Source organism: Dermochelys coriacea, chromosome 6 (assembly GCF_009764565.3).
Source record: "Dermochelys coriacea isolate rDerCor1 chromosome 6, rDerCor1.pri.v4, whole genome shotgun sequence".
Lineage (NCBI taxonomy): Eukaryota > Metazoa > Chordata > Testudines > Dermochelyidae > Dermochelys > Dermochelys coriacea.
Genome location: NC_050073.1, coordinates 87,519,679 through 87,763,471, shown reverse-complemented (window position 1 = coordinate 87,763,471; position 243,793 = coordinate 87,519,679). Strand labels below are relative to the sequence as shown.

Here is a 243,793-nt window from a genome sequence, read left to right as displayed (position 1 = left end):
GGTCTGTCAGTGAAGGGGAGGCAGGCAGGGCAATCACGGGATGTCTGTGGGGGTCTGTCAATGAATGGGGAGCGGCAGTCACAGGGTGTCTGTCAGTGAAGGGGGGCGGGCAGGGCAGTCACGGGATGTCTGTGGGGGTCTGTCAATGAATGGGGAGCGGCAGTCACAGGGTGTCTGTGAGTGAAGGGGGGCGGGCAGGGCAGTGTTGGGGTGTCTGGGGTCTGTCAGTGAAGGGGGGGCGGGCAGGGCAATCACGGGATGTCTGTGGGGGTCTGTCAATGAATGGGGAGCGGCAGTCACAGGGTGTCTGTCAGTGAAGGGGGGGGGGCAGGGCAGTGTTGGGGTGTCTGGGGTCTGTCAGTGAAGGGGAGGCAGGCAGGGCAGTCACGGGATGTCTGTGGGGGTCTGTCAATGAATGGGGAGCGGCAGTCACAGGGTGTCTGTCAGTGAAGGGGGGCGGGCAGGGCAGTCACGGGATGTCTGTGTGGGTCTGTCAATGAATGGGGAGCGGCAGTCACAGGGTGTCTGTCAGTGAAGGGGGGCGGGCAGGGCAGTGTTGGGGTGTCTGGGGTCTGTCAGTGAAGGGGAGGCAGGCAGGGCAATCACGGGATGTCTGTGGGGGTCTGTCAATGAATGGGGAGCGGCAGTCACAGGGTGTCTGTCAGTGAAGGGGGGCGGGCAGGGCAGTGTTGGGGTGTCTGGGGTCTGTCAGTGAAGGGGAGGCAGGCAGGGCAGTCACGGGATGTCTGTGGGGGTCTGTCAATGAATGGGGAGCGGCAGTCACAGGGTGTCTGTCAGTGAAGGGGGGCGGGCAGGGCAGTGTTGGGGTGTCTGGGGTCTGTCAGTGAAGGGGGGGCGGGCAGGGCAATCACGGGATGTCTGTGGGGGTCTGTCAATGAATGGGGAGCGGCAGTCACAGGGTGTCTGTCAGTGAAGGGGGGCGGGCAGGGCAGTGTTGGGGTGTCTGGGGTCTGTCAGTGAAGGGGAGGCAGGCAGGGCAGTCACGGGATGTCTGTGGGGGTCTGTCAATGAATGGGGAGCGGCAGTCACAGGGTGTCTGTCAGTGAAGGGGGGCGGGCAGGGCAGTGTTGGGGTGTCTGGGGTCTGTCAGTGAAGGGGAGGCAGGCAGGGCAGTCACGGGATGTCTGTGGGGGTCTGTCAATGAATGGGGAGCGGCAGTCACAGGGTGTCTGTCAGTGAAGGGGGGCGGGCAGGGCAGTGTTGGGGTGTCTGGGGTCTGTCAGTGAAGGGGAGGCAGGCAGGGCAGTCACGGGATGTCTGTGGGGGTCTGTCAATGAATGGGGAGCGGCAGTCACAGGGTGTCTGTCAGTGACGGGGGGCGGGCAGGGCAGTGTTGGGGTGTCTGGGGTCTGTCAGTGAAGGGGAGGCAGGCAGGGCAGTCACGGGATGTCTGTGGGGGTCTGTCAATGAATGGGGAGCGGCAGTCACAGGGTGTCTGTCAGTGAAGGGGGGCGGGCAGGGCAGTGTTGGGGTGTCTGGGGTCTGTCAGTGAAGGGGAGGCGGGCAGGGCAATCACGGGATGTCTGTGGGGGTCTGTCAATGAATGGGGAGCGGCAGTCACAGGGTGTCTGTCAGTGAAGGGGGGCGGGCAGGGCAGTGTTGGGGTGTCTGGGGTCTGTCAGTGAAGGGGAGGCAGGCAGGGCAGTCACGGGATGTCTGTGGGGGTCTGTCAATGAATGGGGAGCGGCAGTCACAGGGTGTCTGTCAGTGAAGGGGGGTGGGCAGGGCAGTGTTGGGGTGTCTGGGGTCTGTCAGTGAAGGGGAGGCAGGCAGGGCAGTCACGGGATGTCTGTGGGGGTCTGTCAATGAATGGGGAGCGGCAGTCACAGGGTGTCTGTCAGTGAAGGGGGGCGGGCAGGGCAGTCACGGGATGTCTGTGTGGGTCTGTCAATGAATGGGGAGCGGCAGTCACAGGGTGTCTGTCAGTGAAGGGGGGTGGGCAGGGCAGTGTTGGGGTGTCTGGGGTCTGTCAGTGAAGGGGAGGCAGGCAGGGCAGTCACGGGATGTCTGTGGGGGTCTGTCAATGAATGGGGAGCGGCAGTCACAGGGTGTCTGTCAGTGAAGGGGGGCGGGCAGGGCAGTGTTGGGGTGTCTGGGGTCTGTCAGTGAAGGGGAGGCAGGCAGGGCAGTCACGGGATGTCTGTGGGGGTCTGTCAATGAATGGGGAGCGGCAGTCACAGGGTGTCTGTCAGTGAAGGGGGGCGGGCAGGGCAGTCACGGGATGTCTGGGGTCTGTCAGTGAAGGGGGGCGGGCAGGGCAGTCACGGGATGTCTGTGGGGGTCTGTCAATGAATGGGGAGCGGCAGTCACAGGGTGTCTGTCAGTGAAGGGGGGCGGGCAGGGCAGTGTTGGGGTGTCTGGGGTCTGTCAGTGAAGGGGAGGCAGGCAGGGCAGTCACGGGATGTCTGTGGGGGTCTGTCAATGAATGGGGGGTGGGCACGTAGAACAGTCACGAGGTGTCTGTGGGGGTCTGTCGGTGAATGGGGGGTCGGGCAGGGCAATCTCGGGGTGCCGGCTGGGCGCGTGGGGAGGTGACGGGTCCCCCGCCCTTTCCTTTCACGCTGCGCAGGGTCCGTTCTGGGGCATTTCCGACCCGGCTCTCGCTTGAGCCTGCCACCAGCCGCGACCACGCTTCGGCCCCCGGCGCGAGGAACTACATCTCCCACGATGCCCTGCGAGGGAACCAGACTCCGCTTCCCGCCGTGCCCTACGGCCCGGACTCCCTTTCCCTTGGTGCTGTGCGCGGTGGGGCCCGGCCGCCGGCGCCTCCCTCGTGTCGGGGCGCGGATGACGCTGGCGGCGAGGTGCCGCCAGGCCGAGTCGGGCCCGCGCTGCGGGGGTCTCCGGCAGCGGCGACCCCGCAGGCCGGCGGGCGAGCCGAGCCGTCCCTCTCCCCCTCCGCGGGCCTGGGCTCCCCTGGAAGCTCGGGTCGGGGTCGGGGTCTGGGCCCCGCTGGCCTCCGTCACCCTCCTCAGCTTCGCCTCCCGCTTCTACCGCCTGTCCGAGCCGCCGCACGTCTGGTGAGGGGCCGCGACGCTATGGCAACGGGGGTGGGGCTGGCGGTCAGGCCGCGGGGGAGGGGGCGGGGCTTCTTTGCGGGAGGGTCCTAGTGCTTGGGTTTAACTGGCGCTAGCCCGCGTGGCCAATGGGGGTTTGGTGAGGCGCTCGCGGCGCCGTGGGGCTGCGGCTGTTTTCTCTACCGCCCCGCCCCGCCCCGCCCCTCCCGCAGATTGCGCCTCAGCGTGGCAGCGATCCGCGACAGGCGCCTGCCCGTGCCTGGTTGGGCCCTTGGAGCGGGGATATGAGGGGCCCAGCTCGCCCGGCTGACAGTCCTCGCGTAGCAGTTCCTCATCCCGCAGCTGGCAGATAGTCAAGCCCCATTGCTTCGCTGACTGAGGATGTGAGCGGGGGCGGGGGGGGGGGATAACGTGGAGGTCATGGGGAGCAGGGACACTTCCAGGTAAGGTTTCAGAGTAGCAGCCGTGTTAGTCTGTATTTGCAAAAAGAAAAGGAGTACTTGTGGCACCTTAGAGACTAACAAATTTATTAGAGCATAAGCTTTCGTGAGCTACAGCTCACTTCATCGGATGCATTCAGTGGAAAATACAGTGGGGAGATTTATATACACAGAGAACATGAAACATTCTTACAACTACAATACCCACCTGCTGAAGTGAAGAAACAGATTGACAGAGCCAGAAGAGTACCCAGAAGTCACCTACTACAGGACAGGCCCAACACAGAAAATAACAGAACGTCGCTAGCCATCACCTTCAGCCCCCAACTAAAACCTCTCCAACGCATCATCAAGGATCTACAACCTGTCCAGAAGGATGACCCATCACTCTCACAGATCTTGGGAGACAGGCCAGTCCTTGCTTACAGACAGCCCCCCAACCTGAAGCAAATGCTCACCAGCAACCACACACCACACAACAGAACCACTAACCCAGGAACCTATCCTTGCAACAAAGCCCGTTGCCAACTCTGTCCACATATCTATTCAGGGGACACCATCATAGGGCCTAATCACATCAGCCACAATATCGGAGGCTCATTCACCTGCACATCTACCTATGTGATATATGCCATCATGTGCCAGCAATGCCCCTCTGCCATGTACATTGGCCAAACTGGACAGTCTCTACATAAAAGAATAAATGGACACAAATCAGACGTCAAGAATTATAACATTCAAAAACCAGTTGGAGAACACTTCAGTCTCTCTGGTCACTTGATTACAGACTTAAAAGTGGCAATACTTCAACAAAAAAACTTCAAAAACGGACTCCAAGAGACTGCTGAATTGAAATTAATTTGCAAACTGGATACAATTAACTTAGGCTTGAATAGAGACTAGGAGTGGATGGGTCATTACACAAAGTAAAACCCTCCCCCCACTCCCGCCCCCCCCCCCCGCTCTGCTGCTGGTAATAGCTCACCTTACCTCATCACTCTCATTACAGTGTGTATGGTAACACCCATTGTTTCATGTTCTCTGTGTATATAAATCTCCCCACTCTATTTTACACTGCATGCATCCAATGAAGTGAGCTGTAGCTCACGGAAGCTTATGCTCAAATAAATTTGTTAGTCTCTAAGGTGCCACAAGTCCTCCTTTTCTTTTTCCAGGTAAGGGATGCTCAGGGCCGTATTCACACCTTAAATGTCCCTAGGCATTGCATTTTCAGCACTCCCTCGGCCTACAGATGAACTTCGTGTTTTCTGTAAAACAAATAAACGTTTAACCCACTTTTTACTTTTAGGTGCCCCTGGAATGCCAGCCCCCCTAGGCACGTGCCTTCTAATTGGAAATCTGGCCCTGGGGATGCGCGGGAGGGGGGAGGGTGTAATAGCTGAAGGGGTCAAGCAAGGTGAGTGTGGCAGAAAGGAGATTTAGCCAGCAAATTATAGTAAGCTCGGTGAATGAGGCAGCTGTGGTGAGGAGCTGGGAAAGGAGGCTCCTACCATCTCCTATAGTGGGAGGTTGCTTTTGAAGGCTGTCCTGTCCACAGTGGGTCTGGAATAATTGTCTGGAAAGATCCATTCTCCATCATTCTGTTTAGTCCCTGTGGAGACTGACTGAAGCACTTGTGAGTGTGGATGCCAAGTGCACTTCAATCGACGGGGAATAAATATTACATAACACTGTAAATTGCGCTAGTGTAGACAAGGCCAAACTGCTGTATGAACATGAAGTTAGGCCATGTTCTTGGTGATTAACTGTTTAGATAGTTTTTTATTTTGATGCAAAGACAATAACATAAAAGAATAACTCTCTTGGACTCTAAATGCTTTTCCTATTAATAAAAACTAAAATTATAATACCTAGCTCTTATATAGTGCTTTTAATCAGTAGATCTTAAAGCACATTACAAATGGGGATCATTATCCCCATTTTACAGATGGAGAAACTGAGGCAGCACATTTTCATGCATATGCTAGTCACTAGTCAACAAATATATTCTAAATCAAAATTTCTCACCCTTCATATTTCCCTTCAAAATTGCTGTTCCCAGTCACCTCATCCCTCCCCATATGCCTGCTCTTACAGGCTTTACATAAGAACGGCCATACTGGGTCAGACCAAAGGTTCAGCTAGCCCAGTATCCTGTTTTCCAACAGTGGCCAATGCAAGGTGCCCCAGAGGAAATGAACAGACCAGGTAATCATCAAGTGATCCATTTCTTGTCGCCTATTCCCAGCTTCTGGAAAACAGACTAGGGCCACTTCTGCCCATCCTGGCAATAGCCATTGATGGACCTATCCTCCATGAATTTATTTAGTTCTTTTTTGAACTGTTATAGTCTTGGCCTTCACAACATCCTCTCGCAAGGAATTCCACAGGTCGACTGTGCGTTGTGTGAAAAATACTTCCTTTTTCGTTTGTTTTAAACCTGCTGCCTATTAATTTCATTTGCTGACTCATGTGTTCATGTGTTATGAGAAGGAATAAATAATACTTCCTTATTTACTTTCTCCACACCCATCATGATTTTATAGACCTCTGTCATATCCCCCTTTAATCATCTCTTTTCCAAGCTGAAAAGTACCAATCTTATTAATCTCTCCTCATATGGAAGCCATTCCATACCCCTTATAATTTTTGTTGCCCCCCCCCTTTTTGTTGCCCTTTTCCAATTCCAATATATCTTTTTTTGAGATGGGGCGACCACATCTGCACGCACTATTCAAGATGTGGGCGTACCATGGATTTATATAGAGACAATATAATAGTTTCTGTCTTATTATCCCTTTCTTACTGATTCCCAACATTCTGTTTGCTTTTTTGACTGCCACTGCACAGAGTGGATGTTTTCAGAGAACTATCCATGACTCCAAGATCTCTTTCTTGAGTGGTAACAGCTAATTTAGACCCCATCATTTCATTTGTATAGTGGGAATTATGTTTTCCAATGTGCATTACTTTGCATTTATCAACATTGAATTTCATCTGCCATTTTGTTGCCCAGTCACCCAGTTTTATGAGTATGTATTTTTTTATTTTATTTTATTTTTTTTAGTATGCCAGGAAGGACAACTGATTTGGACTATTTCAGAAGGAGGATGGGGTAGAATTTCAATGTCAAGAGTCCATGTGGTGAATGCCCTGCCAAAAATTTTCTCTATTATATACTGCGCAGGCTCCAGTTTAACCCTCAGGTGCAGGGAGAGAGGTGTATCTTAGGTAAGCAGCTCCCAGGCCATTAGCGCTTAGGGGACAAAACTAACACCTTTAAACTGGACTTGGCAGCCAAAAGGCAGCCAGTGTAGGTTCTGGAGCACTGGTTTATTCATGGAGAGATATCCTGATTAATAAGGAGGCTAACCCATTTTCCATTAGCTCCAGCTTCCTAATGGATTTAACATGTAATCCCACGTAGAATATTAGGCACTTGTCCAGTCTAAAAGTGGCAAAAGCTAGTCATTAGCAAAATAGACCTCTATGGATGTTTGATTATTTCCAGCTCCTGAGTACATCTATCTTTTTCTTTTTTTAGTTGGGATGAAACTCATTTTGGGAAGATGGGAAGTTACTACATTAACCGGACCTTCTTCTTTGACGTCCACCCACCTCTGGGGAAGGTGAACAGCTCTCATCAGTTCTTATGTACATTTTAGGAGCCAGCGGAATCCACCTGGTCATTGGAATAGTCCAACTAAAGCCTAGTCCATTCTTCTGGTCAAAGTGTGGGATGAGCACCGGAGTTTTCTGGATGCCCCTTCCTCGCTACTGTTGTCATCTATTTGTCGTCTAGCTGGGAGGCCATGACATGTGGCCCCCTTTTGAGGCCACGCTCTTGGTCTTTTCTCTTCCATGGAAAATACTCAAAACATGGGAAAGTAAAGAATGTGATTAATGCTGGATGTTGAAAAGGTCTGGCTGAAAAGGAGAGAGTGGTTGATCACAAAACATGCGTAAGTTCTTTTAGGGGAAATGAAGGGGCCTCCTTGTGGGAAGTTGTAGATCCAGGGAGCTAAGCAGTTCATACTAGCAGGAATGTGAACTAAGTGCTCTGTAAACCAGTGAACAATACAGTTTTCTCAAAATAACATTTGAAAACAGCAGATTCTGAGCCAATCAGATCTCTAAACCAGTTGAACATATCCAAGTCTATCACCTTGCTTATAAAATGCCCATTAAGAAGAGACTTTTGTGTTGGTTGAGGAGGATTGCAATAGTGTAGGTATCTGGTATAAGAGAATAGGTTTGTTACTGCACTGTAGTCAAACACTTTATAAAGGCACATTTCAGGGAGTTCTCAGTGGTGCCCATGACAGCAATGCACATAATCGGGATGGACTATAGCCAGATAAAATGCAGCTCTACCAACATTTGGGTCCTTTCTGAAAATGCAATTCTTGTCAGTTTCACTTTTTTCCTGCAGGCTGCTGAATAACTTCAGTGAAAGAGAGCAGCATCTTGTTAATTTCACTCTATTGCAGCTTGATAAAGCTACCAGCAGCAACAAAGTCCCTGGAGTTATCTGCAAGTTCAGGAAAATTTTGCTTCTGGGCTACATTTGGGTCCTATTTGGAGGGTTTTCTCTGCTATCATAAGTACTACACTTTTTTTTTTTTAAATTAAAGCTTAGAAATTTGATGGCTTATGTCCCCATACTCACCTGGGAGAGTTTCCCACTTGCCAGTCGTAAGGAGGTGAGTGAATTTTACAAATCCAGCAGATCTGTTTGTATAGTTGCAGTATGAACCTTGTACGCAAACTCCTTTTTCATATTTGACAAAGTGTCTCAGTAGTAACTGGATATTTTTGATGGTTGGATGTGGGATGCTGTGAGCATCTTTCCTGCAGCTGGAGTGGATTCCACTGACTGTGAGATTGTTTCCCTGACCAGTTTGCCTCTTTTTCTCCCCAGATGCTGATAGGACTTGCTGGGTACCTGAGCGGATATGATGGCACGTTTCCTTTCCAAAAGCCAGGGGACAGATATGAGCATCATAACTACATAGGAATGAGAGGGGTAAGAATGTACAAGCCAGTGCTTAACCATCCACTCACAAATCAATGAAGGAAAGCAGAACTATCCTCTGGAGAAGATGGGTGTTTCCCTTCCTCTCCTTGGCTCCTTCAGTATAGACTGTTACTTCCCTTCAGATTTTGAAGAGGCTGGATTTTTATGACATGTACTAAATTCCTTCATCCCTACCTCATCCGTCCAGATGAGCTGGTACTGGGATTTTTGAAACTGGAGCAGACACTAACATTCTTCTTTGTCTGGCTCTGTCTTTTATGGCAAGCAGGCCTCTGAAATAACCTGTTGGATGTTAAGGTGATGTTAAGGCGGTTTGATGAAGCTAATTGAAAGATGTTTCTGGAAATGACTTATATGGTCTGGAAAGAAACAATTATATGGTCCTATCTGACAATTATATGGTCTGGAAAGAAACAAGAAATAAATCTTTGTTACGTACATGTGTAGACATAGAGCTGCATAAACAACTGAAATTTTTCAAATTAAGTTTTCATTAGTTTGGCCTCTGCCTGTGGATCCTCAGTGAGACAGACTTGGGCACCACTCAGCCGGTTGTAATTACTTGCAGGAGCATCCATTGTTTGAATGTGTTTGAGGATGGAAGGAAGGAGGGTATGTGGGATCTGTATACACATTCATCTTGTGAAGAGATTGTCTTACTCCTCTGTTTCCATTCTTTTCCTGCAGTTCTGTGCATTTCTAGGCTCGTGCCTAGTTCCCTTCTGCTACCTCACAGTGCTGGAGCTGTCCAAGTCACTGTCTGCAGCATTACTTGCAGCCTCCATCCTGATTTTTGGTAAGCATTTCTAACATCCTCGTGGGAAATCTTATCTGTTTGGCATGTGGATGAAGGAGGATCAGTAATGGAGGCCAGCCTCAGGGCAGATTAACTATGCAGAGACTTTTCTCTCTGGTCTCATTACTTGCCAAAGAAGAAGTCACTGATGAGAAAGGGTAAACACTGCCTCCCTTCTGAGAGCTGAATAACTGCAGTCTGTATAGTGCTTTTTATTCATAAGGCTCCCAAAGCATTTTATAATCTGATTTAGTTTATAGGTATTTTTGTGGTATTCATTGCTATACTATTGGAATACATTTAAATGCAAGAATTTTAAAAACCACATGAAAGATGTATAGATAGATAATTTTGCCCATTACTGAAATACAGCCATCTCTGGTATGGGATATAGCAGTTGTTTAATAGTGCACAGTAATGCTAAATAAAACTTCAGGGTAGTAAATTGATAAAGGTTCTATGTATAATTGAAAATTATAGAATTACCTGAGTTAGGGATGGACCATTAAACACACAGACTCTCAAAAAGCATCACAGGGTTTTTAATGTCCCCTAATCAAAGCTGCTGCTTTTTCTTTTCTTTCTTTCCTTCTTTCTTTCTGTATAATCTGAAAAATAACCTTTTCAATGCCACAGCATCTCCTGGCACCATGCTGGTGCATGAATTCACTGCTGACTTAGTGAGAAAATGACTGCTTACTGTGTCATTCCCAGCTCCCATTTGCTCAAAGAATGAGGAACTGAGAATGTAATCTGTGTTTGCTGCATGGCAATTCGGAACTCTGCTGTTGTGCCATCTGAAAATAACATTTCAAAGTTTCTTACTACGGTAAGAGTTGAGATATGCTGACCTGTTTCTAGTCCCAACATTGCCCATGCTGTCTCTTGACTAAGAAGTGAGGAAACTGGCTTGCTACAGACACTGCTGTAGGATTGCTTTGAAACTAAGACAGCTCTTAGTATAGTTGTGTGTCTTATTTTCCAGATACAGGTTGCATTACTCTGTCCCAGTATATCCTGCTTGATCCCATTCTGATGTTCTTTCTTATGGGAGCTGTGCTGAGTATGGTCAAGTATAACTCCTGTGCAGATAGGTAAGATGGTGATAATTTTTTATTATGCCATGGGTCTATCAGCCTTCATGCATGTACAGGGAGACAATATGATAGTGGGACTGGGTGATAACTAAGAAGAGGCTACTCTAGAAGGTTTGGGGGGAGGAGATGAAAGGAGAAGAGGGAGGGCATTTGACTCCTGGAAGAAGCAGGAAGAGACTATTGTGAACATGGGGGCTTTCTGAGAGTCATAGATGTGTAGGATGGGGAGGGACCTCGATAGGTCATCTAGTCCAATCCCCTGCACTGATACAGGACTAAGTAATATTGACCATCCCTGACAGGTGTTTGTCTAACTGATTCTTACACACCTCCAATGATGGAGAATCTATAACCTCCCTAGGCAATTTGTTCCAATGCTTAACTACCCTTACAATTAGGAAGTTTTTCCTGATGTCCAACCTAAATCTCCCTTGCTGCGATTTAAGCCCATTACTTTTTGTCCTGTTCTTGGTGAATAAGGAAAACACTTTATCACCCTCCTTATGACATTCTTTATGTACTTGAAGGCTGTTATCATGTCCCCCTCTGTCTTCTCTTCTCCAGGTTAAACAAACCAAATTTTTTTTAATCTTTCCTCCTGGGTCATGTTGTCTAAATCTTTTATTGTTTTTATTGCTCTCCTCTGGACTTTTTTCAGTTTGTCCACATCTTTCCTGAAGTGCTGTGCCCAGATGAGGGCCTTATGAGTGCTGCATAGAATGGAAGAATTACTTCTAGTGTCTTGCTTACCACACTCCTGCTAATACATCCAAGAATGATGTTCACTTTTTTTACAACAGTATTGCATTGTTGACTCATATTTAGTTTGTGATCTACTATATCCCCCAGAATTTTTTTTGCAGTACTGCTTCCTAGGCAGTCATTTCCCATTTTGTATTTGTGCAGTTATTTCCTGCGTGTAATACTTCGCATTTGGCCTTCCTGAATTTCATCCTATTTATTTCAGACCATTTCTCCAATTTGTGAAAATCATTTTGAATTCTAATCCTTTCCTTCAAAGCACTTGCAACCTCTCCTGGCTGAGTATCATCGTCAGATTTTATCAGTGTGCTCTCTATGCCATTATCATTATCAAATCATTTATGAAGTTATTGAATAGAACCAGATCCAGGACCAATATCTGCAGATCCCCACTTGATATTCCCAGTAAGCTTGACTGTTATCCATTTGATAACTACTCTGAATATGGTTTTCCAACCAGTTGTTCACCCATCTTGTAGTAGATTGGTCTAGGCTATATTTTCCTACTTTGCTTATGAGAAGGTCATGTGAGACAGTATCAGAAGACTTATTGCCTTACCTTCTAAGTGCTTACAAACTGATTGATTATGTGTTCCATTATCTTTCCAGTACTGAAGTTAAGATGACTGGTTTATAAATCCCTGGGTTATTCTTATTTCCCTTTTTATAAATAGGTACTATATTTGCCCTTTTCCAGTCCTCTGGGATCTCTCCCATCCTTCACATGTTCTCAAAGATAATCGCCAATGGCTGACAGATCTCTTCAGCCAGTTGTTTAAGCATTCTAGGATGCATTTCACCATGTCCTGCCAACTTGAAGACATCTAACTTGTCTAAGTAATTCTTAACTTGTTCTTTCTCTATATTAGCCTCAGATCCTACCCTGTTTACCCTGATGTTCACTGTGTTATTCATCTGATCACTGCTAAACTCATGAAAACTGAAACAAAAAGGACATTTAACACTTCAGCCATAGCTGTGTTTTCTGTTAGTCTTTCCCTCCTCATTGAGTAAAGGGCTTACGCTGTCCTTGGTTTTCCTTTTGCTTCTAAGTATTTGTAAAATGTTTTCTTGCTGCCCTTTCTGTCCCTAGTTAGTTTAACCTCATTTTGTGCCTTGGCCTTTCTAATTTTGTCCCTGCAGTCTTGTGTTGTTCTTTTATATTCATCTTTTGTAATCTGACCTAGTTTCCACTCTTTGTATCATTCTTTTTTGAGTTTTAGGTTGTTGAAGATCTTCTGGGTAAGGCAGGGTGGTCTCTTATCATATTTCCCATTTTTCCTACACATTGGGATAGTTTGCTCTTGTCCCTTAATAGTGTCTCTTTAAAAGACTGCCAACTCTACTGAAATCTTTTTTCCCCTTAGACTTGCTCCCCATAGTATGTAACTATCTCTGTTTGCTTAAATCTGCCTTCTTGAAGTCCATTGTCTTTATTCTGCTGTTTCCCCTCCTACCATTCCTTAGAATCATGAACTCTGTCATTTCATGATCACTTTCATACAAGCTGCCTTCTACCTTTAAATTCTCAACTAGTTCCTTTCTGTTTGTCAGAATCAAATCTAGAGCAGCCTCTCTCCTAGTTGCTTTCTCCACCTTATGTCATAAAAAGTTTTCTCCAATGCATTTCAAGAACTTGTTGGATAATCTGTGTCCTACTGTATTATTTTCCCAACAGATTTCTGTATAGTTGAAGTCTCGCATCACCATCAAGTCCTGTGCTTTGGATGACTTTGTTAATTGTTTAAAACAAGCTCCATCCATCTCTTCTTCCTGTTGAGGTGGTCTATAGTAGACCCCCTACCATGACATCACTCTTGTTTTTTACCCTTTTATCCTTACTCAGAGACTTTCAACAGGTCTGCATCCCACTTCTATCTCAAGCTCAGTGCATGTGTATACATGTTTGATATACAAGGCAACATCTCCCTTTCCCCCCTGCCTATCCTGAGCAATCAGTACCCTTCTATATTGTTATTCCAGTCATATGAATTTTCCTACCAAGTCTGTGTGATGCCAATTATGTTGTAATTGATTATTCACTAGTACTTCTAGTTTTTCCTGTTCATTCCCCATGCCTTGCATTAGTATACAGACATCTAAGATGTTCATTATATTTCCCCTCTATTGTCCCTCTTTTCTCTCCTTTGTCCCTGCTATGATTTCCCATGTTTCTTCCAGATTCTGACCCTTCTCCCAGGTCTCCTTATTCTGGACTTGCATGTAGGCTTTTGTATCCTGTCCCTGTTGAACCTAGTTTAAAGCCCACCTCACTAGATTAGCCAGTCTGTATCCAAAGATACTCTTCCCCTTCCTTGACAGGTGGACCGAATTTCTTCTCAGCAGTCCTCAGAACAGCAGCCCATGGTCGAGGGAGATGAAGCCCTCCAGGCGACATGATCCTCTTCTTCGCATGGCTGCGTGGAAAGAGGTTAAGGCTGGGAAAGACATAGGAAGTACTTGGGAGAGAGGATTGAGTAGAGAATAGGGTATGAAAGCTAGTGTGAGAGGAAGCATTCACAGAGATATTGATGGTATGGAACTATGCAAGAGCCTTGAAGGTAAAGACAAGAAACTTGAACTTCCTGTGACAACAAGGGAAGCCAGTGGAGGGCATGATGTGGTCAGAGCAGTAGAATAGTTACATTTTACCATCTGCTTTGCCCTTAATGGTAAGACGTTTATATGTCCTCTTGCCCCAATTTCTAGGGCCCAATTCCTTTGTTTCCAGGCCAGGGGAGCTCTACTTTTTCATAACGATGAGCCCATGAATAGTTATAAAATAGCATAATTTGTTGGGCTTCAAGGATTGGTATCCTATCATTTTTGGAAGTGTTTACATGAGATTTCTGAATGAAGCAGGAATGTGCTCCAGGCTAGTTACTCTATGCATATCCAAGAAGCATGATCCTGCTGACAGAGCGTTTGGGGATCCTGAAGAGTTTATGTAAGGTGGAGCCACATAGGGCATCTTCCCCACAATGGAACCAAAATCAGATGATCTGATAACTAAGTAAGCTTTACCCATTTGTGGTCTGTAACATTGTGTGAAATGTGCTGTAGAATTGACTGTGTGAGTCTCAGTGTGACTGACTACAGCAGACATAGCTAGTGTGGCCCATCTAAAGTCATGCAATGCTACCTGCAGCCATCTTCATTTACAACATGGAGCATGTAACCTGTAAACTACAAACTCTTAGTGTACTGTGCTCCATCTGATCAGCTCAAGATGAAGTATTCTGTGCTATGATCTGTACTTTTCATTGGTTATCTCTTTGTTCAAGATTGGGGCAGCAGCAAATAGCTCCATTTAATATAAATTAGGAGTGGCCCTCTGGCTTCTGGCTAGTGCTGATGTGACTTTTGATTGAGCAAAATGTGGATACCCAGAGGTAGTGAGTCAGTGGGAGAGGAGCTAATAGACTACCACCCACCTCCTCATCTCCACTCATCTTTTCCGTATTGTTTGGTTTTAGTCTTGTTTCTTTTGCTGTAGTTACCACTTGTGCTGTGGATAGGAAGATATTCTACACCAGTAAAAAGAAAATGAGTACTTGTGGCACCTTAGAGACTAACAAATTTATTTGAGCATAAGCTAGTAGTTTTCCGATGGAAGCCCTATGGAAGATACAAGGAGGAGCATAGCCAATATCTGTTCCCCTCCCATGTCACAGCCCTTTGACTCTTCCGTCCTTGCCATGACATGGAGCAAGAGTTGTAGCATTCTTCTCAGATCCTGGCCTCTTGTATATGGACTGTCTCCAAACCCATTAGGTCAGCTTGTAGGCTGTGGTTCTAATTCCCCTCCTGAAGCCCTCCTGAAGAGAGATAGGGTTGGCCAGGTTTCAATAGAGTCCCTTTGCAAACATCAAAATAAGGGCACTCTTGCACCCTTCCAAAATTAATGAAAAATATCTCAATTTTATTTCCCCACTTCCAGTGAAAGACCTCTGAGAAATAGAACAGGTTTTGCAGTTGCCCAGGGCCTGCTCTGAGCAGATGATTTCCTGTTTGTTTCAATTGGTGCTGTTTGCGCTTGTAGCCATCATTAAACAGTGACCTGCTCTGTCTGTTGTGTAGGCCGTTTTCTACCCCCTGGTGGTTCTGGCTGAGTCTGACTGGGGTCAACCTTGCTGGAGCGATAGGGGTGAAGTTTGTTGGCCTCTTTGTAGTCCTTTTGGTTGGACTGAACACAGTTTATGATCTTTGGGAGTTGCTGGGGGACCTCAGCCTGTCACTGGTGAGTGTCCAGAATTTTTCTTTATATTTAGTGTTTTCCCCCTTGTTAACTTCCCTGCTTTTGATATCCATGAAAACAGCTTGCTATCAGTTTGTCTGCAGAAGACAGCTGATAGATATTGGAGACAGATGATACCTGGAATTGAGAGGTATAATGAAAAACCTATGTCAGCAGGATCTAATGCACCCAGAGCACACTGAAGGGGTCGCCATTGTTCATTGGAGAGATCTGTTGCCTTTTGGGTTGTGTGCATTTGGTTTCATTCTAGATTAAATGCATGTCAAGGATGGCCAGACAATAGACCATAGTTAGCTATCATCTGGAATTCTACAGTGTGGCCTTCTAAAGAGAAGTGCTTCCTGCTAGATCGGGGTAGTCAATTATTTTTTGTTAAGGTTCAGATTTCTTGGTCAAGGTCCAGACTCCAGAGAAAATAACAATAATGATAATAAGTTTTAAAAAAAATGTCAAGTTCCATTCAAAAGCATCTGGCGGTCCAGATTTGGCCCATGGTCTGCCTATTGACTACCCTTGCGCTAGATGTTTCTCATTTGCTGCACCTAATATGCATGCGATGGAGCAAGTTGATGCTGTCTTAATTTGCAATACAAGGATACAGCCTGCACAAACTGCGAGGGTATGTAAAGCTTCCTTGGGATCCAGTGGCTTACTTGTAGTGTATACTGTGTGACTTGCAGTCTCTACGGGATACACTGTTGTGTTGAAGATAAAGGTAGCTGAACCCTTCTCCGTTTTCATAAATGCAGCGCAGCAGCTCTTAGGCTCTGGGTAACTTGACAATGCTGTTGTTGAAAGAGGAAAGATCAGGTGCTCTGACTTTAAATTGTGGGCTGTGAAATCTGATGTTTATTACCTCAGAGATGTCTTCAATATCCCATTTAAGATCTTGCAGCCAGTAGAGAGAGAGACTATTCAAGCACATCTTTTAAAAAAATAAATAAATAAAAAATTCAATTATTCTTTTGTCCCAGCCTATTTTGAAGTTTGAAAATTATATTTCTTTCACTTACTGGTGTTGTCCTTTTTCGTATTTCATAAACATTGTTTTTTTCCTCCCTGCCTTGTGGTTTGTGTTCCCTGAGTAATGCAAATCAATATGAGCTGCAGTGATGCAGCATTCCAGCTCCAGAGAGGTATTTCTTGAGAATAGTTAGTTAATTGTATCTGAAATGGAACAAATCCATCATCTCTAAGGTTTCTGTCACAGACAGCTGCAAAGTGATTTAATTTATGCTGTTGGCAGCAAAAGAGAACCCCTGCGGGTTAAAATATATAAAGAAATTTACCAACACCTGAAGAGAGAGACTTGCTGAATAATTAATTATTTGACAACCCTTTGTCAGTTACTCTGAAAAAGAACTAGTAACATAAAAGCCTAAAAGCATGAATAACTTTTCTCCATATTGCCTATGGAACTAGTTTGGTTTGTTTACATGTCATTTATTTGGAAAAAAAAAATTGATTTCTAGAACCTGCACCTCATCTTGGCCTACTGCTCTGTTTTGTTCAGTGCTCTTTAGTGATATCATATTTTTCTTCTTTTTATTTGTATTTGTATTGAGAATAGTAAAAATATTTACTGTAACAAAAAGAGATTTTGTAAAAAGAGAAGTGTTCTGTGCTGATCTGATCATGGGATTGGGGACTAGATTCCTGAATTTTAATCCCAGTTCAGACATTGATCGACACTGTGGCTTTGGTTACGTAATTTAAGCCAACATTTTCAAAAGTGGCAGTGATTTTTGGGTGCTCAACTGATGCTTTGGGCTGGATGTTTTCCAACTGCAAGAGCCAACTGCATCTTCTACTCCCAGGAGAATTCTGCACCAAAAAATTAATAATTCTGCACACAATATTTTAAAATTCTGCAAAATTCTGCATATTTGATTTGTCAGAATAACACAATATAATAATTTCAGTTTCAATTGTTTGGGTAATTTATTTTAAAATACCCGTGAACAAGTATGTCAACAATACAGACACTTTAGAAAAAGATTCCCGCAGGAGTAGAGAGTTAAACAAACACCTACAACAACCCAGTTCCAGTTGGGAGGTGCTGGAGGAGACTGTATGGGCATCCCCCTAGAGCCCAGACAGCTGCACCCTGCTCCCCTCAGAGTCCAGCTGTGGGACACCCCCAGACACCCACACTCCCTTCCCACCAGACCCCAACCATGGGGCAACCTGCAGCCCAGACACCTGCACTCCCTAACCCCCAGACTTCAACTGTGGAGTACCCCCCCCAGCCCAGACACCCGCACCTCCCCATTCCCTAAGAGCATAGCCAAAGGGCACTCCCATCCCAGACACCCTATCCCCCCAGAGCCTTTACTCCCCCCAGCTTCTTTACTGTCCTGCCAGGGGACATGGTGCAGCCCTGTCCTTCCTCACCCTTTGCCAGAGCTCGGTCTCCTGGGTCCTCTTCTGACCCTGGGTTGATGAGGATCTGCCGGGCTGGGTGCTCCACTAACAGCGAGCTGGAGAGCTGGGCTCTGCAGAGCACAGCAGCCCTTAGGAGTGGCCAGCAGCTCTCCAGCCCCAGTTCTGCAGGGGAAACATGAAATTCTGTACAGAACATTAATTATGCACAAATTCTGCTTTACACAGTGGTGCAGAGTTCCCCCAGGAGTAATATTCCATTGACTTCAGTGGGTACAGGATCTGGATCACAACAAAACATAGTCAGTGTTTTCCCTATTAGTTTAAAGATAATTTGCCTTGGTGTTAGGAGATGAGTTGCTTAGCTTAATAGTTAAATGATAAGTACTTACAAAAACCTAAGATAGATGAAATAGACACCGATTAAACCTGATTTTGGCAGCCTTAACTTCTATAAATCCAAATTCTTAGCAAATTTGGGTAATCAAGAAGCCATTTTTAGACCCACATCTGAGAAAGCCTCAGGATTTCCCCAAAACTCTGATAAATTGGTCCTCCCCCATGCTTTAGTTTTCTCCCTTCACCCCATAGCCACAGTTCCTACTCCACAAGCTTCTTCCCACCCTTCATTTATTTTCAAGTCCTGTGCTACCCCAATGAATTATATAAGCAGTATGGGCCTGACTTTCAAAGGTGTTGATCTTGGGCAGCTCCCATTGGCTTCAGTTGCAGAAGTGGGTGCTGAGCATTTCTCAAAATAAAAACTATTTTTTCCCATATTTTCAAATGAGGCCAACTCTTCGGGGAGCACATTGGGAGAGTGTGGCTTGGCTTCCACCTTTTCCTCAACCTTTTTGGAGGAGTTTTGCAGCTTGCTAAGGAACTAGTTGGTCTTGTGTGCCATGGTAGTTTGTATGAATAGTCTCCCAGAGGCACTCCTGGCAGTCGCAATCAGGAGGGTTTCTGCTGCTGCTTTATTTGATTTGGATTCTGTCTGCAGGTCGCACTGGGGAAACACTTGCTGGCTCGTGTATTCTGCCTCATCCTGCTGCCACTCGCACTCTACACAGCTCAGTTTGCTGTTCACTTTGCAGTGTTAAATAAAAGGTATTTCTCAAACTTTCCTCCTTACTTTCTCCCTCAGCACAGAAGAAAGTCACCTCCCCTTCCCTTTAAATTGAGAGTCACTGTTTATTCTGCCGTTAGTAATTTTAAAGTTTTTCAGAATCAGAAGCACATTTACAAGCCACATCTTAGCCTAGATTCCTGCCCAAATGTAGTTCTTACAGGGATGGCTCTGTGCACACTAGCTAGCCAAATCATGTTAGTAGTAGTTGGTTCATCTGGCACAGAGTTCAGAAACTGTGCTTAAACATGGTTCCCTGCCCAGTGTAAGTAGATCCAAATAGATTTAATTAATCAGCTTAATATATTTATTTGTACAGAGACTTGGTAGCTATTTAAGTGGAGACTGTAATAGTAACTCTGGCTCCTTCCGTCTAAGTATCTTAAAATTTTTTGCAGATGTTAATTAAGTCGCACAGCTCCCCCGCCTCTGCATTATTTGGCATAATTATCCCCTTTATACAGATGGGGAAAGTGAGGGGAACGGACTGATTCAAGGTCACACAGCAAGTCAGTGGGGGAGGTGGGATTAGAACCCTCCTCTGAGTCCCAGCCTAGTATCTTAATCACCCTCCTTCCATTCTGGCCCTAATCAGATTGTGATACAGCGCTCAGATGCCTTTGTTTTCCTCTTATTTGTTCAATTGGTTTCAGTAGTATCCACAATGAGAGCTGACTGGAAGATAGCTTTTCTGTTTCATGGTGGCTACTTTCAGGGTTTTGAAATTTTGTTTTCATTCTGCATTGAATGAAAAACAAAACATTTCAAATGTTTTCACACAAACAGAAGTTGTGTGGTTTGAGAAGCCAGTCTCACTCTATAGCAGGGGTGGCCAAACTTATTGAGCTGCAAGCTGCATACGACAATCTTCAGACATTCGAGAGCCGGGACATGCCTATCAGGGCTCCAGCCCCATGGGGTGCGCCTGCCAGGGCTCAGGGCTTCAGCCCTGCAGGAAGAGGAGTCTTGGGGTTCCAGCCCTGTGGGAGGTGCTTGCTGGGGCTTCCTGCTGGGGCTTGAGGCTTCAACCCTGCTCTTGCTGAAGCTCCGAGCCCCTCCTCCCTGCTGGGCAGAAGCCCTGAGCTCCTCTCGCCCCAAGTCTGTTGGCGAAGAATGGGGCGGGGAGAGGGAGTATAAGGAGCTCGTGAGCCACAATTTAATTGTAAAAGAGCTGCATGCAGTTCACGAGCCATGGTTTGGCCACTCCTGCTCTATAGCCTGGTGTTTAGGGTCCTGGCTTGGGATGTAGGAGACTAAGGTTCAAGTCCCTGCTCTGCCTGATTCAGAGCAGATTTTTCATCTCAGATCATGCCAAATCAGGACCAAAAAGGGACTTTAAACTTGGTTCTCTAGTACTCTTAATTAAAGTATTCTCCACCCCCACACACCCAGGTTCTGGATCCAAAAACCTCCCTGACAAAAAAAAATTTGCTGAAACTATTACATCTCCACAAAACACACAGATTTTGATGAAATAGCTTATTTTGATGAAATTTCATTTCACCAGAAATGTTCTGACCAGCTCTACTCATAATATGGTAGGTGTCTCCAAAAAAAAGATTGATTCTGTGCATTGGGAATGGGTGCGACAGATTAGTAAGGTTGTCAAGGTGATGATTGGCCATATGATGGTAATAGATCTTGCTGATTTTTAAATAGCTATGAATTCTTTCTGTTTACTCCTCAGACATGTAGGTATAAGTCAGGTAGTCTCACCACAAGTATAACAGCAGGAGTGGGTCTATAGTAGCAATAGAGGGGCTGTGACTTGCCCAAGGTGAGACCGTGAGTCAAGGAATGTGGTACTTTCAAACAAAACTTCCTGTTCTTCATACAGAATTAAAAGGATTAACTTTTGATGGCCATAGAAACCCTTTCAAAACCTTGAAGCTGTTGAAAATCGCCTGTGAGAGTGTATTTGTCATAGCCAAGTGAGTCAGAGCCCATTGTGAGAGGTAGACACCTACAGGAGCTGAAGTTCTCTTTCGCCGGCGTTCTGAGGCAGACTAATTGTCTTATCTGTTTCCTTCTTTAAAATGATTTGGTAATGCATATTTCAGTTCTGCACACTTGTTTCCACAGTCTCACAGTCTGTACATTCTTTGCTCTCTCTTAGTGGGCCCGGGGATGGTTTTTTCAGCTCTGCCTTTCAGTCCCGACTGATTGGGAACAATCTTCACAATGTCTCCGTTCCAGAGCGTAAGTGTCCAGTTCCTTGGGGAAGTAAATTTCTTAGACTAACCTTGGCACATAACTATGTCTTTAAAAAATCAAAAGAAGTTGTTAGTTGATCAACATATTCACCAGCAAGAGTGAGCTTTGCTAGAGATTAGGCTGTGTGTCAGCTCCCTGCCACACCTGTTTATCTGCATCACCAGCAAACGCTTCGAAACTCTGCTAGTCTAAATCTTGCCTTGCAGATGACAATCAATTAATCCCACTTCACGAGTTCCCCAGATGTCTCCCTGCAGTGTCCAGTCCCTCTTGCTGTGATACTCACAGAACTGAAGTTCGCTGCCTCCAAAGAGACAGCGTACACATCAGCCTGTTGGGTTAGCTGATGACTCACACTTCACTTTAATATGCATTACTGAAATGGCTTTGTAATAGAACAAGAATAAATTTAATAATAAAGAATAGGGATTTAGGTAATACTAAGCAAGAGAAAAAGAGACAGGTATAGTTATAAACAAAACAAAATAAAACACACTTTCTAGTGTCTAAAGCTTAACAGATTACAGTCTTGGTCTCAGGCAATTTCTCACCTATAATCAGTTCCCAGAGACTTCAGCCCACATGGATGAAGGATCCAACTTTCATAGATTCCAAGAGCTCTGGCCTTTTTAGTTCTTTAAGTGATTTATAACTAAAATGTCTTTTTGGTCCCTTATATTACCCTGTAGCAGGGGGCACTCATCTGTTGAGTGCTTCCTGCTACTAGGTGCAGTACTGCAGTCCTTTTCCCACTCCTGGCACCCCCTGTGGGTTGTCGACCTTGCTTGGCAGGTCTCCAGTAGCTTGGCTCTCTGGCCAGGTCACACAATCCTAATTAACCCCTTCTAGGTAACAAAAATCCAACCAAGACTGTCTATCTGCTCTCACCAGTGTCTTCAACCTCAGTTCTCTGTCCTTTAAATTCAGCCTTTCACTTGGGCTTCCAAACAAGCCTTGTCCTCTTCTCGGGGTTTACACCACTTTGTCCGTGGAGGAACCATGGCCCACCCACTATTCCAGCTTCCAACCCAGGAACCCTATAAACAGCAGCCATGTTCTGCTTATTTGAATTCATTGCTGCTACTTCCCTGGGCCTCTTCCTACCTGGCCCCTTTAATTTCACCTCTTACCTCAGGGTTAAAGTTCTCAGCCCTTCTCTTTCCCTTCTTAAGCAAATGCAGCCAGTTGAGCTCCTTTGGACAGAGAGCAGCACCCTTTCTTGCCCCTTTGGTCCTAGCCAGGAGCTGATCTGCTAAGGCTCTGAAGCTCATTTTATCTGAGCCTGCTGGTCTCAGATTGGCTGCTTCCATACAGCCCCTCTAGGCATGCCTGGGGGACATACCTTCACTGCTCCTTTCCTAGGGTGGAGTGTAGTAGGCCAAGGGGGCTCCTGCAGGGAACCACAAAGGTTTGGTACATACCATCACGTTCCCACCATCTCCTGGGTCCTAATGCTGCTTGTCCTCACCTATGTGTGCTGAGCTTGGGAGAAGAGATGGTGGGAAAGGAAAGGGGATGGGATAGGACAGGGGAGGGGAATGTGGGAGTGAGGGGAGGGGGATGGGGCAGAGGACAGTGCGGGAAGGAAGAGGGAGGGAATGGGGGAAGAGGCAGTGGGAAAGGGAGATGGGATGGAGAAGAGAAGGGGAATGGGTGAGGGGAAAGTGGGTGCCTGGCATGCAGCATCCCCTTGGCGGCTGCAGCAGCTGGGGCTCCCCCATTAAGCCGGCCCATCAAACCCCCACCCCAATGAGCCCCAATCCCCCTGCACCTGGACCTCCATCATACCAAATCCCAACCAGCTGCTCCTGGACCCCCATCCCCCACTCCCCTAGCAACCAGACCCCTACAGCTGAGCATCCAACTCTCCCTCCTCCCCTGCTGACCACCAACCACCTTCACCTGGAGCCCTCTGCAGAGTCCCTTTGCCCCTGCACCCGGAACCTCCCAGAGACCCCCTGTGCATCCAGATCCCTCATTGAGCCTCCCGCACCCAGATTGTCCCACACAGAATCCTCTCATCCAATACCTGGACCCCTCCCCATACTAAGCCTCTCCACACTAGGATCCTTCTGGGCTGAGCCTGCCTGCCCACACATGGTTTGCCTGGCACAGAGGGTCAGGGCCCTGGGGTGTTTCTGGAGCAGGCCCACCACTTGTGCTATATCAGGGTCAGGTGCAGCCTCACCACTGAGTCCCTGTCCTGGGGAGGGAAGGGGGGCTGCAGGGTGATTTCTCACCTCCGTGGAGCCAGTGACCTGTGCTCCCCACTGCAGTGCTGGAGCGTCCACATTTATTTATTGACAAATAAAATTTGCAGCATTTTAAAATATTGCACACAGAATTTTTATTTATTTTTAATGCAGAATTCCCCCAGGAGTAATATTATGACAATAGTGTTTTGGGGGTAGTGAGTGTGTCAGGCCTCATATGAGTTACAGTTTGGTGGGCCCCCTGCTAGTTGGCATTGAGGGGCTCTTTGGATCACATAGGGACCACTTTTTGCAGCTGGGAATGGGGCGGACACATCCTCTCTCTTTAGTAGACCGTGAATACTTGGGAAAGCCCCCTTCAGGATCCTTCCCTAATCCTAAATCTCTCCTGCTTGCCCCCCTCCAAGAGGCACAAAGCCTTTATATGTGATTTCCTGTAAGGCGCATGACTAGGAGCAAGCATATGACCTGCAATTACAGCCCCCAATATTAAAAAGCCTGAATGCTGTAACATGCATGCTGAGGATGCATGTGTATGTGCCAGGCTGCAGTGCCCTGTTAATACTTTCTTCTGTATGTTTTCAATAACACGTGCCATTACAAAACTGAAATAATGCTAAAGCTTGAGTCTATTTTTTGCCATGTCTGTTTTTGCTTTACTTTTTGTCCTTCACTCTGCCAGGGACAGTGAAATAAGACTTTTGACATGTCGATTTTACCTTTTTTGTAGTTATTAAGACAGTGTAATGTGCTTGGATTTCCATCCCTGCAAGGGAAAGGCTTACATTAAAGAGACACCATCAACTTAAAACTCATACTTAAGGCCAGCTCCTCTGGTCCAGTTGTGCTGTGTTCAGTGCAGGACTGGACTTAGGGGACAAAGACGGCTGTATGCCTCTTTTGTGGTTTCCGGATCCTGAAGCCAGCTAGGGGCCATTGAGTCCCCAGAGCAATTTAGAGCAGCTTTAAGAATGCTTTAACTTTTGCTCAACTGTCCACTGCTCCAAAAGGTTGATCCAGCAGTTGAAGATCACCAGACTGCAATGATGTTCTGGCCACATCCTCTTTTTCTCAGCCAGGCCTCCAGTACTAGGGACTGTAAGAGAAGGTGGTAAAGAGACACTAAGCGAATTTGATGCTGCCTGGCAGCTGGTTAATTGCTTTACTGCCCCTTTGTATTGTTGATGGGCACAGAGTGGCTGTAAGTGACACTAAGGATTTAAACTATTTCCTGCATTTTATTTATTTCTTTATTTCTTTATTTTTTTGCCTACTCTTGTAATAAGAGTTATATCAAAGATTCCTGGAAATTAAAGATTAGAAAGAAATTTCCTTTTCTGTTTTCTCAGTGTAACTTTGTATATTTGACAGCAGTATGTGTATACTCAATTTCACTGTGACTCCAGCATAGTCAGTCAGTTTCTCCTCTTTTATTGTTTGAGGCCTTCGCAACAAGTGAGAGAACATTTTTAAATACGGTAAGATGTGGTCCTAGAGCCACAAAAATTGTCAGAAGGATACTGCAGGGTCAGCGTCTGAAGCTATTAAAACTTTTTTTTTTAAATTGACTAGTTCTCTTATTGACCATGTCCCTGTAAAGAAGAAAAACAAACAAACCCAAATACTCTAATTGTTGTGATTTAATCTTTTAAAAATAAAAACAACATTTTATTTGTGTTAGGTTTGGAAAATCTTCCCTCTCTTCCACTTTTTTTTGAAATGCAAATGTTGTGCCTCAGTCTAGTTTTGTCTTTTTAATAGATCGTGGTGGATGATGGTGGGTAAGGGGATAGTGAGCTGATTATAATTATGCATGAGAAGGAAAATAGGCTTGCCTCAAAAGAAAGAGAGGCGTTTATACCTTGAGTCACCGCACTGTAGCTTGACTGTGAGATGACGTTTTACAGGAGAGCTCCTTAAGACCTGTTGTCTCCCCTTTCAGACCTGGCCTATGGTTCTGTGATCACAATGAAGAACCTTCGGATGGCAGGGGGGTACCTTCATTCGCACTGGCACCTGTATCCCGAAGGCGTGGGGGCTCGTCAGCAGCAGGTTAGTGCGTCACTCTACCACTATCTCTCACTGCAGCCAGCATGCTCTGCTGACTTTGGAGCTTCCTGAAGGTTTATATCCTCTAATAAAAGCAGCTGCCCTTTCCCGCTGTCATGGTCTTTTATCACTCTGCTTGGGAAGATGCAACTCTTTACAGTTCCCCTCTTGAGATTTAGCATGACATTCCTAAAGACCTACTGCCCTGAGCACTGAGACATCATGGTGATAGAGACCACATAAGTACTTATATTCTATGCTGGCCTCTGAGCACCACATGAGGGGGTGGGGATAGGGTGCTGAGCTTTGCCCTTGTTTGGAAATCTTAGCAGTACAGGTGCCTGAATTCATACCACTCTTACAGCAGGACGGGTGGCCTGCGATATTAAGGATGCATTAAAATAAGGAGGTTTTCTTGCATGCCAAAACAACATGAAAAGAGAGAGCAGCTGCCAGCTCATGGAAAAGAGTGAAAATCTTTATGTTTAAAGCAAATTCACTTCTTGATCTTGAAGGGGGCATTGTTAAGAGTAAGATCAGAGGAATGGGAGTCAGGACTTCTGCTTTCTGTTCCCAGCTCTGCCACTGACCTCCTCTGTGATCTTGGAAAGTAACTTCCTCCTCTTTCCTTATCTCTGTTTTGAGGATAATGATGAAAATGACTGGGGAGTTTGTGAGGGTTTGTTCATTAGATTAGCTTTATATTTCTTTATATTTATAAACTAAAAGTAGTAAGAGGCTCCAGTCTGAACTCTGTGGACACCTCTGATAAATAATTAATTAAAATGATGATAAACCAAAGAGAGAATCAGCAACCCCATAACGTATAATACTAGTGAATGAGGCAGCACAAAAATATAGCAAATTCTGATTTTCTCTAAGCATCACCCCAGCAAAATCTGCTTCCTCAGCAGATTTCCCAAGAAGATATGTTTTGCAATGCATGCCTTAGTGTCTATAAAGTGCTTTGAGATCCTCAAATGAAAGATGTTGACAGCTATTTGCTTCGTTTTCCTCCATTGTCTATCACTCAGAACAATTACTTTAGAAATAGGATCTCAATATCTGCACTTGCTGCTTATTCCCAATCAGCAATTCGAACCATCCCTTGGTGATATTTGCAGTTTGTTGCTGTGGAAGTGATCGAGATGTCAGGCCCAGGATTTCTGATGTCAGCTGAGGAATATCAGGAAGTTTGTGTTTGCAGAACAGAAGATCTTGTTGTGGAAAGAGCCTCTGAACTAGGACTGAGAGAAAAGAGAGAACCATATAGATAGGTCATTAAGACCATTACTTCTTGTCCTACCTTCATCTGCAGCAAGGGAAATTTAAGTTAGATATTAGGAAAAACTTTCTAACTGTAAAGGTAGTTAAGCACTGGAATAGGCTTCCAAAGGAGGTTGTGGAATCCCCATCATTGGAGGTTTTAAAGAACAAGTTGGCCACCTGTCAGGGATGGCAAGGACACCTGTCAGGGATGGTCTAGGTTTACGTGGTCCTGCCTCATCGGAGGCCGCTGGGCTTGATGACTTCTTGAGGTCCCTTCCAGTCCTACATTTTTATGCTTCTATGATATCATTTAGAAGTTATTACCAGGGATGCACAGCACTCGCAGAGCAGTAGGGGAGAGGCAGACAGTGATGTTGCAGCTACAAGTGACATGACACATATTGGTAACACATAACTCCATTAAACAAGTGAGGGATGTGTCTGTGTTAAACAATGTCCAATAGCCAGGACTTTATAATTCAGGGACAACATCACAAAGTTATCCTGTATTTAATTTTATTGTATCAGCACTGGATGCACTTGGTATTTTTGCCCTGCTGATGGATGGATCTTGGACTTTGGCTAGATCCTGGCATGTTGGTGAAATGAAATGGTTTATTATTGTGTTTCCAGGTCACTGCCTATTTACACAAGGACTTGAATAACCTGTGGGTTATAAAGAAACATGATTCCAACACAGGTAAACCGAATTCTAGCAAAGTGGACTGTCTAACTGATACTTCTGTTTTTTTACTACTATATTCTTGGATCTCTTCCCAAATAATAATCTCCCTCACCCCCCAAAATCCTTTATCAATCACATCTTCATATTCCTCCTAGACTGTACAGGGGAAATGTCCTAACTTTGCTCAACTGATGGCTGCATTAGTAATGTGCCAGATGACCAATGACTGCAATTTATAGGTATAGAATGGGGCAGATTGCAGATATCGTTTTCTTTAATTCATATGTGTGGCCCACAGAGCCTGCGGATCCCAGCATGCAATATTCTATTGATCTGAGTAGAAGGCTGCTTTGGTAAAAATGGAATATTGCACGTTGGGACCTGTTGTCTATGCAGACCATATCTTAGAACACAGAAACTATATGTGATGCACGCTTGGTATCTAGGGTTTCCTTCCTGCACTAGCAGTGCTTAAGAAGATTAAAGTTGATTGGCTGCTGCTAAAAAAACAACCCTTGGTATATATTTAAAGTATATATCTGCTGAATGTTGAGTGTTGTTCTCTCAGCCTTTCTGGCATACCCAGGAGCAGCCAATCTTTTTATTTTAGGGCTGTATCTGCTGTCTGGAAGCTGCCATTATATGGTTCCAGGGATAACGGATGGGACTGGTCCTTAGACTGATTCTAGGGGTTGTATCGAGTCTGTGGTCCAATGAAGTGAGTTTGCTAAGAGCATCCCCTGTTTGGCTTGGGATCAGCATTCTGAAACCGTCTCTAAGAGTATTGATTTCTTTTCTAAACCTGGTGCTATTATCTGTTTTTCTGCCAGCAGATCATTTAGATCCTTCCCACTCTGTGGAGTTTGTGAGGCATGGAGATGTTATCCGGCTGGAGCACAAAGAGTAAGGTGTTTAAGAAACCATAGAAAAATATAAGAGGTTGTATCTCCCAATCCATGTTTTCTGGGAGTTGAACAGAATTAGCATTTTCCATAGGATTGGTAAATGGGGATGGTGGTATGAGATCTGACCTGCCAATGACTAGAATTAGGCTAGCACAAACCTTCAACAAGTTCTTTGGTGCTATAGGCCAGGGGTTCTCAACCTTTTTCTTTGTGAAACACCCTCCCCCGCAACATGCATAAAAGCTCCCTGGCCCACCTGTGCCACCACAACTGTTTTTCTGCATATCCAGTAGATTAAAAGCCAGGGATGGCATTAGGGGGTAACAATCAGGGAAGTTGGCCGGGGCCCCACGCCACAGTGGTCCCGCAAAGCTAAGTTCCTCGGGCTTCGGCTTCAGCCCTGCACTGTGGGGCTTAGGCTTTGGCTTCAGCCCTGTACAGCAGGGCTTGGGCTTCAGCTTTGTGTCCCGGGCTCCAGCAAGTCTAACGCTGGCCTTGCTCTCTGGTTTATTTTGGAGGACCCCCTGAAACCTGCTTGCAGCTCCCCCGGGGGCCCTGGACCCCTGGCTGAGAGCCTCTGCTATAGACTTTTCTCCATATCTCTATTCCCAGCGTGGAGTTTGTGGAGTTTCCCTCTGTACAGTCCCATGTTTTGAATGGGATCTCTGAGCCGCTGTCTTTTCTTGAGATGAGAGACCTCTAAACAGCTACATCACAATGAAGTATTTTTCTTTTTGAGAGAACCATCTGCAGCTCCTGAGAAATCTGTCCAGCTGCATGGTATGCAAAGTTAAGGGCTATTGCACAGCAAGACAGGAATTTCTGACCATTAATTCTATTGTTTGTGTCCAGACCTTTCCCGCCCTTCCAGTTTGTCAAGCAAGATTAGTACTTAACTTTTGCCTAACATACTGGGAATATGGGGCAAAAAGTACCCTCATTATTGCCTTGCTTACCTGGCATGTCCCTGCTGAAGTTCCAGTCAGACACTGAGACTACAGCCGTGAAACTGTTTAAAATGATATGCAGGCTTGTCTTGAGGTCTTCCTCTTCAATGAATGGCAGGGAACCCTGGTGTGCTGGTTTTAAATCTGCATTTCCCCTCCTTTCACTGCACAACAGAGGAGTTTGTCCTCTCTAAGCATTCATTTATTTAAATATACAGGATTTCTATTGACCTGCAAATTGAGCTATATCACTCTGTGACCTTCAGTATTGCCTTCCCCAAGCATTCAAAAAGCATTAATCAGACCCCCCCAAAATCATGAGATTTAAAAAATAGTAAATATTGGGTGCTTTTTATTGCCTTTTGGTTTTTGAATCTTGTTGAGGGTCCATGTTTTCAAACTTTTCTCTGCAACCATGAGAGCTAGAAACTTACTTTTTGTAAGGGAAAGCTGAGATTCTTAAATAATAACGTGATTCCAGCAGCTGGGGCTTTAAGAAAAACACCAAATATATGAGAGTTGTGATAAAATCATGAGTTGGCAACACTGGATCTTGTCAACTCTCACATGCAGAGGAGGTCTTGGCTTGGGATGGAAGAACCGAGAAAAAACCTAGGTGCCGCACAAATGATGCGGCAAGTGATACTTTTTCTATTTAGTCCTAGCCTAATGGTTCAGCATGGTGCTAGGAGATTTTGTGCTGCTAGAGGGTGCAGTCTTTTGCATGGAAAATAAAACTAACTATCAAGAGTGGTCAAGACCTCATGGCATGTTTTGCAAGAACAGGGATGTTAGCCCTAATGCCCTGGGTAATTGTATTCTTCTTAAAATTCTGCCTCCCAGTATCATTTGAACTATTCATTTCTATGTCCTAAACTGTAGTGTGTACGATCAGTACGCTTTTGAACACTTCCAGAGGTGGTTGAACGTGGCCTGTGAAGTGATTCCTATATATATGGTTCAGAAATAAATTTGTAATGCCTATAAAGTTCTGTGGAATCTGTATAAATAAATCTTTATTGATGACCAAAATGAAAGCTCTTCACACAAACCATTTTCAATGTAAAACTGAAAACTGTGTTTTACTTGTAATTTAATTTCAGGACTTCTAGAAATCTTCACAGTCACCAGCAAGAAGCCCCCATGACAAGGAAACACTTTCAGGTCACTGGATATGGAATAGTAAGTGAATAGTAAGAATAATACTTCTTTCTGCTTGAGGAGGTTCATCCCAAGACAAAAGACTTACTCCTACTTTTAGTTTTTTGTCTCTTAGCCAGTTTCTTATCCATGAGAACACTTGCAATACATGAAAGTACACGGGAGGTTATAATGGAAGTTGGAGCTCATTACACAGGTAATACATGATGTATGTCGGTGTGTAAGTTAGAATAGCACATAATTAAGATCTTTCCAAAATGTGCACAAACAAAGAAATAGCTTTAAATTATCACCACAACCCTAGCTTTGGCAGCAGACTCTTTAAATTCTAACTTTAAAGCTGCACTGACAGTTAGTTATTATTTTCTGTACATAGCCTTATGGTATAGACAAATGGCTTCTAGGGTCTAAACTGAGCAGTGCTCTGACTCTTGGAAATGAAATCTGCTTTGAGTTTTAAATGCCCAGAGGCAAGAGACTACTCAATAAACACACTATGCTACCCAGCCAAACCATCCGGTTTAAAATCCTTTTAAAATGTAACTTCATTTCTTGAGAGCCACATATGAAGTTGAAGCAAAGAATTTTGGGATTTGTGAGGAAAATACATAGGTAGATAGTAAGCATGGATACATCATGCATTGCTGGTGTCTATAAAAAAATCTCTTCCTGCTGGGGAATCCTTATTGTTAACACTCAGGAGGTTAAGCTGGGTCTGATCCACTCAGTTTTGTCAACACTGTAAAGTTTCAGACGCTCCTGTTTTCTGTGTCTTGTTCTCCAGTGACACATGCTTTTGTGTTCTTTTTGGTGGTGTGTTTGAATGGTAGAATGGAACAGGAGATGCTAACGATTTTTGGCGGATTGAGGTTGTGGGCAGGAAGGCTGGGAAACGCATTAAAGTCCTACGGAGTCAGATCCGACTGACCCATCTGGCCACAGGCTGCATACTTGGGTCCTCTGGGAAGACGCTGCCAAAATGGTAAATAATCTCTGATCTTGTGATTCTTCCTGCCAACAGTCTCATGCTAGCAGCTGATGTTCCTTTTCTTACACAATTGACACCAGATCCCCTTGTTCAGCGGCAGTTTTTAATTTGGGCTAGAGAATATACATCTTTATATTTTTCCTCTATTCTTAAAAGGAAAAGGGCATCTGAAAGGTGGAAAATCAGAGTGAAATCTTGGATGAGGGTTATAAAATCCACTACAGTGAAGGGGCTAGCAAATGGCACTTCTGGAGAATAAAGTCCTTTACCAAGAGATCCATCCCAGATATCAGCATGGGGGTGTGCTTTAGTCCTGTTCAAGGGGGGCTTGCGTTAGGCATGAGTGATGAGATCATTTTCCATAAGCCATCAATCTTTGGCCTTTGCAAAAAAATTGCCAGCATGGGAGACAGTTGTGCTGAGGATGGTTGCAACATAGACCCTTGGAAACTGCGACTCTTATGTCACCAGCTCATTTAGCTGTAGGAGCCACCAGTGACCTACAGGTTAAAGGCTCCATATCCCATTCCACAATCCTCTGAACCATACAGTCCCTTGCTGTCATATTTATATTGGTTCCTGTTCATTTTTTAATGGGAAGACCTGGACCACAATAGTGTCCCACACCCTTCTCTCCTATGTGTGAGCACAGATCTGGAGTATAAAAGCAGATGCAACAAGTGGCTCTGGAAGAGGAAAGTTTTTCATTTGTTCCAGATCTCTGTAAAAGCCTATGCACACTGATAGTGCTCTCTCTGATGGTCAGTGATTGAGTAGCCTGAGGCATTACAGTTATCAAGACTGTTCTTGTAGGCCCAATCTCCTGGGAGGTAACATGTGGAATAAGGCTGATATAAAAAAAGGATCTCAGAGTTTGAACTCATTGTCTCAGAATGGACTGATTGCCTCTGGCATCAGTGTTCAAATAAAAAGGAAATATTTTTTTACACAGCACAAACTTAGCCTGTGGAGCTGATTGTCACAACATTAAAGCCAACTGCAGCTGCGTAGTAAAAATACAACATTAAGACAACATTAAAGCCAACTGTATAGCAAAAAGATTAGACATTTGTATGGATTATGAGAACATCAGCAATTAAGTTAAGATTTTTTTTTTTTAAATTGCAAGGGATGTAAAGCTCATGCTTCAGGAATTAAGCCACCTGCTAACAGAGTGAGGATAGGAAGAAACTTCTCCTAGAGGTAGGGTGACCAGACGTCATGTTCTTAAAGGGAGAGTCCAGTATTTAAGACCTCCTACAGGTGTCCCAACTTTTTCTTAAAACGGGCAAATTGTCCTATATACTCTGATAAGGCAGGACTTCTGGGTACACAGAAATGAATCTGTTAGGTTGGATGCTGCAATTGGTGCTAATTGGTAGCTAAACTTGTGGGAGGAATGTCAATTTGAATGCGAAAGCTTATGCTCAAATAAATTTGTTAGTCTTTAAGGTGCCACAAGTACTCCTTTTCTTTTTGTGAATTGTAAACCGTGGCTCTCCTTCGGGAGGTAGGTGACTGACTGTCCTGCTGTTCCTCAGGGGCTGGGAACAGGTGGAAGTCACCTGCACTCCATATGTGAAGGAGACTCCCAATGCCCTTTGGAATGTTGAAGATCACATCAATCCCAAGTGTAAGTGATGAAATCTCTTCGACAATATGCAGGTTGGCTTGCTGGTTTTTCAAGGGGAGAGAATGAGGTTATCAAGAGGTCAGAGCAAGGCACTCAATGTTTGGGATCCCTGGGTTCTGTTCCCAGCTCTGGTACTGACCTATTGCGTCATCTTGGGCTAGTCACTCTGCCTCAATTTCTGTATTGTAAAATGGGGGGATCGTGGGATTGAGAGATATGATGTTTATAACCCACTTTGAGCTCAGGAGCTGCAGAAGTGTGAAGTATTGTGGAAGAGCTGTCACAACTTGATAGTTAAAGTTGTAACTGATGTTTCACTATGAGACTTATTTTGAGCCCCCCCTTACCAGCTTTTTAATTGAAGGAGCTATTCTGAATGCAAGTGTACAGTAGAAGTTTTTAGATGATTTTTCGGAAGTGTGGATCTTCACTGCCCTATTCCACACTTGCCTCATTCTCTTTTCCAGGAACATTCAAATAATGAGGTTGCTAGAATTATGACATGAGGTAAGAATAGAGTTGAGAATGCCAGTTGTGACATACAACCCCTCCAGCACAATCCAAAAGTTAGACCTGCGTCACAGCCTTATTCACTGTCCGCTTGGTCAGAGCAAGGCACTCAATGTTTGAGATCTCTGGGTTCTGTTCCCAGCTCTGGTACTGACCTATTGCATCATCTTGGGCTAGTCACTCTGCCTCAATTTCTGTATTGTAAAATGGGGGGATCGTGGGATTGAGAGATATGATGTTTATAACCCACTTTGAGCTCAGGAGCTGCAGAAGTGTGAAGTATTGTGGAAGAGCTGTCACAACTTGATAGTTAAAGTTGTAACTGATGTTTCACTATGAGACTTATTTTGAGCCCCCCCTTACCAGCTTTTTAATTGAAGGAGCTATTCTGAATGCAAGTGTACAGTAGAAGTTTTTAGATGATTTTTCGGAAGTGTGGATCTTCACTGCCCTATTCCACACTTGCCTCATTCTCTTTTCCAGGAACATTCAAATAATGAGGTTGCTAGAATTGTGACATGAGGTAAGAATAGAGTTGAGAATGCCAGTTGTGACATACAACCCCTCCAGCACAATCCAAAAGTTAGACCTGCGTCACAGCCTTATTCACTGTCCGCTTGGTTTGTGCGTTACTCAACATCCTGATTTTTTATCACACAACTTGCTGGATTTTGACCTCTAAAACCTGCTAACATTTTGCAGCCTTTCAGAAGTACTATATTCAACCCAAGAGAAATAAATTCTGAGCTGTTCATTTGGTCCGGCGTCTTCTACCATTGTCATGCATTTTGCATTCTCCCATTCATGGCTGATCAGTGGATAAAGAATAGTCTATGAACAGTGAGGCTCTTATTTCTGCTTAAACACAAAGACTGTTTATTTCAGGGAGTTTTATCTGTTTCTCACGCTTCTGAAAGTACAGTGGGAAATCAATGAGTAGATCAGTTGTGAAATTCACTTGGGGATACTTTCTTGACTGCAAGAGGCTGTGTTTAGAATATGAATGAAATGCAGTGAGAACCAAGGAGGTACCAGAAGGTTACTCACAGATTTGATAAGGAGGAGAGAGTTTATCGTGTGTGTATGTATTAAAGGAAGGTAGCATGTACAGGCTTCTAATTCACTTGTTATCTTTTCCATAGTGCCCAATATCAGTCTGGATGTTCTGAAACCTTCCTTTCCAGAGATTCTGCTGGAGTCCCACATGGTTATGATCCGGGTAGGGTCGCTTTATTTCTAGATTGTCATGTGTATGTTTTGTTTTTTAACTCTTGAGCTAAAAAGAAATATTCTGTCTTGTGATGTCCAGGGAATAGCAGCCGTCAAGATAGGACAGAATATATATTGCCATAGTTTACAAGGATTTATACTTAGAGAAGAAGGATGGCCTTATGGTTGAAGTTCTAAAATGGTACTTGGAAGATCTAGGTTCAGTTTCTGGCTATTCCATAGACTTTGTGTGACCTTGGGCAAGTCATTTAATCTCTCTGTGCCTTATGTTCCCTTCTGTAAGACAGGGATATTAATACTTCCCTACCTCATGGCACAGTTGTAAAGATAAGCTCATTAATGCTCGTGAGGCACTCAGATAGTGCAGTTATGGAGGCCATAAAAGTATGTGGATAAACACTTGGGGATACTTGAACATCTGATGGAAAAATTTAAAAAGACAAAAACCCATTGTTTAAAAAAACTCTTCCATGTTCTGTTTTCTGCTTTCCTCTTCCCTCATTCTTTGTCACTGAGGATGTTTGCAAAAAAGCAGATTTGTTTTTCTTCAGAGTCTGACTGCTCTTGTAGTCCTCTCATCTGAGACTGTTTTGTATGACCTTGTTTCTTCTCTTTACCGTGCCTTAGTTTCTCCATCTGTAAAATGGGGATGATACTGATCTTACAAAAGACTCTGAGGCTAATGTGGTGTTTGCAAAGCTCTTTTGAAATGAAAGGGGCTCTAGGAATTCTCAGTAACATTATTAATACTAATAATTTCCATGGTAACCAGTTATAATATTGTTTTAGGTAGGGAAATATCAACATAACTGTTTCCATGGAAATAATTTTCTTGTCTTGAAATGAGCGTTCTTATTTCAGACTGAAGGAAAACCTATAGGAGTAGCTGAGTTCTTAAATAGCTAAGATTTGGCTTCTTCCACACGTGTTCTCAGCAATAAAGAATTGGGGAAGAAAAAACTAGAGAATACTTGGTCTTCGTAGTAACCTGGGAAACATTCACATTTGTATAGTAATTTTAAGCTATAGGTATCCTCTAGGACAGAGGTGGGCAAACAATGGCCCGCGGGCCACATCCGTCCTGCAGGACTGTCCTGCCCGGCCCTTGAGCTTCTGGCTGGGGAGGCTAGACCCCAGGCCTTCTCCTGCTGTCCCCCCTCCTCTGCAGTTATGCTGCTGCACGGGCAGCGTGGCTGGCTCCATCCGAGCACCGGGGCTGCGAACTCCTGCTGCTTTGAGCAGCATGGTAAGGGGGCGGTGGGGGGTGGATAAGAGGCAGGGAGTCCCGGGGGGCAATCAGGAGACAGGGAGCAGGGGGTGGTTGGATGAGACGGAGGTTCGGGGGGGCAGTCAGGGGATGGGGAATGGGGGGGTTGGCTAGGGCATGGGAGTCCTGGGGGACCTGTCATAGGGCGGGGGTGTGGATAGGGATGGGGCAGTCAGGAGACGAAGCGGGGGGGTTGGATGGGGTCCTATGGGGCCTGTCAGGTGACCGGGACCGGGGGTGGGGTTGGATAGGGGGTGAGGTCCTGGGGAGTGTGGTTTGGGGCTGGGGATCCCGGGAGGGGGCAGTCAGGGGACAAGGAGCAGGGGGGGCGTTGGATGTGTTGGGGGGCGGGAAGGGGGAGGGGGTGGCTAGGGGGCGGGGCCAGGCTGTTTGGGGAGGCACAGCCTTCCCTACCCAGCCCTCCATACGGTTTCACATCCTGATGTGGCCCTTGGGCCAGAAAGTTTGCCCACTCCTGCTCTAGGATGCAGCTTCTAGAGGGTGACATGATCATGCTCTTTGATTGACACTCCATCTACCAAAAGGCATTGAGGATGACCAACATTCACTGGGGGAGCATGTGTATATATTCATGCACAAATCTATATACACAAAGTATCAGGTGGCAGAGGGAAAAACTCCTATAGTTAAGTGACACTTTCTATTATAAGACTTTTTTCAGTTGGCAAACTTTAACGGTTTTGGCTGAAATTTTTCAAGCCTGCTGCCTGCCTTAGGTTGAATTTTACTGAAAGATTTCAGCAAAAGTAATTCAGCCATTTCTCAGACGTTTGAGGAAAAAAATACTTTTTTCCCCATTTTGCAAAAAACACAACAAAAAAAACCCTTAAAACAATTTAATTGAGAGGCAAATATTGTCTCCATCATTTGGAGCAGTGACTTGAAATTTAGTAGGGGGTTTGTTGTCCTGGTGTCCAGGATATGTCTGTTGCTGTCCCCATGAAAATCACATCATGGGGAGGTAGGGCCTGAGCAGGACTTTCTGTGCAGTTGCTCCTCCGGGTTGCCAGGGGCTGCTGTGGCACTAGGTATCAGTACTGAGAGGAGGTAGACTCTTTCTCATGTGCTGGTGCCCAGCTGATCCAGGCAACAGGGAGGAGAAAATAATCTGGCTGATCTGCAAATGGGTGAGGATCCAGACCTGTGGGGGTTTGTGGGGAGGGAGACTGAGACAGGGTTTCAGAGAGTAACAGGAAGACTGGGATGAACAACAATGGGATGGTAGGAACTGGGATGAGCAACTGTGAACTGTGGGGTGAGGTAATGAGACATGGAGCTGAGGGGAGGCGGAGCAGGGGGAATGGAATGGGTCAAAGAAGGCAGTGGGGAGCCAGGGATGAGGATAGACGGGAGGGGCCAGAGGTAGAAGGGGTTAGGCTTGGCAAGAGCAGATACAGAATGGTCCTTAATCACTAGATTCCACTCCCCTCAGACCCTGCAATGGAACCCAGGATTCCTGAGTCTCAGCGTTCCTCTTGCCAGCAATAGCTGTAAACCCACTGGCAAAATGTGTGACTCCACTCCCCCTAGTGGCCAGCTTCAGTGACAGGAGTCCTGTGAAAAAAATATTATGGGATCATGTAATTAAAGACATTATTGTAATGCATTAGCAGAAGAGGGCTGAATTAAGGTTGCACAGGCAACCTTAATTCTGGCATTTCCTAAATTTTGAGTGCTTGACTGTGTACTGTTCTTACTGTAGCTTTCTGTGTGTACTTTTTTATAGAAACTGTGAAAGGAGAATTATTTGAAAACCGATTCAGTGCTTTGGACCAAATTTTCAGATCACAGCCTCTTATATTCCATGTCCAGATTTTCATTTCTGAGGTTCTGTACGCTTGGATGTGTGCATGCAGATTAGGGCATTAGATAACCAGCTAGCCATTTTGCTGGTACAAATAATCAGGCATGGAAAGTTGCTTGCATACTTTTAGAGGATGCAGACTCCAAATCTAATCCTTTATTTACTATCAGGTGTTAGCTGCTTCACAGGTCACTGCTTCATGTAAATCTCGGGCCAGGTTTAGTGCTGGCAGTTACTGTGAAGCTCCTTCCCCAGCCCCTTTTCTCTCTAGATGATATAGAGCCTAATGCTTGGTTTATATCTGGAGTTTAGTGGGATGGTCTCAGATTCAAACCAATATACTTTACCTGTGCTCTGAAGATGGTGGGCTTACTTCTTGTTGTTTAACAGCCTTAGAGCAAAGTTGTTGTCTTTCCAGTGTGTGTACAATTGGTGCAATTAAAGGGAGAGGCTCCCAGATACACAGCAATGTATACGGAATGGGGACCTAAGCTTGGTCTCTGATTCTGATTTGCATGTCAGCCTGGCATCTCTGTATCTTACTGGTTTATGAAGCAGTCCCCAGGAAATTTTTTTCCATCACTGCATGCTGGTGTAATGAAAGAACAGAGTAAGGCCTTTGTAATTGCAAAGGGATGTGACTTGCAATAAAATGAAATGGTTGTGGGGATTTTCAGGAGCTCATTTCCTGCAAAGTAATGGGCTTGTAGGAGCACTAGCAAAGCCTGACGTTCAAATCTAGGTGCTCCTGAAAAGGCTTAACCTTCCTAGGGCATTTGCTTATGCACACATGTGAACATATCAGAAACAGGATTATTCTTCCTATGCCTCTGAAGCTCTTCCTAGACAGAGAGCGGCCATGCAGGACTTGCAGCAAAACCGCCTATTAACTGTAATTTTCTTCTCAACCTCCTATAGGGAAACAGTGGCCTCAAACCAAAGGAGAATGAAGTCACATCCAAGCCTTGGCACTGGCCCATCAACTACCAGGTATGCTGACAAATCCACCTTCCTGTCTGATTGCAAGTGCTTTTGATAGGGGTATGGCACCCAAACTGCAGAGCTGTGGGACTGCATCTCTTTATTAAAGTGCATGGACTACACTTCAGCCGCTGTTGAAATAACCCTTTTGTTGGCATGAGAAGAAACTTTTCTCACTGCTGACTCTCTTTGGGAGCCTCAGTGAGTTTGAAGGTTGATGTGGGCTCAGTAGACACAAACCCATTTTAATTTCCTCTGATACCCTGTCCCTGTCCCTCCTCAGGGCCTGCGTTTCTCTGGAGTCAATGAAACAGATTATCGAGTTTATTTGCTGGGGAACCCGGTAAGTGGGGGATTTTTACAAAAGAAGTGACTTCTGCCTTTAGCAAATATTTAGTTTTCTCCTGGCTTTCCCAGAGACAGTGGCTCCCTGCCTTTACTCTTCTCTAGCTGCTTTCTTCCCCTTCTCTTCTGTGGTTACAGTTAGTTTTCCATCATGTCTTATGCACTCTCTGCTACTTCCATCTCCTCCTTTGCTCTTTCCCACACAGGTGGTCTGGTGGCTGAATCTGGTCACTATTGGATTGTACCTCCTAATGGTAACTTGCGCTATTGTGGCCATGAAGAGGGGAGTTCAGCTGACAGCTGAACTCAAAGGTAAGTCCAGCTCTCCTACTCTGCTGCATTTGTAGGCTTCACTGTTGTGATGGTTTGTCATCCTGGTTTCCTGTTGCAGGAAAGCTCATTCTCTCTCTGCTGTGGAACATCAGATCACACAGAAATTGAACAAAATGTGTTCAAGAGGAACATGACAGCAATGAGTACAAGTATTTAAAATATATAATGCTATAGAAATGCTAAATCTTATACCTGGAAAGATGTAAATGCCAAGGAAGGGGAGAGGAATTAACAGTTTCTTCAGGCTGTAAAGGGCCATTATGAAAATCTTTTCTGACCTCCTGCATAACACAGGGTATAGATTTAACTCGGATATCTCATCTAGCCCAACACATTTCAGTTGAATTCAGGCATATCTTTTAGAAAGACATCAGCCTTGATATAAAGTCTGTTTTTAAGAATTGTTCATAGTAGTCCAAGGGGTTGTAACTAAGAGGAGTGGGATGAAATTAAAAACCAGGTAAATTTAGGCTAAATATCAGGAAAATCATCCTGACATTGAGATATACAAAACTATGGAACAGTCTTTCCAGGAAAAATGCAGGAAGCCCCATTCCTCGAGTCATGTAAAACTGGACTGGAGAATGCTCTAGCAAAAATCCTGTAGGGAGCAATCCTACATTGGCCCCAAGAGGGATGGATCAATTGGATCCCTCTCTGGTTCATGGCTGTGTGATATGTGCTGTATTAATATTACACATCTGTGCTGAAAGGAGAAATGCTAGCTAGTGCCCATTAGGGAGCTGACAGAGAGAGGGTAATAGGAGGAGGATATTAACAGCCCTTTCTCCTTCCTTAACCTCTTCCATCCACAGGTTACAAAGCACTTCACAAACCCTAAGGAATCCAGTCTCACAACATCCCTCTGACATAGATCAGTGTTTCCCCCATTTTACAGATAATTGGGTAGGAAATGAGGTACAAAAAGGTGAAGTGATTTTAGCTACGGTCACTGAGGTTACATCTACACTGTGATAAAAGACCTGTGGCATGGCTGTGGCTGGCATAGATCAGTTCAGGGGTTAAAAAATTGCAATTTAAAAGTACTGGAGCCGAGGCTCTGACACACTGTGAGTGGGGAGGGTCTCAGAGCCCAAGATCCAGTCTGAGCCCAAATGTCTACATTGCAATTTTTAATCCTGCAGCCTGAGCCCTGCAAGCCCAAGTTAGCTGGTCCGGGCTCAGAGACTTGGTACTTCACGTTTTTTATCGCAGTGTAGACATACCTACAATGAGTTATTGACTGAGCTGGAAATAGGATCCAGGTCTCCTGCCCTGTTCCCCTGTTTCTAAATACTAGACCACATTCCTTTCCAGGGAATGGGCTGACAGTGAGGATCAGGGATGGCTGTCAAGCTACTCCAGAGAGAATCCTAGAAATCAGAGATTGAAAAGATTTGTTAAGCCTCATCTAGTCCATTGTCCTGTGCCACTGCAGGATTATTCCTTACAGGACCTCATGTTAGCAAGACCAGCCAGGTCTGTGACCAGGTCTTCTGCAGGTCCATCTTGTATGGCTTTTCAAATATCTATTCATTGAGGAAGACGCTATTGGTAGGTATTTCTGTGTGATACATTTTTTGCATGAATAATACAGGTGGGATATTGTGGGTAACCTTGTGTTACCTGCACAATCTGGGGCAACCTGCCTATACCCTATTGAGGGCTCAAGGTGTCACCCAGTCAATTTAGGCACTCCCACCCTTTCCCTTCCAAGGGTTCGGGGCATAAGGCACCTACTCTTACCCATGCGGCTGAGGGAGAAACCTGGTCAGGTTAAGTACCTGCCTTTACGCATAGGGCCAAGAGCTCTACAAGTCTGCAGGACCTTTTCCCGTGGAAGAGCCTTACCCAACTGTGCTCTAAACATCTATTTATTAGCAACACAGAGAAAATACACATACCAAGCAAATCTATTACGCTCACCACTCCCAATATATAGACAAATTTCACCCGATGGCCAGTCAGGATCCATTCGTCTGGGGGTTGCCAGCGATGCCTCTGCGTGTCACAGTCATGCAGAGGGTACAATGTCTTGCAGTTTCTTGTTGTACTGCAGTCCAGAGTTGATTCCCAAAGAGTATTGATTTTCACTTACATTATATAGGTAAAACTAGTTATTTCCTTCAAATTTACTAAACCTATCACATTATCCCACACCCTCAAGTAACAAAAATTGTAACCAATTACACGCTGGCACCTATGTGTCCTCCTTCCTGCCTAAGTTTTTTACATTTTATCTTTCATGTCCAAATTGTAACTTCTTTGTGACCTTTTCTGTTTTGTGCAGGTGGTCAGCATAAATTTACTGATCAAAACTTATCTTATACCATTTGTTAAGTCTCTCTCTGTATCCTCCCTAAAACTTCCCAGTGCTCGGGTGTCTCTCGTGGTGGTTATCACTCTTGTTAGGGACATTCCAGAGGTGGGGGTGCTTTATCTGCAGCAGATCATTCTTTTTTTTCAATTTTAGTGATGATCTCCCTGAGTTTCATCCAAGGCTTGTTTAATATGGGGAGGGGTGCTGGGTTTGATTAGATCCCAGGCCTACACTTGGAACGTAGACCTGCTAAGCCTGTTCCTACCAATCTTACTGGTGTTCGTACTCTGCCTCCTTGGTGCTGAGGTTTGAAAGGGTAGCCCAGGGTTGTGAAGTTTCATCTACTGAAGTGTATGTTTTGTGTTTCAGAGCTCTTCGAAGTCTTGCTACATAGTGGAGGGAAGATCATGCTGGGCTGGCTCCTCCATTACCTCCCTTTCTTCATGATGGGCAGAGTCCTCTACTTTCATCATTATTTTCCTGCCATGCTTTTCTCTAGCATGTTGACAGGTAAATACTGCAAAGCAGAGTCCCTGAAGGTAGAGAGGAATAGTAGGGGAACTGAGTTGGAAGGGGTATTTTTAAAGTGACATAATTAAGAAATCAATTTCTTTTTTCTTTCGGATCTCTGGTTCAGGGCTAGTGCTTGGACATGTATACTGGTTCAAAAGTGTTTTTAACCCTAGCTGCTTAAGACATCGAACCCTATACAGTTGTGTCATTTGGATTACCATCTTGATTTGACTTCCAAGAGGCTGCAGTGCTAATGGATAGGGTATTGGACTGGGATTTAGGAGACCTGGCTTCTTTTCCATGCTTTGCCACTTTCTTGCTATGTGACTTGAGTGAATCATTTCACCTCCCCTTGACTCTTAGCTCCCTTTCTGTATCTTGTCTGGTTAGAGTTCTTCAGGATATGGACTGCCTCTTACTTGTTTTTGTATAGTGCTTTGTAATGGGGCCTTGATCTCAGTTGGGACCTCTAGACACTACTGTAATACAAATGATACATTAAAATAATCCATTTCAATTCCAACATGATTTTTAGCAATCTGTCTTCAGACCACTAAGAAATAAAGCTTTATGGCTCTGTAAACTGGAAGTCCCTGTTCTCAAATGGTATAAAGCATTTATCTCTGACCCTGGTAGTACATGAGCCTTCAGCTACTGAAATCATGTTGCACTTGAAATAGAGGGGACCGAAGAAGCAAGATTGTAATCGGAATTATGTAATTTTGCGGTCTGATACCTCTAGCTGTCAAGACTAATCTAAAGTATTTTATTCCAGTGGGAATGTTGGGAAAACCAAATTTCTAGAGATAGAAAGCTTCACTTCTTCTGCTAAGGGTCAATAAGAGATCAGACTTTAAAAACAGAATTGGTCCTTTGTTCATATAGAGCTTTATCAGCATTCGTTTGTGACTGAATGTAGCAAATATAGCCTGCATCTCTCTCCTGGCTTCCAGCATGGTGCCTCTAGTTATTAATTTTATTTTCTTTTCCTAGGAATTACATGGGACACGTTGCTGAAGTTCTTTGCTGGGTGCCTGTCCTGCTTTGTGGGGAGGAGGGTGTATACATATGGGATGCTGGCACTAATGCTGCTCATTGTGTACAGGTGAGAGAGAGCCAGAAGCTGAGCTGCTTCTGTATGTAAAACAATATCGGTTGTATCAGTGGAACCGTTGGCTCCTTGACACGTGTTGTTTTTAACTTTTCACTCTCCCAGCTCCTTTCCCCTTTTTGTCCTCTGCTAAACTCTCGGATAGTAACAAACTCAGCCCTGAATCCTTCATATGAACCAGATTCAGCTTTGACAGCTTTTGTCTGTCTCCTGGTAATGAGTTTGCAGAAACCTTTTCATTACAGGGAATCTCTTTGTTTAACCCCGGAGCTCAGTGGGTACAAATGCTGTCAGCTGGACTGGCTCCCCTTTTCCCCACCGCTCAGCAGATACAGACTGATCCCCACCCCACATGGTGCCAGACTATTGGTCTATGCTATACTGTAAAAATATATAGATTAAACATGTTTATAGGCTTCCCAATCCCATCCCACCCATGGTAAGGCCACGTACCTGGCTGTATTAATGTTGTTGAGCAGGAGAGAGTGGGCCCCAAATGGAAACTCCCATAGGTCATCCACATGACTCAGCTTTTTCTGTGACCTTGGTACTGAGCAGTTAATCAGACCTTGACAGGTGTGTTGATCATCTCCACAGCTTCTACCTCTTCCATCCTCTGTCCTATGGGATGGTGGGACCTATGGCTTCAGATCCCAACAGCCCAATGACAGGGCTCAGGTGGCTGGAATCGTGGGAGTTCTAGAGCCGGCAGGAGGCAGCCTGAACAAGGGAATAAGAAACACAAGAACTACCAAGTGTCAAGCTGATTCATGGGCACTTTGAGGCAAATAGCTGTGAAGCACCACTCTGGAGAACTCTGGGGAATCTGCTCCCCATAGCAGCCCATTGTCTCATCACTGGTTTGCACAGTCTGAGTCTTGGCAGAAGGTGACCACAAGAAAGACCCTCTGAGTAAGACTCCAGCCATAGGTCCAGTAGATTCTACTTCTGAGGCCAGCTACTGCTCAGAAAGAAGACCTGGGTCCTCCGAGCAATGTGTCTTAGAATTCTTTACAGTCATGCTTTGGCCTGTCCAGCAGCCACACTGATGTGATTTGGAGGATGTATGTGTTTATATCTGTTGGAGGGTGAAATTGCACACATCTGTCTGTTTGTCTCTGCTCATATGAAAATCACTTGATTGCAGGAAAGAATTGACTATAGAAAGCACAGTGTCCTGAGACATTAAGGATCTTTTCATATTTAATAACTTTTATTGGTGGTGTTTTATATATATTTTGGAGAATGTCTGGTAACCGCCCTGTCCTAGCCATTTGCGTTTCACTGATCTGATGCTGTGTTTCTAGTACCTGCCCGAACTGAAAGTCTCTGAGTGGCTTGAAACCTCCATAAGCCATCGTGCCTTGCCTGTCTCCCAGGCCCTTTGCAAACAGAAGGAGTGGAGATTGTTTATCCTTGCATATCCCCTTGCTTTCAGGCCACCTGTAACCACTTATAATAATCACTGTGTAGCTAACTGGTAAACCTCATGACAGCTCAGAGCCAGACAGTTCCAATTCATCAGTCTTGCAGTTCTGTCAGAAGATGCTAAGATGCTCCAAAGATAATTGCATTGGCAGCAGCAGGTTTCTTTTATTGCTTGTCTTGGGTTCTTTGATGTAAGGGCCAACCTCTTTGGGGATGCCCTGATAGGGAACCCTTGCTGACAGCGGTCATTATTCCTTTGATACCAGCAGTTCTACTGCCAGTAACTGCTTTGTGTGAGGATGCTAAGGCTTAGCGGTCACTGGAATCTGCAAAGCCTGCTGCTAGTTCTGGGGTATTTAACCACTAATATTCCTCTGCTGAAGGCAGTTTTCTTCTAACAGGAAACTGCACTGCACTTCTTGTTACTATGATAAACTGCCAGGCAAATGAGAAGCGGGGAGTGGAGGGGGAGAGAGAAACCAGAACAAAAACTCTTTGCTTGTCTGGTGAAGAGAGCTCTCTGATGCTGAATCCGTCCCTTCACAGGCAGTGGGGGTGGGTGGGAAGGGACCTGGTCCTTGAACAGGTGTGGGGAAGCTTTTTAATGAGGTATCTATTCCTTTCTTCCTTCCCCCAGATGTTCCTTTTGTTCCACTTCTTTCCCCTCAATTCACTACTACTACCCTGTAGCATCCAAAACAAACTGTCTTGAGTCCCAGTTGTGTGTGTCCTTTGAGGGAGCAAGGTTTGCGAGGCAATTTTGCATATGTATCAAGGAGATCAAACCCTTCATTTCAGATTCCCTGCTTTGCCTCTCAATCCTGCTCCTGAATATGTATTGGGTGAGTATCAGTAACTGGTGAGCGTGTCTGACTTTATAGATGAGTTCTGCTATACTCCCCTCTCCATGGATTCTAATGGGTTATCTGTAACATGAAAGGCTGTTGGCATAGAGATTGTACTAACATCCCCAGATCAGGCTGGATGGGTGTGCTGTATGCTGGGCTGAGGCTCAGTTCAGACCTGCTGTCACTTTAATAGAGGAAATGTAGGAATGTTCAGTAAGGCAGCTGCTCGCTATTTTAACATGGTGGCTCAGTATGTCATATCCGCTTCTAGAGGCCAGTCCACATACAAGATAGGAACCTACTACTGGTACCAGCTCAAGTGGTATAGGCCTTTGCTTTTGATGCTAAAGATTTTGAGTTAATCCCCTGCTGACAGTCCATGATGGGGGGTCATTACTGTAATTAACTGCTGGGTTTGATGATCTCTTTCTATTTACTGTGGTAGGAAGTGCTCCCCTCTGGCTTAGTCAAGGCTGCTCAGAGATGATATGTAGGAAAGAAGGATGAGGGAGAGGGTTGAAAACATCACCAAATCCTGTTTAGTTTGACATGTGGAAAAACAGCAACGGATTATAAACAGGTGGTAATATAACAGGCAGGCATTACGCTGCCTTATTTTTAATAATGTTATTGGGTATCTTATATTGCCAGTAAGAACATCAGCTTAATGCTATGATGTCATGAGAGTAGATTTTTCCAGCAGAAGTCCCACTGCCAATGGGAGGAAGTGCCAGGGATTCATGTAAGGGGTGGATTGAGATGCAAAATACCCCCAAACACTGAAGACCCAGCAGTGATCTAGGCATGAACGGCAGCAAACCAGTCCCTTGCTACTGAGAAGTAAGAAATCAGTAGGTACCTATGTAGGATGGTCCCAAAGGTGGTTCACACATCTTTGCTATCATAGGACCTTTTAGCTAAGTCAAAATGTTGATTTAGCAACCTCTATTGTTGAGGAAGTGGAGCAGTAAGAACTTCAGGGGTAACATGAGAAAGCTGGGCCTCTCCTTGGTCATTGTTCCTGTCTCCTCTGCTGCACTAATAGGTCCGCTTCAGATTTGTGGGGAGCTTGAGTTGGCTAGCTGAAAACACCACCTGACTCTCTCTCCCTTCCAGCTTTTTGTGCCCAGGTCAACTTCAGTTTCAGTACAAACAAGAGGCTGCTTGTCTTTGGTGCTGGGAGTTTGGATGCCTCTCACTGGAAGTTTCTGACTGGCAGAAGAGCTAACCCGCTTCTTGGCCCCTGTGCATCCCACTGTCCACGTGCGGGGACACACCAAAAAAAAAATCTAGTTGTCCCACAATAATGAACAGCCCGTGACCAGACTCTTGAGTTAGGGTATTAAAAGGACTGCACTCCGACATTAATAACTAGCTTTTTAAAATGGGTACAGCCTGGGGGGTTCATCTTCTGAATTCTAAGAGCCAGTCCTCAGCTGGTGCAAACTGATGTTCCCTTGTCTTTAGCAGAGCTATGCTATCTTATCTCAGCTGAGGATCTGACCCTAAATATCTATTTCTTGAAAAATTCACCAAGCCATCACCGAGAACAAAACAGTGTCTTTGTGTTTGTGAGACCTACAAAATCTATTAATTTGTGCTGCTTCTACTGGCACTGCAGCAGCATTTAAGCTTGGACACACTTTCCAGAGCTGTGCAGATTTGAAGCAGTGGGTGCAGTAAAACTGACCTTTGTCTTGAGGAGGGAGCTATCGCTCTGCGTTGCCTCTGTTTGGTCAGAGGTCTCCACAAGATCATCTGTAGACTTTCTGCTTGGGTTCTAGGTCTTGATAAACACTAGTTTAGTTCAGTTCAGTCTGGCATTCCTGACTGTGGAATGAGTGCTGGTTCATCTTGAGGACAACTCATTTGTCCCCTTCCCCAATCATGTGGAAATAGCTAGTGGTGCTTTCACAGGCCAGAGGATGCTGCTGTCTGGAGCAGCTGCTCCCTATGAGGTTTCCCAGACAGCCATCCATTATTGTTGGGGATGTCATTGAATTCAGGCTGTGGAGCCAAATTGTAAACCTCTGCAGGCTTCAAAATTCCCATTCCTGCTCTTTCCTCAGATTTATACTGTAAAACTGTGTTTTCACTTCTTCAGTCTTTGGAGGATACAAAGAAGGGCTTGAGTTCAGCATATCCAGCTTATTTTAGGCATTCCACTCACCTCAACGGAGGTTCTATTGGCAATCACTGCAGGGGCATGCATGCCCATTCCAGCAGCAGTGACTGAATTAATTCCACAGAGCTAGGAGCTCATATCTCTGGGACAGAGTTGTGGTCCTGAAAGTGCCTTTGCTGGGGCAGTCATGGAAGACTCACAGATAAACACGTCTGCAGTTCATCATCACTGTGTGATGCAGCTATCCCCAGATCTGCTAGCAGGAAAGCCAGCATCAGTCTTATCTGCAGATAATTTCTTTTGAAGTCTTAATTGAATGGTTTGTTTTACTGACACTCAGAACAAATTAATATGATCCAGCTTTTTATATCCCCTTCTGCCCTTCCCCCCTCCCAAAGTCCTGTGCTCCTTTCTAGGCTGGTCCACTAATAACTGAGCCCTTTGGATGTGCATCCAGTTTCCAGAAGAGCCTGGACCAGAGTTGGGCTGAGCTGCCATGTCCTCAAGGAACAGAATGCCTGGCAAATGCACTCATGGCAAAGGCCTTGTAGTAGAAAGCTATAATAACTGACTTCTTTAACTGCATCAGCAGAGAGAGTTCAAAGGGTGGGACTCCTGCCAACTGTCCCTCTTGTTTGTGCCTCTGGGGGTCTCATCCAGTGTGTTTCAGTGGAGATGAAAGGTGTGCCTGTATTTTCTTCCAAAATGTTCCTATTCATAGCTCTCAAATGTTGGCAGACCTGGTGGCTTCCCTTCCAAGGGTCATGCCCATGTGACATGGTCTCTGGATGCAATAACCAGCACTGTGTAAATGAGCTGTGTGCTATGTACCACTAGAATACCCCTTCTTTTCTTTTCTTATGTCCCTGCTGGACCCTGAGCATCCTTCCATGGTGGCCTTGTATCATCAGCTGGGGCACCTGGATTGGGACTTCCCCCTTCAGAGCAAATGACCCCTCCTAACTGGTCAGGTGTATGTCATGGCGGGGAGGGAGCTGAGGAGTGTTAGAGCATCATAAGGCGCTTTCTCCTTGAGGGGGGAAAGGTAGGAGATGATGCTATGTCCACAGCATGCCCAGCCCCTTTAAGCAGCTTTGAAAAGCAAGAAACCAGGACCGAACTTGATCTGTCTCCATGGCAGTAAGCCAAGCCATATGGCTGTTCCTGTGTTACTTTTTTTCTGAAATACACTTCATACTCTATGTTTGGAGATCAAGGGCTACCGACTGTTGCACATACTATTTGGGAGGGAGCTAAGGGGGTTATTAGTACTGAAGGCGCTATTGCTATTTTATTTATGTAGACTCCTAAAAGTTAGGCAGGCAGGTTTACCCTGTCATATTAAAGGAGTGATCTATCCTGGAAAATATACCCAGAACTGAACAGAAGTTTGGAGGTAAAGTGATGATGTGCTTCTTTTGTGACCCTATCCTTCTGCATTATGAACCTTATTAATGCTGCTAATATTAACGTATTTTGGTGGTTTTTGTGTACGTCTCTATACATGTATTATTTGACTGTTGGCTCCTAATTCTATTCAATTGCAGAGCAGTGTGGTATACTAAATGCAGTGTAAAAGGATGGGAGAGAGCTTCCCTTGAACTAAAAATGTATTTTGTAAAGGAATTCACAGAAAATCAGAGGTAGAATTTGGACTTTGATTTTGTAATAAATAACTCTTCTTTCAAACGTCTTGTTCTTTTCACTTCTGTATTTTTATTTCCCCCCCTTTACACTCATATAAAGCTGTGGCATGAAGTTTAAATGCGTCTGTTACAAAATAGGGGCTAGACCAGTTTCAGTGGTGCCATGTGTTCTGTAGTGCAACCTATGGCCACCCTCAATTTTAATACAGAAGGGCTACATGTCCCAGCAGACATTTCTTCACCTCAGTCTAAATGGTGAATATGTGTAAGTACATTGCCCATGGAAGTGAAGAAGAGCCATTTGGATGAAGATAAAGTATTGCTTGCTAACACTGGTAGTCTTCACAGACCATACCTTCATATAAAAGATGAGACAGTTGTAATATGTGTAATATGCTTTGTTATGCCAATTTGGTGTAGCCTTCAGACTCCTGATTGGTTACCTATGAGTCCCTCAGCTGGGCAAAGCTCAGGCACATGATCTGTGCTAGTACGGCGTCAGATATGCTCAATGATTAAACCTTGTTCCTAGTGTGTATTGGTCCACATTACAAAAACCAATACAAAATTCACTATAAATGCAGGCCCCTGCTATGGGACAGGCCCATGTCAGGATCCTGACATGGGCAGTCAGGGCAAAGGGTTAGAATAGGGTCAAACCTGAGGCAGAGCAAAGTGGAGAAGTTCGTAATCAAGTTCCAGGTCAGGGTCGATACCGATGATTGGAGTTCAAGTCAGGGTTCAGGGTTTGGGTGAGGAGGTAAGTAAGAATCAAATTGAGGCAAGGTCAAAGCCAGGAGTTCAAAAGCAAGGAGCAGAAATGGTCATAGCAGCTCCTGGAGATCCATGCTGTTGCATGGATGCTTCCTGGAATGCCACTTGGGTTTATATAATCAAGAGCCATGAAGCTGCTGCCTGTCAGACCCCTTGAAGCAGGACTTTCCATGGTGTGTCCACAGCGGGTCATGGGTTGTGGAGTGCAGGCTGGTTATATCTGCTGCTGGGTGGCAGCATGGAGGTGTCTGCTGGCTGGCAGCTCTGTGGGCCTGAGTTTGAGACCTGGTGGACCTTACAGCCCTAGACTACAGTAGCAAGAGATGTAGATCGGGACTGGAGCCTCCAAGACTGGAATAGCAGCATAATGCCTGCCTCACATGTAGTAGTAGTAAAAAGATTTAAAAACTTATATCAGTAGCAGGTTACAGACGTCCATGAAAATTGTGCTATCGCTTCATAAAGTGTAAGTTACTGCATGTTTAAAGAAGTGTCCAAGCTGCAGCATTTTACTTGAAGAAAGCTCATAATAGAGGCCAGCATGTAGTAACAAGTCAATAAATAGTATAGGAGAGGCAGATGTATCAAAATGTTAGTGTTCCTATAGCACCTAAAGGTAAATCTATCATGCGACTTCTAGAAGAGGGATGTTTCACCTTTTCTGTTAACCCAGTTCCTTAATTGAGTGGGTGTTGGTGGTTGATTCAGTGATTTAGTGTATCAAGTGTTGAGGATCTATTTGAGGGTGTGCAATAGACCACAACTAGGAAGTGGAGGGAACACGTGTAAGAGAAATTTGAAGGAGAGCTTATTTTACAAAGTGAGTAGTGACCAGGTAAAGTGGACTTACAACTGACATGATAGAACAGAGGTGGGCAAACTATGGCCCACTGGCCGCATCCGGCCTGCGGGACTGTCCTGCCTGGCCCCTGAGCTCCTAACCGGGAAGGCTAGCCCCTGACCCCTCCCCTGCTGTCCCCCCTCAGCCAGCCTGAGCTCGCCGCACCGCCAGTGCTCTGGCCCACCGCTCCTGCCAGGCTGTGTGGTGGTGTGGCTGGCTCTGGCATGGTAAGGAAGCAGGGAGTCCTGGGGGGCAGTCAGGGAGCAGTTGGATGTGGGGGACGGTCATGTGACGAGGAACAGGGGTTGGGGTTGGATAGGCGTGGGTGTCCCGGGGGCCTGTCAGGAGGCGGGGGTGTGGATAGGGGGCGGGCAGTCAGGGAGCAGCAGGGGTTGGATGGCAGTGGGGTCCTGGGGCAGGGGGGCGGTTAGGGGTGGGGGGTCCCAGGAGGGGGCGGTCAGGGGACAAGGAGCGAGAGAGTTGGATGGGTCGGGGGTTCTGAGGGGGACAGTCAGGGGGCGGGAAGAGGGAGGGTGTGGATGGGGGTGGGGGCCAGGCTGTTTGGGGAGGCACAGCCTTCCCTACCTGGCCCTCCATACAGTTTTGCAATCCCGATGTGGCCCTCGGGCCAAAAAGTTTGCCCGCCCCTAAGATAGAACAAAACAACAGTAGTATAGCTGAAGGAAAAACTGGATGTCTCTCTGGAATTTACTAAGATCCGGGACAGTTAGTTTTTGTGTATACGAGTAGCCAACCTCCAGAAAGAGTTGGGGAACTTTTTGCTGGGTAACAGAGAGAAGAGGGAAATGTAAAAAGCAAACTAACATATATAAAGTGTGTGTGTGTGTGTGTGTGCGCGCGCGCATGCGCACCTGCAGATAGATGTAGATCAACATGTAAAATGTTTAAAAGTAGAATACAAAAGGTCTTCCAGACATGAAGGGCCTGCTTAGCTGTCCTGTGTTACCTGGCAGGTCTGTGTGGAAGAAGTTTGCCTAGCCTAGCCCCTAGTCCAAATAGTTGTACAAGTCAAACAGCCTTTTCTAGTCCTGGGTCTATGCTGAATTCTCATTTTCATGAGCGCCAAACTCACAGACTCAGGTTTAAGCCAATGGCTAATTACATCTAGATCTAATCTCTAATAATATGGGGTGTGGATTATCCCACATCTGCCCACTGCAGTGTTTTTACACCTTTCTCTGAAGGATCCGATACTGGCCTGATGTGATCCATTATAGCAATACCAATGTCTGGCAAAGTTTGAGTGTAATGAAAAGGGAAATTCTTAATGGTTTCATACTGAAATATCTAGCCTAATCTAATTTTTCTTTCGGACTGTGCATTCAAATGACTGAGCTTTAGGAATTGGGTAGACCAGATAAAGAATATTTTAATCATTCTTATTTCTAAACTGAATGTGAGGCTCATGTTCACTGTATTCTTTTTATATATGGTATAATATCGAAGACTAGGAAGGAGATTTATTAAGGGATTCCAAAGTTCAAGAGAGGATCAAAGGCTTTAGCGGTTGGAAGTGGCTGATGTGTTTCCTGGATGCAAATGAGATAAATGGCTGAAGTTGGGAAGATTTGGGGAATTAGAGTTGTGAGAAAGAGGAGGCATCTCTACAGTACTTAGTACAATGGACTCCAGTAATACTAAGAATAATAACGTTTGAGGATTTCTTTCAGAGCGTGACTGATGATGGCAATATGGGGAGGGGCAAGAGGGAGGTTTACAGGCTTGTGAAATGTGGGAGGCAAAAAATAGTTGGACAAGTCAAACAGCTGCTATTTTGACAGTAAGTAGGTGTATGAAATTTGAGTGGAGGACAGAGACGATGGCTGCATTTTGGAGGGTGAGGAGGGAGATAGAAGTGGATTCATACATTTTTAAGGCCAGAAGACACCATTAGATCATCTACTCTGATCTCCTGTATAGCACAGGCCATTACATTTCAGCCAGTTATCCCTGTATTGAACCCAGTAATTTGTGTTTGGCTAAAGTTTATAATCAAGAGTGACATCTTGATTTGAAGACCTCAAGAGATGGAAAATCCACCACTTCCCTAGGTAATTTGTTCCACGGTTAATCAAACTCACTATTGAAAATGTGTGCCTTATTTCCAATTTGAATTTGCCTGACTTCAGCTTCTAGCCCTTGGTTCCTGTTACGCTTTTCCCTGCTAGATTAAAGAGCTCTGTAGTACCTAGTATTTCCTCCCCATGAAAGGAGGAAGTCACCACCACTGTCATCAAGTCACCTCTCTGTCTTCTTTTTGATAAGCTAAACAGATGTTTCTCACTGTAAGGTATTTTGTCCAGCCCTCAAATCATTTTGTGTATGTGTGGCTCTTTTTTGCACCTTCTCCAATTTTTCAACATCCTTTTAAAAATGTGGATACCAGAACTGTATGCAGTATTGGTGTCACCAATGCCATTGTGAAGGTAAGGGATACCATTCGACTGAGGTCAGAGGTCAGCAGCTGGCTGGCTGATTAGCCCTGCCCACTGCACCTGGTAGAAGACCTGCAGCTTAACTGGCTGATTTTCATAAAAGAAGGAGCAGGCAATGAAGAGGGGGAGCTCCAATACCTGCCAGAAGATGGAGCTACTCTGGAAGGAACTACTTGCAGAAACAAAAATGAGAGAAGAGAGACTGTGGGAAGTCCTATTATCAAAAGGCTCTGAGGTAAACCAGGAATTTATGGGGGGTGAGAGACTAACTTGGGGAAGTTTTGATCTTGTTTGCTGAGGAGACTTTGCAATACAAATGAAAACCACAACAACTGACCCTGATGGAAACTACATTCCCTGGATTCTGTGGGAAGGTTCCAGACACAATTCCCCTAGGGAGGGCGCTGGCTCAGCAAGAGTAAGCCAAGATCCAGCTGAAAGAGGGCACTATAGACAGGCCCCAGTCTTACAGCCATATACAAAAATAAAATCACCTCCCTGCTCCTACACACACTACTCCCATTTTGTGGGAAGACAATCATCCTTGAACTCCAAGGGATTGCTGACAACTGCCTTGTTATACATCCAAGGATCACGTTGCCCTTTTTGCCACAGCAATAACAACAGTTGTCTGTCTACTATGACCCCCTAAGTCCTTTTCAGAGTCACTGCTTTCCAGGATACATTTCCCCCATTCTATAGGTACACGCTGCATTCTTTATTCCTAGATGTGTAACTTTACATTTGGCTGTATTCAAACACATTTTGTTTGAGTGGGCCCAGTCTACCAAGATATCCAGATCCCTCTAAATGACTGCCCTGTCTTCCTCATTATTTACCACTCCATCAATTTTGATGTCATTCACAAAATTTATCAGCACTGATTTTATATTTACTTACAGATCATTGATAAAAATATTGAATTGCATCAGGCCTAAAACCCCATTAGAACCTCCCCGCCCACTGACAATTACTTAACAAGATCTGTCAGTTCTTAATCCATTTAACTTGTTGATTTTATGTAGTGGTAATTTTTTCATCAGAATATAGCCTGATACTAAATCAAAAGCCTTACAAAAGTATAAGTTTATTACATCTATGTAGTTATCTTTATCAACCAAATTTGTGATCATATCAAAAAAATGAAATCAGGTTTGTTTGAAAAAACCTATACATCACAATTCATGGCAACTGAACCTGTATTTCCCCCTTGTGGTCCATCAAGGGCATCCACTCTTAGGCTTCTGCCTCCCCAACCATCACCTCTCTTGGGCAAAGACATAGACTTTAAGGTCAGAAGGGACCATCTAGTTTGAATTCCTGCACATTGCATGACACAGATCCTCACCCATCCACTCCTGTAATAGACCCCAACCTCTGGCTAAATTACTGAAGTCCTCAAATCATGGTTTAAAGACTTCAAGTTACAGAGAATCCACCATTTACACTAGTTTAAACCTGCAAGTGATCTGTGCCCCATGTTGCAGAGGAAGGTGAAAACCCCCAGGGTCTTTACCAATCTGACCCAGAGGAAAATTCCTGCCTGACCCCAAATATGGCGATCAGTTAGACCCTGAGCATGTGGACAAGATCCACCAGACAGACACCTGGGAAAGAATTCTCCATAGTAACTCAGAGCCCTCCCCAGGTAATGTCCCATCTCCAACAGCTGGAGATATTTGCTGCTAGCAGTCGCAGATAGGCTAAATGCCATTGTAGGCAGTCTCATCATACCATCTCCTCCATAAATTTATCAAGCTCAGTCTTGAAGCCAGTTAGGTTTTTTGCCCCCACTGCTTCCCTTGGAAGGCTGTTCCAGAATTTCACTCCTCTGGTGGTTACAAACCTTCTTCTAATTTCAAGGCTAAACTTGTAGATGGCCAATTTATATTCATTTGTTCTTGTGTACACATTGGTGCTTAACTTAAATAACTCCTTTCCTTCCCAGGTATTTATCATTCTGATGTATTTATAGAGAGCAATCATATCTCACCTCAGCCTTCTTTGGGTTAGGCTAAACAAGCCAAGCTCTTTGAGTCTCCTTCCATGCATCTCTCTCTCTCCTGATCTGACTACACAGTTCCCTGCCTACACTATGAAATCTCCAGTAAATCCAACTGCCTCAGCAGGCCTGTTTTGCTTTTCTCTTCGGACTATAAACAGCATAATTGCCACAGTTCAGTTATCCCACAGTGCTTTCGAAGCAAGCACATTTATTCTTAAGATGAAAGCACTACAGAGAAAATATTCAAAACAATAAAAGAACCTATACACATGCTAACAAGCTTACCAGACGTCACTCAAACTTCAACAAGGGCTCTGGCAGGTGAACAGACCTTCAGATCCCTCAAAGGGATTTTTTTTTCTTGTAGTTACAAGTTCATAGCTACCTTGGCTCAGAACAAGCACAGCCATGAATCTGAGTTACTATTTTATCCAGTTTTGGTGTTTGATCTCCTTGAGGCATAGCTTCAAAAGGATGCGTCTGGAGGTGGGTAATTTGAATTCCTCTCCTTCCAAGTATTTCTTAGAAAATCCACTCAACTACAAATTCAATCTTGTTTGGCCCTTTGTTTTAAAAGAGTCTGTTGAAGCTCTTAACACTTCCCAGGATTTACTTTAGTCCTGTTTCTCCCTTAAAGAAGTTATTTACAATGCCACAATTATACATTTTTTAAACAATAAATTCCTAAGATACTTAAAATAATTCAGTAAGATTTGTCCAGGAAATTGCCATATCTGTCACACTATTTTCCATAATCCATGTTGGTGAGCATTAATTATATTCTGATCCTTTTAATTCTTTATTAATTGAATCTCATATCAACTATTAGAATCATGGAATATCAAGGTTGGAAGGGACCTCAGGAGGTCATCTAGTCCAACCCCCTGCTCAAAGCAGGCACAATCCCCAATTTTTTTTGTCCCAGATCCCTAAATGGCCCCCTCAAGGATTGAACTCACAACCCTAGGTTTAGCAGGCCATGCTCAAACCACTGAGCTATCCCTTATTCCATTGTTTTGTGCAGGACTGATATCAGGCCAACCAGCATATAACTACCCAGGTCATCCTGTTTGCTCTTTTTTGAATATTAGCACATTGATACTCTTCCAGTCCTCTGGAATTTCCCCAGTATGCCAAGATTTATTAAAAATTAATGTAAGATGAACAAAGATCTCCTCAGCCAACTCTTCTAGGACTCTTGGGTGCAAGTTATCTGGGCCTGCTAATTTAGAAATGTTTATCCCTAGCAGATGCTGTTTAATATTTTTCTTAGTTACTAATGGACTGTACTTCATCATACTCCTGTGTTCAGAGTGCATCATCCTGCTTCTTTCCAAAAGCAGAACATAAATATGTATTGAACTCTTCTGCCTTTTGTTTCTAGAGTTTGGGGACGTCTCTTCCCATGAAGTAGCAGCATTTAGTTCTTGTTGGAGCCAGGAACTGAGGCGGCTGAACCAGGCAAAGTGAAAAAGCACCCATACAGTGAAGGGGCAATCCTGTACCTAAAAGTAGTAATCAAGGTTGAATTCAGAAAACAAATAGCCTATTACTGAAGCAAAGGGGATGCCATATTGACATAGCTCTACAGTAGAGGAATGGATGCTGTCAGTCACATAAGATCTGTTTGATAGGTGGAGCAAAGCCAGTCTCCTTAAATGCAAATGAAGTATGTTGGGTGATTGAGGGAGATGCCTTGGCAGCAATAAGAAGAAAGGATGAGGATAGAGACAGAACTTGGATTAGAAAAAGCATTTATATGAGCATTTCAAAGAAAGGTTGGATCAGTGCTTCTGAAATGGGTAAAAGATAGAAGGGAAACTATTGAGGAGGCTCCTTTGGGAAGTGCATGAGAAAAGAAAATTTTCCTCAAGCTTTTGCTGAGTGAGAAATAATTGGGATGGGCCAGTGGGTGATGAAAGAAATGAAGTGCCAAATTGAGCTCTAATGTAAGCAGCTGGAACCCCTGGAAGTTGGGATTGCTTCTGATTCTAGGTGGGGAGGCTTAAAAAGCGGTGGTTGTAGTTACTTTCTCAAAGGCCATGCTCTGATAGCAGGGGCAGAGATCATTGATTATAACTGTGATAGCGCATAGGACTAAGTATGAGGTGAATAATGATGTAGCTAAGGTTTATTGTGTGTCTGGAGTCTAGAGATAATGCTGAACTGGACAGACAGCTGCCTTCCCAGTGCCTGAAGAAACTAACAGCTTTACATGCAGTCCCTTTTGGAGTCTCTTGCTGGGTCATGTGCTGTCATCCTTGGATTGTTCTCAGCTGCTTGTTTATATAAACTTCTCTTCTCATTGGAGCCCTGTGAGACATAGGAAGAATCCCTGGATATTCAGCAGCAAAAGAACGTCTACAGACACTTTTCTTTTTGCTCTGATTTTAATCTCCTGCTGTGGCTCAAATCTTCAATGTCATCATCGCTGCCCTGTGTCTCCCCACAGGCACGATGGCAGGCAAAGAACGCTGCAGCTGTTGCCCTTACCATTTACGTGCAAGATTATTCCCTGCTACATCTCTTTCCCTTCTTGTTGTGCAACTGGATTTGTGATTGGCCTTGCTACTGAGCCATGCCACATCGGGGCCTGAGGGGGGAGCAGGGATGAGTCTAGGAACATTTCATATGCTCTCTCACCACCTGAGGATGTGGGGGAAAGGGAGGGAAGCTGTCAGTGTTCAGCTATAACCGAGAGACCAGGGAGCGGGGGGGGAGAGAAAGGGGGTGAACCTCGCCTAGAAATCAGGCACTAAGGTGAGCTGAGAGCCTGGAGAAGTTTAATCAGAACTGCATTATTCATGAGGACCTGCAGATGTTGAATTTGAAACGAGAAATAGTCTGGAGGGGGATTGTTTAAATTACTTGGAAAGTGCCACAATGAAAATGAAAGCTCAAAGTGTCACAGCATAATGGGCAAAGTGGAGTCAGTCCCTAGGCCAGCCAGTCCCAGTGGCCTGCGATGGGGAGAAAGGATGGTTTGGTGATCTCAGCACAGGACTGGAAGTCAGGATTTATTGGGGTTATTCCTAATTCTTCTATAGTCTTTACTGTGTGACTATGAGCAAATCACTTTTGTGCCTCAGTTTCCCCTTCTAGTAAACATGGATGAATCTTCACAAGGGGGATTGTTAGTGTTTATAAAGCAATTTGAAATGCTTGGGCTGAAGGGGCTGAAAATATTAGACAGAAGGAATGGATTACTATTAGATTACTTCTGTCTGGACCACAAAACATGTTTGCTGTGCAGTATCCATCTGCCTGCCCGAAACAAGCCAATTACTCCTAGGGGACTTCTGCACCACTGTGCATGCGCAGAATTCATGTCCCCTGCAGATATGTTTGCTTCCTCACTGAAAAATGGCTTTCTGACAGGGAAGCAAAGGGAAGCCACAAGAGCAGTCATGAGACCCTCCTCAGTAGTATGTTTTGGGTCCCTAGGGCAGCCGGCAGAGAGGTAAATCACTGTGGGGCAGGGGGTGAGACTAGGGAAGACCCAGCTGGTGGCTCCTATCCTGTGCTGGTCTCAGCTGTTAGTCCTGGCTGGGCTGGGTAGGACAGGACTTCCTCTTCCTCTGCACGGCATCTGGGGGCAGGTCAGATCCACCCCCAGATTTTTCCCCAGCAAGGTCTGCAAACTCCCTATCCATCACTCCTCAGCTGCAGGGGGAGGGATCACTGTATGGGGAGTTACTCCCCCATCTACCCAACCCCTGTGCATCCAGACCCCCTCATATCCAGACCCTCCTGCCAAGCCTCACCCCCCCCCACACACACACCCTGATGAGCCCCACTTCCCCTGCACCTGGACCACTCCAACGAGCCACCCACACCCGGAGCCCCAACCAGCTGCACCTGGATCCCCACTGCACTGAGCCCCACACTCCCTGCATCAGGACCCCCCCACTGAACCTCCCACACCCAGACCCCCCTGCTGAGCTGTATGCCCCCCACTCCCAGACCCTGCCCTGCTGAGCCCCAACTATCTTCACCTGGACCCCCCTGCAGAGTCCCATTACCGTTGCACCCAAAACCCCATCAACAAGCCCCTGTGCATCCAGATCACCTCTCGCACCCAGATTGCCCCACACCTGTATCCCCCCACATTAAGCCTTCCACACTTGGATCCTACTGGGCTGAGCCTGCCTGCCCACACTGGGTGCACCTGGCACAGAGGGGCAGGGTCCTGGGGTGTTTCTGAGGCAGGCTCAGTCCTTGCGCTGTGTCAGGGTTGGGTGCAGCCTCACTACTGAGCCATGTCTAGAGGGGGAGCTTCAGAGTGATCTCCTACCTCTGTGCAACCAGTGGCCTGTGCTTCCCCAATGCCATGCTGGAGCCTCCATATTTATTTGACAAATAAATTTTTCAGAATTTTAAAATATTGTGCACAGAATTTTTATTTTTTTGGTGCAGAATGCCCTCAAGAGTAAAGTGTTCAGAGATCCTGAGTCAGGTCCCCAAAGTCATAAGATTGACTTTAAACTGCCCCCCCCTCATGATTTTTAAGTTTGGTTCTTTTTATACACCTTCTGGCTTCTGAGCCTTTACAGTGCACTTGGGTCACATTTTCAGGCTTTTCTTTACCACCATGAGGGTTAGATATTTACTTTTTCCCCGCCAGATGAGATCCGGGATTCTCACATTCACTTGCCTACAAGATGCAGAATTTTAAGAAAATACCAAATATTACAAGAGTTGTGATAACAACGATAAGAAGTTGGCAACATGGAATACTGGCTCATCAAGCTCCCATGAACCGCCTCCAACCGACACATGCTTGTTGCTCTGCCCTACCCTCACACCCAGTACTATCATTGGAGTACCTGCAAAGTGCACCTTTATGTCAGCAGCTCCATCCCTGCCCCAGTGCATCTTGCACCCTCCTCTCTCTATAACACTTGTATCAAACTTCCCATTTTTGGTTAACTCCACGTGGTGTTTGTATCAATGTAAAAGACCCTCTGCACCAACCAATGCTGCTTCCTCCTTCAGCTCCCCAAAGTTCATTGTTTGCTTGAACTGGTTTGTTTGTCCGATTAGATTGTCTGCTTCTTGCCTGGGCAACACTGAGGTTCCCCTTGTTCCATGCACGCTGATGGCATGGAATCTGTTTTACCGTCTCAAATCTCAGTGGACAAAGATCTGGGAGTCCAACTGGGACCCTTAAGTCCTAGCAGCTAGGCCAATATCTGAGCCATTATTAGTACTAAAGGTTTGCTGGGGTCCTACTCTTGTTCAGACCACTAGACCATCTCCCTGTATGATGAACCATTCTTCTGGGTAATCCTGCCCAGTCTCTGGGGGGCAATGTGGGGTCTCAAAGGTAGCCATGTAAAGCTGGGGTTAAAAGGAGGGTTACTTTGGTATCTCCAGAGATGACACTGGGAGAAGGAAAGAAATCATTGTGACAAATATGCCAATTTCCTGCAATATTTGTGGGTGATCTTACTAGATGAAGTTTATGTATCGTTGTGGGCCAGGGATTGTATGTAATTCTATGGAGGACCACAACCTCTCCAGGAACTAAGACTGCAGGGCTGTAATCTCAGCCTGGAATAGAATGCAGGCTGTGGAAAAATGGAGCTGGGTTCCCAAGTCACTTGGAGAGGTGATGAGTACTGAGGGGATCAGGATGGAGAGGGGGTTCTCAGTCTGGGGGAGTTTGGAGAGGCTGGGAGAGTTTATGGATGAGCTGCCTGGGTATATCCCTTGCATGCTGGAGGGAGAAGGGTGCCGCCACTCACCATGCGCGTCCCTCCTCTACTCCCCCCCGTCTCTCTGCTCAAGCACGGGGAGGTGGCCATGTGGGGACGTGGGGAAGGAGAGGAGGTACTTGCTTGGTGAGTGGCGGCAGGGACCTCCAGATTGGGGGGTGGAGTGCTCAAGCGGAGCAGCCAGTCAGCGGCGGGCGGAGAACGCTGAGCTTTTATATGCGCCATGCAGGTTCCCAGGCAGCTGAGGAGGCAGTATCTGCTACTCAGCTTCCCGGGTTCATCGGTAATCTGCCTGGGGAGCCCAAGGGACCTGGGAAACGGAGCAGCAGATACCACCCCCTCAGCCACCCGGGAACCTGCATGGTGCATAACAAATGAGCCGAAGCCCACTCTCAGCACGGAAGGGAAGAGAAGAGGCGGGACCACCATGGCCTAGGTGTCTGGTGGCAGGGGCGGCGGTGGCTGTGCCAGGGCTTAGCCTCCCCTAGCCTGTTATAGCTGCTGTCCATGAGCACAGTACGAGCATTGCTCATGATTGGCTGCCTAGAATCCTGCTAACCACTGTAGTAGTGAGAGAGAGCCTGGAGCACTGGGCCTGGTGCAAGACCTGAGGTGTGAACCAAAGTCAGGTCCTCTGTCAAAGCAGATGCTTACAAGTTCACTGTCCAATAAATGAACTTGGCAATAGTATTGCTAGTGTTGCTAAAACACAGGCACTCCTAAGAAGCACTAGGCACTGGGTATTCATGTAAACACATTCCAGAAGCTTAGCACAGGCCTACCCGAACATGGAGTTATGGTATAAACACCATCCTTGAAAATGGTACAGGGACATGCTGACCCATCTTAAGATAAGGTCAGGATGACAGGATAATGGATGGAGATGTTTTGTTCAAACCAGCAGGTACAAGGTGTTGGGTGGTAACTAACTAATAGGGTAATACATAACTTGTTTGTATCAATGAGAAATCACAAGAGGGACATCTTTGTCTGGCCTAAGAGGCAGCAGAAAGTCTCGCTGCTGACAGCTGGTCCATTGTCACGGGCATACATGCCCTATAACCATTGAGCCAGGGCACTAGTACCAGTCTTCATCAAAGTAAAGATGGCCGAGCACCTTCACCACCGAACCGAGTCTGGTATTTCTGGGTAATATTATCGAGGTCTGCAGGGCTGGGTCAGCACACGGAGAGAAAACACACACACCCTGCCCACTGACAACCACAAGTGGACAAGTCACTCAAGCAATTTACCTCCAGCAGCGAGGATGGCAGCAGAAAATTGTATCTGAAACTGATGGCAGCCTCTTGTGATACAAGCAAATCTCTCACCATAGGGGAGGAATCCTGAAAGAATTTAATCTAGTTGATTTAAAAAAAAAAAGGTTAATAATGATTAACAGTTGCGTTGTCTGCAGCCAGGTCCTGGGGTATGATATTCCTTCAGCTAAGGCTTTTGCTGATGCCTTCACTTCAAGAAACGCCCCACAACAGCCCAAGCAGCTCCACTTACTGAATAAAGGGGTATTCAAAGATAAGACAATATATATGTATGTATACGTAATGTGCTACCTTTTGTGTGAGAGCATGAGAGAGATTACAACCTCCTATGGCACAGAACTGGAACAGCTCCCCTGGTTGACATAAGCCCTACATGGCTAAAGCCTAAGGGTGCTTCTCCTCTAGCACAGATGGTAGGGGCTGTTGCTAAGTTCTAGCCTGAAGCTGCTGTGAAGTTCAGGGTAGTCATATTGTACAACAAAGGGATGAATAAAGCTGTAACAAATACATGATCATCAACAATATCTTTAGTTTTCTTCTCTATCTGTCTTATAGTTCCCAGGCCTTAGGAGGTGATTCTGATATACTCTGCATCTCATCTTATCTGACCTGGTCGCCAATAATTCCAAGACTTGTGCTCTAAAAACCACTGTCTGCACCCCCCCTGGAATAACCATACTGAACTAGGTGGTTATTGCATTGTTGAGCTCTGAGAATGTGCTCAGGTTTATGAAACATAAAGACAATTGTGACGCCCCCAGAAGATCTTACAATCTAAGGGCCAAATTCTGACTGCACTGAAGTTAATGGTGTTACAGTAGCAGAGAACTGACCCTTCAGAGAAGACAAGAGTGGTGGGATGGAAGTGAAGATGTAATATTGTGCTGTTTAACATATCCCCCTTCTAGGAACAAACGTTAATGCTCTTGAGGAATGATGTATCATCACTGGCTATGGCCACTTACAGCCCATACTGAAGGTACTGTGCAGGCTTCCTGGCCTTCAGAATGTCTTCTTGTCAAGATAAATCTCATTAACAACTGCGTGTTTGTAATTTCAGAGCAGACTGCAATGATTTTCAATGAGACCTATGTCACTCAGGCACTTTTCAAAACTCCACCTGAAATGATTATTCTGCTATCTGTCCACAGTGTCTTTCTGTTGAGGGGCTCCTTAACCCAGGTCTGCCAGATTGTTTCCTCTCTCTATACGTGCCTCACTGCTGTCTGAGTCACCTAGGCCGTTTTAAGAGGAGAGCTTTTACTTGGAATATACTTTGAAGGCATATGCCACAGCTGAAAAGTCTATGGTCCATTATTAAATGCTTTGCCTTGTACAATTGGCTTCCTTTCCATTAAATTAAATGTGATTTTGTTCCCTTTCTAGACTTCAAATCTCTAGAGGCACCTACCAATGGATATACTAGGAGCCTAAAAGTGTTCTGGATGTCAATGAAAGTGACAGGAAGCAAGGGGCTACTGTAACTTTAAGAGTGTCACTGAAAATAGCGGAAAGAAAAGGGACATTCAGAGGCAGCAATGTCTAATAATTAGAGCAGAGCTGGATGTTGCAAGAGCTGGATTCCAGTCTTGGAGCTGTCATTGATTTGCTATGTGACCTTGGGTAAGTTTCTTCCCTTCTGTGTCTCTTACTTCATCTGGAAAATAGAGCTGGTTGGAAAATGGGTTAAATCATCTCTTATGTACTGAGGCTGAAAGTCTATGGTTGCTCTTTGTGTGTGGGGACAATGTAACAAAGAGCACAATATTTATTTATTTATTTATTATGTAGCTTTAAAAGGATAGATGGAAGGGAGGGAAAGAAAGGTGACACTGTCTCTTTAAAAGCATCGGTGATAGTGTTGCTACTGGGAGCTGCTCTGTGAGACAGCCAGCTGGGAAAGTGCTGCTGCTGAGGAGAAAGGAGCTAGCTTCAGCTCCAGATTCTTGCGCCTGATAGTGTGTGATAGGCACAGAGACAGGGACCGAGTCAGGAGCACAGTTATCACCCTGCACAAAGACTGGGAGAGGGAGACCCAGAGAAACCTGTGGTAACCAAAGAGCAGGGGGCAATTAGAAAGCAAGGAGTCCTTCATTCTCGTAGACACCAGGGAACAATATGGGTCTTTCCCAAGGCACTCCGGTTTCATCTAATTGTTCAGAGAGAGGCTCTTTCTAAACCCACCTGTGCTGCTCCCAGGCTGCAGGTGGCAGGGCAAATAGAAGAAGAATTCTTGCTCTATTTGGAAATCCCGAGATGTGATCACAAAGTCTTGTGCACTGGGCAGGGAAGAGCATCCTTGGCACTTAGGGAGTGAACGGTGTGTGTGCATCCCAGCTCCAGAGGCTCTGGTAGCCCTAGATACTTGGATTAATAGGAGATCAGTGCCACCTGTAACTCAAAGAGCAGAGTAAGTAGTGCAGTTACTTTCAGAAGGAGCGTAAGGTTGGCCTGGCTCTGTTCTTAACCTCCCTCTTTCTACAATAAAATGGAGAGTGGAAGATTATCCAGCACAGAACAGGCGCTGATCCGGGAGAGCTGGCAGAAAGTGAGTAGCAACCTCCTGCAACATGGCACCATCTTGTTTACCAGGTGAGTAACAGGCTGTTATAGCAACAGGAGGCATCTATAGCAGGGTAACTCATCCAGATATGGAGTAAGCACCTTGGGCACTCGCTAGCCTGTTTCTTAGCCATCCTCTCTCCCTGACCACAATCCCTGAATTAAGCAGTGGGAGCTTTCCAATCCCTGATCAGAAACACTTTCTTCTCCTTGGCAATGATTTCTTTTTTCTGGCTTCATCTCATTGCTCCTTCTGTCCATTTGTTGTGATTTGCACCCTGGAGAGAACAGGATTATGAAGAAGCTTGTTTGCATTTAAATCTAGAAGTTTATTAAAAGGCGAGCAGGGAGAGTGTATAGGGGTAGAAGACTGTGTGTATTTTTTGTGCCTTTGCAATGATATCCCTCATTTGTTAGCAGAAAATATATTTCTGTTGTTTAAAGAGCTGCTCGCTTCTTGTGTATATGCTCAACTCTGTGGAGTGTATCTAAGTGGCTTCCTAATTGTTTGTGGCACTGGAGTCTTCAGACACAGACAGAGACCTCGCCATTGGGGAGAGGATCAACTAATTCCAGGATCAATCCTTGCACAGAGGAAAAGGTGCATGGGTGAGAGCAGCTGAAAATCCAACTCGCTGCCTCTTCCAAGCAAATGAGCCCCTAAATGAGGGGCTAGAGGAATGGAGGGAGATAGAAAGATACCTGAGAAGTCCTTTAAAATCATGGATCTAAAAAGTTTGTGATGAGCTCCCAGCTTCTTCACAGCCTGTGCAGAATGGAGTGTTGCATCTGGGAAATAAAACACTGTCCAACAGAACTGAAGAGAGAAGCTACTTAAGGGGATGCTTAAAAGTTTTGAGAAAGGGGGGAGGATGTTGCAGCTGAATGTAAAGTATCTCAGATGAGGTTGATTGTAAGAGATTAGGGAGAAAGCAAATTGGCCATTGAGTGTGTGTCTGTGTGAATTGTCATGCAACAGAGTCCCAAGAATGTCATCAATCCATCCTGACCTCTTGCTCATTGCACCAGTATGTGAGTTATACAGGAGACCCTAAGCTGAAAAAGTTGGTGGAAGGAGCCTAAATAGGAAGCCCAGTGATGGTCTGCAATCTAGGGGTTTATTTGAGCGTGCTCACTGGGGTATCTGACTGCAGCATTCTGGGCCTTCCTGAAGTTGGTCGAGTTGGGATTCAGGAAATATATAAAATGAGGAATTGCAAGAGTTGAGATGGCAAACAAGCAGGAATAAGGATTTCAGCCAAGACAGGGTCAGGCTAAGGATGAATTCCAGCAATGGCTTGTAGCAAATTCTAGGGAGCAATAAACCTACCAGTGGGGAATGGGGATTTGAGCTAGAGTAACAGAGGCTTTTTGTAGCCAGAGCTGACCTGAATGGTCCCAAATTATTAATCTTCCTTTCAGAACTCTATGCTTTTCACATGATTGGTGGTGAAGTCAGCTCACCCTCTGGGTGGTGCTGATAGAGGCTGACGGATGGATTGGTAGGGAGGGATCATCCTCTTGGTGAAGATGGAGTCATTTTATGAGGAGTGTGAAAAGTCTGGGGTTTCTCTTTCTGTTGCAGATTGTTTAATCTGGACCCTGACCTGTTGCCCCTTTTCCAGTACAATTGCAGACAGTTCTCCAGCCCTCAGGAGTGCCTCTCATCACCCGAGTTCCTGGATCACATTCGGAAGGTAAGGGATGAAGAGGCTGCTGTGGTCAGTGATGCACAGTATAGAGCAAATTCCCCAAACGGGAGAAGCCCTGAGTAGCAAACTCTGCATTGGGAGGCTAGGTCTCTCTTAGTCCATTTGCCATGAAATGTCAGGCAGCTCACTCCCTGAAATACAGAGACAGTGAAGTTCTGCTGGGGGCAAATCCCAATGTGTACAGCCATGAGGGCTGGGTGCCATGTGTCCTTATGCTCTCATCACAGTTATTGATTCACTCTGGTGAAAATCAAAGGACTGGATTCTTGTTCTGAAATGTGTATGTGAATTTCATACTGCTTAGATGATGGAGGACTGACCACAGTAGAGACTGAAGATCCTCAAGTTACCTACACACAGAACAGGGACAGTCCAAGCACTTAGACAATCACAGTGATGGCATGATACAAAACCCTAGATAGATAGAGAGAGAGAGAGAGAGGCCATGGGCAAAGTTCCTGCTGTAACTAAAGGGCAGGTGTCACCAGTGATCTCCTCCTGAAAGTTCTCTTGCTGCAGCAGCAGATCCTGAGAGCCCATAGCCCCTTAAGTTACCTATCGTGGGACCCATCATTCAAGACAGTGTTATACACGTTCACCTCATCCTCAGACATGGAGGGTAGAGATGGGGAAATAAAATATCTATGTATCATCTTGGAGAATCCTGGTGTGTTCAATGAAGTATAGCAGAATCCCTTCATTCAGTGCTGAAATGCAGCCACCTCGGGGCAGAAAGCTGCAGCTATTTAGTGACACACTACAGTGCTACAGCATGGTTTGACAGGAAATGAAGAAAAATTCCATATTCTACTGAAACTGAAAGGGAAAATTAGGGAAGCAGAATGTATTTATCCAGGTTGGAATTTGAGCAATCCTTGCCAAAAGGGTCATGGGAACTGTAATGGTCATTTTGTGGTCACATCCTCAGCTGCAGGTCTCATCCAACAAGCTACATTTCCAGCATCACAGTGTCTCAGAGAGAAAAGGGCCCCCTATTGAATCACAAACACCACTTGTCATACCACCTGCTGTCCTGTTTAGCTTGGGAGATCTGGTAAGATAACAGCCTCATAAGGTGAAATGATGTGGCCCTTGGGTTTGCCTTTGCCAGAAGAAGGAGATGATATACACAGGTGGGGTGGGCTGTGGAAAACACTGTTTTTCAACAGAATACAGGTTTCAGTCAGGCTCCGTGAAGTTCTGACCAAGCTCTTTAGCGTAATGGAGCAGAACAGGCTTTCACTGTACAGCAGGCTAAGAATGGCTCCATGACTGACGATGAGAAGGCTGTTTGGAAATTTTGTTCCCAGCTGATGTTCTCTGCTAATTCTGTCCTCTCTGGATTTACCCTGCAGGTGATGCTGGTGATAGATGCTGCTGTGACCCACTTGGAGAACTTGTCCTCTCTGGAAGAATATCTTGCCAACTTGGGCAAGAAACACCAGGCAGTTGGTGTGAAGGTGGATTCTTTCTCGGTGAGGCATCTTCTCTCTTCATGCTACTTCTGCCGCTGCGTTCTCCCAGCTTCACCCATGGTGCCATCCTGATCCACCATGAATGGCAGTGCATGGTTTCCTCATTGTGCTATGAAGCTGGGTTCTAGGATTTCTGCACATATGTTGCTGGGTTATTTAACTCTGTTGCTGGGCAAGAAAACTGGCAGCCCAACCCAGTCCCAGAATCTGAAGCACCTACAAGGTGACCATTGGCATGCTCAGGGGGAGCCGTCCCACATGCTTGCTCTTTAGGTGGACTTGCACTAGCTTGAGTTGTATTCCCTGCTCTTTCTGCCCCGCATCTTAAGCTCGATGGGCAGAGTCTTGGGGTGCCATTTGCACGGGAATACTGCTACATCTTAGGCTGCATTTGCCTGGCACAGGGTTACTGAACCTCAGCCCAGGACATTGCCAGATGTGTGATCAGCTGTCCCAGCTCTCACTTCCCCTCCCTCTCCCAGGTAGTGGGGCAGAAGTATCCCTATCCCTCATTTCAGATCCCAGCTTCCCTGCATCCTATCAATGAGCAGGAGCAGAAGCACTAGATAAATGAATTGTGATTATGGAAAGCATCAGGCATGTTAAGCCTACATAGGCTCTGTTCCTTTATCTCCCCGAGTGTGATGTCTTGTGCCACTAGCCATAGTCCTTGGCAGACTGAGCTAGAATCACCATTACTTGATGGATAATTAGCCCTCTCTGGGGTTTGTTTCTAGCAGCCTGGATGAGGGAGGTTCTGTGGGGAGCCAGTGTGTTTGTTCCATATCATATCAGCTATTTATACAGAGTCAGCTGGACAGCCATGTCAGTAAAGAGGGTTGGGTTTGGGATGGTGTGCCATGTAGTGGAGACTTCCCAGGGTAGGATGGGCTCTGACTATCCAGTTGAGTCTGATACACTGTGATCTCTACCTGCAGCTGTAAATAACTTCTGAGTATGCCTCAGTTTTGCCTACCTACTTTCAGATGTCATCACCAGCCTCCCCTGGTGCTATATTAGGGGACAGTGCAGAGTGCCTGCAGCTGGGAGCTAAAGTAGATTAATAATCTTGCCTAGAGTCTCACCCCTACCCCTTTCTGCTGAAAAGCTTCATTAAGCATTGGATTGTGCTCCCTTCAGAAAGGGAGCTATGAGGAAGACCAATTGAGAGTGCGAAGGGAGTGGGTACGAAGCAGCGTGGAACAAGGGAAGTCAGTGGAGAGTGAATCAGCCCACAAGAAGAGGTGAGTGGGCAGCTTGGAGATATTCTGGAAAATTGTAGGAGGCTTAGAGAGATGGGGAGGAAGCAGGCGTGGGGACAGGGCACCTGTTGGGTAGGAGCTGGAGAAGCTGTGTTGTCCTGTTCTGGGCAGTGCAACAGAGAAGGCTCAGAAAGGAGGTGATGAATAAATTCAGCAGGAGAGAAACTGACAGCATGGCTGTCCTGAGGCTTCTGACCTCTGATCCTGGTGCCTCTGTTTGGTTTGCAGGCAGTGGGAGAGTCCTTGCTGTTCATGCTGGAGAAATGCCTCGGTACTGCCTTCAGCCCGGACATGCGAGAGGCTTGGACCAGGCTGTATGGTGCTGTGGTGAAAGCCATGAGCCATGGCTGGGATGCACGTAAAGAGGGGAAATAGACCCAGCAAGCTTGGGCTCCGGCTTTCCTCTTCCTAACCCAGCAGCAGCTCCAAGGAGAGAGTTGACTCTCCCTTCCAACCATGCCCATTCCAGGGCCATCTCGGTAGCCGTCTCTGTTTTGCTTTGATATTACCCACATCTCTGCCTCTGACGATGTTCAATGTGATCCCCCTTAATTACACTGCAGTGAGCCCTTGCATCCACCTCCAGGGGGCAGGGTAGAGCTGGGCTCAGCCCGCGGAGGTGGAATGAGCTTGTCCCTCAAATTCCAATTCGTTTGTCTCTCCACCTAAATATTCTCCTGGAGTCATTGCGGGTCGGTTAATCCTTGCTCTTTATTCCCTCTGCATTTGCCCTAGAATAGATCCCAGGCCCTTCCTCACGTAAGATTAATCACAGCTGTGTGTATTTCCTAGGGAGGGGCTGAGCAGTGTGGCTTTTTGGAACGTGGAACTGGGTTAATCCCAGTGTAAGGCTGCTCTTACCAGGTCTGAGCTGCTAGCTGGCTGGATTTGGAGTGACTTGGCCTGCTGATTTAACCTGAAAGCCAGCTGAAATGCAGCAGCTACTTGTGCTTTTTAAAATGTCTTCCCCTAAAGTAAATTACATCAAGTAAGGACAAATAGACTTTGTATTAGAATTAAAGTGACAGATGCAGCTTTCTCCCGGGAGCAGCTTCCAAAAATCATCCTGGTTCTTGGCCAAAGAGAATATAGCTGGAATTCTTCCCATTTACTGATCATTTACATATTTATAGCTTCCTGGACCCTCAGGGATAACTCCTACCCACCACTGAAATGCAGCTGCTCCTGGGGTGGATGAGAGGCCTGATTAACAGCATACAACAATGCTGTGCCCCACTTTAGGACAGGAATTGAGTAAGAATCCAGTATCCAGTTGAAAACACGGGAGGAATGTTCAGGAGGTAGAATGTAAATACTTTAATTGGAATTTGACCTGAACCCCAGGAATAAGATCCTGACACCTGTGAGAAGTGTCCCAGGGGATTTAAAACGACCCTACATGGCTAGGAACTCAGTTTTATGTCTTATCTGAAAATTGCTCCTCCAGAAGCACAGTGTACCCTGTTTGGGGCGTTGGTACTAACTGAGGGAAGAGCACATCCTTCTGAATGTGCAGCACTGCTTCGTACAGAACCTGGATTTTTCCATGCAGATCTCCCATCTGAGCATGGACTAGGTAAAACTCACTGTTATGTTAGTGTAACTGCTACTCAGTGCCCTCATGACCCTCACCTTGTAACAAAAGCTCATGTCTGTGGTTTTGGAGCAGTTCTGTGCCAGTTGGCCAGTTAGAGAATCGTCAGTTGCATATTCTAGGGAGGCTAGTATGGGTGTCTTGGATATCAAATGCTTGCTGAGTTCACTGCATCTCTGATGGCTGCAGCTTCCTTTTATCCAGAGGGATCCTCCTCTTCTCTCGTTATAGGTTTTTGGGCTCCACTCTTCTTTTCCTCTTCTGCAGACTCTGACTATGGCACCAGATCTCTGCACTTACTACTCTCTCTCTATAAAAAGAAAAGGAGTACTTGTGGCACCTTAGAGAATAACAAATTTATTAGAGCATAAGCTTTCGTGAGCTACAGCTCACTTCATCGGATGCATTTGATGGTACTCTCTCTCTATGTAAGCCAAGCTGGGTGGATGTGGTAGCTCTTCTCTAACCTGCAACTCCCGGCTAGTTAGGGAGGGGAAAGCAAGGCCTGGATCCAGGAGAACAGCTGACTGTGTCTGTATATCCCAGGAAGAGAGAGTTAGGTGCTCCCCTGTGGAATTTTGAAAAGTGATCAGTGCATATCCAATACCTTCCCTGCTGCTGTAAACATATGAGGTCAAAGACTTGTTCTCTGTGCGTGCTGTGGCTGGGTGGGCAGCTGTGTGTGATGAATAGATGTGTGTGGGTATGAACTACTACACCAACTAAGCCCCCCGCCCAGCTTTCATAGCCTCTTAAGCTCACCTACTCTCTGCCATGTTTTGTGTAATTCTTAAGAGAAATAAAGCAGCTGTCTGTGTATGCCTCCTAGCCCTGTCTGGACTGTATTTAATAGACAGCCGTATAGCAACAATGCTAGTATTAAAATGCACCTGCCAGGGACTGAAACAAGGTGACCTGCAAAGGATTTTTTTTAAAAATGAGTCTCTGCCTTTTTGGCTTATTTATGATTTCAACATAAAAGATCTGAAAGGTTGAAAAAGGGGAGTGGGAGAGGGAGGGTTTTATTTTATTTCTGTGTGAATCTTGGAGATAGTGCGAATGTTAAGTCTGGCCTTGCCTGGCTTTGCTGGATGACTGCTCGGTGGCCTCAGATGTCTATTGGGAACTGTTCCCCATATCTCTTATTGGAAGGGGCAGGCTGTTGAATCTTTAACAAAGACGTCTTTTCCACTCCTGGTTTGTTAACCCATGGAGTTAAATAGCATCTAATGGGATCAAAATGTTCTGAGCAGTAGACCCGTAATCCCTTCCCCTCTCAATTGCTCATCTTCTCTCACTTCCATGATCATGCCATTGCGCTAATTCTCCAGTTGCTGTCAGCTATGTCTACGCCAGGGAACTGATCGATTGCTAACTGAAGCAGTGGGATAGCCCTGCTGGAAGCACCTACTATGCAAGATATTCACGCTAGACATGTTGCTTCAGGTTAAGGAATATTGTGGTTTTGCCCCATCTCCCTTCAATATTGTACCTAAGCTAAAGGCTAAAAAGACACTAAAAAGTCTTTTTTTTTTTCTTTACAAGTCACCTCTTAGAGCTTGCATCATGCCTGCGATCTAGGTAGATACTACAGGTAGTATACCCACTTGATTATGGGAGAAACTGAGGCATGGATGTCTTGAAGCAAACCCAGGCCTGCAGGCTTCTAACCTCATGCTTTGACCACTCTGTAGGCACTTTGGAGACAGGCTAAAGGAGTGTTCAGGATTGGAGAATGCAGCAAAACAACTCACGCGTCCTACACCAAAGAGGGGTTATCTCTCTAGCGCACACTGGTGGACTTGAGGATGTTTTATGGCTTTTCTGTAGGATTAACGCTTTATCATAGCAGCATTTTCCAGGCCACTAGTCACACCGATGCTCTAGCTGAAGAGGCTTTCTACCCTATTCTGCTATGCCCCCAATGGCCAAGCCTTGGCTATGTCATTTTGCATCAGGCTGCATTATTTAATTTTTCAGCCCCAGCTGTGAGAGAGTTTCACACGCAAATGACTGTAATCAGCAGAGTGGTTTCTCTGAATGACTGAGTGGTCTGAAGTGCAGAATAACAGTGCCCTAAACAATCGCGTTAGTGTCGGGTGACCTTTGTTGAGCTGCCTGTTCAGAGAGAGGGAAGTGAGAGCTATTAGCCAAGAAGTTGTGATTATAAACACTGTGCAGAGAGGGTTCTTGCTCCTGCTCTAGGCCTCAACACCTATGCTAAATCTTAACTGCTAACCTTTAAGTGTGAGGAGACTGGGGGCAAAGACATTTCTCCGGGGTCTGTCTCTCTCCCCACAGAAATCATCCATTCTGTGACCAAACACTTAAATAACAGCAATTATTTTGTTTAAGTAGGACCTACAGTTCATTGGGAGGCGGTGGGGAGAGGAACGGGACTGGGCTGTAAAATCAGCAGAGGGAGCCAGTGTTAACTAACTTGTAATGAGCGTGACTCCACAGCAACCGCAAGAGCTGTGTTAATTTTTTATTTCCTCTCACCACAGTCCTTGGGGAGGGATGACGCAGTCAGGGACTGTCACCAACTTCCATGCTTCCCACTTGTGGTTTGCAAGCAGTTCAACCTGGTGACTTCTCCTTCCTGCCTCTGTTTTTCCTATGGCAGGGAAACCCCAAGAGCTTCATTCTCATAATATCCACTACCTTACCTGCCCAAACAGTTCCTGATTGTACCTATCCCCACCTGTAACTCATGTCCTATCTGCCATCCCTGAAAACCTTCCCCAAAGCCACATCTTCTTTCTCATTGTGATGGGGTCACTTGCATCAGATCCTCACACTACCACCAGGCTTTCCTTGCCCTATATGCACCTTCTCATATGACTTTCTGTACCACAGTTACCCCCTTCCCCCCAAACTGTCCCCCAGGCCATATCTGTCTTCTGTCTGGTGTGCCAGACCTCCTTCCCTACACCCGCTTCATGGCTGGCCATGCACTCCACCTGTATCCACAGTTGCCAACTTTCACAAAAAGCCAAAAATCAAGCTAATCCCATTTCAAAACAAGCCAATCCCTAAGAACCCCTACGCTGTATTTCACTAGATCCCCCCGGCATGCAGTCTGGGACTGTGGTGGACCCCCTGTGCACCCCTGACTCTCTCCCCCCTTGCCCCCGCTTGCCGAGAGCTAATTAAAAAAAAAAGCTACAAGCCAAAAACTAGCCCACAAGCAACTCACAAACCAATTAAGCCAAAAACAAGCCCAATTTCTGCATTTTTTCCATGGGTTTGGCATGTCTGCCTGTATCCTGATGGTTGTGAGCTCCACCAGCCTCCCTCCTCCATGAGATTTGCTCCTGAGCATGCTCATGCAATGGGCAGAGTGGGGCACTAACAAGTTCATGGGCTAGATGCACAGCTGCTGTGTGTGAAGTCACTGGAGTTCTTCGTCCCCTCCCCAAGTCTGTACAGCCTGGTTCTCGAGTCAAGGCTGCTCCCCAGTCTCCGTTGCTGGAGGCTCAGGGTAATTCGTCTCTATCCTGCCTGGTTTTTATTAAAATCAGGATGACAGGAGAAGCAGGAGCTCTGATTTCCATGGTAACAGTACTGTGAGCCTGCCAGGGCAGATGGCTGCCTGCAGCAGCACAGAGTTCACTGGGTAACCCCTTCCCACCACCCGGTGCATGGTGAGGGGTCCCAAGGAGAGCGGTGCTGGATGAGCATTAGCATGTATAGTGCTGCAGCAGCAGCCAGAGGCCCCTGGGGGCTGGTCCCTGTGCACCCTCAGTGCTTTGGGGCACAGGAGGGCTCTTACTACATAAGATGGGGTGGAAAGGCGAGAAGCCAGAAACCCCTTTGCCTGCCATGTTCAACACTCTGCTCCAAGCTGTCTCTGAATGGAAGTGCTGTTAAAGGGGAAAGGCTGCCTGTCAGGAGAGCCTGAGGGGAGATAAATGTATTAAAACCTCTTGGGCTATTTCGACTCCTCTACGTGGTGGTGCTGGTGCTGGAGTGGGAGGGGGCTTAATTTTCACTTCTCTACTGTCATTTCAAAAGCAGAGGCGCAGGGGCCTGCACACCTAACATCAGGCCCCTGGTGTGATGCTCACGCAGCCCCGTCGCCTCCTGCAGCCCCGCGGGAAAGCTGCCCTCCCAGCCGGCGATGCTGCGGTGCCTGCTCTGCCAGCTGTTGCTGCTCCCCTCTGCTGGATCGCAGACAGATGAGCAGCTCTGAGTGGAGGAGGTGGCTCTGGCGGATAAGGAGGTGCACGCTGAGAAGCACAGTGGGGTGGGGAAGGGAACGCACACAAGTGTACCCACACAGGTGTGGGAGCAAGGCTGGTTCCAGCCAGCAGAGGGCAGAGGCTGGCTCTCAAACCAGCTTACATGACCCAGTATTTACATAGAGCCCACTGCAGGCTGCATTGCCTAAGGTTTCCCTTTGCATCCAGTTAGGCTGCTGCCTTCAGCCTTGTGCTAACTGCAGCTGGGCTGGGCTGGGCTCCAGGTCCCAGGCTGTATCTGTGTGGGTGGCAGATTGAGCAGGCGCTGGGCCAAGGGGCAGCACTGAGCAGCAGATCTTCCCTGCAGGAAATGTGAATGTGCCTAGCTGTCGGAACTGGCACTATTCTATACACCTGGTTTTGTCTCTCCTCCTCTCCTAGTCTGTCCATTTCCCCACCCCATTCCCCATGCATGTCTTTTTCACCATGGCCCCTCTCACCCATGTTTTTACTTCAACCTGGTTCCTCTTTCTCCCCGAATGCCCAGTCACCCCTCCTCTCCTGAAGTGTGTGGGAAGGGTGTGCCCAGGGAGTGCTTCCAGTTTGACATAGTGGTAGAAGATTAGGCAAAGTGGGGAACTTTCCTCCCCTCTGGCTGGAGCAGCACAGCAGATCTGTGGAGCCCACAGCAGGGTACTTCCACCCCTGTGTTTGGAACCAGCTGGGCTGTGCCCCTATACTGTGCTGGTACCTCTCTTCAGCTACTGTATTTGTCTCCAGACTCTCAGCTGTCATGAAAAGAAAACGGCTCTAGCTGCTTTGTGATGAAAACTTCAAAAATATGAATGGAGGGGCCCCAAAGTGGAAGTGAATCTGTCGAGCACTTGGAACAATAGCTTTGAGAGGTGGGAACTGCTCCATTGAGCTAGATGCCCACCCAGTGTTGATCATTTAAATGTCACCACTTAATTCTCCACTGTCCTTCCTGTAACAAAAGAGAAGAGAGCGCCACAGATTGGCACAATTTACTTTAGGGAATGGTTCTTATTGGTGCCACAAGACGGTGGTATTTGGGAGGTAGCACTGTGCCCCACACATGCATTGCCCCCTGAAAAAGGGGGGTGGGGCCTTCCATTCCCCACTGCCCTCCTGGGGCTCAGCACAAGCCCCAGGAGCCCAGTGTAGCTGAATGGCAACATCGTCTTATTTTGAACATTTGCACAATCGACTGTGAGCAGCCTCTTCTGGTGGCTTCCCAGGACGAGTCCCTACCCAGATTGGATCTTTACTTGGACCTGTCCCACGCTCTGGGACATTCAGTATATTCCAGAAAGGACCCAAATAGTCCAATTGAGGTCTTTCCTATGGAGATCACATTCCAACCACTTGCAGCCTGAGTACGAGTCTGAGGGAACAGGTGCTGGGTCTGTCCAGTCTGCAGCCCAGATGGGAGTCCGTGAGCAGGATCAGTTTATTTGACATGATGGAACTGTGTCACTCAGTGCTGGGCCAGACGGGCTGCCAGGAAGGGGAGCTGCTTTCATGAGCACCTCATCTCTATTAGAGGGCAGTAAATTAGATCAAGGGGGAGGAGCCACGTCTTCTTGCAGTGAGTACCCTTCGCACACACTGCTGTAAGAGGCTAGAGAGCAAATGGATTTAAAAACGGGCTGGGTTGTTTATGCACAGTAACGGCAACCCTGTGTGGACGCCCCCAGAGCCGATGTCCTTCACATCACACCTCCCTGCCTTTCCTGCTGCTTAGGTGAGTGTGGTGCCGTGTAAACAGGTGCCATTAACTGCAGGCCATGGCTGGGCGAAGTCATTTTATTCAAGGCACGGTCATAGCAATAAATAACAAGAAAGATACAGAACTCTGGCACATTCCTATAATGTGACAGCCAAGGGAAAGTCAGACAAGGAGCCAGAGCTCCTCAAGGACACCATGCCACTCACAGGCACTTTGCTTCCATACCAGAGAAACAGCAAAAGAGAGAGAGGTGTTGAGGTTAGTTGATCAGGTGCTGATAGCATCAAACTGTCTCCCACAGGAGAGGCAGCATAAGGAACAATCCACCTTCCCACAGAACTGGGCCAGACCAACCAGGGGATGGCGACAACACAGAGTGAGGTTAGACAGGGGCACAGTGGGATGGGGTGGCCGGGGAGTAGCTGGCTGGGGTGAGGTGCGTGGAGCTGTGCAGACACCACTGGGTGCAGGGGGATGTATGAGGTGAGGTATGGATGTGGGTGTATGGGCAAAGGGACAGATGAGTGTTTGGCTGACTGGCTGCTGGGGGTGGGGATTATGATGGGCTATCAGACACCAACAGTGCTCCAGGCACTCAGCGCAGGAGGGGTTTGTGATGTGGCCATGTGCATGCAGACAATGGGAAGGTCACCCATCGCACCAGCATCTCTGCTTTTGGAGCTCATTTCCCCCTGCCCCCCTCCAATTTTGCCATCCTAAGTCCCATTCTTGGGAGCTGCTTTCCTTGGCCTCAGTGCTACTTTTCACTGCCACTGTCCTATGCCACCCATCAGCATGCTCCCTCTGGCACCCGTGGGCATGACTGAGGGCTAATGTGACACAGTAGTGGTGCCTGGGCCACAGTACATAAGCCTGGGAGGCTGGAGCCTAGCCCTGAGGAGCTAAGCCCCCACTCCATTCCCCCCCACCCTCAAGGGTGCAGACAGGCTGCCTGGCTTACCATACCCACCTTGTGCTCACTAGAGAACAGTTCTTAGAGGCTAAGCACCAAATGCTCCCAGTGTCCTGTCCCCTGGGGACAGAGCTGTGCCCCTGTCTCTCTCTCGCACACACACACACACCCCCCACGGCCTTTCTAACCACACTAAGGGGACCAGGCCCGCTCGCTTTTGCTTGGATCCTCGTTTGTGCACCAGCATCATCCTCACGGCCAGCCCGGCTCTGGGCATGGGGAGTGGTAACTGCTCTGCCTGTGGGGCCAGAGCCCAGTTCCTGCAAGAGGGTTGTGGCATCATGGCAGCTGAGGGCAGCAGGGGAGCCAACGTATTTTTTAATCCTTCACCCTTTGTTTTTAATTCACAGTTTTATTTGTTGGCTGCGGTGATGGATGGGACTCTGTTATGTGGTCAGAGGGCAGCTCACACGCCTCCCTCCCTCCCGCCACTCTGCAACGTGAAGCAAGTTGCGGGCAGGGCTGAATTCAGCCTGCAGCCGCACAGTTCAGTGAAGGTTCAGCTATGTACCTACCAGGCTTGGCTGTCGCGTAGTCCTGGGGCAATTCTGTGCCACTGTGTGTGCGCAGCATTCATGGCCCCAGATGATTTTTTTTTTTTGCTTCCCTGCAGAAAAATGACTTTTTGAGGGGGAAGTAAAGGGAAGTCACAAGCCATTACACTTGTGTGCGCGCGCGCACACACACACACACACACACACACACACACCCCTGCCCCAGCAGTGCAGGCATGCTGGTTCAGCTGATAGTCCTAGGCCGGGTCATACCCCCGCCACCTCTCCTGGCTGCAGGATGCTCCGCCCCCCCCCTTCCTGCCCCCATCATTCCTCAGCCATAGCAGGTGGGGGGGGTCACTGTACTTGGTGCTGCTCCCTAGTCTGCCTAACCCCTGTGCATCTGGCCCCAGACCCTCCCCCCCCGAGAAGCCCACACCCAAACTCCCACCCTGCAGAGCCTCACCCCCTGCAGCTGGAGCTTCCCTGCACCCAGACTCCCTGCTGAGACCCCCCCGCCAATATAGACTCCCCCACCCCTGCAGCCAGCCCATCCCCCCACTGCACTCAAATCCCCACTCTCGTGAGCCCCTGCCCTCTGTATCTAGACCACCCTGATGAGCCCTCAGCACCTGGCCCTTGCCCTGTACTTGGAACCCCTCCAGCCCCAAATGAGCCCCTGTGCTTCCAGATTTCCCTGTTCCCGCCTGCCCCTCCCCCCGCACCCGGATCCCTCACTGAGCCACCTGCAACCATATTGCCCCCCCACAGAACCTTCTCAACCCACACCTGGATTCCCCCCACACTAGGATCCTGCTGGGCCAAGCCTTGTGTGCTGGGGGAGGAGGGCTACAGAACCCCAGGCTGTTTCTGGGGCAGACCTGGCCCTTGTGCTGTGTCAGGGTCTGGAGCAGCCTCACCCCTGAGTCCATGTCATGGGAGTAGGGTTGGGGGTGGGGGGAATTGTTGCAGGGTGAGCTCCCACCTCCGTGCAGCCCGTGACCTGTGCTCCCCACTGCCATGCTGGAGCTGTCACATTTATTTATTGACCAATAAAATTTGCAGAATTTTATTGTGTGCAGAATGTTTATTTTTTTGGTGCAGAAGTCTCTCAAGAGTCACCACTAGCTCTAACCTCCCTGAGGCTTGACCTGCATATGAACTGAGCCCCTGGGTGAACATCCTGCAACTTCAAATGGTTTCCAAGTCTTATGGCTCTCTGCACTGGTTGATCTTGACAGTGACAACACCTTGCCAAGGGCTCATCTGTGGGCACATTAGAGCCAGGTGGAGCAGGGTCCTACTGCGAACACCTCTCCCCGTTTGCAGCCTGCCATGCCCACAAGTATCCAAACATTTCCAGCATGCTTTGTGCACCTCAGCCTTGGGCAGGTAGCTCCCCCATGCATGGCAGAAGGAGTGATGCCTGGCTTACTGGGGGACAGCATGAGCTTGAGGTGGAGGGGGTAGGGGGATAAGCAGTCACTGACCCTGGATTGTAAGCACCAAGTGCATTTGCTACTACAATTGGACACCGGCATCAGCGCTGGTGCATTATTACTGGGTACCTGTTAAACTGTTGCAGCAGCCCATGACTGAGGTGGCCTGTCATTGCCATGACAGTGGGGAGACTGGGCAGTATAAAAGGCCTCTACTACCAGTGTCACTAGTCTGGCACTGACTTGCCTTTCCCTAGCTCTTTGCCCACTGCAGATCATTCAGCAGCTGGCGGGTGGGGGGGTGGGGTCATGACCATCCAGCTGCAAAATGACAGCATTTAAGACCGGAAACCCGTTTTACTGGGCTCTGCAGGGCCAGCCGAAACAAGCTTTCATGAGGCTGCTCCGCGTGTTCTCAAGTCCAGGCGATGGGGGCAGAGGTTTTCCCGCCCAGAGATTTCCCAGAAGGGTTCCCCAAAGGAGCTTGTTCAATCACATGCATAAGCCCCTGCATGTATAGAGCCCCCCACTACTCCTAGCTGCCTCTTTAATTAAGCCCTTGGAGACTACATGCATCTCCGGAGGTCATGCCCAAAGAGCCGGCAGTCTGGAATGTGGTGCTGTACAAAACGTTAATGCTTCAGGGCACACGACTCTCCTTTCGCTGCCTGTTATTCCATCCTAGCCACAGCACTCTCCTCCTGGTGCCCACCGTCTCTCTCTTTCTCTCCCTTACCTGGCTCCCCATAGCACAGGGTGACAGGCTCCATATCTGACACTGAACCAAGGCAAGGAGACCCAAAGACAAAGACAGCATTCACACACACACAGCCACAAGCAGACATGGGGGAAAGGAACAGACGACACTCAGGCCTGGCACTGGAACCCAGTTAAAAGGGCAACTCCCCTGTCTTGCTCCCTGGGGCAGCGAGTGAGCGCACCACAAAGCTACAGGTTTGGCATCTGCACTTGAGTCTGGCTGGCTCCTGTGGCAGCCAAGGAGCTGCAGGCCTTTGCGTCTGCATTGGACACATTCATTGGTGCTCTCTGGGCATTTTCCCTTGGCAGCAGGAGAACAATCCCATTCCCCATGCCCACCTCCTAATCTCCCAAAATATGTTGATAAAAAAGGTTCACAGCCACGTCTGCCCTGGCACAATGGATCTGTGCATCCCCAGCCCCAGTGTCTGGGGGCCACTCACTCTACTACACCCCTCCTTTCCAAAGGGATGCTGAACCAGAGGGAAAGGTGGGGAAAGCAAAGAGGGGTGTATGAGGTCTGTTGTGACTGACCCTGACTCCAGGAGAAGGGAAAGCCGGGAGATGGCAGGCAGGCTACTGAGCATGAGATGAATTAGCAATTGGCTCCAGCTGCTCAGAGCTGGAGCACAGGATGGAAGCAGGAGGCCTCCTGGGGTCTCTCTCTCAGTTCAGTTCTGTCTCCACCACTGCACCTAGACCCCAGTATTATCTGTGTGCATGAGCAAGAGGCCACCGCCCCAGCACTGGGGCTTGGGCTCTCGGAGGCCAGGAAAGCCGCTGCTCCTTCAGCAGTGTTGGATCTGGTCCAGTTAGCAGCACTGGACCCTCGCCAGGGCCTGAGAGCTGGCGGCAGGGTTGACATGGCAGATCAGGAAGCTTGGGGCCTACAAGATGGAGTTTCCTCCCTGTTCTCAATACTTGATGTTGGTGTTTCTGTCCAGCTGGTGTTGCCACTGCGGGAGGCTGCTCAGTGGTAATGGACCTGGTCCTCCAGTATGGGCCCGGTTCTGAATTCACCCTCCACAGTCTCCAGCTCCGTTTCAAAGCTCTGCAGGCCACCCTCCTCGCTGTTCTCCACCGGCTCCAGCCGGTTGCCCATTGTGCCATAGGACTGGTGAGCTGGGGAGGCAGCCGGCGTCAGGCTCAGCTCCGGCTCCTGCAGCACCGTGGCCACGAACATCTGGGACACAAAGCAGACAATGGGCTAGAGGCGAGGGTCAGAAAGAGACGCCGCTCCCACTCAGAATCCAGGCTGGACCAAAGGTGGGATTTGATTGGCCAATGAGGTTGGGGCGTGTGAGTGTATTACCCTCATTCACAAGAGCTGTGCACCAGGAGATGAGTGGCCATGCCAGGGTAGAGGCACGTCTGGGTCACCGTGAGAGTCTCAGTGCAGTGCTCCTGGTCTCAGGCATTAGTGGTTCGTTGTGTCAGAGTGTTTTGATGCTGCATGAAGCTGACTCCCGAAGCGAGGTGTCTGGTGCATGAGGCCAGGGAGGGGGCGGGAGGCAGGCCGGGGAGTGGATATACTCACATTTGAGTTAGGGGTTGAGGAGATGCTGCTTCTTTCCGTGTCGTTGAAGGCCCCTTCTGACTGCTCAGACATCTGCAGGAAGATGGAGGTAGAATATGAAGCAGTCAGGGAGGGAGGGAGCAGCTCCCCAAAGTGGTGGGGGCAAACTCCAGGAACACACCCTCCTACAGCCCTTTGAGACCATGGGGTTGGAGAGGGAGGGGATCACATTTGCAGCCACTGAGAGCTAGTATTAACTGAGCTGACCACGCCCATCAGAGATACCTGCCCAGAGGTGGACCCACAGCTGGTTTTACAGCTCACAGAGATGGGCCACTTCCAGCCAGGACACTGCAACTGCAGCAGACACACCCAAAGCTGGTGAGGGTGAATGGACAGAGGGGAGATGCTCTGTGCAGCACCAGGGGAGTCAGTCCTGTGTCTGCTCCAGATGCAACTAAAGTGGCTGCTTCTCTCTCTCACCTGGTAGCTGGAGGGCTTCCTTGGCTGTAGCTTCTTCAGACACAGGCCAAAGAAAGAGAAGAGGATGCAGGATAGAAGAACCACGAAGGTAAAGAGTGTGATGGGACGGATGGGACCTAGAGCAGAGAAAGACAGCCAGCCAGCATGGGAGTCTGCATCAGAATCCACCAGCTTCACTTCCTACCAGCCACAAGAGCTTGAGTACCAGCCGAGATCTCCCCCACATCGGCCTGAGCCCCCCACCCTGAGTATCAGCCAAGATCTCCCCCATATCTGACTGAGTACCCCCCACAAGTACCAGCCAAGGTCTCCCCCACATGTGGCTGAGCCCTCCCCCAACACGGTAAGTACAGTCGAGATCTCCCCAACATTACCCTTTCCCCATTTATTTTCTCCCTGTCCACCCCATTCCCCCATCTCCTGTTCCTGACGAGAAGGTGATGGTCGCTAGCTGGCTACTTGTCCCCTAGAGAAATGAGCCCTGATACAGATAAGGTCTAGGTTGGAGGAGTCCCTGCCCTGAGTCCACCCTACCTAGACGCAGGACAGAGAAAAAGAGCAGCCAAAACATGCAGAGGATGGGCGCCACCACCACCTGGCTGACGGCCGCCGAGTGGATGCGCTGGTTCAGCTTGGTGGGGATGTACACGTAGTAAATGTTGTAGCGATCGACCATGTGCTTCAGCAGCATATAGAGCAAACCTGGGCCAGGAGGATGAAAGAGGGTCAGGACAGGTGCCACCATTGAACAAATGGGGGTGAAGCGAGAGCACCACGGCTAGGAGAGGGGATGAGGGACTGGGTCAAGGAGAACAGTCCATGGAATTGATGCCAGTGGTGAAGTTTTGGGCCAAGGGATTTGGCAGCTGATCCCTGCTCACTTCTCTGTACCAGGGCTGGTTCCCCAGTCGCTGCATAACAGTGTGGGAGGGGCGGGGAGCGGTGTTTCAGCAGGAGACCAATGAGACCAGACAGAGCTGCCTTCTGATAATCATCTCACCTCCTAAGGAAGCAAACAGACTCTCCTGGGAACTTGGGTGGGGGTGAGGCAGCTTCCAGCCCCGTGGCCAGGCCCAGAGGAGATGGCGAGACAGGTGAGGGCCGGGCTGGAAGCTCACAGGACTGGCACAGCCACTCACCAAAGGGGACGATGATGGGGCAGGTGATGCTGTAGGTCATGACGACAGCAAAGATGCAGCAGGTCCAGGCGTACTCCAGCCCAAACTGGAACTCATAGGCTTGGCTCTGAGGCACAACCAACAGCACAGTTACCCTGCTGCCTCCAGCCTAGTACTACCATGTGTGTTACCGCACTAGCTGGAGGCCTCAGCTGAGATCGGGGCCCCTCGCACTAAGCACTGCACATACGCATGGTGGAGACAGCTCCTCTCCTAAAGAGCTCACACTCTGCACGGACAGTCGGAAGGCAGAGAAAGGATGTATTGCCCCCACACCACAGATGGGAAACTGAGGCACCGAGAGATGACAGGCCTTGTCCCAATTCACCCACAGAGTCTGTGGCAGAGCCAGAAACTGATCCCAGATCTCCCAGCCCATTGCCTTCCCCCCAACCCCACGCTCCCCAGCATCTCTTCCAGGGCCTGGCAGCAACTCCCAGTCCTTTATGCTTCCTTTTTTCCTGTATAATCCACCCAGGCACCATGGCGCAGCCATCGCCTGCTGACCATGGAAGGGATTCTCCTTCAGAGCCAGGCACTGCTGCTCTTCGCACAGCCAGTGGGGTCACTACTGAATGACATGATGTACTCCCTTGCCCCGGTGCCTTCCCAGACCTGCACCGATTGCTTCCTCTGTACAGCTTACCCCCGCCAGCCACAGAAGGACTGGAACCAAAGCCAAGCTTCCTGCAGCAGCCTCCAGCAACGAGCCTGTCCCCAACACTGGGACCAGAGCTAGAGCTGCCAACTTTTGAATCGCACAAAACCAAACACCTTAGCCCTGCCCCTTCCCTGAAGCCCCGCCTCCTTCTCTGCCCCTTCTCCCCCACTCACTACATTCCCCCTCCCTCTGTGGCTCACTCTCCCCACTCACTCACTTTCACTGGGCTGGGGCAGGGGGTTGCAGTGCGGGAGGAGGTGAGGGCTCTAACAGGGGTGCAGGCTCTGAGGTACGGCCAGAAATGAGGGGTACAGGGTGTGGGAGGAGGCTTTGGGCTGGGGCACGATGTTGGTGTGTGGGCTCTGGCTGGGGGTGTGAGCTCTGGGGTGGGGCCGGGGATGAGGGGTTTGGGGTGCAGGAGGGGGGTCCAGGCTGAGGGGTGGGGCAGAGAGGTTCAGGGTGAGGGAAGGGGCTCTGGGCTGGAGCAGGGGGTTGGGGTGGAGAAGGGGTTGAGGGTATGGAAGGGGGCTGCAGGTTGAAGCAGGGGGTTGGCGTTCAGGGGGGTGAGGGTTCCATCTGGGAGGGCAGGCTCTGGGGCAGGGCTGGGGCTGAGGGGTTTGGGGTGCAGGAGGAGATTCTGGGTTTGGAGGGGCTCAGGGATGGGGCAGGGGGTTGGGGCGCGGACTTACCTCCGGCAGCTCCCCATCAGCAGCGCAGTGGAGGGACTAAGGCAGGCTTCCTGTTTGTCCAGGCACCACGCTGTGCCCTGGAAGCAGCCAGCAAGTCCGACTCCTAGGAGGAGGTGTGGCAGGCAGCTCTGTGTGCTGCTCTCACCCACAGGTACCACCCCCGCAGCTCCCATTGGCCGTGGTTCCCAGCCAATGGGAGTGTGGAGCCGGACCTACTGACTGCTTCCAGGGCGCAACATGGAGCCAGGATAGGTAGGGACTAGCCCACCTTAGCACCGCAGCATTGCCGACCGGACTTCTAATGGCCTAGTCGATGGTGCTGACCACAGCCGCCAGGGTCCCTTTTTGACTTGGTGGTCTGGTTGAAAACCGGAAACCTGGTCACCCTAACCAGAGCCCCACCTCCTGGAACAGGCCATGGGCCTCTCCCCAGAGGCATTGGGACCAGAGCCCCACCCTCCTGAGTATAAGACGTTGAGTTTCTGGCCAGGACAGTAGAGACAGGATCTGGCGGGTCTGAGTTCCCAGGAGGGGTTTGGTAGCTGGGCAACGTGTGGGTGCAGGTGTGCAAGGAGTGGAGCCACGTACCCGCTTGATGTGGAGCCGCTCTGGCTCTGATTTGGCGAAGCAGAGGCGGGTTGCGTAGACGATGAGGCTGGGGATGCGCAGCAGCTCCATGGCTGTCCCGATCAGGCTGGACGTGATGACGTAGTTGACAAAAAAAGCGCCATTATCAGGAAGGAAAACGCACCTGCCCCCGGAAACAACAAGGAGGGAAGAGAATGAGACGTGTCCCAAGCAGATGGCCAGAGAAGAGCTGTGCCAGGCTGGTGGCTGCAGGACTCATGCCCGAATCACTCTAAGCTGCTGCCCAGCAGTGCAGGGGGTGACAGCTGCAGGATTGCTGGATCCATGAGCTTGCAGCCCCTTCTGCTCAGGGGATCGCTCAGAAATGGGGTCCAAAACTTGGGGCGTCCCAAAACACTGCAACCAAAACACTGACAGTGCAAAACGCAATTCCTCTGCCCCTATACACACCCAGCTATGCATGCAGCTCCACCTAATCTACACATGTACACACATTCCCACACAAACATGGCTCCACACATGTTCAGGGCCCGCCAGTACTCACTGGAACTTGATATTTGCCTCATCCAAGAAGTGAATGTCAAAGAGCCAGTGGAAGAAAAGATCTAAACTGGACGAGAGAAGGGAGAACAGGAGCTGGTTAGACGTGTGTTATACAGACAAGAGAGAATATCCAGGGCATATAGGCAAGAGTCTCTCTCTCTCTCGCATGCACACGCATGTGCGCACATGTAGAGAGCAGAAAAAAGTCTTGCAGCACACCTTGCCCCCACCCATCTCTGGAATTCCCTTTGGCACCAGGCCTGACCTTGGTGTGGAACATGCCCAGCCTGTTTTATTTTGGCATTGTGTGAATAATAACAATAATGATAATAACCAAGGCTGGTCTGGGAAGGAATAGTTGGTCCACATGGTGCAAATGCTGGAAAACACTGTTCTGTCAAAGGTGGCAATTACTGAAGGACCTGGTTACAAGACCTGGAACTCTCCACAGAAAGGGTTAAACCTACAAAGGAGCCGTGTCAAAATCTTACTGGAGTGGCTGCTGCTCCTGCAGAGCACTCTTGGCTTGATGCTTTGGTCCTTTTGCACATCTCCAGCTGCGCAAAGGGCCACTAGCTGCTTGGCAATTGTCCCAGCATAGCCAGAATCCTTAGGTGGCATAAAGCTGTTGGCATCAGGGATATGACTGAAGGATCTCTATGCTCTGACCAGTCCCAGCTGCTAGAATAACCCCTTGGTGCCACAGGCAGCTGAGGGCAAGTTAGGTCAGCCCAATGTCTTCTCTAAGTTGTCTGGGAACCAAACTGGATCCCAGCTGGCTCCAGAATAAGGAAACCCCAAAGGTGATTAAAACAATCTTTCCCCCACCCTGGGATCCGGAATTGATCACAGCTTGGCTAGACCTGAGATAAGGCTCACATACACACCTAGCTAAAGAGTTCCTTTGCAGATCAGCTGAACAAGAGAGGGGTTAATACCCAGGGTCACTTGATCTAGCTCATACTCAGGAAGGAGAGGGCTGTGCAGCTTGGGTCCTTGGGCTGAGGGGCTCACTAGGGGAGAGTTTGGGGATAGGACGGTCCCGGGAACAGACAACGAAAGTGCAGAGAAGGGAGGAGCGAGCGCTTTCTGGCTAAAAGGCTGGACAGTTGGGTCTCAGCAGGAGTCTCTGCAAATGAGTAGCCTCTGAGAAGCTGTACTGCTTTTGCCATTTCTGTTTGATACACACTATCAATACATTAGACCAGGAAATTTCCCAGAGGGAGATGGTCAGTTCTCTCTCAAAGACAAACTGGGCCATTCAACAGTCCCTAAAGCTATGGATTGGCATTGGCCAAGGAGCAACAGCACAGAGAATGATAAATAACCCGCTATTGATCTGTAAGATATTTTTGCTCTTTAAAGAGTTACTGCTCTCGGGGATGCTGTGCGGTGACAGTCTTTCAGAGGAGCTGGAACACTGATGCCCCCTGGAATACACATGGTTATTAAAGACATGATGGCACATTACCCAAGAGTCAGGGAGTTAATCTTGGCATCCTGGTCAGTTGGGCCATGGGCAATTCCATGTTTTTTCCCTAATTTCCTATTACTTTTCAAAGGGATTCAATACACTTCACTTTCTGCCATAACTGGTGTGTAGAATTGCTGAGTGCTAAGAGTTGCTGTGTTGCATTGCAGAGGCCACTGCATTTCAGTGGTGGTGAAGTGATCCCTGCACACACAGTCTCTGCAAAACGCTTTGGAGTTGATCCCTCAGGATGAAGAGCTCCAGGGACATGTACATAATTCCCAGTCTGCAGGCAGATGAGGACGGCTGTGCACGTGGGTGGTACCTGGTCAGCCCCAGCGAGGGCAGGATAATCACCATGAACACCAGAAAGAAGTAACACTTGTGCATCGTGACCTGATTTTCATTCGACCTACCGAAAAAGGAAAAGATCTTTATACATTTTGGAGACAGAAGAGAAGCTGGAGGGAGAGATGCTTGGGGCTTGGGTCCCATGCTGCACTGGAGAATCAGATTGTCCTCAAAGGGGACGCTGCTCTGTTGGAGCAGAGCGCTAACCGTTGGAGCAGAGCACTAACTGGGGAAGGTGGAGATTCTTTCCCTAAACTATGCAGAGGCCACGGTGGGGGAACAGGGTGTGGTGAAGCCATCTGGGGAGCCCTCCACCCTCCAAATCCCTCTGTCTCTCTCTAATTCTCACCACTTCCCACGACAGTATTTGCAGCTGGAAATTTGTCTGTAGCTCACAAACTGCAATGGCCAGCTTTACCACTCACCCATGAGTCACAGTTGGATCACCAGCTCAGGACATTCAGTGGTGGAGACTGGAGGCACTCATTCTGTGCTCAGGGGGAGAAGAAGGGGCACTTGCAGGGGATGCCAATGGAAGGAGCATGGCTGGAGACACTGGGTGGCTTGGGCCACCTGCAGAGGGTGCTGCTGAGTGGGGCATTGTGAGGGGAGCGGAGAGGGGAGCGCAGCTGGACAACCACAGCTGGACTGCTGGTTGAGGCCATGGGGAGGCATTAGTGCAGCCCCGGGGCAGGTTTAAAGCAAGGGGCATAGATAAAGGGAGAAGAGAGGGGACTACAGGACATTCATCAAGTGGGGCAGCTTTGACACACACCCCCTCCCCCCCCGGTAGCAAGTCATTTTTTAAAAGGTGGGCGCCTGAACCTCCATCCCCACAGGCATGGGAACCACTGCGCTGGGAGCCATTTGGCCTCACTTGTCCTGGAAATTCAGTGCCTGTTTGGAACGGAGCCGAGAGCACTGAAGCATTTGTGTGTGCAGGCGCCAGGTGCCTGCTGACCAACGGAGGTGGGAGCAAACAGCACAGCACCTAGCACAGTGACCTGGCTAGTGCAGACGAGGGCAGAGGCAGTGATCTGCCAGGGCACGGAACCATCTCCTCAGGGAGGGACTGGCAGCCTGTTCAGTCCAGACCGGGCAGCGACCTGCGGAACAGACTGCAGGGACCAATTCCTCCCTGACCCCTGCAGATGGACTGAACGGTACCTACTGGGGTTTTCATTCAGCTCCAGATCCTGAGTGACTCCGAGGGGGAGACAGGCCGCAGGGTGAAAGGCTGTGAGTTACCTGGTCCAGTGTGACTCAAAGAAGGCGGAATAGTACACGACGAAGGGCAGGAACACAGAGAAGGCCCAGAGCAGCAGCGTGGGGAAGAACTGGGTGAGGACGGGATTCTGGGGAGGGGAGAGACCAGAGACAAGCTCAGGACCCTGCCTGGCTGGTGGAAGGCTCTTGGGACACTCGCTCCACCGCTGTAGGGGAGGCGAGGCTGAGGACAGAAGGCTTGACTGGGACAGAGAAAGCACCCAGGCGCCCAGCTACAGCTCACAGGTTACTGGGGAGGAAGGGGCTGGATTAACGGCAGCTCTGGATGAAGCAGCACTTGGTGAAGTCTGTAATGGTCACCCCCCACCTCCATTGCTTTGGCACACTCACAAAGCTGCCCTGCCCCATTGGCTCCCTATGCTCCCCAGGCAGTGGCACACATAACCCCACACGAAGAGACAGGACCCGAGGATGCCTCCATCAGGGACATGTGGCTGCCAACCATGTGGGCTCTCCCTTTCTGCCTGCCAAAAGACACTCATCCCACTCGTGGAGAGTGCAGAGAAGAGGCATACTCTGCTCTTCTCGGACAGCACACACCCGCCCCTCCTCAGGCAAGCTCGGAGATGGGTAACCCCCTAGGAGGGTCTCTGAGTCCAGGAGACAGAGCCCCGCAGGAATTGTCTACCTTGAGGCTCTCCACCGGCCGCGTCACGTTGAACATGTCTATAGTGTTGACGACGATGGCAGGTGTGGTGAGGAAGAAGAGGAGGATGAAGAGGCAGATATTGAGGAGCACAAATCGCACCCACCATGATGTGCCACGGACAGATAAATTCTCCCTATGAGAGAACAGAGTATCCAGCAGTTGGAGCACAGGGAAAGGCACAGTGGTGCAGGTGGCTGGGGTGTCCCTCTTGGTACCCGGCCGGGAAGGGGCTCTCCCCACTTCAGCAGCCTGACCCCTGGCTCCCATGTTCACTCTGCCCTATACCTCCCCCGCCGTCCCCTCACGTAGACCCCATCCTTTCTGATTATTCCAGGGCTTCTGCTTTTGGGTTTCCTGCTATTAGTCCCCATTCCACCCCATCTCAACACAACTGTCCCCTGCACTGTCCAACCTGGAACTGGGGGCATCCCCAGGGACCAGGAGGCCCAGCACAATGGAACCTCTGTGCCCCCTGCAATGGGCTCTGGATTCACCGATGCCAGAGAAAGTCCAGGAGACTTCGTTTTCCCCTTCCTTGCCTGGCCTAGCTGAGACTTGCAACCTCACTGCACGGGTATCACTGCTCAGGCCTCGCAGAGGCAAATTCTCAGTCCTTAGCGCTCAGTCCTTAGCACAAAGGTCTGGGAGAATTAAACCCTTGGATCCACCTCGTGCCCTGGTGCACCCTCCATCCAGCTGTGTGGAGATTTACCAGATGATGTCACTGGGGGCGGGGGCATAGCGGACGCCCCAGCTGTGGGACTTTACCACCGTGGTCACAGAGGATTGCTGTGGGTGCCTGCGGCAGTGGATGTGGCTGTAATCCTTCAAAATCCTACAGGAGAGAGGAGAAAGAGAAGACGGTGCTCACGGGACAGATTCCTGCTCCCATATATGAGAAGAGAGGGGGGGAGCAGGAGGGGAAGGTGTTCAGGATCTCTGCCACCCTAAACGTTCTTCCCACAATCATAGTCTGTGTTACTCTGCCAAACTCAGAGGTCATTTCCTCTGCTGATATGATGGGCAGAGTCCAACTGAGACTAAACAACCATTTGGGTTTATCTTACTGAAAATCAGAGTCCATGCGGAACCATGGAAATACTCAGAGCGCCCCTTGATGGCCTCAAAGCACCAGGGCCACTGACGGCGGGCACCCCTGCTGGCTCTGAAGCAGGAACGGACTAACTATTCTTGGTACCAAACCCAGCAGTGGAAAGTGCTAGAGAAGCCGAAGCTGTTTGTTATTTTTATATTATATTATATATTTTTATATATATAATATTATATATTTTTAAACACCCCAGAGCTGTGTGAATTTCAGGTTCATTTCCCATGGGGAGAGGGTAATGTGTAGGGGAAAGTTATTTTCAGACTGCCCAGAGGGCCATTCTAGCTAGCAGGGCCTCGGCCTGGTTCTCATTGAGGTGGCACTCACACTGCTGTCATCCTCTCATCCTGGAAAGTGACGAAGGCCATGTCAAGACGCTTGAGCGTAATGCGGTTGCGCTCAGCATTGAACTCATCGGTAAGTTTCTCTTCCAGCTCCCCATAGTATTGCTCAGCATCTACCTGCAGGGGAGAGGAAAGATCACTTTAAAAGGAGCTTACCTCCCAGAGAGATGGGGACTCACCTCCCAGCAGATCACTGGGGATGAAATCTGGGGGCTGCCACATCAACACCTGGACTAGCTATTGGGGGGCAGTCATGGAGCAAGCTACCAGTGGGAATGAGAGGAGCTGGTTTTGTATGTCCAGGCTCCTCCCTCACCCATGTGAGGGAAATAAGGATTCCAGGAGGGAGCTGGGGCCTGTGGTCCAAGCTAGGGCAGAAGATGCATTGATGCAGGATTTAAGGAGGCAGTGTTTGGGAACATGCTAAAACTGAAACTCCCACCACCATGAGTATGTTTAACCCCAGCATCACCTCTCGCCGGGATAAAGGACATTGACTGAGGGCATCTGGCCCCCACCTTGTTCACCTTCACCTTAAGAAACAGCAGTAGAACCAGGGGGCATTGAACCCTAAGATCACTATGGCCTCCTCCTTCAGACCGCTCCTCTGGACTCACCCCAGGTGTGGTGCCTATGAGACATCAGCCAGTGAATGATGCAAGGGGCACATAAGGAGAGCTGACCCTTACACTTCATAACTGTCAGGAAAGAACCTGAAAATGCACCTATGGATTTTAAACCTGACTCTATCTGATTGTATCCCTCTCCCAACATCCTTCAGGTGTTCCCTGTCTCATTAGGCCTGCCCCCGAACGAAGCTGCTCTGTTTGGGCAGGTCTATGCTGGTGCACACAGGGGTCCACCAGTGAGGAGCAACTTGCAGGATCGGGGCCTTTGAGTGTCAGAGCCTATGTTTTTCTGTGGGCACGTACAGCACCTAGCGCAACGGGACCCTGATACTGATCGTGGCCTTTGCATACTGCAGGAAGAAATATTAAGAAACAGTGTTCAACAGCTGACAAATGCTAGCCCAGGATGCACAGCTGCAGTGAGTCACCCATGGCGGGGTGTGAAAGTGAGAGTGACCGCGCGTCATTCCACTCTCTCCAGGAAGACACGCTGCTTGCAAAAGAACACCACTAAGGTCTGTGTCAAGGAGACAGCTGTCTGGGTTGGAACACTAGCTGCAAGTGACAGTTTGTGCCCCTAGAGGGCAGTAGCAGGCGAGTGTTTCCTAAATGCACAATTCAGGTTCCGGTGAGCACCCGTGCGTGCCTGGCTGCCAATTAAACCCACTGATTCTGTGGGTTGTTTGTTGATCTGTGGACACCTCCCTCTTGCCCTGAGAGTTCCCCTGGCCCATCTCAGCCAGTGTGAGACGCTGGGGCTCATTCTCCTGAGCCTCCATCCTCCAGGATGCATGGCGGGAAGCAGACTGGAGAACAGCACTGTTCAGTGGCTGTCACAGAAGCGGAACAGTGGGGGGAGGGGAAGCTGGAAGAGAATCTCTGACCAGATGCCTGGGGGTCGCTGGGGGCGAGTGTTATCCGGCCCCACCTCCCACCCCTCCAATCTCCTACCTGCTCGAAGCCGCAGCTGTGGCAGCAGAAGATGCGGGCGCAGGGGTGAGTTTTGATCATGATTTTCCCCTCTTTCTGTGCCTTGGTGGTGAAGTAAAGTCGTCCCTTCATCGCCTTGCGCCTGCCAGGAATGGGATCGGAGAGGACACTTCATGAGGCCTCCCAGAAAAGAGAGCAGCTCCCCCTAATTTTTTGGAAAGGAGCCTTTTTTCCATATACACCCAGATGCTCCCTGTGTCTTCCATAAGATGCCCCCTACAGCACACCTGGCCGGAATACCCCATACGTACCATGGTGGACAGGGACAGAGGGGGAAGCCTGATATGCCCATCCTGCTGTGCACGCTCCTCCTGGCATGGGGGCCTGGTGCCATGCCAGCACAAGGAGGGGACAGTGCTCACTAGCGGTAGAGAGTCCTAAGGTATCCCAGGCACAGCCTGCCAGACAGGCAAGGCCACCAGGAACCTCAAATAAAGAAACCTCAAATGCCAAGGGAGGCCAAGGAATGAGATTTCTCCCCGCTATCACCTGGGACTCCTGAGGCCATGTGGACAAAGTGGGGGTGCTCCCCCGGCTTACAGGAGTGTTCTTTTACAGGGTAAAGTAGATCCAGGCAGGATGACGGCTCCGGAGAGCCTGCAGAGGCAGTGTGCATACAGACTCTTGAGCCCATCCATGGGTGATGTGCAGGCATCGCGGGATAGCTCCATGGGACTCCTAAGGAGTTCAAGGCACCAGGGCCCCAGTGCAGACTCACCTCTCTCCATCCAGCTTCATCAGCTTGCGAACATCAAAGCAGAACTGGACGTTGGTGACAGTACAGCTGGGATAGGCCTCGCTGGGGGGCACATACACAGATAGACATGTGAGACTCTCCCCTCCAGGAGACTGAAGAGACTCAAACCACTTGCTTCTCCCAGCCCCACTGGCTCCTCATCCCCAGCTCCTCAAAGAAGGGAGAGCTGGGATTGCAGAGGGGGACAGGCTTCTATTCCCAGGCACTTACCAACCCCCAGGAGATGAATCTTCCTGGGCAATGTTGGATGAGAAGAGGGAGGATAGCTGCATTTTCTTTACTTTCTTCATTACCTGAGACCTTTGGCTGCCAGCACCATCACCTGCTTTCCACACTGATGTTCCTCTAATGTTTTCACCCTTCCTCCAGACCATGGGCATCCTGACCTGCCTCCCTCCAGTCAGTCATCAAGAATCAGCAGAACCAGGGGCAGGGAAGCTCATAGAGATGGGCACAGATCAAGCAGCTACCTGCGGTTCTACTCACTGAAAATGCTTGATGAGAAGGGAGGAGTCTGTGATCTCCTTGGGAATCCGGGTGACCATCAGCGTCCGGGCAACCTGGGAGAGGAGAAGAAGAGCTGAGACAGAGGGATTGGGGAGCAGAACCATGCTCTGTCTGGCATTCACAACACTCCTGCCTCTGCAGCACCTCCCATTCTCCCTGGAAGGAAGGTCAATATAATCTCTTCCATTGCACAGATGGACAAAAATGATGCACAGAGACTGGTACAAAATCATCCTGTGAATTGGTGGCAAAGCTGGGATAGAATCCAGGAATCCTAATTCCTAGTCCCCAACCAGCTCACTATAATCCCTCTAAGAGGTGAGAACAGAACCAGGAGTCCTGACTTCTAATTCCAGGCTCTAATTACTCAAGCATACACCCTCCCAGTGCTGGGAATAGCCTCTGACTCCCAGGCCCCTGCTGTAACCACTAGAACCTACCACCTCTTACACTGCTTGGACGTAGGTTGAGCTCAGTCCCTCGATAGCAACATAAACAAGTTTCAACTTGATTAGGCAAAGGACAAGCAAAGTTGTGCAGAGTCCCCCCTTGGGTTGGGAGGGGCAGAAGAGGACTGGGGGCAGCTCACCTTCTCATCTTCCTTGTATTCGAGCTGGACAGAGTGATGAGCCATACAGAGGATGGTGATAATGAAATAGATGAGAGCGAAGATACTATGCAGCCACAGGAGACGGTCTCTGGGCAAGAAAAAGGAACAGATCTGCATCCTAACAAAGCAGAACCCCTACTGGAGATCAGTTGAACCCACTGCAGTCCCACCCTCCCCTCCACCTGGAGGGCAAGCTATCGGCCCATCACAGTGCAAACCAAAAGCACATAGCATCCATGCTCATAGCTACTGCAGTCCCAGCCTCTTCCAGCACAAGGTGCTGTAAGGAATGGGTGCAAGAGGGTGAGCTGCTGGGAGTTCAGTTATTGCAGTCCTAGCCTCTTCCAGTAGGGAGCACCAGAGGGAATGCTGCAGAAGCATTAGCTGAGCTGCTGGAGGAATGAGGCAAGAGAACTTGTAAACTCAAGCTGCTCCAGACCAAACCCATCCCAGCAGGAGGTGCTGTACTGAATGGGGTAGGAGTGCTGGCTGGGGAGGTGCTAGCTCCAAGCTACGGCAGTTCCAGCAGGAGGTGCTATAGTGCATGGTGTAGGAATGCTGGCTCCCATCTCTTCTTGTACAGCTGTCCATGTCTGGCCATCAGGCGCTCACACGTCTTTGCAGTGCATCAGACACGGGGATCTTTATGAATCATGTAAAAGTAAACCCTGTCCCTGGTCCCAGGGGCCAGTCCCCACACTGCTGATGGTCTAACCCTGTGACCCTGGCAGCCATCCCCTCAAGCGGCAAGGTGTGGGGGGAACGTACTGTGTTGGGACGTTGGTGATGGTCGTCCGGCCAAAATGAGCTGGACTGCTTCCTGGAAGAGAAGAGGGGAAGCATGGAGGTCATGGGAGTGCCACACATCTCAAGAGGTTCAGGCCCAGAATACAAACAGCTCCCCTGTGACAGATGCCTGGGTTCCCTCCTGGCTCCTTCCTCTCTGCTGCTTCCCTGGGGTTTCTCCTGGCCTCCTCCTGCAAGCCCCAAAGCTTCTCTGGCCTCTCCCATTTCCTATACTCCACAGCTGGCCACCAACCCACACCCCGTGGGACCAATCTCCCAGGCATGACCCCCTGCACTGGACCAATCTTCCGGGCACCACACCTTATCCAGAATTCCACCTTCCTGGCTAACTGACAGCGTCATCATTCCCCCATCTGGCTTGGTGCATGATGCCCACCCATGTGCTGTGCAGATCTGTGCCCTGCCACTGGGATCAACCAGTGGGCTCAGAGAATTACCTACCCAAGAGGTCCCCAGAGAAGTTGACAGGCAGGATGACAGCCACAGAGAGCACACAGACGATCATGACCAGCACCAGGATGTGGCGCTGGAAAGAGAGGTAGGTGGTGGCGTCGATCCCACACTTGCTCTGGAGCTCCTCATCCCTTACCGATACAGAGGCGGATGGTGTGTTAGTGCAGGTGATGTGAGATCGCCCCTCCCTGTTCAGGGGGCATGGCCCCCCCACTCTCCAGTGGAAAGCACCAGCCCCAAATACTGCAGGGCTCAAACTCAGGCCATCCCTCCTGAGAGCACATAAGGGATTCAGGAGGAGAGTGCTCTGAGTCTCTCCCTGGAGGATGGCATTCTGGCACCTGTGGAATGGGACATCTGGGACATCTAGAGGGTTGCAGACTGGTCCCCAAGGGAAGGGCTGAGAGGGAGCCCCCTCATTTGGGACATTTAATCTGGGCTTGGACAAAGCCTTGGAACATACTCTGAAAGAAACAATCCTGCACTAGCCCCTGAAGGCACCTAATTGGACGTCTTCATCTCTAACTCCCACACAATAGGATGTCCCTGACATTCCATGGACCGGATCCCTGGATGGACACAAGAAGAGATGGTGATCTCCCAGCATTTGGAGAGTCCAGCCAGTGAACCACCAACAAATCTGGACGCTTTCCTGAACTAGCCAACTCTGCTAAATGAGAGGTGGAAAGCCCCTGTGTCTGGTCTCTCTCAGGGGAGTTCCAGCCCTTTCTGATCCCCACTGGCCCTGAGAACAGACTTTTTGCGCAGTGCTTCACTCTTCTGGACCTGATCAGAACCAAGGGCACCACAAAAATGAGGGTGGTAGGGGAGAAGTCTGTCAAACTTTTTCTGAACTTCAAGTATGTTGTGGGCCTCCTGAATGCCCCTCAAGGTGGGAGGGAAGCACTCACCAGAACCAGGGCAGAGGGGAGATGGGGCAGCGCAAAAAGGGACAGCAGGGTGTAATGAATAAAAAGCCCATATTCCCCTCCCCCTCCAGGGGAGGTGCTTTCTGATCAAGGGATGCCAAGCAGATACAGCAGCACTGGGATGTTCACTGGTGATGGTGTCTTGGATACATGGAAAGGCAGAGAGAGGCCAGTTAGCTGCCATCCAATGCAGACAGGAAAGGACATGTACTTACTTCATTTGGTAGATGGAAATGAGCCAGGAGCAGAATCCCTGGAAGGTAAAATTAACAGGATCAGCTGGTTGAGAGCAAACCAAGGTACCAGAAATGGAGTGTGACCTCAGATTGCTTCACATTGCGGGGAACCAGGGAGCAGCCGTGCGGTGATTGTGGCCAAGGAGGGCAGTCAGGGGCTGGCCGCAAGGCAACTATTGCTAAACTAACAGAGCTGCTGCTCAGCACTCAGTGACCAGCTCTGACCGCACAACTAGTGTCAATGGGGACAGAACATGGAGGTGAGCACCTCTGTTTTTCTGAAAATGCCACAGGACCTTTAGCATCCAGGTAGCAGCCCTCTGAGAGAGGCTAAGGGACTGGCGAAGACGTATGAGGAGAGCAGAGAGGAGTCAACAGATAAATGCACCGGGTCATATTCCTTCTGGGGGAAATTGTTGGGCATGAACCTGGCTAGCACTGCCTAGAATAAAGATGACTCTGGGGGGACATGATCACAGCCTACAGAAGCCATCAGGGTGACAGTACAAGTGAATGAAGGGAATTATTAACGCTCTCAAGAGATGGAAGGACAAGGAGGGATGGCCCTGAAGTGATGGAAGAAAATGTCTAGGCTGGAGATTAGGGAATTTGTCTTCACAGCAAGAGCAGCCAGGGCAGAGGCTAGGACAGGGAAGCCCCATCGCTGCAGAGATCTGGGAGCGGGTTTGAGAAGTATGGTAGGTGGGGATGACAGGGGCTTGAATACTGCAGAATCCAAGGACAGACTCAAGCAGCCTTCCTTGGCACTGGCTGGCATGGCAGACCTCAGCTCCAGGGCTCCTCTGAAGGACAGGTCCTTCGACAGCACAGCAGAACCCTTCCCAGGACTGCACAAGGGCATTAGCCCTGGGAAAGAGCTTGCCTCCCTGGGGCAATTCTCCCTTTGCAGGATACAGGCTACTCCCATGGGCTTTCATTTGACTTGACCCCATGAAATGTACATCCCCCCCCTCCACCTAATGACAAGTGAACAGGGTCACAAATCAGAGGGAAACAGGAGAATTCCCAGTAAACGGCCAAGACCTGCTGTACAGAAGAAGAGGCGATGCCAGGAATGTCACCAGAGCCACTTTAGGGGATCATCTTTTTGTTAGCCAGATCTTAAATCTTTCTGTATGACAAACATGCTGAGAGAGTGAGAGCAGGGCAATGGAGAGATGGAGGAGAGGGAATGAGAGAGAGACAAGCTGCATCTACCCTGGGAAATTTAGGAAAATCTTCCATGTAAGGAGTACTGAGATAGACAGTACTCTAGAGTTTCTATCACAGTGTTGTCTAACCCTGTTGGGAACGGATCTAGAAGACACAATGGCAAAAGCACCAGTGCACTGTCTACTCTAGCACTCCCACTGCTGACAGCAACAACAGCTCCCCTGGTGCTAGAGCAGTGGGGTGGGGTGGGGATTTCTCGAACACTAACACTCACTATAAGAGAATTAGAAAACTGCCGCTTCACAGGAAAACAAAGAACAGCTCCTTGCTCCATCATTGGTTTATATTAAACAGGAAACTTCAGACTGGTGACCTAATCTAATTTTAAACCTGGGCTCCCTGTAGTAAAGAGAGTTCCTCTTTGCACAGGATGGAGCTAATTTCCCTCCCACATCCCACTAAGACTCACCACATCTTTGTTATCGACATCCGGGGGGCTGGTCTCTGACGGAGATTTCTCCTTCTCGCTCTGCTCCCCGTAGAACAACGACGTCAAGCTTCCAGGCAGAGGGAAGAGGAGAGAGAGGACAAGAAAGGGGGCACAGGATGGAGAGAAGGAGGAGAGGGAATGAAGGAGAAGCACAAGAGAGGGAGCGAGAAGGACAGGGAAAAAACCCAGGATTCTGATCAGACCCACTTCAAAGTGACATTTTTCCCCATAGCAAGCAACCCCTTTCTGAGAAATCAGCCAAGCCAGGACATCACTTGTGCATTTCTAGCCCAGCATCTGGGAAGAATTTTTTAGCTCAATAGCTGCATGGAGTCAGCTCTCTCATCAGACAGTTTGTTAAGAAGGTGAATCAACAGGTGGCAAAAGGATTCTATACATGCAGCAACTGCACCCCAAGAACATGTCATCCCCAACAGTTCCCCCCAGGAAATAACTGCACCTCCCCTGCAAATGGCACAGATTCAGTTTCACAGAAACAGTGGTTACACACACACAGCCATTGTCTAGGACATATTGAACTGTATTGATGCCCACAGCATACAGGAGAAATGAGACACCAAGTCAGTCAATAATGATCATATTGTAACAAATTGGCATGTGTGTGTCTGCCTGTCTATGCATACAGTCACTGCCCTCTGCACAGCAGAATCAGACCTGTTTCGCTGTGGGTCATAGTCCCTATAGTGCTGTCAGCTAATGGAGAGTCACCTTTAGCTCAAGTGCTAGGGCTGTATGCTTTTGGAGTGGGAGCATCTGAGTTCTCTCCTTGCTCATGCTGTTAAGTACTCAATGGCCATGGATTTGTTATGATATAATAACACTCTGTCCTCTAGCTCCATTTGTTCAAGGTTCTCTTTATGGTTCATAAACACAGCTCATGCTTCACAAAACCCATGTGAGGTCACTACCTTCAGGACAAGTTAAAGGAGGCTCTTCAGAACCAGGGTCAGTGTGGGGAAGATATTAACTATTCAACACTTCTCCCTGTACTGGCTCCTTTCCAGGAAAATCCCCTTTGGTTTACACTTGGGACTCCCTAGAAGTAAGGAAGAGGGACTATCCTGCCAGATCAAAGTAAAAACAAGATCCCACTAGTGCATGAGGCTCCATTGTCTGGTTGTTTCCCTGCTTCTCTTCTGTTATCGCAGATACTTTGGTTAAAGAAGAGTTCTCCACTCTTTTCTCCACTGAGGTCATAACTCCATGTTTGTGACATAATCACGGCAGTGACTGCAACATCACTAATTCACCACTGTGACATCACTTGCACTATCCTGGTAGAAGAGGAAGAGCTTGGGGAGAGAAAAACTCTTAAAGGGACAGTGTCAAGTCATTTGTGCTGGAATTTAGATTGTGTGAGAAAAATGTTTTTCAAAACTTAATAATAAAATTACAACAATACAATAATACCTAGCTCTTAGATAGTGCTTTTCATCAGTAGATTTCAAAGCGCTTTCCAAATGAGGTCAATGTCAGTATCCTTATTAACAGCAAGGTTTCCATTAACTGAATGGAAAAACATTTTTGTTTAGCTTTAAAGCCTTCCTGGCAGTTTAGCCCTGGGCTAGTGCTTGGCGACTAGCAAGGGAAAGTGTCAAGAATGAGGAAGTGAAACTGATCTGGCTAATGTCACTGCACAAAAGGAGTGAAATGCAGGGTGTAAAGCAAATAGGAGATTACTGGGGAAAAGTGACTTGGATTTTTACAGTTCTGTCAGTTTTAAACGTGCCATGTGACATTCTAGTACCATATTTTTAACCATGTCTGCTGGTTTAAATCTTGACTGTCCCTTTAATCTCTCCAACAAGTGAAAACATCACTGACACATTTCCAGATTTAGAACCAAAGCCAGCGCTTGAGAAAAATCAAAGAAACCTGAGGCTCAGAAGAGGATTCTGGAAAGAATTCCCTAGAGCTGCCCCATATCTCTCAGAGACACCCTTCCCTACCCCCCTCCAGAAATAACAGCCGTAGGAAAGAAAGAGGAACCGCTGCAGGGGTGGGGAGTAGGATGGCTGGGAGGTGCTGAGGAACATGGCACCTGTGGGGAGGATGCCTGATATTCTGGTCTGGTTTCATGTTGCCAACCAAAGCAGGTTTGGACTTGTAAATGGGGAACAACATCTCTCAGAATCCCGACATTCTTTTAATCAATACCAAATATAGGGTCTGATTTTTTTTTTATTGTGATGATCACATTTTTCTCCTGAGTCCTGTCCTAAGGCCTAGCTGGGTTCTAAACCCCTGGAAATCTGCAGGCCAGGAGAATGCTAATGTCCTCCTCCACCCAAATGGACTAGTGCACCAGGAGACCCTCACTGCTGTACCAGAAACACGTAGCACTCTCTCCCCTCCTGCTGCCAGCCCCACACTCTGTGCTGAGGCAGTCTCCTGCCCCTTTGGTGGCTCCAACCCCTGTGGGAAAGCAGCTGCTGTTTCTCTTTCTTTCCCAGGAAGGCATTTTTCTTGTCACCAAAACCACAATCACCAGATCACCATTATCATTACTCGTAGGAATTCCATGTGCTTGGAGGGATTCGGCTGGTTCAGAAGTGGGGGAGAGGGGAGAGACGAGACAATTAGAATTATCAGAAATCATCCAGGAGACTATATCATTCCCTGCTTATCCTCCCAGTTTTATCTCCCCAGTTGACTATCACCCGCCAGCCTGCAGCCCATTGCACCTGCATTCCCCCCCACACGCTCATCCCCACTCAGCTCTACCTCAGACTACTAGTAAGATAATGACAACAACATGCCAGGTGCCACGAACCCCCTAATCATCACCTACCACCCACACCTTCAGCTCTATTTCTAAACAACCCTCCCCACCCCCACACCCTTCCATCCTCTCATCCCGAGCAACCCAAACCCACACCTCTAAACTCCCCCGTTTCCTCTCCTCTCTGGTCATATCGTAGCACACAGATTTCATTCAGATACATGCTGTGCACCCCTCTGATACTTGCACCCTCTTTGCAGAAGGCCAGAGCATTAAGCCACATGCCAGCATTTAGCTAGTTCCATAACCCTCAAGGACCCCTGTGCTGATGATAGTCTCCAGTCAAAAGGCCCGATCCTTCTCCCATTGCCATCAGTAGCTGTTCTGCCACAGCATTCAGCAGGCATCGGATCAGGTCCTTAGGGAGCCTTGGCATCCCTGGTCAGGACCTTTCACCAAGGGATGGTGCAACTGCTGAGAGGGAGGTGGAGGACGGGGTCCTCTCACCGTTAGTGGCTTGCGTGTTAGCTCAATAATTGCTGCACATGCTAACGGACTTGTGAGGGGTTTGTTATTTAACCTTTTGGTGCAAAGTTTCCTATTTCTTTCTGGTTTTCCAAGAAAGAAAAAAAGGAAGAAACATGTTCCTTAGTTCTGAACCTATAAGTGAAAGCTAATGCAGCCCTGGCGCTGACTCTGATACACCTGCCAGTGTCACTCTAGAGAACCTGGCCCTGCCAGTGCATGGACAGCCTTGCCACTTCCACTGCTACAGAACTGAACTTGCCTTCAATCCGCCCACAGTGTGGGAACAGGAGAGAGCTCCAGAGCTTACTAATGGCAGCATTCCCGTCCCCGCCCCAGAAACGTGTCCACATTATAAAACCCAGCAACACACTGGGCACTAACTGGTCCCCGTCTTGAAAGGCTCAGCAGAGAGGCTGACTGGGTCATGGAGTCTGAACTGCTCTCCCATCCCTAGCCAGTGTTCCTCCAGGGGAGGGATGAGGGAGCCTGTGAGAGAAGGTTGCCCTGCTGCCACCCATGCTGTGCGCCTCTCCGTGGGGATGAAATCCCACAGCTGCCGGTCTGGCACCATCCAGCAGCCCTGACATTGACTCTGCTGGGCTTGTTTTGGAATAAGGGCAGGGAACAGACCCCCCACCTCCTCTTCCTGCTCTGTCACAAACACTTGGGGGATGCAACCAGCTCCTAGAAAGGGAGCTCAGTCCTCACCTGTCATTATCCATCAGCAGGGCCAGGCGCCCATAGTCCCAAGCTGCTTTCCGAAGGCAGGAGAAGACCAGGAGGAGGAGCTGCAGCAGGAGAGAGAAAGCAAAGGGTTGATGTTCCAGCCACCTGATTTCCTGAGGCCCCTCCATTCAGAGGGGTTGCCCTCCACAGGTGGGCCCAGTCATGACAGCAGAACCAGTCAAAGCTCCTCTCAAAGCCAAACTGAGGTCCTGCTTCAGTGACTCCACTGCCACTGGCTCCTGGTGACTGCATTCACACACCCCAGCAGAGACCCACAGAGTCCATGGTACTAAACCGCAACACCCATCCACACAAGGTGGATATACCCACACACAGGCACACAACCAAGGTGACCATACACACATGCACACACAGAAAGGCAGAGACCCATATTGCCAGGGCAAGCCCCACCTCATCTCTCTCTCTCTCTCTCTTACACACACACACACACACACACATGCACATACGCAGAACAAGAGTCACACACAAAGAAACTACCTCCCACCTTGTAGTCAGAGCTATATGTCCAGCATAGTCACACAATACAACCTTTCCACACCTTCCCAGGCCCAGTTATACACCCACCATGGGCACAACACATGCTGGAACCCACCCAGATGCCTACAGGCAGAATCGGATACCTGCTGCAGGCTCACATAACGCACACACATGTCCATGATTATGACTCTCGTCTCTCCTCCTGGACTCCACCTACACACACACGGCCTCACTGGCACCAGGAAAACCAGGGCCCATAGTTTACCACCTGGCCAGCTCCATTAGCAAGAGCTGCAGTGGAAACAGGGCTCAGGCATTCTGACCACTGTGTCATCTGACCACGCTGAATAGGTGATGTGGGGTCGCACTTTAGTCCTGTGTGCGGTTCTAGTCATGCTGAGTCACTCCCACCCCTGAGGCCTGCCTCTTTCCGTCCCCAGGTCACTTGAGACACTGCCGAGAGACTGGGCAGACACTGGGAGCTGGGGACAGGGGGCAGTATGGCACCCTGGCACGGCCCCCTCCTCGCCTCACTCACCAGCCAGAGGATGAAGTTGATGGCAAGCACGGTGGGCACGCCGCCGAATGGCAGCCCCTGCAGGACCGTGCTGTGGGAGCGGGCGCTGAAGCACTGCTCCTCTGTGCTGTTCGCTAGGGGGTCCAGGAAGCTGAGGACATCCAGGGAGACGGGGTTGGCACCCCCGGGTGCAGGCTCAGCCAAGTACACAGTATCCATCTGTGCCTCCACGCAGACCCTGCAAAACAGCTGGGCAGAGTCCACCAGGGGCAGGATGGAGTTGGGGAGTGGGGGAACTTTAGCGGGCAGGAGTTCACAGTCCTGGCCTTCCCCAGCAGGTAGAGCTGGCTGTGAGCACAGCTAATAGAGCCCCAGCCTCTCTCAGCAGGAGGCACCACAGAGGTGAGTGTAGGGCAGGTAGCTGTCAGAGTGAGCTTGTAGCTAGTGCAGTCCCAGCCTTGCTCAGCAGCTGGTGCTGTAGGAATCAGCACAGGAACCCGGGATGGGCGAGCTCCCAGCTACTCAGTTCCCAACCTCTCTCAGCAGGAGGTGCTGTAGGAGATGGGGCAGGGCCCTGGTGGTGGGCCACTCACAACTTCTCCAGTCTTAGCCTCTCCCCAGCAGGAGGTGCCATGGGGAATGGGGAAGCTCCCATCTGCTCCAAGCCCTGTCCCAGGGCTACACTCCATATGACTACATACGATTGTTGTCATTCGGTTTTCAGATGCCGTCTCATTTGTACTCATACCTGACCAAGGTCCCTTGCTGCCTTCCCCACTCAGTCCTGGCGGCTGGAATCAGTCACTGCCATCACGGTGCGGCCAGTGTGTAGGAGCGAGGCACTGAACCATTCGCCAGAGCTGCTATGAGAAGAGAGACACTGATACTAGCAGAGGGGCAGACAGGGCTCTGCTCACCTTGTTCCCACACCACCTTAGTTTCACCTTTTATGGCAACCCAATAAATAACACCCTTCCCCCCCACATCGATACCCAGAATCTTTGACGTTATAGATAAAGTCCTGTTGTCCATCTTCCTGCCAGCATAGGACTGTTCCTCTAGGATATTTCCTCGGCTTTACTACAGTCCAGTTTCAATGTCCCAAGCGATGGGGCTCCCACCGCTTCCCCTGGGAGATGAAGTGACAGCCTCACAGAATTCGCTATTAGGAAATATTTACTGCTATTCAACTTCAATGACTTCATCCTAGTCCCTTTAGCTGTACACCCTTGAGCAATCCCCTGCTCCCCTGGGGGCTTCTACCTGTCAAACATCTGTGACCCGCTATTCATCCCTTGGTCATTGCTTAGCCAAGCTAAACATACCAAGCTCTTGTAATCTTTCCTCATAAACCAGCCCCTCCATCACTTTCGTTGCTCTCCTCTGACATCCTCCCAACTTGCTGATATTTTTCTGGCCCGGAGGTGCCTGGGATTGATCTCATAGCAGCCATAAAGACAGAGTTCATTGCCTCCCTGCTCCTGGAGGAGCTGTCAGAAATGAGGCAGAGTTGGCAGTGGGGTTGCTCACAGCTACTCCAATCCTGGCCTTGCCCAGCATTTGTTTCCTGGCACAGCAAGTCCAGAGCTATTTTTTCCAAGTGTTCTTGCCTCTGTCAGGACTTGTCTTCACTAGGAAATGCTGTGTTAAAATAGAACGACACGTCACCAACCACAACTAACAGGTCAGCGTGGACCAGGACTAGTTGTGGTTGGTATCATGTGAGCTGCCTTTGCTCCTCACAATAGTGTTTGAACACAGAAAGGCTTCCTACTGCCAACAGGCCTCAATGGCCCTCCAGAATTTGGCTCAGCTGGACTCCATCACATCAGACGTATCTAACAGTTGAGCTATTTTAGCATTGTTCTGACTCTATTCGTTTTCCCTGGTAACCAGAGGAGGCCTCCTGGTCTGAGCCTCCCAGCTAATCCCCAAAGCAGCTTTTTTGGAAAACAGGCACCATGTTAGCAGCTCCCTGCAGTCACTGGTTTTCTGCCTATTTCCTCTGGCTCTGTCAATCTCGCTGTGATTTCACGCTCTTTCCTTCTGAGCCCTCAGCTGATCCCATCTGCTCCTGGCTATTTACTGCATTTAATTATTCCAAGTTGCTCTATACTAGTGGCTCTCAACCTTTCCAGGCTACTGTACCCCATTCAGGAGTCTGATTTGTCTTGCGTACCCCAAGTTTCACCTCACTTAAAAACTACTTGCTTACAAAATCAGATATAAACATACAAAAGTGTTACAGCACGCTATTGCTGAAAGATTGCTGACTTTCTCATTTTTACCATATAAAATAAATAAACTGGAATATAAACATTGTACTTACATTTCACTGTATAGTATATAGCACAGTATAAACAAGCCATTGTCTGTATGAAATTTTAGTTTGTACTGGGGCTAGTTTGCTAGGGCGTTAGTTTGTACTAGTTTGCTAGGGCTTTTTATGTAGCCTGTTGTAAAACTAGACAAATATCTAGATGAGCTGGATGTACCCCCTGGAAGACCTCCAAGTACCCCCAGGGGCACACGTACCCCCGGTTGAGAACCACTGCTCTATAACTCCCTCCTCAGCCTCTGTCAAGGCTACATTCTAACTCCCCATAAAAATGGACTTTGGGGTAAGAATTTCCCTCTGGTTTTCTACAGTAGAGACTGATGCCAAAAAATCCACTTATCTGCCACACACCCTTTCTCTATAACTGCCCCCTCCCCTGCATGGCTGGCCAAAGCATGTCTCAGTGCAGCCTCACTCCTGCTAATGTACATGAAAGATGGGCTCTTAATTACCTAGATAGTGACTAAGACACAATGCTGCCCCTGCTGCACCTCCAAGAGGAAGGGGGTCCTTTTCCCACATACCCTCCAGGCCAAATGGACAGTCCTGACTCTGGCTGAGCCAGGGCTGGTTTTGATGGGCTCCTGAGACAGCTGAGTCCAGCCCTCTTCAGCCAAAGGGATGGAGTTTGTAAGAATATAGGCTCACATTAGATTTGGATTTTAGCACATGTGCTAGGCCCCCAGCACGTGTGCATAAAGAATGAAATCAAGAGAAAGAAAAAAGTTATTTGCATTAAACTCGTAGTAACCCCAATAATACCAATGTTGTGTTATTTAAGCTTTGGGCTAAGCAATAGAAATAAAGAAAACACGGTAAACTGGGCACCAGGGATAGTACCATAATTGGTTAGAAATGTCCATTAGTTGGGATAAAATATGGCAAAGTAAGATAAGGGGAAAAACCCTGACAAGAGCAGAGTGCAGCCTTAAACTGCTTCATCTAACTCGAGTTACGGTCCAACAACCAGCAATGACATCTCTTGCTTGTTATAGTGTAGAATGTTTGCTAGGAGTTCTTTGTCAGAGCTTTTCCTTATGCCTTTAGTTACACCATGATGGGAAGGTGTCTCCCAGATCTGAACCTGTTGCATTTTAGCAATGCTTATAAACTGTTTTGTTGCTAGGGTAGGGAATACAGGTGTGTATATATATGTTTATAGTTGTATTTTGGCTGTAATGAACACCAAGTGGCCTTTGGACTAATAAGAATGCCTGTGTGGAAACTGAGTCATGGTAAACCTTAATAAACTTATTAGGAAAATTCTTTTCAAGAGATTTGACCCAGTGTGGGGCCTTTTTGGTGGGAGGGGGGGAAAGAGGGAAGAAATCTAGGAGGTACAGCACCTCCAACAAAAGATAAGTGAGAAAACCCAGGTGAGTAGCTTGTGTGAGTCACTTTTTGATCCTGTCCCAAGCTAGAGGATAGGAGAACAGGAGTACTTGTGGCACCTTAGAGACTAACAAATTTATTTGAGCATAAGCTTTCGTGAGCTACAGCTCACTTCATCGGATGCGTTCAGCGGAAAATACAGTGGGGAGATTTATATACACAGAGAACATGAAACAATGGGTGTTACCATACACACTGTAACAAGAGTGATCAGGTAAGGTGAGCTATTACCAGCAGGAGAGCTGGGGGGAAAAACCTTTTGTTGCGATAATCTAGGTGGGCCATTTCCAGCAGTTGACAAGAATGTCTGAGGAACAGTGGGGGGGTGGGAGGAGGGGAAATAAACATGGGGAAATAGTTTTACTTTGTGTAATGACCCATTCACTCCCAGTCTTTATTCAAGCCTAAGTTAATTGTATCCAGTTTGCAAATTAATTCCAATTCAGCAGTCTCTCCTTGGAGTCTGTTTATGAAGTTTTTTTGTTGAAGAAGTGCCACTTTTAGGCCTGTAATCGAATGACCAAAGAGACTGAAGTGTTCTCCAACTGGTTTTTGAATGTTATAATTCTTGACGTCTGATTTGCGTCCATTTATTCTTTTACGTAGAGACTGTCCAGTTTGGCCAATGTACATGGCAGAGGGGCATTGCTGGCATATGATGGCATATATCACATTGGTAGATGTGCAGGTGAAGCAGCTTCTGATAGTGTGGCTGATGTGATTAGGCCCTATGATGGTGTCCCCTGAATAGATATGTGGACACAGTTGGCAATGGACTTTGTTGCAAGGATAGGTTCCTGGGTTAGTTGTTCTGTTGTGTGGTGTGTGGTTGCTGGTGAGTATTTGCTTCAGGTTGGGGGACTGTCAGTAAGCAAGGACAGGCCTGTCTCCCAAGATCTGTGAGAGTGATGGGTTGTCCTTCAGAATAGGTTGTAGATCCTTGTTGGAGAGGTTTTAGTTGGGGGCTGAAGGTGATGGCTATTGGCGTTCAATTATTTTCTTTGTTGGGCCTGTCCTGTAGTAGGTAATTTCTAGGTACACTTCTGGCTCTGTCAATCTGTTTCTTCACTTCAGCAGGTGGGTATTGTAATTGTGAGAACGCTTGACAGAGATCTTGTAGGTGTTTGTCTCTGTCTGAGGGGTTGGAGCAAATGCAGTTGTATCGTAGAAGTTGGCTGTAGACAATGGATCGTGTGGTGTGGTCTGGATGAAAGCGGGAGGCATGTAAGTAGGCATTGCGATCAGTAGGTTTCTGATATAGGGTGGTGTTTATGTGACCATCGCTTATTAGCACCGTAGTGTCCAGGAAGTGGATCTCTTGTGTGGACTGGTCCAGGCTGAGGTTGATGGTGGGATGGAAATTGTTGAAATCATGGTGGAATTCCTCAAGGGCTTCTTTTCCATGGGTCCAGATGATGAAGATGTCGTCAATGTAGTGCAAGTAGAGTAGGGGCATTAGGGGATGAGAGCTGAGGAAGCGTTGTTCTAAGTCAGCCATAAAAATGTTGGCACACTGTGGGGCCATGCGGGTACCCATAGCAATGCCGCTGATTTGAAGGTATACATTGTCCCCAAATGTGAAATAGTTATGGGTGAGGACAAAGTCACAAAGTTCAGCCACCAGGTTTGCCATGACATTATCGGGGATACTGTTCCTGATGGCTTGTAGTCCATCTTTGTGTGGAATGTTGGTGTAGAGGGCTTCTACATCCATAGTGGCTAGGATGGTGTTTTCAGGAAGATCACAGATGGATTGTAGTTTCCTTATGTAAGAAGTCAGTGGTGTCTCGAAGATAGCTGGGAGTGCTGGTAGCGTAGAGCTTGAGGAGGGAGTCTACATAGCCAGACAATCCTGCTGTCAGGGTGCCAATGCCTGAGATGATGGGGCATCCAGGATTATAGATCTTGGGTAGCAGATAGAATACCCCTGGTCGGGGTTCTTGGGGTGTGTCTGTGCGGATTTGTTCTTGTGCTTTTTCAGGGAGTTTCTTGAGCAGATGGTGTAGTTTCTTTTGGTAACCCTCAGTGGGATCAGAGGGTAATGGCTTGTAGAAAGTGGTGTTGGAGAGCTGCCTAGCAGCCTCTTGTTCATATTCCAACCTATTCATGATGACGACAGCACCTCCTTTGTCAGCCTTTTTGATTATGATGTCAGAGTTGTTTCTGAGGCTGTGGATGGCATTGTGTTCTGCACGGCTGAGATTATGGGGCAAGTGATGCTGCTTTTCCACAATTTCAGCCCGTGCATGTTGGTGGAAGCACTCTATGTAGAAGTCCAGTCTGTTGTTTCGACCTTCATGAGGAGTCCACCCAGAATCCTTCTTTTTGTAGTCTGTGGTCAGTATGTTGTTCAGAGGTGTGTTGGAAATATTCCTTGAGTCGGAGACATCGAAAATAGGATTCTAGGTCACCACAGAACTGTATCATGTTCATGGGGGTGGAGGGGCAGAAGGAAAGGCCCAAGATAGGACAGATTCTTCTGCTGCACTAAGAGTATAGTTGGATAGATTAACAATATTGCTGGGTGGGTTAAGGGAACCACTGTTGTGGCCCCTTGTTGCAGAGAGTCTCTCAGTAACAACATCACATGTTTTTACAGCCTCTTTCATCCTGAAAGATCCCAAACTGCTCTTGCCCAATGGAGATTGCTCACTCTTCCCTGAAGTGCATCCACTTCTGAAGTGTAACATTTAACAGCACACAGCAAGTTGTGGAAGAACTACCCTGTATGCCAGGGGATCTCAGTGTTTTCATAGCAAGGGCCATATCTTCATTGACAGACACCCATTCACCATCACCCGGCCCCGCCTCCAGTCCCACCAGGGATCAACTAACAGCTCTGAGGCAGCTACAGAGATTGCCTAGTAGGAAAGCTGCATTAGAAAGGTGTTAAATGTATTATTCACCTTTAAGAGTATGAGTTACCAGCTAGAAACAAGGAGCAGCAGCCAGCATCAGTTTGGGAACCACTGTTGTCTGCTGCTGGAACTGCTATGTAAATTCAGGGAGGCAGAATAGAATTACCTAAATTGGGCTGTGGGATTAAAATTCCTAGTTTTACTAAGTGCCATGAAATCTTTAGTGGGCATGGACAGCCAAGGCCCCAGCTTCCTTTTTCAAACAAAAGATGGCATCTCCATTGGCACAGCACTATGCTTCATAGAAGGTCAGGAGTGACTTGGCAGGAAGAAGGCTATCTCCAAAGCTCCCATCTCTGCAATAACCGGAGGGGGAACAGTCTGCATCATTATTATTAAACAGAGAAGTGCTATGGGGCCACCTTAGCTATAGGCAAACTAGGCAGCTGCCTAGGGGCAAGAGAGGCTGGGCTAAAGCTGAGTGGTGCTGTGACCCCATGTGTCAAGGGTGCAGTGAGAAAGTGGGGGGCCAAGTGCCAGGTCATAGCGCCACTCACTCAGATTTGGCCCAGCTGGCCCCCCCCCTCCCCTCGTCGTGATGGAAGAGCAGCCAGGCCAAACCTGAATGAGTGGTGCTGTGACCTGGCATTTGGCCCCACACTTTCTCACTGCACCCCCCACTGAAAAGTCTAACATGCCTCCCACACCCAGCTGAGAACCTCTGTTCTAGAGGGTTGGAGGGGAGAGCATGCTGAAGTTTTGCCTAGGGCAGCAGATCGGCTTGAGTGGCCTCTGGCAGTGCTACATAACTCAGCATACCAGGTAGTGCAGAATGACCTTTCTGTGCATTGGAGAAGGGGTAGCAGAGAGAACCAGATTCCAGATTCAGCAACAGGGCAAGTAATAAAAAATACTGGCTGGAGACAGAAGGGCCAGAGTCTCCCAGCAGGAATCTGCTGCTCCAGAAACCAAGCACAGTGAAACCTGTATGTCTAGCCACCAGCTCTCCCTGACCACTGTACGAAGGGCTAACAAAAATCTCAGGCCCTATGAGATTTGCAAACTCCTCTGAACTAATGCACTCTGCAGCAGGTGGCCACACACCTGATATGTGTCAGGCCTCCCCCATCCCATCCAGCTGTGCAAGTTACAATCAACCTTTTTTGGGTGGCTGGGGAGCAAAAGCTGCTTCAAGATCAGGGATAGCTTTTCTAAATGGGACGAATGTTAATGACAACTCTTTTAACTTGTTTCAATAGAGAGAGGGCTTTGGGGTGGATCTAGTAAGGGACCCCCAGAAAGCTATGGGGCACAGTGCTTAGTGAGAGGGTTGGGGGTTAGTACTAAGCCAGGTGTCCAAAAGGATCCAAGAACAACAGTGCCCAGTGAGAGGGACCCAGGGCTACATGTGAGAACCCAGTGAGAGTTCTCTGAAGGCCTCATTTTGTCATGCTGTGCTAAGTGGCCAGTTGCCAACATAGATTCCCTATAGAACCATAGATGTGTAGGACTGGAAGGGACCTCGAGAGGTCATATGGTCCAGTCTCTTGCGCTGAGACAGGACTAAGTATTATCTAGCTCATCCCTGACAGGTGTTTGTCTATCCTGTTCTTACAAACCTCCAATGGCAGGGATTCCACAATCTCCTTAGGTAATTTGTTCCCTACATTAGGAAGTTTTTTCTCAAGTTTAATCTAAATCTCTCTTGCTGCAATTTAACCCCATTACTTCGTATCCTGTCCTCAATGCACGAGAACAATATATCACCCTCCTCCTTAAAACAACCTTTAATGCACTTGAAGATTATCACGTCCCTCCTTAGCCTTCAATTCTCCAAACTTCAACAGACCCAGCTCTTTCAGTCTTCCCTCATAGGTCATGTTTTCTAGACTTTTAATCATATGTGTTGCTCTCCTCTGCACTTTGTCCAATTTGTCTGCACCAGTCTGAAGTGTGGTGCCGAGAACTGGACACAATACCCCAGCTGAGTCCTTATCAGTGCTAAGCAGAGTGGAAGAATTATTTTCGTGTCTGTAATACTTCCCAGAATGATGTTCGCTCTTTCTGCAATAGTGTTACATTGTTGACTCATATTTAGTTTGTGATCCATGGTGACCCACAGATCTTTTTCTGCAGTACTCCTTCCTAGGCAGTCATTTTTCCATTTTGTGTGTGTGGAATTAATTATTCCTTCCTAAATCTAGTACATTTCACTTGTCCTTATTGAATTTCATCCTATTTATTTCAGACCAATTCTCCAGTTTGTCAAGATCATTTTGAATTCTAATCCTGCCCTCCAAAGCACTTGCAACCTCTCCCAACTTGGTATCATCCACAAACTTTATCAGTGTGCTCTCTTTGCCATTACCCAAATAATTTATGAAGACATTGAATAGAACCAGGCCCAGAAGAGATCCCAGCGAGACCCCACTCAATATGCCCTGTGAGTTTGACTGGGAACCATTGATAACTACTCTCCGAGTATGATTTTCCAACCAGTTGTGCACCCATCTCATAGTAGGCTCGTCTATTTCCCTAGTTTGCTTATCACAAACATTTCAGTGTCACTATTCAGCTGGTTCCCTCCTGTGCAACTCTCACTGGCTTGTTTCAGAGTAGCAGCCGTGTTAGTCTGTATCTGCAAAAAGAACAGGAGTACTTGTGGCACCTTAGAGACTAACAAATTTATTCGAGCATAAGCTTTCATGGGCTACAGCCCACTTCATCGGATGCATAGAATGGAACATATAGTAAGAAGATATATATCATGAAGTTGATGGATTTCCATTCCATACGGCTAAATTCAGTGTCTTGCATAATGACAGGTTTCAGAGTAGCAGCCGTGTTAGTCTGTATCCACAAAAAGAACAGGAATACTTGTGGCAACTTAGAGACTAACAAATTTATTTGAGCATAAGCTTTCGTTGGTGGTCACAAGAAGAATGACACAACATCCCCTTCCCCCTCCCGGCAGCAACAGGTGACATCTAGGGCCCAAGCCCAGTCCTGGAAACAGAGGATCTGGTTTGGGTCTGTGGTTTTCTCCAGTATCAGCAGAGGATGAAGTGGTGACTGATCTATCCCCAGGGTCTGTGGGAGTAGCAGTGTCTCCAATATCCCTCCTTGAACCAACCTTCTCTTCCATGCTGATGACCTCGCTGTCACTGCGGGACTGTGCTTAGTCTCTGTGCATTCAGAGGTAAGGTCCTGGGATCCAACTAAACCTGCTGCTTTGGGGATGAGAGAGGATCTAGCTCAGGGAACCTGGCCTGATAGGGTTAGCAGGCTGTATTGAACCTTATGAGATGTGCTATCATGGTGCCGCAGCCTATAGTCACTATGCTCCCACCCCCAATGCCACCTTTTAATGCCTCCAGTCACTACTGTCTTGGCACCATGGGATTGGACTTTATGGCTAGCAGCATGCAGGCTCCTGCACCGTTTTAAAATGATGGCTCCGTAAGTAGCGCTGAGCACCTTGTTCCATGAACGCTGAGCATGTAGCCAGCACTGTCCAGATGTACTGGCATCCTGCTCCTTTCCATGCCCCGTCTCCCACTGAGCGATTGGGGAGAGGAAAGCCAGGGAGCAATGCTTGGATCTGGTGCAGCAAATCCTGGATCCCTAGGACAGGCTGACTGGGGCTCCGTTTTGTACCATGAAATGTTATACTTAGCAAGGAGAAGGGAAGGGAAGGGCCCTCACTACTGTTTTGCTGGGCACGCTTGTTCCCCACCTCCATCCCTCATGATGTTGCACCGCACCCCTAGCCGCTGCACGGGGCCATGCCAATTTCCTTGCAAACTGCTGGTCTCGTTTCAACCTTCCTCAAGTGTCTAATGTGCTATGGCAATGTAACGTGCTGCAGGTGTGCCAAGCACTAATATCCTGATTACTGTTAAAGCTAGAGCCAGATGAAACACCCCTGAGTCTGTTCACAAGCAGGTTGGTAAACTGGGTCTCACTGCTGGTCAGTGTTGGTTTCATACCCTTCTTTTTATTTATATTATAACCAAGATCAGGGCTCTGTTGTGTTAGGTGCTGTACAAACACCCAATAAGAGACAGTCTCTGCCCCAGTGAGCTTACAGACTAAATAGACATGACAGACAAAGGGTGAAAGTGAAAACAGAGGCACAGAGAGAGATAAAGGTAACCCAACAGTTCAACCAGGAATAGAACCAAGATTGCCCAAGTCCCAGTCAAGCGTCCTACCCACTAGACCACACTTCCCCCTGGAATTTGGCCTTACATTGTGGGTCTGATCCAAGCAATAATGAAGGTGAAAACTGAGACAACCAGCTGTGCTCAGCACTGTGCAATGAGGATGGGGCCTTTGCTTGACCTGATGGACCTGCCCATGGGACTAAGCACATGCATGATGCATATGGTGCTCTGCTCCCCTGGGACCAGATGTGATTGGTTTTGCTACAGGAACAAATGAGAATCCCTCTGCAAAGAAAATCTGCCTCTCTACAGGAGCAGCAACATGTTCTAATGGAAGAGCCTCAAACAAAGTATGTGTATGTGTGCAAAACGCTTTGGCTTCTACCTTCGAACCTGGAACTCACCAAGGCTTAAGCAGTTTGGGGTTTGGTTGGGAAAGGTTCCTGTGGATCTAGCTAGCATGCTGACTCCTGGGGAAAGGGAAAGTGCCCCAGGAGCTTCAGTCCCCAGGAGAGGTCAAGCATTCAGACCTTATATTTTATCCAGCACAGTGCCTAGCACTATGTTGGATATTTTGTCCTGTACTCACCCCCACCCGAGTTATCCCCCCCCCCCACAGAACTGCATCCCCAACCATCACACTGGGACCGTGGAGTCAGTGCCAACTCGGTGCCAGTGACTGAGTCACCTGGGCTGCTCCCTGAAGCTCCTTGGAGGTCTCACCTCCAGTACTTACTGACTTGGCCTGATCCTGCTGTGAAGGCTGAAAGATCCCAGCCCAAGTTGGGATGGCTGCAGGCCATTAATTTGGCCTCCCATCAGGAGAGGTTCTATGTCATCTTCTTGGACTGGCAGAATCTTTCCCAAGGCTGTGTCTATACTAGATAGTTGGATCCCATTGGGATCAGGGGCTGAACTCCTAGTTTTGGGGGGCTGAGAAGAACTCTTTGCAGTATGGCTGCCTCCCATTCCTCGCTTGTCTCCTCCTCCCCTTACCAAGTCAGGGTGAATGATACGGTGAGCCCCGGGGCAGCCCCATGGAGATGACAGAGGCTCTGGAAATGGGATTCCATGTGCATGGGATAAGTGGTTCCATGGAAAAGGAATGAGCAGGTGCATATGAGTGTGAGCAAGGTGAACCCTTTGAAAAGTGAACCGGGGACAAGGGAATTTACTGCAGCCTTCTTCTCAGCCTGCCAGTGAGCCCATTGGTCTCTGAGAGAAAAAAGGCTCCCCAGAAGGCTGGCGAGGCGTCAGGGGAGCAGATGAAAGCACGGGGCCAGTGAGGGTTAGGCACTTCCCTGTAGAGCTGCACTCAATCTGTTCATCTGCTGGGTGCATGTCTCCCTCCCTCCCTTCCCCAGGTAAGCAACAGAGCTGTCGCCATCTGGCATTTTCAGCTGCTAAGTAATTCATCTCCCTTTTGTTAACAAGGAGAGTAAGTCTCTGATGGATGGAGCTATTGGACCTCTAGCAAATAAACCAGGAGGCTCCTAGCAACCTGCAACTCCTGTCCCACCTCCGACTTGCTTTCCTGGAGCTAGATCCCATGACCGGTGACTGTTTCCAAGAGTGACAGGGAATGGATCACTTGATGATTACCTGTTCTGTTCATTCCCTCTGAAGCACCTGGCAGTGGCCACTGTGCACTGTCGGAAGACAGAATATTGGGCTAGATGGACCTTTAGTCTGACCCAGTATGGCCGTTCTTGTTAGTCTCTAAGGTGCCACAAGTACTCCTTTTCTTTTTATGTTCCTTATGTTATGTTCCTTATGAGCACTACTTACTCTTCCTGCCACAGGAGAGAGCTGGTGAGCAAAGGACACAGCTACTCAGGAGATGCTGGTTTTTCCTACTAAGTCCCTAATGCTGCCCCCTTCCCCACTAGCTATCTAGAGAAGCAGATTATAGCTTTGCTGATCTTCGTCCATCCAGGAGCAGATTCTTCCTGTACATGCTGCATTTCATTTCTCTCCAAGTTTTCCTATCCATATGCCTCCCAAAGGCAAATCTCCGGTGTGCCCCCCAAATTCAACTCCCAAACCAACTCCTGCCCCATCTCTCCTGCCCCCAATTCCCTGAGCTTGATTCCCTTTTTTATTGCTGAACTTTGTAGATTGTAAGAAATTTTAGGAACAGAAAGAGAGCACCCCTGCCCACCTTCTAGTTCAGCTCCATTCCACCCTCCTCCTATCCAGGCCCATGACCCTGCCCCTCTGCAACTCAATCGCAGCCCCAACTCAGCCTCATTACAATCCCTCCAGTCCCATCACACAGCCCAGAGCCCTGAGCTGGCTCCAGTGCATCATCCAGTACTTTTCAATCAACCTCAGTCCCACCCCAGACGTCTCCTTCTCCAGACGCCAGTGCACCAGGCACCTTTCCAGCTCAGGTGTTCAAAAACAAACATCCTGGTTTCCTTACGGTTAACGTTGCAGAAGTTATTAACACTCTGATGCAAACTACATAACTACAGGCATACCATGAGAATAACCAGCTGAAGGTAATTTACATAAATATTCTATGATTCTTGCTTCATACGTTTGGTCAGCAATAATATCGTGGTAATTTCACCTTACACATTCCCATCACAACCTTAACTCTGTCCTGCAAGACATGCTTATGAACTCTTTCAACTGAGAGGTCACTAATTATATACCTTATTTACAGAGTCATAATTGTACTAACGATACATATGTTGAAAGGGTTCTTAACTCTGACCCACAAGATGTTCTTAAGGTTACTACTGGAAAGCATATGTAAGCGGGCGAATAGTCCCACTCTTGTGGGGAACTTTCCTGGCTTCTGCACTACCCCGGTGAAGTGGGCTAGCAAAAGGATCTGAGTCCTCGCTCCCACTTCCTTTACCCAGTGGCCTCCCTGCCCTTGAGGACTCCCCTTCCACTCTCCTGTCTGGCAGAGTCCTTGTAACCCCAACAAGGCTGGGCCCAGGATTCCTGCTGTGGTCACTTAGGACAGGGGCTAGGGTGTCCCCACTCCAGGGTACTCTCTCTGCACTGGGCACTTCTCTGACCCACTGACCATTATATACAAGTTAAAGCAAATGCAAGTTATTTAAATCAACAATTAATTTTAAAAAGAATAAGGGAAAATGGGAAAGGTTAAAGGAAACATCAACCCGCTCTGTGGCAGGGAACATCACAAACAGTGTCTCTGGAATGTCCGGGCAGTTCACAGTCTGTTCCTTGCAAGTCCCAGGCCTTCTTCTCAGGCCCTGGCTGTGCTGCAGGGATGCTGTGGGTGGGACACTTGCTCTGGTGGTGGCCACACGCTCTTAGGCTCTAAGTGGTAGGACCCTTCTTCCCAGTGTCGCCCCCGCCCTGTCGGGGTTACGATCCAAGCCTGGCCTGCAGAGCCCCTTGGCTGAGCCGTCTCCCTGTACTGGGCCCACTGCCCAGGGTCCCCCTCGCTCTCCCCAGCTGCTCACTGCACCCAGCTCCGGACTGCTCCAGCCCCAGCTCCACCGCTCTGTCTCAGCACGGCTGCTGCTGCTGCTGCTCTGCCTCCAGCTCCCTGGGCTGCTTCTCTGGCCCCTCTGGCTCTGGTTGCTGCAGCTCTGATCCCAGGACAGGTCTGCTCTGCAGGCTGCTTCTGTGACTCTGCTCCCAGCACTGACCTGCTTCCTGGGCTGCTTTTCTGGCCCCTCTGGCTCTGGTTGCTGCAGCTCTGCTCCCAGGACAGGGTCTGCTCTCTCTAGGCTGTGCCTCTGGTCCCTCTGGATCTGGCACAGCTCTGTTCCCCAGCTCAGCTTGGGCCCTTGCTTTCTCCTTTGCTCAGCCCCACTCTGTCTGATCCAGGCAATTCCAGCTCACACGGAGGATGGGACCTCCCTGGTGTCCTGACACCCTGATTAGCCTGCTCGTCCTGTCATTCAGGCTGACCTGGAGCATTGGCCTCTCCCCATTGTTGCTGGGGGCTGTCAGTCTCAGGGTCCTGATTCCCCATCGACCCTTCCCCCTTCTTTAGTACTGGGAGCTAGCAACTAAAACACCCCCACTGAATGTTAGTAAGGGGGCAACCATCCCCTTACACATAGGTTAATTTCCGCATGTCATTATTATTGTGAAATACTCTGGTATTCTAAAACACTGCTAACACCACAGTATGCTGCAGTATTGTGGGCCAGCACTGCAGCATATTAAATAATTTCTTTATAAGGGAGAGCTGGGTTGAGTGAAATGCCTTTTAGACACTTACTTACCCCTTTCTAAGCTGTTCATTGAATAACACAAGTATAAATAACTAAGAAGCATACTGCTCTCTGTACCCCAAAACTAGCTTGCCCAACTTCCCTTAATAGGAAAAGAGGATTTGGGTTTAAAATCTTATCTCTTATTTTGGAAGTACTTAGGAATCTGCCTCCCTAAATTTCCCCTGACATTTTCAGCTGGATGCATGGTTATGCTTCCTTTCTGTTCTAAACTGTTGTGTCGTACTGTTGTGTGCTGTAAAACATCTTCTGTGTTCTGCACCAGAGGTGGTTGCATTTCAATGTTGTGGCAGGGATTACTGTGTACAGAGAATTTGTAAGGGTCTTTGGGATGAAAGGCCACATAGATTATACTAATAAGTGAGCATGTTCTAATGGAACAAGCCAGGGACATGAAATCAGGAGACCAGGTTCTATTCCCAGCTGTGCCACTGTCTCACTGTATGACCCTGGGCTAATCGCTTCCCTGCTCTGTGCCTCAGTTTCCCCATCTGTACAATGGGGATAACCCCTGATCTACAACAGAGACATGGGTGTGTGCCTTAATGTCTATAAAGTTCTTTGAGATCCTTCTATTATTATTTATTATTTGTATTATGATAGCACTTAGGAATCTCAACCAAGAAACAGGGCCTCACTGTGCTAGGTGCTGTACAGACATGGACCAAAGACAATGGTCCCTGCCCCAGAGAGCTCACAATCTGCATGTCAGGCAGAGCACAACAGGTGGATGAAACAGCTGAATGAGCTGGGGTAGGGGACTGGTTGATGAAGTTACAATAAAAAAGAGTTTAGCAGAAAAGCAAAAGTCACAGCGCGTTGCTTGCCTGACCAAGATGACAAGTGAGAGATCCTAAAGAATGCAAAGAAATATATACACAATAAAATAAGAAATGTATCCAATTTATAGATAAATCTGTGACCTGCCCTGAGTTTTTCTCACTTAATACATAGATTTGTGTTTGGACAAAATATTTCTCCTTCAGATCTTGTGTCGTTGCCACATTAATAATAACACATTGTACAGGACATTGAGACCCTCCAAAGGAGGCAACTACAAACAAGAAAAGAATTGAGTAAATCTTATAGCTAGCATGGATAGAATCATGCATAATTCATCATTCATTTGGCATATTTTGTTTTTTTCCTGTCTACAAACTGTCCATGAACGGCCTGTGATTCTCTTCGATGTGTTATCCAAAGTGATTTGCCAGACAATTTCTTCAAATTTCTGGACACAGAGTATGTTTCTGGTGTCTGACTGGATGAGCGTAACGTGCAGAATCAGATGTCCCATTATAAATATGAAATTTGCTTTACGTGAATATTGTCCTTTCCCTTGAACATCCTTGCCAGGAAACTCACTTGCTAGGGCAGGGGTGGGCAAATTACGGCCCGGGAGCCACATCCAGCCCTTCAGATGTTTCAATCCGGCCCACAAGCTCCTGCTGGGGAGCAGGGTCCGGGACTTGCCCCACATGTGCCGCCTGGCCGTGCCTCCGCGTAGGAGCCAGAGGGGGGACATGCCGCTGCTTCCAGGAGCTGCTTGAGGTAAAAGCCACTTGAACCCTGCACACCTGACACCCTCCTGCAAACCCCAGCCCTGATCCTCCTCCCACCCTCTGAACCCCTTGGTCCCAGCCTAGCACACCTTCCTGCACCCCAACCCCTCATTCCCAGCCCCACCCCAGAGCCCGCACCCCCAGCTGGAGCCCCCACCCTTCCCACACACCCCAACCTGCTGCCCCAGCCTGGAGCCCCCTCCTGCACCTGGAACTCCTCATTTCTGGACCCACACCAGAGTCCGCACCCCCAGCTGGAACCCTCACCCACTCCTGCATCCCAACCCCCAATTTTGTGAGCATTCATGGCCCACCATACAATTTCCATACCCAGATGTGGCCCTCAGGCCAAAAAGTTTGCCCACCCCTGTGCTAGGGTATTTCTGGAAAGTGAATTTACAAAGACCATGAACACAGCAAAGGAAATCCTTTGTAAAATTAAAATGAATAGTCAGTCACTTTTGGGGACAATATTTGCCTAGGGCTGATCATAATCTTTATCTATCTCCCAGGGGAGCTATCAGCTTTGTTTTGCAGATAAGAAAACAGAGGCTTAAAGAGGCTAAGGGACTGGCTCATGGTGGTCACAGAGAGCCAACAGAAGATGTGGGATTAGAACCCAGCAGCCCTGATTCCCAGTTCTGTGCTCTGGCCACTAGATCACACTGCTTCCTGAACTACACTCTCCCTGCTCTCTTCTCCTATCTGCCCTTCCTAGGTATGTGCTGGGGGAGTTTTCTCCAGCTTGGAGGAGTGGGAGGTGGGGAGAGATGTAATGTGAAGGTCAAGTCAATGCCTCTTAAATCCCTCCTCTCCCCATTCCCAAAATGGGAAGAGTTGATAAAGCTCAGACCTATGACTTTGTGTGATCAGTGGAAGGTCAATGGTGATCCTAGAGGGGTAGGCAAGGAAATCTGAGCTGGTTACATTGACTCAGCACCACAGACAGAGATCAATAACAATCTCAGGCTGGAACAGGTACGTCAATACCTCAGTGCTGAGCTCAGCACAAATGTGGGAGATGTGGCTTTACCACAGGAGGGCACAGTGACCTCTAAAGTGCTTCAGCTCAGGCTGGCAGGAAAGAGCAAATACATCATGCCCTGTGCAGGGCACTCCCAATTTCCCACTTGGGCAAAGCAAAGTGCGATGGGGGAACAGGATACCCAAAGCAGGGCCCACAGCGGAGCAAGTAGAATTCATTTCTTATTGGTACGCTGCACCAACTAAAGGGGGGGGGCGGGCCATGACCTCCCCACCTGACTCCTCACATGACCCCAGCCCGCCCCCAGCCCGGGGTCCTGTGCTCTCCAACTCCCCTCCCCATGATCCATCCCATGTTCCCGGGGAGGGGAGGGGGGGCTCTGTCCTTCTCCCACTGCGCCGGAGACTTCTGAACCACAGGGCGCTCCGGAACGCCAGTGGCAAAAGAAGCAGAACATCGGACGGCCCCACGCTGGCAACTCCTCCGGCGTAGCTGTACTGCTCCCAGCCCTCTGGCGGGGCTGCAGTACAGAACCCGGACAGGAGACACAGGCACGAAGGTACGTGGAGGTGGTATAGCTGCGCTGGAGGAGTTGTCGGAGGGGGGCTGCCCAGCGGCCCCATGTCATGCTCCTCTTGTGACTTTTTGGTGTGGTGTACCAGCTATAAATAGCTTACTGGTATGGCGTACTGTACTACACTACTTGCACCACTGGGCAGGGGGGAGAGTCTTTACTCATTCTCTCTCCCTATGAAGTTCCCCCTCACTTCTTGGGGTAAAGCCCTATCTTAAGCAGTGAGGGGAGGGAACCCTATCTCCAGTGGCAAAGGGTGTGTATGTGTGAAGGAGCAAATCCCTCTGCTAGATGTTGAGGTGTGTGTGGGAAGAGGGAGGGATCTGTATATCCCTAGCAGAAGCTGGAGCTGCTCCACTCTAACATTTCCTTTGGCTTCAGCCCAGCTCCCTGTCTCTCACCTGCTCCTGGGGCCCTGGCCCCTCCTGCAAGTTTCCCCCAGACATGCCCCCCTCCCCAATTCCTCAGCTGCCCCTTTTCCCTACTTCAGACCAACTTCCTTCCCAACTGCCCTGGAGTTTTCCAGAATCTTCCTGGTCCTTCCTCCTCTTAGTAATGGGGCATCACTCCCCACACAGCACCACTCCAAGAGTTTGCCTATTGTTTAAACCAGCTTTACCTTAGAAAAGACATATTCAAAGGGAAACACATTGCTCTTCCTTACAGCCCCCTTTCCGCCTCATGCCATCACCCACCACAGATCCATATTGAAAAAATCAGGGCTTGCTAAAAATCACCCTTCTCCCATTTCCCGGCTCCCATCCTTCGTACAACGTTCTCTTTTCAAATCACACATTCTGGCTCAGAACAGCTGCTGTCCCTGAGGCCCTTCAGGAAACAGGCCCTGGAGACTAAGGAGGGGAACAACCTATTCTACCACAGAGTATCTGCTTGGGGTGCATCCTGTTGCTCTGCACTGAAAAAGAGAAGTCGGAGTGTAAAGATGAGGTAAAGAGCAAAGTCGAACATGGACAGCAAGTGGACGGCGCATGCTGTCCAGGGATTGGTTCCTGCAAAGTAACAAAGCTGATCCCAAAACACAGGATGCAATGGATAGTGAATGTAATGTGATGTGTAAATATATATATAAAGGCAGGGGAATGTACTGAATGTGGGAATATACTGAGAAGCTCTGATATAAGCTGCTGACAGCCCCAGAAGCTGACCTGGTGCCAGGGACACTGTCCAACAAGCAGTGCTACCGAGGAAGTGTGACATTCTATACCTTGGGGGAGCGTGCTGTAACCCCCATATTCCTCATTTTCATGTAATCGTGATCTTACAAAGAAAGCACGTCTTGTAAGGTATCAGGGGAAAGGTTATGATTTGCTGAAAGTCATTTCTCTATCCTTAAATGTGTAGCATTAATGCATATGAAGTTGTAAGAATTGTATCGTATGGTTGTCACTAAAACATGCTGTAAAAGTTGGGGGAATCAGCCAGATATTAGCTCCCCAGAGGCAACAACAAGGAAAGTGACCAACGCCCAGGCAGGTTGTTAAACAACCCATCAGCAGCCATTGTCCAGCAGGGGAGCTACAATGCAATGACTCACCTGCCTGAGGCCACAGTAGGGGAATTGCTCAACCTTGCTTGGAGAGACTCACCTCTCCTGACTCTGAAGGGTGGTAGAAAGCCAAGAGGGAGGAAAGGACATGATAAGAGGAAGAGACATTTGCCATGCTCTTCCTCTCTCTTCCACCTACATCTACAGACATCATACCAAGTAACTGAAGTGTTGATCAAAGGGGCGAGCCTGGCTGAAGAGCAACCAGCCAGCCTGTGGTGAGAAGCATCTAAGTTTGTAAGGGCATTGAAAGTGTTAAGATCACCTTAGAATGCATTTAGCTTTTATTTCATTTGCCCAAATGTGACTTGTTATGCTTTGACTTATAATCACTTAAAATCTATCTTTATAGTTAATACATCTGTTTGTTTATTCTACCTAAGCAGTGTGTTTGGTTTGAAGCGTGCCAAAAACTCCCCTTGGGATAACAAGCCTGGTACATATCAATTTCTTTGTTAAATTGATGAACTCATACAAGCTTGCAGCGTTCAGTGGGCATAACTGGACACTGCAAGACGGAGGTTCCTAGGGTTGTGTCTGGGACCAGAGATATTGGCTGGTATCATTCGGTTGCAAGTTACATGCCATAGGCTGTGCGTGAACAGCCCAGGAGGGGGGGTTCTCACAGCAGAGCAGGGTCAGATTGGCTCCCAGAGTCAAGGATTGGAGTGACCTAGCAGATTGCCAGTCCAGATAACACCAGAGGGGAACGTCACAGAAAGCCCCTTCAACCTCAGCTGCATATTGCCCTTTGTCCCCAAGAACATCAACTCAGCACTAGGCAGTGTTTGGCATTCTGCTCATTTTCCTTCATGATCCAGGCATCACAGTGCCACGGAGGGTCAGGAGGATAAATTTTTTTACTCCCAGCAGTGCCATTTGGGTCTCCAGTAGAGGGAGTTACTGGTGCAAGAAAAGTTTCCTCCCATGTTTTCCTACCCAACCTTACCAAGCCCCCTACCCCCACCTTCCTGAGCCCATATCTTAGTGCTGGGATGGCAAGCTCCTTGAGACTGATATCCCAGAGTCTCTACCTCACCCTGATTATCCCTACTGGAATCTGTTTGGGAAGATTTTCCTTTGCTCACAGTCATTTGGAGTGGGCTTTAAACCCATCAGACCCCAGATGTGTGCAGAAAATCTGCCCCTCCATGAGTTGGTCCAGATCTGGGACCAATCACCAGGCCAGCAGATTCAGGAAATCTGAGCCTCCTTTCACATCCCACAGCCCCTATACAGTGTGTGAGCTTCTGTGAGGTGAACACAGCCTATGGATCTAGTCATTACCTTGTTAATGGGCTAGGGAAATAAAGCTGTGTGTGAAAATCACTACCTCCAAGTCCTGAAAAGAGATCAGACCCCAGCGATTTGGGATATGTTGCCTTCTGCATTAGGACTGCATGGCATTCCTCTCTTAAAGAACTACATACTACCCATCAGATGCAGATTCCACATGCAAATTTCCCACCAAGAAATGTTTTGATTGAAATGGTGCCTATAGCCCCTGACCAGATATCTAACACAAAACTACTAATGTCCTCTCCTGCTGTCCCCTATAATCAGGGGAATCGGCCAGCAATCCGCAATCAAGGGACCCTGATGGAATCTCTCCCCCAGTTGTCTGAAGGGCTGGGGATACCCCTGGGACCTTAGGATCACTAGGGTTCTTCTGTTGTACACAGATACGGCCCCAGCTCTGCCCTTGACTCAAATCTTCTATTTGCACCTATGGTCTCTAACCATGGTGCCTACCTTTCCTGTCTGGCAATCTGACTCTACCACCTTTCCAGCCTTGCTGCAGCTGTACCTCTTCCGACATCTTAGCCAGACCTTCTACTCCTTTCACGTCTGCCATGGCAGCTTCCTTCTCTGTGGCCTCCCCAGAGTCCAGCTCTCCAGACTCCAGCACCTGCACTGTGCTGCTGCCACCTTCTCCAACGCACAAGGAGGAGCAGTCCCATTGCCTCCCTCTCACTGATCACAGCTGGCTTCAGGAGCATTTCAGGGGATGATTCAAACCTGTCATCTTTGTTTTTAAAAGCTCCAGGGCTATGGCTCGGAGGACCTCCAGGCCTGTCCCTCTTTCTACTCCCCTGCTCACTTTCTCTGTCATTCTACCACCAGGCTCCTCACTGTCCCTCTGCACAGTGCCACTAGGTTGGGGAGACAGCCTTCCCCTCTGCAGCTCCCAGAATCTGCAACAGCCTCCCCATATTTCTTCACCCAATCCACATTCCACCTCATTTCAAATCTCTTTTCTCTCTGGCCTCTTAGCATCACCCTGCCCTGCTGATTATTTGGTGCCTAATTCCATAAGGCAGTTGTCTGAAAGATGCAGTGCAAAGGAATGTGGCACCACTCCATTCTTCACAAGACCAGCCTGCCAGCTACTTCTTTCTATCAACACAGGCCCTTGCATGTCTCTTGCTCATAAACTTACTGCAGGGCAATATTATCAATGTTACCATCTAACCGACAGGAAGAGGAACAGGTAATGTCACAGCTGGAGTAGATGCAACCAGGGACAGCTTTGCTTATCCACACAGCATGTCCAGGATGGGCAATGGCATGGCATGGGGTCCCTAAACAGCCATCAGTGACCAAATGAAGCTCAAATAGTGCAGCAGGGGAGGGAGGAAATAATGGTGTTGAAATATGTTTCCTCTCCTCTTTCATCTTCCCCTTCCTTCTATTGTCTTTTCATGGGTGTAGGCATACAAGGGGTGGGTAATGTGGCTATTTAGATCCAAATGGTGTGGCCAATAAGGATTTTACTATGTGCAGCTCAGGATTATGGTCATCCAATCAGAACTGTTCCTTTAATCCTGACACGAACCTTTTTCTTGTGTGCAAACAAAAGGGAAGTATCAGCCTCTCTCTGAAGCCAAGCATCTCTGGATGTGAGGCTGTCCTCTCAGGCTACAGCTCAGGTCCTCTGGGGAGGAGGTAAGGTACAGGAGGGTTCTGTCTAGTCCTTGGAGATTAAAAGAAGAGTCAGTTTCCTTTGCTGCTGAGGACTTGGCAAAACTCAAAGGAGGGGAAGCAAGCCCCATGCTTTGCGGTGGAAACTGATCCCTCATTAGACTCAAGACGAGCCTCACCCATGACATCTCAGTTTAACTCTGCATAACTGACCAAGAATGCCCAAGAGCTCTAGGGAGCTGTACAAGCATTCACAAATTCAGGGGCTCACCCCATCTTTCAATCTGCAGAACAAATGAGAGACTCTCTTCCTCATGCACACTACAACTCCCACTTCCTGCTCAACCCCCCAAATCCCTCAGGATCTCCCTCAAATCATCCCCCCACACTACTTGCTTCTCCCAAAGTTTCATTCTGCAGCTCACCAAGGAGGGTGCTGTAGTTTGAAAACCATGGAAGGCCTGCAGAGGGGAGCAGAGGCTGCTGTCTGCTTTCCTGCTACTGTCCAGTGCAGGCTGGAGCCCAGCTGGGAGGTTGATCGGAATCTCGCGCTGCTAATTTTGAACATTCTGACCCCAAACCAATGCACAGACAGCTCACTGGGTCCCCCAGTGGAAACAGCCCCACACTAGCAACCAAACACAGGGCTGCCCCAACCTAGGATTAAAAGGTGCTTCTCAAAGGCACTGCTGCCTCCCACCCCCATGCATGCACAGCCCTCATTTTAAATGGAAGGACAACATGGGAAGCCTGAGTGATTTTCCTGCTCTCAAGAGAGGCAGGTCAGGCCCATGTTTAGGAAACTCTGCTACAGAGTCACATGAACCCAGGGGCAGAGCCCCGAGATTCGCTTTCTGAAACCAACAAGCCACACAAAGGCAAAAGCCTCCTGTAATGTCACATACCAGCAGAGGCGGCTGGAAGGGGTCACACCGGGGGCTGGCGACGGAGTCATTCCGAGGGCAGCAGCAGCAGCTACTTGTCAAGGGGTGGCGAAAGGTTCTGTGAATTCCTCCCTCCCACCCCCCAACCCCCCTGCTAAACTTTCCACGAGCAGCCTGGGAGCTGGGAAACTCTCCTCCAGGCAGCAGCTGCGGCCAGAAGTCTCTGGAGACGCAAGACAAAAGATGGTCTCAGGACGTTGGGGCCATTATGGCATGTGTGTGGGTTGTGATGAATGAAGAATTGGCAGCCTGCCCCTACTTCTCTCCTCCCTCCTGCATCCCTGGGGATGCCGGGGATGCCCCTGCACTGGCTGACAGAGGGGGTGAGACGGGCTAGCTGTCTCAGGGCGTCCTTCCCAGTTCTCATTTCTATGCTTAACTCTGCTCCGGGGCGCCATGGCCACACCAAGGTCCTCCAGGTGGAATCAGCATCCTCCCTCAGCCTAGTTCAATCTTCTCTACCCCCAACCACTAGCAGCATTGCGCTGTCATGGTGCCACATGAAGCAGGGACGGTGCGCTCAACATCTAGAGTGACAGACACAGTGGGAGAGAGAAACCTGACAAGTTTCCCACACCCCTCCCCGTTCCTTCCCTGTCCCCACCCCCCATCATGGCAGTCATTCATCAAATCCATATGATTCACCACTTGCTATTTAGTCACTCCTGCTGCAGGGAGGGTGTTGGCTTGGGCTAGCGAGGGCACAGCTTGCGAATGGGGAGGAAGGGAGGCAGAGCAGCCTCATATCCTGCCCTGCCCCTTGGGCTATGTTATAAGCAGCTGGCTACCTGCCAGGCTCAAAGCCAGCAAGAGTCAAAACAGTGTCACTGCAGAGAATGGAGGGGCTCTTCCGTGCTGCATGGGGTTTGGTTGGCATCGGCTGTAGCTTCTCCAGAAAAATGGTTTCAGTGAGAGACTAGTACAATACTACAAAACCTGCCCCCCCCCACTGGGAAACGGGAGCATTGCCAAGTGGTCTGAGCACAGGCCTGGGAGCTGTTAGGTTCTAATCCCAGCTCTGCTACAGTGCCATCACTGTGTGGTGAGCCTTAGGTGAGGCACTTTTCCTCTCTGTGCCTCAGTTCCTCATCTGTAAAATGGGAATCATGGCTCTGAGCCAGCTCACAAGAGGGGCTGGGAGGCTGCTTGGAAAGTGCTTTGAAAATAGGAGGTTGTTTGTGAAGCATGGAGGGATATTAGAGGGGAGCATATTTGGCTGGAGAGGAAGTTCGCAAAGGAGACCACTCCTGGAGTAGAAATCACCTTTTAACTTTGCTCTTTATACATTGTGTCTCTTATCCCAGGCTCTCAAAGCATTTTGTGAACACTAATTACCTATGCCTCACAACCCCTCCACGCATGGTACAGCATCCTCATTTTACACTGGCCTACACTTATCACCTTCATTCCTCTCTAGAACTGGTATGTAGTGTGTTAAACAGCTGTCTCATCTCATCCCACAGGTGGCCGTATCTTCATGAACGATAAAGTGATCCCTGTATATAAAGTTTGTTGAGATCTTCATTTGAATAGTTTGGTGCTTATTCCACAATCCTGCACACACCCTCAAGGTTTACCATTATCTCACTGTGCAGGGTACATGTGGGTGTGTCTGTAGGAGTTACTGTAGCAATGTAATTCATATTGAGGTGGTAGTGAGGATGATGAGGGATTAGGAGCTGCCTTTGTAAGAAGCAGATAGGAATTCCACCTCACACATTTCAGATCCCTTAAAAGAATGGTGTTACTGAGAATGGAGGAAATGTTCTATAGTGGTTATTGCATCTGTATCAGCACTGCCCTCTTCTGGATGTAATGTCAGACACGCATGTGTGTGCATGTGTGAGAGACTGGTTATCCTCTATTGGCTGAAGCATATAGGGAGAGCATATAAATCCTATACTACTGCTGCTTATGGATCATACAATCAATTAGGGCCAGTGTATTCAGGGCTAATGATGTTCTCATAGCTAGGCTAGCAATCAAGATATTTGTATGTGATTAGTAGAGCTGACTGAAATTTTTCAAAAAGGAAGTTTTGGGTTGAAAAATGTCATTTTTTCTCAGTTGAAAGTTTTCATGGAGAGCAGTTGACATGCTCAGATTTTTTGTTTTTGTGAAATTTTTCATAATATTTGTAATTGCAATCTCTGTCCAGATCCTTACTGAAAATGGGAAAGGAGTACTTGTGGCACCTTAGAGACTAACAAATTTATTAGAGCATAAGCTTTCGTGAGCTACAGCTCACTTCATCGGATACAAATTCTGTTTACTGAAAACTGGGGTGTGCGTATATAACAATGTCAACATTTGAAAGCTGCTGTTAAAAAAAAATCCAACCAGCATTTTGATAAAACTGTACAAAAAATTGCAAAATAAAAAAAACCCAGGAAAGAATATGGGCTTGTTGTCAACTCTGCAATGAAAACAATGGACTTTTTCCACAAAAGTTACTGGCTGGAGTTGAAAAATGTATTTAGCAAGTGCCCTTGTTATAGAAACACAAACCTTCTAGAGGCAACATGTCGAGCGGGCAGCTGGGATTCTGTTCTCTGTTTCAGAGTAGCAGCCATGTTAGTCTGCACTCACAAAAAGAAAAGGAGGACTTGTGGCACCTTAGAGATGAACAAATTTATTTGAGCATAAGCTTTCGTGAGCTACAGCATCCGATGAAGTGAGCCGTAGCTCACAAAAGTTTATGCTCAAATAAATTTGTTTGTCTCTAAGGTGCCACAAGTACTCTTTCTTTTTGTTCTCTGTGAGCTGCACTTCTCCACACAAGAAGTTTATCTGCCAGGGAGCAGTTTGAGAGGATTCAGGATGGAGGGTCAGGCCACGCTCTGCGCTCTCTCTCTCATGGAGACTTTAAGAAAGGCAGCTAAGAGCACGTCATCTACAATATGGATCCGCTGGGCTGAAAGCCCGTTTGTCTCAGTGTGTTGAAAACAGAATGTGGTACTTCTCCCCAACTCTTCCGCCAAGTGTAGGTAAGCAGGTGGAGTAGGTGCAGTTCCTCAGCAGGGAGCGTACAAGCACTAGGAAAGGGGAATCTTGGCAGAGCTGAAGTGTAGCTCCTCCCTTCCACCAGGCCCTTGCCTCCAAACCTCATACATCCATTGCCTGTACTCATTCTGTGAAGCTGTCCCACGCTAACTCCAGACTCCCTTTGGTCTGTATTTCAATATCTGCTGTGCACACACTGTGCCTTTACAGTAAAAATATTTAGCACTTATATGCTGCACTTTACATTAGCAAAGCACCGAAGAAACATTAACTAATTAGACTGTAAGATCCCAAAGGGAAGGACCAGTTGCTTGTTGGGCATTATTCACCCTACTGCCTCAAGAAAAGGAGTATTTGTGGCACCTTAGAGACTAACAAATTTATTAGAGCATAAGCTTTCGTGAGCTACAGCTCACTTCATCGGATGCATTTCAGCAACACTTAACACTTACATAGATGTTGTTCATCTGTAGAATTAAAAAGGCTGGTGGCAACCACTACTCCTATTTCACAGCTAGGGAAACTAAAGGGTTGAAGTGACTTCCCAAGTCACATAGGAAATCGGTGGCAGTGCTGGGAAAAGAACCCAGGACTCCAGCTTTGTAGTCCAATGCTTGCCTATAGGGTTATCCTGCCTCCCTCTCCACCGCACTGATGGTGCTAGTGTAATAGCTTTGCACCATTCCACCCCAGGGCCCCTGAATAGGAAAGTAAAATCATTCACTTTTATCCCAGTTCTGTGTCATTCACAGATGTTCCTTTAAAGGGATGCTGTCGGGTTAGGCATGAAGTTTAAATAAGGTCAACACGTAATTTGCATGTAACATTTGTGTTGCAAACAATGTAGAGGGAATGTTCATCTGCTTAAATTAAAATTGCTTCCATTAGAATATATTAAAAAAAACAAACCAGCAAGAAAAACAGAGAAAAAATTCTATTGGTTTTAGGACTTGCAAGAATTTGTTTTTACCGAACCTGCATTTGGGTCCCCATTTAACCTGGCAATGTCCCTTTAACAGCGTAGTCTTCCAGAGGAAGGATCCATAGAGGGGCAGCTGCTCCAGTCCCCCTCAGGTTATAGATATACATTGTACCATAGGTGGCTTCAGCACTCCTGTAGGGATGGAGGTGACATTGCACCCATAATGCTTTATGGAAATATGCTTATGAATGTATATATGACATAACTGGAATATGTTTTGTGCTACATATGCCATGTAACATATCTCTGCAAAGGTTATGATCAATTGAATATATTCATCCTATTTGTATGCATGTACCATTTTTGTATTCAAAGTTATGAATATTGGCTGTGTACTTGTTTGATTTTAGGTAGCCTCAGTAAGGCATTTGGTCAGCTTCTTAAGAAAGGAATTTGCAAGTTAAGTGCCCAATCAAGAAACACTTAATGGACCACAGAACCTTGGAAGACTCCAATCCACATAAGAAGTCCACCTGAGGATGTTTAAGATAGTATGTGAACAATGGCTGCCACCTGTAAAGTCCTGAGTCATTCATGGACACATGACTTGCCCATGTGACTCCCAAAACTCCACCTGGTAGCTAGGTTTCTGCATAGGAGAGAGGAAGGGGTCTCCATCCACAAGAGAAAGTCTATTTAAGCCCCGGGAGACCCCTCCATTTTGTCTTCAGCTGGCTCAAGAGATAGCCTCTCCACCCCAAAGGATACCTGAAAGAAGTTGGAACAAAGGACAGTAACTACAGGGGTGTGAGTGATTGCTGGACCCAAACTAGAAGGAGGCTAATCTGTAAAAGAGGCTTATTGGAACATCTCTGAGGGTGAGATTTTATCTGTATTCAATTTCTTACTGTATTAGACATAGATTTGTGTGTTTTATTTTATTTTGCTTGGCAATTCACTTTGTTCTCTCTGTTATTACTTGGAACCACTTAAATCTACTTTTTGTATTTAACAATCACTTTTTATTTATTAATTAACCCAGAGTGTGTATTAATACCTGGGGGGGGGCGCAGCTGTGCATATCTCTCTCTCAGTTTTCAGAGTAGCAGCTGTGTTAGTCTGTATTCGCAAAAAGAAAAGGAGTACTTGTGGCACTTTGGAGACAAATTTTATTTGAGCATAAGCTTTCATGAGCTACAGCTCACTCATCGGATGCATTTTGTGAGCTGTAGCTCACGAAAGCTTATGCTCAAATAAATTTGTTAGTCTCCAAGGTGCCACAAGTACTCCTTTTCTTTCTCTCTATCATTGTTATAGAGGGTGAAATTTACGAGTTTACCCTGTATAAATTTTAAAATGGATTTATTTAGGGTTTGGACCCCATTGGGAACTGGACGTCTGGGCGTTGGAGACAGGAACACTTCTTAAGCTGTTTTCAGTTAAGCCTGCAGCTGTTGGGGCATGTGGTTCAGACCTGGGTCTGGGTCTGTAGCAGGCTAGCGTGTCTGGCTCAAACCAGGCAGGGTTCTGAAGTCCAAGCTGCCAGGAAAAACGGGCACGGGGTAGTCTCAACACATCAGATGGCAGTTCCCAAGGGGTTTTCTGTGAGCCAATCCATCACAGAAGAGTTGCCCACACTTCCTGGAGCAGCCATGGCATAGTACTGGCCCTTAATTAACGATCGTGTGTGCAGCTGAGGACAGCTTCTGGGCCCTAGTTAAAATTAATACCCAGAGCTGCCACTGAAATTGTCCTAGGAGAAACATACTTAGGCTGCCCCACTCAGATCTTGGCAGGAGAAGAGCTCCTCAGCCTGTGTTATGTATTGCTTCTTCTCTAGCTTAGGGACTGCGGCATGGTAAAGAAAAGGATCAGTGCATATGAAGTTCAGGAACGCAACAGCAGCCAAAACTAAAGGATCTCCCCAATACCTAGAAAGGCTACAAAACATCCTGAGTTCAGAGAGACAATGCCCACTCTCTTCACCTCTCCTTGACTAGCGTCTGGCCTGCTCTAGCCGCTGAGTTCCTTCCCACACATAGCCATACACACTCAGAGACATGAACGTTGAAATGAAGGAGAGTCTGGGAAGAGTCTCTATTTCTCTGTGCAACAGGCACCAGGTAGAATTATAACCCCTCTGTGGGGAATCCAGCTACAGGCCAGCTACCTCAAGAATCAGTGAGAGCCTGTGGGAACCTTGCTGTTGAATACTTGAGTGTTTTCAATAAGGGTTGGTGGGATTCTGGAGAGTCGTGGGGTGGTGGGGAGGGCAAGGATACCCACTTTCTCTCCACGCCCCTTGCTGAAGCTGTAAGAGCCCATCTAGGGAGCTGTGCCATGTGGGGAGGAGAATGGAAGCCTAACTCGTGTCCCCTCTCAAATAACATATGACAGACAGAGCTCAAAACAGGCCAGCTGACACCGGTGTTTGGCCAGCCCTCTTGGTAGTGCTAAAGAAAGCTGGGGTGTTCTCTTGTTGTAGGGTAGGGGAACCTCACTGCAGTATACAGGAAAGAAAAGGAAGTACCTAGTGTCCCCTCGCATGTGCTTTGCCAGATACATGGGGAAAAATCACAATACAAAGTAAAATACAGAATTGCTCACAGACAACACAGCTCCTACCAGGCCTTTATGGCTCTGCTCCACACTGAACTGCGAGTGTGTCTGAGGCATGGTTAGCAGCGCGCACAGGCCCCACCGCATGCCCTGCTGGGACAAAGAGACACAGGGGCCAAGTGTGAGCATAGTCATGATTCAGCTATAGGGAAGAGTTGGCCAGCTGAACAACACGCACTGGGAATGAATGGAACAACTCCGGGAAGGCATCCCCTCTTGCCCCCACCTGCTCTGGCCCCATTCACACCCAGCAGCTTTTGCTCTGAAGTGAGTTTAGTCCTGGTTTGACAACCCTGGTGCCTGAGGGTTTCTGTATATCGCCAGAGGAGGGCCAGGAGCAGAGCTAGCCTCCTGCTCACCTTGCCCTGGGAAGGCCCCTCTAGGGCAAGAGAACAGTTTGTCCTCCACAGACCATTCCAGGCTTGGCCCCTGTCAAGGTTCCTTCCCCACTCTGAACTCAAGGGTACAGATGTGGGGACCTGTATGGAAAACCCCCTAAGCTTATTTTTACCAGCTTAGGTTAAAACTTTCCCAAGGTACAAACTATTTTACCTCTTGCCCTTGGCCTTTATTGCTGCCACCACCAAGCGTCTAACAAATATATAACAGGGAAAGAGCCCGCTTGGAAATATCTTTCCCCCCAAAAATCCTCCCAAACCCTACACCCCCTTTCCTGGGGAAGGCTTGATAAAAATCCTCACCAATTTGCATAGGTGAACACAGACCCAAACCCCTTGGATCTTAAGAACAAGGAAAAAGCAATCAGGTTCTTAAAAGAAGAATTTTAATTGAAGAAAAAGTAAAAGAATCACCTCTGTAAAATCAGGCTGGTAAATACCTTACAGGGTAATCAGATTCAAAACATAGAGAATCCCTCTAGGCAAAACCTTAAGTTACAAAAAGACACAAAAACAGGAATATACATTCCAGTCAGCACAGCTATTTTATCAGCCATTTAAACAAAACAGAATCTAACTCGTATCTAGCTAGATTACTTACTAAGTTCTAAGACTCCATTCCTGTTCTGTTCCTGGCAAAAACAACACGCAGACAGAGAACCTTTGTTTCTCCCCCCCTCCAGCTTTGGAAGTATCTTGTCGCCTCATTGGTCATTTTGGTCAGGTGCCAGCAAGGTTATCCTAGCTTCTTAACCCTTTACAGGTGAAAGGGCTTTTCCTCTGGCCAGGAGGGATTTTAAAGATGTTTACTCTTCCCTTTATATTTATGACAGCCCTTGTGCAGCAATGGCCCAAGGGAGCCAGCTGCGATGCTGCTCTGCAGTGTGAATTCTTGACCCAGTAGGAAGCACTGAACCCGTTTCACACAGGGCACCAAACAGCCACCTGGTGGCAAAGACAGTCAGATTCTGGCTATGTCGGACCCAAATGGAGAACAGGCTCTGTGTCTCCCACTCACAAGTCCCTGCAGCACCATGTGCCTTCAGCAGCTGTTCCTTGAACACAAACAATGCACTGGGCAGTGCCTGCATCACTGATGGCAGCACTGTCTCCTGGCCACAGAGTCAAGGAGGGATCTGAAGCAGTACAGTGAGCAACGCTATGGGACACCTACAGTTTTGGAACCTAAATCTCCTCGGCCATAACTCACTCACTGCTGCCCCCTCTCAATTCCCCCTTCTGCCCCCTCCCCGTGGAATACCAGTGTCATCTGCTCTGTGTGGCAGCAATCAGAAGGGAGAGAGAGCACTGCACGTAGGAGGATAAACTTCATCACAGGGTGCTAGAACCAGCATTGCTATCGCAACTATCCTGCCTCTTGTGCAGAGACCCAGATCTGGAGACTCAGCTGGGGCAACAGAGCAGTAGCAGGGAGCCCTGAAGGTCTGAGCTGGGAAGCAGGACACAAGGCGAGCAAGTTCTGATAGGAGGGGTCAGAGGATTCTGCTTTACCTCCCATGCACTTCGTTGATTTTAGCCACTGATCGCTGCTGGCTGGCTGTGTGGGCAGGCAGACCCCGTGGGCGGATTAGTGAGTGTCAGGTGGACACGCTGCCATTCCCAGCTCCACTCAACACCTACACAGGCAGCAAGACTAAAAGCAGACAGACAAACACACAGTGATCACCTTTCCCCCAAACTACAGAAAGGCCAGAGAACGTGCCCAGGAAGCATGTCTCAATTCCAGGCCCACCGAGAAGAGGAGTGAAAGCCCTGCGGAATAAACACATAGGGAGCAATCGAGCATGTCACCTACCTTTGCCCACTTCTCCCACAGCCATCTCTGCATGGAACACCCTCCCCGAGCTGGTCTCTCTCATGATTGCCCAGGGCGCTGCACTACCTGCTGCTTCTTTAAATTTCACCAGGAGTCCCACATTTTACAAAGCCTACCAGAATAGCCACTGCCCACCCCACCCTTTTGCAGCTCCAAAAGCTTCTTCCTGTGGCATTGCAAGGCATGGGGGTTAAGAGATAGGATGGGATTAAATATGGCTGCTCATTTGCACGTCCACCCCCAGAGTGTTTTCCCAGCAGCCAGCCGTCACTTGGCACTAGTGGAGGCAAAGGATATGGAACAAAGGGAGAGGTTTGGCCCATGCCCACGTATTCACCAAGCTCTTTGCTACAGGGTAGCCAAACTTTGCTACACTTGCCAAACTTGGCTCTGAAGATGCTTCTCTCCTGCCCATAAATAGCCTCTGAGTATGGAATTGGGTAATACCAGACTCCAGTGATGAGTCATCACACCCCTATCCGAAAGGGAGGGTGTGGGAGCTGTCAGATCAGATAAAGCATCAGTACCGATGGATTATCCAGCTTCCCCCACCCACAGGGATTAGCTAGGTAGCAATCAAGCCATCAGTGTGTGTTAACAGTGCATCAAAGAACAGGAAAAAGCTTTGGTGTCATTTCTCACAAGATTTGTAATGCAACTCTTTGGAAAGGAAGGGCGAGTTCTCAGAGCGGTTGATGCAGGATGAGGCATCATGGCAGCTGTGGGCCTCCTGCACTCCAGACGGCCAATTCTTGAGGTGCCCTGTCAATTCCCACTGGCCTCAGATGGAGTGAAGGGCATCTGACACTCTCAGGCCTGGGCCCAGAAGGGATTGTGGGGAGGTCCATGATGGTAATGTTCAATGAAGGAGGAAGCTCAGTTGGCTCACAGGGGCAGCAGGAGCCTGGGTCTCCACAAAGAGCCTCTCTCCCAAAGTTGCCCAGGACACCCTGCTTCCAGACAGGCTGTCTGTGCCCCAAGAATAGTCCCTAGGGGGAGCTATGCTGCAGGGAGAGGTGCAGGGTGTCCCAGTACTGGCAGTCTCCCATCTAAGTCAGTACTAACTCCTGGTTGCCCAGCATGGTGCTAGGAGGTGAAGCGCTGCAGGCATGGTGTGTTGGGAGGGGGACCCTGCTCTCAGTCAGTACTGACTCCAGTGCCCCAGGGTGGCGTTAGGGGGTGCTGTGCTGCAGAGAATGGTGTGAATGACTCAGCAGGGAGGTGATATTCCCTCTGAGTCAACACTGAGCCAAGGCCCCAGTAGGTGCTAGGGGTTACTTTACTGTGCTGCAGGGAGAGACGTTAGTGGATTCAGTAGGTGGCATTCTTCCCTCCGGGGCTGGGAGGGGAGCTGCTCTCTCTTGACGGCAGATTAATACCAGTGCCCTGAGCGCACTGAGCTCCCTTGATGCCTTTGAGGAGCAGTGGGCGCTGTCCGGGGTTCTCTGCTCGGTGTCCCCGTCCAGTTCCCTTCATTTGATCCTTTGACCGCACTCCTGTCCCTATGATTCATTAGTTGTCCCCCATAATTATTGGGTTTTCCAGGTCCTGTGGACCCCCCTCTTAGGCTGGGGGGGATCGTTTAGCAGTAGGTGGGCTTCGCCCGTCCACTTCCTGGATCCCAATAAGGCGCAGTGGGCATTAATGATTGCACTGCATTCTCCCAGGCACTGGGGAGCCAGCCCCAGAGTAAGACTAAATCCAAGGGAGGCAGTTGCATTCTGTCCACCCCTTCAGCTGCTCAGTAATCCCAACTGCTCACTGCTTAACACGCCTGGTGAGCAAACTCCCTTTCGAGAAAGCATCTGGTGTGTTTCTCTTTTTAGAGACTCTGGACGAGGCAGCCAGCTGGGGACCCCTCGGAGGCACACATCAGCCAGCTTTCTCCAGCCCACACAGCCTTCGGGGGGGACTCAGAAGACAGACTCCACTGGTAAACAACATGGCTTCTTCTAGGCACACAGAGAGCTGCAGACATGTGGCTCTGAAGAGCACTCTGTGTTCCAGCCTCTTCCCAGCATACTAATGGCGTGTGCTGAGAATACAGACTGTCCTGATCACTCCAGGGGAATTCCACGATATACAGCTGAGCAAATCCTTAACCACATACCCATGGGCAGGCACCATGCATTTGCCAGCCTTTTCCCTGGGGGAACGGCCATGCTGGGGGCAGCTGTGGCATCAGAGATCAGGCGGAAGGTGTTAGTTCATTGGGCTGGGAATTTTCAGCACATCTCAAGCCAATGCCCGGTGAGCAAGTTGTAATGTGTCCGCAGGCACCTTAAGTCCTCCTCCTCCACATTCTTCACTGATCCCGTTCAGGGGGCCAGGATGCTGGGATTGTCCCCTCTGCAGATTGTGTTACTCAGAAGGAGGCAGTTAGGTAGGCAGGGAGAGGCAAAGTGAGCTTCCTACCTTGCATGGTCCCAGCTCGCTTAGGACATGGGGCCTAAAGGCATTCAACACTTCGCAGGATCAGGCCCTCCTTGTGCCAGAGCCAGAGCTGCTGAGCTCTGCTTTGCTTCTCCTCCAATCACATGGCCACAGCACTATCTGGTCAGCTGCTGCTCCCAGATACTTGCAGGTGTTTCAGAGCCTATTAACATGACTGAGAAAACACGGGAGATAGACTGGTTTCTTTATGTCAGGGCAGAAATGGCCAGGTCTTTGCACGTGCACAGGCCAGGCTGGGAGGAGACGGAGGCACCAGGAGAGACACAGAAAAAGAAAGAAAGAAAGAAAAAGTGGGCTGGCAGGGAGAACTGGCATCACCTTATGGATTAGGTCAGAGAGCTGGGCATATCCTAGATTATTATGGGGGAATGGAGGGGCGTGGGCCAATGTGCAAGAAATCAACCCTGAAAATAGTGAGGGAAGCTTCAGGTTGGAGCAGGTGACTTTAAGGGGCAGTCAGCCCAGCCCAACCTAACCTGAGGTCTCTGGGCTTGGGAGGCATTGCGAGCCCTTAGGATGGTCCATATTCAGTTTCTGGCATCAGGGACCCTCTTTGTACAAGGGGATATGGGAGGGGCACTCTGGGGCTGGAGAAGAGGAGGGTGTCAATCTCACAGATGGGAAATGTGGGAGGTGGGGAGGATTAGAAAGCTGTGCAACCCCCTTGCCAATCCCATTTGGTTAAATCCTGCCTAGCTCAGCATGTGCTGAAGTGCTGCCAGCGTAACAAGATGCAGCCCCTTCTGCCCAGCTGTGTCCTGCACACGCTCCACATCATTAATGCTGCAGTGGAAAAGGAAACAAAAGAAAGAAAAGACAAGACATTGCAGCAGAGGGCAAAGGAGTCGCTTCGACTCCCCTCCCGTTACTCATCTCAGGTGAGCCTTGGACACAGGGACAGCTTGGAACTATCTGAGGCCAGGCTTGCCAAGTCACATACTCTGCAGCGCCAACGCTAGGACACTACATCTGGGCCAGTGCGGGAGACAGCTCACAAAAGGAATTTTAATATGTATAAAGAAAAGGAGTACTTGTGGCACCTTAGAGACTAACAAATTTATTTGAGCATAAGCTTTTGTGAGCTACAGCTCACTTCATCTGATGAAGTGAGCTGTGGCTCCACGAAAGCTTATGCTCAAATAAATTTGTTAGTCTCTAAGGTGCCACAAGTACTCCTTTTCTTTTTGCGAATACAGACTAACAAGGCTGCTACTCTGAAACCTTTAATATGTATGTTGCTCAGTAGGGGGGTAGTGCTGGCACAGTCACAAACACATCACCAGCCAGGTCACCCATGGAGCTGCTCAGATAACGTGTTCTCACACAAACCCAATCTGCCTCTCACACCTATTCAGGTGCCAAAACCCCTATTCAACTGCCCAAATCCCCGGGCAACTTCCACAACACAGCTCTGCCTTGCCAGTACAGAAACCTGCATCACTCTGAAAACTGACTATGCTGGGACAAGGGAAAGGAAACTGAGTATCAGAACAAATAACTCTAACACCCCTATTGTGATGATTTTATTCCCATGTGATTCACTATAAACTCCTTGTTTAAAATTGAAGTGAAGATGCTGTAGCACACTTAGCTTGCAGCAGAATCTGCCGCAGGACTGCGGGGCAGTTTGCCAGAGTGCAGGCCTTGGCTGCATCAGAGGACTCAGCAGCTCGCGACATGGGAGCTCCAGCCCTGTCATTGCAGAGGGAGAGCCAGGGAGTGATGAGGGAGATGGTTTCCTACAGTGCGATGCAAACTGTTGAGACAAGAGGCCCTGAGGTTACCCGCACTTGTCTCTTCTATTGCAAGGAGGTGCCCGGGAGAGGAGTGAACTATCAAGCTTGTAAGATTCCTTTAGCCTGGAATACAGATGTCCGCACATGGAGTTATTCAGAAAGACCTGTTAAACAAGCCCTTACTCTGCGTCCAACCCAGCTCCTTTGGAAGCTGGTGAGAGCTGCATCAGGCTGTTAGCACCCAGCATCTTGGCTCCCAGCTCTGTTGTAAGCCCCCTGACTTCAGAGGGCAGTCCTGCTCTCTGCTCCACTCCTGGGGCTGTGTTCCCCTTCCGTCTTCTCCTACCTCCATCCGGAATGGATTCAAAGCAACCGACTGGCTTAGACCTCCTAGTAATCTCCATTTGCTGCCTTTGCAGAGACACTGTAAGGACAGTGGGCAGCCGTGTTTAACCCTAGGCCCCCTGCAGTGTTGAGGCAGGGGCTTCTCACACAATCAGCTGCAGGTGACAGAGGGGAAGAGTAACCTGATGCTAATACTTGGGACATCACTGTGCACTCTTGCGGGAAGATCTTCCAGTCCCAGGTGCCCATCCTCTGGGACACCTCAGACCCAGGTTCACAAGGTCACAAAGGCAAAGTCTAGAGACCATTTTGGGAGCTCAGCATCCACTCAAGTATTTTATACAAGAATGCCCTCCCCCCATCACCTACGGGAGATCCTGAGGCAGAGCCCAAGTGCGACAGAAAAGAATGTCCCACACCGGCTACAAGGTCATAGGGTCAGAGGCAGGAAACAAGCCCAGCACAGAACCAGAGATAATGGTTAATGGAGCGTTTGGCACTGAAAGGGAAATCAAGATCAGAACTACAAAGACTAGACAGCAAGAGACTCAGTGCAATGAGTCTGGGAGGTGACAGCAGCTTTGGGGCAACTGCGACTTGAAATCTTGTGTGTGTGTGTGTGTGGGGGGGGGGACTGTCAAAAGCCAGTGTTGGGAAGCTGAGCGCTTTTGAAATCCACCCCAGTGCATAGGGACTGATCCTGGTGATTCAGTAAGGGGCACTCTTGCACTGGAATCAGTACTGATCCCAGCGCCCCTCCATCTGCTCGGAGACACCATGCTCGTGGAGGTGTTCTGTATCAGAGGTGTAATACTGACCTCCAAATTACTTGTGCTCATTAAAGCTCTCCTGGTACTTTTCACAAGAGTCGGACCTTCTGGGCTACATTCCAACTTGGGATACTATGTTTCACCCCATTTCAGATGGATGCCATTCTCCTTCCTGCTCAAAAAGTTATTGTGTTGCCAAGTTCTGTCAAATGTTGGCCACTGCCCTGCTCACAGAAGGCTGCATTCAGTGGCAAGCTAAGTGCTTTGGGATCCAATACTCCCTCTCTCTAATGCTGGAAGGTGACAAATACACTTCAAGTTTACTGATTTCAGAGTAGCAGCCGTGTTAGTCTGTATTCGCAAAAAGAAAAGGAGTACTTGTGGCACCTTAGAGACTAACAAATTTATTAGAGCATAAGCTTTCGTGAGCTAGCTGTAGCTTTTTGCAAGTTTACTGAGTTAGTGAGGACTGGGCTGGGAGAGGGAGGGGTCGGAGCAAGCCATTCACCCCAATGTTACAATATTAAATTATTATGTAGTTTATTGGAGTCTAGAAACCACTTATTATACTGTAGATAATACCCCTCTCCCCCACCAACTGTGGGAAGCTTCACTACACCCTAGACTCAGGAAGATGCTTCTGCCAACCACAGAAAATCTCAGGCTTAGTCCGGCAGCCACACCGGTCCACCTTGTGTTGGGGCCATACAAGGTTCTGTTGTGGATTCTGTATCTCAAGACCACACACTTTAAGAATCTGCTTGATGACACTATCACTGCTAAGCATTTTCATCCCCCATCCTCACCAAACACCCACCCCCAATCAGTAAGAGTTTGCATAATTTGGGGCATACAAAATCAAGGTGGAAAAGCTCTAATACAGGAAATGCAAGTATTTAACATTTGCAATTTCAATCATTAACAATACATATTTTAATGATAGTGATGTATGAAGAGGAGGCTTGGGGTATAGCACGGACCTCACTTTCATTTGATACAGTGGCTACTCTTTTTAATGTGAAAAATATTCAACAATATTCAACAATATATATATTCAACAAAATCATTATAATAATGTTAACCAAATGCTGCAGTGGGTCAAGTGGGGTGGGAGGTGGGGGGGTTTAGATCCGAAACACTTTTCTACACACTTGCCTGAAGATGTGCTAATTTTACATTTTCTGTAAGTGCTTCAGTTATAGGTGGTAAGGAGCTGAGCGTTGGTGCTGACGTGGTACCTTTGCCAATATTTGCTGCCCATGATTTTGGCAGTACTTCTGACACGGTGGCACAATTTGATTGTCCATAGCCTGCAGCCAGGAATTTGATTGCCTGTTCGATGACAGTAGGCATTGCTGCACTGATGTCACTTGCAGAAAAAGGGTGTATCCAGCTGGTAGACTCTTCAACACAGTGCCTTTGTGAAGGACAAAATAGGAAGCTACTGTATCAGGCTGAAAGTATATGGGCATCTAACAGTCCTGGTACAATGTTGTGGTGTTGCTCCACAATAGCATGGATGCTTATTACAGCTCTCTCTTGGTGCACCCATAATCACTAAAGATGTTAGGCCCCATTCAAGGCAATGGTGCAAGAGTAAGACAAATATGTGGGTGTCATCTGATAATACTGATATTCCCACCAGTTTCTCTTTTGCAACCATCACCATTTGTTGGACAGTGATGCAGTCAAGCTCTTCATGTGAGGAGGCCGCATCTTGTTGGTTGATCACCCCACCTCCCCAGTTGATTTAAACTGGAGTATTGTCCCTGACTGTGATGACTGGCTTGTGCTTTGGAATGTATTATTGGTGAAGCTTCTTGTCTTGAATTAATTCTGTACAAATGATGTCAATCAACTGTTTCTTATTGTCAGTTACCATCAAGACAACTTTCTGTGGAGGCAGCTGTGTACTTTACTCAACTAATCCACTCTGCTTGCTTCTGAGGTTCTGCTAGTTCTTGGGACACACTTTGTGCTGAAGTCTTGGTACGTGTCAAAGATAAGATATACATCACCTACTGCTCGCTTGTGTACGGGGTAAACTCTGAAATTGGTCACAAAGTCCTTGATGATACCACTTGCTGACCTCTGTACTACCCAATGAACTCCAGAACTGTCAATGACTGTGTAGGTGACTTTTTGTGTAGTATGTCTATTAACATCTGCTTCCTTAGCCTTGGCAATCCTCATGTCACCAGAGTCAGTAAACATTTTGTTGTGTGACAAAATATTCTTGATGTCAACCTCTCGTGAACTTGCTTGTAGGCCCATCACTCTTAAATAAACGAGCGTTAACTATCTTTGTTGGACCAACCTGACCAACTTTGCTGTCACTGCCAATGTCTATACTAACCTTGATATTGTGTCATAGAACCCTGTGGGACAGCTACATTCAAATTCTTGCATTTGGTGAATTCCAATTGTACCTTTGTCATCTACATTGACTCATGGTGGTGCCACTCTACCACTGACAACATTTACTATTGTCTGTGGAGGCTTATGTTGTGGGGGGTGGAGGGGGGGTCTTAAGGATCAATGCACAGCATTAGCTTCTTACTAATGGCTTCCCTGTGACCCTTGCATCTGCAGAAATCCTTTATTTCATTTCTTCTTTGTGGATCTCTTGTACTTGTGCCTCCTGGGTTGCTGTTTATGTTTACAATGTCTTCCACCAGCAAGCTGCATACGTGGAGGCTAACAACCCAGTCTCAAGAGTCTCTGGTTTCAGGGTGATCTCAGTGATTCCACCAGGGCCGCGGTCATTCTTCACGAAGGTGGTTTCAATGTACAAGTCCCTGCATATACCATTTCATATTCCTGGACCAAGGTGCATGAAGAAAAACAGATGACCATGTGTTTGGTTTATATCCTGTTAGTGTCTATAACTGACCAACATTTGAAAATTTAATTCTCAAGAGTGAATATGTAAGAATTTAAGTGGCAGGCTCAGAGTACATGAAAAATAAGCCTTGTGTCTCGGTTAGGGGAGGATGAGGGGGCGTGCAAGCAAGGTACACTGCTAATACAGACACAACATATGTGCTTCCTTGCTAATTATGTTCCATAAGAAAATATTAGTTTGAAGTTTTCATTAAAAAGAATTGAAATTCAATGAAAGGGGTTTCACTGTCACTCAGCTTGTGAATCAGGAAGGGGTGGTAGTAAGTCCTGATATTTCAAAATGCTCAACAGTGTCATCAGGCAGTTTCTTCATATTTAGGGTCTTGAAATTCAGAATCCACACACTATATGGACACTAAAACAGAGTACTGCCATAAACTTGCATTTGGCTATGGGCCTAGCTTTTTCAGAGTACAGTGGACATTTGGTTTGGTCTGCAGCCCTTCTCCAGCCAGAATGCAACTGCAATCTCACAGCCCTTCCTCCCCACTGCAGACTACAATCCAGCCACTTCAATGAACCACTCCCCACACCCCTCTGCCCACCCCCCACTTCATAGGAGTTTAGTCTGAAGAAACACAAAGGGCATCAGGCAAAAGACTAACAGAGAGACATATAAAGAAAGGAGAGACTCAGAGAAGGCCTGTGAGGTTGGGGGGAGGAGGAGGTGACAAAGGTGTTTTCACATTGTTTAGGAAAGCTATTCCCCCAAATCCCACTCCCTTCAGTCCTATACAGCCATCTATTAATGATGGGAACTGCCTACAGAGATGGCCAGTGCCCAGTAAGGTAGGAACTAAATTTCTTTGGAGCTCTGGTATGCCTAGGATGACCCGATGTCCCGATTTTATAGAGACAGTCTCGATATTCAGGGCTTTGTCTTATTTCGACGCCTATAACCCCCATTCTGATTTTTCACATTTGTTCTTTGATCACCCTCGGTGGGCCATGGTGTGGAATCCCCCCTCCCCGCAGGGGATAAATGGGGTAGGGATGCCTTGAGATGCAGCTGTGTCTCCAAATGCACCAGCACTGCCACACTTGCTATTCATATTCCTCGTGGGCAATACATTTCTGTCACTGACTAAGTAAAGGGTGAGCTGTGCGTCCTCTGGACAGGATGTTTCTTTTTACCCAGGCAGCAGGCCAAGCACCTGACACCAGAGCATTTTGAACTCTTTCCCACACACAAACAGATGTGGCATTGGACAAAACTCAAACCAGTAAAAATAAACCTTGGGTGCTCCTGGTCCCTAGGATTTATCTGGAGTATGCCCCATTATCACACATATACATAGGCCTCAGGCCCATCCCTGACACAGAGTTACAGAAATCCAGTTACACAGGTTAGTCCCATTAACCCTGGAAGACAGAGCTGCTCTCTCTGCTTCCCACAGTGGGATCAAAATGGGACAAAGGGAACTGAAAGACTTTATAATCTGCCAGGACCCAAGATCAGGATTAGATGGCTTCCCATGTGAAAACCAGAGCGGAGTCTAAACCCAAATTCCAGCTCCAAATGCCCTCAGACTTTGGGGAAGCTCAGGTCTAGAGATAGGTGCTGGAACTATGGGTGCGGCTGCACCCCCTGGCTTGAAGTAATTTCCCATTATATACAGGGTTTACAGTTTGTTTCAATGTCTCTCAGCACCTCCACTATAAAAACCGTTCCAGCATCCCTGGGTCTAGGGCAAATGATGCAGCTTTGGCCTCTCTCTCTCATTGCAATTGACAATATCCGAAGCACCAACCAAGCCTAGAGCTGCTCTCCCTGCCTTGCTCACTTTGTTCATATTTTAGCAACATGGGCTATCTTAGCACCCTGAACTCACATTTTGGAAAGCAAGAGAAGGGAGAAATGATCTTCAGCTACTTGGTGTTAAAACAAACATTTATAATTCGTGGAGTCTGCCCAGATTTGGGGACTGACTGAGACTCCTAAAAAGGCTGACAAAGGAGGTACTGGTTTCAGAGTAGCAGCCGTGTTAGTCTGTATTCGCAAAAAGAAAAGGAGTACTTGTGGCACTTTAGAGACTAACAAATTTATTAGAGCATAAGCTTTCGTGAGCTACAGCTCACTTCATCGGATGCATTTGGTGGAAAAAACAGAGGAGAGATTTATATACACACACACAGAGAACATGAAACAATGGGTTTATCATACACACTGTAAGGAGAGTGATCACTTAAGATAAGCCATCACCAGCAGCAGGGGGGGAAAGGAGGAAAACCTTTCATGGTGACAAGCAGGTAGGCTAATTCCAGCAGTTAACAAGAATATCAGAGGAACAGTGGGGGGTGGGGTGGGAGGGAGAAATACCATGGGGAAATAGTTTTACTTTGTGTAATGACTCATCCATTCCCAGTCTCTATTCAAGCCTAAGTTAATTGTATCCAGTTTGCAAATTAATTCCAATTCAGCAGTCTCTCGTTGGAGTCTGTTTTTGAAGCTTTTTGTTGAAGTATAGCCACTCTTAGGTCTGTGATCGAGTGACCAGAGAGATTGAAGTGTTCTCCAACTGGTTTTTGAATGTTATAATTCTTGACGTCTGATTTGTGTCCATTCATTCTTTTACGTAGAGACTGTCCAGTTTGGCCAATGTACATGGCAGAGGGGCATTGCTGGCACATGATGGCATATATCACATTGGTAGATGCACAGGTGAACGAGCCTCTGATGGTGTGGCTGATGTGATTAGGCCCTATGATGGTATCCCCTGAATAGATATGTGGACAGAGTTGGCAACGGGCTTTGTTGCAAGGATAGGTTCCTGGGTTAGTGGTTCTGTTGTGTGGTGTGTGGTTGCTGGTGAGTATTTGCTTCAGATTGGGGGGCTGTCTGTAAGCAAGGACTGGTCTGTCTCCCAAGATCTGAGAGAGCGATGGCTCGTCCTTCAGGATAGGTTGTAGATCCTTGATGATGCGTTGGAGGGGTTTTAGTTGGGGGCTGAAGGTGATGGCTAGTGGCGTTCTGTTGTTTTCTTTGTTGGGCCTGTCCTGTAGTAGGTGACTTCTGGGTACTCTTCTGGCTCTGTCAATCTGTTTCTTCACTTCAGCAGGTGGGTACTGTAGTTGTAGGAATGCATGATAGAGATCTTGTAGGTGTTTGTCTCTGTCTGAGGGGTTGGAGCAAATGCGGTTATATCGTAGCGCTTGGCTGTAGACAATGGATCGAGTGGTATGATCTGGATGAAAGCTAGAGGCATGTAGGTAGGAATAGCGGTCAGTAGGTTTCCGATATAGGGTGGTGTTTATGTGACCATCGCTTATTAGCACCGTAGTGTCCAGGAAGTGGATCTCTTGTGTGGACTGGTCCAGGCTGAGGTTGATGGTGGGATGGAAATTGTTGAAATCATGGTGGAATTCCTCAAGAGCTTCTTTTCCATGGGTCCAGATGATGAAGATGTCATCAATGTAGCGCAAGTAGAGTAGGGGCATTAGGGAACGAGAGCTGAGGAAGCGTTGTTCTAAGTCAGCCATAAAAATGTTGGCATACTGTGGGGCCATGCGGGTACCCATCGCAGTGCCGCTGATTTGAAGGTATACATTGTCACCAAATGTGAAATAGTTATGGGTCAGGACAAAGTCACAAAGTTCTGCCACCAGGTTAGCCGTGACAGTATCGGGGATACTGTTCCTGACGGCTTGTAGTCCATCTTTGTGTGGAATGTTGGTGTAGAGGGCTTCTACATCCATAGTGGCTAGGATGGTGTTTTTAGGAAGATCACCAATGGACTGTAGTTTCCTCAGGAAATCGGTGGTGTCTCGAAGATAGCTGGGAGTGCTGGTAACGAAGGGCCTGAGGAGGGAGTCTACATAGCCAGACAATCCTGCTGTCAGGGTGCCAATGCCTGAGATGATGGGGCGTCCAGGATTTCCAGGTTTATGGATCTTGGGTAGCAGATAGAATACCCCAGGTCCTGGCTCCAGGGGTGTGTCTGTGCGCATTTGCTCAAGAAACTCCCTGAAAAAGCACAAGAACAAATCCGCACAGACACACCCCTGGAGCCAGGACCTGGGGTATTCTATCTGCTACCCAAGATCCATAAACCTGGAAATCCTGGACGCCCCATCATCTCAGGCATTGGCACCCTGACAGCAGGATTGTCTGGCTATGTAGACTCCCTCCTCAGGCCCTTCGTTACCAGCACTCCCAGCTATCTTCGAGACACCACCGATTTCCTGAGGAAACTACAGTCCATTGGTGATCTTCCTAAAAACACCATCCTAGCCACTATGGATGTAGAAGCCCTCTACACCAACATTCCACACAAAGATGGACTACAAGCCGTCAGGAACAGTATCCCCGATACTGTCACGGCTAACCTGGTGGCAGAACTTTGTGACTTTGTCCTGACCCATAACTATTTCACATTTGGTGACAATGTATACCTTCAAATCAGCGGCACTGCGATGGGTACCCGCATGGCCCCACAGTATGCCAACATTTTTATGGCTGATTTAGAACAACGCTTCCTCAGCTCTCATTCCCTAATGCCCCTACTCTACTTGCGCTACATTGATGACATCTTCATCATCTGGACCCATGGAAAAGAAGCTCTTGAGGAATTCCACCATGATTTCAACAATTTCCATCCCACCATCAACCTCAGCCTGGACCAGTCCACACAAGAGATCCACTTCCTGGACACTACGGTGCTAATAAGCGATGGTCACATAAACACCACCCTATATCGGAAACCTACTGACCGCTATTCCTACCTACATGCCTCTAGCTTTCATCCAGATCATACCACTCGATCCATTGTCTACAGCCAAGCGCTACGATATAACCGCATTTGCTCCAACCCCTCAGACAGAGACAAACACCTACAAGATCTCTATCATGCATTCCTACAACTACAGTACCCACCTGCTGAAGTGAAGAAACAGATTGACAGAGCCAGAAGAGTACCCAGAAGTCACCTACTACAGGACAGGCCCAACAAAGAAAACAACAGAACGCCACTAGCCATCACCTTCAGCCCCCAACTAAAACCCCTCCAACGCATCATCAAGGATCTACAACCTATCCTGAAGGACGAGCCATCGCTCTCTCAGATCTTGGGAGACAGACCAGTCCTTGCTTACAGACAGCCCCCCAATCTGAAGCAAATACTCACCAGCAACCACACACCACACAACAGAACCACTAACCCAGGAACCTATCCTTGCAACAAAGCCCGTTGCCAACTCTGTCCACATATCTATTCAGGGGATACCATCATAGGGCCTAATCACATCAGCCACACCATCAGAGGCTCGTTCACCTGTGCATCTACCAATGTGATATATGCCATCATGTGCCAGCAATGCCCCTCTGCCATGTACATTGGCCAAACTGGACAGTCTCTACGTAAAAGAATGAATGGACACAAATCAGACGTCAAGAATTATAACATTCAAAAACCAGTTGGAGAACACTTCAATCTCTCTGGTCACTCGATCACAGACCTAAGAGTGGCTATACTTCAACAAAAAAGCTTCAAAAACAGACTCCAACGAGAGACTGCTGAATTGGAATTAATTTGCAAACTGGATACAATTAACTTAGGCTTGAATAGAGACTGGGAATGGATGAGTCATTACACAAAATAAAACTATTTCCCCATGGTATTTCTCCCTCCCACCCCACCCCCCACTGTTCCTCTGATATTCTTGTTAACTGCTGGAATTAGCCTACCTGCTTGTCACCATGAAAGGTTTTCCTCCTTCCCCCCCCCTGCTGCTGGTGATGGCTTATCTTAAGTGATCACTCTCCTTACAGTGTGTATGATAAACCCATTGTTTCATGTTCTCTGTGTGTGTGTATATAAATCTCTCCTCTGTTTTTTCCACCAAATGCATCCGATGAAGTGAGCTGTAGCTCACGAAAGCTTATGCTCTAATAAATTTGTTAGTCTCTAAGGTGCCACAAGTACTCCTTTTCTTAAAGGAGGTACTGTCGTCATCATGAATAGGTCAGAATATGAACAAGAGGCTAGGCAGCTCTCCAACACCACTTTCTACGAGCCATTCTCTCTGATCCCACTGAGGGCTACCAAAAGAAACTACACCATTTGCTCAAGAAACTCCCTGAAAAAGCACAAGAACAAATCCGCACAGACACACCCCAAGAACCCCGACCAGGGGTATTCTATCTGCTACCCAAGATCCATAAACCTGGAAATCCTGACCGCCCCATCATCTCAGGCATTGGCACCGTGATAGCAGGATTGTCTGGCTAAGTAGACTCCCTCCTCAGGCCCTACGCTATCAGCACTCCCAGCTATCTTTGAGACACCACTGACTTCCTGAGGAAACTACAATCCATCTGTGATCTTCCTGAAAACACCATCCTAGCCACTATGGATGTAGAAGCCCTCTACACCAACATTCCACACAAAGATGGACTACAAGCCGTCAGAAACAGTATCCCCGATAATGTCACGGCAAACTTGGTGGCTGAACTTTGTGACTTTGTCCTCACCCATAACTATTTCACATTTGGGGACAATGTATACCTTCAAATCAGAGGCACTGCTATGGGTACCCGCATGGCCCCACAGTATGCCAACATTTTTATGGCTGACTTAGAACAACACTTCCTCAGCTCTCATCCCCTAATGCCCCTACTTTACTTGCGCTACATTGATGACATCTTCATTGTCTGGACCCATGGAAAAGAAGCCCTTGAGGAATTCCACCATGATTTCAACAATTTCCATCCCACCATCAATCTCACCCTGGACCAGTCCACACAAGAGATCCACTTCCTGGACACTACGATGCTAATAAGTGATGGTCACATAAACACCACCCTATACCGGAAACCTACTGACCACTATGCCTACCTACATGCCTCCAGCTTTCATCCAGACCACACGATCCATTGTCTACAGACAACCGCATTTGCTCCAACCCCTGAGACAGAGACAAACACCTACAAGATCTCTATCAAGCATTCTTACAACTACAATACCCACCTGCTGATGTGAAAAAACAGATTGACAGAGCCAGAAGAGTACCCAGAAGTTACCTACTACAGGACAGGCCCAACAAAGAAAATAACAGAATGTCACTAGCCATCACCTTCAGCCCCCAACTAAAATCTCTCCAACGTATCATCAAGGATCTACAACCTATCCTGAAGGATGATCCATCGCTCACACAGATCTTGGGAAACAGGCCAGTCCTTGCTTACAGACAGCCCCCCAACCTGAAGCAAATACTCACCAGCAACCTCACACCACACAACAGAACCACTAACCCAGGAACCTATCCTTGCAACAAAGCCCGTTGCCAACTCTGTCCACATATCTATTCAGGGGACACCATCATATGGCCTAATCACATCAGCCACACTATCAGAGGCTCCTTCACCTGCACATCTACCAATGTGATATATGCCATCACGTGCCAGCAATGCACCTCTGCCATGTACATCGGCCAAACTGGACGGTTTCTACGTAAAAGAATAAATGGACATAAATCAGACATCAAGAATTATAACATTCAAAAACCAGTCGGAGAACACTTCAGTCCCTTTGGTCACTCAATTACAGACCTAAAAGTGGCAATACTTCAACAAAAAAACTTCAAAAACAGACTACAAGGAGAGACTGCTGAATTGGAATTAATTTGCAAACTGGATACAATTATCTTAAGCTTGAATAAAGACTAGGAGTGGATGGGTCATTACACAAAGTAAAACTACTTCCCCATGTTTATTCCCTCCCCCCCCCCCCCCCCCCCCCGTTCCTCAGACGTTCTTGTCAACTGCTTGTAATGGCCAACCTTGATTATCACTACAAAAGGGTTTTTTCCCCCACCCGCTCTCCTGCTGGTAATCAGCTCATGAAAGCTTATGCTCTAATAAATTTGTTAGTCTCTAAGGTGCCACAAGTACTCCTTTTCTTTTTGCGAATACAGACTAACATGGCTGCTACTATGAAACCTGCTGGTAATAGCTCACCTTACCTTATCACTCTGGTTACAGTGTGCATGGTAACACCCATTGTTTCATGTTCTCTATGTATATAAATCTCCCCACTGAATGCATCTGATGAAGTGAGCTGTAGCTCACGAAAGCTTATGCTCAAATAAATTTGTTAGTCTCTAAGGTGCCACAAGTACTCCTTTTCTTTTTCTAAACCAAACAGACACACAAGGCTGAAAATGCTTTTTGGGTCACTTTTTGTTAGCACCTTTTAGTGTTCAGCGCACTGGTCTGGGAGCCAGGAATTCCTGAGGTTAGCCTCATCCTTGCCACCGACTCACCAGGTAGTCTTGAGCCAGTCAAGCCACCTTTCTGTGCTTCAGTTCCTCTCCATCCCCACCCACCCCCTGTGAAATGCTGCTGCATGAGTAGGACGTAGGGAGAGGCACAGGATGGAAACACAGCCTTATAGTGAGTCTCTCAGAAGAGTTTTTGCATCTCTGCAGTTTTCTGCAAAATTTAAGTTTTCCTTTAAAAAAAAAATACTACCACCAAAATAAGGGTGAACTCCTGGCCTCATTGAAGCCAATGGTAAAACTCCTGCTGAATTTCAGTGTGGCCGGGATTTCACCTCCAGCCCTTTTGATTGTGAAGAAAAACTCCTGATTGTGATTCACTGAGATAGCAGTGCCCCGAGTCTGCAGCCAGAGAGAACGAAGCAGCAGTTTTTGGGAGGTGCAATTGCAATGGCGAGTTAATTCTGAAACTGAACAACTATGCCAGACATTTCAACATATAAGAATTTCCCTGCAGATCATGTTAGTAGAAACATCCAGTGACTGCAACTGTCTCCACTGGGGCTGGACTGATTTGAAAGGACACACCTCAAGAAAAAGGTAGTAAAGTTTTAAAAATGCAAGTAACCGAACATTTTATTCACTCATTTTTTGATCCTTAACATAAAAGGATGTGAGGAAAGAACATGAAGAGAACAGAAAAGAAAGACCTTGGGGCGGTGTTGGGGCAGGGGGAGAGAAAGAACAAGTAAATTTGATAGAATCCACTCAGTAACTGTACAGTATCCTGGATTAATCAGCTTAATGATTGTTTAAGATAAGAGAACAGAACAACAAAACACAAGTCCTCAACAATGGTGTAACAGGCTCCCTTTTCTGCCCTTTGTATCCCACAAACCCACTGGATGCTTCTGCTTTCATGAACACCACCGTTATTTATTGGGTCCTCTCCACCAGGTCATCAGGACAGTCTTGTGCAGCAACATACAATTAGAAATCAACTTCTCCCTTCCGGGCAGAGAGTACAAGATCTCACCATCCTGGGATCCTTATTCCCTAGCCCCTGCCAGCCTTCCTCATTGCATTGCCTTCCTCCCTGTCTTTTAACTGTTCCCGGCTGATTGTTCTCATTAGCTGTCAGCTTCCTGCCTACTTAAGCCATTGAGCACCCATTCCCCCAATTAAATCCACTCCAAGGGATAGATAGCTAGTACCTCAGGGTATGTCTACGCTGCAATTAAACACCCACAACTGGCCTGGGTCAGCTGACTCAGGCTTGTGGGGCTGTAAAATTGAGGTGTAGATGGTCAGGCTTGGGCTGAAGCTCAGGCTGTAGGACACCCTCTCCTCACCGGGTCCCAGAGCCCAGGCTCTAGCCTGCACTCAAACATCTATACTGCAATTTTACAGCTCAAGCCAGCGGACGTGGGCCAACTGTTGTGTTTAGTTGCAGTGTGGACATACCCACGGTGACCAGAGTGCTGAGTCAGCTCTAAGCACCTAGCATTCTGTTACACATCTAATAAGAACTGCCCAAAGCACAAACCCACACTCACATTGCAGTTCAAAAAGTTTGTTTATTTCCTCCCTTCCTGACATTATATTTCCCTCCCACCCAGCTCTGCCCTCTCAGGTTCTGATCGAAAACAGAAGCTGAAGCACTGGCACACCCCATGAAATGTTGCTCTCAGTGGATTCCCAACCCAGCTGGAGGCAGAAAAATCTAGAAATCTCTCAAAAGGAGTCTGAGATTTTGAACCCAAGGTCTGAGAGAACTGCATAAATATCCAAACTTCGGGCCATTCCTACAAATTGCACCATGAGGGTCACCCACTGGAGATCATGCCTTGGTCATAAGACTGACAAGACAAAGCATTTGGTGGCTGATGGTCAGTAGAGGAGCAGCCCATGGGGTTATATTGTCCTCTCTCATCCAGGCAGTTTAGAGCACTTCAATCTCCCTACAACCAACCGAACCCACATAAGAGAAGAGGCAGCTTTTGGCCGGAACCCTGCCACCCGTATCTAGGGCAGGGAAATTCCCTCTGTGATGCTGCTGTGCCCTTCCTTCATTGCTTCAATCATGTCCATTGCGGCAGCCTCCAATATCTGCCTCAGCCTGACATTCTTGGCTCCTGCCTCTGCCCCACCAGCCCTTTAATGTCACACTGATGTTGGCTTTTGTTTGAAGGATTTCTCTGTATGTTCAGCACAAGGATAATACACATTTATGTGCTGCATAGCAGAGGACTGCCTTGGGATAGTCTACGAGAGCGGCAAGGTCAGGCACTTAGAGGGGCACTTTTTATTAGTAGTAAATTGTACAGTGGTAGCACTCTGAGGCCCCAGCTGGGACTGTGCCAGGTGCTGTGCTAACTATCCCTATCCTGAAGGACTTGGAGTCTGATTTAAGATCCACACACAGATTTTATGCCCATATAATTATTTGGATGGGGTGAGAAGAAGTTATTCCAGTATAAAGGTGCTTATACCAGTAACACTTATTCCCATAAGGGAAGGGGAATAAGCACAGATATAATTGCATCCATACTAGGGGGATTGTTTGGCTTTAACTATACCCATGCAGTTAAAGTAGTACAATGTTTGTGTGTAGACTAAGATGAGACACAGCAACTGAGCGTGAGAAACACAGGAGGATGAGTAAGAGTGATCACAGGTCTGTGTAACTACCAGTTACACAGGGGAGGCAATGTGATTTAGGAGCTAGAGCACTGGACTGGGAGTGAGGAGACCTGGAGTCTAATCCTGGCTCTGCCAATAACCTGCCACTTCACTTTTGTGGCTCTGTTCCTCTCCCACTCTGTGTGTCTTGTCTCTTTAGATTCTGCTCTGAAGAGCTTGTCCTTTGCTACGTTTACGCACAGCACCTAGCACAATGGGGCCTCTAGGAGCTACTGAAATACAGAGTAAGTGTTCCTTCAGGCATAATTAGCTAGAGGAGGGATTCAGTTGTAAACTAATAAATAATGTTACCACCTGCTAACAGTATTTTGTCACTGTCAAACTACTAATCAGAGCTACATGTGAACTGATGACTCAGGGCTAGATTTTTAAAAGGTATTTAGGCACCCTGGTGAGATTTTTAAAAGCACCTAGGCACCAAACTCCCATTGGTTTAACACAGAAATGGGCATCTAGATACCTTTGAAAATCACACTGGGTGCCTACCTGGACCTCAAGGCACCTAAATGCCTTTACAAATCTGGTCCTTAGTCCTGATGGATTCCACATTCCATTATCAGACCCACTTTCCACTCCCCAAATACCTTCTAGACCTTTCAACTGAAAACATTATTCCCACAGAGCTTAACAAGCAATGGATTCCAGGCTATTTCTTCATTTATCAAATGGCAAACTGGTAAACAGGTAAACTTATTCTAGACTTTTTGAACTCCAGGGCAGATTGGAAGAGGCCCTGGGGTTTTTTCGCCTTCCTCTATAGCATGGGGCCCGGGTCACTTGCTGGAGGATTCTCTGCACCTTGAAGTCTTTAAACTATGATTTGAGGACTTCAATAGCTCAGACATAGGTGTGAGGTTTATCGTGGAGTGGGTAGGAGAGATTCTATGGCCTGCATTGGTGCAGGAGGTCAGACTAGATGATCATAATGGTCCCTTCTGACCTTAATATCTATGAATCTATGAAACTGGGGAATTACGAACAACTTAGAACAAACGTGAATCTCAGTCTTGTAATAATCTAAAATCAAACCTGCTTCTCCTCAGGCCTCTCTCATAAGTGATGCAATGTTTTCCTCAAAGTGGAGATACAAGACACTAGTTTAATTGCTGTAAATATGTTTAACATAAAGAAGCGCTGCTTTTAGGAAGGCAAGATTGATGAATGTAGAATGCAATATTGTTTATATCACTCATATGGAATAACTAGCTCTTACACCACAAGAATACTGATATTTTCATAAGAGTTAATGAGTTTAATATCAATTAAATTCAGTTGTGGGTGTTAGAAAGTTGTCTCTATCTTTGTTAAAACAGCATAATTTAAAGAGGGATGTGTTTTCTAGAAGAAATGGAATAATATTCACCGACAATCCCTCCTTCTATGAGAGGGGGGAAGACAGTCTCAACTCTGGTTTAGTTTAACTGAAACTGGAAGCTCCTGGAACAAAAACCTGTCATGTTTTATTTGTCTGTAAAGCACCGTGCACACCTCTGGCTCTGCATACATAATAACTAACAATGATCACCAGAGCTGTTATTACAATCTCTCATTGCAGGATCTTGGTATGCTTCCAGGTGTTGGTGACGCCTGAACTGGGGATTAATTAGTTAATGTTTGTAACAATCTTTGAAGATGAGAACATGCTACCAAAGTGTCAAGTTTTATTATGTAAAATGAAGGGTTTACATGCATTCAGATATGGTTACACTGTAGTCACAGGAAGGCCAAGATGTTGCTATATAAACAAGGCAGAGAATCAAAATTGCAGAGAGGCTGAAAGAGTGGGTGTTGGCTGCCGATGAGACCACAAAGTGTTGGATTTTTGCATTGCTTTGCAGGAGGATGTATGTTGGACCAAGTTAAGACAGTTCCTTCCTGAGAGATTTCCTCATGTCCACTCACCCACTCTTCCACCCCTTTATTATGCCAGTTTAGACATGTTAGCCGGAGGAGCGTCAGGATAGCAATGGACCAGCAGGGCTCTCCCTGTCCCCACCCCATGATTGCGTGGGCTGTAACTGTCCATTGTACAGCCTTCTGCTCTGGTCTGACTCTTTTTCCTGTATTTTCTCTATGCACTTTTCCACAGCACTTCTCATGCCACACAACACATACCTAGGAATCAGTCAACCCCCACAGATATTCAGCCTCGTCTGGAGTGGAACATAATCATTCAGCCCCTGCATGTTTCGAGGAGGGGAATAACTTCCTCAGCTGAGTCCCTGGGGGATGGTACTATTCATGCTTACTTGTTCTCTGAGCTTTATTTTAGGTAGAATCCTCCCTCACTTGCCCCCTGTCCCCCAGAGTGGAATTGCCAAGTTTGCAGGGAGAACCTGTATCTAGACACTAACATCATTCCCTGCTGGAACTGTCTGGAATGTAAGAACACAGGGGCATTGATCATTCAGTGAGATTTTCACCAAACAGTTAAAAGAAGATACCCACACAGACAAAACCTTGGCCAGACAAGGCTGTTCCTCCTCAAGAATAATCTATTAGCAAATGACCATATATTATAAATACACACTGCTACATAGCCATTCCTTACACTGAATGAGGTAGCAAGCAAGGGAGACAGCGACATTATGTATCTGTGGATGGCTTTAGATGAAGTCATAAGCCATGAGCGAGCAGCTCGGCCAGAGCACTAGATCATCCCAACCCCATAGGTACTTTCAGCTGGAGTCATCAGTTTCTCAGTGCCCAGTGTTTTTATGTGAAATGAGGTAGAATAGTCTTTTTATTGCCAGCATGAAGCGTTTCCTGGCATTTCCAATATCACAAGGCACAGCTCCAGGAAGGAGGATTTTGAAGCCCTGATGATGTGGGAAACTGACAACAAGCCATAGAATGATACAGTGGAGGCAGTATGATATTTTATTTCCCATCAAGGGAAGGAGGCAGCACCCTTCAACGTACAGGGACTCAGATTGGGAGTCAAGAGAATGGAGCTCTATTCCTGGCTCTATCATTGACTTTATTGTGTGATTTCAGAGAAGTCCCTTTACCTGGCTATACCTCAGTTTCTCCATCTGTGATAACATTGCTCCCATGCCTTTAGCAAGTGTTTTGGAATCTGTGGCTGAAAAGCTCTATAAGTGTTACTATTATCATCACCACTCTATGGAAAAGAAAAGTAGAGGTAAGAGTGGTAAACGTGGCACTAGGATAAGGAGTAGCAAGAGGTCACAGAAGTTGCCATCAGAGCGCCTCCAATAAACTCATTAAGAAAAGTGGGCATGTGTATAAGTGACAGCCACAGCCACATTGTACAAGGAGGGTTTTAACAGGAGATATTAATATGTTCTGTCAGCACTTTGAGGTTTTTCTACCTAACTTACCCAGCTGAAAAGAATTCCAGCCCCTTTCCAACACCCAAAGATCCACAGGGATGCTTCCCCTCCTACAGTCAGGATCTTACAACCAAATGTTAGGGAACACACACAGATTCTCCCTCCCTCTCTTTTTCCTTTTGTTTGGGGCTTGATTTTTTTGTTTTGTTTTAAATGCACCTTGTTCCACCAGGTCCTTTTGACCCAGTGCATGCTGCCATGGAATGAGATATCAGATTCTGTTCCACATGATCTAATAGTCTGATCGCAATTTTGGCCCGTTTTCTCCAGTAACTCAGTAGAAGCTAAAAACAACACGCATGGGAGAAAACACATCCACTGAGCAAAGGGAACATCCACGCTCCAGATAGAACAATATCCCCTCCCTCAATCTCCTCCACTTCTCCTAGTCCAGATCCCTCTCACCTCTTCTTGCACAAGAAATGATAATATTGCATATTTCAGCCACTACCCCAGGAAACAGTGGGATCTATTAAAGGCAGCCAGCCCTTTGGAGCTTCTCCTCTGAAATCCTCACTCTACTGATGCATGGAATGGCTGCTGCTGATCATCCCCCTTTGCTCAGGCTGAGGGGAGAGATGAAAAGATGTTGTTCCCTACCTGCAAGAGGGCAGCTGAGATTTCAGTCCTTCTCACCATCAACAGCAGCAGAAAGCCAGCCCCACCTGCTAAGGGACCGTCTGCGAACTACCAGCTGCACAAGGGAGCCACATCATCTCTCTGCCCCTCCCTTCCGGCTCAGCAGCACTCCCAGACTAACCGGACCTGGCAAGGAACCTGGGCTAACTACATCAGTCTATGCAAACACCCCGGGGGGGGGGAGGAGGACGGGGGCACCACAACAAACCCACGCAGCGACAGTCTGCAAAGTACCAGCTGCAAATATAAAGGGCTCCTCCCTTTTAGCAACAGCAATAGAAACCCCAGACCTGACCGGCTCCCTTTTCTCTCCCCGCCTTGGTGGTTTTGTATGTGTAAAATGATCCGCTCTGTGCAATGTTTCCCCCCCGCCCCCAGGGACCCATGGCCATCAGAGCAGCTTCCCTGCTTTGACACGAGCAGAAAAGGGAGCACAACCCCTTTGGTGCAAACGATCGGCCGCAGGGAGCCCTGAGGGCTCTCCCCCTTAGCTCCTCCCTTCTGCAATAATGCAGCAGAAACCCAGCCCTGCAGCTCGCCCCCGCCTCCAGCCTACCCAGCTAAGGGACTATCTGCAAATTACCAAACGCACTGACGACTGTTGAAGAGATTGGGGCCTACGTTTCTGTAAGCGGTCACTGGGTCTCTCTGGGAGGCTCAGTCTGTGACCACGTTTGAAAATCTGGCTGCATTTCAACATCCAGAGATGAGTCGCTGAGAAGGACAAATCTCGCACAAGTTAAACAGCTACAGATCCCTACACAGACCTGGCACACCAGAGTGCAAAGGTACTGCAGACAGTGTACCTGGTACAGAAGCAAGGACCAGAAGCTAAAGGTATAAAAGGGAGGGTGAGAAATATGTGTCCCCAGATGATCAGGAATGAATTTTCACACAGATGTGATGAGGGAAACCCTGTGCATCCTGTTCTATTTCTGTTCTGTCTAAATTCTGATACTGTGCCCCTCACCATATTATCTGAACATAGACCGTTCTATTAGATACACTCAGAAAGAGAATAGCCCAGCCTTGCAAACAAGGAGAGAGATGGCATCACTACAGGACAACCTGTCACTAGAGCAGTAATTCACAGAAGATCATATACCAGACACTGTGAAGGCCCATACTGGGCAGACCAGACAGATACCTGAGAGGGGTCTCTCTCTTTCACACTTGGGCAGCACTCATGAAGTTTGTCTTGCCACTGAAACATCATTGAACTGAATTGCATGTACAGTATCTAAGGAACTTCCAAGGTATTTAGACTCTGCAAAACAACAAGAAAAACAACCTGCAGTAAAATTTAATGAAGAGATTGGAGGAGGACTCCAGTTATGAAGATCCATAGTCCATAAAGGGGTTTGGAGCTTGGGTTCTGGTTAAGGCCCATCTCCCTTATTTATATTTATCTATTTCAGTTTATAAAATGCACTTATTCTAGGCTCTAGGCCAAGGATGGCCAAATTTACTGACCCTTTGAGCCACATACAACAACCTTCAGAAGATCAAGAGCCGGGTGCGCCTGCCAGGGCTCGGGGCTTCAGCCCTGTAGAAAGGAGGGTGTTGGGGCTTCAGCCCCATGGGAGGTACCTGTCTTGGCTGGGTGCTTCAGCCCCGCTCCTGCTGAAACCCTGAGCCCCAGAAGGCATGCCCCATGAGGTTGAAGCCACGAGACCTATCCTCCCTGCTGGGCAAGACCTAGCCCCACCACCCTGCTGCAAGGCAGAAGCCCTGAGCTCCCTGCCCCCAGTCTAGTAGGTGGAGAATGGGGGGGAATTTGGGGGGCTCTGTGAGCCACACTTTAACTGTAAAATAGCCGCATGTGGCTCACAAGCCACAGTTTGGCCACCCCTGCCCTAGGCACATGTGCAATAAACCTCTCCCTCCCAAAACTTATAAAATAAAGTGTGATCAACTGGAAACTCACCTTTCCAGTCTGTCAGGAATAAGAACTTTCAGCCCCCATGTATATACTTCTCAAGCGCCTTAGTGACTAGATCAACCTGCAGCATACCCTGAACGTCATACTTGGGGTCTGTTGAAATAAGTGGGGTGAGACAAGGCAAGTTCCAGTGACAAAGGCCTCTCTTTTTTAAATCAAGGGGCTATTAACTCAAGTGTTTTCATCTGCGCTGGTATCACCTGAGGAGAACAGAGGTTTCAAAGGTATCCAGGACTCAAAGCATTTAGGCTCAGATCCTCAAAGCTATTTAGGTGCCTAACTAGAGCCTTGCTATCCGACAGGGCCCGACTGCAGGTATCAGGTTTGGGGTGCATCTGGTCTGAATAGGACTGGCCAGACTGAAGTCAGGTTCAGGTTGGCTGTGCTCAGCTCAGGTTCAGATATGAGTCAGGCTTTAAAATGAGACCTGAGCAGACTTCTACACCTAACTCCCATGGAAGTTAGGTACCTAAATATCTTTGAGGGTAAGGGCCTTAATACTTTATCAGTCAAAAACAATCCCTTGAATTGCACCTGAAAACAAACCGGTGCAGATAACAGAGCACAGGTGCATTGTGTTTCACACAAGGAACAACGGACTGTCACCTTGTCCAAGGTAAGATGCTCATCAAGGGACCAGTCTTGTTCCCACTGAAGTCAATGGGAGTTTTGTCACTGATGTGAATGAAGGAGGCCCAAGTTAAGGCCTCGCTCTTTGTGCTCCCTCTTGCCAAAAGGGTGTCAAATGTAGCACCTTCTCCACAGCCCGAGATATCAGGTCTCTGGTAACATGGTCATTCCTCCACAGCAAACCTGCCTATTTCCCCACGTCATCCCTAGGAGAAGGGGTTCAATACCCTTTGCTCACAGTTCTGTTCATTGTTAGTCCCTGGTCAGGTCAGCCTTGCACAAGAGGTCCAGTTCCAGAGCCCGAGAGCGAGACTGCTCTGAGAAGGAGAGCTTCTCTCTCTGCCCTGCAATCCTGACTGATCCAGGGGAAGGATTCTCACGCGCCCAACCTCCCAGGGCAGCCCCTCTACTGGAATTGCCATCATGGTAACATGTCTGAGCTACAAGGGTCCTGGGACAGCTTGGAGCCAATGGCCTAGGGGCGAAAGGCTCCCTGTGCTATTCCCAACCCCCTGCTTTTGCTTTTTCAATCCTTACCTACATGGGGCTAAACTTTCAAAGAGTCCTTTACCCACCTGCAGTGGATCTGCTGGAACAGGCCATAAAGAACAGGCTGGACACAGTGCCATATAATTAAATAAAACCTCACTAGAAACAGGGCCCTGATCCCAGTCTGGGGGCTCCTAGAACTGCCACAATACAAAAAATAAATCATCATAACTTTAGACAAGAGAGTTTTTGAAACGTCTTTCACTTCTTGCACTGTCATCTCCTTCAGCTCCTGTAATAGACAAAAACAAGGGAAAAGTCATTAAACTCTTGAACTTACTCAAGTGTAGCACAGAGCTGGTGTCAGTACCATGGTATCTTCCAGGCCCAGGGGACTTGACTTTCTCCTGCCTTGCAGCGTCTGACATCCTTTACCTCTGTACAGAGTGGCCATGAAATGCTCCTGTTCTGACCCAGTTTTGCACCTGCTTTGCACAGATATAAATAGTGACACAGAGCGCATGTCAAGGGAGAACCAGGCTCAGGGATTCTGTGTGAGAATTAGGTACATTTTCAAGTTACTGGCCAAGATTGTCAAAAGTGACTAGTGATTTTGGGAACCTCAGTGTGTGGGTCCCCACCTGGAGATGCCTTAAGGGGCCCTGATTTTCAGAAAGTGCAGAACATTGGGCCTCTGAAAGTCAAGGCCCTGTGGAGACTTCTCAGGTTGGACTCCTGAAAACTAAGGCACTCAGAAACTAGTCATTTTGGAAAATCTTGGTCTTATATCTTGACATTAGCTCTAAACTGGCACATTCTCTATTGTATCCTGCATCCCAAATTAATAGAACTCCAGCTCACCCTCTCCACCCATAAAGCCCCCTCTGGGATCAGTGCCACATGAAAGGCAGGAAGACCTGGCTGGGCTGCAGACAATCCCTGGAGGGATTGCTCCTTCCTGACTCTGGCCCAGATCATGCATGTCTCTAGACCGGGGTGCGCAAAATACAGCCTGTGGGACGGATCTGGCCCGTCTAACATTTGTGTCTGGCCTGCCAGGTTCTTTGGCTCCCCCTTGTGATCTCCAGGCTGCTAAAAGTCCCGCAGCACAGCGGGGCACTCAGGCAGGCTGCCTGCCTGTCATGTCTCCACACCACCCCTGGAAGTGGCCGGCTGCTGCTGGCATATCTCTGTGCGCCCCTGGCGGGAGCGGGGGAGAAGGCGGCTCCACGCACTGCTTCTGCTCCCAGCACCGTCCTCACAGCTCCCATTGGCCAGAAACTCCCATTGGCCAAGGAGCACACAGAGACATGCCATGGTGCTAGCAGCCAGCCGCTCCGGGAGCCTGCCTGAGCCCTGCTGCGCCGCCAGCCAGGAGCCACCCGGGTGCCAGAGCCTGCATCTCGCACTCCCTCCCACACCCCAACCCCCTGCCCTAGGTCAAAACCCCCTTCTGCACCAAACTCCCTCCCAGAGCCCACACCTCTCACCCTCTCCTACACCCCAACACTCTGTCCCAGCCCAGAGCCCCCTCCTGCACCAAACTCCCTCCCAGAGCCCACACCCCTCACCCTTCCCTGCACCCCAACGCTCTGCACCAGCCCGGAGCTCACTCCTACACCCCAATCTCCTGCCCTAGCCCCTCCATCCTAGACCCCTGTCTGTTCCCCACTTTCTTCCTACTAACCACCCCAAATCTTTCCTGATTCATTGTCTTTCCACATTCTTCTCCCTACTTCAGTTGCTGCCTTTTATGAACCTCAACATCTGTTCCAACATCCAAGGGAGGTCTCATTGAAGATCTCCACATGTACTTGCAGGCCTGCACCTGCTTCAAACACCCCAGTTTTGGGGCACAAAGTGTGCCCACACAATTCTGAAAATAGGTGCAGTGTCCCTATTGATGAGGTCATGTCCCTGCTCACTAATTTGCACATACCTGTCCTTTGCACACACATGGTCTGAGCATGCCCAATGTCCTCTCTGCATGTGCATCTCTTTCTTATGCCCCTGCATATGGAGATTTGTGCCCGTTCAAGCTATAGAAGATGTGTTTCTCTCTCCTTTGTGTGTGTTTAAACAAATTATATACTTCCCTGTGAACACCCTGCCTGGAGATTGCTAATACTTCATGACCTGGAGGCCAGAGAGCCAACCCAATCCTTTCCTACCTTTTTATGGCAGAAGGCCTGTTCTTCAACTTCTGACAGATTAGAAGAAGTTTCAGGCTGAGCATTTGACCTATTGACTAGGTAAATAATATTTGTGCTGATGCTTCCAGCAGTGAAAGACTAACTGCAGGGATGTCTGAAAATTATAGTAGTTTTAATGAGAATGTTAGTGGATTATGGGGGGAATATCTAGACTAGCAGTATGACTGGGGAGAACCAGCAAGGAAGATGCATGTCATACAATGAACTTTATTATCATCCAGGACAAGCTCACAGATATGCACCTAAAACGTGTCTCAGGACATCCCCTGCCTTCCATGGAGTGCTCAGTAATCGTGAGATCCTGATGATTTCCAATGCTAGAACACATGTGGCCGGCAGCATGGCTAACCACACAGCACCATCCTTTACCTTAGGGATTAATAAAATGGTCAATCTTATACAGGAAGTGTTCATTTCATCAAAAACACCTGTGCTAAATATCACACAGATACCTTCTCTATTTATAGAATATGTTCAAAAAGACAAATGGACAAAGAAGCTGGTTACTTTGGCAAGGTTTTCACCTTAAATATAATTTATCTTCTACCTGTATAGAACCTTTATTCCTAAAGGATCACTTCACCCTCAACTGGAATGTAACCACCTCTCAAATGGAAGGCAACAGCTGTTTAACAGTGCACAGTTACATATACAACTGCCTAGAACAGGAAGTGAAGAAGAATTCTGTATCCAACTGAAACTACACAGGAGATTTTGATAGGCAGAGCATATTTGGCCTTATAAAATTATAATACAGTATACCATAATAATAGCATAAACCATCATGAAACATGATTGTAAATGGTTGGTTACTGTAGAATACTGTAGTGGTGTTTTATAGGCTATTCAGATTGGATTTGACATTGACACCAGGATTAACACCATATTCTCCAAAACATCCTCAGATGATATATAATGACTACAGGCGGTCAGGACTTTTTTTTACATCTTCGGACACTCTGCTGTGTAACCATTGGCAAACTTTGGACCTGAAATTTCCCACTGGTGCAGCCTCATTTACGAGAGCACTGGTGGAAGCTGTAGTAATCCTGTAGCTGAAGTAGCTCGGCACAGGGGTTTTTACCCGCCGCTGCCTCTGAGCAGGGTAAGATACCTGCACTGTCTGCAGTACAGCTCCCATCAATGGAGCTGGGCCAGTGGTCAATTACATGTCTGATTTTTCCTAGTGTAGAAAAGCCCATAACTTGAGCAAATCCCATATCTCTCAGCTTTGTGTCAGGTCAGTTATAGGCCCTGGTCTGCACTTCAAGGTTAACTCAATACAAAGCAGCTTGCATTGACCATGTTGTGCATGTGTCTACACACTTACATTGGTCTCCCACTGCTGTAAGCACTCTGTTATGCCAACATAGTACCACTACCTCCCCGAGCAGTGCAAAACCATGGTCAATGTACTTAGGTCAATGCAATGCATGTATAGACACTGCATTACTTAAGTTGACTAACTGTCCTTCAGCAGCTTTCCCACAATGCCCCATACTGACCACTCTGGTCACCATTGTGAACTCCACTGCCCAGGAGTTACAGAGACCAGAAGCCCTCCCTCCCTTTTAAAGCCCTGCGATTTTTTTTAAAGTCCTTTTTCTAATTGCCTGGCTTGGTGAGCGCACCTAGCAACTCTCCATTGTAAAGTGCAGCTGCCCAACTTACCATGCCAGTTCTTGCCTGGAGTAGACAGGAGGCCCAAGGCCTGTGGGGAGAAGACGCTGGGCAGGCACAGCTCCAAACCGGCCATAGAAATGTTGACATCTACAAGCAGATTGTTTGGGGATGCAGGAGACGGGGTCTGACAGTGACCACCAGAAAGCAAAGGAGCTGAGGCAAACATACCAGAAGGTCAGGGAGGCCAACAAGTGTTCTGACGCTGAGCCGCAGACCTGCTGCTTTTACAAAGAGATGCATGACATACTCAGTGGAGACCCCACTACCACCCTACACAGCACTGTAGTTACCTCCGAGGAGCCCCAGTCACAGACCCCTGCCATGAACAGCAAGGAGGAGGAGGTGGAGTATGGGGGATAGGCAACCAGGGAATCCAGCTGTGCAGAAAGCCAGGACCTCTTTTTGACTCCATCACAGTCCAGCCAGTCAAACATGGGCAAGCCCAGTGCAGGGGAAGGAACCTTGGGTAAGTGTGTAGATACATTTTCAGTTACAGGGATGGAACTCCCAAAGTAGCAGGACACATCTTTTGACTTTTAATTATTTTACTCAGGCTAGAAGAGGTAGTGGTACAACCAAGAGAGGGAGATTGCTATCAGCTTTTCATTCCCCTCTAGAATTAGGGATAGGGGGCCATGCAGAACAGTTTATGTACACAGGGAAGTTCTTTGAATCCTCCTGAGAGATCTCAATGAAACTTTAATGGAGGTACTCTGCAATCCTCTGCAGAAGGTTTCTAGGTTTGGCTGCCTTATTTTTTCCTCCATGGTTGGACACTTTCCCACACCACTCAGTGATAACTTCAGCAGGCACCATTGCAGTACACAGGCTAGCAGCAGACGGGCCCTGGCAGCATCAGGATGCCAGCAGCAGCTCTGCTCTCTCTGCCTTTGTGAACCTCAGGAGTGAGATATCAGCTAAAATCATCACTGCCTGTGGAAAACAGTGCCAGTATTGAGTGACATTGCCCTATACTACTACTAGTTTCCTGCAACCAAGCAATTCCCTCCTCATGTCCCCAATCCCCGGTGGGCCATACTCACCAACACTGATGCAGTGACAGGCACCATGCACAAGCAATCCCAAGCAGAAGTGAGAACATAGTACTCAAAACTTTAGGGGAACAAGAGGAATAAGTTAAAAATCTTAAGTTTAGCTTTCCGTAGTGAATAGACTGACAATGGTACCTCTGGGTGTTGTATCTGCAGCTGCTGCTACTGGGTCCTTCATGGTCTCGCCCTCCACATCTGCAGAATGGCTGAACCAGATAAGGAGGAGGAAGAAGACGATTCAGGATGACATGTTCAATGAGATCCTGCAAGCCAGTGCTGCATCAGACTGAGCACAGGAGCTGGAGGATGAACATTTTGGACAGCCTGGAAAAGGAAAGAGCAGAGAGAAGAAAGGCCTGGGAGTTCCAGCAGGAAAAGGAGAGGGGAGATGCACCAGGACATAATGGGGCTTCAACACAGATGCTGTAGACCCTGGTGGACCTGCAGGTTCAACAATCCCAAGCTCACTTCCCTCTGCAACCCATTGAGAACTCAACATCAGGACTTCCCGACACTCCCTACCACATTCCATATGGCCTCAAAGGTCACTGCACTACGCCTATCACTCCACCTTGGGGGACTGTAAAGACAATCACAGCTTGACATGCACTGACCCATGAAAGCCATGGTTGGTGTATAGATAGCTGAAGTGCACAGGAATGTTCTTTCTCCTTCATAAGTTCAGTTCTCTTAATCTAGTAAGTTTTATTAAGTTTTTGGTGTATTTGCACATATTTTGCACTGGTTTCATTACAGAATAAAGTTGTTATTTGGAACATAATTAATCTTTATTAGTTCACAACATATACTTCCAAATGCTCAGCAGTTCTGAAAGCAACCAATTATCTGTTACTGCACAGTGTCACACAACTCACAGGATAAATCAATAGGTGTACTGATAATGTTATATTCCTACCTGTACAGCAATTGCCACACAATTCCTACCAAGCCACAAAAGAACAGGGTCAGGTAAAGGACACTACAACAACACACTCTACTCTAGCGTACTATTAAAATGGTCTTTCAAAGCCTCTCTGAGCCATATATCTCCATGCTGAGTTCTTCTAATAGTCCTTGTGTCTGGCTGTTCAAATTCAGCAGACAGCTGCTCCCCCTCTGCCTTCCACCCCGATGGAAACTTTTCTCCCTTTGCTTCACAGATATTATGAAGGACTCAGCAAGCAGTTATGATCATTTGGATATTTTTCTATGAGGCCCAATCTTGTGAGTAGACAATGCCAGCGACCCTTCAAATGACCAAAATCACATTCGACTGTCATTCTGCATTTGCTGAGCTGGTACTAGAATCATTCCTTGGTGCTGTCAACATGGTCAGTGAACAGCTTCATGAGCCAGGGGAGCAAGAGGTATGCTGGATCAACATTGCCAATGATAATCTGCCAGTCAGGAGAGAAAGTCCCTGCTTATAACTTCTGAACAGTCCTGGTTCTTAAAGATATGAGCATATCTGCCTACTGCAAGGTGGTCTGGTGCCAAAATAGGGATATGTGTGTTGTCTAGCTCTCCACCACAGTTCGGGAACTGCGCAGCTGCAAAGCTGTACACTATGTCCTGCACATTGCTGAGAGTCATGGTCCTGCATAGCAGAAGGTGACTAATGGCCCTTCACACTTGTATGACAATGGCTTCTGCGGTGGATTTCCTGACTTCAAATTGATTCTGACTAGCCTGTAGCAATCTGGTGTTCAAGTTAGAACATAAGAACGGCCATACTGGGTCAGACCAAATGTCCATCTAGCCCAGTATCCTGTCTTCCAACACTGGCAAATGCCAGGTGCTTCAGAGGGAATGAATAGAACAGGTAATCATCAAGTGATCCACAGCTTCCACAGTGCAATCACCACTCGCTTCTCTGCTGTCAGTGCAGCTCTCATTTTGATGTCCATGGACTGGAGGGCTGGGGCAAGCTCAGCACACAGATCTAGGAATGTGGCCTTGCACATCAGAAAGTTCTGCAGCCACTGCTCATCATCCCAGACCTGCATTATGATGTGATCCCACCAGTCCATGCTTGTTTTTTATAGCCCATTTTGTCATTGTGCATTTGATTTTTCCTTCCTAAATAAATTACTTTTATAATAATACTTAGTCAGCACTAGATCTCAAAGCCGTAAGCAACATTTTACATATCGAGAAGCTGAGGCACAGAGACTTACCCACAGTCACCAAGCTGGGACTAGAACCTATGTCTCTAGAGTCCTAGTCTTATCTACTAGCTACAAGGCCATACTGCCTCCTTTACAAGTCACATTGTATGTTTTCTGACTCACATACTACAGTGTTGGGCCTGACACAAGACGCCACCTAGAACAGAGCAGAAATCTTCCTGTGCTCTGTCTCTTCATTATTAAAGGGAGGTAGTGTGGGGGAGCTCTTCAAGGGTTGAGATCAAGTTTGGCTCTAGGCCTGTGGTGTTTTTTAATCAAGTCAGTACCCTGCAATGACAAAGAACAGCAAATCAGTTTCTGACAGAAAGATATTCACAAATAAATAAACAAATAAACAAATAAACCCAGACCCAAGGAAGGCAGGGGAAGTCACCTAGCAATGGTATAAAGATGGATACAGTAATTCTTTGCATCCCACGAGGGACTAACTTAGTGAGCATTGTAGGGTGATTGACACTGAGTGGTAGTTCCCTCATGATTTACTCAGGCTATATTAATATGTGGCCTGAGGGCTACAGTTTAGCAACTGAACAGAAATATACATTGGTAGGTGAACATGGCAGTCAGCTGAGCCACAGGACTCTGGTTAATCTGGGAGAAAGGACTGTCTTTTTGGCTAAGGCACTGGACTGGGACTAAGCAGACTGGGTTTAACTCCTGGCTCTGCTATAGACTTCCTTAGACATCTTGGGCAAGTCACCGCACCTCTCTGTGCCAAAAGGCTGGTCTACACCACCAAGTTAGGTCGGCTTAACTACATCGCTCAGGGCTCTGAAAAATGTCACACCTGGATGATGTAGTGAAGCTGACTCAAGGCCTCGTGTTGACACCACTAGGTCGACAGAAGAGTTTTTCCATCTACCTAGCTACCTCCTCTCAGAGAGGAGAGGAAGAACCCCTTTCATCACTGGAGAAAATGTCTGCACTACAGTGCTACTGTGGCACAGCTACACTACAGCAGCTGTAGCGTTTCTAGTGTAGCCCTAGCCTTAGTGCCCAGTCTTATGTTTGAATGGCGTATGCCTTTCTTCCACCTTTTGTCTGTCTCACCTGTTAAAGCTGCAAGCTCTTTGGGGAGGGGAGTGTTTCTTACTGGTTATTTGTACTCGGGTACCGGTCAGAATGAGAGCCTCTTGGCACTGCTGTAATGAGTACTAATTAGGGCTGTCGATTAATTGCAGTTAACTCACTCGATTAACTCAAAATAATTAACTGCGATTAAAAAAAATTGCGATTAATCGTACTGTTAAACAATAGAATACCAATTGAAATTTATTAAATATTTTTGGATGTTTTTCTACATTTTCAAATATATTGATTTCTATTACAACACAGAATACAAAGTGTACAGTGCTCACTTTATATTATTATTTTTGATTGCAAATATTTGCACTGTAAAAATGATTAACAAAAGAAATATTATTTTTCAATTCACCTCATGCAAGTACTGTAGTGCAATTTCTTTACTGTGAAAGTGTAACTTACAGATGTAGATTTATTTTGTTAAACAACTGCACTCAAAAACAAAATAACGTAAAACTTTAGAGCCCACAAGTCTACTCAGTCCTACTTCTTGTTGAGACAATTGCTAAGACAAACAAGTTTGTTTACATTTACAGGAGATACTGCTGACTGCTTCTTATTTACGTCACCTGAAAGTGAGAACAGGCGTTCGCATGGCACTTTTGTAGCCAGCACGGTAAGGTATTTACGTGCCAGATATATTAAACGTTCATATGTCCCTTCATGCTTCGGGCACCATTCCAGAGGACATGCTTCCATGCTGATGATGCTCGTTAAAAAAATAATGCGTTAATTAAATTTGTGACTGAACTCCTTGGGGGAGAACTGTATGTCTCCTGTTCTGTTTTACCTGCATTCTGCCATGTATTTCATGTTATAGCAGTTTCAGATGATGACCCAGCACATGTTCAATTTAAGAACACTTTCACAGCAGATTTGACAAAACACAAAGAAGGTACCAATGTGAGATTTCCAAAAATAGCTACAGTACTCGACCCAAGGTTTAAGAATCTGAAGTGCCTTCCGAAATCTGAGCGGGACAAGGTGTGGAGCATGCTTTTAGAAGTCTTAAAAGAGCAACACACTGATGCAGAAACTACTGAACCCGAACCACCAAAAAAGAAAATCAACCTTCTGCTGGTGGCATCTGACTCAGATAATGAAAATGAACATGCATCAGTCTGCTTTGCTTTGGATTGTTTTCAAGCAGAACCCATCATCAGCATGGACGCATGTCCCCTGGAATGGTGGATGAAGCATGAAGGGACATGTGAATCTTTAGTGCATCTGGCATGTAAATATTTTGCGATGCCGGCTACAACAGTGCCATGCAAACGCCTGTATTCACTTTCAGGTGACATTGTAAACAAGACATGGGGAGCATTATCTCCTGCAAATTGTAACCAAACTTGTTTGTCTGAGCAATTGGCTGACGTAGGACTGAGTGGACTTGTAGGTTCTAAAGTTTTACATTGTTTTATTTTTGAATGCACTGATTTTTTGTACATAATTCTACATTTGTAAGTTCAACTTTCATTATAAAGAGATTGCATTACAGTACTTGCATTACGTGAATTGAAATATACTATTTCTTTTGTTTTTTACAGTGCAAATATTTGTAATCAAAAATAAATATAAAGTGAGCACTGTACGCTTTGTATTCTATGTTGTAATTGAAATCAATATATTTGAACATGTAGAAAACATCCAAAAATATTTAAATAAATGGTATTCTATTATTGTTTAACAGTACAATTAATTTTTTTTAATCACGCAATTATCACGATTAATTTTTTTAATCACTTGATGGCCCTAGTGCTAATAAACCTATTGATGTACTGGTCACTGTCTGTCTATGTTTCTTTAGCACTCATGATCATCACTGGCCTAATGGGACCCTCGCTCTCCCAGAAGAGGCTGTACTGTCTTCTGTCACTTCTGAAGTGCTTGTCCAGAAATTCCAACCTGATCTTCATGAGCAAATCAGTTCTGTCCACAGAGGAGGCTTTTCCAATGGGAATGCCCTTCCCTCAAAGGAGTTTCACCATTGTTATAGTTATTGTCTTTAGCCTTCATACCTTCCAGGTGCTTTACAAACATTAACTAGTTCAGCCTCACAATACTCCTATGCAGTAGGCAGATAAATATTGTAATGATCCTGCTGGCTCACTATTAGTACCTTACCCCCAGTGCTGCTGAGCTGAAGGGAAGGAGCCAGGAGAGGGTGCTATGTTAACCATTTCTACATCCAGCCAGCAGTAAAGGGCTCGATAATCCCTAAATCACAGGAAATTGGCTATCCAAAGGTCACAGGGGACTGGCTCAGGAGAGAGCCAGCGCTTGCATGTGAGCAGCAAGACAGAGCTGCAGCCCGGGAAGTGGCTACTGAGGGAAGACCAGGTAGCAGGCAGCCTGAGAGCAGGGAGTGTAAGGCTGAGAGCTGGGCTGGCACAAGGCCAGCAGCAGCCGCCGCAAGTTACAGGGCAGCAGTCTGAGCACAGGGGTCATGGGACAACTGGGGTGTCAGGAGGATAGTGCGTTCAGACCCCAGTGACATAATGTACACAAGAACTGAGCTCTGGCTGGTGGAGTGCAAGCCAGTGCTTCACTGCCTCCAGGAGAGAGGTGGAATGGAGGGTGTATCCCTGGCTTGCATGAGGCCTGATGTACTCACTAGATACTGTTACCTTTATATTCCTGGGTAGGACTGCCCCCGGGGTTGATATTGGGTTGGCCTGTGCTGAAACTGTTAAAGTAATTGTGCCAAGGGTCTTTGTACCTTTTGGTTTCTGGAAGCCCGAGTAAAGTAATCCCCCCTGACTTGGAATGTGTGTCTGGGCACCTGCTGAGGGCTACAGCTTGTAGAATCCACATACCACAGCAGTCACCGCAGCACCTTGCAGTGGAGTCAGTTACAGTATTTGTATCCCCATTGTACAGATGGAGAAACTGAGACACAGAAGAGGGAAGTGCCTTGCATAAGGCCATACAGCAAGTCAGTGTCAGAGCTCTGATTAGAATTCAGGAGTTTCTGGTTAAAACTCTGAACTCAGTGCACTACACCACACTGTGTCTCATTTCTTTTTGGAACACTTGCAACAATAGATCAGTCCAGCCTGACAGGGCTGCGGGATTCCTCTCCCCACTGCTCTTTCTGGCCAGCACAACAGAGGGGTGAGTAAATCACATCTTCAAACCCTACAATCATTTAGTTTGAAAAAGTACCATAACCTGGTAATTCACTGTTAAATCCTTTGTTAAACTGAGCAAAAGGTTGGATGCTCACATATCAGACAGCTAGGAGGAGCTCTGGAGTTAACCATGGAATAATCACTCAGGCAGAAGTATTGTCTATAATCCATTTACAGTAAACAGTTACTCAAAGAGGTCTCCAGACACTAGGTGTGGATTTAATTGGCTTGATGTCTCATCCATCAAAGAGTGCTGCAAATCTCTTCCCAAGACTTCAACTCCTGTCATTCTCAGGTTATGAAAGACCACGTAAACTGATGAAATGAAGCAAAAGTTTGTAGAGATCTGGGACCAAATTCAGGCCAGGTGTAATTGGTGCAAATCTCTTTGGTGTGAGTAGGAATTGCACCTGTTTACATCAAAGCTGAATTTGATCCCGTGTGCTTAAGTGTCAGTCTTCCTATCAGTGAGGTTTTATTCAGGTTCAGTTCAGTAGCTTCATTGGCCAATAGAAAACTCCTCATCTGGAGCTCTTTAAAGAGGTCTGTGTGAGGGACACTGTGATTCAGATCTGTATTAAGCCTGATGCGGGAGTCCATCCAGTGTGGCAATGCCTCGTTTCCCTTGGTATGCGGAAGTTTGGGATTATCTGACAGGAGCAGAGCCAGCTGTGGGAAACTGTTCTTTTCCATATGGCTCTGGTGTATAATTGTACCAAAGCCTACCTGCATTGCTCATCAGATCTCTCACTGTTTCAATCACAGAATCACAGAAGTTAGAAACAGAAAAAAGATCTTTTAGATCTTCTAATCCATGGGTTCTCAGTCTGGGAATTGTGACCCAATAGATGTCAGGAGGCTGAGTACCCCGCCTCTCCCATATTGTTATGTGTGGGGAGGAATTCCCAGCTAGATAGAATGGGGAGTTGTCCCAGTATGGTAAAGGTTTAGAACCATTGATCTAATCAATTTCCCAGCCAATGCATGATTGTTGCTTGTTGTACATTTACTAGGGCTTTGTCCAATTTCATTTTAAATGCCTCAAACAATGAGGCTTCCAGCACTTTCCTTGGGAGATGATTCCACAGCCTAAGAGAGTTCACCAGAAACATATTCTTAGAGTAAATTGAACTAACTCTGGATTGACTATTTCTTCTCTCTAAGCCAGTAGGTAAGAGTTGATTCTGGGCTGAAGCCCAACCCCTTCCTTCCCTTCCTATGGCCTGGAAATGTTGCACACTTCATTTTTACCATTACATCCCTTTGATCTGATATTTTCTCCCTTCCGTGAGGTGACGGAATGGCAAAATATTTTGGGGAAAGTGAGCCTATCCTGTCTGGGCAGGAGGGAAGAGGTTATCTGTGTCCATCTATATTCTGTCTATCACCATGATAGTCAAGTGCCTCACAAACCAACGTAATAACACAAGTAGGTCTCTGTATCTCTCTCTTGGTGTATTTCATATGGAGGTTTTCTGTGTGTGGTTTTTATATAGTGCAGAGTATGACTGCCATCTTGCCCATTACAGGACTGTCTGTCCTGGAGGGTCAAGACCAGCTTTTAAAATCAACTTGATGGAGATATTCATGCTGGCTGTGTTTAATATTAGGTGTGAGCTTTCCTGACTGTGAATTGTGCAGTGTCCACTGGAGGGGGTTGTGGGGAGTTTTAGCTAAACAAGCAGCACCATCTATGGGCTTCATCTGGGATTTCAAACAATTGATTTTAAAATCCCAAAGAGGAAGTGCCTCTTTATATTCTCATTTTCCATGTTCCAAGCAATGGGTCTCTCTCCCCTTTCCCTGGGAGACAATTACACAGCCTAATCCATCTCACTACCAGGGAGTCTTTCTGGACGTTTCCCCTGCATTTCCCCTTCTTAATATCATCCTATTGCTTCTAGTTATACCTTCTAAGTCCTCTAAGGTGCCACAAGTACACCTTTTCTTTTTTGCGAATACAGACTAACACGGCTGCTACCTGAAACCTAAATAATTAATCTATCTCCTTGATGTTTGCACCCTTCAGATCCTTTTGGATTTATGTCCCCCCTTTAATCCCTAATGTAACTCTTCCTGTAATACAGAGGAGTTGGGATAAAATGATATGTACAAGCAGTACATAGACTGGTTTTATTAATTTTCCCAGCTACCTTTATCCCTCAAAAACCTTCCTATAGGCTGAGGCCTAAGGTTGGGGAAAAAATGAAAGGTAACAAGAGTTCCCCCTTTCTCCAGTGTGTCAGGAGCTCTGTGCTTCAGATAGCAATACAAAAAGAAAAGGAGTACTTGTGGCATCTTAGAGACTAACAAATTTATTTGAGCATAAGCTTTCGTGAGCTACAGCTCACTTCATCGGATGCATTTGGTGAGCTGTAGCTCACGAAAGCTTATGCTCAAATAAATTTGTTAGTCTCTAAGGTGCCACAAGTATTCCTTTTCTTTTTGCGAATATAGACTAACACGGCTGCTACTCTGAAACCTGACAGCAATACAGTGAATATAGCTTGGGTTTACTCACAGGAGTAATAAGGATGTTATTTGTTTTAAATTAAACAGGTCTGATGGCTCCTGTGTTCAGTCATCAGCCAGAACCTGTTTTTTTCTCTTTGCCTGAGGCAGGAAAACAGCCTATCAATTTTCTGCTCCACTAAATGCTTCCAAACTCTTGCTGGTGGGGCACACCCCTCTCAGTGAATAGCACAGACTTGAGACCTGTCTATAACCTTGTTGGGGGACCTGGCTACTACACAGTTAGAGTTAGACAGCCCAAGACTTTAGGACAGGTCAAAGACATGCTTAAGATCCCATCTACATTGCAAAATGGATCTGTGCTTTAGCAGTGTTGGGGAATTCTGACCCTCAACATGTTTGCACTTGCAACACGGACATTCTCTTGGTCTCTTATTAGTTCACATGCAGATTAAACAATATTTAGGCACCAGAAATTATTTTAAAATGGTCACAAGGCTGCCCATCCTCAGAAAGACTCAGAAAGAGATAGTCATCTATTCTATATTCATTCTGAAACTGAGGAGGTCCCTGTCCCCTAGCACCAAAGACTCAAGTGGCTCCCTCAGGGGAGACAGCATTACAGGATCTGTGTGTGCCTCTCCACTTACCTCTACATCCAACACATATGGGAATACTGATGTTGTGACACTGCATTCCCTCAGACAGAAACACAGGATTGCACTTCTCAGGGGACAGGGAAGCAGGAGTCCTGCTCTGGGAATTTTGCCACCAGGGATCCTGGAAATAGACTACCAAGACCATACAACTAAGGGAAACAGGCCCAGCTACCTCAAAAATTCCAAAACTGAAGGCCTGATTCTGCCACTCTTACTTCTACTTATCAACACTTTAATTTGTCCCATTAAAGCAAATGGGTTTAATTGAAGAATAAGATGATATTCAACCTAAGTAAGGGCAACAGAATGAGGCCTGGGATTCCCTAGATAGCACTTATTTTCTTTTTCCAGAGTCCTGCTGAGAGTGGTCAATTCATTACACAAAGCACTCAGACACACTATAGTTTTTCAGACACAAAAATAAGCATGGAGTACAATGTTCATCTTAATGCCACTGATCACACTTACTGCCTTGTCACTGTGGGTTGTGTTCTCCTCAATGCTCACTAGTTTATCTGAGTTAGGCCTGATCAATGTTTGTGTGGAAGATCCCCAAGTAGAGCCAAGTTGTTACAGGAAATGGTGCTGATGACTCTGTAAGTAGCAACATTGCCCCTGAGTCAGTACTGAATCATTGCCAAGTTTGGCAACTAGGGAGTGCTTTGCGGTGGGAGTTACTAGGTTTCAGATGAGAGGTTACCTTGAAGTCCTAATTGTTTATTGCCTTAAATCCTAAATCACTTGTGCACTTTTCAAAAGAGTTAGTAGATTAATCTTTGTGTTATGCCCAAATTTCAATTTGGGTAGCTATACTCAGCCTTCCTAAATTCCCCTGCAGCTTTAATTACTTAATGGTGCTATGACAATTTACACTAGCTGAGGATTTCCCCCCTTCCCCAATTCTTCATTTCCAGTCTTAAATCATTGTATCTTTGTATTATGTTAAACAGCTGCCATGTTCTACCCCAGAGGTGGCAGCCCTTTGGTAATGAGGGAAGTGATTCCTGCGTAGGTATGCACTTTAGGAGCCTTTAAGATGGCAGAAACTATATAAATTTAAGATATTTAGTCTAACAGCACATGTTCAGTTAGAATCACTGATATCTGCACTGTTTAGCAGATATATATAATATGAGCATGTGCAGTACTCACATATATAATAACAATAATATTTTACATTTCTACAGCACTCAAAGTAGTTTACAAACTTACATTCCTACACCACCATTGAAATACAGTCAATCTCTAGGGTAGAGAGTGACAGCCAGGTGAAACTAGAAGCAACAAGCATTATCCCACAGGATGCGTTGCAGTGGCAGTCTATTTTATAGCACTGGTTTAGAAATTTGTTCTGTTCTCCAGTTGAAATGTGTCATATTTCATATTGGACTTCACTCCTTCCCAGACTGAGAGGTTTCTTTCTCTAGGGAGTGTCAGTTTCTTCAAGGAAGAGCCCCAGGAAAACAGCCAAAGGGAAGGAATATTTTCTCTTTAGTAACTGGTCATTTCCATTTTGGAGGCAGCAAAAGAAGAACTATCTGTTGGGCAGTGAATATTCAACACATGAGCAGAGACTTGATTATGAATATGAGAATGTGTTATTGTTATTTATTATTTATAGGGTGCCCTAGATGTGCACGACACTTTAAAATCCTCGGGATGTATGATATAAATTCGATCAAGAATGCAACACAAAATAGCACCAGACCATGGTATGTGGATGTGAGGATGTGGGGGGGGGCATCTATAAACAGAAGTAGGAGTGGACAGCTCTTGGAGATAGTGATTGTTCCTGTTGACAGCAGATTGTTTGAGCTGATCACTTTCACACATTCCTTGCTGTTTATGTAGGTTTTTAATCTGCTCCTGTAATTAATATTTACATTTTTTATTTTAAATTCTATATTCACTGAAGTGCTCTGCTCCTGCAGAACTCTACATGGAAATGACCAAGCATTAAAGGAACATTAACCAGCTACTGGCTCTAGCCACAATATTCTTCCATGAGCAGTGGGACTGCTGCCTTCTCAGGAGCTTTTAATGCCCAAAAGCTTAAAATGAATCAGGTTTAAACAAAATGATTCACAGAAATCAAATTGAAGTGGTTAGGCACCTTTGCTGTTAACCTTCAATGGGCTTTAGCTCAGATACTATTGTACATTCTCATTGAGTTCACTGGGAGCTGGATCAGGTCCTAAGTGAATCTACCTTAGGTGCATAGAGCCTAATCCCTCCAGTCCTAGTGAAGAAAATGAGAACTGGGGGCATTTCACACCTTGCAGAAGGTGCTCAGAGCTTTGCAGGATTGAGGCTTTGGTTATGTTCTCTGCTGTTGGCCTCTTTTTGATTTGCCCCCACTCTCTTTTACAGGGCTGCTTGAGAATTTTCTCTTACAGACCTTCCTGCCTGGGCTTTCAGCCATCTGTTTGCAACTAAGTTCAGGCATGAGCACCCTTCCCTTCATGTGGGGCTCCTTTTCCAACTGTCTCCAAGGGAGATTTTCCTTCCAATATTTTCTTTTTTAAGCATATATTTATTGGCTTGCTTTAGTTTATTTGATCATAGAAAGCTGGTGTTTCCCAACATCAGCAGCAGACAGCAAATGAGTCAAATGTTAATTTCTGCAACAGCTTTCATGACACATAAGAGCACATGCTAAATTGTTACTTGGTACATTTGTTTTAAACAGGCCTGATATTTCCTTGCTTTATCTAGCTATCTAACCAGGTACTTACATGTCCTTCACCAACACAGTATCCAAACACCCCTCATTACTTAAACTATGACACTAGTCTTTTGCTCTTCCTTTTCTGCCACCAAAAATGGACTTAGGGTATTTCTGGAAAATGAATGATTGAGAGAATGAGGTACTATTATGGGAAAGGGTGAGTGAAGAGATGGGACTTATATATGACTCTGAATATGACAAGACTAGTGGCCATTCTTATTTCTTGTGGCAAGAGTTCCAAGTTCTTGGTTTGGCACCTGTGAAGGTTCTGTCTCCCATGGTCACAAGCCTTCCCCTATTAGTCCGCAGTAACATCATTAAGTGAAGTGTTGTGGGAGGTCCTTGGTTGCCACGGGACAGATAGTTTCTCAGGTAGCCAGGTCCAATTTCATATGGGGTTTGCAAATCAAAGCAGCTAATATTTGTAAACTTGACTTGGACTGTGTACAGTAGGTGCAAAGTCCTGTTTAAAATCATGTTAATTAAAATGTGATAGTGAATACATTTTAAAACACAACCACTTTTCCTTATCTAGATCTGCCTTTAGAGTTCATGCTTCCTGGTCCATTTGATTTTTGGCTTTTCTAATGAGAATGACAACATCCTGATCTTCTGCATAAATTAATATTTAGACACTTCTTTAAAAGGGAGATTTTGCCTGATATACTCAGATCACCCAAAGAGCCATTACAGTCTGTTCTGTAAATCTTTATCAATTCACAGATTATTGACGCTTTTTTCCTTTGCTCAATCTGCTAAGTGTTAAAAATCCATGTGCTAAAGTTCCTTAGGACACTGTCACTGGACAAGGTTAGCACAAGCAGGTGCGAAAGAATATGGTTCTAAATGAAAAATAACTGTTTTTTCATTTTCCTTTCCCCCATCCACTACATGGATTAATGACCTGAATATGTCTGACATACAAAGACATGTATGAAATACAGCAGGTTAAGAATGTGTCTTTAGGTAGAAAACTTTCCAATCAGACATCTTAAAACTAGCCCAGACTGATTTTTGGCATGTGACAATGTGAAAACATGTGTTCCCTCATAGATATATTATATGCCAAATTTTAGCCCACAGCATATTTTTACAGCTGAGTTATAATCCCTGGAAAAGACAAGACATAATGAACCATCAACAAACAAACCAGACAAAAGCTTGGCCCACACAGATGGGAACACACCGCTTGTCAGGTAGTATATCTGACTACAGTGGAGTTATATCAGGGAGGAATTTGAGTCTGTGTTTGTGTTGTGTGTGTGAGAGAGAGAGATTTGAGAAAAGCTAGACAAATTAGCTTGTCCACTCACCGAAATAACAAGAGCAATGGTTAATTTGTGGGTATGTATTAAAACAAATTACATCAATATTTATGTCAGGAATTGGTATTATTCTCTCTCTTCCCACACCCCCAATTAATCCTGACCCCTCCTCCCCAATCTCCCACTGCACAAACACAATAATGTGAACAGAGAAAAACAATGTATGCCATATTTTAAAATATTAAGTCAGTATTTTGCTAGTCACAAAATCGTGAGCATCAAAATCTGGAAGAGCATGTTAATGAAAGCAGCAGGCATAACTTAGCCACTGTACCACTCCTGTGGGAAAAGCTGTTCACTTTCTCTTATACATTTCATTAATAAACTGTAGCTTGTGTTGCTACCAATATAGGAAGAATTAATGTCTTTCATGTTATTCATTCCCTTCAGTCAATGATCCTTCATTACATGAAAAGGTTTCAATGTATTTTTTCTGTTATTTTGATGTAAACTGTTAAAATAAGAAGAAAACACTGATTATTCAAAAATAGAAGCTAGGCTGGTATATTCCTTATTTTAAGGCTCACTCTAGTTTAATATCAATAAGTCAAGGAAATACTAAAAGATTTTGTTTATTTGGGAACATGACAGGGAGACCATTAGGATGGGAATGAAGGCTGGACGGATGCTGCCCAGTTTTCCCCACATTTTTGCTGAAGTACATCTCAGTCATGTCTCATTTCAGCCCCATTGTGCACAGGCCTGGCTACCTCTGGCTTTTGCTATCTGAAATGTTTTTCTCTCTGAAATGTTGAATCATGAAAGTGAGTAGAGAAAAAAAGTAATTTATGCAAAAAAACTACGCTAAATAAAAAACTGCTGACTGTCACTAACCCCCACCTGTGTGTGTTGGGGGGGGTTAGTTCTTTGTCACAGGAGCACACCTCAGTCCTGCCCTGCCATGCACTCCACGTAGATGTGGGTGATGGGCCTCCCTGGCAAAAGCAGAGCCTGCTAATGAGTCTGAATCACAGGATGGTTCTTATGAAAGGGACCAATCCTAGGACCAGTTTGCAGCCACCAACCTGTATTTTCTGTCCCCTGCGACCGGTTCAGAATTTGAACCTTGGTCTCCGTAGGTTCAAAGCACTAAGTCCGGGAGCCTCCTCGTGCCCCTTTCAAAGGGGAGACATTTCTTTGACAAGCTGTGAGTGTTTGTCAGTGCCTTGTGAGTGGGGGTCTGTGTGGATGTGTGCACGTATTTTGGAGAGAGAGAGTGGGCGTGTGTGTGAGGTGGGGGGAAGAGGGCGCTAGTTACTCAGCACTTATGGACGTGGAGTAATTAAAGCTCTGTGCACAGGTTCCCTGGGACCCGTTCAGCATGTAGCATAGTGGACTTCACCCCACCCCCTTCACTGCTCGCTAGTTGACTAGGGTGCCAGAGGTCCCCGATCTGGGTAAAAAAGAGGAGGCTGCCAGCCAAGAGAGAGCGAGAACCCCTCCCAAACTTTCCAGCCTTCCCAGACCTGTTCCTCAGGGCTCTTCCAAGGAGCGGCTCGTCTGCAGCAGGCGAGACGTTTCCATCCCCCCCCCCCACACACCCTCCTGAGGCACCTGCTGGAGCAGCCAGTTTCCAGCCGGCCGGGCTGCCGCAGGCAGGACCTGCTCTGGGTGGGTGAGCTCAGATTCCTCTTCCTTCCCGTCTCCTGCTCCGCGGTGCTGCACTGGTGGAACTGATGGGATTTCAGAAAGCCCAGCCTCCAGGGCGCACAGGGCCACCTTCCCACTGCCGACAGGGTGCTGGTAGGGTAGGAGGGACCCCAGGTGCCGGGGCCCGGCGGCACACAATACTGCTGCCTCCAGTGCCACGGCTCACAGGCGGGCTGCTGCCGGAGGAACTGAAGGAAGAGCTCCCTATTTCTCCCGAGGCTCCTGCTGGAGGTGCTGAAGGGACAGCTCCCTATTTCTCCCGAGGCTCCTGCTGGAGGTGCTGAAGGGACAGCTCCCTATTAAGCACAGGGCGGTTCCTGCTGGGGACGCTGAAGGCACAGCTCCCGATTGAGCAGCCTGCTGCTATCGGGAGAGGGCTGCTAAGGGGGAAGCTCCCCGAGCCTCCGCAGTTCACACCGCGGCTGCTGCTAAGCCAGCGGCTGGCCTTGAAGGGACACCAGCTTCTTCCCAGCCCCATTGGACTCCGGCCACAGCAGCTCCAAGCAGCCAGGTAACAAGAGCAACAACTATGCAATCCTAAAAAACAGCAAGCAAGGGGATTTCAAGGTTATTCCGTGTGCCAGCCAGACAGCAAGCCAGACGAGCTCGGAGAGGGGGATGAGCTGATCTGGAGACTGCCCAGCGGTCCAGCCAGAACCAGGATAGGGCTGCCAGTGTTGGCACCAAAGAAAGTTCCCAGTGGCTACTAAATCTTTAAAGTTTAAGGGACAAATGTGCTTCTGATTTAAGTTCCAGGCTGAAGTTTCCTTACAATGATGGATAAGGTCCAGTTGGGGAGTGTAAAAATCAGGCAGTGCTGGAACAGGCGGCTCCCTGCTTCATTTATTTGCCATAGGTCCTTTTACCCTTGTACATTTTAAATGTGTCTGGCACAGATGGAAAAAGAAAGAGCTAAACGTAGTCATCGCCGTGTTGGGGGAGCTGACATGGACCTGCCTAGACAACTGCTGTTTTGTACCTTTAGTTTTTAGGGGATTTTGTTTGCTTGTTTGGTGTAATCATGTGTATTGACTATACAATAACGCTAGACAGACACACGCACAGAGCCCCATTACTGTTACAAAGTTCCTCGCACCACGCCGAAGGTTGCAGCTGGGGCAACACTTAGCAGTTGTTTTGTGCATTTCCTTATTTTGCGCATGTAGGGACAACAGTCATTGAGGTAATCGGCAGATCTGTGGCTTCAACGGATAAATTAGAGTTTTGGATTTGATCCGTATTGCAGTGGATTAGAGCAACCACCCTTTCTCTCTTCCCTCTTTCCCCCACCTTCCTTCTGCCATGCAACACAAAAATTGACCCTGCCTGTAACGGGAACTCCTGTAGTAGAGAAAAGGGGAGCCGCGGAGCGAGCCTGGTGCTGATGCCTCCGGCAGACAGAGGTTCCAGGCACCGCGGCCTCTAGAATCTCAGTGGCAATGCCGCCTGCAAGCTCCCTGAAACCAGGCACTGGGGCTGTGACAGTAACAGCTAGGAAATGAGGAGCGATCGTTCCCCAAGGAGCTGGTCTCTGTCACGCGCCCCTGAACTGGTGGGGATTTCATTGCAGAGGGGTGCGTATGGCAGACGGGAGGGAGGGGCGGGGGAGAGCAGCAGATTGGGCATTGATTGCCAGGAGCAAACAGGGGAGCCGGCGGGAGAGGGGAGAATGGGGAACCTGGAAGGAAATGGACGCATCAAGCATCGGTCTGAGGCGGTGATGTTTGTTCTCTTCTTGCTCTCCCTGCAGGAATGTAATCCACAATGCTAGTTCTCAGGGTGCTCAATGTTGTTGCTCCAGCCTACTTCCTGTGCATCTCCTTAGTGACCTTCGTCCTCCAGCTCTTTCTCTTCATCCCCAGCATGTTCAAAGACCCTTCCACCACCCCACTTTTCTCTCCTGCTCTGCTGCATGGGGCCCTCTTCCTCTTCCTCTCAGCTAATGCCCTGGGGAACTACATCCTTGTGATACAGAACTCCCCTGAGGACCTGGGCAAGTGCCTGAACTCAGGCGGAGGAGCCGAAGTGGTGGCGGACCGGCCGGACGGAAGCAGGTCCCCTTGCTCAGCCTTGCCCAGCACCCACTTCTGTAGACTGTGTGCCAGAGTCACCCAAAGGCATGACCACCACTGTTTCTTCACAGGGAACTGCATCGGGAGCAGGAACATGCGGAACTTCATCATGTTCTGCTTCTACACTTCCTTGGCTTGTCTCGACTCCCTGGTGGCAGGGGTGGCTTACATTTCTGCAGTGCTCTCTATGTCCTTTGCAAACCCACTGGCCTTCCTCACCCTCCTGCCTCACTCCATCAGCCAGTTCTTCTCAGGTAAGCGGCCTCTCTCCCAGAGAAAGAACACGGTCTTCCTTTCCCAAATGCGCCACTTGGGTCCTGCTCTTTCCCAGGCAACGTTGTGAGGGGCGGAGGGCGGGGAAAGGGAAGAGAGGGGTTCCTGTGCTCACGGATCTCTTCATTGAGGCTTTGTGTACATTTTCTGCACGAGTTGAGCACTGTGATCAAAGGGGCTGGGCCCCAGCCGGGTTCCAGATACAGTCCTCTTCGTAATTTATGAGGTTCTAAAAAAACCCAAACCCAGGGCCTAAGACAGGGCGTCAGTGAGCAGGGCTGGTGGGCGTGCAGAGAGTCCAGTGCAAGGAGGCAGCAGGAGAAAATATTTCACTCATTATCCTAACGCAGAGGGGTGCCTCAGTGGGTCCCTGGGGATGGTTCTCAAGTTCTTCAGAGGGGGGAAACCATATTCTAATAGAGATTGACTGGGGGACACTTCCCCTTCCATTTGCCATCACCTGGTCCCTCCTCCACTCCCATTAGACACACACCCAACCCCACCTCCTTTCCCATTTGACATACACCCAGCCCAACTGCCTTTCCCATTCGCCATCATCCAGCCCCACCTCCCCTTCCATTTGCCTTCACCCTGCCCCATCTCCCCATCATAAGACACATAACCAGCCCCACCTCCTTTCCCTTCCCAATAAACACACCTAGCTCCCACATCCCCTCCCTGTGGCAAGTATAGCTGCTGCTCGCATGGAAAATCAGTGTTAGGAAATTATGATGTTAGCTTCTTTTAATGCTATCTAGCAGGTGGAAACAAAGAAGAGAATTAGTATCATGTGACCAACCAGCTCTCCGCAGACCTCCAGCTAGTTCTTTGCAGACCACAGTTTGAGAGCCACCGTTGATATCTGAAAGTGCCCCATGCCAAAAGCAAATGTATTCAGAGGAATAATCTCCTGCTTCTGACCCTGCCTTTTTATGCCTTTCAAGGTGCCCTTTCCCCATCTGCATCTTTTCGTGCTCCTCATCAATTCTCCCCCTACTCCTCTAATTTCTCTTCCTGATCCTTCTCCCACACTCTGCCTCAGCACCTCTGGTTCTGTCCCTCCTCATCTCACCGTGCCCCTGAGCCCCTCCAAATGCACCAAATCTAAATTTGAGACAAAACCCTAGAATGAGGGGAATTTGAAAAGTTGCTACATAGAAAGTGTATAGACTAGTGGTATTCTGAAAGTGACTATGTAAAATTTAATTCTTTTAACCATCAGACCTGCAGCTTGTGTGTATCAGAATCAGCTCTCCTCACTTTACTGACTAAAACAGGACTTCTGCTCTGACTCCTGCAGAGCCACTCAGCTCAGAGAGAGGACCAGGATTGTATTCTGGGGTAATGAATCAACAAGACTGTTCACTATGTTTTGATTGCAGAATCTTGCTAATGATGCATGAGGCAGAAGGAACCCAGCTTGATTTTCAGCTTCCAGGCTGAGAAGGCTGGCATTTAAAAACAAATAAGTAGCAATTTACTCAGAAAAGTATCTGATTTTGGCATGGTAGTCACTAAAAGACAATAAACATGGAACCCTGCCATGAGATTTTTATGGAGTCACTTTTCCAAGTAGAATCACATTTTAATTAACATTGGATAAACTTCTTCCGAATGAATAACATTCTCTTCTTCTAAGCTATGCCCGACACAGCAAAATGGGGGGACGAGGTGAGGCAGCCACCAGGGAGCTGGTTATGGCTCTTTGAGCCTATGGACTGATCTGCATCAACCCTGGCATATGTTAGAGCAAAACCCTAGGCTGCACTAACTTATACTGCTAGTGTATGGATCCTAAGGGAGCATGTATTAACTGAGGATCAGTGCACCAGAGCAGAGCTCCACCACACTCCACCACCTCCTTTTCCTCCTCTGACATGCTCTCTATGCTGGCAGCAGGTGACCACTGGAATAGGAGATGGATCTGCAAATTTTATGACAACTGGATTAATTCTCAGCTGGCTAGTTGTGGCCAGAATCTATGCTCATGAGGCCCAAAGAGCCAGCATGGATATTAGAATTTGGCCCAGTATCTATAAGTTCAGCATCATAACTCAGCATTTCTGGCATAAATAATGTGCAGCAATAAGATTGAGATCACATCAGGTTCACAGGGAACAGAAGTAAATTTGGTTTTTAAAATGGTCTCTGGTAATGAGGGGCAAATAAGGGGTATTTTTGTAAATGTCTGTCAGATTGGATCTATTGACAAAACTATAGATTATATTTGGATAACCTAAGAATAAGATTAACAAACCTTATGTCCTTTAAGTATGGCTCAGGGAAGCTTTATACTTGCAAGAAGAGACAAAGGATTCCTCTTCTCACAACATGGTGACTTTCTGCATCATGGCCTCAAATAAATCTTGCAGGCTTGTTGCAAAGTCCCCAGCTCCCAACAGAGCATTATCAGGAAAAATGAACCAATCTCTATCTCTCTTGCTTCCAATAAATGCTGAGAAGCCCATGCTTGTTTCTGACCTTCCTATTTAATATTTCAAGTTACCTCACTAACCAAATTAGTATGAGGATTCTTCACCTCCTTAAGGGGATCTGTTCTCCCCTGGCCATGTTGTGCATGATGTCTACTGATATCTGACAAGAAAAGAAAGGTGATATTGAATTTAAAAAGCAATGTTTAACAGTTCAAGTGTTCAGGACTGAAAAGCCAGATGCTGTAGTCTGTTTGAAAACAATCATCCTGTGAATGTTCTCTCCTAGCCAAGTCCAAAACTTGAAGTGAAGTCAAAGTGTAATTTTATGGCAGCCAACAGCTAGACTATTAATTACAGCATTTCAAGATGGAGAAGCTGGAATTCATAGATTTTAAGGCCAGAAGGGACTATTAGCTCATCTACTCTGAAATCCTGTATAAAACAATTCCAATAACTGGAGGAGCCATGAGCTACTTACAGCCAGCCTCCCAGCCCTGTTCTGGTGACTTCTGGTGAGAGAAGATGAGGCAGGACTAATTATAAGATGAGCCAGCACTCCTGCACCATTCCCTATGGTGACTTCTGCTGAGAGAGACTTGGATTAGAGTAACTTGAGTTGTCCCCCCTGCACCATTCCTACATTCTTCTCTTCAGGAGGGAAAGGTAACAATAGAGAGGTTCTTTTAAAAGACCTATTAGGAATTAGTTATGATACATTTGATGGTTATATAAGTACTAAAATATTGGCAGATCCTGAGCGGGTGCAAATTGGCCTATATACTTATATCATACTATATATATATATAGAGCCAGAACTATAACTGCTGTAAATTTTCACAGCTCCATTGACTTCAATTTATACCAGCTGAGGATCTGCTCATATTTTTTTAGTACTTATAGGTGTATAAAATTATATATAACTTTTTTAAAACAATGATTAGAAATACCTATCAGATTCAATGTTTCCATAAGTCTTTCAGCGTGCTGTAGCCATGTACACAAGAGATGCTACTGTGTGGCAAGCTAGTGCATTGTAGATTCACACCCTGTTTTGCTGTGCAAAAACATCCTGTGGGACAAGCCCTGTGTCATTTAGGCACTTTTGAAAATGTTACTAACAATGATTAAAATACATCTTATATTTTGTGGAATTTTTCCTTTAAGCCCTGATGCTACATATTACCAATATAAACACTAGTCTAGTCTAACCTCTACAATTTTAATATTTTTCCCCAACAGTGTTAGTTGCATTGATGAAATACTTCAATTAGAATAATTAGAATGATTAATTCTCTTTTTCCTTCTAGCTCTCAAGTTGTATAATTGTTATAGAATATAATTCAGTTTCCAGAACTCTTGAGGTTGACTATTTCTGGATGGCTAATATATTAATATGTGGGGTGTGTATAAAATGCTGTTTCTTTTTTCTCTTCCCCTCTTCTGGCTCTGGAACTGCAGGAGCTCTCCTTAGCTCTGAAATGTTTGTCATTCTCATGCTGTACCTCTGGCTTGGAATTGGACTTGCCTGTGCTGGCTTCTGTTCCCACCAGATACTGTTGATCTTACGAGGGCAAACTCGCTACCAGGTGCGGAAGGGGATGGTGGTAAGAGCCCGGCCCTGGAGGAAGAACCTGCAGGATGTTTTTGGGAAGAGGTGGCTAATAGGACTTCTCATTCCTGTGCTAAATGTGGAAAGTGACTATCATAGGCATAAAGACAAGTAACTCTCCACAACACACACACACAGATATACCCCTACTTTCTCCCATACTCTGCTGCAACACGGCAATGTTGGGATATTCCATCTCTCAGTACTGAAGACTCTGGGGGGAAGGGATTGGCTAGCAAACCAAGCAGATGTAAGGGATTGTCTTTCTGTTCTGTGCTTGTACAGTGCCTAGCACAATGGGGTCCACATCCATGACTAGGGCTCCTAGCCGCTATGTTAATACAAATAATACATATTAATAAGGAGATCACAAACCATGTAGATGAAGAGATACCGCCGCTTTGTAGACACATCACTGCACCTGTGTACATGGCAACAGTCTCTGTACTATTAGAAAAATAATATTCAAATCCTCCTTTAGAATCCTTTCTCACTCTTTCATCATCCCTCTCTCTCTCTTGCTTTCTCTCTCTCTGTTTTCTAACCTATGCCTTCTCCCACGACTGGCAGCAGGATCCTTCTCTATCTAGCTGATAGCCCATGCTATCATGACTAGATTGTAAGCAAAGTATTTGTTCCTGTGGGGGGTTTCCAGGTTGGAGCTTTATGAAGCATAAAGTGACCTGAGACAGAAAGAAGCATTTAACAGTAAAACTGTAGTGCAGCCAAACACTTTAGGAACAGGCTGTTAGGAAGGCAGAGAAAGTCTAGTCTCCATAGACTAGAAATTAGGGATGGAAAGGACTTCATTAGGTCTCTTGATCTCCAGTTATTCTTGATCTCTTCCCTTCGTAGGTGTATGAAGGGATAGCAGCTAATAGACTGACCACAGGGCCTGTCAGGATTGTAGCTCTAGTGGCTGCTTCTCAGAGTGTTTCTTCTTCGACTCCCCACCCCCAGCCCTTGCCTTATGACACAGTCCATGGCACAATTGTCTATCCAGCTCCAAGGACCAGCAATCAGATCTAATAATGGACCTTGGATCAAATAAGGCAGAGATACAAGAAAAGAAAACTGTGAGCATGAATGGAAAAGATGCATTTGAGAGTTGGGCTCTGTGTGAGTGGTTGTGTGACAGAGGTAGGTTGGGGGTGACTTGCGTGAGTGAGTGATAGAAGGTGCATGCACACAAACTGGGCTGGCAGGAGAGTGTAAGCGGCAGCACTTAAATGTACATCCTGATGTAGCACACAGTCAAAGATGGTTCATCCATGTTGAGTGGTGTTCAGAGTTCAGACTTCACTAGAAGACAGTGGGGTTCTCCAAAGACCGGGACACTTTGCTATCATTTTGTAGTAGTATTAAAAATTAACAAAATGATTACCTCAAACATTCCTGCCACACCCTTAATATAGGCTCTTCAGAGGTTCTCAAACTGGGGAGGGGCGTGGAATGTATTCGGGTGGGGGAATGAGAAGCTTTAGGGAAAAAATTACTGTGTGTAATCAGAGCGGGTGGCCAGAGAGTGGTAGCCATACCATACCATGCCATTCTTACTTCTGTGCTACTGCTGGCAGCAGTGCTGCCTTCATAGCTGGATACCTGGGTAGCAGCTGCCACTCTCCAGTCTGCCTTCAGAGCTGGGCAGTCAGAGAGCGGCAGCTGCTGGCTAGGTGCTGGTGGGGGATCATGTACATTACAACAGGCCCAAAGAAGGGGGGTGTGATCAAATTTGGGAACGAATCCTTTAGGACATTTTCTCTAGCCCAGGTATAGTGGGATATATTCATCATGGTATATCTCCACTAAGGAAGTTAATGGAGTTACTATTGGGATTAATCAGCCCAGTATGTCAGTATGTCCTGCTGCAGCAAACCCCATCATATCAGTGCTGAGACACCATGTTGATAGTGCCTTAAAAAAAGACACTACCACATTTCAAAAATTATCACAGTGCTTTATTCCAGGGGTTTATTATAATGAGAAGAAGCCTCTGTTATGGTCATCTTTGCATCAGACAGTGTGGCCTGGATGGGAATCCACTACTTCTCTTAATAGACTGGAAGGGCTGCTGTTAAGCAATGAAAGGTGTATTTCTTTCTTGAACACCACTCTTAATCTATCATAGGGGAGGAGCATAATACCTGCTCTCAAAGTTGTGTGTCTCCCATAGCAGTGCACAGCCGTCATTCCTACAGGCTTTAGAATTGGCTCTCAAACAGCTCTATCATGATCCCAGGGTGTACACAAGTATCAAACAAACACAGTACATTGTGATGGACTGCGTGACCTTGAGAATGTACTGCAGAAAAAATGAGTTGTGTAGGTAGAACACACATAGACAATATTCTTTCCACATTGAATGTGTGTTCGCATGAACACACCTGTATTTACATGTATAGTATGCTGTATTTTCACTAACAGACAACAATAAAGTGTTTTGATTTTTTAAGTTATCTTCTGGATGTTGTGATCTTTAACTGTTCTTTTGTTCTATTTGTGTGTGTGGACATATACATATACAACTGCATAGTTAATCACCTTATATGTACAGTAGGAAGAAATTAGGAGTCAGGTCTCCTGGGTTCTTTTCCTGGCTCTGCCACTGATTCACTGTGTAACCTTGGGCAAGCCACTTCATCTCTCTACTTTAATCTCCCCATCTGAAAATGGATCTAATTACATAGGAGGGTTGTGAGGTTTAATTTATGTTTGTAAAGTGTTAGGAGGTCCTCAGATGAAATGTGCTAGAGAAGTGTTACTATTATTATTTTATTATTAATTATTATTATTATTATAATATTATTATTATCCACAGACAGCTTGTCGAAGTGAATTACTCCCTACTGGTACCCATGCAACAAAATGGTTAACCTTGACACTATCTCAACTAGGTAAATGAATTGTTTCTGACAGTCACCTTGTTATTGGACTGTGAGGAAGCACTTTGCACTGTATGCCCAACTTTATGAGTGTTCCCAGCATTATTCTTATTCCACAATCTATCTGATCCAACTTCCTCTTCTCATCACTGTTTCTATATTTTATTCCTAAAAGGGACAGGCTTGAAAGACTTCAGCCAGTAGCTTTTTGGTGTCAACACAAATTATGTTGTGGAATTCTCAACCTCTGCATGTGCCATTTTATTGGCACGGTCGGTTTGGTCAGCTCCTGCTATTCACTGCCTGCAGACATGCTACCTCAGACTGTCATCTCATCAGGTACCACATACTAAGAAGGGTGGGGCCAGCTCAGTACTTGGAAGGGGGAAACTTCCAAGGAAAACCCAGGTATTGTTCAAAATAATGCTAGTGATTCAGTAAAAATCCCTATTCTCTCCAAGTCAGTAACAGTGCCCCAGCCTGGTGCTAGAGACAGCTATGCTGATGGAAGCTCCTGGCCATTTCAGTCATTAAAAAAAATCCACATTTTTAGCAAGTGTTAATCCTGGTACACAGCCAAATTGCAGTATGGGGAACTGTATTGTGAGTCTTTAAAATTCCTCCTGTAATTTCAGTTATTCCTTACTTCCTGACCTAAGTTGATGTGTAGTGTTAATGTGTGTTGTTAAACAGCTTTTCTGAACCATGCTACAGGCACCTGGATTTCCATGGTAGTGAAGTGACTTCTGCTTCTATATCTTGTTACAAATAATGTCTTTTGGAAGGAAAGGCACTATAGAAATGTAACATTATTTTGGTATTGTACGTTGGCTTATCTCTCTGCTCTCCATCCAACTCCGTGAACTGCAGCATCCAAAATCTAAGAGTGGTGAGTCCCTCGGGAGCAGCAGTTGTCAGAGCTTCTCACTTATCCATCCACCTAAGGGTTCATCAAAATCCCCGAAGGAAAAAATCCCAGATTTTAACAACTCCAACCAGAACATTTGCTCCTGGCTAAGACTTGGCAAATTAGGCCCAAGTCCAACAGCAACATAGTTACTTCCAGTAAATTATCAAGAAATCTGTTTGATGGCTCTAAAGTTTGATAAAAGTAAAGAAAATCTTTTCTTAATGTTCAGAATAACAATAACAATTACAATAATAAAAACACATTTTGCAAAGTGATGCTCTGTAACAGGCGCTAACTGCTTCTATTATTTTGAAAACTACATATTAAAGGCTTCGTCATGTTTGAAAGCCCAGCTTTGGGCTGAGAGTGGTATGAAGGTGGAGTGCACCACAAAGTTCTCCAGGGGGTGGGGGGGGGGCATTAGATGCTGCTCTCTGAGTCCAGTCAGGTGTGCTCTATTGGCTGGTACAATAGAAGCTGAGGGAAGCTGAGCCATTGCCCCATCTCTTGCACCCTCTTTGTTGGCTGTGAACATGCATAGGGACCAGGCACATCCTGACCCTTCATAAGGGTTAAGATACTGAACTTTTAAAAGTGTCTGTTTAAAAAAATGGTGATTTCTCTGAAGTCTGAAAAAGTCCTACAAGTGACAGTAGAGACCAAACCAAATGAAAGCTTGCAGTGCAATGTCACTGCCAGAGAAGACAAGCAGCCATCTTCTGCATTTAGCCACCATAAACTGGAAGCAAGGACAGCACGTAGCAAGAAAGAATTTGGCCTTGCTTAGGCTGACAAAAACATCTGCACAGTGTTAATAACAGGGATAGATAAAGTGACAGATTTATGAGAATAAAAGGGAGCATGAATAACTGGTCTTGATTCTAGGTGTCTGTAATTATAAGTTTCTTGCTGGCATTGCTTTATTGATGAGTAGAAATTATGAGCTTTTTTGCTGTTGGTAGGGAAACAGTCAGCCCATTAGGGGTTTCTTTGAGTTTTGCTTTATTTTGAGTTACCTATAAAAGAGTTTAGTTAGTGTGGAGAAGCCTGGGAGAAGTTCTTTTAAGAGGACTTGTATGAGCTTGGAGCCTGACTGCTACCGCCCCAGTGGCTAGGAGGAAGGCCGGCCACTGGAACTCTGCTGCTGATCACTCAACACCATCTCAGACTTTGGGTAACTATATTTTGGGGTGCTCTAAACTATTGTGATTTTAGAGATACTCAATAAAAACAAGGATTTTTAGGTGGAAGCACTCTTGTGTGTGCCAAACATTTATCAGATAGAGGTGCTGTATCCTCCGTTGATTTATTTCCTGACACCATCTGGAAAACAGAGACTAGTTACCATAGCATTGAGTTCAGATAATCCTGGGTAACACCTCACCCTGCCAGAAAAACTGAGTCCCAACTTCAAACCACAGGATCCAGTTTCAAACCTCCCAACCTTCAATCCCAACCCAAACACCAGATCCAATCTATGACAAGCTGTCTGAGTTGATCCTACAGCCATTTCAGTTAGTCCCATGCCTGTTAGATTAGCCATGAAATCTTGAACTGATTCAGAAAATCATCTACATGGACGGTGAAGTTGGCAAGCACAATCAGCTTGGCAAATCCTCTAAACCTGCATCAAGAAAAACATTAGCTCAAGAAGGGACTTTGCTGCACAGTGGAATCATCTGCACACTAGAATCATCTTAACTCAAGCATGGGACTCACATACAAGATGGAAATGCTGTATCAGACCAAGTGTTTGAGTAGGAGACTCCCCCCATTTTAGGCTGGTTGCAAACACCACAGCCACAAAATCTCTCATTGGCTCATATTGTATTGAATGTAACATTCTGTATTCCTATGTCCACCCCTTTTTCAAACTATGATACATATTGTACAAACTATGCCTTGTAAGGTATCTCCTGAAAACTCATGATTTGCTGAACATTATTGTCCTGGTAAAATATGTGTGGCAACATTGTAAAAGTTATAAGATTCTACTATATGATGTTACTAAGACATATTCCAAATCTGGGAAAGCAGCCACAAACCAGTTCCTCAGAGATAAAAGGAAAATTTTATCTGATGCCTCAGTCAGGTATCAACAGATTCAAATGGACTATCACTTGTTTAAGTTCTTTGGCAGGAAAAAAAGTGTGAGTGAGAAATTTACATTGTGCCAAAGAAACATCTGGAGATTCCCATCCGCACATACTTTCTGTTTCCTGAACCCCAGCAGGAGATGTTTCTTAAAGAAGAGGGAAAGTGTAAGAATGGGGGACAGACATCCCAAGATATCTCTCCATTCATCTCTACTCATAGCATCAACAACACTTGAAGGACAAAGGAAGCATCATTGGACTGTGGAGGGATCATGGCAGAAATAAATTCAGCCAGTAAGACTGCTAGAACATGTGGTGAAAGAGACTTTTGCTTTTTAATTCATGTAGCTTGTTGTTAGGTATTAGTTGTGTTTTACCTTTTATTTCTTTGTAACCAATTCTGACTTTTATGCCTCATTACTTGTAATCACTTAAAATCTTTCTGTAGTTAATAAACTTATTTTATTGTTTTATCTAGACCATTGTGTTTGGACTGAAGTGTTTGGGAAACTCCATTTGAGATAACAGGATTTGTGCATATCATTTTCTATTGATAAATGACAGACTTTCTATGAGCTTGTATTATTCAGAAGGAGAGACCCGGCAGTACAAGATGCACATTTCTGGGGGAAGTCTGGGACTGGGAATTTGCTGGTATTGCTCTGCAGCGTAATTCAAGAACGGCTGGCCATAGCACTCATACAGTATAGCTGGGAGTAATTTACATGCTGGAGGCTGTGTGTGAGTAGACCAGGAGTGGCTGCTCTCATGGAGAAGCAGTGTAAAAGGCACACCAGGCTGGAGAATTGAGGGGACACAGCTGTTCAATAGTCTAGATTGTAACCTGGGTAATGACACAACTTGGCTGGTAATGTTATAACTTGGCTGTTAACAACTTTGATCCATCATCATCATCTAACCAGATCTTATTATCTTTTGGGAAAGAGAAGTTTAAGGGGGAAGATGGGTATTGTGTTGACGGGGAAGGAAAGCAAAGAAGTGGAAAACCTGGCAAACTTAGCAGCGGTGCCAGAACTGACCTAGAGATGATAGGGTGAAAATGGACAAATTAAATATGAGGTTACAGTTAAATATGGCAGCATTTTGGGATGCATAAGAAGATGGATAACAATGCAGGAAGATGGGAAATGATAACCCCTGTCTATATAACTCTGATGCAACCACACCTGGGATATTACATTCAGCATTACATACCTCAGACAAACTGGAGGGATTTCAAAGAGGAGCAACAAATAATTAAGGAGATGAGAGATGGATTTACCAAAAATGATTTAAAAAAACTATATCTGTTTATTTTAGATTAATTAAAATAGAGGGGGGTTGTGGAAAGGATATGAAAACCATCTATAAGTATTTGACAGGAGTAGGAGGAATTATTTAGATGGAATCAGCAGGTATAACTAGGAGTGATGGGATCAATGTAAGAAAGTAAAATATAGGTTAAATTTCAGAAAATACTTCCAGACAGTGAGATCTGTTAGACAGTGAAATAATCTTCCTATGGAAGAAGCTGAAGCTCCATCACTTGGGAGATTTAAAACTAAAATTGCTAAAGCACTAAAGGCAGGGAACAATCCTGCACTGGTGAGAGGATGGGGGGGGGAGATGGACTAGATGAGACCTCATATTTTTTCCTATCTCTAATTTCTACGAAGAAGCAAAGATATTTGCACTAGTGCCAGATATAACAACGGGGGATCAAGCTTAAACTGAGAAAGGGCCAGATGCTGAAGGCATTTAGCTAGCATTTCTTTATACACGGTGATACCTACAAAATACTTGGCAAGAGGAGTTAAGCTGCTGGTGAGCTAATATTGTCTCATTGTTGCTGTGTATTCCCCCATCTGTCTATCTGTATCAATCTGCTGTATTTTGTCTTATACCTAGATTGTAAGCTCCTTGGGACAGGGACCATCTTTTTGTTTTGTTTGTACAGCACCTAACAGAATGGTCCAGGACTTGGGCACCTGGTATAAGATTAAGGCTCCTAAGTGCTAAAGTAATAAAAATACAATAATAAAGAACATAATCAAATTAAAATGGCTGTCAAGTGATGAAAAAAATTAATCATGATTAATCGCATTGTTAAACAATATTTATTTAAATATTTTTGGATGTTTTCTACATTTTCAAATATATTGATTTCAATTACAGCACAGAATACAGTATACAGTGCTCACTATATTTATTTTTGATCGCAAATATTTGCATGGTAAAAAAGAAACAAAAAAAATAGCATTTTTCAATTCACCTAATACAAGTACTGTAGTGTAATCTCTTATCGTGAAAGTTGAACTTACCAATGTAAAATTATGTACAAAAAATAAGTGCATTCAAAAATAAAACAATGTAAAACTTTAGAGCCTACAAGCCCATTCAGTTCTATTTCTTGTTGAGTTAATTGCTCAGACAAACAATTTTGTTTGTTTATGGGAGATAATACTGCCTGCTTCATGTTTACAATGTCACCTGAAAATAAGAACAGGTGTTCACATGGCACTATTGTAGCCAGCATCACAAGATATTTATGTGCCAGATGCGCTAAAGATTCATATGTTCCTTCATGCTTCAACTACCATTCCAGAGGACATGCGTCCATGCTGATGACAGATTCTGCTCAATAACGAACTGAAGTAGTGCGGACCAACACATGTTCATTTTCATCATAAGAGTCAGATGCCACCAACAGAATGTTGACTTTCTTTTTTTGGTGGTTCAGGTTCTGTAGTTTTTGCATCAGAGTGTTGCTCTTTTAAGAGTTCTGAAAGCATGCTCCACACCTCGTCCCTCTCAGATTTTGGAAGGTACTTCAGATTCTTAAACCTTGCATCGAGGGCTGTAACTATCTTTAGAAATCTCACATTGGTACCTTCATTGCGTTTTGTCAAATCTGCAGTGAAAGTGTTCTTAAAACGAACAACATGTGCTGGGTCATCAACCAAGATTGCCATAACATGAAATATATTGCAGAACGCAATTAAAGTGGAGAAGGGAACATACAATTCTCCCCCAAGGACTTCAGTCACAAATTTAATTAACATATTTTTTTTAATGAGTGTCATCAGCATGGAAGCATGCCTTCTGGAATAGTGGCCGAAACATGAAGGGCATAAAAATGTTTAGCATCCCTGGCACGTAAATACCTTGCAATGCCAGCTACAGCAGTGCCATGTGAACATCTGTTCTCACTTTCAGGTGACATTGTAAATAAGAAGTGGGCAGCATTATCTCCCATAAATGTAAACCAACTTGTTTGTCTTAACAATTGGCTGAACAAGAAGTGGAACTGAGTGGACTTATAGGCTCTAAAGTTTTACGTTGTTTTGTTTTTGAGTGAAGTTATGTAACAAAAAAAATCTATATTTGTAAATTGCACTTTCACAATAAAGAGATTGCACTCCAGTACTTGTATGAGGTGAACTGAAAAATACTATTTTTTAATTATTTTTACAGTGCAAATATTTGTAATAAAAATAATAATATAAAGTGAGCACTCTATACTTGGTATTCTGTGATGTAATTAAAATCAATATATTTGAAAATGTAGAAAAACATCCAAAAATATTTAATTTTCAATTGGTATTCTATTGTTTAACAATGCAATAAAAACTGCAATTAATTACAATTAATTTTTTAGTAATCGCGTGAATTAACTGCGATTAATCGACAGCCCTAAAAATAAAAAAATAACAATAAAATACACCTGTGACTACTTTCTGCCCTGACTTACACTTTGTGCCATCTCAGCTCACGAGTGCAGAATGAGGGCAACTAATTAGTTGATAAAGTGAAAAAAGTACCAAAGCTTGAAAAAACAATTAACTGGGCAAACAGAAAAAGTTGTAGAAAAAATTGCTAACTGAAAGGAGGTATTAGATCTAAATAGAGTTTTCTGGCCTCCTTGTGCCCCAATCTTGCATCTGTAGTATTATTTCCACATAGTTAATTCCTCCTTGGGAATATATATAATTACTATCTGTGGAAAAAGTAAAGGATTTATGTATCTCTAAAGCTCTTTCCAGCACAACAATGACCAGACACAGTAATTTTCAGTGTCTCAATACAGCCAGCAGACGGCATATCCAAACAGTCTCTTGTTGCTCTTAGAGAGACAAAGCGGGTGAGGTAATATCTTTTATTGGACCAACTTCTTTTCGTATGAGAGACAAGCTTTTGAGCTACACTCAAAAGCTTGTCTCTTTCGCAACAGAAGTTTGTCCGTTAAAAGATACTATTTCACCCTTCTTGTGTATTTAATACTCTGGGCTACAACAACTCGGTTGTTACTCTTCTTTTGTCCTTCCAGCTCAGCCTGGGTAGAATGGTCACAGAAAGCTGTGTCTCCATATCAGTGGGAATGAACAAAGTTATTTCCTAATTAACTTATGTTTTTCCCTTTCAAAATAAACTATTGCGGCCTGATTTTCAGAGGTGCTGAGTACCCACAACTCCACTTAAAGTCAGTGGGAGATATACCCATCTAGCACCTCTGAAAATCAGGCCCTTTATATATGACATTCAAATACATGCATGAAACTTCAGATGGAATAAGAGAGCCAATCTAAGACTAAACTCCAGTTCTAGAATAGTTTTAAAATGCTGGACAAAAACAGCTTTCTGATTGGCTCAGCATGATGTTATAGCACCAAAAATAGATCATTCTGATCGGCTCCAAGTGATAGACCTTTGTTAGTAATACCCAGGAAATGCCAGGGGAAAACATTTTAAAGTTTTAAATAATTAGTGTTTCCTAATAGCAGTAAATGCCTCAAATATTTTGTGGGGACTGAGACGTGCCATGCAGTATACCCCAGAGCTATACAAAAAAATAGAATGAGTACAGTGGGCACAGCAAATAGCAATGCCTTTGGTGGTAAAATGCAGTATCACAGTATAGTCAAAGTAGTGAAATGCAAAGCTGTACTGCAACCCTAATCTGTCTCATTGTCAACAGCAGAGAAGCAAAAGGAATCTGTGAAAACTCATGCTGCTGCTGATCTTCTAAATACAAGTCCTCAATATAGACAGAGGCCAGAGTTCCGATCACACTTCATATCCCCTCATTTGAGATGATGTTTCCACAATATGGACAGACCACAAGGATTAATAAAGTCTCATAACTTTTCACCTCTAGGTGGGAGGCATAGATCAGCGTTCACGTCGCACTCCACATCAGTACCTGGCCTGGGGAAGCTAATGATCCAACCAGTGGACCAAATTTGTTGATGAATCCTGGTCACATGCATCCTGAGGCACATTGCACATAGGCTAAGAAGAAGACCTCTAGGTCTTTACTTCAAATCTCACTCATCTGAAAATTACAGAAAGTGATGTGTTGAGTTGACTACATGAAATTGGTTGGACTTAGGCCAATTTCTAATTGGGATAGGTTTTTGCATTACAAAATCCATCATCAAAATTGGCCCATTGTTGACAGTTGCAGCAGAGAGATGTATGATTGAATGGATCAGGGAGACATGAACTTTCCTTTCAACCCTGTGAGGTCAGGCATGTTGGTGGACTTTGCACAAAAAACACCTCTATTATAGCTGTTTGGTGATTATGCAGAAGACTTCAGTCTCCTCGACTGTCAACCTGTCACTTTTCATAAAAGGTAAAGTGTATTTTTAAAAATATATGAACAAATTAAACTTAGCTGAACTTGTTACTTAGGAAGGTTGGATGGAATACAGAGGAAAATAAAAACTTGCTTGGGTTAAAAAGAAGCAAAGGATTTTTTAAATAGCTCATGGCAGAGTATTACATTACCTCCGAAGTACTAAGGCAGAATTGACTATCCCATACTCCTACTCTCTCTCATCCCTTGTCAAATGCAGGGAAATATTTTTTCTTTTTAAACATTGCAGGTCACTGTGAAAAGATCACATGGAAAATGGATTCTTTATAAACTGTCTGGGACAGAACTGGAGCCTCTCTCAGTAATGGGGCACAATCAAAGAGAAGGAAGCTGGCATTCTATTAGCTCATTTACCCGTAAACAAGAGCTGTCTTTTCTGCTCAGGAGATGAAGTTTGCTTACTGAAACTCCAGAGGAAACATAATTGGGGCACAGTCTACATTTCCAATCAAAGCCTAAACCTAAAGATTATGCTGAAGTCAAGGTGCTCAGAGGCTGTATGGATTCTTACTGCCTACAGGAGGTCCCTGAGGCATAGAGGAATAGTCTACAGGTAAGAGGAGGGTTCAAAAAAGTTCTTAGTGCTACTTCACAGGAAAATAATCCTTTAAGTTAAGAAGCTAGCTGTTGCATTTCTCTCTCTCTTTCCACCCCGCCCCCTCCTCACACACATTAATTTAGCGTCGGATTTTCAATAGCATCTAAATGACTTAGAAATGTAAGCCCCACTTCCAGAGGGACTTGTGCTCCTAAGTCACTTAGACCAGTGGTTCTCAAACTAGGGCTGCCGCTTGTTCAGGGAAAGACTCTGGCGGGCCAGGCCAGTTTGTTTACCTGCTGTGTCCGCAGGTTCAGCCAATCGCGGCTCTCACTGGCCGCGGTTCACCACTCCAGGCCAATGGGGGATGCAGGAAGGGCGTCCAGCACATCCCTCGGCCCGCGCTGCTTCCCTGAGCCCCCATTGGCCTGGAACGGCGAACCTCGGCCAGCGAGAGTCGCGATCGGCCGAACCTGCGGAAGCGGCAGGTAAACAAACTGGCCCGGCCCACCAGGGGCTTTCTCTGAACAGCGGTGGCCCTAGTTTGAGAACCACTGACTTAGACACTTTTGAAAATTCCACACAGTGAATGCAGTAACCTCAATTGCACTGCTAGCTCAGGGAACTGCAGATACTTGAACTGTCTAGATATCAAATTATGTTTAAAAAATGTCTTCTGTTCCCTGTCTTTCTCTACCCTCAGGACCCCAAAACATCTACACAAAATAGATACATATAAAACAAACATGGCAGAAGACTCAGAACCAGAGAGACATTTTGTACCCATTACTGAAAATAGGCTCAATCCCATCCAGGCAAACGCTTAATCATATGTTTAATTTTAAGTATGTGAATAGTCCCATTGACTGTAGCTGAACTAGTCACTTGCTTAATTTTAATCACATTCTTAATTTAGATCAGACTACAGCACTCAGCATCTTGCAGGACCAAGCTCAATATGCTTTTATTAAAATCTTGTGACTTCCTTCAGATATATGAAAACACAGCAAATATAATACATCTTGAGGTTTTTATGAGTCCAGTTTCATTTGCTGTATCACTATGATGTCATGAAAAGGGGTGTGTGGAGGTAAAGTAATGTGTATGGGAGGATGGTAAAGCAGGCTCTGTCTACCCTAGGGAAACTTTCTAAGTTTTCCTAACACAGCTAACACGATTTCTACTTCGCTAATGTTAGCAATGGCAGGCAGTTTAGAAAATTTCCTACTGTTCGCAGGGCTGTGGAATTTACAGTCATCTAAATAAAATTTTCTCTTTTGTTTTTCAAAACAAAAATGAATCAGGCTCCTTGTTCTGTGGTGGGATCACGGCGGCAACTCAACCACTCATTGGACAGTTGATTTTGTTTCATATGGATAATGTTATTGTTACAAATAGTGTTCAGATGCCCAGGTATTTATTCAGGCTTTTAAGCTGGTCTAATATGACAGTTATGACAACACAGCCATGAAACGTAATGAATAATAATTTAGCACTTGTCACCTGAGATGCTCGAAGTATCATTATCCCCATTTTCCATATAGGGAAACTAAGGCGCTGAAATGTTAAGTGACCTGCCCACTGTGAAGCAAGGAATCGAACCCAGACATCCTCAATTGCAGTGATAAGGAATAACATATTATTAGCAGTAGCATGTTTGTACTAAGGGCCTTTGAGCTGGGCTGTGAGGTGTAGGACTAAAACCCAAGAATTTAAGCCCACTCATACATTCCGAGAAGGGCAGGTACTCAGTACAGACTGTCCATCTAGATGCATTGTGACTTTTATCTTTTTTAGACCAGAAGGAAAAAAAACCCTTTATTTAAAAAAAAAATTGTTTAGATTTACTCCCTGTTTCCTTAGGATAGGCTAACCGCTTTTAAAAGATTTAAGACTGTGGCTCCCCTCCCTTCCCTCCCGGTTATTTTAAAGTCTATTTTCATATATCCCTGTGAGCAAATTCCTCTATGATTGCTATTCCAGCACTGCTGGGTGCTCAGTATTCTCTTCCTCTCTGCCTTCTACAGTGCTTTCTGTTCCTTCTTTGTTAACAGCTGCCACCCACTCACAGTATTCACGGGCTTTTCTTCATTTTACCCCCCTCCCCACACACACTTTCATCTTCTCAAATTGCTGAGAATTTAAGTATGAACCATATGGCCACTACTCCTCTCTGAGAGTTCTCTCATTTTATCTCTCACTTATTGTTATTGTTTAGAATGTGGGAAAGAAATGGAAAATTACAGGTGCACTGAGAACAGCAGGGGATTTAAAAAAAACACCACATTTTATTTATAATTTCAAGATTCTGAACAATCAATAGCAATTACTGAAACAAGATTGAGAAGACATTATTACATGCCATAATATCAAATATAGACCAAGATCTTGTACAGGTTAAAAAGAAAGACCTCAACAATCTTGGAGAAGAAACAGAAAACCAAAACATATATTAGGAATCTAAACATTATTACAACCTAATGACATGAGGTGAGATATTACCTATCACATGGGATTTTGAGTGATCAGATTAAAGTAGTTCTGAAGGTTAGATACCCATAGAGAGGGGTGGATTAGAAATGTTTAGACCAATTTATATAGTAATAGTGGGTAGGAGTGCAACTGGAAACTTCACCAGGGAAACTGAAGCCTGTTCCTATGATGTCCATATTCTATAAAGAAAGGGAGCTGAAATTATTGCAGTGGGCCATTCACTGAAAAATTATGGACTCACAAATGATTATTCCTATATTGATGTCAGATGCATGCGATGGCCTGAGAAAAAAAAGAAAGAAAATGATACTGAATCCTTGCAAAGCTCCTGGCTCTTTGCTTAGATGTTATCTCAGCAGATTAGCTGTTAGTGCAGTCAGACAAGTAACCACACCGGTTCTTGTAGCACGTGCTGATCCATGGGTAGAAAGCCCATGATACTGACTCGAACAGAAAAGAGACACGAGACAAATCCTAGAATTTTTATTTATTTATTTATTGGTAGAAGTTCAGCGGCTCCTGTTGCTTCCACTGACAGGCTTGTGTGTGACACTGTAATTAACTCTGCAGCAGCTGGTTCTGATGGCTCAGAGGGGTAGGAATAGAGGTGGAAAACAAGCAAAGGGAACAGTGGAATTTAAAAAAAAATACAGAGAAATCCTGTTTTCAAGAAGCTTTTAGGAACAGAGGGAAGAGAAAATACAGGTGGAGGAAACAAAGATTTTCAGTGTTTACTCAAACTAATCAGGTATCAGCATCTCTTTAAATCTAATTTTTCTGCCTGTATTACTCCTAACCTCAGAAACTGCACCCTGATGGTTGGTAGCAGCATAAAAATAAGACAGCTGACTGTCATAACGGGGCAGCAGTGCAGCTCTCGGTTCCCTCCTAACTGCATTGCTCCAAATCTGTCTGGGGGAAAATGAACAAGATAAGAATGTGAACACGCAAGGTGCTCTTCTCTTTGCACCTCAGCCTTTCATGAAAATAGCTTATTGGCCTTACTACAATGCAAATATTTGGAACTCCTAGAAAGCCAGTTCCCACTGGTGCATGGACTTTCACAGGTCCGTTTGCACTGTACTTGCTCTAAGCAAGACTAACCATTTTAAGTTGCTCTTCACTGTTACAGTGCCAGTGTAGACAGCAGTAAAATAGTCCCACAATGCAATTAATCTTCCTACTCCCACTGTAGTGCATTGGCCACTATTTAGGTGTTACATCTGGTTGAGTTTTTACATTCTAATGAAGCACATTCAAGTTTCCCAGAAGTCCTTTATTTGTGCAATTAGTACTGGACACAACTTACTTATTTGTGATTGCTGTGTTAGCAGCCCACTTTGGAGCACTCTCAGAAAAAGCCATCGTACAAGCATACTGCAAGCTAGCACAGAATCAATGGTTGAGTTTTAGTGAATATTCAGGATGATGAAGAGATCAGGTCCTAGCTGAATTCTGTTATCAGAAACCCTGATATATGATCATGGCTGAACACCCTGCCGAGCAGAAAAAATAAAAGGGTCAAAGTTGTAGTATAATTTAAAGACTGGGATGCCATGCCAGCAGTCACTCTGGGACAGGAAGCAGATATCTGTGCAATGCCTGATCTTTCGTTAGTCAAGCACAATGGTCTTCTCAACCCTGAATTAGTACCCAACTGACCTGAAATGATCTGGAATAGCTGGCACCCACATTCAGTCACCACTCTCTTTTCCATGATAAGCAGAGTTCTCACCATCATGATCTGTAATGTTGATGCCAGCTAGTCATCCTCCTCAATAGGAGGTTCTTTTGCCACCTGTTGCTCATCCCAAGTCTCAAGAATAACTCTGTCTCGCTAGTTCTGACCCCAAAACTGCACTCCATCCAATGAGCTGCATCTTGGAGTAATGCACAGAGCTAGCTACTATGGGGATGGGAGAGTACAGCTTCTCACAAATTTGCAGCATGAATTTTCTTAAACTGATGGTTTTTTTCTTTAGCTCTCTGCACATATTGTTGGAGCCACCACCTCTCTTGAGCCACAGGAGTCATTTGGAAATTGATTTGCAGGGCTGCTATCAGAAAATTGTCTCCAATCAGAACTTGCTGTTTGCTCATTCAACCCATCCTCTCTTCTGAGAATACAGAAATAGCTGCATTCCCCAGGGTGTTGTATGAGGAAGGGTCAAAATCTCGTAAGACCCTTGAGTTTGCAAAAAGCCTTGCCAACTCTCCCATAAGCCACTTCTTCTGGGAGTTGTGTCCGGGGCCTTGTTACACTACAAAATTAGGTCGAATTTATAGAAATCGGTTTTGTAGAAAGCATTTTTATACAGTTGATTGTGTGTGTCCCCACACAAATGCTCCAAGTGCATGTAGGTGGTGGAGTGTGTCTGTTGACTTCCGAAGCGTTGCACTGTGGGTAGCTATCCCACAGTTCCCACAATCTCTGCTGCCCATTTGAATTCTGGGTAGAAATTCCAATGCCTGATGGGGCTAAAACATTGTCGCAGGTGGTTCTGGGTACATATTGTCAGGCCTCCCCCCCTCCCTCCCTCCCTCCATGAAAGCAATGGCAGACAATCATTTTGGGCCTTTTTTCCTGGGTTACCCGTGCAGACGCCATGCCACGGCAAGCATGGAGCCCGCTCAGCTAACCGTCACCGTATGTCTCCTGGGTGCTGGCAGACACGGTACTGCATTGCTACACAGCAGCAGCTTATTGCCTTTTGGCAGCAGACAGTGCAGTATGACTGGTAGCCATCGTCGACGTAGTCCAAGGTGCTCTTTTAACCGACCTCGATGAGGTCAGGGGCGCCTGGGCAAACATGGGAGTGGCTCAGCCAGGTCATTTCACTTTTAAGTTTCGTCTATGGCTATTCAGTCCTACCGGCAGTGAACTGTCTTTTAATCAGCAGCCAGCAGAAGATGATGGCCAGAAGTCATACTGCACCATCTTCTGCCAAGCACCCAGGAGATGATGATGGCTAGCGGTCGGACTGCACAGTCTGCTGCCAGCAAGATGTATAAAGATAGATGAAGTGGATCAAAACAAGAAATAGACCAGATTTGTTCTGTATTCATTCTCTCCTCCCTCCCTCCCTCCATGAAATCAATGGAAATTATTCTTTTTTGTCATCTAGACATATCCCAAAAAAAACACACATACCAGCTATGGATAGCCAGAGTGCAGCCACTCTCTTTCTCCACTTCTGCAGCAGGGGCAATGAGAAAAAACATAGCCAGCTACTCTGCCTCTATGGATGCGAGCAACTCCTGCATGCTGGGATAATCCCCAGCGGGACAGTGGCTGGTTTCTGTTCCCTTTCTGGCACTTGGGCAGCGCAAAGTGGGGGAAACTGGGAGCAGAATTTGCCCCACATCACTGATCTGGCAGCTTGATTTTTCTGAAGTCAGGGCTGAAAACGCTGGATGCATTTGTATAGATTGTATGATCCAAGAACATCCTTCTTGGGAAGAGACTGAAATTCTTGGCTCCTGAAAAAAGTATTGTTCCTCTTTGAGAGGAGATTACCTACATTAGCAGTTTACGATTTCAACTTTTGCACATTTGGCTGACAAGATTAGCAATCAGTGTAGGTGTCTACCCCTACACAGACTGCATGCTTCTTGCAGTTTTCACATAATTATGGAAGTTGGAGATAGAAATTATTTGTTCTGATTATCTAGCCCATCTCTATGCCAGTGCAGGATTTTTCACTACAACGTATTTTGAATGTTGTGAGAAATCTAATTTTACCTCTTCTTTTCCAAACCCTTTGCCCCCTTTAGTGGAGATATAATAATAGGCATGGATTAACATTAAAGATCCTGTGGTACCTTTTGTAGAGACGTGCTTTTACATGCCACTTATTGGTACCCATTGCTCCAGAACCAGCTGCACGTCACTGTTCTGATGTTTGTTACTCCTGGAGGAATTCTGCACCAAAAAATTAAAAATTCTATGCATAATTTTAAAATTCTGCAGATTTTACTTGTCAAAACAACAATATAATGATGCCCATTTCAATTATTTTGGTAATTTATTTCAAAATATGTCAGAAAGCATGTCTATTAATACAGACAAAAAAAATCCTGAATCTTTTTTGGACAAAATAGATTCCTTACTAGGCATATTAATACAGAACTTTGAGTAATAATTCATTCAAACTACAATACAGAACTGTATTTCCTGCACCCCTCAGAAGCAGTGCAAAGGCTAGGCCGAATCAGAGGTAATGGAGGAGCTGAGGGAGAGGGCAGAAACTGCTGGAAAGGAGCCTGGGAGTGAACTTAGAGGAAGAAAAGTGGGGAAGAAGGGTTTTTTTTGGGGGGGGAAGGATTGGTAGGAAGTTGGGGAGCCTCCCCCATGAAGACTCTAGCTGACCCCAAGCCTCTCCCATTTCAGTCAGACACATCTGCCACAATCCCCTTCAACTCCCTGTCCCCACCCCCCAGCTACCTCTCCTCCCCCGTCCCCATGTGTCCCTGGACCCTCTGCCCTGATGTGGCTCTACACCCCCATTCCCATTCAGCCCCTGGCTCAATGCTGTCACCCCATTAGCTTCTGTGCCCACCCCAATCTGTCCCCCCCCCACACTTTTTGAACCTCAGCCTGTATCACCTCCCCAGGAGCCCACTGTTCACTGTTCTGTCCGTCCCCGCCATACCCCGTATCTCCTTACCTGGCCCTGCCAGGAGGGTGCTGTAAGGAAACCAGCCTCTTCCCCTCCCTCTCCAGGGCTGGCTGAGCCAGTTGCCCTCTCCTCTGGTTCCAAAGCAATCCCTGGTAGGCAAAAGGTGTAACTGCAGCGCTTTTCCAGCAGAATGTATTTTCTGCAGGGGAAAAAAAGCATCTGCAGAGGAGGCATGAATTTGGTGTGCGCGCAGTGGCACAGAATTCCCCCAGGAGTGTGTTTGCACAGAGTATTTTGCGGTAAAGGACTCCATAGTTTAGTAGTATTATAGCAACCCACAATTTTTCAGGTACATACTTTATTTCATTCATATTTCACAGTCAATCTCTAGAAAGCTTTACAGAAAAAAATCACATTTTGTAATCAAGTTCTTATACTACAGTATTCAGATTTTGCAATGCACTTGAAGGTACAGAAAATATTTACATTCAACCAGAGTCTTCAAAGTTTAAAAAAAAAACTTCATGAAAGCAATTCAAAATTCAACATGTATAAAGTTATTAAAAAACTTTTGCATGAAAGCAGAAGTTTGGTTGACCCATCAACCTTCCCCTTTCCTTGTCATTCTTCCAGTTGGTGGCAGGAGCAACAGCTGAAGCCTCAGAAACTGTTTAGAAGACCTTTCAGAGCTCAGGCCCTCTGGTTTAAGCCTAGGTTGTTACAGCAAATTGTAGTTGATCCATAGATTTAAAAACCTCCAAAACCTGCAGGGCCAATGCGTACAGAATTGTTTGATTGAAGAGGCTGATGTTTCTGGATTCAGTTTAGAACTGGCTTCAGCTTCAGACGAAGTCTACTAAAAAACAATGAATTCTCTCACCATAGCTCCATGCCCTTTTATTTTACTAAACTTACAGCTAGGGTAGGAAAGCTTTTGCTATATAAAGCTTCAGTAAGGCTTCCAGCAATAAAGGCAGCTAAAAGACGTATGAGTAAACTGGGATTTGACAGCTTTTTGTATATCAACAATCAGCGCCCTTCAGAGTACTTCATTAATTACCTTAACTGCTAATTTATCTGGGGACATGATTCCTAGGTGACCCCAGATTTATTCAGTAGCTTAGAAGAAGATTTTTCTAATTCAGTACATACTGAATAAGAAGTTTGGATTCTGACAAACAGTATGATTTCTAAACAGTTGCTGAACTTCTATTCTTCACATATATTTTATATAAAATTACACTAGTTAGAAAGGTCCATCAACTCTGAGCATACCACTTTTGGCCCTCCCCTCATGAGAGAGCCTGTGATGTTGTGTGAGCTACAGCAGATTTATACTGTCCCGGGTTTTCCTACATGAGGAAGTACACTATATCCTGTTGAAGGGCAATTTTCTGCCCTCTCTGCTCCACTAGAGTGGAGCAAGTGGGAGCCATCCTCTCTTCCCTTCAATCATCTGGGACTGAATTTCTGTCATTCCCCCCCGCCCATTCCCCTTCATCTCTAAAATGTCCACAGTTCATTCTAGATCCATCACTTCACATTTTAGAACAGTCATTCTTAATAAATAGGGTCTGAATTTAGGATTTTCCACAGCCTCAGATGGGAGAAGCAGAGCTTCCAAGGAAAGAGAAGGAACCTCTGAGGGCAGGACTAGGTGGCTCACGTCTATTCCCCTCTCTGCAATCCCATACACAAACACCTGTATCACTCAGATCAAGGGAACAACCTTTACTCCTTTTCAAAAAGGGGGTTGGAAGCTCCACTGCAGTAACTTTCTTGTGATTCTCTAGCAGGCTCAGGTGTCAGTCTTTGGCCTGGAGTGTGTGATGCCCTCCTGCCATATACAGTCTCTTGTTTGAATTTGGTGTCACTATGCTTTGTGTTAACAGTAGCAAGCTAACTTCAGATATGAGGCAACACATGAAACCCACATAAGATTTTGGCCAAATTCCCATCGACTGCTCCTCCCCACCCCCACGCTTTCTTTGGTGGTGCTCTACACCACAGTTGGAATTGTGCTTAATCAGCTTCCATTCAGTTGGGTTTTGAGGGGAAACAGAGTCTTGGGGCCATCTGGGAAATCTCTCTCTAGCTCCAGAGGCCAGTCCAAGTCTGACTTTCGTGTTCCATCCCCCCTTGAGGCATGTATGCAACTCCTTTTCAGTGAACTAAGTAAGGTGCTGAAAAGGAAAAACTCTTCTCCTACCTCCAAAGTTTCCTAAGGCATTTGTTACAGTAATGCTGTAGGAGAATTCTTTAGGACCTCGTGCAATGTTCATTTGAGACCATTAGAAGGATGAAAGGGTCACGTCGCTGAATTTAAAGACAAAAGGCCAACTCAAACTTTTTAACTGGAAAGCTTTTAGGTTTCTTTTTGAGAAACTGAAATACATACAGGAATGTAAGAATGTCCAGGCAATACCTGATCACATGAAATGCAAGTTTTGTTTGAAAAACATTGTGAAACCAAAGGGATCAGACTCTGATCATATAATTTAGAATGGGAGAGACTGTTCACTTCATTCTTATATTAGCATATTTTAAATCTCTTATATAGAGGAGTATTTGAAAGACATGGCTCAAGTTGAAGGGAATACAAATGAAAGTGACAAGTCAAATTCACACAATATGAAGATGTCTGTAGAACAGTTTTTGAAACAAGACTGTTGGGTACATCTGACACTAAGGTCTAATGCCTCTACCAGAATCAGTGTGTAAGTGCATGCTTCAAGACTAGCGGGTTGGGAATGATAATACTCGTACTAAAAAGAGAACATTAAAAAGTGTTCAAGGTCATATCCTTGGGAAGATGTCACCAAGGTGATCAGTGTCTCTTCTAGTGACACACTCAGATAAAAAGAAAAACAGGGCTTGTTTCACTCTAGGACCTGTACAACCATTTTTTTCAACTCAGCAAGCTGATTTCACAGCCAAAAAAAGAGAGTCTCTCCTAAACTGGATAAAAACCAAAGGATGCATAGCTGATCTTGCTAGCTGCCTAGCGAGGAACATATTTTGGGGGAAGTTCTATAGCCTGTGTTATACTGGAAGTCATACTAGTTGATCACAATGGTCCCTTCTGGCCTTGGAATCTAAGAATCTTCATTGTAATGCATTTTTAAAAAAATACATAACAGCTTTTTTTTTTTTTAAAGTAACAGTCAGTGTTTAACTTATTGCATACCTGGGAAATCCAAAGCCATCTTGCTTAGTACAGTTGTTAGCCATTAATGGGCAGTACAAATAAACCTGCTTTGGAATAAACACTTCCAGTGCATGTCTAGTGCTTTCAAATTTTCACCCAGCTCTCAATTTTAAAGAAACTAAAATAGGCAGGCTGACAGGGCCTGCCTAGAACTATTACATTTATTTCTAATATACCCTTCACCTCCCCACCCCTACTTTGCTCAAGCAATACAACATATGGAGTGCAGCTTTAATGCAAGCAGATCTCCATTTGTTCAATGTGGTGATTATCCAAAAGCAAGACCACCTTATATCTTTGGAGTATTAACACAAAGCTGGAGATACCATGTTACCCATCCAGTTTCCTCTTCCCATATCAATTCATAAATGGCTACACTAGACTAGATCTTTTGTCCCATTCTGTGAACTGGCTGTCTGGAGGTAGGGGGTGAAAAAAGGAGCTTGCTAGGAAAGAGCCATTTGCAGTGTTCTCCATCATAAGAGAGGGAACACATCACAGCACTTTCACACCCTCATGGTCTAAAGAAGAACACAGTTGCTCAGTCTCAGTGACATGAAGCAGTACTAATTCCAGCCTAGTGCCAGTCTCACAACTGGCATTTGGGACAGCTTATTAATGGCATGCTGCTTAGTGAATGAGTTTTTAAAGCAGTCTCAAACTTAGAAAGTGCTCTTGTAAAACCTTGAGACAGAGGAAGAGACGCACTGGAATCACTTGAACAGCTATACATCTTTTGCGCTACATGTTGGGATACGTAGGAGAAGCCACAAGGCTGCTGTAAGCTTTATCTGACCCCGTTAGCGATGCCGCTAGCTCTGCCCAGGCCAGAGGAGCATTGCTCTTTATTGCCTCCATGAACAATTGTGTTTGCTGCTTCAGCCGGTCCAGTTCAATCTGGGTTACCTGGTTCTGTTGAATCAGCTCCTTGGTTTTCAAGGTGATCTCCAGCAATCCAGACCTGTGCAGCACAACAAAGGTATTCTGAAAGCGCTTGCGCTTGCGTTGCTGCTGCAACAATAGCTCAGGAGTAGTATAAAGTTCTTCTGCTGCCAAAGGTGGGCTGCAGGTTGCGAATTGCACCATATGATGTACTGGATTCTCCATCTCAGAAGATTTGCAGTCTGATATCTGGAGGAGTCCAGTAGGGGAAAAGGGAATCAAACCTGGGGCCTTTTGTTTGTCAGTAGAAACATACTGAAAGCCATCAATAGTTGACATTTTTCCACTTGCCATCACAGCTGGAGAACTCTGCTGAGTAGAATCCTGAGCAGGCTTAAAGTCCGGTGATACTTGGGGGCAAGCACTAGGGGGCAATAAACTAGTCTTATTGGACATAGTAGTTAATATCTGTGCAAAGCCATTTCTGTCCACTGGTTCTCCTTCTTTCCTCCAGATCCCAGACACTATCTCTTTTGCAGGGATGTGATGTAGTCTTTGCATAGGAGTTCAGGATGGGAAGGCAATTAGTAGAATCACTTGTCTTTTCACCAACAAGATGAGAGTTAATGGGAGGGGAGATGGCTGGACGAAGAAACACTAGCTGTGGCTGAGCTGGAATCACTTCAAAAGATGGCTGAACAGTCCAAGACTGAAGCTGCGATGAACTGCTTCCCTGAGAAGTATGGGTGGAAAAAGTGGAATTATCACAACTAACAGTGTAAGAAAAAAATGTTAGAAAAGCTTTATCAGAACAGGTGAGCCTTGTGCCAATGCTTGTAGACGCTGTTGCTAAATGCTGCCAGTTATAATGCAGTCTGAGTAGATTTTACCTCGTATAAATTCATTCTTCCCTTCTTGTGACACTGCTAGAGACCAAGCTCTAATTCAGAATCTATTTACTGCTGAATAGCAAATACATTTAGAAGTCATTCCGTTTTAGCATTCCTATTGATGCTAACACAAGCTGGCAGCAACCCTGGGCTTGAGGATATAATAAGAGAATAATAACTACAAGTGTCCAGAAAACTTTGAAAGAAAGCCACAACACTTAAAGTTATGATTTTTAAAAAAAACATTCAGATGAACTCTGCACAAACATTCTATCTAGAAGTTTAAATTATATATTAGTTGAGACATAGAAACTCTAATCCCGTCACTTCTATTCTTACAGCAAGTGCTTGAAAGAGTTTCGGTTATTTCTAACACAGTAGGTGGTCACTAACAAGTGCTGCTGTTTTAAAATTTACTGAAACCATATATTATACAAAAACCTAGCACTTGAAGTAACGCCTACTAGCCCAAGGATAAACACCTGCCATACACACAAAGTTGCATCCTTTCAACACCAAACCTTTGGTTAAACTGGTACAACTCTGTGTGCTGAAAAGCTTAAAGTCCATTACTGTGGGAGAAAAACACCTGTGCCGCCCCTCCCTTCCTAAAGTTACATCCCTGCCAATTTTAAAAAAAATGAAATATCTGTATCATGAACCATCTTGATTTAATTAAAAAAATCACTTACCACATTGATACTAATTTAGCTCAAAATTGTGCCCTCAGCTAAACCTATCCTAAGACATCTACCCTACCTCCCACTTGTTTGTCTCATCTACCTTTAATGGCGGGTCTTTTAGATGCCAATGCAGCAAAGCATTTGAACATGAGCTAGAGTCCATCTGTATTCAGCAAACCACTTTGTACCATACGATTAAGTGCTTTGATGAACAGCAAACAGCAGAGGAAGGATGATCCTCTGGTTAGGATGCTAGCCTGGGACTCAAGAGGCTCCAGTTCAATTTCCTGCTATGCCAAAAGCGATCTGTGTTACTTTGGGCAAACCACTTAGAGGCAGAGAAACTGTTTCTCATCAGGAAAATAGGGATAATATTACCTTCCTACTTCATAGGGGTGGTGTGGGGATGAATACATTGTGAGGTGCTCAGAGACTATGGTAATAGGGGGTCCATAAATACCTTAGATATACAGATGGACTGTAGAATTTGAAGCCTTAGGCTACATCTACAGCAAGCGGTAGGAGGTGTAATTCTCCTGCTTATGTACATATACTCATGCTATCGCTCATCAACCTAGCGCAAGTATAAATAGCAATGGAGCTGCGGTAGCAAGGGTAGCAGCAGCAGAGGCATGGCTGAGCCATGCCAAGCACAATACCCAACAATTTCAGGCAAGTTTGTGTTCAGCCTTGCTGCCAGTGCTACAGTGGCTACACTATTATTCATACTTGAGCTAGCATGAGTATGTGACACAAGCAGGGGGAATCATTCTCCTAGCTGGTAGCATAGTTTTAAAGGGTAAGCTCTTTGGTGCAAGGCCTGTCATATACTAGATGTTTGTACAAAACCTAGAATAAAGTGGCCTCAATCTGGTTGATGCTTCTACATGCTATCTTGCTCTTCTTTGCTTTCCTGGATTCCTCTCTCATAGTAAATATTTTCCTACATTGTCCATTTCCTCCCTCCACCTTCCGTCACTCATTTTCCCCCGACACTGTGTTCTCTGGTCTTTCGTCTCCTACCAGAATCTCACTTTGCATCATTCTCCTTTTTCCTAAGTTACTCCATTCATCTCAGTTGATTCACATTTGGAAAGCTCACTTTACAGCCTTTTTTTTTTTAAATGAAAGCTTAAATTTTGCAACAGTCAACAGCACTTGTCCAGAAAGGATTTGTGCATGGGTGAGTGACTTTTACAAGACTTGTAAAAGCTTCGCAGATAAATTGCACTGAGTTTAACAGAATTAATTCCATCTTGTTTTTAGCAGAATTATAGTAGCCCACATTTTCACTTTAAAATCAGCAGAGTTGATCTGCACAGCTAATATGTGTTTCTATGTAAGAGGATGGTGCTGTTCTAGTAGTTCTCCTACAGCTGCTTGCCTGGTCTGAAACAGATGAGAAAGAGACAGAATGCTGATGGTCTAACCTAGGATTTAAAAATAAATAAATAAATAAAAGTTGCACCAAGAATTGTGTGGGACAACAAATCAATAAACCCCCTTATTTTTGGCAATGATCACTGTATACAAAGGACCATTCCAACACAGTTGATGACCTAACATATTCCAATTTGCTTAGTTATTACAGGTTGAGGCAGGAAAGCATTTCATGATCATTAACCTATATCCACTGCTTTTGTTTACTGAAGTAAAGTCTTCCATTTTACTTTAACATGACTCCCTCTTTATTTTATATAAAGAGGTCTGGACATGAAGATCTATGACACAATGGACCGTCTTCCTTGTTTATTCTTAATTTCTCTTCCTTACTCTGCTACATTACAACATTCTATAACTTAGGTATATTATAAAAAACAGTAAAGTTCTGCTTGCAACATGCCCTGGGAAGTTTGTTAGCATAACAAGAAAGCCAGTATTTCATTTTCCATCTCTCACCCTGAAGGCACCAGTTGGTGAAGCTTGCCTAACCCCTACCAGATTGGAGCTTTGTGCATCTACTTAAACAGTTTGTCCACAGATCCAAGAATTTTTTTTTTGGGGGGGAAGAGGGGGGACAACCACACAGTGGTTTGTCAAGCTAAAGAGAGCATGTCATGGAGATCAAAGAACTGACTTCCCTATAAAAGCCTACTCCAGACATCTCTTTCATTGCACATCTTAACAGAGCCTCACTGTCTCGGATATCAATACTGAAGTTTAACCTGATATGCTTTCAGCCATGCCAGCCTGGGCTGTGAGCTTGTCAGATCTCACAGGCAAGTCAGGAAAGTCTAAACTTGGATTGTGGTTTCTCCTTGGAGGCTTCCCATTCATTTTTCCCCACTGCATTTTCAGGAATTTTTCACTCAGATGGAAGGCTGAAGAAATGTTGGTCCCGCTCTGATGAGAGAGTTAGAAACATGGTTTCTCCCACACCTTATTTTAAGTTGCACATGTTTCACAAGTGGCTTACAATGTGCTCATAGACTGACAGAACGTGGCAGAGAAACTAATCAATTAATGAGTTCACTCAGTTGTTACAACTTAAGCCCTGAAATTTACTTTTTATTTAGTAATTGTTTAACATTTTGCTCCTAATCATCTTAATTTAGACACAAAAATATAGATTAGAACAGAAAAAACTTTGATAAAAACAAATATAAGCAGAGATGGTTTCATATTTTATTCATTTTGAATTACACTTTAACATTTGCTTATACTATTTGGAACCCAAAATCCAAAAGCTTTCTTAAATACTTGAGATCTAGCAAGTGAAACTAACTATTCTAATTTCACTGTCTACACTGAGTAAAATACTCCTGGGGGAATTCTGCGCCACTGCGCACACGCACACACAGAATTCATGTCCCCTGCAGATTCCACCCCTCCCAAACGCAGAAATACATATGGCCAAGAAGGCACTGCAGGTACACTTTTCACCCACCAGGGGCCATTGTGGTGCCAGAAGAGAAGGCAGCTAGCTCAGCCAGCTGTGGAGAAGGAGGGGGAGAGGTGGTCTTCCTCACAGCACCCTGCCCATGGGGCCACATATGGGGGGGAATGGACAGAGCGGGACACACGGGGTGTTGGGGAGATCACACAAACTGGGGTTCAGAAAGGCTAGTGGGGGGGGAGACTGGGGCAAGGACACAGGAGCTAGCTGGAGGACAGCATTGAGCCAGGGGCTGAATGGGAGTCATGGTGCAGGGCCACATGGGGACAGTGGCAGATGTGCCTGACTGAATGGGAGAGGCTAGGGGTGAACCAGCATCTGCATGGGGGAAGCTCCCTAACTCCCTCATAATTCCTTCTCCTCACCCAAGAAAAGCCGTGCTCCATACTTCTCCCACCCACACTCAACAACCCTCCACGTGCACTCCCAGCAATTCCTTCCCAGCAATTACTTCCTTCTTCCTCAGCTTCTCCATTAGGAGTAATTCCCACAAGCCTTTGCACTGTTTCTGTATTGTAGTTTAAATGAATTATTACTCAAAGTTCTGTATTATTATGCCTAGTAAGGAATCTATTTGTCAAAAAACATTTCCTGAATCTGTCATCTGTAGTGTTACAGACATTCTTGCTGACAGGTATTTTGAAATATATTACCAGAATAACTGAAACTGGCATTTTTTTAATATTGTGTTATTTTGACAAATAAAATATGCAGTTTGCAGAATTTTAAAATATTTTGTACAGCATTTTAAATTTTTTGGCATAGAATTCTCCTAGGAGTAGTAAAGCATCAATGAAGAAAGTACATTAGATTTCTAAAATTCTTTCATTTAAATAATCTGAGGTAATTAGTATTTTTTCTAAATATGTCTTATCTTTCCAGGATCCCTTTAAATAAAGAGATTTAACAAAGGTATATGAGGCATTAAGAATCTTATGTTTGATCTGTCTTGCTGATGTTAGCCTGCCTCTGGCCAGGCACAGACTCTAATAGATCTTCTACTGATACTATGATTCTATGAGTGTAGCAACGAGTTAGATGAACATCACCCTTTAAAAGAGTTATTTGCAAAGCCCTTTCCAAAGGGAAACATATTTTCCAATATATTATTATTATTCCCCCTCCCCCACCTGCTTGACCAGTACATTTTTCTTTACGACCACAGGAGAAAATGCTGGGAAGGAATTGCTTGTGGCCAGTGAGTACAGCCAGGGCCCATCCTCTGTGTTCCAACACAATGCATTCAACATATTCTCCAAGTTGGTCAGCTCCACAGAACTCAGACACCCTGAACTTCCGTCTGGTAGATGCAAAGTCCAGTTATTAGTTGTTTTATATGCGGCACACTTTCTAACCTCCCACTTATTTCCCGATTCCATACTGTTCAATCAGATTGTATATAATGCTGCTAATCTGATTTTGGACACCACTAATATGGGCTTCATTCATTGTCTGATGGCTGCTCAGTGGCCTCTGATTTTAGTTAGTAATTTTCAGTGATGGATATTTTTTATGTGGACCTTTCCTCACAACTGGCACCCTTGGTGTGGTCTCAGAGAGGCCAAAGATTGTATTTTGTCTTCATGCCTATTCAATCTATTAAAGCATACTAAGGTAAGGACAGTGTTGCAGAATCTTGCACTGCCAGTTTGCTGTGACTGTTTTGTATCCAGGGCCTCATATCTCCTTCAATCACTCACCTTTCACAAATAATTATTTTTTCTAATGAAAGGGAAAGATCATTGCATAGTTTTGGTGTGTATTAAAACTCTATGTGGATGTGCCATTTTAATCAACCTTACAAAAATTACTTTCTAGTGTAACAGGTTGTTTGACATTCTGGTCACATGTAACTCAATAGGTCATGCAAGGACCAGATAGGAGCCCCTTTTTCTAGACTGTAGCTAAAATGAAAAATATGCCCATTAGAAGTAGAGACTCAAGTAAGCCCCAGTACCGTGCAGATTGACAAAATTAGCTTTAGATATATATTTAGTATAAAGCTTGGCTTTGAAGATTTTAGTAGTCACAGGATTTTCAAACTTGCCCTATACACAAAAGTTCTCCCACCCTTTCACATGAGTTTTCTGAACTGTAAAAAGATATGTTTGTTAAGCAAACTGTGAAGTTTAAAGGAAACAACAGGAGGAAAGTTAATTATCTTTTTCTAAACCTGAGAATCCAGATTCTTTGTCAGATTCAGCTGCTACCATGCTGAACTGATGCATCAATCTCTTCATGTCCATCACATTGCCCAGTTGGTTAATAGCCTTCTGGGGCTCTCTCTAGATGGGTACTTTCTCTCCATTCTTTTACAGTGCTGGAGACAGAGCTGTCAACACTTTTTCCATTGGGGGTGGGGTGGGGGAGGAAAAGGAAGAGATCTGGAACAAACAAAACAAAAACAAAAAACAAGTCCCTCTGAAGCCGAGGAAGCTAATTCCACTGATGCAGAATAAGCTTTGCAATAAGAGAAGCTCATCTTTCTCTGACAAGCCCTTGAAATTATACTAACAGAGCTGATTATCTAACATCCAGCTATAGATTTGCCACTTTTATAAAAAAAAAATTCAGGTTAGTACATGGACTGTCAATAATAGCGGAGCTTATTCCCTGTAAACCTCCCTCTCTAAACTTTATAACCTAGAGTGCTAAAAACACACAACTCAATATTGCATCAAACACACATTATTATTATAGGCTGTGCTGAAAAACATGCCTATAGGTAAGGTTGCCTGACAATTTACATTAGACAACCTAGTTTTCAGTTGCTTAGTTTTACCAAACTGCTTGGGTTGAAATATTCCATGCTGGGTGTCTGCCTCAGGCTAAGCAGTTTTATTTGTTTGGTTTTTTTAAACAAAGAGTTACAGCTAAGTTATTCAGCCATTTCTCAGAATGAGGTTAGGAAAAATGATGTTTTGTTTTGTTGTTAAGAATTCTTACATCTATTTCACTGAGAATCTCTAGCTCCTCCATGCTTTGGAGCACAAACTTGACATCTGTCAGGGGAGTTGCCCTCATGTCAAGGATGTGCCTTTTAATCATATTTGTGAAAGTCCACCTAAGTTTGGCTAAGTTGTGAGCCTCTGAAAATCTGAGTTCATGCATGCACAGTATAGACTTGTTGGAATTCACAGCTAAGTTCTCCAAAGATTTCATCTACACCAGGGGTCTCAAACTGCACCGGGCCAGTGATGTCACTGAAGGTGGCATTCAGAAAAGAAAACGTTTATATTGTATTTTTGATTTCCAAATTTCTTAGAAATAATAAAACTGTCATACAACTTCATACAATTCTTCGCCTGCCAGAGAGCGTTTTAGTGTTTGCCAGACACTTGGCAACGTTTCAGTTCTTTCAGTTTGTTGACGTTTGGCCTCAGTGACTGAGCAGTTGAAACCTTCAGGATTGCAGCAAGGTGTGCATCAGATAGTTGTGTTTGGTATTTTTACTTGTTTATATTCATTGTGGGAAAAAAAAGATGCAGCCTCCATGGCTGACTCTGCCAGGCAACTAGTGATGCCATCTCCGTCACTCTCCTCCAGCCAATGGGAGCTGTGGGGGGCGGCGCCTGCAGCAGACAGAGCCAGCAGCATGGCTGCATGCGTCTCTCCTCCATGGGCTGCAGTGGGGAGGTTCTCGGGCCTGGACTTTGAGACCCCTGAGCTACACTGAGCATGCCTCTGGGGCTAGCAAGATTTTTTCCTGTAGTTGTTCCTCCCAGCAGCTAGGGGCTGCTGAGGCAGCAAGCACAAGAACTATGGGAATCAATATGGTTCTACATGACTACAATATTGGTTTTTTCAGGGATGTTAAAAGAATGCTAAAGTTGCAGAGTCAGTGGAACACTACTCGGGGATAAAATCCAGTTTTCCAATCTCTGCCACACAGTTTTACGACAAGTAACCATTAACTGTGTGTTACCCATTTTGAAACACCTGGGGTCTGATCTGCAGAACTGCTGAAATCAGAACAGCAACCGCTCTCAGATAAAACTGTATTTTTCAGAGCACAGTTTATAAAATACTAAGCTCCCTAAAAAGTCAGGCCATAGGCCTTTCAAATTGGGAACCCAAAATTCATGTACACTTGATAAACTGGAGAACTGGTCCGACATCAATAAGATAAAATCCAATAAACTGCAAAGTGAACTTAGAAAGGGAAGATCAAATGCACAAATACAAAAAGGGGAATTACTGGCTAGGCAGCAGTTCTGCAGGAAAAGGTCTGGAGGGTTAAGTGGATCACAATTTGCATATGAGAAAACAGTGTGATGCTGTTGTGAAAAAGGCAAATGTCATTCTGGAATGCATTAAGAGGAGTGTCATCCTTAAGACATGGGAGGTACATTGTTTTCGGTACATGTCGTCAATCTCCTCTCCCTCCCTGAAAGCAACGGCAAACTATCATTTCACGCCTTTTTTCCTGGATTATCCGTGCAGACGCCATAGCACGAAGCCCGCTCAGCTGCACACTGCTTTTGTGAGCATTGTAAACACCTTGCACATTATCCTGCAGTATGTGCAGAGCCTAGTTAGGAGCCACCAGCACAAAGAAGATTGTGAGGAGGACATGGACATAGATGTTCCTGAAAGCACAGGATGTGGAAATTGGGATATCATGGTGGCATTAGGCATGCTGATACAGTGGAACGCCGATTCTGGGCCTGGCACAGAGGCACAGACTGGTGGGACCGCATAGCGTTGCGAGTATGGGAGGATTCCCAGTGGCTGCGAAACTCTCGCATACATAAGGCCACTTTCATGGAACTTTGTGAGTTGCTTTCCCCTGCCCTGAAGCGCAGGAATATCAAGATGAGACCTGTCCTAACAGTTGAGAAGTGAGTGGTGATAGCCCTGTGGAAGCTTGCAACACCTGACTGCTTCCATTCAGTTGGGAATCAATTTGGAGTAGGCAAATCTTCCGTGGGAGCTGCTGTGATCCAAGTAGCCAGGGCAATCAATATCCTTCTGAAAGAAGGGTAGTGATTCTTGGAAATGTACAGGTCATAGTGGATGGCTTTGCTGCAATGGAGTTCCCTAACTGTGGTGGGGTGATAGATAGAATGTATATCCCCATCTTGGCACCAGACCACCTTGCTAAAGAGTACATAAACCGCCAGGGGTACTTCTCAACGGTGTTGCAAGCACTGGTGGATCACAAAGGCCGTTTCACCAACATCAGTGTGGGATGGTTAGGAAAGTTGCATGACTCTCGCATCTTTCGGAACTTTGGGCTGTTCAGAAAGCTGCAAGAAGGGACTTTCTTCCCAGACCAGAAAATTACCATTGGGGATGTTGAAATGCCAATAGTTATCCTTGGGGACCCAACATACCCCTTGTTTCCATGGCTCATGAAGCCATACACAGGCAGCCTGGACAGCAGTACGGAGCAGTTCAACTATAGGTTGAGCAAGTGCAGAATGGTGGTAGAATGTGCCTTAGGACGTTTAAAAGGGTACTGGCACAGTTTGCTGAGTAGGTTAGACCTCAGTGAAAGCAATATTCCCATTGTTATTGCTGCTTGTTGTGTGCTCCATAATCATAGAATCATAGAATATCAGGGTTGGAAGGGACCCCAGAAGGTCATCTAGTCCAACCCCCTGCTCAAAGCAGGACCAAGTCCCAGTTAAATCATCCTAGCCAGGGCTTTGTCAAGCCTGACCTTAAAAACCTCTAAGGAAGGAGATTCTATCACCTCCCTAGGTAACGCATTCCAGTGTTTCACCACCCTCTTAGTGAAAAAGTTTTTCCTAATATCCAATCTAAACCTCCCCCATTGCAACTTGAGACCATTACTCCTCGTTCTGTCATCTGCTACCATTGAGAACAGTCTAGAGCCATCCTCTTTGAAACCCCCTTTCAGGTAGTTGAAAGCAGCTATCAAATCCCCCCTCATTCTTCTCTTCTGCAGACTAAACAATCCCAGCTCCCTCAGCCTCTCCTCATAAGTCATGTGCTCTAGACCCCTAATCATTTTTGTTGCCCTTCGCTGTACTCTTTCCAATTTATCCACATCCTTCTTGTAGTGTGGGGCCCAAAACTGGACACAGTACTCCAGATGAGGCCTCACCAGTGTCGAATAGAGGGGAACGATCACGTCCCTCGATCTGCTCGCTATGCCCCTACTTATACATCCCAAAATGCCATTGGCCTTCTTGGCAACAAGGGCACACTGCTGACTCATATCCAGCTTCTCGTCCACTGTCACCCCTAGGTCCTTTTCCGCAGAACTGCTGCCGAGCCATTCGGTCCCTAGTCTGTAGCGGTGCATTGGATTCTTCCATCCTAAGTGCAGGGTCCTGCACTTAGGCTTATTGAACCTCATTAGATTTCTTTTGGCCCAATCTTCCAATTTGTCTAGGTCCTTCTGTATCCTATCCCTCCCCTCCAGCGTATCTACCACTCCTCCCAGTTTAGTATCATCCGCAAATTTGCTGAGAGTGCAATCCACACCATCCTCCAGATCATTTATGAAGATATTGAACAAAACGGGCCCCAGGACCGACCCCTGGGGCACTCCACTTGACACCGGCTGCCAACTAGACATGGAGCCATTGATCACTACCCGTTGAGCCCGACAATCTAGCCAGCTTTCTACCCACCTTATAGTGCATTCATCCAGCCCATACTTCCTTAACTTGCTGACAAGAATGCTGTGGGAGACCGTGTCAAAAGCTTTGCTAAAGTCAAGAAACAATACATCCACTGCTTTCCCTTCATCCACAGAACCAGTAATCTCATCATAAAAGGCGATTAGATTAGTCAGGCATGACCTTCCCTTGGTGAATCCATGCTGACTGTTCCTGATCACTTTCCTCTCCTCTAAGTGCTTCAGGATTGATTCTTTGAGGACCTGCTCCATGATTTTTCCAGGGACTGAGGTGAGGCTGACCGGCCTGTAGTTCCCAGGATCCTCCTTCTTCCCTTTTTTAAAGATGGGCACTACATTAGCCTTTTTCCAGTCATCCGGGACTTCCCCCGTTCGCCACGAGTTTTCAAAGATAATGGCCAAGGGCTCTGCAATCACAGCCGCCAATTCCCTCAGCACTCTCGGATGCAATTCGTCCGGCCCCATGGACTTGTGCACGTCCAGCTTTTCTAAATAGTCCCTAACCACCTCTATCTCTACAGAGGGCTGGCCATCTCTTCCCCATTTTGTGATGCCCAGCACAGCAGTCTGGGAGCTGACCTTGTTAGTGAAAACAGAGGCAAAAAAAGCATTGAGTACATTAGCTTTTTCCACATCCTCTGTCACTAGCTTGCCTCCCTCATTCAGTAAGGGGCCCACACTTTCCTTGGCTTTCTTCTTGTTGCCAACATACCTGAAGAAACCCTTCTTGTTACTCTTGACATCTCTTGCTAGCTGCAGCTCCAGGTGCGATTTGGCCCTCCTGATATCTTTCCTACATGCCCGAGCAATATTTTTATACTCTTCCCTGGTCATATGTCCAACCTTCCACTTCTTGTAAGCTTCTTTTTTATGTTTAAGATCCGCTAGGATTTCACCATTAAGCCAAGCTGGTCGCCTGCCATATTTACTATTCTTTCGACTCATCGGGATGGTTTGTCCCTGTAACCTCAACAGGGATTCCTTGAAATACAGCCAGCTCTCCTGGACTCCCTTCCCTTTCATGTTAGTCCCCCAGGGGATCCTGGCCATCTGTTCCCTGAGGGAGTCAAAGTCTGCTTTCCTGAAGTCCAGGGTCCGTATCCTGCTGCTTACCTTTCTTCCCTGCGTCAGGATCCTGAACTCAACCAACTCATGGTCACTGCCTCCCAGATTCCCATCCACTTTTGCTTCCCCCACTAATTCTACCCGGTTTGTGAGCAGCAGGTCAAGAAAAGCGCTCCCCCTAGTTGGCTCCCCTAGCACTTGCACCAGGAAATTGTCCCCTACGCTTTCCAAAAACTTCCTGGATTGTCTATGCAATATAATTTGCATAATATCTGTGAGAGTAAGGGGAAAGACGTTTATGGCAGGGTAGGAGGTTGAGACAGATCACCTGGTAGACAATTTTGAACAGCCAGACACAAGGGTAATTAGAAGAGTGCACTAAGGCACGCTGCGCATCAGAGAAGCTTTGAAAAATAGTTTCACGACTGACCAGGCTACAGTGTGATAGTTGTGTGTGTTTGTCCTTGATGCAAAACCGCCCCCTTTGGTGAATGTACTTCCCTGTAAGCCAATCCCCTTTTCCCGCTTCGACCACAGCTGGCACAGGAAATGAAGTCCTTATTGTTCTGAATCCATTCATTATGTATTAAAAAAACCTGAGATCACTGACAAATAAAAGGTAGCCCGGGTGTACAAAGGGCTTGATAAGGGGGTGGGGGAAGAGGGAAGGACAAGCCATATTGCTTATTGTAGTCACACTTCAAATCAAAGCTGTTTGAATGACAGCCTTCTGTTGCTTGGGCCATTCCCTGGAGTTAAGGGGCAGGGTGACTGGATCCTCCCCCACCCGCATTCTTGGGTGTTTGGGTGAGGAGGATATGGAACTTGGCGAGGAAGGCAGGCAGTTACACAATGGATGCAGCAGGGGGTCTATATTCTAGTTGCCTTTCCTGAAGCTCTACCAGATGCCTCATCATGTCTGTTTGCTCCCCCATTACCCTCAGCATGTTCCTGCATGTTCCGATCACGCTCACTGTATGCTTTCCTGGCCTCTAACACTGAATGCCTCCATGCATTCAGCTGTGCCCTATCAGTGTGGGAGGACTGCATGAGCTCTGAAAACATGTCATCACGAGTGCATTTTTTCGCCTTCTAATCTGCAATAACTTCAGGGACGGAGTTGATGTGGGGAGCATAGAAGCATTTGCAGCTGCAAGGGGGAAAAGAGGGAGAGTAGACTTTTAAGAAGATCCTTTCGTTCTCAGAAAAGTGAGATTTTCACAGTGAATCAAGCAATTCACAACAGACAGCACATGTGTTTTAGGTACAAGGTCGCATTTTGCCTTTTCTATTGAGTGCCTGCCGGTATGGCGACATCACACATGGCTGGGCAACAGAATTTGGTTTCCAGGCAGCCATGGTAAGTCAAAGGGTATGTGGGATTGGCTTCTCTGTGTTTATAACATGTAGGAATGGTTTCAAACTGCAGTGCCCTCCTCTCCCATAGCAACCAATGCCAGTTGGGTTTGCAATTTAAAAGGAAAAGGAGTACTTGTGGCACCTTAGAGACTAACAAATTTGTTAGTCTCTAAGGTGCCACAAGTACTCCTTTTCTTTTTGCGAATACAGACTAACACGGCTGCTACTCTGAAACCTGTGATTAATTTAAAAGGAGGAGCTGTGGTTTTGGGGTGGATGTGCATCACATCCCGCCCCCGCGTGGCTATTCTCCGGGGTGATCCCTTTTAGCTAAGCGCAAACAGCCCAGCATCTAATGTGTTGGCGATCACCAAACAGAGGGGATTACTGTTCCCTTACAAAACTTCCCCTATTTCAACGAGGTGACCATGGATAATATCACTCTCCAGAGGTTGACACAGAAAGATAAAGACCGAATGTTGCATGAATGCGACCAAAACTTGGGACCTTTCGATGCCATGCTTTGTGCTGCAATGATTCCAGACCACTTGCTACTGGTTTGGTGTGGTAAAGTGTCCTACCATAGAAGGCAAAATAAGGCAGCCCTCCCCAGAAGCCTTCTGCAAAGGCTTTCAGAGTACCTCCAGGAGAGCTTCATGGAGATGTCCCTGGAGGATTCCCGCTCCATCCCCAGACACGTTAACAGATGTTTCCAGTAGCTGTACTGGCCCCGAATGCATCCCAATTGTTCAGGGCAAATCACACATTAAAAACAATTGTTTTAACCCCGTAGTGTTAAATGTGCACTCACCAGAGGTACCTTCTCCACCTTCAGGGTCCGGGAACAATAGGCCCTGGGAGAATACTGGCTCCAGGGTGAGGAAAAGGTTCTGGGGAGAATGGATTCTCCTTGCTGCGCATTTTCCTCCTCGCCCTCCTCAAAATCCTCATCCGTGTTGCGTGAGGCTGCCACCTTGCAGGTGTCCACGGATAGTGTTGGGGTACTGGTAGAGTCCCGTCCCATCCCCCCCAGAATGTCATACAGCTGAATATAGAAGCAGCATGTCTGGGACTCTGATCCGGAATGACCGTTTGCCTCCTTTGTCTTTTGGTAGGCTTGCCTGAGCTCCTTAATTTTCACGTGGCACTGCTGTGTGCCCCTGGTGTAGCATCTCTCCACCATGCCTGGTGCGATTTTGGCATATATATCAACATTTCTTCTGCTGGATCAGAGTTCTGCCTGCACAGATTCTTCTCCCCGTACAGCAATCAGATCCAGAGTCTCCCGTTCGCTCCATGCTGCAGTTCGTTTGCAATTCTGCGACTGCACTGTCACTTGTTCTGCTGAGCTCGCCACGCTGACCAAACAGGAAATGAAATTCAAAAGTTCCTGGTGCTTTTCCTGTGTACCTGGCTAGTGCATCAGAGCTGAAAGTGCTGTCCAGAGCAGTCACATTGGAGCACTCTCAGATAGCTCCTGGACAGCAATACCATCGAATTGCACAGCACTGCGTCTACAATACCCTAAATTAGTCCCTGGAAGGTCAATTCTAGCGCTACTTCCCTCATCGAGGAGGAGTACAGCGGTCAATTTTAAGAGCCCTTTACATCGGCGGAATGGGGTTGGTTGTATAGACGCATTCATTATAAAATCGACCTAATGCGGCTAAATTCGATCTAACCTCGTAGTGTAGACCAGGTCTAAGATTCCACAAGGACTCCTCGTTGTTTTTGCTGATACAGACTAACACTGCTAACCCTCTGAAACCTGAACTAAAACTGTTTCATACTTGAGTTTATTCAGTACACTGTATGATAGATTCCTCTGGAGAAGAGACTCTGCATAAGTACTCCTAACTCTTTAAAGACTCTTAAACAAGCTACTAATTCCTTACGTGCGACATGTGAATTAGTAAATGGAAATGTAATTTCTTGTATTGAACTGTGGAAAAGCAACGCCTGGCTCTATTTGATTACTGTGAAGTTCAACAGTATGGTGACCCAGATAAGACAGTGGAGATAAAATATATAACTTATCTGTAATTAAATCAATGGTCTTTTGTGAAAAATGGAATACTCATGTATTTTTTAATTTTCTTACAAAGAATGCGGTCAGTGAGCTAATTGGAGACCTTTAGGAAGTGGAAGCATCTTCAGAATGTTCATACATCTTCAAGGACTGAAGTGTAGATTGGAGCTACATCATTAGTCTTCTTTCTCATTTCCCGACATAGAGCGCACTGACTAAAAACCAAAGATTATTCAAACCAAACCAAACCACACCACTGTGTTAAGGGGAGTTAAGGTTGCTTAGGCCTTGTCTATACTGAAGACTTCTGCCAGCACAGCTATGTTGGATAGGGGTGCAATCCCTGATCAACATAGTTATGCTGACAAAAGCCCCTATTGTAGACACAGCTATTTGTGAAAAAACACAGTTTTGCCAGCGTAGCTTGGTTTGTACAGTTTTGCTGGAATAAGCCGAGTCCACATCAGAAGCATTTTACCAGTACAGTATACTGGTATATCTATACTGGTAAAGTGTGCCTGGCATAGACAAGGCTTCAGAAATGCCTCTTCTTCCCACACCCTTTCAGAACATTAAAGTTTGCAGTCTGAAATTATATTATGAAAACCATAAAAAAGGTACAGTTAAGAAGTACTTCCCACACCTGACACTCCTACGTCCTTCAATTTGCCCTTTTAGAGTAGGACAGGCATAACTCAAACTTCTGAAAATGAAGGAAATGAAGATAAGGTAAGTCAGACTTTTGTTAAGAGAAAGTTGAGGGGACTAGTGTTGGCAAGCTGATCATATGACTGGTTAAATAGCATCACCTAAGGCTAAGCCTACTGGATACCATAAAAATCTTACTTTTTTTCTTATCTAATATATTCGTGCTTTGATAACATTTGACTGGTCAATTGACCAATTATTTTTGGATCAGTCAAATATCCAACCCTTGGGAGGACAGGAAAGAGGAATTTATTAAGCCTAATGCTTATCCATAAATGTTTTCATGATTTTAAAAGACAAAATACAAAAACCACACAGCACGCTTGGATTCAAACATTCCTTTGCAGTGTCTGCAGCACAGACAACTGATTTGTACAAATGCACGAGAAACAAAAAGAGAACAAGACTAATTAATTTGCATAAACACACTAAAATCAATTTTAGAAGTTATTTACATTTTATTACTCTTAGAGGTTATTATTTACACAGGTAGGAAATGTGTTTTTAAAAGCAATTTTTTTCTCTAGTGTGGTTGCTTTAGAGCAGGGGTGGCCAACCTCTTCAGAAGTTAATATGCAGCTCCTTGTATAGGCACCGACTCTGGGATTGGGGCTGGAGCTACAGGCACCAACTTTCCAGTGTGCTGGGGGGTGCTCACTGCTCAACCCCTGGCCCTGCCACAGGCCCTGCCCGCACTCCACCCCTTCCCGCACCCTCCCCTGAGCCTGCCATGCCCTCGCTCGTCCCTGTCCCCCCCCAGAGCCTCCTGCATGCCACAAAAGAGATGATTGGGAGGAAGGGGAGGCGCTGATCGGTGTGGCTGCTGGTGGGCGGGAGGCACTGGGAGCGGTGGGGGGTGGGAAGGGAGAGCTAATGGGGAGGGGGAGCTGTTGACATATTACTGTGGCTCTTTGGCAATGTACACTGGTAAATTCTGGCTCCTTCTCAGGCTCAGGTTGGCCACCCTTGCTTTAGAGAATAGTTCTGGTATGAAAAGGGAACTGTAAAATGGTAACAGAGGAATTTCTATAAGGGGTCAGACCAGTAGTCTATGAAGTCCAGTATCCAGTCTCCAAAAGCAAACGATGCAAGATGATGCAATAAACCCTGTACTGGAATAAACCTACTCATAACAAGTTTCTTCTGAACTCATGACAATTAGTAGTTGACTTATGCCTTGACTCATAAATATTTGTATCCACTACAAATTTTCATTCTAATAACTGTGGGTGATTTCCTTAACCACAGCAGAATTTCTAAGAAATTTAGATATTTGTAAGTTCTTGGCCTTGACATCTTGTGGCAGTGAATTACACAGGTTAATGAGATGCTATGGTGATTAACACTAGGTAAAACTAAGACAGACTAATGCTTAGTGTAAGAGTATATCTTTAATGATCCTTCCCCCAAGCTCCATTTCTGCTATTTGCATGTTTAATCACATCTGCTGACCTGTTAGCATTTACAGAGCCAATGTAACTATGGAAGAGCAAGCCAGATTCTACCCCAGCCTGTGCATCATTAACAGAATCATTAGTTAAGTTCTTACTGAGGAATTTTTGACAGGTTTCAGAGTAGCAGCCGTGTTAGTCTGTATTCGCAAAAAGAAAAGGAGTACTTGTGGCACCTTAGAGACTAACAAATTTATTAGAGCATAAGCTTTCGTGAGCTACAGCTCACTTCATCGGATGCATTCGATATGCTCTAATAAATTTGTCAGTCTCTAAGGTGCCACAAGTACTCCTTTTCTTTTTGAGGAATTTTTATTACTGATGGGGAAATACAGTTTGAGAAAATACATATCTGATGGATTCTCACATCACAGGTGAAATTAATATTTAAGGTAAATGAAAATATGATCCGACATTTAATCTTATTAATTTTATCTAGAGCTATCACTCACTGAAAATAAAAATTGACCCCAGGATTCTGCTTCAGTCATTTATCACTCAGTAACTGCACCTTACTGGCCCAACTACATGTATGTGAGAGATGGAATCACTGCTCCGATCTCTTTCTTGATCACTTATCCCTCCCTGAGACAGATGGGGCATTTTTTTAAAATCAGTTTATATGTACTGATAAGACACATTAACCATTGAACAATTTAACCAAAGAGACTGAGTCACATCGGAGGGTTTATCCCTTTAAGAGATTAGGAAAGGGTAAAACAGGAATACATCACCCATGAGCTCGATCACAGTATCCCTGAAATGGAAAAAATTTGGAAGTGTGACAAGGAGAGCAATAACATCCCCTACACCTTTTCTTTTTTGTTTTGGTTTTTAAAGCACTAGGAGCTATGCAAGTCTGGAGTTTTAATACAATATTAAAGCTCATACATTTAATTCACTGCTTTTAGTCTGGCTCAAATCACTTAGTGAAAGCTGTTATCATCCAGCAGTTGCTCAGTGGCACACTTGAAATAAACAGGTAGTCCAAGTCTAGCGAGCAGGAGTCTATTTTACAAAAACACCCCCATCATAATTGGTATAAACTGAACGGATGACCTCGTGAGCAATCTAGGCAGCAATTTACACACCGAAGCTCGGCAGTGGAAGCGGCCACACCAGTTTGCCTCTCCTCTGTGCTGGAAGGGCTCCCTCCAGGGATAAGGGGAGGAATCCAGTCTCCAGGACTTTTATCGGTAACAGACACATCATTAAAAAGGGAGGACTTTCGAGTAAGAGGTGGGATCATCTCAGAACAGCGCACGGAAGCGGTGCCATTATCAACACCCCCATTTCTCAAGGCTCACGTGTTCCCGGCTAAGCCTCCAGGCAGCAGCAGGGCCACACCACCGCCCGCGCGGCACATCCCCAAACTGGGTGCCCGCGGGACACCCCAATGCCGGATCACCTCTTTGCGCCCCCGGTCCTCTTCTCCGCTACACCCTAAATGCCCCCCACCCCTTGACTGACCCTGTTATGTCCCCATAAGGCCGCCACCTCAAGCCCCCCTCATGCACCCACACGTCATCTCTCCTGAGCCCCCACCTGGAGCGTGCCCCTCACACCCCTCCCTCCCATCCCGCGCTCACCACCCTCATTAGGCTCCCTCGCCCCCCACCTCACCTCCCCTCGCCTCGCCTCGCCTCGCCCCCCGCGGCTCACCGAATCCAGAGCCGCCCCGCCCCGCCCTACTCCCCCTCTGCCCCCAGCCCCTCACCACCCACCTGGGCACAGGTGCTACTAGCGACTCTCCCTCCAGCAGCACTCCGCCGGCCCTCCCAAGCAGCGCATGCGTGCGAGCGCGCGCCAACATAGAGTACAAACGTCGCCTAGAGAAGCCCTGTCTTGCGTTTCCAGCCTGGAGTGGGTGGGGCTCTGTGCGGTCCCGCCCACCACTTCCGCCTTTCCCTGCACCTAAGATGGCGGGTGGAGGGGCTTTAACTGACTTTTCTAGGCTCAACATTGAGTCACCTCCAGGGTAGCTTCAGCGCGCTTGCGTGGAACGAGCCCCGGACTCTCCCTTTTTCTGGGTGACGGAGCTGAACGGCTCTGCTGCGCACGCGCGGCCAGGCCCGCCGTCCGTTTTGTTTTGGCGCCACCTGCTGCCCTCGATGTGAAGGACGGAGGGGTGGGACCCTAGTGCGCCCACCCCTTTGGGTGTGCGGGCCGCGTGCTGGGCCACGATGGCCGCAGCCTAAGCCGGGGGCCGCAGGAGTGGGCATGAGGCACAGTAGAATGGAGGGGAAGGGTCAAAGCGAGAGGGAATGAGGAGGGGGAGCTGCAAGGGCTTGGTAAGCAGGTACAGCCCTCGATAAAACCTCCACCGTATATATCAGCCAAAGGCTGTTATCTGCGCCTGGCAGCCTTGGGCATCCGAAGAGGTTTGATTGAAGAAGAGGATGGGATCTGAGGTTGCCAGGATTCGTCTCCCTCATGTTTAAAACTTAAAAGTACCAGAGGCTGGCCTTTCTCCTACCGTGATTTATCACCAGCCCTGCACTGGAAGGGAGCATCTTCATTAAAGGGCCACGTGGTTATCCCTACCCGACAACTGTCTTGTAGAGGATAGTGTGCAGGCTTTGAGTACTAGCCAAATGCCTGTTTGTGGGGTTTGAACCTTTTATCTTATGGCTCAGGGTGATGAAAGGAGTCTGCAGGCTGGATAGACCACGAGTTCCTGAGGCTGTTGGATGGTCTGAATACAGTATAACGGGGTAACAGCACAGCCCCCTTGTGTGGCAGTCTTTTTGGCCAAAATAATGAGAGCATTTAAGGGGTGGGAAGAATGAGGGAGGAAACACCAGAATTTTAAGGTTTTTGGCCAAAGGGAGGGGGAAGCAGCAAAATGAGGCAATTAGGAGACCTAGAAAGCAAATGAAAAGTGAGAAATACCCCTATCCTTCCAAATGATTGGGAAAATCAGCTAGTGGAATAAATATGAGGGTATGATGCCCCATAAGTGCTGGAGAAACCAGGCCCAATGTTCAGGAGAGAGACTGGGTGTTCAGGCCCAATGGAGACAAGATGTTGTGACTAGAATAGTCTCATGAACTCTGCCAGAAAGGGGGATTTACCGGCTCCACCTGCAAGTCTGCCAGAGACAGAATGATTTGCCTTTGGACATGAAGAGCAGTTTCATAGGGAGTTCAGATAAAGACTGAAATAAATTCTATGAGCAGAAGTGGAGAGAAACAATAATAAATACATTCAGATGGTGTTTGTGTTCAAGAATCTGAAACATCCCCATTAAAAATGGCAAACATAGAAATTCCTGAATGAGTGAGAAGAGGAAATCACATCCAACCTAAACATACAGTGGATAAAACAACCAGTCACATGTGGAAAAGGAAACAAAAATGCCTTGAGTGTCAATTGAAAGGATGACCCAGATGAGGTAGGGATTTCTCATCCTATTGAAGTTGTACCACAGGATGGCAAGCACCTCCAACCTCATTAGTCTTAAGTGCTGTGAAAGGACACAAGTCAGGAAACAGAGGCTGTTCCTACAGTATATTATTGGAGAAAATAACTAGCATTGGGCCTCTATTAGAACATCAGATCCAAACAACACACCTCTTGACTTTGGGGTATGTTAGATTCAGATCCCAAGACTAGGTGTTGTGAATCCCTTTCCATTTCCAGATTTGGGGAAGGAGGAAAGATGATAAGAATACTGTTTTAATGTATCTCCTACTCGCAGGCCTGTCCCTGGTTTCTCCAAGCCCATCCTGACCCCCAGAGGTATCCCTCAGCTCTCAGGATAGGATTATGAATCTGGGTGTTGGTAGAAGGAGGGTTCAGGGGAGTGGGGCAGTCTGTGTGTGGGGTGGGAGTGTTTTGGAAGTGGCGAAGATCAGCCATTCACCTCAGACGATGCCAGTGTCAGGGAAGAAAGACACCAGGCTTCCATGCAAAAGACAACACCAGGTAGGAAGACTGTTAGGGGGAGGGTCTCTCAAGAGTGTATTGGATAGTTTGGGTAAGGCATCTGAACTTTTAAACACTTATCTGAAACAAACATCAAATCATTTGAAGCCCAATCCACCCCTTTCATTAAAATGTGTTTTTTTGCAATGTTGGGGCCAGTTTCCTTTGTGCTCTTATATGCATTTTTGTTTATGTGAGGGTCTGGTTTACCATATGCTTTTATGTGGATATTGACAATGCTGAAAGGCTACTTTTGTCTCTTCCTATGTATATTCATGCTTTGCTGAAGCTGTTTTCTTGTGTGCCACATGTACATGTTTCTATATTAATTATGCCCATGGGGAAGATTGCTTTCCTGTGTGCTTGTATTTGAATTTGAGCAATGTTGGGAGCGTGTTTACTGCATGCTGCCATATATCTTTAGCTATGTTGTGTGTAGCCGTGTTCTTCAGTGTGTGTTTTGTCAATTTTTGGAGAAGGAGAGGGCATCTAGAGAAGCATTTAGTTCTTGCTCCTATAAGTATATTTGTATTGTTGAGCTTGGAATTTGCATGTTTTTTAATTTTATTATCTCTGTAATACTAGAAGCAGGGTAAAATTATTCAAAGGTGAGAAAAATATTATATTTATTTTAGTGAAGTATATCGGGAAATTTGGAAAGCATAAAATCCTCCATATTCTAAAAGGCTACTTTCCTTTCAACTGTAAAGTGAAAACTAAAAACTAGAGTTGGCTCTCATGTTGTCCTTCTGTAGAAAAACCAAACCATGATAACTGAAATTTTGCTAAAACAAAAACAAAGGCTTCATGAGACCACTGACTAACTATAACCTATAAAAACATATGTGGTTTTATAGAAGTATTAGGAAGTTTAGCTTTTTTAAGATTGTAGCCACTAGAGGCTGACATGGTCACGTATACACAAACAGGTCTGATCTCAAAGACACTTGTGCAGGAAAGGATAGCAGTGTATACATACAAAATAGGGTGGCAACTATGCATGCAAAATGATGGGATATACAGTAGCTGTTAACACTCAAGAAAGAGATCTTGGAGTCACGGTGCATAGTCCTCTAAAAACATCCACTCAATGTTCAGCAGCAGTCAAAAAAGCAAACAGAATATTAGAAATTATTAGTAAGGCTAAGATTTTGTCATGGTTATTTTTAGTAAAAGTCATGGACAGGTCACGGGCAATAAACAAAAATTCACGGAAGCTGTGACCTGTCTGTGACTTTTGCTGCGGTGGCTCCATGGTTTTCCCCCACCACTGTGGTGTCTGGGAGCTGTGAAGTTCCCCCTCCGCCTGCGGCGGCTGGGAGCTGCAGAGTGACCATATTTCCCAAAGAGAAAATGGGACACCCCAGCCGCTTCCCGAGGCGTCTCCCTCTCCCCTGTGAGAGGCTGTTGCCCGTCGCTAGAACCCTGGGGAGGGCCCCCTCAGGAGTCTGTCACCTGTCTCTGGAACTTTGTAGAGGGCCCCCTGTCGCTGCTGTCACCTATCGCGGGAACCCTGCCTGGGCCCCATTGGCTGTCAGCTCCAGAGTCCTGCAGCCCCTGGGGCTGAAGCAGAGAATGTCACAGAGGTATCTTGACAGGTTTCAGAGTAGCAGCCGTGTTAGTCTGTATTCGCAAAAAGAAAAGGAGTACTTGTGGCACCTTAGAGACTAACAAATTTATTAGAGCATAAGCTTTCGTGAGCTACAGCGCTCACGAAAGCTTATGCTCTAATAAATTTGTTAGTCTCTAAGGTGCCACAAGTACTCCTTTTCTTTTTACAGAGGTATCTGGAAGTCACGGATTCCATGACTTCCATGACCTCTGTGACATAAACATAGTCTTAACTATTAGGAAAGGGATAGATAATAAGACAGTAAATATCATAATGCCACTGGGTGTGCCCACGCTTTGAATGCTGAGTGCATTTCTGCTCCCCTCATCTCACAAAGGATAATTAGAATTGGAAAAGGTACAGGAAAGGGCAACAAAAACTCTTAAGGGTATGGAACAGCTTCCATGTGAGGAGAGGTTAAAAAGACTTGGACTTTTCAGCTTGGAAAGGGGATGACTAAGAGGGGATATGATAGAGGTCTATAAAATCATGAATAGTGCAGAGAAAGTGAATAAGGAAGTGTTATTTACTCCTTCATATAATACAAGAACTAGGGGTCACGCAATGAAACTAATAGGTAGCAGGGTTCAAACAAACAAGGAGTACTACTTCATACAACACAGTCAATATGTGGAACTCATTGCCAGGGGATGTTGTGAAGGCCAAAAGTATAACTGGGTTAAAAAAAGAATTAGATAAGTTCATGGAGGATAGATCCATTAATGGCTATTAGCTAAGATGGTCAGGGATGCAACCCCATGCTCTGGGTGTCCCTGTCCTCTGATTACCAGAGGCTGGGAGTGAGGACAGGGGATGGATCATTCACTAATTGCCCTGTTCTATTCATTCCCACTGAAGCACCTGGCATTGGCCACTGAGGGAAGACAAGAGAGTGGGTTAGATGGACCATTGGTCTGTCCCAGTATGGCTGTTCTTATGTTTTTAAATGTTACTGTGCTGGGTTTCTTTGGTATTTCCCCCTACAAGGATGTTAAATTTAGTTACGTTATGGTCACTATTATTGAGGTCTTGAGTTATATTCACCTATTGGACCAGATCCTGTGCACCACTTAGGACTAAGTCAAGAATTGCCTCATTAATAGTGCAGTCACTAATGCTACTTTGGTTATTAATGGCATCTAAAATTTTTTCTTTGCATCCCATCCTGAGGTGACACATCCCCAGTCAATATGGGAATAGTTGAAATTCCCCATTATTATTGGGTTTTCTGTTTTTGTATCCTCTCTGATCTCCTGGTCAAGGTGATCAGTAGTATGTTCCTACTGTTATACTTTTATTATTCAAGCATGGAATTTCTGTCCATACAGATTCTATGATACTGTTTGATTCATTTAAGATTATTACTGTATTTGACTTTATGCTTTCTTTCACATATAGTGCCACTCCCCCACCGTCTGACCTACTCTATCATTCCTGTATATTTTGTACCCTGGTACTACCATGTCCCATTGATTATCATGGTTCCTCCAAGTTTCAATGATGTGTGTTGTATCAATATGCTCATTTAATACCAGGCACTCAAGTTAATCCATTTTAGTATTTAAACTTTTTGCATTTGTATACAAGCACTTTTAAACTTTGTCAGTATTTAGTTGTCTGCTTTAACTTACACTGTGCTGCAATGGACATCTATGGGCCCTCCTCCAGTATATCCCCTCCTCCAGTACATCCCCTCCTTTTCCTGTCCACATCCCCAGCATGCCCTACATGCTGGGCTATGAAGGGTGGGGAGCATAGGTTCATTCTGTGAACCCTGTTCAAGGAAATTCTTATGTTGTGGTTATTTTCTGGTGGAGAGATCTCCTGTCTTTGTGGTGCTGTTATATGGGTGCTGTGTTCCCCAAAATCGAGGATGTGGAGTTGTAGAAAACTGCACGAAGCATTTTCCTTTGTTTTTGGTTTGCTATTAAAACATTAGAAGCAAACATTAAGGGCATGGCTACACTTGCGAGTTACAGTGCAATAAAGGAGCCCCGGGCACACTAGCTCACTACCTGTCCAAACTGGCAAGGCACGTAGAGCGCACTGACTCCGCGGCTACAGTGCTGTTGGTACTCCACCTTGGCAAGTGGAATAACGTTTGCTGCGCCCTCGCTGGAGCACTGCTCCGCCATTGTGAACAAGGTGTTGCCTTACTGCACTCTGATCAGCCTCTGAAAACGTCCCCTAATCCCCTTAAGTCAAGTGGCCACTCTTGTCATTATTTGGAATCGGCTGTAGGAATGCGGAAATTCCCTTTGAAAACTCAGTTTCTGACAGCCAGCTGCTTATCTGCCCTGAGACAAAGCTACCATTAGTGTGGAATGCTGTGTGTGTGAGAGAGAGACGGGGAGGTGAGTGAGGTCTGCTGCTGTCTGAACTTACAAGACAGCATGCTGACATGCTCTCAGCCCCCCCCAAAACCCACTCTCTCTCCCCCCACATACACACAACACACTCTCTGTCACACTCCACCCCCCGCCCCATTTGAAAAGCACGTTGCAGCCACTTGCATGCTGGGATAGCTGCCCATAATGCACCACTCCCAATGCCGCTGCAAGTGCCGCAAGTGTGGCCACGCCAGTGCGCTTGAAGCTGTCAGTGTGGACAGACTGCAGCGCTTTCCCTACTGTGCTCTATGAAGACTGATTTACCTCAAAGTGCTCTACATCTGCAAGTGTAGCCATGCCCTAAGACACTTACCAAGCATGCTGCAATACAGTAACTCCTCACAACGCTTTTGCTCCTTTGCCTCCCTTCCAGTGGAGCTAGGGAATTGATATCAAATGATATGGGTGTGGCAATGAGAGATAAAAAGGGTTCCTTTTAAGGGCATCACTTGTGTTAAGTGATGCAGGACAACTTTTGAATCACCAGTGTGTCCACACAACATTGTTATCCCCAGTTAAGCTACTTCCCTGTGGGATAATTATGTCTAAAAGAGCTATGTTGTTTTTAAATAACTGCTCCGCATTCTGGGAAGACATCCTAGGGTGCATTTCTCTATCACTAGGCCTTATAAATTCTGGAATTTTTCTCGCTGCTCATTGTGGGATACCTACTGGAAGGCATAGGAATTGTGAGACTTGGGGTCAAACTAAATAATTCCCATGATTCCGCTCATTTCATCCCATCATCCATCTTGTTACAGGCCAGTGCCATTTTCAGAACATTGTCAGGAAGCATGGAGAAAAGTTGCTGGGTGCTGTGACCCTCATGATGCCTAATATAAACAGGCTGCTGCACATATATATCAAGTTGTGCAGTGACTTCAAAGCCAGAGTGAAACAAGCATCTGAGGGGGAGATGGCTGAAATTGAGTAGACACTTTTATTTGAACTTTTCCTGGAATGGCTTCACATGGTGGACTGCCACTTTTGAGCTCAGCTAACTAGCACTGACTGGTGGGACAGGATAGTGCTGCAGACCTAGGATGAACTACAGTGTCAGCAGAATTTCAGGATGTCAAAGGCTACTGTCCTAGAAATCTGAGCAGAGCTCTCCCTGAACCTGCAGAGATGCCACACATATATAAAAGCTGCCCTGAGTATGGAGAAGCACGTGGCCATTGTCATGTGGAAGCTCACCACACCTGATTGCTACTGGTTAGATACTGACCAATTTGTTATGGGTAGCTCAACTGTCAGTGCTATTGTAAAGGAGGTGTATATTGCTATCAATAAGATGCTGTCCCCCATTTGTTATCTTTTGTCTTATATGTAGAAGACAAGCTCTATAAACTCTTTGGGGCAGGGAACATTTTTAGTACAGCTCCAAGCACAGTGGGGGTCCTCGTCCATGACTAGGATGCCGAGGAAATACAGTAATACAAATAATAAATTCATCATAATAATGCACAGGAAGTTATTTATGGATTTGCATGTTTGGGTTCCCAAATTGTACTGGAGACTTGGTGGCACCCACATGCTGATTCTTTGCCTCCCACACCAGGCCTCTCAGTTTTACAACAAAAAGGAGTAATGCTCCATGGTTCTTCAAGGCCTGGTTGATCATTGTGGATGGTGCACCAGTATTATTGTGGGCTGGATTGGAAAGGTCCATGGTGCTAGGAGCTTTAGAAACTCTGGCCTGTTTTCTGCAATGATAAATGGCAGTTTTTTTCCAAGGACCACCATAAACATTGATTATGTTGCCTTTTCTCCTGTCATTCTTAGAGATGCAAATTACCTTTTACTTCCATGGCTTATGACGCCTTTTATTAGACACTTGGATAGGAGAAAGGACCTGTTTAGCTAAACCCTGAGCTGTTTCAGAATGACAGTGGAATGTGCATTTAAAATGTAGATGGAGGCACCTGATGTCGAAGCTTGAGGCAGCTGATAGCTGCTTGCTGTGTTTTGCACCACATATGTGAGAACAAGGAAAAGAGACTTGCTGATGGGTAGGAGGAGGAGGTGGGCAGGCTTGCTGAACAGTCAGAGAAGCAGCTTCTATGAAATGCAGCAACTGGCCAGGGATGCATTAAATGCAAATTTTGAGATTAGGACAAATTGTGAGCAACTAGTACACCTGATTAGTGCTCATGTGTTGACATTTTTGTGTAGTGGTGGAAGGACGTTAGTATATGTCAGATGAAGTCTTTATTAAATCATGTAAGGTTCTTATAAAAACAATGATTGTCATGACATTTTCAATAAATGAAACATACACCAACTTGAATATTGTGAATTGTAAAAGTTTTATTGAACAAACATAACATGATGCAAAATTAAAAACCCAGTGCAAAAGTAAAAAAATTGAAAGTTCTGAGAGTACTCAAGTATGTGCTTTTGAAGTCACAGATTTATGTATGGAGGGAGATGAAAAATGTTCTCTGCAACTTGTGGTGTGGGATGGCAGTAGAATAGCCTATGCCAGGTGAGTGATGGAATTAAGAGGTTATTCCAGTATGCATTTTTCTCCTTGTTGTCTTGGAATGTGGAAGGTAGGGCCTGTTCCTTGGATTTGGTGAAGTGAAGGGTGTAGCCTAGTAACCAGAGTTATCAGAGGAAGAGGGTTGCAGGACATGGCTAAGCAGGGGCACTCTCCTTGAACATACTGCCACTGTGTTCTGCAGGAGGGTTGTGTGCTTCTCCATCATCCCCTGCAGTTGTTCCTGGCTAGGTCCCTGCCCTTCTCTGTTTGGAGGACCCGGACATGATCCTCTCCCCAGAGGGCAATGAAATACAGGACCTCAGTATGGGACCAGGAACAAACACGAGGCATTGCTACAGAATATTTGGTTTTGAAATCCAGTTATGTAAACTCACTACAAGCTGGAATTGCAAAGGGCCACCCGTGGCTGAATGCCAGCATTTAAATTGGGAGGTAACATTTGGTCAAAATGACCCTGGAGCAATAGAGGGTGCCCAGGTAAACAGAAACAACAAGGAGTCTGCTGGCACCTTGAAGATTAACAGATTTATTTGGGCATAAGCTTTTGTGGGTAAAACACCACTTCTTCAGATGCATGGAGTGAAAATTACAGATGCAGGCATTATATAATGACACATGAAGGGAAGGGAGTTACCTCACAAGTGGATAACCAGTGTTGACAGGGCCAATTTGATCAGGGTGGATGTGGTCCACTCCCAATAATAGATGAGGAGGTGTCAATGCCAGGAGAGACAAAGCTGCTTTTGTAATGAGCCAGCCACTCCCAGTCCCTGTTCAAGCCCAAATTAAACAGGTAAACAAGGAGGCTGACCTAGGTAGCCAGCAAAGCAGTTTCGGATACTAGATGTGGAACTGTTGTTTTGGGATGAGGGGGAAAGACAATAACAGAAAAAGAGGAAATGGCAGAAGTGCTAAATGGCTTTTTTCTTTCAGTTTTCACCAGAAAGTTTAGTAGTGATTGGACATCAAACATAGTGAATGCTAGTGAAAATGAGGTAGCATCAGAGGCCAAAATAGGGAAAGAATAAGTTAAAAATTACTTAGATAAGTTACATGTCTTCAAGTCGCTAAGGCCTGATGAAATACATCCTAGAATACTCAAGGAGTTGATGGAGGAGATATCTGAGTCATTAGTGATTATCTTTGAAAAGTCATGGAAGATATGAGAACTTCCAGAGGATTGGAAAAGGGCAAATATAGTGGCAATCTATAAAAAAGGGGGAATAAAGACAATCCAGGGAATTACAGACCTGTCATCTTAATTTCAGTACCTGGAAATATAATGCAGCAAATAATTAAGCAATCGATTTGCAAAGATTTATCACCTTATTATCTTCTAGGTAACAACAGTCAGCATGTATTTGTCAAGAACAGATAGTGTCAAACCAACCTAATAGCTTTTTTTGAGAGGATAACAAGCCTTGTGGATGGGGGGAAGTGGTAGATGTGTTATATCTTGACTTTAGTAACGCTTTTGATACTGTCTCGCATGAACGTCTCATAAACAAAGTATGGAAATACAACCTAGATGGAGCTACTAGAAGGTGGGTGCATAACTGGTTGGTAAACCATTTCCAGAGACTAGTTAGGAGTGGTTCACAGTCAAGCTAGAAGGGCATATCAAGTGGAGTCCTGCAGGGATCAGTTCTGATTCCAGTTCTGTTCAATATCTCCATCAATAATTTAGGTTGGGATGCGCAAACTGTGGCCTGGGGGCCGCATCCGGCCCTTCAGATATTTTAATCCGTCCTTAGAGCCCCCGCTGGGGAGCAAGGTCCCGGGGCTTGCCTCGCTCCGTGTGTGCCATGGCTCTGCGTGGCTCCTGGAAGCAGCGGCAGGTCCCCCCTCCAGCACCTATGCGTAGGGGCAGCCAGGAGGCTCCACATGCTGTCTCCGCCCCAAGTGCCGCCCCTGCAGCTCCCATAGGCTGGGAACCCTGGCCAATGAGAGCTGCAGGGGCAGCGCCTGCAGACGGGGCAGCGCACAGAGCTACCTGGCCATTCCTCCGCGTAGGAGCCGGAGGAGGGACATGTCACTGCTTCCAGGAGCTGTTTGAGGTAGGGGCTGCCCAGCGACTGCACCCCTGACACCCTCCCATGCCCCAAGCCCCTACCTCTGCCCTGATCCCCCTCCTGCCCTCTGAACGCCTCGGTCCCAGCCTGGAGCACCCTCCTGCACCCCCAACCCCTCATCGCTAGCCCCACCCCAGAGCTCGCACCCCCAGCCAGAGCCCTCACAACCACCACCCGCACCCCAACCTCTTGCCTCAGCCTGGGGATCCCTCCCGCACCCTGAATTCCTCATTTCTGGCCAAAAGGTTTGCCCACCCCTGATTTAGGTAATGGCATAGAGAGTACACTTTAAAAGTTTCTGGACAATACCAAGCTGGGAGGGTTGCAAGCGCTTTGGAGGATAGGATTAAAATTCAAAATGATCTTGACAAATGGGAGAAATTGTCTGAAGTAAACAGGATGAAATTCAGTAAGGACAAATGCAAAGTACTCCACTTAGGAAGGAGTGATCAGTTGCACACATACAAATTGGGAAATGACTGCCTAGGAACTAGTACTGTGGAAAGGGATCTGGGGGTCATAGTGGATCACAAGCTAAATATGAGTCAACAACAGTGTAATACTGTTGTGAAAAAAGCAAACGTCATTCTGGGATGTATTAACAGGAGTGTTGTAAGCAAGACACAAGAAGTAATTGTTCCACTCTACTCTGCGCTGATTAGGCCTCAACTGGAATCTTGTGTCCAGTTCTGTGTACCACATTTCAGGAAAGATGTGGACAAATTGGAGCAAGTACAGAGAAGAGAACAAAAATGATTAAAGGTCTAGAAAACATGACCTGTGAGGGAAGACTGAAAAAATTGGGTTTGTTTAGTCTGGAGAAGAGAAGACTGAGGAAGGACATGATAACAGTTTTCAAGTACTGTACATAAAAGGTTGTTACAAGAGGAGGGATAAAAATTCTTTTCATTAACCTCTGAGGATAAGAGAAGCAGCAATGAGCTTAAATTGCAGCAAGGATGGTTTAAGTTGGACATTAGGAAAATATTCCTGTCAGGGTAGTTAAGCA

At 46.4% G+C, this 243,793-nt stretch overlaps 5 protein-coding genes across 16 annotated transcripts; 3 read left to right on the top strand and 2 right to left on the bottom strand.

Annotated features, from left to right (window-relative positions):
• The first annotated feature begins 2,656 nt into the window (after positions 1-2,656).
• Positions 2,657-49,526, top strand: POMT2 (protein O-mannosyltransferase 2). 6 transcript variants are annotated; one of them, XM_038406702.2, is made up of 21 exons: positions 2,663-3,041; positions 7,023-7,107; positions 8,400-8,504; positions 9,204-9,312; positions 10,298-10,406; positions 15,252-15,411; positions 18,812-18,918; positions 21,054-21,136; positions 25,307-25,416; positions 27,316-27,382; positions 28,201-28,270; positions 30,323-30,401; positions 31,211-31,362; positions 32,910-33,001; positions 34,654-34,730; positions 38,752-38,823; positions 39,098-39,157; positions 39,366-39,471; positions 42,182-42,322; positions 43,319-43,430; positions 44,034-49,526. In XM_038406702.2, exons 1-21 carry the CDS (start codon positions 2,689-2,691, stop codon positions 44,137-44,139), a joined length of 2,355 nt encoding a protein of 784 aa, XP_038262630.2. In that variant the 5' UTR covers positions 2,663-2,688; the 3' UTR covers positions 44,140-49,526. The 6 variants fall into 6 exon arrangements, with proteins under 6 accessions (XP_043372179.1, XP_038262630.2, XP_043372178.1 ...); XM_043516243.1 differs by having other exon boundaries at positions 2,665-3,041; positions 28,198-28,270; XM_043516245.1 differs by lacking the exon at positions 2,663-3,041 and adding an exon at positions 6,589-6,622 and having other exon boundaries at positions 28,198-28,270.
• A 14,435-nt stretch (positions 49,527-63,961) lies between these two features.
• Positions 63,962-70,618, top strand: NGB (neuroglobin). Of its 2 annotated transcripts, none has more exons than XM_043516242.1 (4): positions 63,962-64,179; positions 66,704-66,815; positions 68,186-68,305; positions 69,796-70,618. In XM_043516242.1, the coding sequence occupies exons 1-4, from the start codon at positions 64,121-64,123 to the stop codon at positions 69,940-69,942; spliced, it is 438 nt and encodes a 145-aa protein (XP_043372177.1). In that variant the 5' UTR covers positions 63,962-64,120; the 3' UTR covers positions 69,943-70,618. The 2 variants fall into 2 exon arrangements, with proteins under 2 accessions (XP_043372177.1, XP_038263253.1); XM_038407325.2 differs by lacking the exon at positions 63,962-64,179 and adding an exon at positions 64,393-65,148.
• A 6,540-nt stretch (positions 70,619-77,158) lies between these two features.
• On the bottom strand, positions 77,159-161,625 carry TMEM63C (transmembrane protein 63C). 5 transcript variants are annotated; one of them, XM_038407320.2, is made up of 24 exons: positions 159,623-159,925; positions 104,970-105,084; positions 104,243-104,459; positions 103,189-103,268; positions 99,189-99,276; positions 97,526-97,563; positions 96,370-96,512; positions 95,890-95,941; positions 95,101-95,209; positions 94,491-94,564; positions 93,966-94,046; positions 93,209-93,329; positions 91,612-91,745; positions 90,889-91,011; positions 90,156-90,309; positions 89,489-89,595; positions 88,215-88,301; positions 86,420-86,485; positions 85,876-86,038; positions 83,899-84,004; positions 83,294-83,461; positions 82,760-82,875; positions 82,298-82,369; positions 77,159-81,943 (listed from the first exon to the last, which is right to left on the bottom strand). In XM_038407320.2, exons 3-24 carry the CDS (start codon positions 104,438-104,440, stop codon positions 81,731-81,733), a joined length of 2,493 nt encoding a protein of 830 aa, XP_038263248.1. In that variant the 5' UTR covers positions 104,441-104,459; positions 104,970-105,084; positions 159,623-159,925; the 3' UTR covers positions 77,159-81,730. The 5 variants fall into 5 exon arrangements, with proteins under 5 accessions (XP_038263248.1, XP_043372175.1, XP_043372174.1 ...); XM_043516240.1 differs by lacking the exon at positions 159,623-159,925 and adding an exon at positions 161,589-161,625 and having other exon boundaries at positions 79,335-81,943; XM_043516239.1 differs by having other exon boundaries at positions 79,335-81,943; positions 104,243-104,470; positions 159,623-159,926.
• Positions 161,626-182,641: 21,016 nt separating this feature from the next.
• On the top strand, positions 182,642-191,751 carry ZDHHC22 (zinc finger DHHC-type palmitoyltransferase 22). Of its 2 annotated transcripts, none has more exons than XM_038406605.2 (3): positions 182,642-183,418; positions 184,658-185,233; positions 189,146-191,751. In XM_038406605.2, the coding sequence occupies exons 2-3, from the start codon at positions 184,672-184,674 to the stop codon at positions 189,409-189,411; spliced, it is 828 nt and encodes a 275-aa protein (XP_038262533.1). In that variant the 5' UTR covers positions 182,642-183,418; positions 184,658-184,671; the 3' UTR covers positions 189,412-191,751. The 2 variants fall into 2 exon arrangements, with proteins under 2 accessions (XP_038262533.1, XP_043372172.1); XM_043516237.1 differs by lacking the exon at positions 182,642-183,418 and adding an exon at positions 183,437-184,090.
• A 19,652-nt stretch (positions 191,752-211,403) lies between these two features.
• On the bottom strand, positions 211,404-219,434 carry CIPC (CLOCK interacting pacemaker). Its single transcript, XM_038404221.2, is given in 5 exon segments — positions 211,404-213,030; positions 213,032-213,316; positions 218,183-218,352; positions 219,226-219,318; positions 219,321-219,434. Coding segments are annotated over 5 exon segments (1,176 nt in total). The 5' UTR covers positions 219,361-219,434; the 3' UTR covers positions 211,404-212,442.
• Between the last annotated feature and the right edge of the window lie 24,359 nt (positions 219,435-243,793).

Coding starts and splice junctions, on each gene's coding strand:
- POMT2 (XM_043516243.1), top strand. CDS start 2,689: ATGCCCTGCGAGGGAACCAGACTCCGCTTCCCGCCGTGCCCTACGGCC. Junction 42,323..43,318: donor TTTCTCTAGCATGTTGACAG/GTAAATACTGCA, acceptor TTCTTTTCCTAG/GAATTACATGGGACACGTTG. Junction 43,431..44,033: donor ATGCTGCTCATTGTGTACAG/GTGAGAGAGAGC, acceptor TCATCTCCACAG/CTTCTACCTCTTCCATCCTC.
- NGB (XM_038407325.2), top strand. CDS start 65,045: ATGGAGAGTGGAAGATTATCCAGCACAGAACAGGCGCTGATCCGGGAG. Junction 65,149..66,703: donor GGCACCATCTTGTTTACCAG/GTGAGTAACAGG, acceptor TTTCTGTTGCAG/ATTGTTTAATCTGGACCCTG. Junction 66,816..68,185: donor TCCTGGATCACATTCGGAAG/GTAAGGGATGAA, acceptor TTTACCCTGCAG/GTGATGCTGGTGATAGATGC.
- TMEM63C (XM_043516240.1), bottom strand. CDS start 104,440: ATGGATACTGTGTACTTGGCTGAGCCTGCACCCGGGGGTGCCAACCCC. Junction 86,486..88,214: donor CCCTCGCTGGGGCTGACCAG/GTACCACCCACG, acceptor TCTCTCGTCCAG/TTTAGATCTTTTCTTCCACT. Junction 81,944..82,297: donor CCTCAACCCCTAACTCAAAT/GTGAGTATATCC, acceptor TTTGTGTCCCAG/ATGTTCGTGGCCACGGTGCT.
- ZDHHC22 (XM_038406605.2), top strand. CDS start 184,672: ATGCTAGTTCTCAGGGTGCTCAATGTTGTTGCTCCAGCCTACTTCCTG. Junction 185,234..189,145: donor CATCAGCCAGTTCTTCTCAG/GTAAGCGGCCTC, acceptor CTGGAACTGCAG/GAGCTCTCCTTAGCTCTGAA.